This window comes from Meles meles, chromosome X (genome assembly GCF_922984935.1).
Source record: "Meles meles chromosome X, mMelMel3.1 paternal haplotype, whole genome shotgun sequence".
Lineage (NCBI taxonomy): Eukaryota > Metazoa > Chordata > Mammalia > Carnivora > Mustelidae > Meles > Meles meles.
Window position 1 is genome coordinate 128,639,203 of NC_060087.1, and position 286,995 is coordinate 128,926,197.

The 286,995-nt window shown below is 48.5% G+C and overlaps 3 protein-coding genes and 1 long non-coding RNA gene across 11 annotated transcripts; 2 read left to right on the forward strand and 2 right to left on the reverse strand.

Moving 5' to 3' along the window:
• Positions 1–14,892: 14,892 nt before the first annotated feature.
• Positions 14,893–73,471, forward strand: MTMR1 (myotubularin related protein 1). 6 transcript variants are annotated; one of them, XM_045995255.1, is made up of 17 exons: positions 14,893–15,156; positions 20,918–21,023; positions 30,330–30,353; positions 32,483–32,536; positions 36,164–36,239; positions 38,616–38,710; positions 39,094–39,201; positions 41,891–41,992; positions 42,302–42,385; positions 43,433–43,582; positions 44,452–44,640; positions 52,412–52,597; positions 52,988–53,194; positions 58,029–58,121; positions 62,830–62,943; positions 66,906–67,082; positions 71,987–73,471. In XM_045995255.1, exons 1-17 carry the CDS (start codon positions 14,993–14,995, stop codon positions 72,146–72,148), a joined length of 2,091 nt encoding a protein of 696 aa, XP_045851211.1. In that variant the 5' UTR covers positions 14,893–14,992; the 3' UTR covers positions 72,149–73,471. The 6 variants fall into 6 exon arrangements, with proteins under 6 accessions (XP_045851211.1, XP_045851213.1, XP_045851216.1 ...); XM_045995257.1 differs by having other exon boundaries at positions 32,483–32,533; XM_045995260.1 differs by lacking the exon at positions 32,483–32,536.
• Positions 70,179–72,016, reverse strand: LOC123934962. Its single transcript, XR_006816856.1, has 2 exons — positions 71,931–72,016; positions 70,179–71,648 (listed from the first exon to the last, which is right to left on the reverse strand). It is a non-coding gene; the product is annotated as an uncharacterized LOC123934962 (long non-coding RNA).
• Positions 73,472–74,509: 1,038 nt separating the features above from the next.
• CD99L2 (CD99 molecule like 2) lies at positions 74,510–159,480 on the reverse strand. 3 transcript variants are annotated; one of them, XM_045995262.1, is made up of 12 exons: positions 159,306–159,480; positions 114,491–114,550; positions 104,258–104,323; positions 103,435–103,509; positions 93,419–93,484; positions 93,206–93,289; positions 91,842–91,901; positions 83,062–83,097; positions 82,604–82,723; positions 79,202–79,219; positions 78,010–78,075; positions 74,510–76,998 (listed from the first exon to the last, which is right to left on the reverse strand). In XM_045995262.1, the coding sequence occupies exons 1-12, from the start codon at positions 159,370–159,372 to the stop codon at positions 76,934–76,936; spliced, it is 783 nt and encodes a 260-aa protein (XP_045851218.1). In that variant the 5' UTR covers positions 159,373–159,480; the 3' UTR covers positions 74,510–76,933. The 3 variants fall into 3 exon arrangements, with proteins under 3 accessions (XP_045851218.1, XP_045851219.1, XP_045851220.1); XM_045995263.1 differs by lacking the exon at positions 79,202–79,219 and having other exon boundaries at positions 159,306–159,477; XM_045995264.1 differs by lacking the exons at positions 103,435–103,509; positions 104,258–104,323.
• Positions 159,481–220,135: 60,655 nt separating this feature from the next.
• Positions 220,136–225,165, forward strand: HMGB3 (high mobility group box 3). Its single transcript, XM_045994454.1, has 5 exons — positions 220,136–220,217; positions 222,537–222,691; positions 222,919–223,058; positions 223,497–223,671; positions 224,138–225,165. Exons 2-5 carry the CDS (start codon positions 222,542–222,544, stop codon positions 224,276–224,278), a joined length of 606 nt encoding a protein of 201 aa, XP_045850410.1. The 5' UTR covers positions 220,136–220,217; positions 222,537–222,541; the 3' UTR covers positions 224,279–225,165.
• Positions 225,166–286,995: the final 61,830 nt, after the last annotated feature.

A 286,995-nucleotide genomic window follows, 5' to 3' on the forward strand; every position in this document is an offset into this window, starting at 1 on the left:
GCGCTTAAGAATTCAAAATTGTTTTCAAATAGTACAGCTGGTTGGAAATTATGTGCATTCTAAGAATGCTAAGTAGTTCAAGCAGTAAACTAAAATTAACTTCTTTTTTTTTTTTTTGAGATCTGAATAGGACTCTTTAAAGATTAAGTGTATCTTTGCAGAGCTTCGTTGCCCCAAAGTCCCACAGCATCGAAACGAATGCGCGCAGGTGTCACACTGAAGTCCGCGTCTCTCGAGTTCCCAGTGCGCAGCCTTACAGCTCTGCCATCGGGAACGAAACAGAGTCCTCTCTCTTCCGGGGACAGCCCTTCGAATAAGTTGCAGTCATAGAGATTTTGGATAATGTGACAGTTTTCCCGAACTATGGTCCTAGCCCTCCTGATATACTTGGGTAACGCACTGAAGCTTATCCGTCTGCTTTTTCGGTAGGAACAATACTCCGAACTCTCCAAGTAGTTCATCGCCTGCAGTCCTGTGTACGGAACGCAGATTTGTGGGTCGCTCATCTGGACACCTCTTGTGGCACTGGGGGCATTAGACAAAAGCAGGACCCTATAAAGGGAATGTTCTTAAGTGGGAGACTCTGGCACACAGTACCCATACCTGTGACTGGAGGACACGGCCAGAAGCAGAAGCAGAAGCAAGGGGACCCCCAGAGCAAATAAGAAACGTATGCAAGGTGCGTCCCACAAATGAGGCTTAGCACATCTGCAGGAAAATACTGTGGTTGAAATAGATCGCGGTCAAATTGTGGGAGGTTCACAGAATCACTCACTAAAAGCACGATGTTGGAATGCCCACACTGGAAGTGAGTCTAATGCGCCAACATCCATTGGTGGGCGTACAACTGCATTAAGGAATGATTAGCAAAGTCTTCTGTATTAAATGTATGTGGAAGACGAATGACCAGCAAAACGAAGCACGCTCATTTCCTCAGGAGGCTTAGATTCAGACACGGGTTAGTCCTTATTTGCGAAGGCGATAATGTATTTAACCGCCTAGGGTAGCTACACATTTACACGAGACTGTTAGGTCCTAATGGTTTATTTTCCAGTAGCTCTGGACAACATGACTTACTCACTTATAGCTGGTAATAATTACATGCTTCTGAAAGTGACTGTATTTCCCAGTGCATTCCACATAAATCACAAAAGAAAGTCGTTCACCTCGTTTCAGGGGCCTGATCACACAAACTTGTCTTAGCCGGGCTGCATGGAGACCTGGGCTCCTGCCTGAGCTCTGGAACTGCTGCTTGGATGGAAGGTCTGAGGCCTTCCCAGCTCCCAGAAGTGATGGATCTGGAGGCCTCAGTGTCCATCTGTTCAGCTAGGGTATGGGCTTCACGTTCTCGAAGGTTCCTTCCAGTTCAAACGGCCCTTCCTAGAAAATGCATTTTAATCACTCGTGCATATGCAAGACTTATGGCACAAAACAACATTTGCCTCCTGTATTAGCTTCCTGTTTCTGCTACGAGAAATCACACATTCAGAGGTGATTATCTTACAAGGTATTTATCTTCTTACAGTTCTAGAGGTCAGAAGTCTGAAATTGTTCTCACTGGCCTTAAGTCAAGATGTCGGCAGGGCTGTGTTCCTTCTGGAAGCCCTAGGAGAGAGTCCGTTTCCTTTTCCAGCTTCTCGTGGCTGCCTGCTTCCCCAGATCGGTGGCCTGTTCCCCTGTCTCTAAAGCCAGCAGCATCTCAAATATCTGGACTCTGACTCATCTCCCTGCCTCGTTGACATTTACGGGCCCCTGGCAATTACACCAGGCCCACCCGGATAACCTAGGCCAGTCTCCCCATCTCAGGGCCAGCTAACTGGTGACCTTAATTCCCCCCACGACCTTAATACCCCCTTGCTGTGTAAACTACCGTATTGCCAGGTTCTGGGGAGTAAGATGTGGACGTGTTTTGGGGGAGGGGCGTTGTGATGCCCCCTGCACTGCAGTCTGTTCAGCTTCGGGCGCAAGCAGGGTGCGAGAGGTCAAGACACCGCTGGGCTCGCCCGTTACCAGCCGTGCAGTTACTTTAGGTAAGGGCCAGCTCAGTCCATTTTGTGACCTCTCAGAGGAAATCCAACCTTACGGTTGCCTCTGGCTCCCTCCCCCCCTCCCCCCCCCCCCCCCCCCCCGCCCAGTTCTGGCCATCTTTTCTATCCTGGCATCATTCCAAAGCCAGACCATGTGCTTTCAACTCCCTTGGTCCCTAAACGGAGCAAAGGGAGCTATTTACTGGGGCCGTATGCGCTGCACACTATATACTCTCTGGCATCCCCACAGACGTTATCAAACGGATAGGTTTCTTGTTTGTTTGTTTGTCACTTTTATTTGGAAACAGAGATGAGTGAAACAGTGGCCTCCTTCAAGGAGCACCTGGCCTAGAGGGAAGACTGTTGGGTTAGTGGCTAATTCCCACGCAGGGAGGCTGCCTCCTGCTCAGACAAAGGCAGAGGAGGGCTTTGGGAGGTCAGGGAGGAGCTTCTTGGGAACGCTGTCAGAACTGAGTCTCGAAAGTTAGGTAGGAGGTCTAGGTAGGAGCTCGGTGGCATCTGTCTATGGGGAAATGCCTATTCAAACCACAGTGAGATAGTATCCCACAGCCACGTATGGGCAAAACTTTTAAAAGTCTGGCAATCCCAAGCATTGAAAAGGTTGTGAGCCGATAGGAATTCTCCTACGCTGCTTTGAAGAACAGTTGGCATCATCTGTTCAAATCGATGCCTACCCTAGGAGGTAGCATTTTTCCGCTCTCAGGCACATAGATGCCCTTGAGAAATGAGAATTTCATGCACCAAAAGACATGTACAAGAATATTCATAGCAGCATTGCCTCTAATGCCTCCCCCCAAAACTTGAAACACCTCAAATACCCATCTACAGTAGAACAGACGAGTTGTGGCGTCCGGAGTCATCCGCACCCACGACGAATGACCAAACTACAGCTACATGTGACACGGATGACTCTCGTGAGCTTGTTGGTTGAAAGAAGCCAGATACAGAAGCATATAGACAGTATCGCTCCATTCGTACAAGTTCAAAACCAAACAAAACTGTTGTTTTGGTGTTGTGTACATGGTAAAACAACAAAGAGAAGCAAAGAAATCGTCACCATAGACGGGAACAGTACAAATAGAAGCATCTGGTCCTTTAAACATGAAGCAGTAGGTACAGAATCCAAAGAAAGTTGGTGTTCCTGGATCGTAAGGTGCACAGGACTGGGGGAAGATGACCAAGAGGTAGGCAGGATCTGGGCAGGGAACTCCCTCCGGGCCCTGGTAAAGAACGGGCATTTTCTTCTCTGTGCTGTAGGAGCTGCTGAAAGAGTCTACTGGGGCGGGGGAGGGAGGTGATCAAATGTGAGCCGCGGTGGCAGCCGGGGCAGGGTAGGTTGTAGGGCGGCACGACTGGGGACAGGCCAGCTTGGGGCTCTTGCCATTGACTGGACATAGAGGACCAGGCCTGGAGTGTGGACGAGTAGAGAGATCAGAGTGGAGGGGCAGACGGGGGCAGTGCTGAGGCCTGTTTGGGACATGCTGAGTACACTGTACACAGAAACACAGATTTGCAGACAAAATCGCCCAACAGGGCCCCTGGCGTGTGGTTGGTGCACAACAAATATTTACGTGAACGCGTGAATCAGTGAAGGAAGGAGGGGTAGACAGGGCCACACTGCTCTTTCTGGAGAGCTGAGTATAAAGAAAGAAGAGAGATTGGATCATAGCTATTGGGAGAGTGGACCAGGAGAATGTGCTTTTTTTCTTTTTTAAGATTTTACTTAGTTGAGAGAGAGTGCATGAGAGAGCACAAGCAGGGGGAGCGGCAGAGGGCGAGGGAGAAGCAGGCTTCCCGCTGAGCAGGGAGCCTCACGTGGAGCTGGATGCCGGGACCCCAGGGTCATGACCTGAGCCGAAGGCAGATGCTTAACTGACTAAGCCACCCAGGCACCCCGAGAATGTGCTTTTGAAGGAAGAGACTTAACTGTATCATCTATGGGGAGGAAGGAGTTGGTGGAGAGCGAGAGATTCACGAGAGAACAAGACCCCTGAGTAGGCATGAGCCCCAAAATAGAGGCAGAGAGGGATTTGCCTTGAACAGCAGGGGCATGGCTCTCTGGAAATGTTCACATCCTAATCTCCAGAATATCGGAATATGTGAGGCGCCACAGGAAAGAGAAATTAAGGCTGCAGCTAGAATTCAGGGGTCTAATTAGATGGCCTTGAGTTGGGGAGATCATCCTGGATTATGGATGTGGGTCCACAAGCACCCTTAAAATTGGAAGAGGGCTCGCCTCGCCATTGCTGGCTTTGAAGATGGAGGAAGGGGCCACCAGCCAAGGGATGTGGCGACCTCCTGAGGCTGGAAAAGGTGAGGAAAGGGCTATTCCCCAGAGCCCCCGGGAGGGACACAGCCGTACCCACATGGCTGGCTTTTGTCCAGTGAGACCTGGTCAGGCTTCTCACCTACAGAGCTGCACGAGAATAAATGTACGTCCTTTAGCCCGATTAATGTGTGGCAATTTGTTATGGCACCAGCTGGAAGAATACAAAGAGGATACGGAATCTGGGGAGAGGGGGAGGACCGTGCCTGATTAATTCCATTTTCTTAAGCAACATTTGCAATATCAGAGGACTGTCAGCAAACTCAAAATGGCCCAGAGCACAGGAGAAGGAAGATGAAAATGTCCCCGGGAAGCAGGCTCTGTGGTCTGCGGTCCAGTTTTACTTCGCCAAGGATGGTCACAAATCTCCCGCGCCGGTCTTATGGCGCCCCCAGGTGGTTGGCAGAAGCAAATGCAATGCTCTAGAAGAACACAGCTTCCTCCGGGGCTTCCAGGAATTCTCACAAATCATTTTCCAGGGAACAGGAACAGTTCGCGGTAAAAAGTGGCAAAGATAGAAAGCCCTCTGCGAAAACAACAAGGACAGATAGCAGGAGAGGACTTGGACAGGCTCGTGAGAGCCAGTGGTGAGCCCCTCTCTTCAGCTCTTCAGTATCCAGTGACCTCAAGATAGTGGCTTGCAACTGGCCGGGGGTGGAAGGATTTATTCCACAGAAACCAGCAAGTGCTACAAATCAGGGTGGTTTTTTTTTTTTTCTTTAATTTCAGAGAGCTGATAATTAAAATTTTACCAGCACATCCCTGGGTGCAGGTTATAAATTTACTGTGCACATTATCGTTAAAGTAATAAAATCGAAGTGACCTGGAGTTTGGCAATGAGTGTTTAGCTACAACGCCAAGGGCACCGCCCATGAACGAAAACACTTGACCTGCTGGACCACATTCGAATGAAAAACATCTGCTCTGTGAAACACACTGTTAAAAGAACAAGAAGACAAGGCACAGAGCGGGAGAAAATATTTGCAAAAAACATATCTGATGATATGTGATATCAGGTTTACAGGGAAATTGTGAGGGAGGCACAGAGCGCTCCTGGGCATGCCTCACGGCGAACCCCCCGATGAGCTCCTACTGCCACGTTATCATTAACTAACACCGTTTGTATCACGGTTTCCCCTCTGTGTTGGACGTTCTATGGGCTGTGACTGAAGTGTAGTCACATGTGCCCATCAATGGAACATAATCCGAATATTTTCACTGCCCTAAAAATCCTTTGGTCCAACTTTTCGTTCCTCCCTCCCTCCACTCGATTTTCCTTTTTACCTGAAGCTGCTCAAAAGAAAACAAACCAAAAAAAAAAAAAAGTCTACTAATTTTTTTTAAAAGGCATCCCAGGTCGTCTTGTGCAGCTCGTTCAGCGAACGTTTCACAACTAGCATCTTGGGCAATACCTGCACTTTGGTCAAATCGCATCCTTGAACAGAAGCCACTGACTAGGGAGCCAGGTTCCTTTGGAACACCTTGGGACTTCAACTACCGGCCTCTGCACCTGGAGGAGCCATGCCTGGCAGTCCTGTGGGGTGTGCGTGGGAAAGAGGAACATCACAATAAGGGCTCTTGCCCCCAGCCCCCTCCTCCACCTTGGGACTGAACCTGGTGCCCTTCCCTGTGGCCTCGAGTGGTGTGGCATGCCCCCTCCTTTCGGGATCTGTGAATATAGTAGCTGTCATCTCTTTACTTACTAGTCAAACTCTTGTTACTCCAATCCCATGAGCAGCTCTTCCTGTGGAGCTTTCCCTGTTCAAGTGACCCCGTGGTTTCAGTCTCCTGATTAGCCCCGGACTGGTACAGCCTACTGGGTCCCATAATCATTTGTAATCATGTTTTCTTCAGGGATTGTTCGACGAGGGAAGTCGTGGGTTGTGTTGCTGCGTTGCAATAGAGACCAAGCATCTGTTTCCAGAATGTCATACAAAGGAAAAAGGGGCCGAACGAAAGTGGAGAATTTCGGTGGGCGGCCATCTCCTGAATTAGAAACATTCCCAAACAGATCGCACACGTTACAAAAATGATTTGTATCTCTGCCACACATGACGGACTGAAAGTTGAATTATGGAAAGTTATAAAGATACACATAAGGTAAAAATAAGCAAGTTCCTCAGGGAAACGAGAACACAAAAAGCAGGAACAAGATGACGTAAGCAGATAGAAGTCAAGCTTCAAGATCTTAGACACTTACCAGAAGCATGTCACATATGTGTTTCTAAAGTTTCCAGCCAAGCACAGATGACACGATTGGTTTTAGAATTCATAGCGTCCCTCAGCTAAAAATTAACTCAGTTGTTCCAAGAAGAACAACTCCTTCTGGTACGGAAAGCAGGGTGGCTTTCGCTCATCGTTCAGGGTCTTGTGACTCTTGAACCCAATCCACTCTGTTTCCTCAAGTTCCATTTTGTCTCCCTCGAAAACGAGTAATCTCCCTATGGCCACAAAGCCGAGTACGATGCCAGACGTGTACCAAGTACTCAGTAATGTTGAAGGGAAGGAATGTATATACATTTCTACCGATTTCTATGAAAAACACAACTGCTTCCGCAACAAAGTGCTTGGAAAGTAATACCGCAATGGCGATGGCAAGAAATTCGAAGGGCCAGTGTTCGCCCTACTACCCTATGAATGTCTGTCCCAGGTCAGGCAGGGATCTGAGGGTGTGTGACGCCATGCAGAAGAGCTCTCAGGAGAAGGGGCTGGCAATCCTCCTGAAAACGGGGTGCGTGGGAGCCCTTAGCCGCCGACTTCCCTGCGGCCAGCACATGGGGGGCCCGGCCGAGCAAGTGAGTCCGCTAGGGGCTCAACATGGCCCACATCAACATTGAAACTACTTCCTCTAAAAACAAAAAACAAAAACAAGAAAAACCAACCAAACAAACAAACCCAAACAGCTGTTTCGTGTACGCTGACCAGTGAGGGACAGGTGTTTATAGCTGTCATTAAATAATCACAGCTAAAAAAAATAAAAATAAAAAAATAATAATCACAGCTTATGTCCCCCTCACCATGTGCCACCCACTGGCCTAAGTGCCTAACAGGTATTAAAATCCGTTGGATCGCCACAGGAAGCCCACGATGAGCAGAAGAGGAAACTGAGCACAGACTTGGCCGGAGTTCGCCCTGGGCTGGCGAGTGGAGCCGGTTTTAAATCAAAGCATCCGGGCCAGGAGTCCGCCCTCTGCCGCTCTCTACTCTCCTGCCTCACCGAAGACTCGGAGTCCCGTCAAAGCAAAACCCCGCAGAATCTTTCTTATCCCTCAAGAAGCGCATCTCCCCTCCTCACTGTTCGCCGCCTGTACGTTTCAGCCCCTAACGACAGCCCATGATCCATGCTGCTTCCGAGCTGGGGAGAGACATGGGGGATCCCTCTGTAGTATCGGATATGTTCGCTTACAATTGAAGATGGATAACTTTAGCGTTCACAAATTCATGACGCTCAGACTGGCAGCCCCCGCAGAAAGTCTTGCGAAGGGAGATCCGGCCCCTCGCTCCCCCCAGTCTGCCCTGCGGGCCGCTACAGGGGCCAAGTAATCACGTGCTTCTCTTCCTGCTCGGCTGAGCCTGGCGGAGTCGTGTTGGGAATGAGAAGAACTCCTCCGAACTCTGCACAACAGGTCAACGGAAGGCCTAGCATGTGCTCTAGAAGCCGGAGGCTGATGTATAAAGTCTAACCGGTTGGAACTCGGTGTCTCCCTTTCCTCCCCTGCCTGATAGTTCACTCTATGTATCAGTTTGACTGGGCCATGGGGTGTCCAGACCGCTGCTTAAACATTATTTCTGAATGTGTCTGAGCGAGTGTTTCTGGTAGAGATTCGCAGTTGAATGGCTGGTATCAGTAAGGAAGATGGCTTTCCCCGCTGCGGGCGGGCGTCCGCCAACCCAGAGGGCCTGCAGAGAACAGAAAGGCTGCGACTGAACTCATTCCTCTTCTGCCTAGGTGCTCCTGCAGACGGCAGATCTGGGACTTCTCAGCCTCCACAATCGCGTGACCCAGTTCCTCATAATAAATCTCGTTATACAGATAGAGATTCTGTCTCCCTGCAGCCATTTCTCAACCCAGTTGCCCTCCAAAGTGCCCTCACCTATCCCACACCATCTCCACGCTGCCAAATCCAGAGGACACCTCTGCCCCATCTCACCAGTCAGGGTCTCGGCACCACTTGACACTCTGGATCATTCCTTCCCACTTAAAGCTCTGTTCTCTGTGCCCCCAGGATGCCTCTACCCTGGCTCTTTCCCTGGTCTCTGAAGATAACCTTCCCTCTTCCTTTGGATTCTATGATAATCCCGTCTGCTGTACCTTATCCTGACTGATCGAGTGTGACTGCCTTAATGGGGGATTTATGGAAGTGAGGCCGAAAGCATGTCTCTGAAACAGACTTGTCAGGTTGAGGCCAGTGGGGTCTCTGGACAGCAGGCGATATGGGAAGGAGAGCTTGACACTACCTTTGTAGAGCATCCAACGCAACACTGAGTATATTTCATGTCAATATCAAAGAATGAGGGGTGATGGAGGTCATGGGCACAGAGCCAAAGCCTCTCAGGCCACTCTTTAGCCCTGTCTATAATTTTAAACCAATGGTTGAGAACTTCTGGATAAATCTAGAGGCACAACTAAGTAACCTGTGGCATTTTCTAATGCAGCTGAGGGAGGCACAGGAATTAATAACTCCACTCATTTATCTGTACTCACTTGAAGTATCATTGAGAACATCGATCTCACAAATGGCCCTTCAGACACCATGTTGGCTCATTTTATGCATCAAAGTTGGGTAGGCCATAGTGTAGAAGTGTTTAGTCAAACACTAATCTAGATATTTCTGTGAAAGTATTTTGTATATGTGATTAACATTTAAATCAGTAGACTCTGAGTAGAGCAGATTGTCCTCCACAAGGTGGGTGGGCCTCATCCAATCAGTTGACAGTCTTAAGAGCAAAGACTGAGGGCCCCTCAAAAAGAAAGGAACTCTGCTCCAGACTTTGGCTTCAGACTCAGCTCAGGACTGCTGCATGCTGGAATTTCCACTCTGCTGGCTGACCTGAAAACCCCAGGCTTGTTCACAATTGTGTGAGCCGATTCCTTAAACTAAATCCCCCTTTGTCCTTCTCTCTGTCTGTACACACAGACACCCTCTATGGGTTCTGTTTCCTTGAAGAAGCCTGACCTGGTACCCTTGGTAGGCATTCTGGTCCCCCCATTATGTCGGTGCCTTAATCTCTGACCCTGTGAATATGTTATGTTACACGACAAAGGGGGGTTTGCAGATATAGTTAAGCTCACAGACTTTAAGCTGGGGGGAGAATCTTATATCATCCAGGTGGGTCCTATTTAATCACACAAGTCCTTAAAAGCAGAGAACTTTCTCTGCCTAGCAGCAAAAGAGATGTTTCAGGAGGGGAAGTCAGAGGGATCAAAGAATAAGAGAGGCTTGACCCCCCATTGCTGGAGGGGCACATGGAAAGCATGAGAAGGAATGAAGGCAGCCTGTGGGAGCTGAATGAGCTGGATTCTTCCCCAGAGCCTCCAGGAAAGAGCCCAACCCTGCTAACACCTTGATTTCACCCTTGTGATACCCCAAGCAGAGGACCCAAATGAACCCACCAGGACATCTGACTTACAGAAACTTCGAGAAAAGTTGATGTGTGAGGTTTAAGCTTCTCGGTTTGTGGTATCTCTTATGGCAGCAACGGAAAATGAATCCAGTGCCTAATACTGTGTGAGAAAAGTCTTGAAACATACATGTAGACACGCCAACATTTTTTTTAAAGATTTTATTTATTTGACAGACAGAGATCACAAGTAGGCAGAGAGGCAGGCAGAGAGAGAGGAAGGGAAACAGGCTCCCGGCTGAGCAGAGAGCCCGACGCAGGGCTCGATCCCAGGACCCAGGGGTCATGACCCGAGCCGAAGGCAGAGGCTTAACCCACTGAGCCACCCAGGCGCCTCCGCCAACATTTTGAAGTGTGGCGAGATGGTGCTTCCAGAATGAGCGGGGTTAATGCTGGACTCGTTACAAACCTGGATCCGAGGCGGCAGTGTTTTGCAAGGACACACAGAACCTAAGTCCATCTGTTGCCACATTTAGCCGGAATTGCTTTGGGCTAAAGAGCACAATTATAGACACAAAAATGAACACCGCGAACTGAACACACTCTCAAGGCTGGAGGCACACACAGAGCCAGGCTTTGCTCTGTGAGGCGGACGGCCTCCACCATTGCCTGCGAAGAACAGATCAAAATCTTACTCTCCCGAATTGCCGTTAGGACCCCTCCGCACAGCGGGACCCTTTCCCTGCAGGGGCACTCATGTGTTGTCGCACAGAAAGTGAGATTTTCTCATTCTGAGCAAAAGGATGTTTTTGAGAAAGTCATTTGATAAGGAATCCTCAGGCCCGCTTTCATTTGCTTGATTCCTTTTCCAGAAAGAAAGCGATGGCCTCGTCCGTAGTTACCAAACTGTGGAGCTGAGGATTAAATTTCGAAGAATTTCTCTGTTTTCAAATTTTAGGAAAATGTACCAACTCTTTTGTTGCCTCTGTCTCCTAAGCTCTAGAACCCCGCGACCAACAGTCTGTGGGACACCTCCACCCAGATAACCCAGAAGTGCCCGTCAAGGGCACAGGCATCAGTATGCAGGCTGTGTGGGGGACAAGAGGGTCCTACCTAAGGGGAACCATGCACAGTGAAAGCCTCATAGATTTCGAGGTCTGTTACGGCCCTTTCTGGGCATACAGCAAGCAAATGTGGAGCTTTGACAACACCAGGATATCATGACAATTTTATGAGCAACAGCGGTCCGGTGTTGTGAGGAAGGGGTCTCTTTCCGCAGTGTACACAAAAGCGTTGTGTGGGCCAGTACTCAGGGCAGGGCCAACTGACCATGTCCAAGATGAACTCGTCCTACTTCCTCACCTCTCCCAGCTGCTTGTCACCCCGCATTCCTTCGCCCAGTGACCACTGTCACACTCTATGCAGTCATCCAAGTCCGACACCTTGGTTTTAGCCTTGACCCGTCTCTTAGCCTGTCCCCCCCCCTTCTTCATGCCCAGCATCCCGTCAGGCACTGCGTCCTGTCTGATGTCAGGCCCTCGTGCCTCAGTTTCTGAGATGGTCTTCCCGCAGCCACTCCTGCCCCTCCAGTCCCTCCGCCCGTGTGCAATCCCAGCTATGCTCTCGAAGTGTAGCTAAGATCGGTTGTCCTTCTGTGAGGACGGGGCTGTGGCTCTGTCACCTCCAATGGCATCTCCAAGTGTAATCTTCAGATCATCTGCGTCAGACTCGCTTGCGGTGCTGCATATATAATGTGGCTCTCCACAGCCCCTTCCTTCCGTGCCATATGCTACTCGGTGCTCAGATTCTCTGCAGTGGGGCCCCCGGGTCCATGTGTGAGCGGATGGCTCAAGTCATTGTTATGCACGCCATTCTGAAAGTGACAATGTTATGAAGCATGCCGCGTGTACATATCATCAACACGCAATGTAGGTGCATAGACACGTGCCCCCTTCCCCCACAGGGTGCCTCGATTTTCCCCAGAGGAGCACCGGCATAGGACTGACAACTCACTCTTCCCATTGCCTCCCACCATACAGGCGGCCATCTGTCCCCTGACCGTGATCCCTGGGAAGGCGGGGGGCTCAAGCTGACAACTCTAAGGAGGTCCAGACGTGAGCGCTGGGAGAGACAAGTCTCCGTGGCTATGTCAGGTTTCTGCACCATCCAGGGGCTCTGGCTGATGAATTCACAGCCGCATTGAGAGAGTTGGTGTCAGGGGATATCCCAAGACCCTAAAGCTGAGAGACACCTTCCTCTCCCAGAGTTCACAGGGGTGAAGGTCAAGATGTCTCTTTCCCCCTCCCCGGAGATTTACTCGCCTTCCAGGATAATGAGGAATTCCTTTCTCTGGAAGAGAGACCAGGCAGGTCACTAGCGGCCCTGTGAGTAATGACAAGGTGTCTTCATTTTTGACCCAGAGACCTCATGTCTTCTGTTGCATGGCCAGTGTGGGAGGAGACAACATTTTTAACTTGCTAGTGGGGGGCACCTTGGGTCCGCCACAGCTGCGGACCTCCCAGCCTGTAGTACCTTCCTCAGAGGGAACATGGTGTGGGTACGGGTTCCCGGCTGTGTGGAAGGAAGCTGGTGGGGCGGGGCGGGGCGGGGTGGGCAGACAGCAAAAGCAGTGTTTGGGGACAGTACTGCTGCAGAGAAAAACATCTCAAAACCTCGTGCCTTAAAACATCACTCGATTTCTCAAAAATCTGGGCTTCCACAGAATGAGTCTCCAGCTTCGCCAGGTGTTGGCTGGATGGCTGGCATGGCTAGAAGGCCTGAAATGCCCCCACCCGCGTGGCTGGCAGCTCGTGCCGGCTGCTGGCTGGGGAACTCAGCCGGGCTGTTGGCTGGGAGCCTTGGTTCTCTTCCACGTGGGCCTTTCTGTGTGGCTGGTTGAGTTTCCTCACAGCGTGGCAGCCGAGTTCCAAGAAAGAGGATTCCCAGAATCTGAGGCAGAAGGTGCAGCTGCCTGAAGGCCAAGCCCCGGAAGTTCCGTAGCCCTTCTGTGACGCTCTACTGGTCCAAAGAGGTTATGGGAGGGGACACAGACTCGACCTTTTGATATAGGAGTGGCGAGGTCATGTTGTGAAAGACCCGTGGGATGGGGGATATTACCGCAGCCATCTTCGGCGGCGCAGTGTACCACACGAAGGACCGTACAGTAGTATTTCTCCAAGTGCGCTGAGCGCGGCCTGTGCCAGGATCCAGCGCAGAGAGTGTGGACTTCGTCGTCCAGCGCAGCAGATGCTCCAGGTCTTTGCCCTGTTGGCCTCTACTTGACCTTCTCATTTGCCTTGTCTGACTTTATGCTCCAGCCACAGGAGATCTCTTAGAGTTCACTTGCCCATAATCTGTTTAACCAGCTTTACACCTTTGTCCATAACTGTCCCTTCTGCCTGCAGCAACTTGGAGATCCAGCTTTGCGTGTACTTTTCTCGGAAGCCTTCCTAACCCCTCTCCTCCCACAGCCCCGCGGGCTTGCCGCCACTGTGGCATTCACCAGCAGGTAATGTCACTTGACTGTGAACTTCTTAGGCAGCAATATGTGTGATTTGCTTCTCTGTCCCGGAAGTCCTATGTTTGCTTAATGGAACTGAAAGTCTGACAACGTCACAGTGAATTCCTCAACGGCCTAATCCTCCTTGAAGAATTCAGTACTAAACACATCTAAAATTTCACCATTTTCTTTCTGACAAATCTCAGGGCAGTTAGGATGCTTGCATATAGTTCTGCAGGCTGGAAAGTCCAAGACTGAAGTTCAGTTCCTGGTGAGAGCCCTCTTCCTGGCTTGTCCACGGCGGTCTCTCACTGTGGCCTCACATGGCCTTTCCACAGTGCCTGCTTATGGAGAGAGTGAGACCAAGCTCTCTGATGTCTCTTCTCGTAAGAGCAGTAATCTCATTGTGCCAGGGCCCCATCTTTATGAACTAATCACCTCCTAAAGGCCTCATCTCCAAATACCACCAATTGAGGTCTAGGGCTCCAACATATGAATGGGGTGTGTGTGTGTGTGTGTGTGTGTGTGTGTGTGTGTACAGAAACATTAAGTCTATAACAATGGGTTAAACATTTAAAACCAGAGCCTGCAGGAGATGAGTCTCTCTTCCCATTCTTCCTGCAGCCCTCCGCGTCATATCACCATTTCACCCCAGGCTTCTCTCCTCCTGGGTGTACGATGGCTGCAGGGCCTCCAGGCATCACATTCTCATCCTCAAGGTTCAGTTCGAGGTTATTAAACTGGTAATGCAGGATGGGTCTTAGATGGAAAGGGACAACTCCCTGTCCACAGGTCTGCTTTTTATCAGGGTCATAGCTCTCCTGTCTGTACCCAGGGAAATCACAGCAAAGAGCTTAGTCATGATCGCCATCCCCACCTCTAACAAAATCAGGGGTGAGTTGAGAGAGGACAAGCCTTTATCATCAGATATTGGCTGGATTTCCATAGCAACAGAATTTAAATGTTACTCTTAATGTAAACCAGGGGCGAAGTTCCGAAGTTCCGAGGGCGGCATCAGAACAGTCGGTGGCCCCACAGATGGCGGGGAGGTGGGTTTGTGGGAGGGAGGGAAGAAGGGCGTGGGGAGGACTTGCTAAAATGTCTGCAGTTGCTCCTGCTTTGAGACCACAAGACCATGGACCCTCGGGCCTGGGCTGCCCCCACCTCGAAACTCACCCGGGAAGGAAAATCGAGGGGAAACAAATCAGTTTTGACCCCTGAATGCACCCCCCCCAACTTTTCGGCAGCCCGGTAGCTCCGGGGCCACCCAGGCGCGTTCCCACACGCACTCGGGCGACACGGGCCGTCGCGGGTTCCCCGCGCGGGCGGCCCGGGCCCAGGTGGGGCTCTGCTGACGGGGGCGCGGCCGACCCCGCGCGAGCTCCCCGCCCCCGGCCCCGCGCGCGGCCTTGTGGGTAGCGCGGGGCCGCCAGGTGACAGCTAATGGCGGCGGCCGCCTGAGCCGGCGGGCAGCGCGGCACGGCGCGGCGGCGGGGCCCTTCCGGGCGCCGCTCCCCTCTCGCTGCGGCTTGTCCGCGGCGGCAGGCCCGGCGCGCCATGGACAGGCCGGTGGCGGCGGCGGTGGCGGCGGCGGCGGCGGCGGCTGGCAGCGAGGGCGGCGGGGGCCTGGGCCCGGGCCCGGCGGGCGGCAGGAAGCCCCCTCGGGGCGCTGGGGGCCCCGCCGCCGGCTCCCGGCAGCCCAGCGTGGAGACCCTGGACAGGTAAGCGGGACCCGGGCCGCCGCGGTCCCCGCGCCCTGACTCCCAAGAGCCCTGCGCTCCGCGCCTGCCGAGTCCGGGCGTGCCCCCCTCCGTTCCCTGCCGCCCCCCCCCCCCCGCCGCTCCCCGAGACCCCGGGCCCTGCCCCCACCTCCTGGGCCGCGCACCTGGCTCACTTCCGCCTTGCGGGCTGGGGCTCCCTGCGCCCCTGAGGGGTTTCGCAGCTGTCAAATCTTCTCAGTGCGTCTTCCCGCCGCACCTTGGAAGACGTCTCCCTGGCCTTGCCACGGCCGAGGAGACTTTGGGAGGTTTCACCCAGGCTCTCCTCTTTTACCGAGGCCTTCCCTCCCGGGGTTGGAAGACCGAAATTCCACCACCGCCGCTGCTGGCCGGGGGGGTGGGGGGGGGGGGGGTGGGGGGGGGGGTGTCTTTGACGTTGGGGTTGGGAGTGGGGACTGCAGGATGCAACCCCGTGGATGTTGGAGCTGGTACCGACGGAGGCAAAGTTACCCTGATTTGGAAAGCTGGGATGGACAACTTCCAAACTGCTCCTGGCGCAAGAACACACAATCGTTTATTTCAGTCTTTCACACTTTGAAGGAACCCGGGTCATTGTTTTTGTGGACACAGAACTCCTTCTTAGGCAGTTGCAGAACCAATGTAAATCAGAAGTAGAAACCGACCGTGCCCAACTGGAAGGGCCATCCTAAGGCTCCAAAGACAAGTGATGCGTTGGTTATCCCGTAGCCCGGAATATCCAGTTTTCCCACATCTTGGCTATTTCGCTGACACGACAGTGCAGTTAGGCAAGAGAGAGTGTTGTAAGGCAGCGTGGTCAGTTTCAGACGCTCATTCTTGCCTGTGTTAGTCATAACAGAGCTGAACTTTGGGGAGTTTCCCCGAAGCATAGGAATAGCAAGAAACACTCCCTTTGTTTCTACCTCAGTGTACTTACACTGTTGTTTTTTTTTTTTTTTAATTAATCACGCTCGTGGTCAGCTTCACTGAGAACTAATCACAGCTAAGATAGTACTTGGAATGGTCAGATATTCTATAATGTATGAGGGCTTGGAGAGTTAGGGAATAATACAAGATGGCCTTTGCTTTCTGGCTCACCATCTCCTGAAGACTATGAACAAACCAGCAATTGAAATCGCATGTGCTGAGTGCTAGAAGTACTCTGGGTGGGGCATGCATGGGAATCATCAGAGAAGCTTTTTAAGTACTCCAGGGGACCAGGCCCTACTCCTAAGGCTTCTGATTCAGGAGGTTTGGGGTGAGGGCCAGGAGGTAGTATTTTCCAAAAAACCTCCGCAGACTCAGTTGTGATCCACTGCGCTGTGGGCACACAAAGGTGCCGTGCTTGATTTAGTTTTAGTTGGGGGGGTATTGGGGATTCTGGGCAGTTAAGGGAAGGAGGCCTTCTGAGGAAGCTGACATTAGAATTGAGGGTGAGGAATGAGGAGTTAGCCAGGGGACAGTGTGGGGAGGACCTTTTGGCCTTGGGAGTGGAACGTGCAGTTGTGCAGGTGGTGTGGGTGACGCTCGATGTGGGGACTGGTAAGACAGAAGACGCGTGGGAAGGCAGGGGCCAGATCTTGAAGGGGCTTGGATGCCTTCCTAGGTAACTGTGCCTTTATCTTTTGTGCTTTGCTTCTTGGGGCATGGTTCTCTGTAACCTGCATAGGAATCATCTCCAGTGCAGGATCCAAGTGCAGCTTCTTGGGGCCCACCTTAAGTGTGGTCTGTCTACCTCTGGGGTAGAGCCTGGAATTCTGCACTTTTAACAATTGCCGGTAGCTACAGGTGGATTGGGCCAGGGGGTCTCTCTTGCCCAGGATGGTGCTGGTTTACTGATGGAGCGGGTGTGATTATTAATAGCATCCTCCTTCAACTCACACTAGTGTCTTGGTTTGGATAGGAAATTATGTGGTCACCCTTGCTATAGCGACCACAAAAGGATTTCTATCAGGTGAGCTACAGGGATGGCATTGATGTTCGAGAACATTTGTTCTGCAGCGGTGTGGTGAACGCACTGGAGGCAGGGAGTCTCACTGGAAATGTTAATCACTGGCTCATTGATATGTGAGCGCCTGCTCTGTGTCAGGCACTGTTGGGGGCTGAAGGATTTGGCAGGGAACAGACACACACAAATTGCTGCCCTGGTGACAGAGGTAGACAAAAAACAAGAAAACTGTATTCTCTGCTAGATGGTGATGGGTGCTAGGGAAAAAGTAAGTCTGGAGGGGGATATGAGGTGTTGGGGCCCTGCAGTTTGGGGGCTGAACTGGAATTTTACCTGGGATGGTCAGGGAAAGCCTGGCTGACAAAAGTGACACTCGAGTACTGCCCCTAACGAAGGGAGGGACCCAGTCGTGCAGTATGGAGGGCAACAGCATTCCAGGAAGAGGCCTGTGCACCCTGGGTGGGAGTGTGTCAAGTGTGCAAGGAGACCAGTGTCACTAGTGGGGAGGGAGCTAGGGGGAGAGGAGTAAGGGTTGAGGTCAGAGAGGTCACAGGGGCAGGTGGTGGAGAGTCGTGGGGAGCCATCGGGGCTTTCAGAGTGGAGGAGTAGAGGAGCGGCGTACCTGGTGTAGATCTCAGTGAGCCCCCTGTAGCTGTTCTGGGGACAGTGGACTGAACGGGGGCAGGGCTGAAGCCGAGAGACTAGCAGGTAGCTCTTGGAGTCACCCAAGTGACAGCGGTTGGTGGCCCAGACTGAGCAGTGGGGTAGAGGAAGGGAGAAGTGGTAAGACTGTAGATGTAATTTGAAGAAAGCCTGCAGGGTGGAGCCAGCATGGTTTGCTAAAGACTGGTTGTTGGGTAGGAGAGAAGAATCAAGATGCCAAGATTTTGGGCTCGGGAAAGTGGTGTTGCTGAGATGAATGAGATGGGATTAAATGGCATGTGATTAGGAGCTCCAGACGTAGTTCCAGATGTGTATTCCAGAGCAGAGGTCAAAGAGGCAGTTGGTTTATATGGGCCTGGAGTTCAGGGGTGTTGTCTGGGCTGGAGACCTCAATGTGGGAGTCATTGGCCTAGAGCTGCGGCCTAAATTCAGGAGGCAGGAGAACGCAGAGGGATGGATGTCGGGAAAAGGGAGTTGTAGTAGGAGCGGAGCAAGGTGCATTCTGAGGGCACTAGCTCATAAGAGTGACGTGGCTCGGTGAGCGTGCAGGTGTGAGAGTGAAATGAAGTGGGGGGCAGGCTCCAAGGCCGACCCAGCTTTTGGGCCTGGGGTACCTGGGTAACTGGCCCTGCTCTTCCCCGACCTAGGAAACAGAGGTCGGGGAGTGGGTTGCAGGCTGAGCCCCCGAAGCTAGTTTTGACAGGTCGAGTTGGCAGGGTCTCAGGACCCCCTAGTACAGATGTCTCCTTGGATGGGGGGCATCCAGACCAGGAGAATCCAGGTTGGAGAAACAAAGCTGGCCTCCTCCAGGCTGCAGGTGGTTCTTAATACCAGGAGAGTGGCAGGAGATTGCACAGGGGGAACCTGGCTGGCCTTCTGTGATCTGTCGTCGTGACGGGCTCGGATTCATACTCTTCTTTGAAGAGTGACTTCTAGAGTGGAAGCTGCCTCTACAGGCGAGGTGCAGCCTTGCCCCGCGGACAGAGGAGCCCTCCCCTCTCTCCTGAGTACTGTGCTTCATGACGACAAAGCTGCGGTCCTGCAAGAGGATGTGGCTTGCTCAAGGTCACAGAGCTAGCTGGTAACAGAAACAGGACTTGGATCCAAGCCTCCTGTCTACCAGCCCGCTATACCATGCTGTTTGTGACTGTGCTGGCCAGGCCACTTCTGGTTGCATGTGGCAAAAAACACAACTCATTCTAACTTAAGCCCGAAAGGGAGCGTCTTGGCGCACGTTGCTGCTGCGGACGAGGAAAGATGGAGCCAGAGTTGCACGCAGCATTGCGGGGGCTCCTCATCCCTTGTGTTTCTCTTGTCCCATTCTTTATCTCTGTGGGTTCCACAAGGTGGTAGGTTTGGGGAGTGGCCTCCAGCAGTGCTGAGGGGTGGATCTACACAGCTTGGAATCCAAGAGGAAAGCCTGGGACTGGCCTGGTCTGGGTTACTCCCCTACAAGTGGGCTCAGGAGGAGCAAGGTATCAGCCCTGCTCTGTCCCCCCCCCCCCAGCAGAATCCTATGAAGTGGGGGAAGGACCAGTCCTCCCGACAGAGAAATGTCTTTATCAGAAGAAGGAGGAAGGGATGCTGGGCAGATGAGAACAGCAACAGGTCCCCCGCAGTGGACGACCATGCAGGTTCCTGCTGTTGGATTTACAGTCAGGGGTGGGTGCGGGCAGGGAAGAAGGCGGTGTGACAGGAGAAGGACAATCTAACCGGCAACAAAGGGGACTTAGCCTTTAACAAAGAAACTAAAATCCCCCCTTCCCCTCCTTTCCTCTAAGTTAGAAATTGTAGTAAATAGATTTATGATATATGATAGAAATGTCTGCTCATTCAGTGCATGTTTTTACTTATGTTTTCAGCCCCGCAGCTCACCACGGGGCTCTCTTGATCAGAGGGAGAAATTTAGAGCACTAGTAGAGAACATCAAATATCTTCATTTTACTTTAGGTTATTTTATGTACTGCCTAGGGATTCCACTTTTTTCAGTCTTCCCAATGTATGAGTGTGGATTAAATTAGTGATGAGATTTTTATAGGTCTGGAACATTCTTTACAGCAAAAACTACCCACAGGGTAAACTTTAATGAGCATCTTTTGCCCTTTGCTTGATTCCTTCAGTACTTTGATGAGGAGCCTGGCCCCTTGGAGGCAATTTATAATTCTCTCACTGCCTAGTCTGCTCCTGTGTTCCTTTAGGTCTGGTGGGCACAGCCTGCCCGCTGACCGGACATGTGACCTTGGTCAAATGCTGGAGCCTCACTTTCTCATCTTTGAGGTGGGTCACTGTGAGGCTTAGGTGAGGCTGTGTGTGGAAGCGTGGTGACGCTCAAGAGCACCGTGCAAGTAGAAGATGTCATTTCCCTTGCGGGACCGTGTTCTTGTGTAAGGCAGTGTGGCTGGCCTCTGTGGGACTGGCCTGTTTCGCCTTCCAGTTCAGTGGCTCGGCCACGATTGGTTGTGTCGTGTTCTGGAAGGACAGCCCCTATGGAGCTGGAGGCAGCCCTGCCACATTCTGAGTGGGTGTGTCACCTCTGGTGCCTCAGTTTTCTCATCTGAGAAACATGTCGGCTCGTCCCTGATGTGTCTTCTTATCACACTGTGGTTGGGAGATTCTGATAGCACAACAGACCGGAAGAGCCTTTTTGAGTTGTCAGTGCACGTACAGAAGTGTAAGGCAGCATTATTACTGCGCGCAGGATGCCATTTGCCAGGTCTGGCCTTTTTAAACTCATACAGTCAACTGTTGATTAAAAGTCTATTTGAAAAAAACATATGCTGTAAGATAAATATTTTACTTAGCATTAATATTCCATATATATTACATTAAGCATATTTACTGCATATAGTAGTAATATAATAAAATTCCCTAATGTTTAACTGTGTAAGGCCTAGACTCTTAAACATAAAAAAAAAAAATGGCTAGTTCATTTAAAATCAGCCTGGAACCTAATCCTACTTCCTGGTTATCAGTCAGTATTTTAGTTCTTATAGTAAATGTACAGTTAGCCATATAGTCTCATTAAAATTTTTTTTCTTAGAAAAAAAAGGAATGTACATATATCCTTAGTCAGTGCTCCTTTTTTTCACCGAGAGCTGACGTCTTAAAATATTTTAATCGCACTATTTCTTTTAGTCCTACAGGATCACATGTTGAATGGTGTAAACAGCTTATAGCTGCTACAATTTCTAGTCAGATTTCAGGTTCAGTGACGTCAGAAAATGTATCCAGAGACTACAAGGTAAGCAACATTGAGTCTTCAATGTACCAAGAAGCTTTGCATTTCTTTAAAGATTATTAGTTATTTTAGAGAGTGCAGTGCACGCATGGGGTGGGGTGGGGGAAGAGTGGAGGGGGAGGGAAGAACAGAGGGAGAGGGAGGGGGAAAGAATGTGAAGCAGACGCTGTGCTGAGTGCAGAACCCAATGTGGGGCTCACTCCCACGACCCCGAGGTCACGACCTGAGCCAAAACCAAGAGTCAGCTGCTTAACCGGCTGAGGCACCCGGGCACCCCAGGAAGCTTTGCATTTTTAGTTTGAATGAGACTTTGGCCCCTTGACACTCAACAAACATTTGCTTGGGAACAAGGATGAAAGATTTTGTTAGATCTGAACTTCAAAGGAGAATTTTTACCAGACTCTAGTATATGTACTCATGGTTTTGTAATTGAGAGGAAAAACTGTCTTTAGCTTTTGATCCTTTTTTTAAAAATCCATTTCCATTTTTATGAATTATATTACATATTGTATTTTATATTTTATTATAATAAATGCCTGTATTTTCTTTGATCATATTCTAAACCTCAGAAAATGTCTGATAGTATTTCCCAGCTTCACCATTTGTGTCTGTGTTTAGGTACTACCTGTAGGTGTTCGGCATTAACAGGCGATACTACAATGCAAAAAGTGCAGAACTCCAGAATATTGTTGGGCAGCCTCATTTTTCGGTCTTTAATTTGTATTCTCTGTTTATTCTAAAGTTGAGAGTGATAAGCTCCTTGTCAGCAGAGACGGGGGCTCTTTTACTCACCACTGCTTCCCCAGCACAGTCCTGGAATATAACAGGTGCTCGGTAAATACTTGTTGAGTCGGTTAACAAATTAAAAACTTACACGCTCCATCTTTGTTAAGGCTAAGACTAACCTTGTTTAAATGTCAGTGAACTGTTAAACCATGCTTACGTTGCTTGAATGGAGGTTTCAGTCCGTTATAATTATGTGTGCCTGCTTGTGAAAGATGATTGGTTTTCACAAGTGTGGACGAACTACATTTAGTATCCCAGACCACCCTTGGTCAACAGTCTCTCAAAATCATGGTCCTTGCCAGGCACCAAGTTCTTATAGTAAATGTAAAGGTAACCTTATAGAATTACAAACAGTTCAAGAACTACAATAAAGATCCTAATTAATTCTTTTTTTAAACTTTTATTTTTTCGGTGTTCCAAGATTCATTGTTTATGCATGAGACCCAGTGCTCCATGCACTATGTGCCCTCCTTAATTAATTCTTAATACATGCTCCTTGCTTAAGGGACCAAATGGCCTCCGTATCCTTCTCTATCTCTATCTCGTAATGTACCAAGCGCAGAAACTGACTCAAGAGTCCATGTAATTGAAATTTGGCTCTCATCCTGTACTTCCTCCACGCTATCCGATGCTCTTGATTAGACCTACCAGAGGAAAGTAGGGCTTTGGATTAGTAGAAATTGGATAATCTGCTCAGTCAGAAGAGTGACAGTATGTCATTCTCAGTAGGTTTCCCTGTTCTCTGGTTTTCATGTTTGTCCACATAAGAGCAGCTGGGGTGCCCGGTGTTCCAAATCCAGCTGGGCAGACACGGCAGCCGCAAGTGGGGGGAGCAGTTGCTGCCTCGCTGGTGCCTGAGTGGCTGGCCGCTGAGTAGCTGCCTACCCCACTGGTCCCAGTTTCCCTGTTGCCCCATTTTAGCTGAGAAAGTGCCCCACTGAGTGGAGAGGCTCAAGAACCCGTACTAGCAGAGAATAGCTCTCAGGCCTTGGAATGATTTTCTTTCCAGACAATCAGGAGTTAACAGTAATGTTTTCATTATGCTTGCGTATTTGTTAGTGTTGTGTGAGTTCTATAAAAGACTGAATGTTGACTGTGTGTGTAGCTTTCTAACCTCTACATCAATAGATCAGACAGAATCTGTACTTTAACGCAAAGCAACTGCGTTTTTTTTTTTAATTTAAGTCTATTTACAAATTTTGCGAAATTAGCTCATATTGGAGTGGTTTAGCAGATGGTATTCCGAAAAAGATAAGGCTTTTCTATATTTTGTAAATTGAATTTTAGGTACCCACATCAGATCATAGCTAAAGCTTTCGATGAATGATTGTGAGAGAAGACGTTTTCTGATTGTCTTTGTTACATTTGCCCTATAGCCAAGTCTGCAAAGTCAGAGTTAAATTTATAATTCAGGAGGTTTTTTTCCTATAAGAAGAGAGTTCTTTAAATAATAAAAGTGTAAAATGTTTCTAAACCACAAGGATAATTTTATATGCTACGTATAAAGTAGTTCTTAAAATCTGAGTCCCCAAGACAGGACTCTCGAGTACCTCTGGCACGGGAGCCATTGCATGTGGTTTTTCCTGAGGGTCCAGCCACAGTTCCACAGTTCCTTGAGGATCTAATTTGCAGTCATCAATCAATAATATTTCAAATTATCCACTGTGCAAATATCTTATTTGAAACCCACACACAGTATGGGGCTTAATTTGTTACAGGTTAAGCGCGATGTCAGTAATTAAAGCAAGCAGGTGCTTCTGGAGCTGAGCACTGGCGTCTGGATTGGAAATGCTGACTGGCTTTTTCATCCTCGGCTTCCGATGGCGATGCTTACAGCTTCCTCATCAACCCTCAAGCTCATATAGGGCTCTGTGGTTTTTTAATGCTTTTTTTTTGTTGGCTTTGTAATACTTTATGACATATAATCCGTTCAGCCTTAAAACAACTAAATGAGATAGCTTTTATTATAATCATCATTTAACAGATGAGGAGATCAAGGCTCAGAGATGTCAGATGATTTGCTTACTATCACATAGTTTAGACTTGGAATTTTTCAGCAGGACAACTATCCCATTGAAAAGCTAGAGTGCATTTAGAATTTTGTCCCCCTGCCCTGTCCACCGTTTTTCAAACTGTGGCCCTTGGGTTTCCCCACATCAGCGCTCCCCAGGGTGTCAACAAAAATGCAGCTTCGGTGGTCCCCATCTCTCCCGACAGTGAGTTAGAATCTCTGTAGGTGTGGAACCAAAGGCCTCGTAGATTTCTTGTGTCTGATGAAATCTGAAACACTAGACCTCCTAGGTTTAGAGCTCTTGAAACTGGTGATGAGACCATACGTTTCTGATGCAGTCCTGCAAATCTGAATAATTAGCAACTCGTGTTAGGTTTTTGAGAACAGTTTTTTTTTTAATTTATTCATATCACGAGTTGACAATAGGCTCAGGGTCAGATCACCCAGAATATGGTAAGAATTTCACTTTTATCACATGAGATAAATTTAGATGGTATGTCTGTGGACATGTGTTCACAGTTATATAATTTTAAATATGTGTTAGAAAAAGTAGCACATTGAACTTGGGTTTTAATGGATGCTGCTGCGTAGAGCTGGGCAAAGTATGAAAAAGGAGTTTATTTGAAGTAATATAAATACTGATATTAGCATGGGCAGTGTAGAGCCGGAGCCGAACTTGTGAACTTGTGGAGGGGGTGTATGAAATGACAGAGGTTTGGGGACCTGTCCCTGCTGAAAGAGGAAGTAGCTACTGTGTTGAATTTTAGTTGAATGGTCAACTAAATTAGTAAGTGTATGCTGTATTACCAAGTCATCCTGAAGATTTGCCTGGATCATTACGACTATTAGAAATGTGACAAAATACTTCATTTGGTTTGACCCCTCCCTGTGTCCCCAGCAGCAACTCAGCTCAATTGCTTTTCGCTTTTACTGGGCTAACAGAGTAAAAGCCTCTCTCTTGAATGTGTCAAAGATTTTAAGAACAGGATCGAAATGTAGTGTTCCATAGATTAGATGAAATAATACTGTTACAAACTGTAACACAACTTCTTAGGAGCTGTTTGTTAGTAAAAGTGACCTCATCCTCACTATCGCCGCCTCTGCTTTTCCTCCCTTGTCCACGAACAGACGTTCAAAAGAAAAAAGAGAAAATGGTCCTGTTCTAAGTGTAATCAGTTAGCAAGTTAGTATGGTGAGTAAATTCTGGATCCTAAGCAAAAATTTCCAGAAGGGCTTCGGTGGGAAGTGAGATGCAGGGTATAGGAAAGTCTTCATCACTCTCGAGCTGGGTTTTAGTTAGTATTTCTTAAATCGAGTGCTAGTCTAGGAAAAAGGAAGCTCAAACATGATCTTTCAATCTGTGGCCGTAATTCATTGTTTATAGCTTGGCCTCATGATCTGTTTATTAAATCAGAGTTTGCAAATGCAAGTGACTGCAAGCTAGGCACACATAGGAGGGGGCAATAGAGAACAGCATGTCCCCTTCAAAACAATTTAAAAAACACCCTCCTGCTGCCTGTTTGAGCAATAGGCCTCCAGTTTGTAACCACTGCAGTTGAAAAGTGCTGTCCTATCTCCTAGGGTTACTTGTGGGGAAAAATTATTTCTTAAAAATATCAAGATTTCGTAAGTCAAGGAAAAATACCATATGATTTCACTCATATGCGGAGTTTAAGAAACAAAACAGATGAACATGGGGGGAAAAGAGAGAGGCAAACGTGAAACAGACTCTCCGCTCTCGAGAACATACTGAGGGTGGCTGAGGGAGGTAGGCGGAGGGGTGAGTGAAACAGGTGGGGCTGAAGGAGAGCGCTTGTGGAGAGCGCCGGCTGTGGTAAGTGATGAATCACTCAGTTCCACCCCTGAAACCGATATTACACTGTTCGTTAACTAACTGGGATTGAAAACTCAAAAATTTTGTCAAGATTTTGGCTCCTGCTTCTGGAAAGATGGAGTCAAGGTATGTTTTCCTATTCTTTTTTTTTTTAAAGAATTTTTTTTAATTTATTTATTTGACAGAGAGAGATCACAAGTAGACAGAGAGGCAGGCAGAGAGAGAGAGAGAGAGAGGGAAGCAGGCTCGCCGCTGAGCAGAGAGCCTGATGCGGGACTCGATCCCAGGACCCTGAGATCATGACCTGAGCCGAAGGCAGCAGCTTAACCCACTGAGCCACCCAGGCGTCCTGTTTTCCTATTCTTCATGCTAAGTACAACCCAGAACCCTGGCCATCAGCTATAAAATAAACATAAGAGTCCCCCCCCAAAATAGAAGAAGGCAGACTAGTCAGGGATCTCAGGACCCAAGGAATGACATCGTGGTGAGTCCCTGGGCTTTGTTTCTGCCATATATGTCCCAGACTTGTTGCCGAAGAAGCCAGCAACCCAGAAATGCCAATGGGCATGGACAACAAAAACCTACTCTCTCAAGCTGAAGGACCAGGAAAGGGACAGCCTAACAAAAAGAAAACTTGTAGGCACTCTCCATTGCACTCCAGCCACCAGCCAAACACCACGGAAAAAGCTGTGGCCCCACACCCACCCTGCCAGGAAGGCCAAGTTGGGAGCCTAGATGTCCCCCACCTTACCAGGCTGCAATGGGGCACACCAAACCCGTGCGGTGGTGGTGTCGGGGGAAGCCTAGTGGAGACTCAGACTTTCCCGTCCGCCCATCAGTGAGGAGGCTGTGCCTCTGCTATGGCGTCAGTGGAGGCCACGTCGGGGCAGGAACAAGGTACCCGTGCCACTGCTAGCCAGGGAGATGTCCGGAGCAGCCCAGGGGGAGCCGGAACTCTTGCCCCCATCCAGCAGTAACCAGGAATCCCCCATCCTATGGTGTCCATGAGGCCGAGTGGGGAACCTGGACTTGTACCCCAATAGGCTGCAGCACGGGGGTACTCCGCTCCCGCTGCGGCAGCGTCTGAGCGAGGCGGCTGAAATGGAAGGTCTCGGTAAGATCCCTGCTCTCGTAACTAGTACTCACGGTGTTCAGATTGCCATTGAAAGCCACTCGTTGCACCACGAACCAGAAAGATTTCAAACTGTACGAAAAGAGAATCAGTAGGCGACAGAACTGAGACGACAGATGTTAGGGTTCCGTGAAAATGGTTTTAAAGAAGCCATCGGAAAATGGCTTCAAACAACTAAAAATATTCTTGAACCAATGAAGACAGAGGAAGCGAGAGAAAAGAAATAGGAAAGTTTCAGCAAAGAGATAGGAGATAGAAGAACCAAATGGAAACTTTAAAAGTGAGAAATACAGTAACTAGAATTAAAAAAAAAAAAAACAAAACCTCAGTGAATGGGTTCAATAGCAGAATAGAGAGGACAGAGAAAAGAATGGATGGCTCTTAAGGGAATTAACACTGAGCCCAAAACGCCACTCAGCAAAGGTCATGTAGTATATGATTCCATTTATGTAACAGTCTTCAAATGATAAAATCATAGTCATGAACAGATTACTGGTTGCCAGGGGCTAAGAAGGGGAGGGGCAGCGAGGGAAGCTGATGCGGCTACAGAAGGGTGACGGGGGTCCTCCTGGTGATGACATTGTTCTGCATCTTGATTGTATCAGTGTCAGTTTCCTGGGACTGGCATTGTTCTGTAATATGCTGCCATTAGGGAAGCTGAATGACATGGTACATGGAATCTCTATTATTCCTTACAATTGCCTGTGAATCTACAATTATCTCAAAATTAAAATTTAGTTTTTAAAAAAGTCAAGATTTTTATAGGCTGCTGAATGATTCTATATTGCATGTAAAATAAATCTTGATGAATACATCTAAAACTCATGATACATCAGAAGTATTATTTAAATGAAACAAAGTTATGCCAGTAAAGATGGTAGCATTTTGTTAGGGAAAGGATGTCAGCAGTTATCAGATCTCAGTTCACTGTTTCCATTACAAATATCCTCATCTCTTTCCTGAGTGGGAGTTGGGGCCAGCGTGTTTGTGGAATGAAACATGAACAGCTTCTTCATCACCTTTCCCGGAGGGCTTCAGAGAGTGGAAAGTGTCTGTTGTAGGCAAGAGTTTGACAAAGGGGGTCAGGCAAGATTCAGGTATGACTAGTTTCCCGAAGACGGGCATTGTATTTTGAGGACTAGTTAAGATTTGTCTTCACCTGCCCGGGGCCTGTGACTAGCCAGCCAGTGACCTCCACATTAGGTAGAATTCTGGTTATTAAGACACCAACAGCCAGAGGAATGATCTGAGCCAACATTGAACTCATTTTGCAGTGGTCCCATAGCTACAGCAAAATTACTTGTAGGCTTCACTCCTGAAATAGAAAACAGTGGTGTTTTTACTTCACTATCGCAGTCTTTTCTTGAATAAGAAAAAAAAGAAGCCTCTTAGACGCATAAGTTCTAGACGAGTCGGTTATAAAACACTGATACCTATTTGACTTAGCCTCTCTGGGCTCTGTGCGCCAGCGCAACCCTCTGTCACAGGGGCATAATAGTATCTCCTTCCAGTGGCTGCGAGGGTCCGAGGGTTGAGACGACACGTGTGAAGCCCCTAGCACAGCACCTTCAACACATGCTTGCTGGTCTTTGTCACGCAGGCACCGGCTGCGTTTGAAGGCTTCCGACATCCTTCCAGGCCGTCGGAGGCTCCGTGGTGTCACCTATTACCTTATGAAGAAGTAAGACGGGAGCCAAACAGAGTTAGACCCCAGTTACTGGTCAAAGCTGGCTCGGAGGGCCTGGCTTAGGTGTGAGGCCACGGTGGGCCCCGAGTTAAACACACTTCTCCAGAGGCAGCCGGGGACAGCCACGGCCTCTTCCTCAGGGCAGATCTGCCACGGGCCCAGGAGACCAGGCCGTACCGTCCTGGTGCGCTGGTGCAGAGCCCAGAGAGGCAAGGAAGAGCACAGCGACCCCCTCACTGAGAGCGGGTGGTCGGCGGGAGCCCTCTCCTTGCTGGTGTGGAGGGCCCCCGGGGACATTTTGAGAGGGGCCTGAGAGCAGAGGAAGGGCGTTTTAACCCCAGTGCAAACCTATATACAAATTTAAATCTTGGCGCTTGTCTGGGAAAAAAGTCACTGTTCTCCTCTGTGCTACTCGCACTGTACACATGGAACCATTCACTAGGGAGGGATGCTTGGAGCGGGAGACCTCTCTGGAGTCTGTATTGCCATCTCTGCCCCATTTTGTGTTGTTTACTCACATAGGAATGTATTTTCTTGATTTTGTACATCTTTCCTAAGGTGTAATTCACATATTTAAAGTATACAGTTTAATTCACCTTGATAGGTATTCACCTCTTAATTACCACGATCAAGAGGATAAACATATCCATTGCCCCCTCCTGCAAAAAAAAAAAGGCAGGTTTAGGTTTTTTAGTTTAGTTTATGTTTAGGAATTTATGGGCTTTAGGTGTCTGAGCTACAGTATCATCACTTAGTTCAGAACCTTTTTTACGTCAGTGGATATTTTAACCCACTGAGTCACCCAGGCGCCCCGTTACGTCAGTGGATATTTTAATGATGATACAGTGATGTTCTTTGAAGTCAATAGCCTTGTATTCATATGATCTTATCTATCCTGAGTAAAACTATAAAGCTAATAATTGGAACCTCTGCTGATTTTTTTTTTTTTTTAATGATCTGTTTCCCATAGAACCTACATGGTTAGGTGGTAGGATTTCCGGTTGGAGACTGGGGAACAGATGTTCACGTCTTCCTTGCTTTCCATCCATTCTCTGTTTTCTCCCGCCAGAGCTTGACCAGTGCACACACTGCGTGTTCGAGTAGAAGTCACAGGCAAGGGTTAATAAAGCTTGGCTTCCCCCGTCTTCCCCTCCTTCCCCTCCCCTCCCAGCAGAGCCAGCTACCTCTTCCCACCTGCAGCTGCCTCTTCCCTGTCTATAGGGTGAGGGGCAGGGGCAGGCACCGTTCTCTCCCGGGCCTGGTGGCCACAGCACAGTTTCATTTTGGTGTACTGAGCGTGAGTTGGAAATATAATTTCTACAGAAACCAGCTTAAGATTTATGGTTAACTGGGGTTTATGATACCATTAGCACCAACAGCTGAGCTGTGCTCTGGGTCAAATGTGGGGGCTTTTGTGGTTTTTGGGTTCCGTTTTTGTTTTGTCTCTGTGGGCTGGTTTGGGAGCAGAACCGCCGTTTTGTGTCATTGTTTCTGTGGGGAAAATGCATTCAGTATTCCAAACAGACACACAACTGAACTTCTCAAACACAGTCTGTTCACAATGGCTTATAATGGTACTTGACAGAAGGGGTTTGTGTTTAAAATAATGTAGTTTGTCTTAGCCTAAGGGCAATAAGTTTCTCCACATCACAGACTTGCCCGAGAATTACAGGACAAACGTGTTAAGATTGATTGGATAGCGAACAAAACTTAGAGGGCAAATGCGTTAGGATTGATCTGGTTGGTTTAGTTAGAGGATTAGTCTGTTCCATCGGGATGGGTTGGTGAGCTTAACAGCATCTTTCGCAGGTCAGTAGTAATGTGTCCATGATGATGATGTTCTGTGTTTTAACTAACAGGTTTTCAGGAGGCCTGATATAAGGGTAAGGATACGTGGCTTTTCCGCACATGGGCCTCCTACTTGTGTGTCTCTGTGCTTGGTGACCACTTAGTCGACTTAGTGCTCTTTACCTTCTCACTGGGTTTATGAGTCACTCAGATCAACCTGGCCTGCTGTGTCATAGCTTTAAGTGTTCACTAGAAACGCTTTGTTTGTTCTGGTGTTTTTATGTGCAGTGAAAGCCGGTGTGTATGAGGGCAGGATGCTAACGTTGCCAGCGTGCAGTTCTGACTTTTGTTGGGTTGCACGAATTCTAACCCAGTGGAGATTCACGGCAGGGGCTCTTATGGCCAGGCCCGCAGAGTTCTCTTTTCACCTCGCTTACTATGTAACTCATGCTAAAGACTTCAACAGCAGCGGCAAAGTGGTGATTTGCTGTCTGTCCTCTGTACTTGGCAGTCCAAGTCACCTTTCTGTCTGCATGCTGAATCTGAAGGGCAAAAGTGCTAGTCTTCAGGATAAATTTAGCAGAATCAGTCCCAGTTAGTATTTCTTAAAATACAGATGCAGCTATTACGAGAAGTGGATTGTCGCTTGCATTTTCCTCATGACTTTCCTTCCCTTTATTTCAGAATATGCATAAAGCAAGACAAAGATTGGTAATGTGCATGCGTTTGAACCTGAGCTTCAGATGTTTGAGAATTAACCTATATCCATTTAATGAAAATAATGTGGATTTTAACAGAATAATGACTTGAGTTTAAAATGGTTAACTTTACTGAAGCCAATGAAGTAGTACAAAAATAAGCAGGTTAAGTCAAATTCTTGTTATCCCAGTTGATTTATCTCTGTTTAATCTTCGTTTTCACCATGTTTCCTTTTGCTCATGAGAATCATTTTCTCTCACTGATTCACATTGTTAAATATCAGTGTTTGACTTCCCACTTGCATGGACTTCAAACTACTGTGTGGCTTTTAGTCATTTTAGTCCTTCATTTTTCTGTTCTTAAAAATTTTTATCAAAGAATGATTCCATTTTCTTTGTATTTAAGAAAATGAAAATTTCAAAAACCGTTGCATTTTAAAAATTACCCTCCTTTGAAGGGTAGCAGTACCAACTTTGTAGTTGGCCAATCTGATGATAAATCATGATGATGTATTTCACCATATTGGTAAAAATGAAAGGTGAGAAATAGTAAGTTCTTTTAAAGCTTTGCTACTTCTTCACTGATTGCCTTTTCAAGAAATATAGTCATGGGAACCAAAGTTTCATGAAGAAAAAATGTATCTATGCCAGATTTTAATATTTGCCTTCCCAGAGAGCTGATACAACTTTTAAAAGGGTTTATCATCTTGTCGTCTTCAGCATTTATGTTCTTGGTACCACCTGCTGAACCGAAAGTCCAATTTTTAAAGTTTTGGAAATGAATTGATTCTCTGAAGAGGTTAAATTAAGCACAGGATACCTTTAAAGAGATTGGGAACACTTAAAGATATGTGACCTTTTAGCTGTTTCTTTGAAGCACATTGATACTGTAATTAGAAACCTTTAATACAGTCTTGATTCCTAAAGCACATTTGTTTAGCAGTAATTTACGGACTGTATGTATATGTATGTCTCCAGCATGTAATGTGTGCATGCGCATGTGCGTGGAAAGCTTGTTAATACTAGTGGACTTGAGCCCTGAACAATAGTTCTGTAGAGTATGAGAGTACTTACTGCGTTTAAAATCCATGTCTATGGACTGCCTTTGTATTTTGGCTTGGGTTTGCCCTTTACTTAGTTACTATGGGGTGCTTTATGTTCTGTGAGCATATTATGTGTCTGTTATTTTGTTTCTTTGCCATATGCCATAGTATTGCTTGATTTAGAAAAGAGCATACATTCTTTGAAATCCGTGATGTTTGTTTGCTTTTCATTTTTCTGCCCCAACACAAACACAGACTAGATACTCCATTTTAGGCCGAGGATGCTATAGATGGCCAACACGTTATTTCCTTAACTCCAAGGGGGAAAATGTTGTGATTTGCAAAGCCGTGAAAGGTGTGTCAACTTTTACATGCTTAGTGTCTCTTTTTAAAAAAGAACTTCTGTCCTTTCACCTGTCTGTTTGCACGTGTTTCTCTTTCTCCTCTTTGCCTTTTCTTGTCCATGCACCTGGTGCTGTGCAGGAGATTCAGGAAGAACACAATGGCTACCCTTCTGAAGCCGAAGCTGATCAGGTGGCAAGTTCTGCGTGTTCATCTGTTTGTAGCTACAGATCGTGCATTTAGAAGCCATTTCATACTAGATTTCTAGATGATAAGCAAATGCTTTTCCACTACAGTAGTGCTCTCCTGTCCAAGTTGGGTAGATTCCATTATGACATTATTTGCAAAAATTGGTTTATCCAACATTTTGTCAACCAGAAATTTGTTCATCTGTGCTTCTCAGTCTTCCCAGATAGGGTCAGCTGTGAGGTACGGAGTCTTGGTCATACCAGGACTCTGAAATGCCTCTGTAGAGGTTGAGAGGGGACAGATGCATTTGCTAAGGGTGCTCCTGGAGGGTGCAGACTTTGCTTTATTCAAATTTGCATGGTCTGTGCCCAACGTAGGTATTTGTAGAATGGGTCCGTATGGTTTATATTTACTAATCATTAAATTTGGAGTCTTTCAAAGCAGCAGAACTTTCTTCAAAGCTTAGTGAGAATCTCCATATGTGGAAGCACTTAGAAGAGCAGCTCCAGGGAAGCATGGCCGGCGACCCCCGTGCTCAGCTGTGCCTTTGCCCAGCCCACCCTCCTTTGGTGACCCTGGAAGCACCTTGGAGAGCCTAGTTTGAAAACCACAGTTTTTGGCATGCAGCCATTACAGAAACTGTCCACCCAGCAGCTTTGATTCCTGATGAGGAAAGTAGCAGAGAGGACAGGGCCATCTGGTGGGCTAGAGTCCTCGGGGACAGATTCACGGAGCTGCTGGGCCTTCCATTGGGCTTTCAGGGTCACTGGAACAGGGTTTGGATGAGATCACCACAGGGAATTCCTCAACTGGGCAACACGTGGAGCAGAGACACCAAGAGGAACGGGTGTGTTCATGAGATCAAATTTTGTCCACAAGAATATTCCATTCTTTGATAATACTGTACATGGGTTGGATAAATCAAGGGTCAAATCATGTCTTGTGCAACTTGGTAGTTGCAGTCAAAGTTTAATGTAGCACAAGTCTGAGTCCCATCTCCTAACAACCAGCTTTATTAAGGGAATCTACTATACTTACAAAATAACGAGCCTTTAGAAACCATTCTCTTGAATTCCTGTGCTAAATGTGTTTGCTGTACAAAATCAAAGTTTTCTGCCAAAATCAGAAGCAGTGGGATCATTTGTTTTGTTCTGATAGTTGCTTCTCCATCACTTACAAAGCATGTCCCAGATTAAATTATGATTAGTGAAAGCTTTGTCTCACTATGTCTCACCAGCACATTCATGCCTCATATAAATGCACAGGTATTTCAAGCCAAATTTAACATGACTATCAGAAAAGAAGAGACATGTTTGTTCTTCAACCTCAGTCTTGAGAGCCCTATACATTCTCAGAATGGTCCCAGTCACTGGTGTCTCCCGTCCCGTGTTGAGGACTTGAGTGTTTGATGTGGCTCCCTGTAAAGCTTAAAGGGACTCGCTTCCCACTCCCCCATCTCTCCCTGCTCCCCTTCAGGCTAGTTGATCAGAATAGCTTGCTTTAGTACATATATCTTGAAATAACCTATCCCCATTTATTTTTAAATATCAGTTAAGGAATTTAGCTCTATATATGATAATATTTAACCACTAAAATAAGCTTTAATGATATAATATTTGAAGTAACTATAAACTGAGATACTGATTGAACTAGCTCTCTCACTTTGTAACTATAATATTAAATTAATTACTGGTTCAGGCAAAAGAAAGCAGAACTTCAAAGCTCCTGAGGTTGGTGATGTTGTTAGTATACCTAAAACTGGACATTTAGAACTATAAATATTGGCTTATGCTTTATCGATAAAAGATGTTTCCAAATCAGGTATGAGTATAAAAATGAATCCGTTAACAATTCTCCATTGATCCTTAACGGTTCTCTATGTCCCTAACAATTTTGGCTGAAGTGTTTTAAAAACCAATCTGGACCAAAACATCAAACTGAATAAAATTGTTCAGAGGTAATAATGAACCCTTAATCTGTATTATTTAATCACGTATCTTGATAAGGAGGATGGACCACATCATTTTGTACCCTCCCTGGAGAACAGACATACCCCAACCAACATTTAGCATGGAATTTGCTTTTCATATTTTGACCTTTTTCCTTTCTTTGTTTTATAACAATGATAAAACTATGATGTATAGGGTTTTTAAATTGACCTCTAAGTCCCGTTAACAAAACATATTGGAATATTCTTATAACAATGCAAAAAATTAGTTTTGAATGTTCAATAATCTAGAGTTACAATGTTCAGTAATTTAGAATTATAAATTGTAATCTGTTTTAAATATTTTGCTTCACAAAATATTATAAAAACATAGTATTGTCTGACCTGTTTTCCGCCAAACACTAGTGGCCTCTTGATGTTAACTATTTTTTGGAGAAAGCAGTCCTGATCAAATCGGTGTGGGAAATGCGGCGTACTCTAGCGCCCTCTTGCTGATTTGGTGTACATGAATATGCTACAGACTTCTCTCACTATAATGAGAAAACAAATCACAGTTTAGCTTTTCTTTCACCCAACATTATCCAAACTTGACCAAAAAAAAAAAAAAAAAGACCTATTCACATCTCTTGGGAATTTAATGCTCTATGAAACACAGCTTGGGAATTGCTGGGTTTTTGAACACCTTATTCTTATTCGTGACACATGATGTCAAAGATGCCGAGGAGAAAGTGACCAGTTTCCTTGGCAGTATGTCACAGGGTAGCAGTAACTTGGAACAGGCCCAAGTTCAGGCTCTGTAACTTGGTAGTTCGCATGCCATTTTCTCAGCTCTCCTGAGCTGTCTGGCACTATGTCCAACCGAACTCAAAGGAAGCTGGCTAGTGGGCAGCAGGGCCAATCTGGACACTTGCAAGTGTGGGCGTGTGTCTCTGCGGCCATCCAAGAAGTTGTTTTCCTGGTCTCATTGTAGCCAGGAAACCTGAGAAGTCATCTGCGATTTGCTTGGTGAGCGTGGACTCGGCGCAGAGCGAATTGGTCTGGGGCAAGCCCAAGGAACACACCCTGCGCCACAGTAGTGATGGGCGCACTCCTGTCTGCCAGACCAGAGCACGCTCTCTCGTGGCCTGGAGGGGATGCCCACTGACAAGCCCCCTCCCTGCTCCCCCCACCCCGATGCTTTGTGCACACACCCAGGTAGCTGGGCTGCAGTATAGAAGCCTAGGGCTTTCCTTAGAACGTCACTGCCGTTGAGACCCCTCTCTGGTTACTTCCATTAGACTTTGGGGTTTCCCACACTAGACAGTGCTTACAGCCAGCTAAGCACCTACATCTAATGTTGATTTCACCTGTGTTCGTTTCATGCTCAGAAGGTAACCTTTTTCTGACCTTCCAAGTTCTGTAGGCAACTTGTAATAGCTGTCTGTGTGGTGATTACAGTATCTATCTGTCATGTCAAGCCATTTCTGTATTAATGCTTTCTAACTGTGGATTTCAGTATGTGTAACAATTTGCTAGAAAATGCAGCATGGTGTCCTGTGATGCTGAGCTTTGAGATTGTCTTGTAGGGGGAGGGGGCATCAAGTTTGCACGCTTCTGTAGCCATGTAGCAAAAGCACAGAACACCACAGTTCTTCCCAGGTATGCAGTAGGAAAGGGAGATTTACTCCTGTTTGGTTTTTTGCCAGGCCCTAAGAGATGGAAATAAGCTGGCACAGCTGGAAGAAACACCACTTTTTCCAGGAGAATCCATCAAGGCCACTGGTAAGTTCAAGGAGCACACTGCGCTTACGGAGGGCCATAAAATGAAATGGCATTTTACTTGCGAGCATGGGTGAGGTATGTGCTGGAGATCAGCCAAACCAAGTTAGTGAGGGGACAAGTGGACTAGGTCTGTTCATTCTTCTTAATGTCCTCGTGACCTTAGGACCACTCTAAGTTCCAGTTGAGTGTTTGGTGGCATCACCAACAGAAGAGGGGCCTGACTTTTCCTGAGGAACTGAAGGCTGATTAGACTCACTGTACCGTAATGCTTCGTTGCAACTTCATTGTCATGTACAACGTCGTAGAACATCGTAGTAATGTAATGCTTCGTTGGAATCCTTCGCTATAAGAATATATTGACAGAAGATCCATGTCATATCTTAATAACAGTTTTGAGAACTTGGCAAAAGACTTTGGGTGGCTTATGAGACGCCAGAAAGTACAATGGGAGCACAAGAGAAAGAGCATGTGTTCCTACCCTGCGCTGTAAGGGCAGTGGCACGAGTAGAGAACCCCCATCCCCCTCTGGACCGCCAGGCGTTTCCCAGGTAGTCTACCACGCTGTGCGCAGACGGGAGGGCAGCTAGGTGTGACCTTTTCATCTCAGCGCTGCGGGGCTTGGGCTGGCCCGTCTAGTTCGCTACACAGAGTGCTGCCTTCTACCCTCATGGCTCTCTCCCAAAGATGTGCGCTTGGTCTCAGTATAATCATCTCGTGTCGGAATGTTTGAGGGGCGCCTGGGTGGCATAGTTGGTCAAACATCTGACTGTTGGTTTCGGCTTGGGTCGTGATCTCAGGGTTGTGATTTCAGGATCATGAGATTGAGCCCCATGTCGGGCTCAGAGCGGAGTCGGCTTGTCCCTCTCCCCCAACCTTGCTCTCTCACTCTCTGAAAGAAATAAATAAATCTAAAAAAAAAGAAAAAAGAATGTCTGAGTAGCTGGGCTCTCCCAGGGCCTCGAAACGACTCTGCTACTGTGTATCCTGGTCTGTGGCTCCCAACCCTGTTGATCCCACAGGTGGTCTTGAAACTTTCTTTCTTTCTTTCTTACCTTCCTTTCCTTTCTTTCTCTTCTAACTAATTTATATTTCCTACAGTGTTATGGAAATGTAATCATTGAGTAATTTCTTCTTTTGTCTAACTCCTTCCACTCCGCATAATTATTTTGATAGCCATGTTGTGAAATGAGTCAACAGTCATTCCTTTTTCCTGCTGAACGGTGTCCTGCAGTGTGGCTACACGACAGTTTGCTTACGCATTCATCTGTTGGTAGATATTTGGGCCACTTCTACTTGTTGGCTATTGCAAACAAAGCTGCGGTGAACCTTCACGAATCAGTCTTCCCTGGTCTCAGGTCCTGTCATCCATGCTGCACCTTGGACCCCTCCATATGAATCTCCCACAACTCTGCGCTCTCTCCTCCCCCCTCCCTCCCTTCTTCCTCCCCATCCTGCCTCACCCCTCTGCTTCCCTGCTGAGCTAAGTGGGTCCTTTTCTGAGCTCTTACTGTGCCCACGGGGTGGGGTTACTTTAGCATTTGTGAGGCCGCCTTACAATGGTGATTTTCTGTGTGGTGCCTCTCATAGGGTTCGGCTGCTTATGAGCAGGAACTGTGCCCGGTTCTCCCTAGAACCCCAGCAACAGAAGCTGCTTAGTACATACTGAGCTATAGAAAAGTTTAATGGAACTGTTTTGAGAACTTGGCTGGATGACAACTGTAGGGCCTTTAATCGTCCCCCTCGGAATCCCCGATAGCTGTACGCACTCCCGCTGTCCCGGTGCGGTGGCACTTGGAGAAGACGGCGGAGCTGTGGCATCTTTGTGATGGGGGGAGCTTCTTCACTCTCACTGGACGCTCGTACGTGGTTGATAGCGATACTAAATATGTCGATATTAACAATAAGAAAATGAAAATTGACATGGAGGCTGATAAGGAGCTGGAAGCAGAGAAGTCGTTTTCCATGCCCCCGATGTGGTTCTGCAGTTTCCTTTGGAGGTGCGTTCGCTTTCATCAGGGGGAACTGATGAAATAGCAGCCCAGGGGCTTCAGAGTTTGATTACTGTGTTTTTGAACATGATGACTTTATTGCTCAGGGAAAATATTAACTACCTGGAAAATAATGACAAAATGTAACTTATTATGAGGCTCTTTACTTAAGACCCCACTAAGTAGCAAATCAGAATTGTTTTACAAAACCCAGTTTTCTTAGAAGACTACCTGTGTCTTTATTTAATGTGATTAAAAAATGTAAAACTAAAAAAAAATGTAAAACTCCTAGAAAACTGGGATCACAGGTGTCTATATGTGGAAACTCAAGAGTCATTGATGCACAAGTCTGGCAGAAGTTGCTACTTGTTTTTTTTCTTTCTTTCAGTGAAAGACGTCATGTACATCTGCCCGTTTATGGGAGCAGTGAGTGGAACCCTGACAGTGACGGACTTCAAGATGTACTTCAAGAGTGTAGAGAGAGTAAGTTTTTAGAGGGGTATTTTATTTTTAAAATCACTTTAGAACACAGTCAATGATAAAGAAGAAAGCAGAAAGAACCCTGAAATCCCATCACTCTGAGAGAACTACGGGGTGAGTTTTAAGACGTACACATTTGGAAATAGATTTTGCATCTAGAAAAAAGTGCTATTAAAGTTACACTTTAATCGGGTGGGAGGAGTTTAATTGCAATCTTGACATCAACTTCATAAAGCATGTTATAAATCAGACTTCAGTTCTGTAGTTGGGACGAAGGGGAAATGTGAAATAAATGTGTGTTTTCACCCAGAGGAGACTTCAAATATGAAAGATATGAAAGCTCTGCTGACTGACACTGATAGGCCTTCGTTAATTTGTAAACCCAGGACCCAAATTTTGTCCTCGATGTTCCCCTTGGCGTGATCAGCAGAGTTGAGAAGATTGGCGCGCAGAGCCATGGGGACAATTCCTGCGGGATAGAGATTGTGTGCAAGGTATGGTGCGAAGCCCGGGCGGTCTGCGTGGGGCGGTCGGCGTGGGGCTTTTGCTGACGTGCCCACCATGGTCTTGGGGCAGCGAGAATCACCGGGGGTGTTAGTAAGTCACATGGTTTCAGGGCAGAGGCCGCTTCAAATCTTCCATCAGCTAATTTATACCACTGTGGAAGCTGTTGAGGTAAACCTCTTGTCCTCTAGCGAAGTATTCTAATAAACACGGACCTAGAACCACGGTGTTCATGTTATTTGTTACATCCCAGAGAAAACAAGTGAAAAGCAGAGATCAATAGTTTTTTTTTTTTTTCCAGTTTGTTGTTTTAACACGACCCTTCAGAACAGTGGATGGTCAGAGACTTTCTGAAGAGAGAGCAATCGTCTACAAATTCTGTGATTAAAAACTCAATGTCAGGATTTTATGTTTGGTTTCCTCTGCTTCCTCCAGTGGGGAGTAGAAACGCATGTGATGCTTTCAATGCTGACTAGTCATTTAAGAAACACTTTATCCAGTGTGTCTTATTCCCAGAGACCTTACCTCATGGGGTACACTTTACTCATGACCCTCGTGTCCCGGGAAGGAGAGTCCGTGCAGAATTGCTAGAGTCCCTTCCATAGTCAGGGTTTGGATTCCTGCCGATCTGTTTGCTTTGATCACACCTCTCGAGACAGGTCCCTCTGGTTGACCCCAGACTGTAGTTGAACCCACTTTTTTCAAAGAATACTCTTGCAGATCGTGAATCTGCTAGCGTCCTAGACTCCCTGTGGGCGCTTCAAGGCAGCGCTGTCCTGCAACAAACTGCGTCCGTCCTCCTCGGGCCAGGGTTCCCCATGGCGAGCTGTGTGAAGCAGTCTTGGGGCTTAAAGCAGAGGGGTGATTTGATGAGTCCTGCAGTTGGGGAACTTGATCTTTTCATTCTTAGAACTCGCCGGTAACGTCCCATCATCCTTAGGCTAGAGGGAAAGACTCACCAAAAGCCCGTGTATCTGAGCCGGATGAAAGACCTGTGTGGCTTCGCCTCTGGCCACCCTCCCCTTATTCTTGCTAGTCTGGTGCCTTCGGCTGCGCTGACTCGCCTCGTGCCACCCAGCCCTGCTACGGAGTCTTTCACCTGCTCTCTCCTTTGCTTAGAACAATTTCATTCTCAGCAGTCCTAAATAGCAAGTGAGATCAATCAGCTACCAAGGTGTGTGTGTGTGTGTGTGTGTGTGTGTGTGTGTGTGTGTCCATGTGTGTGTTCAGAGTTGCTTGGAGGGAGGGCACACGGGAAAGTGACACTGCCTAGGCAGGTGTCCTGGGGCCACTGTGCGTAGATGTTTTTATGGCCCCGGTGAGCATTTGCCGATGGTGGTTTTAAAATGTTTTCCAGCCAAGCATGCTAGGGCCACACTCCTAGCCCTCTCAGCTCATGCCTGAGAACCTTGCAAGGGGTAAGGTTTGGTTTCTTTCAACAGGTGGTACACAAGGTACCAAGAAGGTACAAAAGGGGTGTGTAGAGCACAGTAAGTCTGTGTCCGCCCAGCCCCCAGCCACCTCGTTCCTCTCCAGGCAGGTGCCCACTCTTGCCGATTGCCATGCACACGGTGGGTGCGCAAGCGTGGCTGTGTGGTCTTCACAAACACAGGTGGTAGTCTATTGCCTAGCCACCCCCCACCCTGCCCCAAACATCTGTCTGGAAGTCCTTGGTATCGGTGCAGAAATGCTGCTGCATTCTGACAGCGCTCAGCGCTCCTGCCTCCGGTGACGGCCCCTTCAGTCATTTCCATTCTTCTCTGTGATAAATAATATTGCAACAGCGACTTTGCCACTGCCTGAATTGCTCTTGCTTTAATCTGTTTGTGGTCATTTTTATCTTCAAATTTCATGTCACGTTAAAGAAGCATGAGACTTTTGTGTTTAATTAATGGCGTAGGTTTAAAAAGGTCAGATAGCAGGAGCGGGGAAGCTGCCTCTCCCTCTCCCACTCCCCCTGCTTGTGGTCCCTCTTTTGCTGTCTCTCCCTCTGTCAAATACATAAAATCTTAAAAAAAAAAAAAAGAAAAGAAACTGGTTTTGGGAAACAGCACTGAATTTCTGTAAGGAGTATACTGAGGGACGCAGTCTCTGCGTGACACGGAGTCCTTGCTGTGAGCACAGAGAGGAAGCTCTGCCGCAGTTCCGTTCTGTGGGGGCTGCAAGTTCTGCAGTCGACCCTTCGGGCAGCTGCTTCAGTGAGCACCTCTGGCAGTCAGCGCCCATCTTCTCGGTACTAACCTTCTCGCTCCCACCCGATCAGTTCCTTCCCCAGTGCGTCCCCTTTGTTCCAGGTTCCTCAATGGCTGTTATCTTGTCGGAGTTGCTTTTGGTCATTGTCTTTTTTTAAGGTGATTTTTAAAAAAGATTTTATTTATTTGACAGACAGAGATCACAAGTAGGCAGAGAGGCAGGTAGAGAGACAGGAGGAAGCAGGCTGTCTGCAGAGCAGAGAGCCCGATGAGGGGCTCGATCCCAGGACCCTGGGGTCATGACCTGAACCGAAGGCAGAGGCTTTAACCCACTGAGCCACCCAGGCGCCCCTCATTGTCTTTTGTTAGTAGAAGCAATCTGTAACATGAGAAATGAATACAGATATTTATCTCTTTATAACATGATGTCTGCCTCACAGATACTCAGTAAATGTTCAATAAGTGAGTTTTGCTAATTCTTTAATAGGATATGAGGAACTTGCGACTTGCTTATAAGCAGGAAGAACAGAGTAAACTTGGGATATTTGAAAACCTCAACAAACTTGCATTTCCTCTTTCCAATGGGCAGGCAAGTACACCAAAATAAACCTTTTTTGTATGCCTTTGTCGGGGGGGGTCTAAAAGTCATGTTTAATTATTCCTTTTTTCCAGAGGTTTCCTTTATCTCTTTCCTCTCTCTTTGTGACTAATATTAAGACGTTTAAAATTTGTCCATTCTGTGTAACGATTAAGGAAAGTGCCAGTTTGTTGCTTCAAAATATACAGGTTAAATAGAAATCTTACTATATTTAGCTCATGGCTGCATAAAAAGCTTTAATATTGGGCATATGATATAGCAAAGGAGCACTAACGTGTATTTTGTGGTTTTTGTATCCAGACGCTCTTTGCATTCAGCTACAAAGAAAAATTTCCCACGAATGGGTGGAAAGTTTATGATCCTGTGTCTGAATACAAGAGACAGGTAAAGTAAGGTCCTGATCAAACCGAAAATAGTGGGTTGAGCATCTTTCTCTTTTCTGACAGGGTAGAAATATAGTAGAGAAGAAACCGTTTGAAACCAATTGTGTGTAGGTATGACTTACGTAGCTTGTACGTTCTTCATCCCTGGGATGCCCCATTGTCCCAAGGCCAGCCCTTTGATGCTGTTGCTGCTCAGCCTTTTTCCAGAGGGCAAGCAGAGTATGAGCACAAGGGTTTAAAAAGCAAATCAACCAGATGGTTTTTTATTAGATATTCTGGTGATGAGTTGATGAGTAAGGATCAAAACCAATGGCCTGAATTAGATTAAGTGTATGGGGAGACTGCATCAGCCTGGTGTGGTGTTCCTGTGCCTAGAAAGTCTTCAGTGCTTTGTCAGGTTCAAGACATTCCAAGAAGATACTGTTTTCATGACATTTGATCTTTGTCTCCACTGTATGTTCGGTTGATACTGCTTTCTGTAAATGTTTGCAGAAAGTTTCTGTGTCTCCAAAGCTCCATCCTCGGGAGCTTTGGACTATCACTCTGCTACCGCTCAGTTAGTCTTGCTTTGCTGCCCACCAACAAACAAACAAACAAACAAACAGAAAGACAGGTGAATAAATGGGCAATAAAGAATCTATGAATAAAAATATAAATTCTAGTGGAAGAAAAGCATATAATAAAGAAGTTCTAGATATCCTACTTCCACCTTTTGAATAAAGACAAAAAAAATTTAAAAAATAATGCTCATTGCAATACTATGCTTATTCTTTATAGAAAACACAGCAAGAAATGTACAGGATTGGGATTCTAGTATGTGATATTTACCATTTTAAAATACGTTTGAAAAGTCTTCTGCTTCATTAAATTTTTAAAAATGGGTAAGAAGTAGGTTTTGTTAGATAAACATATATTTAAACTTTTGAGTAGCATGAACGACAAATTATGGATGCATTTTAGGGGAAAGTAAAACATGGGAGTGGTTCCCAGTTAGTACTTTCTGTAAATGCGAAAGTTTGCTCCCCCGCCCTTCTCTAACACCCTGCAGGGCTTGCCAAACGAGAGCTGGAAAATATCGAAAGTGAACAGTAACTATGAGCTCTGTGACACCTACCCTGCTGTCATTGTTGTGCCAACTAGTGTGAAAGATGATGACCTTTCAAAAGTGGCAGCCTTTCGAGCAAAAGGCAGAGTCCCGGTAAGTAATAAACATCGTCCCTTAGGCAGAAACCCAGACCATAACTAGATCTAATGTGGAAAGGAGCAAGACAGAAAAAACTCCAGCGAGCAAAACAGAAAGTAGAAATATAGGCCTAAACCCTCCACAGGCAGCGGGGACCGCCAGGGAGCAGCAAGAGAGGGCGCGCTGTTGTCGCATTCACGGCGCCCTTCGCTGGTTTCGTCAGGGCGTCTTAGAGCCAAGATACTTGCTCAGACGCACGTGGAACGCGGCGCAACCACCCAGAGCAGCGTAGAAGCCGGCAGGCGCACAAGTGTTTCTCTCGAGGGACAGCCAGACACGTGCGCTCTGAGGACTGTGAACATGTGCGTCCGCCCATGGCACTCACATAAGCAGGTGGCGTCGGAGAGCTGAGAGTGTGCCCCGGCGTGACACCCCCCCCCCCGTCTTCCGGCTGCCTGAGGACAGCGGGAGGTTTGGGAGCCCAGCTTGTGGTCTCATAGGAGCCTGTCCTTGCTTTGCCCTCATCCTGCCCCGTATGTGAGCATGAAGATACAAGATGTTTTTAAATGAGGAGACAGAACGAGTCATTCACATAGAAGTGGGGCTTGACATTAGTCGACTTTGACTTAGTTTCTGGTTTCCTTTGAGTCATAGAATTTGAGAGGTGGGAGGGAATGCTTGGAGCTTATCTAGTCAAACTTCTTCCCACCTGAAGCAGCAGAGAGTTCCAGAGCCACTGTCGTGTAGCAATTGGTTTCAGCCGTGGCCTTGGAGGAGCCCGTGCAGATGAGGCCATCTTGAAAAGACAGCTTACTTTTACTGCCCGGCAATTAGGGCACGGCATTTTGGGAGCCGTACTAATGTTTGTTGCTTACGAACACTAGGTTTTATCGTGGATCCATCCAGAAAGTCAGGCAACGATTACCCGTTGCAGCCAGCCACTTGTGGGTCCCAACGACAAACGCTGTAAAGAAGACGAAAAATACTTGCAAACGATCATGGACGCCAACGCGCAGTCCCACAAGCTTATCATCTTCGATGCCCGGCAGAACAGTGTCGCCGACACGAACAAGGTACGTTCTCAGTAGCGCTACGGAAGCGGCGGCTCTCCTGTCACACGCTGGCCGTAGGTTGTCACGCAGACCGGGGATTGCTCCCTCCGGAAGGGGGTCTCTTTGAGCAGCCCCCGGCTGTGCCTCGCTGGCCCACGGCCCATGCAGCCGTGCGTGGCGTCTCTCTCATTGCTTCTCCGCCGTCCTGTTTGCTGAATTGATTCAGCAAAGACCCAGAAAGAGAATTAGTCCCTAAAGAATCGAGTAAGACTTGTACTGAAATGATCATGAGGGCCTTGAGACCTGGGGTGATTACTTGATGAATTCCTGTCCAGTCTGAAGCTCTGTCAGAACGGAGTCAGCTGTGCGAAACCGGGCTCGCCTGCAGAGTTGCCCTGAGTCGCATGCAGGAGTGTCCTCTGCGGACACCTTCCGTTCGAGCTCCGCCCGCGGAGGGGGACGGGGGCCCTTCAAACGCGGCCCCAGCGAAGAGGCCACACCTCCAGCACCCAGTCTCCACGTCGGAAAATCCTTTCTGACAGTGCGTTCCAGCTGGCGCGCATCTGGCAGTCGGAGGACCTGGCCCTCTCTGGGAGTCACTCACAGATCAGAAGGTGGTAGCAGCCCTTCCACCTCATGCGTACTGGTAAAATGGCACTTGGGTCACAAACGGGTAATGCGCGCCTCCTGACAGATACGGTGACGTGTGCTGCTATGGGACGTGTGGGCTCAGCACGCAGAGGGAGCCAGGAGAGGGCCTGGCGCTGGCAAGGCCTCACGGAGGAGGTAGCGTTATTGCTGGCCATGGATGCGGAGCAGGAGGGGCCGGGCCCGGGCGTCCAGCAGTTGGCCAGAGCACACCCCTCCCAAGGATGGCAAGACACGTAAGGCTGTGGTCACCGAGCCCACAGCCAGCCCGCCCGCTCCCCCGGCAGCGCTTGGCAGTCTGTTTCTCTTGGCAGCTTGTGCCTCTTCCTTCCGTCGTGACTAGTCCGTCGTTGAGTACAGTCTTCAATGAAGCCAGCCTCCTACTGCCCGTCTCCCTCCTGAGAGAAGCCAGTACCTTCCATTTCAGAGAGCACACAAGCCACCAGCCACGCCATTTCCCCTCGCTCCCTGGGTACTTGCTGTGTGTCACGTCTCTGGAGAGGGACACACGGAGCAGCGGTCACGCGATCTGCCACGTGGCCACCCAGTGTGGCATGGGGGACCACAGCGTGTGCTCTGAGAGTAGAAGGGGCCCGCTTCCTTGCTCCGTGCCCCTGGGCAGTGGCTGCCTCCCTCTAGACCACAGTTGCCATGACAGCACGTCTGCTTCCCAGAGCAGGGGTGAAGGTCGTCCTGTCCCGGAGAAAGCATTTGGTTCACGGTACATGTCCTCGCTCCTGAGCCCAGAGTGAACGGCTCTGCCCATGTGACCTTCGTGACATCTCACTGCCTGGGTCCCTTTCTGACCTGGCCAGCTCCGCCTCCTTCACTGGTCCCCCCCCCCCCCCACCTCCCAATGGTGGTGCTGGTGCTCCTTGAACTCCATCTGGGCACTTTTGTAATTTGTGCTGCCTCCCTGGCCATCTCCCCCGATGCCACGACTCCGGACACTGTCTGCCTTGTGAGTCTGATACCCGACTTTCCATTTCACCCTGATCCCTCTGGAAGTCGAGGCCGAGTTTCCATCCTGTGGCTGGGTGGACATCTCTGTTCGGCTCTCTCCCGCGCAGTGACCTCCGTGTATCCGACCTGGCCTGCGAGGCGGGGCAGCGAGAACCCTAGGCTTCGTAACCAGTCTCACTTGGGTTTTCCTCCAGGCTCTGCCCTTGCTGCCCTGCCGCACCTGAGCAGGTTGCTGACCTCTCCGTGAGCCCCAGGTGCCTCTCCTGTAAGATGGACGGTAGCGGCATGTGGCGTAGAGAGGTGACGCCTGAGAAGAGTGGGTGTCATGGCCACGGCACATGATGCTCGTAAGCTCGCTACCCAGGTGGTCTGGCCGGGGCAGTGACTGGTGGTGCCAGTTACAGAGACAGAGAGGACATGGGCAGGATAGGAGTTTCCTGAGGCCCCGTACAAATGACCACAAACTAGGTGGCTTAAAACAACACGTATTTATTGTCTCACACTTCGGGAGGCCAGAAGTCTGAACTCGGCCCGGGTTGTGCTCCCTCCACGGGCTCCAGGGGAGACTCTGTTCCTTGCCACTCCTAGCTCCTGCTGGCCGCTCTGTGCGCGGAGCCGCGCGTGCGGGTCTCGCCCTCTGCTTTCACGTGGCCTTCTCCTCAACGCGTCTGTCTTCCCTCCTCTCTTCTAAGGATGCCCATGACGGCATTCCGGTCTTGCCCGACGGCATTCAGGATGGTCTCTTCTTCTCAAGATCCTTGACTCGATGACCTCTGCAAGACCCTTTTTCCTAAAAAGGTCACATTCACAGTCACCAAGCTCTGCCGTAGGTCTCTTGGGGTGGGGTGGCGGTTTTCAGCCTGTCCTGGGGCGTCCTTCTCACTTAGTTCCCCATGCTCCCAGCTGGTGGGTCGTTAACCCCGTGAGTCCTTCTGCTTCTCTGAGTACTTCCTGTCACCACTGCGGCACTGTCCCAGAGAAGGCAGACGCTTGAGAAGAGCTGCAGCCGCAGAAGCAGTCTTCCAGACGTCCTACCGGCAAGGGCGGCTGTGCGCGTGCTCGCACGTGAAGGAGGCAGAAGCAGGACACCGACCTGCACGTCCAGAATGTTTTTGTCTGTCGTGCTGTCATGTCTAGGAACCAGGCAGGGTGTTTGTCTGGCCACGTCCCTGTTAGCTCCTCTATATGTGACACCTCGTCTGCAACTGGAGACCCTTTACTTCTTCCTTTCCAACCTGGATGCCTTTTATTTCTTCCCCTTGGCTAATTTCCTGTCAGAAACCTCTAGTACCATGTTGAATAGAAGCAGGGAAAGCAGTCATCCTTGTCCTGTTCCCAGGTTGAGGGGGAAAGCTTGTAGTTCGTCACCACTGGATATATTAGCTGTGGGCTTTTCATACGTGCTCTTATCAGGCTAAGGAAATTCCTTTCTGTTGTTGGTTTTTTGAGTGGTTTTGTCATGGAAGGGCAGTGGAGTTTTGAAGGCCTTTTCTGTGTCAGTTGAGATGATCATGTGTTTCTTTTTTCCTTCATTCTGCTAATGTGGTGCATTTCACTGATTTTTGTGTATTGGCCACTGTAGTGGGTTGCATAGTGTCTCCCAGAAATTTGTGTCCATCTGGAACCTCGGAAGATGGCCTTATTCGGGAATAGGGCCTTTGCAGATGTAATCAGTGAAGAGACGGTCATCCTGGAGTAGGGCGAGCCCTCAGTCCCATGACTGGGGTCCTCAGAAGAAGGCCATGGAGAGACACAGACTGAGGGAAGGTAGCCTGAGTTGGGGAGCTAAGGTTCTGGAGCTCAGAGAAAGTTCGGGTTGTTGGCAGAGATGGAGCCCAGTGGCATGCTGGGTGGTGGTTGCAGGTGGGGGGGTGGGCAGGGGCAAGGCTGCCAAAGAAGTCCAAGTTGCGTAAGCCATCTGTGGAAGGCAGGAAAGGAACCCACAGGAGGAAGGAGGACTTCACGTGGGGGCAGGAGACCCCAAAGAGGGCAGGGGTCCTCGATGCCGGGCGAGGAGGAGCGTCTCGCGGGAGAACTGAGTGGGAGAGGTGTCTTAGTCGAGCGGCTCCAACCAAGTGTCTGTGTCGCTATCACAGTGGCCTCTGAACAACAGACATTTATTTCTCACAGCTTTGGATGATGGGAAGCCCAAGGTCAGGGCCACAGCGGATCCTGTGTCTGGCTCATGGCTAGCCACCTTCTTACTGTGTCTTCACCCTGCCGAGAGCAGGAGGCCCACTGTCTTCTGTCTCTTCTTAGAAGGGTGCTGATGCCATCACGAGGGCTCCACCCTCCTGACCTCCCTGCCAAAAGGCCGCAGCTTCTGACATCATCTTTTGAGGATTAGGTCTTCGACACGTGAATTTTGTGGGGACGAAAATGTGCAGTCCCTACAGGAGACGTGTGTGCACTTTGGATTCGGAGAGCGTGGGGATCCCGTCCTGCCCCTTGGTACCTCTGGCCCTTGGGAGTTGCCCGCCCTCCAGGAGGCTTCCACTCTCCCTCCTGGGAAACCCCCTGCCGCCGGCGACTGGCCGACTGATGGGCCGATGGCCTGCCAGGCCTTCCCCAGGCACAGAACAGCTGCTGTGACATCAGGAAAACTGGAGTCCGTCCTTCGGCCGCTGCTCCCTGGGGGTGTTTGCGTCTCTTTCTCCCACGAGGGTTGGGGATTAGCATGAATTGAGAAAACTGATTTTACTTAGTTTAATTAGCATTTAGTCTGCACAGCGGCCCTGTGCCGCTTTTGCAGGTGGGAAGGGTGGGGAGCGAGAGAAGGTGCTGGGGCTGGGAAATCCGTTTTCGCTGACACCCGAGCCTGTGCCATTCACCCCTGCCTGAGGCAGCAGCGTCTTTGCTGCACGCTCTGGTGGTTTTTTATGAAAATAGAATTCTGCCGCGGAGGCAGGACTGTGCTCTGGGCAGCTTTGTCAGTGGTGCGTGTGGCAGTTTCACTGATGTGGAAGCGTGTCCTGGAATTCCATGGGGTGACCCGAAGCACAGCCGGAGTTCACGTACACCCACTGCCCGATCACCTGCCGGGCACACCGGCCACTTGCGGACGTTCCCTCCTGCGTCGCCCCCGCCACTGGGTGCGGGTGATGGGGCTCTCAGCCACGTGCAGCCCACTCCTCCCCAGAACCACTTCCCGGCTGAGTTCTAGATGTCGCCTGGGTTCTCGGCCCGTGGCCTGTCCTCTGTGCTCGGGGGCCCGGGCCCCAGGCCCCCCACCCCTGGCTCCCTGTGCTCCTGCTGGGCCTAGCCTCCTGCCACCGTCCTGCCTGATGTCCTCCAGCCGACAGCTCGGCTCAGTTCCGTTCTGCCGCCTCCTCAGTGCCCCGGGCTGCTGAGTGTTCCCTGAGGACGGCAGGACTCGTGCTGGAATTCTCCAGCCTCCACTGGGCCCTTGGTGGTGCTTGCGAGTCCCTCCTCCCCAGCCCCAGGCTCCCAGAGGCCACTCGGGCCCCTTTATGACTTTTTTTTCTAATGTGCGAGCCCGCCCCAGCCCCTCCATCGCGGGCCCCGACCTCACCTGTCCGCGCGGAGGACAGAGCAACCCTCTGCTGCTGGACCTGGAAGCCGCCTCGTGCCGCCGTCCGTAACCCTCCTGTCGGGCTGTAAGCAAGCTCTCCTTCCAGCCGCGGCCACCGCTCCCGTCCAGCTGGCCCCATCGTTGTCCTGCCCCTTCCCGACGGGCCTCTGGGAGCGCCCCCCAGTCGCTGGGTCCGCGCGCCTGCGAGGCCCGCCTGGCCCGTGCAGCCGCCCCGCGCTCGCTGGCCCGGGGTGCAGCTGTATTCTTCAGTTCTTTCCCTGACTTGCAGAGCTTCGGGTAGTTCAGTACTCTTTCCTTTTCAAAATAGCCTCTTGCTTTTTTGCTTTTTCCTCTCTTCTCTGGCGGCTCTTCTCAGTCTCCTTTGCTTTCTGTGTCTTACATGTCGGTCTTTTCCAGGCTTCCAACCTCCGCTTCTCTCCTGGCTTGCCTGCTGACCTTGAGCGTGGTATGCCTGACCCCTGTGGTCCGATTTCCTCCAGAAGCCAGTGACTTTGTCTTGGTAGCCACGGCCCAGACCTGGCTCTGAGCTCCGGACCCGCTGCGGGTAGACCTCCGCGCTTACATTCCTCCTGCGCACCTCGTGCTCACTACGGGGAAAGCAGAGTCCTCTGTTCCCTCTGCGAGTGTCTGTATCTCAGCAAAGGATACCGCCGCCTCTTGGGGCGCCCGGCCTGGCCTGGAATCCTGGGTGTCACTGTGCTACCTACTTCTGTTGCCCCCCTCAGCCCCCGAGTGTTGCCCCTTAAATAGCTCCAGTCTGCCGTGTCTGTCTGCCCTGCTGCCTCCACCGTGGTTGTCTCAGCCAGATGAGTGCCCGACTCAGAGCTGGTCTCCCTGCGGGAGGTCGCACCCTCCTCCAGGCCCTTCTGCCCAGCACAGCCGTGGTGATGTCGCAGCGCAAGTCTGATGGCGCCGTCGCCACACTCGTCTGTGCTCTGGCCCCCTCCCTGCGCCTGCACGCCCAGCCCTGGGCCACCATCTGGCCGCCTCTCCTCGGCTCACCTGCTTGCCTGCCTCTCAGGGAGCCGTGTCCTTGCCCGTGTCTGGGTAGCTACACACCATGGCCCCTCTGCCCTGTGTTCTTGACCTTCCTCCCCACGGCAGAGCTTTCCTGACGGGCATTCTCTTCTCACGCAGACGTCTGTTCTGTCCCCCTGGCAGCCTCCCGGGCCTGGCCATGTGCCCCCAGTGCACCCTGTGCTCTCCAGCAGAGGACTTGCCTCCCCGCCCCGTACTGCACACATCCCTCTCCTCACCCGTCTACGCCACCAGACTGGGAGTGCCTTGAGGACCAGGGTCTCCACTTGTCATCCCAGTATTTAGCTCAGGGCTGAGCATTAATATCCACGCGCTAAGCAGTTGGAGACAGAATGAAGGGTGTGGTCTTTGGGTTCACAGATACATTTATTATGTTTTTGGAGATAAAACTCATATGACATTAATTTGGCTATTTTATCTGTCCCAAAGTTTACGAGTCGGTGACTTCTGGTATATTCACAGTGTTGTGCAGCAATCCCCCCCAACTCCAGAATGCTTTCATGGCCCCAAACAGAAACGCTGTGCCCACTGGCAGCTGCCGCCCATTCTCGCCCCCTCCCCCTCTAGCCCCCATCAACCACTAATTTACTTTCTGTCTATATAATTTCCTTGTTCTGGACTTTTCGTGCAATGGCCTCATACAACATACAATCTCTGGGGCCGGGATTCTTTCCCTCAGTGTGATGTTTCTAAGGTTCACTCCTATGGCAGCGTGTCCCAGCACTCACTTCCCTTGACTGCAGAATGTTCCACTGTGTGGAGAGAGCATGTTTTGTTTGTCCACTCCTCCACTGCTGGGCAAGTGGGTTCTTTCCACTTTCTGGCTATCGTGCTGCTGTGGTCTTTTCATTTGCATTTTATTTTACTGAAATTGCTTAAACCTCCTGATCTGGGATTTACAGATAGCGTATTACACAGAAATTTTGTGGCGGTACAGCTGTTTCTGTTCAGACAGATGGCACTAGAAGAACCTTTAAAAACCCAACCAGCCTTGAGTAAGATCCGGTTCTTAAAGGTTCAAAACCTGATGATGAGTTGTTCGGGGTTGAATTGCGTCTCCATAAATAACTATGCCGAAGACCTAACTCCTGGTAGGTGAGTGAATGTGGCCTCATTTTGAAATGAGGTCTTTATAGATGTAATCCAGTTACGATGAGGTCCTGTTGAATTAGGGCGGGCTGTAATCCGGTCTGACTCGGCTCCTTAGAAGAGAGAAGAGACAGACAGGAGGCAAAGGCCATGGGATGGTGAGGCAGAGATTTGAGTGATGTGTCTGTAAACCAGGACCACTTGGGGGCTACCAGAAGCTCGAAGAAGCAAAGACGAGTCCTCCCCAAGGGGCTTCTGAGGGAGCACGGCCCTGCCAGTACCTTGATTTTGGCTCCAGAACTGTGAGGGAACATTTCTGTTGTTTTAAGCTGCTTACTGTGTGGTGCTTTGTGCCAGCAGCCGGGGGCGAGTCCTCCAAGGGTTAGGAGGGTTATTTTACACGGAGGGGCTTGTTGCGTCCTTAACGGTCTCTTTCTGATAACAGCAGAAACTGGAAGTGTGAGCTCAGACACAGCGCTGTGTGTGTTTTGTTTCTCACAGGCCAAGGGCGGAGGGTACGAAAGTGAAAGTGCTTACCCCAATGCGGAGCTCATGTTCTTGGAGATCCACAACATCCACGTGATGAGAGAGTCCCTGCGCAAACTGAAGGAGATCGTGTACCCTTCCATTGATGAGGCACGGTGGCTCTCCAGCGTGGACGGGACGCACTGGCTGGAGTATATAAGGGTGAGGAGGGCTGGTCCTTGGCATGCTTCCCGGTCCAGATCTCCGGCGCACCTGCCATAGATCTGTGCGTCCGTGCGGTTTCCCAACACTGTGCAGAAGCGCATCTTTGCAGTGTATGCAGCATCAGACCGTGGGCTCTGTCGAGGGATACTGCTTGGCTCAGTCCTGTTTGGAACGTACTCTGTGACCCTGTAGTAAGCGAGTGCACTTGGCCGTCGTCATTTTCCTTGGTGTAAGGTGTCCCCGCCCCCAGCGCTGATGTCTCCGAGTCGCCTCACTGGGTTGCATTGTTTCATTTATTGACCTAAACTTCTAACATTCTCCGCAGAACTGTTTTTGCTGTCCTCGAAATTAAACGTTGCCTGCTCTAACGTGCCTTCTTTCCCGAAGATGCTTCTTGCTGGGGCAGTAAGGATCGCCGATAAGATAGAGTCTGGGAAGACGTCGGTGGTGGTGCACTGCAGCGACGGCTGGGACCGGACCGCCCAGCTGACGTCTCTGGCCATGCTGATGCTGGACAGTTACTACCGCACCATTAAAGGCTTCGAGGCACTCATAGAAAAGGAGTGGATAAGCTTCGGACATAGGTTTGCCCTGGTAAGCTGAGACCGTGAGGTGAATTCCTGACTTGTTTTGTTCTAGCCTATGCATGTGTGCTTCACGTACAACACACACACACACACACACACACACACACACACAAACACACACGCACGCACTTTCTGCTCTGTGTCAGACCTGAATCACCATAATAGAATTCCGTGGACCTCAGCACGGTATGCTTTTGGTAGGGCACTCTTTTTTTTTTTCAAAATTTTTTTAGTGTAGATATCCTTCTTTTTTAAATACATAAGGTAAAATTCATATAACGGAATTAACCATCTTAAGACATACAGTTTGGTGACATTTAGTGCATTCGCGGGGTTGTGCCAGCACCAGTTCTGTCTAGTTCCAGAACATTTCTTCACCCCCCGAAAGGAAACCCTGTACCCATCAAGTAGCCCTTCCTCCTCTCCCCCTCCTCCAGCCCCAGACAGTCACTAACCTGCTTTCTGTCTTTCTCGAGTTGCCCGTTCTAGGCGCCTCCTGTAAATGGAATCATAACATTTGTCTTTCTGTGACTGGCTTATTTCTCGAAACATGTTTTTAAGGTTTATCCATTACATAGCATAGATAAAAACTTAGTTCCTTTTCATACCTGACCAGTATTCCCTTTGCTTATCCATTCCTGTTGGTGGACACTTGGATTATTCCCACCAGTTGGCTCTTGTGACTAGCGCTGCTGCGAACGCTGGCATACCAGTTTTTGTCACGCGGACTACCACAAACCGAGGAGCTTAGCCAGTAACAATGTATAGTCTCCCAGTTCTGGAGCCTGGATGTCCAAGATCCAGGTGCTGGCAGGGTTGGTCTGTCCTGAACTGCATCTTCTTGGCTCGTGCGTGGCCGCCTTCTCACCCTGTGCTTACACGGCCTTTCCTCCGGGTGCACCTCGCTGGTGCCCCTCGCGTTCGAATTTCTTCTCCTTACAAGACACCGGTCAGGCTGGAGTAGGGCCAGCCTCCCATCTTCCTTCCAGTCACCTCCCATGGACCCCGTCTCCAAAAAAAAGTCCCATTCCAAGGCCCTGGGGGTCAGGGCTCCAGCGTAGGGAATGGGGCAGTACACAGTTCAGCTTGCGACGGCCGCTTTCACACTGGGGACACCCCTACAAGTGGGACCGCTGGGTCACCTGGTGGCCATTCTTGGGTCACCCTTTGTGTTTGGTCTGAGTGGCTGTTCGTTCCTGGTCTTTCCCAGTCACTGAGCCACTGGGGCTTCGTCTTAACTGTGCGCGGCACTGGAATATGCCTGAAGCCTCATTCAGACCTGCTCAGAGCAGCAGGACGGGCCGTGGGTGTGGAGCTGCCTCCGTGGCTCCCGCCATGGGGGTCCCGAGTACATCGGCCGAGAGGAGAGGGAAAAGCAGTTCTGCAGCCCGTGAGCCACATGCCCTTCAGGGGCCATTGTCCGAGCCGCCCCTGCACCGCGCCCCATTCCCTCTCTGCACCTCGATGTCCTTCTCGGAGGTGGAGCGTTGTGCAGCGGAGGTGAGTCTGTCCGTGTCAGCGCTGGCGCCTGGACCCTGAGGGAAGGCTAGGCTCAGTGAGGAGGGGGTGAGAGGGCGGTTCCCCCAGTGTCTGTCTCCGGTCACCTCTGAAGGCTCCAGACCATTCCCTTCCGCCTCTTCCCACACTGTGTCCTGGGAGAGATGGGTGGGCAGGGACTCTTGAGATGAGCGGTGCTCAGGGTCATCTGCTGAGACGCCAGCGGCAGCCACGCACAGCACGCATCGGGGGTGCGCACACGCTCTGCTCCCGCCCCCTGTGCGGCTCCGGGCTTCCTTACAGTTGTAAGCTCCCCAGATTCATCACGTGCAGTTCACCGAGCATGCTGTCACACGTGTCATCTCGTCCAACCCTAGGAGGCCCCGAAGCAGCTGCTGTCTCTGGCACGTGGGGAAACTGAGATTCAGCAGTCTGAGTTATCTGACCAAGGTCGCCCGGCTGTGGAGGGCGGAGCCGCCTCCTTGCTGCCTCCTTATGCTCTACCCTCCCTTGAGTTTCTGTCAGTGAGCCATCGAAGCTCCTCCCTGAGGCCAGCTCCTCTCCTTGCCGCCCCATTCCATCATCCTGCCTCTGGCCCGCCTCCATCCCCCCTCTCGCCTAGATGGGTCCCACCGGCATAGAAACGTGCCGTTCTTTATCCCACTCTGGAAACCTGCTTTCCCTTGACTCTGCTTCCCCTCCAGCTGTCGGTCACTGCAGAGATCTGCCCCCTTCACGACAGAGCTGCCCTGTGCTCACTTGGGCCAGGCTTCCTCCTCCCGACACCCACCCCGGCCGGAAACTGCACATCCCAGCCACCAGTCTCTGCCCCTTTGCCAAGCCCTTCTCTTATTTGGCCTGAGCACTTGATGCTGTTGCTTCTTCCCTATTTCTGGAAACTTTCTTCCCTTGGCTTCTAGGTCTGCACAGCCTTTTGAATTTCCTCCTGTCTTCTAGTCCTCCCTCTCTCCCCGACCTCTTAGTGCTGGGGTGCCCCAGGGCTCAGTCTGCAGACTGCTCCTCTTCTCTGTGCTTAACACCCTAGTGATCTCCGCTGGTCCCACGTCTTTAAATATGTTCAAATCTGTCTCAACGCCACTGATGCCCCCTTCATTCTGGCCTGCCCATCTCCCTTGGGGCTGTGATGGCAGCCTCCTAACTAGTTTCTCTGTCACCTTTCCCTTTCCAATCCATCGTCCTCACTGCCACCAGACGGAGCATTCCAAGAAGCAGATCTCATGCTGTGTGGAACCCTCCGAGCCTTCCCGTGGCCCATGCGGTTGTGGGCAAACTCCTCAACTCAACATTTGAGGCCCTGGGTCATCTGGCCTAGTCCACCTTTCCAGCTGTGTCTCGCCTCCCTCCCCTTGCCTCATGCCCAGCTGCCACTGGTGCTGTTGGTGTCTCCCACAACGTTCCCCCTGCTTCTACTACAGGGCACCCCTGGCCAGCCAGGAAGCAAGTATCTCCCTCTGTCCGTGAAGCTTTATCTGAAATGAGACCTCCTCCGTGACTGTGACTCGCGGGGTTTGCCTTCTCTGTTCCCTCTGCCCCATCCAAGGTTGGCCTTTTGTTCCTTTGTGGCCCTGCCATACCCATTCCAGACTTGGAAGCCCTGGGCACGTTTCAGTGCCTTTGTTGTTTCCAGGTCTTTCTCCCACGACTACACTGCAAGTGAATTATTTGTTCAGCACGGGGACTGTGTCTCGTTTGTCTCGGTACCTCAGGTGTGTAACCAAGAGTATGGCCTCTGTGGGACAGCACCACATGTCCCCAAACTCCCAAGGGCCAGGCAAGATGCCTTGTGTACACCAGAGGAATTCAGTGAGCGGCTGTTAAAAGAATGAATCTTAAATTGCGAGCGGCCATGCAAAACCATTCCCAAGGTGCCTTAAACACTGAAAAGCAGGTTCTGCAGATTATTTTGTAAAGGGGAAGTGCAGAGATAAGGCCACTTCTGCAGCCGCTGTGGAAAACAGTACGGCAGTTCCTCAATTAAAAATAGAGCTGCCCTGTGACCCGGCAATTCTGCTTCTGGGGATACACCCAAAAGAAGTGAAAACAGACTCGGATACTTGCACACCCACGCGTACAAGCAGTGTGGCTCACAGGAGCCCAGAGGTAGGAGCAGCCCCAGTGTCCGTCGACAGATGAACGCATACACAGAACGTGGTCTGTCCAGACAGTGGACGTGGCACTCAGCTCAGAGAAGGAGGGAATTTCTGACACAATCTACAATCCAGATGAACCTTCAGGACCTTCTGCTGAGTGAAAGAAGCCAGTCACAAGAGGACAGATACTGTAGGAGTCCACTTACAAGAGGGACCAAGAGCAGTCACATGCGCAGGGACAGAAAGTCACTGGTGGTGGCAGGGTGGGGAGACGTGGAGTTAACGGGAAGTTTCAGACTGGAAAGAAGGACGGTGGGGTCGGCTCCCAGCACTGACCGTACTTGATCCCGCTGAGCTGTGTCCACAAACTGGTTAAGGTGGCCCATTTGCTGGTCTGTATGTTTCACCACAGTGGAAAACCAGTAAGACCCAACTACTGTAACTGTGAGGCCTGGATTTCTGCGTTTCTGTGTCTCTCCTGCTGGCAGTTTCCTAGACCCAGTACTTCTAGCACTTTCTATGTGGTAGTTGCATTATATCTTTGGGATGTTTCTCGTCCCTTTCCTTCATCACCAGAGTATTTGAGCCTTCTCTTCGAATGCTCCCTCTCGAACTGTTTTTTAACTTGACATTTCCAATGTTTTGCCCTGTTTGTTTTTGAAGTTCTTTTATCAGGAATCCATGGGTCGCTCTACAACACTGAAAGGTGGGAAACGCACTGGTGGGTATCAAGTATGTCTCAGAACTGGGCTGCCTTGAGCAAGGACTCCCCCTTACCATTTCAAGTGTGGGGTTTGGGGGGCTCTCCGAGTCCTATAGAATTGGTTAAAATGTATAGATTATTATTTGATTCTGACTTCCTGACATTTTGGAAAAGTGGGAAGACCTGTTTTTCCACATGTGGAGGAAATAAATGGCCATCGTGATGTGCTTTCTGAGCCGCTAGTCGGTAGTCCCACGTTGACACTGTGCACTTGGCACCGTGGCCTGGCCTGACCCTAGCATTGGGACTGAAACGTTTACTGGTCACTTGCTTATAACTTCTTGATCTCCACTATTTTAAAGTGAAATTATAAAAGTCAACACGTAACAGTATAGTACACTGAACTTGTGTTTCCTGTTAGGTCTTGGGACATACAGGTGATACCTAATGCTTGCCACTAGGCAATTTTAAGTGACTTTTGAGAGGACTGTGGCATGCGTTCACATGCTTAACCTCTCGTTTGTTCTCAGAGAGTGGGCCACGGTGATGACAACCACGCGGACGCTGACCGGTCCCCTATATTCCTTCAGTTCATTGATTGTGTTTGGCAAATGACAAGACAGGTAGGAAATTTCAAGTATATTTCTGACTTAAAATTGAAGATTAGATAAATATTCATGTTCGTTCAAAATGAACACGTGTATGTGTGTAAAAATAGGACCCCTTCTGTTATTTAACTCGGTTTGATTCTAATTCACTTGGAAGTATAAGCAGAAAATTCGAGACTATCATTTCTCACCAAAAGTTCCTGTTCTTGTGCAAATGCTTTTGTCAGTCTTCAGTCCACCGGCTCCGTCGACCAAGGCCTTGCTTCTGCCATTCTGCTGCTCGTGCTCCCTTCCTGTCTGGGTGAGGAGGCGCAGTCCCCTGCTGAGCGGGCCAAGTGTTTGAGACAGGGATGTGCCGGAACTGACAGCAGGGGAGGGGACGCCGGCCCTGGGGACCCAGGAGTCCGCACGCCTGGCCTGGGCCCCCACGGCCCCGCGGCAGTGCCGCCGAGGGCAGGGAATGTCCGGGAAGCAGAGGTAGGTAGGAAGTTACTGGTGCTTAGTTTCCAAACCCCAGTGCACAGGGCCCCAGTATGCAAGGTGGCCACGCGGGGATCCCCCTTCCCTAAGTGGGTTGGGCCCCAACGGCTTCAGTTTAAAGCAGGCCCTGAGGCCTATGCTATTTATTCCCTGGTCTCTAACACCTGAGGCCAAGTTGGGGGTCTTATCCTCAGGATAGGAGATCAAGCCGGAGTGCCAGAGAGAGCGACAGGGACAGAGTGGCATACAGAGAGGTAGGATGAAGAGAGTGAGACAGAGAGACACACAGAGACACAGAGAGAGATAGACACATAGAGACCGAGACGGAGAGAATAGAAAACAGGTAGTGTCCCCAGAGCCTGCACAGGGAGAGAGTCAGAGGGTGGAGAGCCATGGCCTGGGTGCTCTCCTTCCTATTGGCCCGGAGGTGTGGCCTTGGCTGCCTTAGTCATGGGAAGAGGACCGGCTGGAAAGACTGCCGGCGACCTCTAGTGACTCCGTCAGCAGCCATGGCACGACAGCCTCCTGACCACATTCTTACCACCACCCCAGGACCTTTTCAAGGGATCGCTGCTTTCTAAGCCCGGGAAGGCGGATGTACCACTATCTGTGAAATCCCTCACTGTGCACCACTCTTAGTGGTGGGGGGCAGCAGTGGGCAGGAGAGAGGCTGAGCCCGCTGTGGTGCACTGCTGCCCCGCTGCCTCTCGGCCCAGACCCCTTCCAGCAGCAATTGCTCAGGAGCCATCTGGGGGGACCCCCGCCTCACCGTGTCCCTGTGGACACACTGTCAGTGCCTGGAAACATGCTTGGGCCCCCTTCTTTGCACACCCTTCCTCCTGTAGGCCGAGGGAGAAGCCTGGATGTATGCCATTCTGGAACATTCCCCATGTGCGTTCTGAGGTGCCAGTGAGGCGGAAGACCAGCCTCCAGACGACAGCCTCCATCCTGCTGCAGTCCCGGGGCCGGTAGCCTCCACTTCCCCTGGGCACGCAGAGATGAAGATTCTCAGGCCTGCCAGAGCCGCTGACCCTGGATGCGGGGGCGTTACTAAACGCAGTCCGATTCGTGAGTCTGCACGCCTCACGGATCTCCGCACCAAGGATCTAGAGAGAGCAGGCGTGCTTTCAGAAATAAGACAAAAAGGAGGGGGCGTGAGTTCTGATCAGCTAGCGGAGACCTCCCAGAGTCCTTGGGACTTAGACCTTTCTCTGACTTTTAGGCCCAGCTTCCCCAGACTGATGGGGCTCTCGTGTTTTCCAGGCACCAGGTCACATGTGATTCAGAGCAGCCAGTTGGAGGGCTGGTGGGGGTGTGGGGCGTTTCAGAGGAGGGCACCGGTGGGATGAGTGACAGATGGCAGTGAACACACACTCAGAAAGCACGGAGGCTGGCCAGGGGTCTTACTGTTATGTAGCCCCGTGAACTTCTTGCTGTTTGTATTAACTGAGCCAATAACAAAATTAAATGATGGTTACATTCAGGTTAAAACAGAAAAGTATAAAATATATTTTAGAAAAATTGTGTAACAAGGTTGAACACACACAAAAAAATGCTGCTTCTGAGGGGATAAGCACTACTTTTGTTGATGTGAAGTAGCTTCTTCCTCCCAAATGCCAAGTGCATGCGTGCGTGCGTGTAGTATCCACAAACTGCCTTCCATTCCCCTACTGTTTTGTCCCTATTTTCATGTTTAATCTAGATCATTTTTGTGCTGCTTATTGGATTTTAAGGGAAAAAAAGACAAGGGGTTTAGATTAGATTTCAGATGCCTCTCAGCTCCCGTCCATGAAATGTGTATAATTAACGTCTCTTAAAACAACATGGTTAATGCAATAGAAGCAAAAAGAGCACTGCTCAGTCTATCAGTTAAGTGACAAGTGGATGCGACATGTAGCTTGTTAGGAAAGATGCATTAATGTAATGAGATTAATTTATTTGGAGGTTGCCTACTGCTAAATCAAGTAAGCTAAATCCACATTAAATCGTTCGAAATCTCAGGATAACATGAACTAGGCTGTGTGCACAAATTGATAGACAAGGATCTGAGGGAAAGGAATTGAGCAGCTCTTTAGAAAAGAGTCTCAAACATTCTACAATAACCATAGTTTAATAGACTCTGCCCTTTTGAGTAGGTTTAATAGTGGTTCATATTTTTGTTCCTCAAGACTTGCAGAATTTCATTGTGGATTTCTAGAGTTTTTGAGCCCATACTTTTTAGGTAGATGGTATAGTTTCCAGGAGAAGAGGCCAAAAGAAATTGCGAATCACAAGACTTAATCTTCATTTGTATTACTCTAGCTGTTGCTGCTTCCTCCAATGAAACATTTCCCGGGCTGAGCGTGAGGCCGCAACACCATTTGAAAGGGACCAGCAGGCCTGGCGAGCGTCCATAGGTGCAGCCCTTGTGTCCTGGTTCCGGGGTTGCTGACAGGCAGAGGCCGAGCCCCGCCTGACCTATACCTACCGGCGCTGGGACCCACTTGGCCAGAATAAGGCTTAGAGTCAGGGCTGCTAGAACATGCCCAGCCAATCTCCCACGAGCAGGCAGTCTCAGAGTTAGCAGTAAAGACTCATTTGACTTCAGAAATGTGTCCATAGAAGCTTTGCTGTCCTGTTAGTAAATGTGTAATTTAAATGAAAATAAAGTCTAGATCTTTCATTTCTAGCCTTGATTTGCTAAAGCTTCAGTGTACATAAATGTTATATATTTGCTTAACATTCATAAATTTTGTGTTGCCAATAATTTCTTAACTAGAGTGTAACTAAACTGCATAGAAAAATGCTGGGAAAAGTAGACATGATGTGCTTGGCCGTTTAAAGGATAACCATTTGCAATGTGAGGCCACTGGTGGATTTGCAAATTCAAGGCCCTGAGAAAGGATTCATCAGTAGCTATCTTCAGCATTTCAGCCAGATTTAGTTGATGTAGCTCACCTAAGAACCCCCAGCACGGCTAGTGTCCAGAGGTTTCTGAAGAAGGGGCATTCTGAGGGGGCTCCGCGGAAGAGAGTTGTGTTTCTGCGGAACAGTCCGTAAGACGGAGAGAGAGGCCCACCTGCATCCAGGGCAGCCAAGCAGAAGTCTGCACGGCGGCTAATGTAATGAGCGGCCGGGGAGGAAGAGAGTGATTGCAGGGGGAGTTTGGACGGTCCTGGATGGACCGTTTTTTTTTTCTCTTTGGGAAGCTTGTCCCTAGCCTGGGAAAGTAATACGGCCATCGGTGACCGTGGTTGTCTCTCTAGAGGTGACAGGATGAGTCATGAGAGTGTGCAAACAGCACTCTGGGGACCAGTTTCATACTTTAAAGAAAACAGACTTAAAGCTCTGCTGGGTGGTTCCAGTGGCCTTTGCCACCTTTGGTACTTCACTGGGGCACTGGCACGTGGGAGGCGCCCCACCGTCGCCTGCCCAAGGGCTTCGTTGCCATCATTAATCATTATTATCGTTTCCAGACCATCTCCTCACGGCTACTAAATACCAGGTACTGGCTAGAACCTCCCGGCAATGGTAAAGTCCTTATTGGAATTCTGCAAAAAAACCCATTGAGAATTACCTAAACCAGTAATTGAGATGATTATGTGATTTTTCTTATGCTGTTAATGTGGTAAATTACAGTAATTACTATTTTTTAATGTTGATCTTCCAATGTTAAGCCAGCCTTGCATTCCTGAGCTAAACCCCACCGGATCATGTTGTGTTACCCTTTGTATATATCGCCAGCGTCAATTTGTTCAGACGTTGGTAAGGATTTGGGGGTCTATGTTCGTGCAGTTGTCTCTGTGGGAAGGTTTTTAATCACGAGTTTTTTACTGGATAATAAGATTTCCATTCTTTCTTGAATCTCTTTTGGTACCTGCTGTGCCTGGGAACCCCTCTCCCTTCTTGGACGCCAAATGTAGCCCCAGGCAGAAAGCTGGGACCATAGTCGGACTGGCTTTGTCTGTTTCCCTTCTGGGCGGGCCGACACAGTCCCGTGCGGCCTGTTGCCGGTGTGTGCAAACAGCGGCTCCGTGCGCTTGGTCCTGCTCTCTCCTTGCTTCTGGCAGAAGGGCGGCTGCAGGTGTTCTAGCGCCGGCTCCATAGGCCTGGACCGGAAGCTGTAGGAATTGAAATCCGACATGGCTTAGTCTTCCTTTTAACCTTCAACTGTATTCCAAATTGTACTTTAGCTTTCACCAAAAATTCCTACCACTGTGTTGTAGAAATTGAACTTTAAACCTTACTTCTCTTTCCATTTAAGTTTCCGTCGGCATTCGAGTTTAATGAGCTGTTCTTGATCACGATTTTGGACCATCTATATAGCTGTCTCTTCGGGACTTTTTTGTGCAACTGTGAACAGCAGCGGTTCAAAGAGGTAAGTGCATGCCATCCTGTCTGTTGCTGCTCATGGCTCAGGGGCCTTTCCCGTTCAGTGCCGCTGTGGAAGGGGGGGTACTGGGTGGAGAGGGGACCTGGGTCTGGCCCTGCTGCCGTCTGTAAATGGGGGGGTCGCATGAGATGCCCCAGCACAGTGTCTGATCTTCCATGTGGTCGGACACAGGCCCCTTCCTTTATGGGGGCTGGGAAGCAAGCCTACAGCTGTCTGAGGACTCTGAGGTTTTGTACGGTCAGTTCTAGCCCTTGAACCCCTAAACCCCAAGTTCGTGTACTTTCTACTACACTGACTCCAAAATGATGTGATTCTGCTCTTCATTCTCCGTTCCATTAGGGTGACAGGTATGCAGAGGCCTAGGAGGGTTGAAGTCTGTAGGTGACCCCGGAACTTCTGCTAGGTAGCAGACTTCCTTTTCCGTCCGGCCAAGCTTCTCAGAGTTCTATTTCCCCTCTTTCCTCCTAAGTTGTTGTTTTTTTAAAATTTAAAGATTTATCTATTTATTTGAGAGTGAGCACGAGAGCACGAGCTCGAGGGGCAGTGGGAGAGGGAGAGAGAACCCCAAGCAGATTCTGCACCGAGAGCAGAGCCCGAAGGCAGGCTTGATCCCACGACCTGACCCGAAACCAGTTACTGGTGCTCAGCTGACTGCGTCACCCAGGTGCCCCTTTCCTCCTCATTTTGACATAAATGAAAGAAATGATCATGAGGAGGCATTCGGAAAAGGCAGCTTAGCCTGTCTTCTGGTTAACAGAAAAGGACCACCACCTGTAGACGAATAAACACATCACATTATCGAATTTTGGAGAAAATAGTCGGTCGCCAGCACCCACCCCCCTCTACAGCCTCCCCACAGCTGTCGCCCCCTCGTTCCATGTCCACACCCCACTCAGTCTCCTCCCTTTAGCCCTTCTGTCACCCGGGAGCCTGCCTGGACCCAGTTCGGTCTTCCTCCTGCCCCAGACTCTGTTCTCTCTCGGTCACTGTCTGTCCCATCTTGGAGTCTAATTACCATTGTGCTGCTGCTCCCCTGCTCCCCTGCATCTCCCTAGAGGGCAGCTTTGCCCCTCAAGATGCCTTAGCATTTGCTTCCTCCCTCCCCCAGCTGCCACAGCTGCTCCCCACAAGAGATTCTTAAGGAAAAAAAAAGACTGTATTTACTTATGAGAGAGAGAGAGAGGAAGGAGAAAGCAGGAGAGGGACAGGCAGACTCTGCCTTGAGGGTTGAGCCTGATGTGGGGCTTGATCCCGTAACCCCAAAATCATGACCTCAGCTGGAATCAAGGGTCCGACTTTCAATCAACCGACTGAGCCACCCAGGCTCCCTGAAGAGAGTCTTTCTTAATCTGGCCACTTGTCACCGCCCCACAGCCTAGTTCATGGTAGACTAAGGCAGCTGCCTGGAAGTGAACTTCGCTTCCTCCATTTCTGACCTCCAGCAACCTGTGGCTTCCACTGTGGGCAGGATAAGTTCCATATTCCTACTGGCCCAGGTGATAGGGCCCTGTTAACCTCTTGAAAAAAAGTTACAAAGTTTTAGAGTGAATTTTATGGTATATGACTCATATTTCAAGCTATTTTTTGAAATTCAACAGAATGAAGTTCACATGTAGAATTTAAACCCTGATGGTCTTTTTTTTTTGACAAAGTATATTTTAAAAAATCAGCTCTCTTGAGCTACGACTTACATACAATTCATAGTTGAGTGGTTTTCGGTGTATTCAGAGCGTGCAGCCACCACCACCTCAGTTCGTAAACCCCTTAGACTTTCCATCACCCCAAAGAGAGAGCCCGGCCCCATGAGCGGTCACTCCCCGTTCCTCACTCCCCCTGTCCCCGGCAGCCGCGATCTGCCTTCAGTCCATGCGGATTCGCCAATAGCGGACACCCAATGCGAGTGGAAGCGAACATTTGTCCTCCGTGAGTGGCGTCCTATCGTCCAGGTCCGTGCGTTGGCAGTGTCCGAACTCTGTGCCTTTCTTCTGGCCGAGCAACATTCCACGCTAGGGAGAGGCCACGAGCTGCGGCTGCAGTCGGCCCTGGCGGACTTCGCGGCTGTTGCCGCTCTGGGCTCTGGCAAGCGCGCTACCACGTTGTGGACATTTGAACGTGCGGATTTCCTGTGGACACGCGCTGCCCTTTCCCCAGGTCGGAACTGGAAGTGCAATTGCCGAGCCACAAGGGAACTGTGTGTTTAACCTTTTGAAGAACCGCAGACTGTTCTTCCAGAGTCAGTATCTTACCAGCACGGCCAAAGGGGCCTGTTTTCTTCACTTCTTCGCAGACACTTGTGTATTTTTTTATTCTAGCCATCCCCGTGGTACCTCATTGTGGGTTCTGGGGTACATTCCCTGGCAGGTGAAGGCAGTGCGAGCACGTTTCTGCATGCATCTTGGCCTTCCGCATAGCTCCTGTGGACAATTGTTCGTTTGGACCCCCGCCCGTTTGCAGTTGGGCTGCCTTCATCACTGAGTCGTAAGACTTCCTCAGAACTCGGGATATATGCGAGTCCCTTATCAGATACATGATTTTCAAAAATTGTCACCCAATGCACTCTGTGCATTGTCTCTTCACTTTTTTTGATGGTCTCATTTAAAAGACACAAGTCTTTAATTTTCCTGAAGCCCAATTTGTCTGTTTCCTTTCATTTCCTGTGCTTTTGGGGTCCTATCCAGGAAGCCATTACCCAGCCTGAGGTTGTGAAGAGTTGAGCCTGTATTTTCTTCTGAGTGTTATAGTTTCAGCCCTTCCATTGAGCCTGTGACCCGTGTTTCAGTTCTTTTTGCGTATGGTACAGGTCCAAATTCATTCTTTTGCCTGTGGCTAACCGGTCATCCCAGCCATTTGTTGAGAAGACTCCCGCCCCCAAACCGAAGGCTCTCGGTGCCCAGCTTGGAAATTGGGGGGCTGCCTAGGTGAGGGCTTGTTTCTGTATCATCTTCCCACTGTTGATGCGCATGTCTTTCCCTCCCGGGCCGGCACCGCCTGTGTTGATGACTGTGGCTCTTCAGAGCCCCTTGAATTCTCGCTGCTATTTCTCTTAGAAATACAGAGTATAAAGTAGGAAAAGGTCCTGATGGAATTCTCTGTGTCTAGCTTGTGGGAGTCAGCCGCCTTTACGGTTTTCTTTTCTTTTTTTTTTTTTTAAAGATTTTATTTATTTACTTGACAGAGAGAGATCACAAGCAGACAGAGAGGCAGGCAGAGAGAGAGAGAGAGAGAAGCAGGCTCACTGCTGAGCAGAGAGCCCGATGCGGGACTCGATCCCAGGACCCTGAGATCATGACCTGAGCCGAAGGCAGTGGCTTAACCCACTGAGCCACCCAGGCGCCCCCGGTTTTCTAATTTTGACTTTGTCACTGTGCTTGGTCCGTGTCTAACACCAACCCGTCCTGCCCAGCCTGTGGGTTCTGGTGTCCCACTCACGGGAGCGGCGCGTGTAGTCCCGCATTTCTCAAGCGGGTGTGAGGAGGCCTCGAGGCAGGCACGTGCTTCTCGGTGGGAGGCTTCACCCGCCTGCTGCCCCGGAGTGTTTTCCAGATAGCCATGATTTTCCGGGGAAAGCAGTCTTATCTGTGAATTCTACCCCAGTCACAAAAGCAAAACTGCAAACTGGAAATAAAGACTGTGTTTGTTATGGACGGGCCCCATCATCCCATGCTTGTTAGAAAGTTCTCATCTTGCCTTTACACAGATATGGCCGCCAGATGTCACCTAACTCAGCAATGCATTTTTCCAGGACAGGAACCAGTGTATGTTTCCCTGCTGTTCCCGACATGAGGCGATGCCCAAACGTAAGGGATGGGGGTGGGGCTCAGCAAATGTTCTATAACGTCCAGCCTTTGAAGTCCTTTATCCAAGGCCTTTTCTCTCCATAATACAGATTCTCAAGGATCTGAAAAAAAGTTGAATTTATTTAAATGTATTCCTTTTTTGTTTTTCAGGATGTATATACGAAGACTATATCTTTATGGTCCTATGTCAATAGCCAGCTTGAAGAATTTTCTAATCCTTTCTTTGTGAATTATGAAAACCACGTCTTGTATCCTGTTGCTAGTCTGAGTCACTTGGAACTATGGGTGAATTACTATGTGCGCTGGAACCCACGAATGCGGCCTCAGGTAGCTTTTTGTTCTTTGCAAAAGCATATCTTTCTAAGCAGAGATGCTGGTGTAGAAATGCCTGTGTGCTGGGTATTAGCGTACGCTCCTTCTGCCCTCCCCTCTCGGGTTTTAATCCTGTGCATTCATGTTCTAGCACCTTCTTTTCACACACCAACCCTGAAGCTGTTCCATAGGTTAAAAATCTTGGCACTTCAGCTCAGGTCATGATCTCAGGGTCCTGGGATCGAGCCCCGTATCGGGCTCTCTGCTTGGCAGGGAGCCTGCTTCCTCCCCTCTCTGGCTGCTGCTCTGCCTACTTGTGATCTCTCTCTCTCTCTCTCTCTCTCTCTGTAAAAAAAAAAAAAAAAAAAAAAAAATCTTGGCACTTCTGTCTTCTGCTAAAGGCAGTGGCATCGGCTACTGCGTTCCACCCTTGGGCTTTCCAGGGACTCGGTGCATTTGCAGACTCCGATAGGCAGAGGGCACGTGCTGAAGGGGTAGAGTCTCCCCATCCCCAGCATGCTTGTCCGCCGTCCCGTCCTTCCGAGACGGAAGATCTCCGAACAGTGGCCGGCAGGACCCCGCGGCCGGGCCATGCTCGGCTGTGGTGCGCCGGCGCCACAGGCTCTGGCTCCCTGGGCGCGTCCCTGAGCAGGGCTGCCGATAGAGGCGCCACCCGTGGCCAGGGGACTCTCAGCCGAGGTTCTTTCTTTCTTTTTTTTAAAGATTTTATTTATTTATTTGACAGACAGAGATCACAAGTAGGCAGAGAGGCAGGTAGAGAGAGAGAGAGAGAGGAGGAAGCAGGCTCCCCGCTGAGCAGAGAGCAGGATGTAAGGCTCGATCCCAGGACCCTGAGATCATGACCGGAGCCGAAGGCAGAGGCTTTAACCCACTGAGCCACCCAGGCGCCCCTGCCGAGGTTCTTTCTAAGTCCGACGTCTGTGGGGTCTCGCGGCCGGGCCTTGTCCGCTGTCGTCGCTGGTCTCGGGCCTGGTCTCCGGCCCAGGTGCGCGCGCCTTTCCTCGCACCGTCCTCCGCGGCCCCTGGTCGCACTCCGCGGCCCCGCGCATGGCCGGGTCCCAGGGCGCTAGGCCCGCCTTCTTCGGGAGCACGGGAGGGGCGCTTCCGCGGGGGAGATGCGCGGCCTCAGGGTCCCAAGAGGAGAAGCCTCGAGACCGAGGTGCTGAGGGGCCGGTTCCTCATGAGGGCTGCCGCGGAGGAGTCTGTTCCGGGCTTCCCTCCCCGCTGTGTGGAGGTTTTCTCCCCGCGTCTTCCTGTTGTCCCCCTGGCACGTGCGTGGCCGCGTCCCAGTCCCCGCCTTCTGAGGAGGAGGGCGCGCACCGACACCCGGGCGGTGACGTGGTGACTGGGGAGGGAGGCCGCGCGGTGTGCGAGCGGGACTCGGCACCTCGGCGCGCGGGTCCGGGCGGCGGGGGAACCCGCGGCAAGCCCCGGGCCCCACTCCGCACGCAGGAGACCCCGCAGCTCATTTCACGTTGCGGTTCCCGGTCCTTGAACTTCGGAGGGACCCTCTCGTCAGTCACCTTCCCTCCCTAACGGGAGCCTCAGTCACTGTCACTGTCGGTCAGCCCCTGTTCCGGCCGAGCGAGCCCCCGCTGCCCCTCCCGCCTCTCTCCTGCTCGCCTCTTGCCTCTTCTTCCCTCGTTCCGCTGCGCTTCGGCCCTCGGCCCTGGAAACTACAGCTGGGAAAGCGCCGTCTTCCTCCGGCGCCTCTGAGTCAGCTCCGCCCCCTCCGCCCCCGCCGGACGCTTTTCGCGAGTGCGGGCCTGCGCAGCCGCACTCGTCTGCCCCTCGGAGCCCGGGCCGCCCCTCGGAGCCCGGGCCGCCCCTGGCCTCGCGTTCCCCGCTTTTCCGACCGCTCTGGCGGACTCCGTGCTCCCACATGGGGCCTTCAGACCCTGACTCTGGAAACGCTTCGGCTGCCTCAGCTTCTCACCGTGCCAGGGCTGGTGCTCCGAGAGCCTTCTCTGGGCAAGCCGGAAACTTGCCTCCACGAGGCCCCACCGGTCTGCGTGCACCACGCTGACTTCTCCCGGGGGGAAGGGGCTGTTCGCAGCTGCCCAGGCAGTGACAGCATGGGGCAGCGCGCAGGGGACCTCATGGCACACGTGGCCAGAGTACACTTCTAGCCTCCACATGGATTCTCGGTTTAGTGCTAACTTCCAAGAGTTGGAACATGTTTTCTTCGTTGCGGAACATCCGAAGTGGGAGGGGCGTAGTCTCTGTTCTGTTCTCCTCCGGAGCTAACGGAGCTAACGGTGCGCGGAAGTCAAGTTCTTTGGGCAGGGGTTCGTGTTTTAAATACAGGTTTTTGCTTTTGTGGGCAGTGAGCGTCAGTAACTAGCTCCAAACGTTCTGCTGATGGGCGTCCGTCCTATCAGCGCCGCGGGGGGTCCGCTCCTCACAAGCATGGCCCCCACATCCTGTCCCCTTCCCTCCTGAGAGTCACCCATCCCCGTGCGACTCACCATTCCCTAGTCACGCGGCTGAAGTTGCTCGTACAACAGCCCATTGTGCCCACTGTGCCCAGGGCTGGCCTCCCAGGGCCGCCCGACGGCTCCAGCTGTCTGTTCCCACTGCCCCTCATCTAAGCTCGGGGTTACCTTCTTGGGGCTGTGGTGACAGCTGATTGCTCCTTCTCTCTGACTCTGTACTCGGCAAGGGTTTTCCCCGGGCCTAACAACTACTTGTTACATTAGAGGGACTCATCCCCCAAACGAGAACCACATGTGAGAGAGAACTGTGGGCCCAGGAACCACAGTGAGCCAGGTGTCACCAGTCCCGTCAGCAGCTTCTGGGCTGGCTCACCGCCACAGAAGTGCGAGAACAGGCCTGGACTGCCCTTTTCCGGGGCCGGCTTCCAGAACACACTCCTTCCTGACCTCAGCTGCTTTAGAATGCCAGCCCCAGGGCACCCTTAAGCCCTTCTTTCTAGTCACTGGCGCCCCTTTGACTCGGGAATGCCAGCCAGCGTCTGCTCCCGGCAGCACCTCAACTGCCACGCGTCCCTGTCCTGCTCGGGCGCCTCGCTGACTTTTTCTCCCCAGGCGGTTCGGTTTCGTGTGTCGTAGCAACGAGGAAGACGGGCTCTGCGGTAGAGTGTATGAAAGTCACTTTATTTAAATCACAGAGTTAGCAAATAGTATTCTGGGTGACTCGAAGGACAGGCGGTGAGTGGGATTCCTGAAACTTGAGCAGGGAAGCCAAGGGCGTCCCGGGGCCCGAGCTCTTCCTCCTGCAGCGTGAGCTCCCCGCACTCCGGACTGCGGGCCTCTGAAGGCCTGCCCGCCCGTCCTCTCACCCGCCGTAATGACCGTGACAGGAGCAGGAGGCGCGCACCTCGCGGCTCTAAGTCGAGATCTCTGGAAGGTCTCTGGGTGCTGTCCGCACGGGCCTTTGTAGGACACAGGAGCCGTGGCTTGGCCCGTTCTCACCGCCCGGCCAGCACTCACGGAAGGGTCGGGGTCACGTCCCCTCTCCGGCAGTGGCTCCATGCTGAGACCGTGTGGGACAGGAGCACTTCTGCACCGTGCTCTACAGAAGGGAGACTGGAAGGTGGGCCATGGGCCACCCATGTCTTGTCCCGAGTGTGGCCAGCACCGGGGCCCGCGGGGGAGCAGGCTGGGCCTTGGGGGCACTGGAGGCCAGAACGGCGGGCAGGCTAGGCTGCCGCACGGTGTGTAGGGCTGCTCCCTCCAGCAGCGCTACGTGCGCAGGACCGGGAGGGGAGGGAGGGCCGTGGTGAAGGGTCAGCCCGAAGGCCGGTGTTGCTGTGATGGGATGGGGAGGAAAGGCAGATGACTAGCCCATTTGGCCCCTTTGGTCTGAGGAGGGGGCCAGACTGTCTGCCGTGTGGAAGGAGGGCCGAGCGGCATTCTTGTTTCCTTTGGAGCCCTTCTGTCTTGCGGCGGACATGGGACCCACTGGCTGAGGCCCCTAGCTAGCCAGGGGCATTTCCTCAAACAAGCAGGCCTTGCGTTTATGTAAGTGGCCTCAGAGGAAAGGCTGCCCGGACATGTCCGATGAGCATCTCAGGCCTGGCACTCCCCTACATGGGCTGCCCCTCTCCAGGGCCGCTGCTGCAGAAGGTTCCCTCGTCTGATTCACTTGGAATAAAGTGATCCTGTAAACAGGAAAATACAGATAGTTCCCAAGACCTTACCTAATGGTGGCCTCTGGGATTAGCAGCAAATAAGTTTCCCTTGTTTGGGGGCATCGCGTCACTGGCATCAGACTCACATCGCCGTCCCTCCCCTTCTTCCTGTGGCTTGATGAAGTCAGGAGCTTGTTCTTTCCTGGTTACCAAACCCCCTGTTCTTTCATCTGCCTCTTTCACTGCCCCCTGTCCTCGTGTCCCGTCTGTCTCTCTCCTGCCTTCCCTCTCTCCCTCCCTCTAGTAGGGCTGATTCCCATTGGCAGCCCTGATGAGGAAACTCAGAGTTTTGAGGGAGGAAGCCAAGGGTTGGGGGGAAAGTGCTGCAGCCAGAATGGACAGCACAGGCCCGGCATCTATCAAATCCTAGAAGATTCTGGAATGCAGGAGTGGCAAAGAGGGAGGACCTGGAGAGAGGGGAGTAGAGGCTGGCTGGTTTCAGACCATGGGGTTTTGAGGCCAAGATCAGGGCAGCAGAAAGAAGCCACTGGAGGCTGCTGGGTGGGCATCACATAGCCTGGCTGAGGCTCAGAACCCAAGCCTGTGGCTGCTTTGTGCAGAGTGGCTTGGGGACTAGGGGAGGCAAGAGGGCAAGGCAAGGAGAGCCCCCGACATGGTGACATTCCTCCACGCCAGCCCAGGAGCCCCATGAGGGAGAAGTGGGGGCCTCGGATCTCTGGGCTTGCTACCTGGGGGAGAGCGGGGGCCGAGAAGGGCCCCTGACTGCAGCCGTCTCTCCCCGCAGATGCCCATCCACCAGAATCTCAAGGAGCTGCTGGCCGTCAAGGCGGAGCTGCAGAAGCGTGTGGAGGACCTGCAGCGGGAGGTGGCCACGCGCGCCTCATCCTCATCCGAGCGGGGCTCCTCGCCGGCCCACTCAGTCACCCCCGTCCACACCTCCGTCTGAGGGGCGCCCGGGGCCAGCGCTCGTGGTGACTCTGGCCGGCCAGGACCTCCCGCTCGGCGGCTCAGGCACAGGATGGTAGCTCGTGATCTTGTCTTTTAGGATTAGGCCCGATGTCCTCCCAGTCTGGATGGCACTTCCCACCGGCGACCGTTTGTGTGGCTAGGTGACTGCTCCCACTGTCATCAAGTGCTTTGTTTCAGGAACCATTTCCCTCCGGTCCGCGCTCTGCTGTGGCGGCCAAGTCGCTGCAGCCCCGGGGCTGGGGGTGGGGTATAGGGGTAAGGGACCCTCCGTTTCTTTCCGAGGTAAGCCCTTCATTTCCAGACCCCCCCAGTCCCTTACAGACCACGCCGGCCACAGGGCTGCTTTCAGCCCTTCGCCAGGGCCCCACGAGCGTTTGGACCTGACTGTGGCGTCGGGCGCAGCGCCATTGCCAGGCCTCTGGCCCTCGTCGCGCCCGGGGCCTTCCTGCACCCGTTACTGTTGTGTACATAGAAGGTATTTTTAAAAAAGAGAAACATGCCTTTATTTTCCTATGTCCTTTTTTATGTTTAGACTAGTCACCTGAGGCGGCTTCTGCTTAACTGGACTGGGTGAGACCTTGTCAAACAAGGCTCGAGCCAACTTCCGCGGTACACCTGCAGCGGGGTTGGAATAGGGTCGCTGGACCGGCGGGGTCCTGCCATCCCCCCGACACAGGTGCTTGCCTCCCGAGGCTGCTCCCGGCCGGTGGCGACAGCAGCAGCGGTTCCCAGCCCCCCACCCCCCGCCCGGGGATGGCGGGACCCCGCACTGGGCCTCCTCGGGGGCCCTCCCAGGGCCTTCTGGCTGGTTGCTCCCTGGCCACTGCGCCTCACCCCTGCTGTCCCCTCACCCCTGCTGTTCATCCCCGAGCGAGACCACCTTCCCTCTCAGCTGCCCGGCTGCAAGGCTTCTCCTGTCCCAGAGGCCCCTGTCCAGCTCCGCTCCCCCGCGAAACACCACCGCGCTCCCTGGCTTGCTCCCTCCCAGGCCGGCATGGCGGAGGAGGGAGGGGGTGGCAGGGCCACAGGGACGTGTGCTACCGCCCACCCTGCCCACGGGGGGCCCCACCCCGGCCAGCCGCAGCCACGCCTGCCCCGTCCACAAGCAGCACAACAGCCCCCCTTCCTGTGTGTACCTAGCACACAACCGTTTCTAACACAACTTGAAGTGTACCGTTTTATTTAAGTGTACTAGAATGTAAAACATTCATGGCTCCGAGTTTTAAAAACTGGTACAGTGTTGCATTTGCCCCATCGATACACTGTATTTCGATCTGTAATTAAAATAATATGTTTGCTCTGTGGTCTTGTTTTTCTAATTTTTCCCTTGGGGAAAATGACTAAACCCTTCATACCTGTTATTTTATGTGCCAAGCATAGTTAATACACATAAAGTGCCTCTACAAAATTTAACTCATTTACTAAATCCTGAACGCCAGAAACCAGGTCTGGTCTTCAGTGTCTTGACCAAGATGATGGGGGTAAGTACTTGGATTTTAAAACCCAAAATGCCCCTCAGCCTAAAGCTTAAGAAAATGCTGGTGGGGGAAGGGCCGGAGCCACCAGAGTCAGCGGCAGCTCCACAGAGGCGTGGGGCTCTGTCCAGACCTTGAGTCCTAGAGCTGGAACGGGACAGGCTTTAGAGAAGCCCCGGAGTCCCCACCCCAAGTCTACGGAAGGAATGCTGGCCTCGTGTCCCTGTCCCCCTCCATGCAGAGGTCACTGCAGCTGTGGGTCCCAGCAGCGACACCCAAGCAGCAAGGCCGGGAGGGCCACTGCGTGGCCCCTGTCTAGCCACGCAGAACTTCTTCACCGGGTCTGGGCCACCTACCTCGATGGGGAAACCCCAGGCCCACTGCATCCTGCTCCCCCCGGCGGTCCAGAGGTGCTCTTGGTTTGCAAGCCAAGCAGTGAGGGGACGACAAGGGCGCGCCTGTCCCCAGACTGGCCACTCTGCGCAGCTGCACGACCGATGGCGTGCGCGACCCAAAAGACTGCACACAACCCGAATCCACCCTAAATACTGGACTTCTTTGATGAAGGAGCACCAGGCTGTGGAATCAGGAGTGTAAGGCCTGCCTCTGCCCTCCCGGGTGACCCCCAGACCTCTGTTCGCCCCCCTGCAGCTCTGGAGAGGGGCCCTGACACCTTGCCCAGCCATTTGTCAACAGAAGAAACGCAGGAACTCTAACCTTCAGGAACTCTAACCTTCTGGAGAAACACCTCGGGCTGGGGGTGGGGTTGGGAGGTGGGGGTGGGGGTGGGGAGGAAGGTGGACCACAAGTACCTTAAGGAAAAAAACCAGCGTCCCTTCAGGCCACCAGAGTACAATGATCTGTTAGGCTCCATTTCCTTTAATGCAAACGCGAGACAGTTCACAATTCACATTTAAACACAAGCACAGAGGGAGTACAGGGCTTCTGAGATCGGTCAAAACGTCTTCCCCAGACAAGGGGCAGAGCACTCCCCAGGCAGGCGCCCAACGGGCGGGCCTGGCACTGTGCTCTGGGCCCCACTCCAGGAGGGAGCCCCCCACCCCCGCGGCCATGCTCCCTCCTTCCTGTGCGGAGTTACCTGCACCGGCTGGGGGGGGGGGCAGGGGAGCGGCTATAGACCAGAGCTTCTCAACGGGCCCTTCTGGTTTGCTCCACCTTCCCTATCGTCCCGGACAGGCCCGGTAGCCAGACAGACGCAGGAGCAAGACCTGAGGCTTCCGCAGGTGTCCCTGCCCACCAGCCCCGGGACCAGCACTCTGCGAACAGGTGGCGGAGGGACCTCCCTGGCCTGTCCCGTCACTAGGAGGTCCAGCTGCTGGGCTGTGGTCTCCAGAGCCGAAGGGTTCTCTTCGATCCCCACCACTGAGATAACGTACATCAGAGCTGCAGGAGCTCGGGGTCCCCCCACCACGGGAGCCTCCCTGTCAAGCTCGAGGGGACAGCCGGGGGGCGGGGGGCACGCCCCACCTCAGGACTCCTAGCTCCATAGTTCTAGCCACCGCCCTGCCGCGCTCCGCCATGCTGAGCGCCACACGGGCCCGTCACTCCACAGCCTGGCTGCCACCGTGACTGGGCCTCCTCTAACCTGCCCGGGGCAGGGAGAAGTCATTCACCACCCATGAGCGTGGCCTCGTTTTTTCCTCCTTTGAGATGCCCCGGGGACCTCAGGGCGCAGCCATCCGCATCCCAGGAGCTGCCGAGGCTGCCCTGCCCCTCCCCCAGCTCCTGTCACCAAGGACACTGGGTGGCAACGGTCCATGGCTACAACCATCCTCCAGCGCGGCCGGCACCAGCCAGACCGTCCTCGCCGTCCTTGGCCACAGGGACCAGCCTGGCCGAGCTGACAAGCACAGTGCTCGGAACAGAGGGCCCTCGTTAGTGCCCCACACCCGCCCAGCGGATGCTCGGTCCTGGCCTGCGTGGGCCGAGCCCCCCGCTGGGGAAGGGGCCCATCCGGGTGGCGGCAGCGGGAGGGAGCTCAAGGGCAGCCGGGGACGCCCCACCCCCCCACGACCCGGTTCCTTAAAGCGCCGCGAACACGAGTCTCCAGCCTGCGGGCTCTGCTCCAGTTCTGACCGTTCCCTTCGGAAGCCTGACTTGCCTCGTCCCAGCTTAGCGGACGCCCAGCCCGAGTGCCACGCAGAGGGGACCGTGGGGTCGAGTCAGCGGGACCCTGCCTTCCTGCTGACTTCTGCTTCCGGAAGCGCTTCCGGGCCCCGCAAACTGGTCATCGGCAGGCAGTGGCTCTAGACTGGCTCAGCCTCCGACGGCAGAGCGCCCAGGGACAGGACCACACGTGGGCCAGACAGAACGTTCCAGGCGGCTAGCCCGAACCGGACAGCTCCAGGCCAGGTGAGGGGCCAGTCCCTGGGTTCTGGTGTTTACCACAGTGACCGTGGCAGCCCAAGGGCTTTGTAGCTGAACACGACAGGCAGAGTCAGCCTTCTAGACACACGGAGCCAGGCGTGCTTCACAAACCCAGCAAACGTCCCCATCCCCACCCCCTCCCACCTCCAATACAGGTTTAAGCAAAACACACGCGCGCTGCTGGCTCGGCCACTTCTCTACGTCTGGAGCTTCTGCTACCAAAAGAGGCACATGTACAGGGTGGAAGGGGGATGCGCATTCCTAAAAGCTAATCACGGCAGCCAGGAGGCCACAGCCAGGCCCCTATGGAGTCAGGGGAATCGGGCCCCAGAGAACAGCCTCCTACTCGTCCAGAAGGTTCCTAGGCTCTCAGGACAGGACTATCAACGCATGCATGCCTGCACTTCAGTAACGGAAAACCACCTCACGCACCAGCTCTCCGGAAGGCCCGCAGTGCAAAAGCCGCTGGTGTGCGTGTGAGAGAGAGGGAGTGTGTGTGTGTGTGTGTGTGTGTGTGTGTGTGTTGCTTACTCATTCGCTCCTTGCAGGGGCTGCAAGCGAACCGGGTGCTAGCTGAGGTCCCTGCCAGGATCCACACGACCCTGGGTTCAAACTCCCATCCCGGGCGCATCAGAGTCCACGTGGCCCCCCACCGTCTCAGCGCCACACCCCCAGCTCACGCAGGCCGAGCCAGGCCGGCTTTGGGGGTGCGGTGTCCCAGCAGCTCCGAGGCTGGTGCCGGCTTTCTGCCGGAGCCAGGTCTCGGATGCGACACACACACACACACACACACACCCCCGAGCTCATCTGGAGTTAGAAAGAGAAGCGATGACATCAGAGAAGCAGCAGGGCAGCTGCGGGTCACGGTGAAATGAGGAGCTGGTCGCGAGCAGTGGCCCTCAGATCCGGGGCGCGTCGGGGGGCGGCGGCTCGGCTGCCTGCGTCTGCAGCGTCAAGTATTTCACTGGGGAGAGAAGACCTCCGTCAGCGGGGAGACCTCTGTTGGGGGGCCCTCCATCGGGGGGGTCCTCTGGGCAGGGGAGTCCTCTGGGGGGAGGGGAGCCCTCTGGGGGGGGTGAGCCCTCCGTGGGGGGGGGGGGTGAGTCCTCTGTCAGAGGGGGAGACCTCTGTCCGGGAGGGAGTGCTCTGTGGTGGGGGGAGGCTTCCGTTGGCGGGGGAGACATCCCTCTTGCGGGGTCCTCCGTGGGGGGGAGCCCTCCCCATGCTCCCCATGCGCAGGAGGCTGTCTGTCCTGTCCAGGGGCTGAGGCAGCTTGGCCCTTCCTGGCCAACCTCCCCTCCTGCGCCCACCCTGTCCCCAGTCAGGGTGACCCCGGACCCGGGAGAGCCGGGGGAAGGCAGACAACCCCTGGGAGCAGTTCAGCCCATGTCCTCGTGGGTGAAACAGGCGCCCTCCTCGCGAGGCTCACCGGCCAGGGGCGGGCACTCACACAGCGGTGGCCCAGGGCCTTCGAAAGAACTCTAGCAAAAGCCACTGTGGCTTGCTTCCATCTGGTCCCCTCCAGGGCCACAGAGCCCGTGCAGGGTGGCACCGCGGTCCCCGTCCTAAGCAACAACACTTGCCCCCACTACAAAGCCATGGGACTGACCCCGCTGCTGCTTTTGGCCCCCGTGACTACACCCTTCGCCACCCTGTGATCAGAGGGCCGAGGAGAGGCTCTTGGTTGAAGGCCAGCCCCTCTGGGCCGCAGGCAGCCTTCCAAACAGAAAGGCACAGGCCTCATTTCCAGGTTCCCCGCAGCTCCGACAGGGCGCGGGGGCCCCACAGTACACGAAAGCACCCGACCCGCCACCGGCGTCCCTGGCCCGTGTCATGAAACTGGAATCTGCTCCTCCAGGGGACAGCGCAGTGATGCCTGGGCTCCGGCAGCCGCCTGTTCTGGCCGGAAACTCAATCAGCAGACGCCTCTGGCCAGCAGCCCTGCGGCAAGAAGCAAGGGCCCGTGAGGCCTCACCTTGGGGTTCCTCACACACGACGGCTTCCAGGTTCTCTCCCTTCACGTAGTCCGCGTTCAGACCCTCTGCAAAGGGCAAAGAGCAGAGCTGGTGGCTGACACAGAACTGGGGGGCCCCCGACCGAGCCCCAGGGTTCTTGTCACAGTCCTCAGGACGCCCAGCGAAGGCCCCTGACCCGCATCCCCCTTGGGCAGGTGCCACCACATGGGAGCCCAGGGGCCCGGCAGCAGGCTCAGCACCACCCACGGCTGTGCACGCCGGCCCGCGGGCCAGCGAGGTGGAGAGGGAGCCAGGCGCCGCACGAGGGACGTAGCTGCAGAGGGACAGATGCCGGCCGGGGCTCCAGGCAGAGACGCCAGCCAAGCCTCCCGCCGGTCAGGGCAGGGGCTTCCCGGTGACACCCACACCCTCGGGTCACCGGCTCCTCCAGCTGCCGGGAAGAAGTGCCACTGCACCCGTGTGCGGAGGGCCCCGACCGCAGGGAGCTGCTCTGGGCCGCTGTATGGGCCTTCTCCCCACTGACTTCCCAGAGGTGCTCGGGGACCCTCGAAGCATCCTCTGCACGCCAGCACTCAGGTCACCGAGCACTTGGGATCCAGAGCAGACCCAGCCTGCTGCTACCTGGGGGGTTGTCCGGAGTCCACGTCCTAGCCCTGGATAAGCAGAGGGCTGCAAGCCTTATCAGAGCCCTGGGCCTGTGGGCAAATCGGGCCATGGTTCTCACCAACCAAATGACTGAGCGCCAGGCACAGACTGAGTCCCTCGGCCACCCCGGGCTATATTCCTGTGGACTGAGGCAGGCGAGGGAGCCAGGGGAAGCTGCTCCTGCCTGAGCGTCAGCGGCTGGGAGATGCCCCCGAGCCTCCCGATCACTGTACCGCGGCCGCCCTGCCTGCGGGAAGGCTTCTGCCTGCTCCTCTGTGACGGCCACCAGCAGGCATCTGACCCCCAGATAGGACCCCCAGCTGCAGCCCTGCTGGGCCCAGAGACAGAAGGCCTGACGGCCGGCCTCCTCCCACACACAGCAGGGCAAGCTAAAAACCATCGAGGTCACAGCCAAGTGGGTGAGCGCCAGGGGCAGGGAGGAGGGTGGGGAGGAGGAGCAGGAGCAGCGGGCGGGGAGGGTCCACGATGACGATGACGTACTGTGGCCAAAGCAAAAGAGGAAAGCAAGTCGAAGCATGTCATTACCTTGACCTTCTGCTGCATCTGAAGGCAAGACACAAAGCTTAGGACCCTGGCAACAGACCACAGGGGCTTCCTGCGAGATGCACGGGCCCCGTCACACTGTATCGCTGAGGGCAGAGATGGAAAGCAGAGGGTCCCCAAAGCCTGGGCCCCTCTGGTGGCAGTAAAGGCTGGAAGCAAGGGGGGACAGCCCCCCTCAGTAGCCACGCGCCATCTCCCTGGGGCTTCCCAGCACACAGGCCACCTCCACGCGGGGCTGGCTGTGGCCACTCTGGGCAGAGGCTTGGCAGAAAGGGTAGGAGTGGCAAGTCCCAATCCCAGCTTCTCAGGGCCTAGTTGCTCCACAAACACCCATGGGGCTGCTCCTAATTCCCGCCCGGCCTGGGTGCCAGGGACACATCCGTGAATGTCGCACACCCGGTCCCCCCATGAAGCTGCCACGCAGGGCAGCACGCCCTCACAGACCCGGGAACCCAGCCCAGTTCGGCCCCGCGGGCTCCAGGCCCGGTCGGCAGGGGGCGCTGTGGCAGCACGCAGCAGGAGTGTCCAGCGTCCACAGGCTGGGAGGGCTCCAAGACCTCCTGGGAGGGTGTTCCAGGCCCAAGGATGAGACCAGCTGGGGGAGAAGAGGGACAGCAGAGGGAGCAGGACACACTCAGGGGGTTTGGCACCTGGGAACAGGGGCTGCTGGTGGGGTTGGAGCCAAACCAGGAAGGGCTTTGAATGGCCGAGCTCAGCATCAGGCCCAGGACCTGGAGGGCAGCGGGGAACATGGGCAGTCCGGGCAGAGCCGCTCCTCTGGCTGCCCCAGACAGAGGAGGATGGGGACAGCGGGGCAGGCGGGAGACTGATGGAACCATCACGATAGAGGATGGGGAGACCCAGCCCCGGACAGGCAGAAGCCATGGCCGCGCTGACGGAGAGGTGTGGCCCCAGAGCAGACCTGTGCAGGGGACACCAGCCCTGGGAGGGGGACCCCACTCATGTGGGAGGACTCAGACAGGAGCGGAGACACCTAAAAAATTGTGAAGAGCGTTGATAGTGCAGGAGCAGATACGGAAGGGAGGTCTTTGTCAAATTCGGGGGATGCTCCACACTCGGCTCCCTTCTGCGAGGACAATGCTTGCACAAGTGTGTCCAGGGAAGGGACTTGGGACAGCACAGATTCGGCAATGACAAGGACATCTTTGACAGAGGGGAAAGTGGGGGACTAAGAGGTGGACAGAGGGACAGTGAGATTCCAGAGGCTGAGGGGGTGTGGGGAGCAAAGACATGGGTGGTGAGGCCCCACTCAGACTGAGGGGGGCCGCGGAGGGGGAGCCCTCAGTCACCTCCCAAGCACACCTGCCTCCCTGGGCTGTGCCTCCCCGACCGGCAGGCTGGCCACCACCTCCAGGCTGCCCTCAGAAAGAAATCCTCGCACAGACGCGCTCAGGGCTTGCAGCTGTCCTCAACGCCCCCTTTTCGGTTTATTCTCCCTCAAATGTCACATAAATCATTTAACTCCGTATGCCAAGGCCTTCATGGTCTCATGTTTTCCTTGGCTTTGCCTGCTAATCCGATTTGCAAAGCCTCACACCTGTTTCAGAAAACAAGTGTGAAAATGAGGTTTTTTTCTCCTCACTTTCCTCCCCTAACCCAGGGTCTCTTTACTGCTCGGCCCTCCCTGTCCCTGTCCCTGCCTCTGGCTGCCCTGTGGATCTCAACTCAGTTCTTTCAACAGTCCTCTAAGCCTCTGTTTCCTTGTCGATAGTCAGGGTGCCCTTGAACCCGGCCCCTGGCGCTGAGGCGGAGGTCTCGGGGCGGGACACCACATCCAGTGCTCGGCAGTGGCTGGGAAGCCAATCGTTCCATAACTCTGTCTCCGAATGTGCTTCCTCACGGCTGCAACCCCTGTGCCCCGGCATATGAGCCCTCCTGCCCGGCTTTGATGAGTGTGGATCACCCACATCTCCCTGTCAGGAATGGTTCTCCCCAGAGGCGTGGCCATGTCCTCTGCCCCCACCACCTATGGATGTGACCTTATTTGGAAAATGGTCTTTGCAAGTGTAATTAAAGGATCTCAAGAGGAGATGATCCTAGATCTAGGGTGGACCCTGCCTGCGATGACAAGTGGCCTTCGCGGAGGACCAGGCACACAGACACAGGAAAAGGCCCTATGGAGGCAAAGACTGGAGTGGTGTGGCCACAACCAAGGGATACCTGGAGCTGAAGGGGGCAAGGAAGGATCCTCCCCTACAGCCTCCAGAAGGCATGAACGCTGCCGATACCTTGATCTTGGACTTCTGGCCTCCAGAACTCTGATAGAATAGATTCTGTCATTATAAGCCACTCCTTTTCTTTGCTTTTGAATTGGGCAAGAGAGAACTCTAAGGACAATCCACCTTCCAGTTCCCTACCTCTTGTTGACACCTCCCTGTTCACACCACTCTAAAGTAAGGTTTGTGGGTTCACAGTGAGTCAAACAGGATCTCAAGCAGGGTGACCATGAACAGTTGTGCAGGTTGTGCACTGAAACATGAATGGTGCCCCTGGAGTACTGCCGCACATAGCCTGTGTAATTGTACGTGGTGGCCCCGGTCAAGAACGCTGTCCAAGACTAAGAAAGCAAATATAATTGCCAGAGGAACGAAGAGGTGGAGACTTCTGCATTACCCACATCCAAGCATTCTGGGGCCCAGGCTCATTTGTTGGCCTCCAGGTCAGACTTTAGGGCAGAAGCCAAGACCCAGAGAAAGGGCAGGGAGGGGAAACCTCACATGAGATGCTCTTAAGCGTCAGGAAAGAGGAAAACCATGCTTGAGCCAGGCCCTCTCACTTGAACTAAAAATTCCCAGTCCCAGAGACACTCCATCAGCAAGCAGTGGCCCAGCAAAGCTGTGCTGGTGAAACGAGGGGGGTACTCTTCCTGCTCCCCCTCGCCAGGTCCCTACTGGCTGGGAAGATGGGGCTCTGTCACTATTTGGCTTACAACTGGGATGCCCCCAGCAACAGTGTAAAATGAAAGCATGCGGGGAGGGAGTGCAAACCCCACCCTCTCCTGGGCCCCTTGCCTTCCTGCCTCTTTAAAGTGTGTCATCGTGGTGGCGGTGCGCTGGCTCTCGGGAGCCCCCAGTTCGCTGCCTTGTGCCCCTGAGGAGGCCGGCAGCATGAGCAGGCGAGGCCTGAAGCCGAAAGGAGACCCCAGGCTCTCTCGGCTCTGCGTGAGACACACGTCCGCATTCCCCGGGCGCTGCCCACGGAAACACTGCAGTCTGGCCTCGGCCCACCCGCTGCAGAAAGCCCACCCAGGAGTCGGTCTTGGGCAGGCTGTAGAATGGACCTGAATCGTGCCCCCATTGCTGCCCCTCCCCCCCGCAAGACCTTGGCCTCTGGATTTGGAGGCCACAGCGTGGCTGCACTTACGCTGGATGCTGAAGCAGAACTTCTTCTGCTGGTAGGAGATGTAGCTGGAGACCGCGCCGATCAGGGCCATGGCGAGGGCACTGGCCACACCGGCGATGGTGCCCGCCTCGGCCGACACTCCTAGGCCAGAGCGGGGGTGGGGGTTGTGTGAAGAGACGTGGAACCAGGCAGACGGGATCAGCTCCAGCGCCTGGCTCTCCTCCCCCCACCAAGCTCAGCTCATTCAAATGTCCGCACCCCCCAGGCCAGAGTGACAGGGCAAAGCCACTTCTAAGTAAGGCATCTGCCAAGGGCTTCTCATTTTCTGTAAGGATTTCCACCTTGGGAAGCTGGGGTCTCAGGCCAGCAGGCTTCCCATGGGACCACCTCCCCGGGGACCTCGACTTTCATGCTTAATGCTTTTAAATCACTGTATCCCTCTGCTGCCGGCACAAGGTCTCCTCAGGACACAAACCCACCGGATTCTGAGTCGTCACTGCCATACCGCCCATCACCTGGAGAAAGGACAAAAGCCGTGAGTGTGTGACCCCCCAGCTTTCGGACAGCCTCCCACAGCGCCAGCCCCCTCAAACCTTCCAGTAAATCCCCAGTGGGCTTCTACCTAACTCTGCAAGACCTGCCTCCTTATGCCCACCAGCTGCAAAGCCCAGGCCACCAGGTCCAACTCGTCTGTAAAATGGCAGTGACTGTGCCCGAGCACGTGTTCTAGCCCAGCTCTTCGTCCACTGGGTACTTCGTGGCGCGGTCACGCAGGTGCGCCTAGCGTCCTCATCTTCCCGGGCAGGGGGCGGGCTCGCCGGTGAGGGACTTGGCAGCAGGCGGCAGAGCTGGCCCCCCAGGCGAACCCCCTTCTGGATGCTCGCACTACCCGTAGCCCGTGTCCATACTGTCTCTTGTAGGAAGTCCCGATTCTTTATCTCATTGCAAAAAATGCTTCTATGAAACTTAAAAAAAAAAAAAAAAGACGACGACGACGACTAGCAGATTTTGCAGTGGATATTTCAATCGACTTGACGCCTGGGCCTGGTGCTTCACACGCTTTTCTCCCTGTCCAGATGCTTCCGTTTGTGTGCCGCAGGTATGTACGCAGCTACACAGGGGCACAAACCAACTGGAGGCTGGCCATCCCCGATCCCGTATTTTGAAATCTGAAAGGCTCCAGGACAGATCGGTGGGTGGCTGGGACTAGCGTGGAGGGGGGAGGGAGGGAGACACTGTGACTCTGAAAGGGCCCTGCGGTGACTAAACTGGTTTTTCTCAGGGCCCCGGTGGTAGTCACATGCGTCTATACCCGTGCGCATGCTAGAACCGCACAGAGCTCACCACGGGCTCACCTCCCCACACAGCAGCGCCCTGATGAGCAATGGTACCACTTCAGGACATTCAGTAGCCTAGAGCTCTCCCTTCTCAGGGCGGAGTGCTCTTTCGTGGAGGGGGCAGGGGTGTATCCCCAGCACCCAGGATTTTTAAGGGAAACCACTCTGAATGTTGGAGGCAACGAGCTGTAGCGCTTCCTTCGTCAATTGGAGTCTGGGGATGTGTAGGTTCGTGGGCTGTAACACACGCGCCCCTCTGATGGGGGGTGTTGGGACCGGGGGAGGCTGTGGGTGTGGAGGGCAGGGAGCACAACTTTGCTGTGAACCAACCTAAAACTGCTCTGAAAAATGAAGTCTGTTTTTTAAAGCGTGGGGGTGGGGGTAGGAAATGAGGTTTGTTATGTTCCCACTTAGTGCTGAATCCTTGAGTTAAGGGTCCCCGATTGGGTGGGAATGGTTATTTTCAGAAAAACCAGCACTGGCTTTTTCAAAAGCACAGTCAGTGCTATCCGAGAGCACCGGGGCAGAGCAGGGGCCACGGAGCGGAGAGGAGGGAGCACCGAGCGGAGAGGAGGACACAGGGTCCACTGTGTATCAGCAGGTCAGCAACAAGGTCACTTGTGAGGACCCGGAGTCTGACCGTGTTGGCCTCTCGGTGGTCCCGTCTGCTGTGCTGGATGTGGCCACTGCCAAGGAGAGGGGCACGCCCCTCCTAGGTGTCCTCTGCCGATGTGCTCACGTCAGATTTCCAGACAGTTTTGAGAAATTCAACCTCCCTTTTCTTTCACCTCGAGTCTTGAACATCCCAATCTGTACGATCAGGAGCTGCAAGACTGTCCCATGTACAGACTGTACAAGCTGACAAGAAAAGATGCAGACTTCAGTAAAAGGAACAAAAAAAATTGGGGCAACAGATGTGAATAGGCAATTCAACACGATATATTAAGAAGGTCTAATAAGCACTAAAGGTAAAAAGTGTTTCACAGCTCTTGTAGTCAAAGGAACACCGACGCCAACAGGATAGCATTATACAGCGACGAAATTTACAAAGATAACAAAACTAGGATACTCGGGGAGGGGGAGGACAGGAGCCAACAGCGGCAGGAGGGGACATCATTTACCCTTGGAAGAGTCGCATCATTTACACTTTATACTTCCTGTGACCCAGCATGTCAACATCAGGAGCTTAGCTGACAAACAATGACGGTTTTCTGTATTTGGCTCTGACAAGGTTTATCAGGGCACACTGCAGAGCGCTGAACAGCCGCAGGGAGAGACCTTTCAAAACGGGTACTGATTAAATAAATTATGGTATAATATCATGCAGTCATTAACACAGTATTTTAGAGTCTTTAATGACTGAGAAAGAGATTCAGGGTCCTACTGAATAAAAACTGGTTTTAAAAACCTGGTTTGAAAAAAGCAGCATGGTCCCATTTTCATAGAAATATTTACAAATGTAATATTATCTAGAGAAAAAATACTGCAAGCATATACTCCTAAGTATTCCTGGTGATCCTCCCTAGACGGTGAAACGATAAAGGAGTACTCTCATAAACTTCGTGAGAAATGTTTAATTCACCAGCCTGTTTTCCCCACAACTGGCAGGACAGCTCCAAGAAGCTATTCTACAGGTCGCTGGCAGGATCTCCATTTTCAAGGATCTAGCAAAGCACGGGCTTCTCGAAGGGGTAGACAAGCACTCCGGCACCATCAAGGTCAGGGCTTCCTGTTCGTCCTCTTCCCTCTCATGAAAACCCCTTGCGGCTCCCCTGGGGGAAAGCTGGGTTCCCAGACCGGACCACAGAGTTCACGGCCTCTGAGAGTGCACCTACCAGAGGGTCCTTTGGGGTCGAGGACTAAGCGTTTCATGCCATGACCCCAGCACAAACGGCCCAGAGGGTCATCAGCTGATTCCATCAGGTGCGTCCCTCTTCCCCTCACGGGGAGGCAGGCATGAGAGGGTCTGCTCCATTTCGGGCCCCTCATTTCAGCTAACACTGGGGTGCGAGGGACACACAAGCCAAACGCAGCAGGAGTCAAAGTGTGTGACGGAGCACGGTGCGTGTTGGCCTGCACCCACGGGATGACAGGAGTCCGAGGAGGATGAGGGAAGGATGGGGCTGTGACATCCCAGGCCAGGCTACAGACGACCGCAGAGTGCTGGAGCCTCCAGAATGGAGGTGACCATCCACTAAGGGATGGGAGCTCAGCACTCCCCGGAGAACGAGCGGGAACTCATGGGGAGGAAGAACAGCATTTTAGACAGAGAAGCAGCTGTCTGGGCTTTGCAGACGAAAGGAACCCGCTGCTCCATGCCAGACTGTGAACACTCCTACCCACCTTCTAAATTCTATTTGTCTGTCTGGCTGTCCACCCCTCCATCCATTCATCAGTTTCTCTTATTTCTACGTCGCATTTCAAAGGCAGTCACAGACATCTATACACGCAACCCCTGAACGTATTATATGACCTCTGGTTCCACGTTTGCTTAGGATGCCCTTTTTTAAGGTAAAATTTACATATGGTAAAATACACAAATCTTATGTGTACCATCTGATAAGTTCTGGCAGATGCAGACCCATGCGAAACCCGTCCCTCCACCAAAATGTACAGGAGCAGAACCCCAGAACCCCAGAAAGTTCTCTTGTGTCCCTGCCCAGCTGATCCCTGTCCACATCCCAACCCCGGCAGCCACGGATCTCATTTCTAACTTTATAGATGGGTTTTGCAAGTATCAGAATTTCGTATGATTGGGCCCATAGTATGTGTTCTCTTTTCATTGACTTCTTCCACTTGGCATAATATTTTTGACATTTACCCATGTTGTTATATTGGTAATTCGTTCTGTCATGTGAATATATAAATATATCACAATTTGTCTATTCATTCTGCTGCTGGTACTTGGGCTGTTCCCAGTTTTTTGTTTTTGTTTTGCTATTATAAATAAAGCTGCTATGAATATTCTTTGTAAGTCTTTTTTTGAACAGAAGCTCTCATTTCTCTGGAATAGAAGTGAGACTGCTGAGTCACTGGGTAGGTCTATGTTCAGTATTTTAAGAAGCTTTCCATTCCCACCAACACTGCAGGAGAGTTTCAGTCAACCCACACCTGCACCGACATTTGGTATTGTCAGTCTTTCTAATTTTAGCCACTCCGGTGGGTGTGTTGTGGTAGTTCATTGTGGATTTAATTTGTCTTTCCCCGATGAATAATGACTTTGAACATCTTCATATAATTTCCTTCTATATAAAGTGTCTGTTCAAATCTTATGCTCGCTTTTTCACTGTCCTGTCTTTTCATCAGTACACAATAGTTCTATCAGAGATTGACAGGAAAGCAGTTCCGTGTTCCCGGGTGCTCTCTCTGGAGCCAGGAGGCCAGGTAAAAGGTTAAGGTAACAACCCAAGAGGGGAGGGGATGTGAGCCTGGGCTCGAGGGGAACCAAAGAGAAGATTCCAAATTCAAACGATACTGGGGAGAGGACTTCTGGCATGACTGAGTGAGGAGGTCAACAAATCCTTTCCTCAAAAAGCAACTATAACCCCAGGCGATTAGAGGCAGCCATGACAGGAAACAGATCTAGTTCCGTCGGGAAGAACTAGGGTCTGTGGCCCTCGGGAGGACCTAGGGTCTGTGGCCCTCCGTGCAGGGTTGCTCTTACCCGCACCCCGCCCCCAAGGTCTTCCAGCAGCTAGTCTGATGGCAGAGGGGCAGACAGGCCACAGAAGCCAGCAACTGCCCTCCAGCTGCCAGAGGGACCCGTGTGGCTTGGAGCACGGTCAGCTAAATGTGGCGAGCTCAGTGGCGAGGAAAACAGGGAGAGCCAGTGGCTCCTTCGGCCCACGCAAGTCACCAGTCACCTACCTTGCTGGGGATTCAAAAAGGAGATAGAGAGTTAAGACAACCACAGGGGCCTTAATAAACCCTCCACAGAGCGTTGCTTGCCCTGACGCTGAGCACATGCCCAGCAGAGACTCTCTGGTATTGCCTGAGTCCGGGAACAAAACCTTACCCTTATGGTCAACTGATTTTCACCAAAGCAGCCAAGAGAGTTCAGTGGGGAAAGGATAAGGTCATCAGCAAGTGGTGCCTCGACTAGATATTCACATGCAAAAGAATAAAGCTGAACCCCTATCTCACACCATATACACATTAATTCAAAACGGAGCAGCAAAGACCTAAATGTATAAGCTAAAACTATAACACTTTTAGAGGACACAGGGAAGAAACCTCCATGACCTTGACTGTTCTTAAACATGAGAAGATGACTCATAAAAGAAAAAACTCATAAACTGACCTTTATAAAGAAATAAATATTCAACAAACAATACTATTAAGAAAAGGAAAAGACAGCCATAGAACAGGGAGAAGGTATTTTCAAAATCATATACCTGATAAAGGACTTGTACCCAGATTATATAAAGAACTCGTAAAAGCGAAAACCCTGATTTGTTTTTTACAAGAGCAAAAAATCTGAACAGACTTCACTGAAGAAGACGTTCAACATCTCCTCTCACTAGGGAAACACAAATGAAAAAAAAAACCCTATATGCATTTATAAATGTTTACAGCAGCTTTATGTACAATCATCAAAAATCAGATGCAACCAGCATGTCCTTCAACAGGTAAACAGCTCACCAAAAGTGCTCCATCCAGACAACAGAATACGATTCAATGAGAAAAAGAAATACACTGTCAAGCCATGAAAAGACATGGAGGCATCTTCAATGCACATCGCTAAGAGAAAGAAGTCCATCCGCAAAGGCTACACGCTGCCCGATTCCAATTACAGGACATTAAGGAAAAGGCACAACTACACGGAAGGTAAACAGATTAGTGGTTACACTAATAGGAAACAGATTAGGGCTGAAGAAGGGAGAGTGGCTGAGTACCAGAAAGACGGACGGAAGAACGTTCACAGTGACAGGACGGTTCTGTACAGTACTTGGGTGGTGGACACGTGACCAAGTGCATCTGTAACAATCCACACAGTTGTCCACCACGAAGAGTGAACTTGAACGTATGTAAGCAAAAGTACGAAAGGAAACACCGACTAGGTGTGCGGGCAAGCCGTGGACGGGATGCGGGCTGTGACAACCGGCCCTCGCTGCCGGAGGAACGCGGAGGAGGGACAGAGGAGCCGAGCAAAGGCTGCTCTGACTGGGAACTGTAAGGGACCAAAGGATTTCAACATGCACGCTGTGCTCTCAACGGTGAAGCTGTTCCTCACAGAAGGACAGGCTGATACCAGAGTTGAGCAAGGACACCAATCACAGACGCGGGTTAGGTTTCTCGCGGTCCCGGAGGAGCAGGAAAGGGACGCCTGAAGCAAGCCTGGGGCGCCAGATCACACCGCCGGAGAGCAGGCGCACACTCACGTGCAGGTCCGTATAAACGCTGAGGAACAGGGCAATCCCAGATGCCTGCACACGCGCGGTTTAGTGCACAACCACGCACTGCCTGCCTGCTCCTGCCCACTTAAAGGGTAGAAAAGCGGCGCCATCCTGCTCAGTCACAAACACACTCAACACGCAGATCTTTCCTTCTAACGGCGATCACTCCCGGTGAGGGAGGCAACGATCTATGGAACCGGACGCCCGGGGAGACCTTCCCAGCAGGCCACAGCGCGCAGGAAGGAGGGGATGAGACCGAGAAAGCAGGAGAGGGCCAGGAGGAGCTGGGAGAAAAGAATGTGAAGCAGCAGACGGTCGTCGAAGCCAAATACTACAGAGGCCACACGGGACAGAGAGTTGGGACCATCAGGAAGCCACTAGGGACCAAAGAGCAGCTCAGGAGTGGGAGCTGAAGCGTGCCTGAGGTGTGGACCCAAGGAGACAGAGGACTTGGATCGGCCTCAAGCTTCTCACTGAGCAAAAACGCTAGGGTAGGGAGGCGGCTGGTGGGACCTGTTGACAAGAGACTGTCCCTATCACCCACAAGCAAAATATGGGGCACTCCTGCAATGCCGATAGAAATATTTTGATTAAAAAACCTATATAACATAACGCATTATTTCAAAAACAAACTCCAAAACTACGGTTGAGTCCAGTGTATGAGACTTTTCCAGAGTTGGAAAATATGTTAGTGAGGATCGTTTTTTTATGCTGATGATCATCGCATATTGAAATAGGATGTTTCACCTGCACTCACGGCGTTAGCAGGTCTGCACAGAGGAGAATATCTGAGAATTTCATCGTGTGCTCCTCATGACCATGTGTGACCAGGCTTACACTTGTATTTTCTGCTGGGACCCCCTTTATTTTCTTTTAATGATGCTTTTAACGACGGAGGGTATAACTTAAGCTAACAATTGATTATTCTTTAGACGAGAAGTTCAAACATGAGCCTAATTAAAGAATTTCCCAACAGTTCCTCCTTGCTAAAACATGTACTGGTAATAAGGAAGCCCCCGACGTGCCATTCAGCCTTCCATCCGTGCGCCCGCTCCCACTCGCTACCGCTGCCCGCATCTCACCATCTGGAAATACCATTTGTCACCCAGGAGTAATTGGCCAATTTGCTGGGTTTGCCCTTTAAGTGTTCCATGTTCTCTTGACACCTGTGAGTTTCGTTTAGTGGCTTTTAGAACTTTTTACTCAAGATGACACTGTCTGGAAAGGTATTTTGAAGGACAGATGTGACTACAGTTATCCTTTACTCGGAAGAGAACACAGTTCCACAAGAAAGGCACACGGTCCCTGAAAGAACGCAATGCCACCGCCAGGACCGTGGGGAGCATAGCAGGGTCCCAAGTGGACACACTCCTACCTCGTTCACACATGACTGCGGTAAGTCACGACCACAAGCTGCCACAACAGGTTGCCATCACACCGGTCACAACCATAACAACTCAGCATCGTAACTATAAGTTACAATCACAACATACCATCAACACAGGCAGCCACCACAAGTAACGATCACAAATTCTAATCATAACTTATTTTGCCACATCCAATCTGGCTGATTCTCTTCATTGCAGGATCAGATCTTGATGTGTATTAGGATAAAAGGTTTACATCTTTGGTGATTCTGGGGGGAGGGAGAGGGCACAACTAAGAGGGGCTAGCATGAGGGGGTTTCCTTGTGGTGATGAAACAGTTCCGTATTCGGCATCCTGACTGGGCGTGGGCACTGAAATCTACACCCACAATGAAATTTCACAGACCCACGTGTGTGAGCATGCACACACGGGTACACGCAAAAGCTGAGACCACGTGCATCGTGTCTGTATGTGACTTAATCACAGCCGGAACCACCGCCAGCTTCCTGGCTTTGACAACACACTACGGTTATGGAAGCTCAGTGGCGACCTTCGGGGGATGCTGGGTGAAGAGCACACAGAAATCCTCCTGCGTAATTTTTCTGACTTCTTGGGAATTTTCAACCTTTTTTAAAGATTTTTTAAGTAATCTCTATTCACAAAGTGGAGCTCGAACTCACAACCCCGAGATCAGGAGTGGCACAACTCTACAGACTGGGCCAGTCTGTTCTAAACTATTTTAAACTAAAAAGATATTTTAAAAGACGTCAGACTTCCTATGGGTCTCCTAAAAAATGCTTGTCATGATGAGCTTTGCTCTTCCCAACCCAAGGGTGAGAGGATCCCCAGGTTGGGGGCAGGAGTGGATCCCAGTCACCGGCTTCGGCTCGGGATGGACACACTAGCCATGCGGCACCTTGCCTTGGGAGCACCAGGGGACTGCGCTGCTTTCCCAAGTTGGCTTGTAAACTGTCCCCCTCCTTTGAGCGGCACAGCCCACGTGATTCCAAGTGAGCCCTCGGAGTTGTACGCAGGATGTTTGGAAACGACCTCTTCTATCCCAGAGGCTGAGTAAGAAAGGATCGATCAATCTGGTCGCCACGTAATCACACTGTAATGAGACTAAGGGGTGCGGACAAATCAGTGTTCCTAATCTCACCTTTGTCAGGTTTGTATTCACCACCGCCTAATATGTCTTCAAGATCCTTGTCTGAAAAACCTGGAGAAAACAAAATAGGAATGTCAATACCACAACACATTTTTCAGGGACAAAAACCTTGTGTTAGTGTTGCCCAACATCCCCAGCAACTGCCTGCCAGTTAGGAATGTCCTTGACGAATATGGCAGGCGAAATTCTAACAGGGCCCTACGATTCCCTCCCATTAGACTGCACACCTTGTATAATCGCCCGTCACGAAGAGCGCCGAGGGACCACGAACAAGGTGGCTATCCCCCCTGTGACTGGGTTATATGAGGTGCCAGGGGTGACGAGATGTTGCGGATGCAATTAAGGTCCCAAATCAGTTTGGCTTTGCCTGAATCAAGAAGGAGATTATCCTTGGTGGGCCTGACTCAAGCAGGCCTTCCTGAGCTCAGACACCAGGAGCAACAGAATTAGTCTTCTTCTCCCAGCTCTTCCCGGTCTCTGTCCTTCTCCATCAGTTCTACAACCACAAGGAACCGTACTCTGCCAGCCGCCACACCAACTGGAAGAGAACGCCAGCTCAGAGAAGACCAGGCCGGGCCAACATCGTGACGTCACGATGTCCCAGCTTCAAAGAAAACCACTGGCAGGGTCTGTTGTCAGTGGTAAGATTTCAAAAACGACTTAGAATTTTAAAAAAATCTATATCCACCCCTGTGAGCTCAGCAGCCTCCCGACACTTGGGACTTGATCTAAGGAGGTGGGGGTGACGTTCACAAATGAGACACGGCACTATCTGGACCTTCAAAAGTTTCCAAATGACCGATGCACAATATGTAAAACCACAAATGGGTGAACATTCCATTGAAAGTCCAAGCCAGTCCTGGAGGGTTTAATGGAATCAAGTCTGAAGAGTTCACTGATGCGGTCTCACGTGCCGCCCTACACGGAAACAGTAAGAAACCAGCCGGGTCTGGGGGTCTTAACAACGAAGAATATCTACACCAATGATCTAAAAAGTCAACTAAAATACTCCTTTTCCAACTGCCTATTTATATGAGGCCAGGTTTCCTTCATACACTCGGCCGTTGCAATCCATTACAACGGAACCTCGAACCACAGTGAGTCTAGCTTTTCTGCTTCAACACGGAAATGTGCACAAAACGTACAAAGAATCAAAAGCCTGTGAAATCCCCCATGATTCTGGGAGTCCAGGGACCAAAATGTTTGTGAACTACTATTTAGGGTTCTCTCCTACGCCTCGAAGTGCTCCCAGCTCAGCCGGGCCCGGGGGCTCTGCGGGCCGCCACGGTGAATGAGCGACGCTCTGGTCAGGGAGCCGCCGTGCAGCCCGGTGCATGGGGCCAGCTCTGACTCACCCCCTCCCCCGGCGCTCGGTTTCCTGCGGCCATCGTCTCGGTCATTCCGGTCATCCAGGGCGTCAGCCAAGTCAAAGTCGTCTTCTGCAGTGGGTCCCAAAACATACAAGAGAAAGTGAATTGGTTAAAGCACAGGTAGCTCTTCGGACATTTGCCCCAAAGAGAGCTCCACGGCACCCTTCTTTACTGCCCTCCCTAGAGCGGCCGTATTACCTGCAGGCTTTGGCGGAGCTCTGGTTGTTCCTGGCCTCTTGGTTGTGGTGCCATGGTCCCATCGTGCTAAAATGGGGAAGGGGGACAGCATGGGAACAATTTAGTAACAAATACAGCAGCCCCTTCACGGCTCAGGGATGTCACATCAGGACTATGGTGCCCTTGTCTTAGTCCTGGAGGCCCCTCGAAGGCCTCTGACGACCCCTGTGAGGATGAGAGTGGAATGTACAAGGTTTAGATTTATTTTTTTTTTTTGACAGATAGAGATTACAAGTAGGCAGAGAGGCAGGCAGAGAGAGACAGAGAGGAGGAAGCAGGCTCCCAGCCAAGCAGAGAGCCCGATGCGGGGCTTGATCCCAGGACCCTGGGATCATGACCTGAGCCGAATGCAGAGGCTTTAACCCGCTGAGCCACCCAGGCGCCCCGGAATGTACAAGGTTTAAATGAGAGACGGGTTCCATTCACTTTCCTTCAGAGGACTGGTGGTAAGGCAGACGAGGTCCCACAAGGGACCTGAAGATTAACGGGGCGAGGTATTCAGCCTCGATCTGCTGGATAGGACGGACCCCAAGGCCCGGGGGCTTCCAGAGCTTGGGCACGAGCCGTGGGAGCTTCAGGCCTTGGTTTCCACCACTATCAACCTGGCACCATAACCATAAATAACACTGCCCAGGGATGGACTGAGATTATGTTCCCAGGAACGTGTGGGAGTGTCTTATGAACTAAAAGTAGTATAATACCGACAAAATATTTTATGTAAGCATGGCTATTACTCCGTAACTATTAGGTTTTTCAGCGCAACCAGACTCCTCTGAAAATACAGACTCCTTTCACAACAATTACACAGCATGACATGCATGAGGTTTCCAATAATTTCTTTTCTTGAGCTTAAAGAATGTGCCACAAACTGTTCTATGACTGCAGGTTGCAGAAGGGAAAGGAAATTTAAAGGAGAAGAAAGGCAAAGACAGTACTCTGCTATGGCAAGCGCTGAGAAAAGAAAGAGCAATATTTGTGGGGAAAAAACGTCAGTGAGTTTTACAGATCAGTAAGGGAATCCTCGAACAGCCCAGGTAATTTACAATGCATTACCTGTCTTTTCTGGATAAGGCCTTGGGGTTGTCTGTGGATCAAAGGAATCTAAGTCTGAATCTTCTGGAAAGAGTATAAAAACTACAGTAAGACATGACAGGAGGTTTCTCACTAGGTACAAAGGGAGATGTCACATCATGATAAAGGGTCAGTCCACCAAGAACACAGAACAATCCTAGCCAAACAACAGCGTCCAAACACACAGAGAGGAAACTGTTAGAGCTAAAAGGAGTGAGCAACAAGTCCAACATCAAGCTGGGACTTCAGTGCTCCACTGTCCGCCCCCGACAGAACTAACGGAATGAAGCCCCGCAATGACAGAGAACTGACAACGCAATCACCCGAACAGGATGTAGCCGGTGTGACGGGACCCTCTGCTCAGCCGCAGCACAAGTCGTTGTTAAAGCATGCAGGGAACTTTCACGAACACAGATCGTATCCTGGACCAGAAATCCACCCTCAACCAACGGAAACGTATTGAAATGTGAGACAGGAATCCGTCAAAATCCTCGAGCAGGACACAGGCAGCAACCTCTTCCACCGCAGCCGCAGCACCGTCTTCCTAGAAACATCGCCAAAGGCAAGGGAAGCAAGGGCAAGAATGAACGACTGGGGCTTCATCAAGATCGTTTTCCTTTTGCACAGCAAAGGAAACTGTCCACAAAACTAAAAGACAACTGACAGAAAGGGAGAAGACATCCGCAAATGACATATCAGATAAAGGGCTAGTATCCAAAATCTATAAGGAATTTACGAAACGCAACACCCAAAGAACAAATAGTTCAATCAGGAAATGGGCAGAGGACATGAACAGACATTTCTCCAAAGAATACATACAAATGGCCAACAGAATGCTCGACATCACTCATCATCAGAGACATACAAATCAAAACCACAGGAAGATCCCACCTGGCTAAAATTAACCAGTCAGGAAATGACAGATGTTGGTGAGAATGCAGAGAAAGGGGAACCCTCCTACACTGTCGGTGGGAATGCAAGTTGTTGCAGCCACTCTGGAAAACAGCATGGAGGGTCCTCGGAAAGTTGAAAATAGAGCTTCCCTATGGCCCAGCAATTGCACTACTGGGTATTTACCCCAAAGATACAAATTCAGTTTAAAGAAGGGCCACGTGCACCCCAATGTTCATAGCAGCAATGGCCACGGTCGCCAAACTGTGGAAGGTGCCGAGATGCCCTTCAACAGACAAATGGATAAGGAAGATGTGGTCCGTATACACGATGGAGTATTATGCCTCCATCAGAAAGGATGAATACCCAACTTTTGTATCAGCATGGATGGGACTGGAAGAAATTATGCTGAGTGAAATAAGTCAAGCAGAGAGAGTCAATATCATATGGTTCCACTTACTTGTGGAGCATAACACGGAGGACACTGGGAGAAAGAAGGGAAGAATGAAGGTGAGGAAATCGGAGGGGGAGATGAACCATGAGAGACTATGGACTCTGAGAAAAAAACGGAGGGTTTTAGAGGGCAGGAAGGTGGAGGGATGGGTGAGCCTGGTGATGGGTATTAGGAGGGCACAGATTGCATGGAGCACGTTACACGTAAACAATGAATCATGTAACACTACATCAAAAACTAATGATGTACTGTATGGTGACTAACATAACACAATAAAAAAAAAGATGAAAGACAAGCTACAGAGTAGGAGGAAATCCTTAGAAAACACATATGACTAAGGACTGTGTTTAGAACACATGGAGAGTTCTTAAAAATCAGAGTAAAAAATAAACAATCTGATTAGAAAATGGGCAAAAGACGAAGAGACATGTCACTGAAGAATTTATACAGATGGCCAAGAAGCACATACAATTGGGGAAGTGCAAATTAAAATCACAATGAGGTAACACCACATGCCTATCAGAATGACTGCATCAAGGACCGCCAGGATGTGGAGAAAGTGGATCACTCCTTTACCACTGGCGGCAATGTGAAATGGTACAAGCACTCTGGGAAACGGGCTGGCAACATTCTTTAAAAATTAAACCCATGGGGCACCTGGGTGGCTCAGTCATTAGGCATCTGCCTTCGGCTCAGGTCATGATCCCAGGGTCCTGGGACTAAGCCCCATATTGGGCTCCTTGCTCAGCGGGGAGTCTGCTTCTCCCTCTCCCACTCCCCCTGCCTGTGTTCCCTCTCTCCCTGTGTCTCTCTTTCTCAAATAAATAAATAAAATCTTTAAAAAATAAATAAATGGAGCGCCTGGGTGGCTCGGTAGTGAAGCGTCTGCCTTTGGCTCGGGTCATAATCCCAGGGTCCTGGGATCAAGCCGCACATCGGGCTCCCTGCTCAGCAGGAAGCTTGCTTTCTCCCTCTCCTACTCCCCTTGCTTGTGTTCCCTCTCTCGCTATGTCTCTGTCAAATAAATAAATAATTTTTTAAATTAAAAAAATAAACATAAATAAGAAAAAAACGTACACCTACAACTATCATATGACCCAGAAATCACACTCCTGGTCATTTACTCCAGAGAATGGAAAACTCAAGCTCATACAAAACCCTGCATATAAATGTTTATAACCAAAAATTGGCAACAACCAGATGACCTTCATAAACTATGGTATATCTACATCATGGAACACTATTTGGGAAGGGAAAGCAACTAACTTTCGATGCCTGCAATAACTTGGCTAAATTTCAAGGGAATTATGCTGAGTCGAAAAGAAAACCAATCCCCAAACATCACACACTATATGATTCCATTTACACAACATTTTCTAGACTGCTAGATTCTACCAATGAACACAGGTTAGGGGGTGGGGACGGGCTGGGGGGGTCAGAGAGGAAGGTGATGGTGTTCATAAAAGGGCAGCAAGAGAATCTTTATGGTGATGTACGTGTTCTCTGTGTGGACTGTCATGGTGGATACGCGCACGCACCCCGGTGACAAACTACACAGAAGCAGAAACACAAACATACGCGTGAGTAGAAATTAACCTGGGAAAATCTGCAGGGTTACCACTGGGCAAAGTGGGTATAGGGTACACGCGATGTCTCTGTAGTATTTCTTACAGCTTCGCGAGCTCACAATTTCCTCAAATAGTTAAAAAAAATAGTTAAATACTGATTTGAGCATCAAGGTCATTTTTGGGGGAAAAAAAGATCTGATACATAAATACTGGTGTTCGGGACCCAGGAATGTCTATTATCGATCTTAAAAACTAAGGAGCAAAGCAGGCAGAAGGGCAGGAAGTAAGAACGTCTAGGAATGAGGTGGGATACACAAGTAGTTTCCAGAATAAGCTTCTGTTCTCTCCTGATCCCAATGGTTGGTGGCACACTGAAAAATCTTACAGAGAGGATATCTTTACAGGACAAACCTCCCTGCCTCTTGGAGATGAGGGTATAAAATACAACTTTTCTAGAGGGCCTGGGATCACTGTATTTCTGTTCTCACACTGTGCTTCCCTCTTAAAGACCAGAGCCCCATTCTCATCTTTCTAGATCAGTGGATCTACTCTTCCATGGGCAAACTGCCAAGCAGGCCGGTGATCACTACAAGCCGAAGCCACAGTTTGGGTTTTGAGGTACTGTGATAAGTCTTCGGGGCAGGTTGGCCTGTGGATCTGAAGAGGCCCTTGCCAAGGCTTTGCTGGCCAGGGTGTGCCATTGACGCTAAACCGCCCGCGTCAACGCTCGCAGCAGCAGCAGCCGGAGAAGGGCCAGGACCCCAGGCTCTGGTCCCATCGGCCCGCTAGCCTTGCAGCAGAACCCTGGACAAGTCCCTCTCATCCGAACGAAGAGGGGAGAACGTGAATATGACCTGGAGTTTTTCCTCATGTAAAGGTGGCTTTAGGGGCACCTGGGTGGCTCAGTGGGTTAAGCCGCTGCCTTCGGCTCAGGTCATGATCTCAGGGTCCTGGGATCGAGCCCCGCATCGGGCTCTCTGCTCAGCAGGGAGCCTGCTTCCCTCTCTCTCTCTCTCTTTCTCTGCCTGCCTCTCTATTTACTTGTGATCTCTCTCTGTCAAATAAATAAATAAAATATTTAAAAAAAAAGGTGGCTTTAGTGGTTTTTAAGTTCACTATAAAAGTAATATATGCGCAATATAAAAATAATCCAGTGGTACAGAACTGAAAGAAAATCAAATATTAGAGTCAGCCTCCAAGGCGTCCTCTGACGTGGCTGCTCTGAGTCTTTTCAGACACGCACGCATGGGTGCGCGTGTGCTCACGTGCTGCATGCGTGTTTTCACAGAAGCAGATCTGTACCACGTGCATTCTGTTCTGGGACTTGACTCTTGCCATGTCGGTTGCAGAGCGCGCTCTCGTTCCCACGCTGGCTGCAGAGCACGAGCGCGCAGAACTGGGGTTTCCATGTTGCGTTCGGTGCTGAGGAAAGACACGAGACAGCTACCCAGGCACAGAAGGGCACCTAGAGGGACAATGCTTGGACGCGGAACGGCTCAAAGATTTCAGGATATCGCCGCCCGGAAAGCTAGAACTAATTTACAGGACCGCCCACGGAAGCGAAGGTGCGAAGGCAGAGCTCGACACAACGGAAGACATCTACGGCGACCTTGCTGCTTGCCCGGCTCCACAGCTAACGTGCGCACGGCAGTCATGGTGAAGAAAACATCGATTTAAGGGAAAACTGATTAAGTCTCATAACTAGCGCTTGGCCAGTAGTTCTCAAAGAATGTTCCGTGAATCCCCGGGGCTCTGTGAGGTCAGAACCATTTTGATAACCCTCCTCAGGTAGGCGCTGCCCTTTTACCAGGACTGACATTTGCCCCGTGCTGCGAACACGACGGCACATGCACTGAGTGGCCCCCACGCAAACCAGGGCGGGGGCACCGAACAGTAGGACGAGGCACTGGATTCTGCAGCGGAAAGAGAACACCAGTTGCCCTTAATGTCCTAGATGGTGGCAGAACCTGAAGACAGTTGTGCGCATTCCCGCCCGCTCCCCACCCCACCCCACCCCAGTGTGCACGGCCTGTGTAGTCCCCGCCCCGGGAGTGAGGAGGACCCGCTGTCATTTGCAGGATCAGGCAGCGGTGAAGGGATTCCCGCAGCTCTAATTTGGATGCCAGGCAGCAGGACTGAACCCCTCGAAAGGGACAGCGTTCCGCGGGATTCTCACGCCGCCGGGCGCTAAGCCTGAGCTTCCGTGCGCTAAAGGGAGGCGGCGCGCCTTCTCGCGCAGACCCCAAGGATGGCCACGAGCTCTACAGCCACACGGAAGTGAATTCTGCCAACAGAACCGAGCTCGCCACTAGGTCACCTCGCACGGGAAAAGGGACGGTGCAGATGCGACGAAGCTAAAGACCCCGAGATGAAAAGATTATCCTGGAACGGCCAGGCAGGCCCAAGGTCATTACAAGGGGGAAGAGACAGGCAGGAGAGTGGGAGGAGGAAAGGTGAGGAGGGAATCAGGGGTGAGAGTGAGAGGGAAACTGGAAGAGGCTACTTTGCTGGCTCTGAGGGTGGGGGAAGGGGCCGCTGGCCGAGGCAGGCCGCCTCCAGAAGCGGGAAAGGGCGCGGAAGCAGATTTCTCCCCAGAGCCTCCCGCAGGAACGCAGCTCGGTCAGTACCTTTCACTTTTTTTTTTTTTAAAGCTTTTTTTTTTTAATTTTTAATTTATTTATTTGACAGAGAGAGATCACAAGTAGAGAGGCAGGCAGAGAGGGGGTGGGGGAAGCAGGCTCCCTGCTGAGCAGAGAGCCCGATGCGGGACTCGATCCCAGGACCCCGAGATCATGACCTGAGCGGAAGGCAGCAGCTTAACCCACTGAGCCACCCAGGTGCCCCGTACCTTTCACTTTGATCCAGCAAAACCCAGATCGTGTGTCTGACCCCCAGGACCCATACCGTGATGCATCTGGGCTGTTTTAAAGCCCGCACACCGCTGTCATTTGCTCCAGCAGCGAAAAGAAACTGTAGACTTCGGTAGTAGGGTTAAGGCACTGCTGTAAGAAAGACCTAGACACGGAACAGACAACGGCTGAACAGACTTACAGGCAGCGTGACGGAAAACGCCAGGACTGCGTTGAACAGCCGGCGAGCAGAAATACGGATGGTAACAGCTAGTGCCAGCTATCGAGGACTCGGGGAGACGTCAGGAACATGGTGGAGAAAACCCACAGCATACCAGGGAGTCCTTAAAGCATCGCGAAGGCTGTGGATGGGAAGAGGGATGCTAAGGGCTTTGCCAGCGAGCTCTCCGATGGGGGTGAGGAGCGCACTGCGGGCGCTGGCAGAGAAGATTCTTACGATGCGGCAGAAAACTTGGCTGAATGACGCATCCTGCGGTTATGTGGAAAGCAGAACTTGTAAATAATGAACTTGGACAGGCCAGCTGAGGAGATTTCCAAAAAAAAGTGTTAAGGGTTTGGCCTCCTTTCCTTCTGCTGCCTGTAGTCAAACGCAAGAGGAAAGACAAGACTGAAGGCAGAACTCCCCAGCACACAGCAAGCAGCCCTGGAGAGGCTGGGAAAGTTCCATCCTAACCCGACTGCAAAAAGTGCTATAAAATTCACTGCCAAGAGAGCATGCTCTGAAGAGAAAGCCAACGGCATGGCTGGCCAACCTCTTATTAGGGCCTTGGAGGGGTCAGAACGTCAGAGCTTTCGTCACACACAAGGCTCTTTGAAGAGATTATACGTATCAGGCACCTCGGTGGAAAGATCTATGAAGGAGTCTCTTATCCAAAGGAGCAATCTCCGTGACACACACGGGAAATCCGTAAGGTTCTGGAGCATTTACAGCAGCAGGAACACTGGCGGCTTGGAAGTAAGAGGGACAGACAGAGAACAAAATGAAGGAAGGTTGTTAGCCTCTCAAAATGCTATAGGCAGAAACTAGGCCGCCAGAACAACTCGGTTGCAGACCTGTGCTATTTTTCGTGAAAAGGGAAGGATGACGCCGAGGACAGAGCTGCGAGCCCAGAGTGCACAGCTGTGAACCACGGCAAATGTCCCCAGGCCTGGAACCTCATGCACTTCGCCCAGCTGGAAACTGGTAAAATTCTCATGCCTTACATTTTCTCCCTTTTTTCAAGACTTGTCCATTTATCTGAGAGAGCGCGTGCGAGCGAGTGGGGGAGACTTTTGTAACTGGAATATCTGTAACTGCTGCTTCCCGCCCCTCCATTGTATCTGGGGGATCAACAACTTGTCTCTGGAGTTTCACAGGTGTATACGCGGAGAAGGACTGCAGGCCTTACCTACACCTGATTTAGATCATTTAGGTCATGAGATTTGGGACACTTGTGCTGATTAAATTAAGATTTTGGAATCTGAGTTTATGATGTAACGAGCTGAAACTTCTGAAGCAGCTGAATGTCTTTTGCATGTGGGAGGGATAGGAGTATTCGTGAGCCAGAGGGCAGACGTGGTAGAAACGCAACGCTTCCCGTGCAAAGACAGGGGTGTCCTAATTCTAAGAACCTGAGACTACATTACCTCACACGTGGAAAAAGGTTTTACATGGTTTTTAAAGAATACTGAGATGGGTAGACCATCCTGCATTATCTGGATAGGTTTGATGCGATCACAAGGGTCTTTGAGACAGAAAGAGTGTATGTGAGTCAGGGATGCTGGGGTGGCTCAGTCAGTCAATCATCTGCCTTCGGCTCAAGTCATGGTCTCAGGGTCCTGGGATTGAGCCCCAGGTCAGGCTCCCTGCTCCCCGGGGAGTCTGCTTCTCCCTCCGCCTGCCACTCCCCGCCCCCTGCTCATGCACACACACTCTCTCTCTGACCAATTAATAAATAAAATCTTTAAAAAAAAAAAAGACCTGATGGGGCGCCTGGGAGGCTCAGTGGGTTAAAGCCTCTGCCTTTGGCTCAGGTCATGATCCCAGGGTCCTGGGATTGAGCCCCGCATCGGGCTCTCTGCTCCGCAGGGAGCCTGCTTCCTCCTCTCTCTCTGCCTGCCTCTCTGCCTAGTTGTGATTTCTCTCTGTCAAATAAATAAAAAAAAAAAAAGACCTGAAAATGCTCCACTACACTCTGGCTCTGAAGACGGAGAGGAAGGACCATTAGCCAAAAGGCAAGGAAACCAACAGGAGGGACACAGCTATGCTGACGCTGACTTTAGCTCAATGAGAGCCATTTCCGATTTCTGACCTTAAGGACTGTAAAACACGGGTGTTGGTTAAGCGAGCGACTTTGTGGTAATTCACTACAGCAGCGACAGAAAACAAACCCAGCCTCAGACCTCACATGAGACCCCAGCCCTGGCGGACAGCCCACCTGCAGCTCCACAGAAAACAAGAGTGGAGGACAATATTAGCTAAATAGAACCCAAACTCCTGACCCGGGGTGGCTGTGTAAGAGAACACACTGGAATTGCTCTAACGCGTGACAAAACTGTGTATGCCTCAACACACTTGCAAGGGCGGATAAAGCTTGGGAGTTGGAATGAGTGTGTTGTATCAGTCAAGGTTTGTGACACTGCAGTACAATTTGCAACATGCTACCACTTGAAAGAACTGCGTGAACAACCTATAACAACGTACAGGCCTGAATCCAGAAGGAGGTGTGAGAATCCGGCTCTTCCACCAAGATGTCCGAGAAATTCTCAAAAATGTACACAAAGGTCTTGTCACTTCATTGTTTTTGTCTTGCCAAGAAGTTATCATAAAATGTTGTTTGTTAACAGATATGACATTTTATTATTGTTCATTTTAAATAAATAAAGATTTTAAGATTTGTTTTGTTTTACATTCAAAGATGAGAAATACTGCTAGACGTGACCCACGTAAACAAAAGCCCTCGCGATCCTCAACAATGCTGGGAGTCCTGAGACCAAAAAGTTTGAGAACTACTATTTTAGGGTTCTGTGCCTTGAAGCACCCTGAGTCCTAGGGGAGCTCTGCGGGCTGTTGTAGTTAATGAGCAACTACAGGGTTCGGGGAGCCGCCGTGCCGGCCAGTGCTTCCAACCAGCTCTGACTTACCTCCTCCCCCCGTGCTCGGTTTCCTGCGGCCGTAGTCTGGGTCATCCAAAGCATCGGCCAAGTCAAATGCACTACCTTCGGTGAGCGTCAAAACACAAAGGAAACAGCCAACTGATTAACAACTGGGTACAAGAGTCCAAAAAATGCAAAACACTCTGGGTTCAAATGATCGACACAATCGGTGAGTTCAGACAAAGAAGCTTAAGTTGGGTTCCCACTCCCACAGACACTGGTAATGAAAATACCAACAGATGAATCGAGTTGCTGCTCTCAGTCTTTGCACTGTATTACCATTTTGTCAACTAATTTATATTTCTGTGTATGCTTGGCTTATGCCAGCAAACAGACCATTTTAACTGTCTACTCACTGATTACATGTATTGACCCAAGATTCAAAACCAAGTGCAGAGTCCACAGACCAGACAAAAAGGGAGGCTGCATGGTCACAAAGAACCCCTTCGAGGGTGGAAATGTGAAGACATGAGCGCAAATCATAAAGCAGGGGTAACTCTCTCTTCGGTCATGACCGTCTCTCCAGAAGAATGGTAGCCATCCACTTCTAGAAACACGGCAGCAGGCTCAGAAAGTACTAGTAACAAGTTCCCAGATGGGATAAATGACTGTGTCCCCCACCCCAAGGCGAGGTTTGCTTTTTTGTTTTGTTTTGTTCACATCAGTGAGGATGTCCGAATTGTAAAGTGGCCCATCTGGAGAAAGCTGAAACAACTCCAAGAAAAAGTCACAAAGAAGCACCAGGTTCCGAAATCCTTTACCGAAAGAGGACACCGGAATATAAATGCTCTCCTCCGAGCGGCCGTATTACCTGCAGGCTTTGGCGGAGCTCTGGTTGTTCCTGGCCTCTTGGTTGTGGTGCCATGGTCCCACCGTGCTAAAATGGAGAAAGGGGACAGCATGGGAACACATTTAGTAACAAATACAGCAGCCACTTCACGGCTCAGGGATGTCACATCAGGACTATGGTGCCCTTGTCTTAGTCCTGGAGGCCCCTCGAAGGCCTCTGACGACCCCTGTGAGGATGAGAGTGGAATGTACAAGGTTTAAATGAGAGACGGGTTCCATTCACTTTCCTTCAGAGGACTGGTGGTAAGGCAGACGAGGTCCCACAAGGGACCTGAAGATTAATGGGGCGAGGTGTTCAGCCTCGATCTGCTGGATAGGACGGACCCCAAGGCCCGGGGGCTTCCAGGGCTTGGCATGACCCATGGGAGCTTCAGGCCTTGGTTTCCACCACTATCAACCTGGCACCGTAACCATAAATAACACTGCCCAGGGATGGACTGAGATTATGTGCCCAGGAGAGTGTGGGAGTGTCTAATGAACTGAAAGTAGTGTAATACCGACAAGATAGTTCATATAAGCATGATTATTACTCCATAACTATTGGGTTTTTCAGCGCAACCAGACTCCTCTAAAAATACAGATTTCTTTCACTCCTATCACACAGCATACTATGTAACGGTTTTCTAATAGTTTCTTTCCTTAGACATCAAGACTTTCATGTAACTGTTCCTACTATTAGAAGTAGTAAAGGAAATTTAAGAGCAAAAGTAGAAAATTGTTGAAAGTAAAAAGACAGGTAAAAGTATGATACAAACAGCAACTGTGAGAGAGGCGGAGGAGCTATGGCAACACCAGATAAAACACACGTCAAGAATAACACGGTTACAAGAGTCAAAGAATGACATTTTGTAATCATGAAGGGATAAATCCAGCAGAAAGATAAAATTTTAAACATATACGCACCCAACAACCAAGCCCCAAAATACAAGAAGCAAAAAAATGGCAAAAATCAAAGAATAGGCAATTTGACAATAATAGTGGTAGATTTCAACACCATCCTTTCAATCACAGATCGAGCAGCTTGATAGAAAATCAGAAAGGAAGACTTGAACCAATGGGTCAAAGAAGAAATCACAGGGAAAATTGTTAAATCCCTTGAGGTGAATGAAAAAGAAAACATAACATACCAAAACTTGCGTTACTGTGAAAGCAGGGCTTGAGGGGAAATTTCTAGCTGTAAACACTGACATTTTATTTTTTTATTTTTTTAAAGATTTGATTTCTTTATCTGACAGACAGAGATCACAAGTAGGCAGAGAGGCAGGCAGAGAGAGAGGGGGAAGCAGTCTCCCTGCTGAGCAGAGAGGCCGATGCGGGGCTCGATCCCAGGACCCTGGGATCAAGACCTGAGCTGAAGGCAGAAGCTTTAACCCACTGAGCCACCCAAGCACCCCAAACACTGACATTTTAAAAAGTCTCAAATCAACAACCTAACCTTTCACATCAAAATATTAGATAGGGGCCCTGGGTGGTTCAGTCAGTTAAGGGTCCAACTCTTGATTTCAGCTCAGGTCAGGATCTCAGGGTCAGAAGATTGAGCCCCACATTGGGCACCATGCTCAGCATGGAGTCTGCTTGAGATTCTGTCTTCCCTTCTGCCTCTGCTCTCTCTCTCTCTCAAATAAATAAATAGGGCGCCTGGGTGGCTCAGTGGGTTAAAGCCTCTGCCTCCGGCTCAGGTCATGATCCCAGGGTCCTGGGATCGAGCCCCACATTGGGCTCTCTGTTCGGCAGGGAGCCTGCTTCCCCCTCTCTCTCTATGCCTCCCTCTCTGCGTACTTGTAATCTCTCTGTCAAATAAATTTTTAAAAAGCTTTACAAAATGAATAAAAGCTTTAAAAAATTAGATAAAGAGCAAACTAAACCTACATCAAGCAGAAGAAAATAAAAATTGGAGCATAAATAATTGCAATAGAGGATATAAAAAATAGAGAAAAAACAAACCCCAAAATTTGATTCTTTTGACAAAACTGACAAACCGTTAGCAGACTGACCCAAGACAAAAAGAAAGCAGACCCAAATTACTAAATTCAAGAATGAAGAAGAGGACATTACTACCAACTGTACAGGAATAAAAAGAATAAAGGAACACTATGGAACAATTATATTACAATAAATTAGATAACCTGGATGAAATGGACAAATTCTTATACACAAACCACCAAAACTGACTCAAGAAGAAAGAGAAAATCTGACTAGACCTACAAATAAACAGAGTGAATCAGGATTTAACAACTTCCCAGAAAGAAAATCCCAGGACCAGAAGTCCTCATTGGTGATTTCTACCAAGTATTTAAAGAAAAATGAGCACGGGGTGGTATACTGAACTGATAAACCACTGAACATTATATCAAAAACCAATGACATACTCTACCTTGGCTAAGTGAATCTAAGGAAAAAAAATAAAGAAAAACCGAAGTCAATTCTTAAACTTTTCTTAATTCTTCTTAAACTCTTCCCAAAAGTAGAGGGGAAAATACTTCTTAAGTCATTCTGTGAAGCCAGTAGTACCTTATACTAAAGCCCCCACAAGATAACTAGATAATAAATCCACCACAGACCTCTAACCCTTATGGACAGAGATGGAAAATCCTCAACAAAACACTAGCAAACCAAACCCAGAAGCATACAAGGGCTATAAAACATGGCAAAGTAAGATTCATTCCAGAAATGCAAGGGCAGCTCAACAGAAGAAAAACTAATCACTATAATACCCAAAACTAATAGCACAAAGGGAAATAAAGCACTTGATCATCTCACCGAGACTGTGAAGGATGAAATAAAACTATCTCTAGTCAACGATGACATGACTTGCATATAGAAAACCCTAACAACCCAGACCTATCCCCCACCAAAAAAACCAAAAACCAAAAAAACTGAAAACCTCTTAGAGGTAATAAGGCCAGCAAAGCTGCAGGACACAAGATCCACATACAAAACTCAAAGTGATCTCATTATAACAGCATCAAAAGGATAAAACTTTTAGAGATCAGTTTAACAAAGGATGTGTACAGATTTGTACACTAAAAGTCCCAAAACAGTATTGAAACTAGTAACGAGTCTAAGCGGAACACCCCACTGTCACAGAAGACTCGCTATGGTTAAGATGGCAATATGGCACAAATCAACCTACAGATTCTATGCGATCTCTGCCAAAATTTCAACTGCCTTTACTTTTTTTTTTTTTACAGAAATGGATAAACTGATCCTAAAATTCAGATGGAATTACATTAGGGCCCAAAGAGCCAAAAGAACAGGAAAAATCAAATTAGAAGAGTCACACTACAAACCTACAGTAACCAAACCTGTGTGATACTGGCATTAAGTGTGTGTGTATGTGTGTGAGATATATATACATATATATCAAGAATGTGTGTGTGTGTGTGTGTGTGTGTGTGTGTACAGACACACATCAATGTCACAGTATTGAGAGTTCAGAAAGAACCCACATATTTATGGTCACTGACTTTCAAGAGGGTGCCAAGACCATTCAATGGGGGAAAAGAATGGTCTTTTTGATAAATGTTGCTGGGACAACTGGATATTCACATGCAGAAGAATGAGGTTGGCCCTCTTCCTCACACCATACACAAAATTACCGCAAAACAGATCAAATTGTCAGAGACGACACCAAAGGCATGAGCAACAAAAGATAAAGGATAAATTAAACTTCATCAAAACTTAAAACCTCCATGCATCTAAGTACATTTTCAAAAACTGAAAAGATAATCTACAAAATGGGAGAAAATATTTGTAAATAGTATCTGATGAAACTCTGGCATTCAGTATGTATAAAGACCTCCCCAGTCACCAGGGAAACACAAATAAAAACCACAATGAGGTTCTACTTCATCCCTACTAGAAGGGCTATAATCTTTTTTTTTTTAATTGGAAAATAAAGACATGAACATAAACCGGAACCAAAAAACAGGGAAAAAAAAAAAACAGGAAAAAAAATTGACATCAGACCTAACAACGATTTTTTGGATGTGATACCCAAAGTACAGGGAACAAAGGCAGAAACAGACAAGTGCGACTGTATCAAACCAAAAGGTTTCTTCTGCACAGCAAAGCAAACAGTCAACAAAATGAAAAGGCAATGTATGGAATGAGAGAAAATATTTGCAGATCATATATCTGATAAGGGGTTCATACACAAAATACGTAAGGAAATCCTACAACTCTGTAGCAAAACAACAAGTAATCTGGTTAGAAAATGGGCAAAGGACTCAGCTAGTTCTCTAAAGAAATGGCCAACAGGTATACGAAAAGATGCGCTCATCATCACTAATCATCAGGAAAACGCAAATCAAAATGAGAGACCACCTCAGCTGTTAAGATGATGATTATTTAAAAACACACACACAACAGGTAACATGCTGGTAAGGTTGTGGGGAAAAGGGAACCCTTGCACACTGTTGGAGGGAACATAAAATGGTACAGCCAGCATGGAAACAGTATGGTGCTTCCTCAAAAAAGGACAAAAATAGGACTACCACTGGATCGAGCAACACTACTTCTGGGCTTCTATCTGCAAGAAATGAAATCAGGATCTCAGGTGTCAGCACATCGATGTTCATCGCAACCTTATTCTCAGTAGCTGTGAGAAAGCAGCCGTCAGCTGATGAATGAGCAAAGCACGGTCTATCCATACAACGGCACAGCAGTCAGAAAGAGAACGAAGCACCAATATGCAGGCTGTACGGTGGGTGAGCCTCCGAGACATTCTGCTAAATGAACGACAAAACGTCACGCATTATATGATGGCATTTACATGAAATACCCAGAGTAGATAAATCAACTGATAAAGAAAGTACATTGGTGACTGTCTGGGGCAAGGGGAGAGGGGGAAGGAGGAAAACTTTTTTCCTGGGTAAGGGATTTTACTTTGGAGGGATGGAACTGTGTGGGGACCGGATAGACACGGTGGTTGCCCAACACGGTGAATGTGTTCAAAGAGCCGATTTTCGGTTTTGTGAATTTTACTTCAGTACTTTTTTAAACAAAGAGGGATCGGTGGGAAAGGAGATCATGTCCACGACTACAGGTTTAGTCCACCATCATTCAGTTCTAATAAAAGTACAGCTGGAAGCTGAGGCAATGGCAAGTCTTTCCCTCCAAGCAACCATGCCTGCTTCCTCCTTGGGAAGGCTTCTGGCACACCAACGCGCCCTCAGTGTGAAGACCACACCGGGGGGTGGGTTTATGAGGACCACGTGTGATGACCTACCGTCATTATACATACACTTTTTAATCCAGCTCTTCAACAGTTTGGAGAGGATTTTAGGTCTATAATTTCCATCTGACTTTAAACTGTAAAATGTAAAAGGAGGCTCTGTATCTACATTGTGCCGATACATTACTGAAACCGTTATTTGAGCAATTCTTATAAAAGCAACGGTCACTTATGTAATAGTACTTTTTTCTTTTTTTAATTCTTCTTTTTTTTAATTTTTATTCATTTTTTTTCTTTCCAGTATTCCAGCATTCACTGCCTATGCACCACACCCAGCGCTCCACGCAATACGTGCCCGCCTTATGTAATAGTACTTTAAAATCCGCAGCACTCAAACAGCTCACCGAAAGATATTTCTTTTTCTAGACTTTTTTTTTTAAGTCAAGTGGCCAGAGACGTAATAAGGGTTTCTTTTTGGACTCTCGTTCTATTTGATTGACCTAATCATGTCTGTCCTATCCCAGTACCATGCAGTCATGATCATTATAGCTCTGTGGAGTTCTGCCCAAGTACACGGTTTCTGGAGAAGTGTGGTTTCTCTGAAAATCTGCAGGTGCCATTTCAAGAGCGCATTCCTTACCACACGTGTGGAACCCACGGCTCTGTCACAGCCCGAGCCTGCGGGGATGTAGAACATTAGCGGGGATTTGTGTGATTTTTAAGATACTATTAACTACAGGTTTTCCTGTCGTGAACCTTTAAATGGGATTTATTATCCATAATTGAGAGGAGGAAAGTCTAGCTACTTATCAAGGAATTAGAACAGTAGGTCAACTTCATGAAAGCAGTGAGCTCCTAAAACAAAGAAACCTATTTCTGTGAAGCTTTTCTCAAAATGACAAACTTAGAAGAGGATCTCTGCTGCTCAGCAAACGTTGCTAGCAATATGGCACTCCGGCCAGAGGGTTTCTTTTTAATACGTGCCTACGACAACACAGTAAACAAAACTGGCCAGGTTCCCCCAAGGGGGGACTTAATGATGGTGTCCGTGGCCTTCCGAGGAAAGGGAAACTCATAAGCTTTATAGGGCAGGGGCGCCTGGGTGGCTTAGTCAGTTAAGCAATCAACTCTTAACTTCAGCTCAGGTCATGATCTCAAGGTCCTGGGATGGAGCCCCGTGTTGGGCTCTAACTTGTTCAGCGGGGAGTCTGCTTCAGAGTCTCTCCCTTTGCCCCCCTCCTCCTTCAAATAACTAACTAAAAAAAAAGAAGAAGAAAGAAAGAAAAGAAAAGAAGCTTCATGGGGCAAAGGCAGAAGCGAGCTCCGTGTGAGATGACTGCACACACCACAAAAGGAGGAGGAGGAGGAAAAGGGGTGGAGAAGGAAAGGGGCGGGAGAAGGGACGGAGAAGCAGTTCTGAAAGAAACAGGGGTGACCTTGAAAATACTGTGCTCAGTAAAAGAAGCCACACGTGAAGTCCATGTTATAAGACTCCATTTATATGAAATATCTGTAAGCGGGAAATCAGGGGATCGACAACTGAAGGGTAGTTTCTTTTTGAGGCGATGGAAATGTTCTAAAACGGACTGTAGTGGGGGCACCTGGGTGCCTCAGTGGGTTAAGCCTCTGCCTCCGGCTTAGGTCATGATCTTGGGGTCCTGGGATCAAGTCCCACATCGGGCTCCCCATTCAGCAGAGAGTCTGCTTCTCCCTCTGCCCCTCCCCCTGCTTGTGCTCACTGTCAAAGTCTTTAAAAACAAAATAAAATGGACTGTAGTGATAATTGCACAACCCTGTAAATGTACTAAAAGCCACTGGACTGCACACTTTAAAACAGGTGAATTGTACAGTATGTGAATTATAGCTCGATAACGCAGCTTTCACAAAATAATACTCCAGAAGCTTCCCCTTGTACTTAGACTAAAGTGGTCACCATGTCCTAGAAGCCCCTATATGATCCAGCCCCTTCTAAATTCTGTCTTTTCTCCAGCACCCTCCACACTCTAGTCACACAGGCCACCTTCCGAGTCCCAGAGCCAGCTCAGTTCTCTTCTGCCTCAGGACTCTTACACCTGATCCTTTGGCCTTGACAGCGCTTCCCCCACTCCTTGCGGGTCACCTCTCATCAGGGAGGCCTTTCCCACTTCATCTAAACTGGCCACCACTTACCAGCTCCTCGGGCCCTCTGTACCCCGTCATCCGGTTGTATTTGTTCCAGAGCACTCAGTGAGATCTGAAATTATTTCATGCACCGTGTCTCTTCAGAGAAAATGACATCATGAGCACAGGCCTAGCCCCTACTGTATGCCCAGCACCTGGAATGGTGAGCATGGGGCAGGCGGGCAGGGCAGGGAGAAAATCTTAAGAAGGCTCCATACCACACCCAGCACGGAACCTAATGTGGGGCTCGATCTCATGACCCTGAGATCATGACCTGAGCTGAAACAAAGGGTTGGATGCTTAACCTACTAAGCCACCCAGGTGCTCCAAGACAATTTGGCAATTTGGGGTCCGCTGAATTTCATATGAATTTTATTTTATTTTTTATTTATTTTTTTTTAATATTTTATTGATTTGACAGACAGAAATCACAAGTAGGCAGAGAGGCAGGCAGAGAGAGAGGAGGAAGCAGGCTCCCTGCGGAGCAGAGAGCCCGATGCGGGGCTCGATCCCAGGACTCTGAGATCATGACCTGAGCCGAAGGCAGCGGCTTAGCCCACTGAGCCACCCAGGCGCCCCTCATATGAATTTTAGAATCAGCTTGTCTGTTTCTGTAAAAATTCTAGCTGGGATTTTGACAAGGATTGCTTTCAGTCTGTTGATCAGTTTATGTAGGCATGCATTCCTCATGTAGCCTTGACTGACACCAGAAACTCAGCCAGAGTCGAATCAAGGAGCAATAGAGCGGCCGACACTCACTGAGCACTGAACTTGTGCCAGTCCTGTACGGAGCACCTCACACGGGCCCCCGCACCCAACCCTTCCACTAATCCTAGGAGGTAGGACTTATTATTAACCTCACGTAAGACACAAGGAAACGCAGGCACAGAGAAGTCCGGAGACTCACCCAAGGTGGCAGGAAGTGGTAGGGGCGGGGTTCAGACACAAGAAGTCTGGCTCCAGAGCCCCTGCCGTTCTCAATCCAGAATACACAGAGACTCCTCAAACCCATAAGAAAAAGACAAGAAAACCGGCAGAAAAAAAAAACAGCGAAGGGATATGAACAGATAATTCACCAAAGAGGAAAATACAAATGGCCAATAAATACATGAAATGACGCTCCATCTCACTATAATGAGGAAAATGCATAATAAAGCAATAAGATATTTTGTCCATCACATTGGTAAAATGCCTTTGATTAATAAAATCTGGGGATGTGCAGATCTGGAAGAAAAGGAACTGAACAGTATTCAGTGAATATGCAATGGTTATTCATTCTGGAAACAATTTGGCAGAATCTGGTAAAACAGAAAATACATATACCCTTCAGCCTGATAGTCCCGCTGACCTTATACACAAAAGATATGGACAAGAATGTTCACTGAAGCCCTGTTTGCAATTAAGCAAAATGAAAGCAAATCACACATCGGCCAGTAAGCAAAGGGCAGCACTGGACGCGGCCAGAGCCACGTCACTGGGATGCCGGCTCCATGAAGCCCAAGGTTACGTGTGAAGCACAGATATAACGATGTGGGTCCAGAGACGACACAGTAGGTCCCACAGTGGCCCCCCCAAATATATAGTGGAGTCCTGATCCCCAGATGCCAGAAACGGGAACCCTATTTGGAAAAACGGTCTTTGCAGATGTCACTAAGGATATCGGAGACGAGATTATGCAGCATTATCCACGTGAGTTCTAAATCCAACAAAAAGAACCCCCAGGAGAGACAAAGAGAAGGCAACACCACACAAAGGAGAAGGCTCTGTGAACATGGAGGAGGCAGAGACCGGAGTGAGGCGGCTACAAGCCACCACAGGTGTGCCCGGCCAGGAAGCTTCCTGCGCTTGAGCCTGCAGAGGGAGCGTGGCCCCGCCGACACCTTCATTTTGGACCCCTGGCCTCCGGAACGGTGAGAGAACACGTTTCGGTGGGTTTAAGCCTGCCAGTTTATAAAACTTAGATAACACTCACTCAGTCTTCAATACTTACTAAATTCAAAGAAGGTTGTCCAGTAATACATGCGTAACTAAAAGAAAAAGCCTCACACATCATGTAAAACAAAAACACCAATCTATGTGTACGGATGTACGTAACAGCACAGAAAATCACCTGGGACCAGCATATTCCAGACGGACTCAGCAGTTTCCTCCTGGGATGGGAAGGACATTAGTAGGACAGGGAGGGGTCACAGAAAATCTCGGTTTTACTTTCTAATGTTCACACTTAAAAAAAAAAAAGTGGTTTAATTTTTTTTCAAAAAAATTTAAAGAGAAATGTACAACAAAGCTTAGCATTTGAGAGGTTTTTTTTTTTCAAAGATTTTATTTATTTATTTGACAGACAGAGATCACAAGCAGGCAGAGAGGCAGGCAGAGAGAGAGGAAGGGAAGCAGGCTCCCCGCCGAGCAGAGAGCCTGATGTGGGGCTCGATCCCAGGACCCTGGGATCACGACCTGAGCCGAAGGCAGAGGCTTTAACCGACTGAGCCACCCAGGAGCCCCAGCATTTGAGAGTTTACATGTAGATGCCATTTGAAGAAAAACCATTGTTTAAAAAAATCTAGAAGGAAAAACAAATCCTTATTCACTTCAAAGTACTTTTTCCTGAGCTAGGGAAAGGCAGTCTTCTGAGGCTGCTGGGGAAAATGCTGTGTGAGCTGTTACCCATTGTGTGGTATTCTTCGCAAAGGAAACAAATGATGTTAAATATTCAGATTTTCTTTTAAATAATGCAATTTATGACACCCCTATTATATCCGATCAGTACAGACAAAAAGTGTTTTCCTTGGGTGTATATTCTGAGTGGGTGGTGCCTATTAATCACTATTGTTTGTTTTTAATAGTTTGATTAATACTCACGCTTTACTGAGGAAGTTTCTTTCAACGCATCTTCCAGACGAAAATCAGAATCCCCAGATCCTAAACATTAAAAAAAAAAAAGATTTAAAAAATTTAATTATTTTTCCATAAAACGAAATCATACTGAAATAGTTTCTTGTAATTGTTGTTTCCCTTTAGAGGGTGTCATGAAGGTTAATACCACAACAAGAAACTGGTAGAAGCCATCCAAAGACACACTGAGTTGATCTCCTTCTACAAACAACGTATCTCCACCAAAAACAAAATGGAAAAATGGTTTTCGCAGATATAATTAAGTTAAGGATCTTGAGATCATTTAGCATTGAATCTCACCAAGGTTACTGATCACAGTCTTCTGTCCACTAGAAGCTGACAGATCAACTGTACAGAACACCAAGCCCAGTCCATAGAACGTACACCTTCCAACAAGGAATATTGGGGTCCAAAGCTTCACTGATTATGAGCCAGGTTCTTACATCCCCCTCCACATCCTGGACACTCTGCACTGCACTATGTCAATCCAGGGTACCTTCCCCCAACCCCAGTATTCATATCTAGATGAGCAGCTCTCATTACACACCACTTACAAGGCTGGAGGGAAAAGCTTTTCACAAGAGAATCTGTTCTCAGAGGCGGACTCATCTGCCCCACTCTGCTTGCTTTTGGACTTGACACCTATCATTCCCCGCATATGGGCACGTAGTTTCCCAGAGGAGTATATGTATTATCAATTCCCAAACTATTACACATGCATACCAGAACTGAACAAATGGGCAAGTGGGTGAGGAAATGTAGAAGCCAGCTCCTCACTGTTGGAGAGCGAGATTGTAGGTAAGAGAGGGCTAGAATGGGAGGAGTCCAAGATCCCAGAGGAGTAGGAGACCTTACTTTCGTCTGGTCCCAGGAATTCAGCTAGCTAGCTATCAAATTATTCGCAACACCTACGAACTCAACTAGAGATGTAAGAAAAGAACAGCTGCAACTCTGCAAATAGAAAAACGATCACTTTCTGCAAGCTCAGGTGCAGAGAAGTGAATCAGAGGCAAAGATAAACCATGGGGGGAGGGAGCCTCCATAAGCCAGCTATAAGCCATAAGCCATAAGCAGCTGAATGCCAAATCAGAACTTTCAGAAGTCTATTCTGGTGAGGGGCATCACTCAGGTGGCTAAGCGGGGGCGGATGCCAGGTGGGACAGTGTGGTCTCAGGATCCCCAGGTCACAGGCACTGGGGGTGCCTGAGGGCAGCAGAGCTCCCAAGCATCGGAGCAGAGAAGCCGGCAGCAAACAGTGAGCCCAGGAGTGGGCTCTCAGGTTGGGGTTGTCACATACCACAGATGGTGGCACAGTCGGGCCCCTGCTCTCAGAGCAGGGGCCCAGGGAGCGGCAGAACTGCATGAGACTTCCCTTCTTCCCCTGGAAGGAGCAGCGTGGGAGTGCGCAACAGGAGTCTGCAGGGTTTGGAGACTCAAAATGGGGTCTTGTACCTGAGATAGAAACACACTCAGTCACATGCCACACAAGCATGGAGTGTGGCCAGAGACCAGCGAGACGGGAGTGACTGACTGTATTTCTCTGAGGCGTGCTGAGAAGTGGGGAGCCAAGCTTTGGGCTCCAGGGCTGGAGACTAGGAGGCCACCATTTTCATTCTCATCCTCTAAAGCTGCACGGAAAGCCTTCAGGGCATGAAAGCTCCTGAAAGCAAACTCAAGCAGAAGACGAAGCCTTGCCACTGCAAGGGCGGTACAAATCTACCGGGGCAAAGACATCTGAGAATCAATGCAGCAGGTTCCTCCCCTAGAAGATAAGCAAGAACATCCAGCCAAGACCAAGTTTATCATCATAGAGAAATGCAAAACTCCGGCATTAGGGAAATACGGTACACAGAATTCATAGGGTTTTTCCCCATGATTCCTTGGTCCTTCAATTTTAATTTTCTTTCTCATTCTTTTTACAACTAATTTCTTATTTTATCAACTGTAAATCTTTTTTCATTTTTTTACAGTTACATTCCATCCCTTCATTGTATGTAATTTTATTTTTGTACATGTAAGCTTTTCTTTCTTTACAATTTTAGGATCTAGTTTTCTAACAAACAAACCAAATACACACAGGATCTAGTGTGTATGGATCTGTTCTGTTCAACCGTCTGATTCTCTTATTTTTTTCTTTTTTTTTTCAATTTCAGGTCTCTTCTGATTTGTTTAGAGTATACTTCTCTGAGGTCATTGTTGCCATTTTAGTATTTTGCTCCCTCATTCATCTATTCTTCTCTAGAAAGAAAGACATGAGAGAAAAACGTACCTCAAAAAAGAGAACAAGAGGCAGTACTGACTGCCAGGGACCTAATCAGTATGGACATAAGCAGAATTTGGAACTAGACTTCAGAATTAACAAAGATAAAGATACTAGCTGGGATTGAAAGAAGCATGGACGACACTAGAGAATCCCTTTCTGGAGAAATAAAAGAACTAAAATCTAATCAAGCTAAAATTTAAAAAGCTATTAATGAGGTTCAATAAAAAATGAAGGCTCTAACTGCTAGGATAAATGAGGCAGAAGAGAGAATTAGTGATACAGAAGACAAAATTATGGAGACTAAAAAAGCTGAGAAAAAGATAAATATACTGGATCATGAGGGGACAATTTGAGAGATAAGTGCCACTGTTAAAGTGGAACAACAGAATAATTGGGATCCCAGAAGAAGAAAGAGAGAGGGACAGAAGGTATACTGGAGCACATTATAGCTGAGAACTTCCCTAATCAGGGGAAGAAAACAGGCATTCAAGTCCAGGAGGCACAGAGAACACTCCTCAAAAATCAGTAAATATAAGTTAACAATTCAACATATAAGAGGGAAACTTGCAAATCTCAAAGAAAAAGAGAAAACCCTGACAGCAACTAAGGACAAGAGGTCCATAACCTAAAAGGGTAGGAACATCATACTGGCATCAGACCTATCCACAGAGACCTGGCAGGCCAGAGAGGACCGGCATGATATATTCATAGTGCTAAATGAGAAAAATATGCAGCCAAGAATACTTTATCCAGCAAGGCTGTCATTCAAAATAGGAGAGATAAAAAGCTCCCAGGACAAACAGAAACTAAAAGAATTTGTGATCACTAAACCAGTCCTGCAAGAAACATTAAAAGGGATCCTTTAAGGAAAGAGAGAGCCCAAAAGTACCACAGACAAGAAAGGAACAGAGACAATATACAGAAACAGTTATTTTAATAATAGATACATATTAATATATAGTAATTAATATATAGTAATATAATGGCACTAAATTCATATCTTTCAATACTTACTTGATTGTAAATGGGCTAAATGTCCCCCAATCAAAAGACACAGGGCATCAGACTGGATAAAAAAGCAAGACCTACCTATATGCTGTCTACAAGAGGCTCATTGCAGACCTAAAGACACATCCAGACTGAAACTGAGGGGGTGAAAAACCATTTAAAACAAAACAAGATTCATAGTGGAAGACTGGGAAAAATAAGACAAAATCAGAGAGGGGAACAAACTGTAACAGACTGTTAATCATAGGAAACAAACTGAGGGTTGTTGGAGGGGAGGGGGTAGGAGGATGGGCTAACTGGGTGATGGACATTAAGGAAGGTGCGTGATATAATGAACACTTGGTGTTACATAATACTGATGAATCACTGAACTCTATCTCTGAAACTAATACATTATATGTTAATTGAATTTAAAGAAAAAGAAAAAAAGTTTTTAAAAAGGGTGGAATGATCAATATGATAATGGATTAGAGTTGGACACCTCAGTATGAATCATGTGTAGCTTAATAGACACACAGATAGTTACATGCAGAAATACTTAGAGACATGGGCTAGTATGCAGACATGCCTTTGTTCTGCCTTTGTTCTGTCACCTGAGAGGGCCTAGAAGCAATAACACCCCAGTAGCAATGAGTATACCCAGAACTTGGTTTCTAAATACCATTGTCCAATTAAAGAAAAACAGAACTCTTGGAGAAATGGCAGATTCCAGGATTGGAATCAGAAATATAGGAGTCTGCAGCATCTTCTAGCACCATGAAGTATTTTTTAAAATACTGATATTAATAAGTATATGTCAAAGAGGCACAGGGTCAAAGGAAGAGCTCCCAATGGTTAAAGTTGGACAACTTAATCAACAAAATAATATTAGATTATAATCCAAAGGACAAAATGTTCCTGTGTCCATGCTGATATATACATTAAACAAATACACAAAAAGGATAAAACAGAAGAACTCAATTTACATAGAGATTTCTAGCTCAAGGAGATAAAACCTAACCCTCCACTTCATAAGTGCTGACTTCCTTCCAAAGATTACAGTATGAAAATGTAGGTGGGAGAAGAGAGTAACTTTATAGTGGAGAAATCGAAGAAACACTGTATCAGAATAACGTCAACAGAGATGGGTCATGTTGATAGTATATACCCTTGATATGATGGGATGAGACAGCCTCTACATATGTGTGTTCTTCCTCTCAAAAACCTCTAACTCCAATACAATAATGAGAAAAACATCAGACAAATTCCAATCCTACAAAATATGTGACCAGAACACCTCAAAACCAAGGTCATCAAAAACAAACAAAAGTCTGAGAAACTGGCACCGCCTGAAGACCCTAAGGAATTATAATGATGACAGGTCACTGGTACCTGGACTGGATCCTGGAACAACAAAAAAGGGGGGACTTCAGATACTACACTTGATCTTACCCAAAAGTCTGAGAAGTGATGGGGGGGCGGCTTTAGATAAAAACAAAGGAAATCCGAATAGAGCATGGACTTCAGTTAATGACAGTACATTAATACTGGTTCATTAACTGTGACAGAGATACGACACCAATGTAAAATGTTAAAAATACAGGAAACCGAATGCAGAGCATATGAGGACTCTCTATACAAGCCTGGTATTGTTAAGTCTAAACCTGTTCTAAAAAAAACTATTTTTAAAAATCCACTTCCCATAGCAAAAAAAAATATTAAGAGATGTATAGGCTATAGAAGAGATATGTTAGGATATAGGAACTCCATATATAGGATACAGAAAAAATAAAAGGTCAACACCAACAACTAAAAATCAATCCAACTAAAGTCACCCAACAGAAAAAAGAAACATATTAAGCAGAAAACATGAACTTTAACACAATATGTACAATTATATCAGCAAAAAAACTTGAGTGTAAGGAGGGTAAATCTATCAAAAGATAAAGAGAATAAAAAGATAACTATATGCTGTTAACAACATATACACCTAAGACAAAATAATCACACACAGAATAGACTATAATAGAGAACTATACACCAGGTGACATTTAAAAGGAAGGAAACAGATGTGGCAATATAATATGACAAGGTGGAACTCAAGATCCCAACCTCTAAACAGGACAAATGCAGTATTTTATAAAACATATAATCCCCAAGAAAATTTAGTCATAGCACTTAATAACTTAGCTTCTAAAATTCTGAAGCAGACTTTTGCTTCTTGCTATGATGGCAAAACTGGTGTCAGATTAGCCCTCCCATTGCAAACACTATGAAATGGACAAAACATGAGCTAACAGCTTTCAGCACTGCACACCAATCCTGGAGATCAAGGAAATTGACAGCTAAATCCAACAGGTGATCCTGGATTGGATCCTGAACCTATAAAGAGCATTGTTGGGGCACTCAATGAAATCTGAAAGAGGTCTATCGACCAGATGGTAACACTGGATCACTGTCAAACTCCTGATCTTTTGGATTTACAGCGCTCAGGGAAGAAAGTGTGCTTGTTTTTAGGAAATGCACACTTTACTATTAAGATGTAATGAGCATCATGCTTGCGACTGAGTCTGAAATGATTCTGAAAAAATATTTAGACCCAACTATACATACCAGGGCAAATGTGGTAAAACTGGGAAATCTAGGTGATCAGTAAATGGAGATTCCTTCTGTTAGACATTATTAACACAACTGGTGAAACTTGAATTGGGTCTAAGGATTACGTGGTAGTAATACGTCAACCTTAATTTCCTGATTCAAAAGGTTATGCCAAGGATATATAGCAGGATGTCCTTGTTTGAAGGAAATGCACCCTCAAGTTCTATTGTAGATGCTGGGGGGTACTGATGGAGCATCAGGTAAGCAACTTACTCTCAGGTGATTTGGTGGAGGGAAGTGCCTTATACTGTACTTGCAAGTTTCCTATAGGTTTGTAATTATTTCAACATTTAAAAAATTAAAATTAATTAAAAATGCCTATCTCTCAACCCAGCAATTGCACTTTTAGGCACCTGTTACAGAGAAATACTTTTGCACATGTGCCCAAAGAGGTATGTACAAGGTTGTTCACAACAGTACCGCTGAAAATAGTGAAAAGAAATAGAAACAGACCAAGTGTTCATCAAAAAGAATTAAATAAAACATAGTTCTTCAATACAATGAAATGTTATATACCTGTTTAAAGAATGGACTACCCTCAGTAAACTGGGAACAGAAGGGAACTTCCTCAACTTGAAAAAGAGTATCTGCAAAAACCCTACAGCTAACACCATACTTGATGGTGAGAAATTAAAGCTTTCCTTCCAAGATCGGAAACAAGGCAATGATGTCGCTGCTCCCCACTGCTTTTCAACATCATAGTGGAAGTCCTAGGTGCTACAATAAGACAAGGGGAAAAAAGATACACTGATTGGGAAGGCAGAAACAAAAACTGTCTTTGTTCAAGAGAAAAATGTAGATAACCCAAAAGGATTCACCAAAAAAACCCTCCTTACACCCCTGAAACTAATAAGTGACTACAGCAAGGTTGGAGGATACAGGGTTAGTCACTTTCCTATATATCAGCAATGAACAAGTGGAATTTGAAATTAAAAAAACAACACCAGGGGCGCCTGGGTGGTTCAGTGGATTAAAGCCTCTGCCTTCAGCTCACGTCATGATCTCAGGGTCCTGGGATCAAGCCCCACATCAGGCTCTCTACTAAATAGGGAGCCTGCTTCCTCCTCTCTCTGCCTGCCTCTCTGCCTACTTGTGATCTCTGTCAAATAAATAAAATCTTTTAAAAAAACACACAGCACCAATATTAGCAGCCCCCAAAAAGAAATGTCTGGTATAAATCTAACAAAACATACATAAGATCTTTATGAATAAAGCTATAAAACTGTTATAAAAGAAATCAATGAAGGACTAAATAAATGGAGAGATATTCCATGTTCATGGATAAGATGACACAATACTGTCAACATGTCAGTTTCCCAACCTGATTTACAGATTCAGTTCAAACAGAATCAAAATGTCATCAAGTTATTTTGTAGATATGGAGAAACTGATTGAAAAGTTTATGTGCAGGGCACCTGGGTGGCTCAGTGGGTTAAGCCTCTGCCTTCGGCTCAGGTCATGATCTCAGGGTCCTGGGATCAAGTCCCGCATTGGGCTCTCTGCTCGGCAGGGAGCCTGCTTCCCCCCCTCCCCTGCCTGCCTCTCTGCCTACTTGTGATCTCTGTCTGTCAAATAAATAAATAAAATCTTTTTTAAAAAAGAAAGAAAGAAAAGTTTATGTGCAGAGGACAAAGACCCTAAATAGCCAATACAATACTGAAGGAAAAGAACCAGATAGGAGGACTGACACTACCCAACTTCAAGACTTATTGTAAAGTTACAGTAGTCAAGATAGTGTAGTATTAGCAAAAGAGAGACAAACACATCAATGGGACAGAATAGAGAGCCTAGAGATAGACCCATATAAATATAGTCAACTGATGTTTTACAAAGGAGAAAAAGCAACACAATGGAGAAAACAGTCTCTTCAACAAATGGAGCCAGAATGACAGGACAATCACATGCAAAAAAAAAAAAAAAGAAGAAAGAAAGAAAGAAAGAAAGAAAAGAAAAACAAACAAAAAAACAAAAGAAACAAAAAACCCGAATCTAGACTTAGACTTTACATCCTTCACAAACATTAACTCGAAATGGATCACAGACTTAAATATGAAACACAAAATGATAAATCTCCTAGAAGCAACACAGGAAAATACCTAAATGACTTGAGTTTGGCAATGACGTTTTTAGATGTAACACCAAAAGCATGATCTGTGGAAAAGACTTGATAAGCTGGACTTCATTAAAATTAAAAACTTCTCTGTGAAAAGCACTATCAAGAGATTGAATAGACAAGGCACAGGCTGGAAAGAAATATTTACCAAAGGCACATCTGATAAAGAGCCATTATACAAAATAGACAAAAAATGCTTAAAAGTTAAACAACCTGATCAAAAACTTGGCCACACCCCAGCTGCCCCTCATGCCTCATCATCCCCTGCAGACCTAGGGTCCAGGCCTATTTATGTGGTTCTAAATAGATACTTTTCCAAAGAAGACCTCCAGATGGTCAACATTCCTGTTAAAAGATGCTCAAGATCACTGATCTTCAGAGAACTGCAAATCAAGACTGCAGTGAGAGATCACCCCACACCTGTTGGAATGGCTAGTATCCAAAAGATAAGTGTTGACAAGAATGTGGAGGAAAAGGCACCCTTATGTACTGTTAGCAGGAAAGTAAATTGGTACAATCATTATGGAAAACAGTATGGAGGGTCCTCAACAAAAGAAAACTAGAACTACCACAATCCAGTGAGTCCCGCTTCTGGGTACACATCCAAATGAAATGAAATCATGCTCTCAAAGAGATCTCTGCACCCCCATGTTCACTGCAGCATTATTCACAATAAGCAAACAGGGAAACGATGTAAGCTTCTGTTGATAGATAAATGGATAAAGACACACACACACACACACACACACACACACACACACACACACACACACAGTGAAGTACTATTCAGTCATGAAAAAAGGGAAATTCTACCTTAAAAAAAATGTATGGACCTTGAGGGCATCATGCTAAGTGAAGTAACTCAGAGAGAAAAAGGCAAATACTGTATGATCCCACTTATAATGGGTGGTTAGACTAGCCAAATTGACAAAGTAGGATGGAATATTACTCAGCCATCAAAAAGAGTAAGCTCTTGCCATCTGCAACAACATGGATAGACCCAGAAGGTATAATGTTAACTGAAATAAGTCAGTCAGAGAGAGATAAATACCACATAATGTCACCTATATATAGAATTTAAGAAACAAAACAAATGAACAAAGAAAAAAAAAAACACCAAAAAACCCAGATTCTTAACTACAGAGAACGGGTGGTTGCCAGACAGGACAGGGAGAGAACGGGAAGAATGGGGGAAACAGGCGGAGGTGAGGAAGAGGACACATATGGGGATGAGCACTGAGTAATGCACAGAACTGTGGAATCATTATAACGTGTACCTGAAACTGACATAACACTGCATGTTAATTATATGTTAATTATACTTGGAAAAAAAAAACAAAAACAAAAAATGAGCTACCACTACACACCTGTGAGAATGGTCCAAACTACAGACACCTCCAAGTGCTGGAAAGGGTGTGGAACAAAAGGAGAGCTCCTTAATTACTGGTGGGAATGTGAAATGGCACGGCCACTTTGGAAGACAATGCAGTGGTTTCTAGCAAAACGAACCATATATGCCATACAATCCAGCAACTGTACTCCTTGATATTTACCCAAAGGGGTTAAAAACTTATGTCCACACAAAACCTGCACACAGATGTTTACAATTTCTTTATTCGTAAGTGCCAAAACTTGGAAGCAACCAGATAAACTGTGGGACATCCAGACGATGGAATATTCTTTCATGCTAAGAAAAAATGAGGTGTCAAGCCATGAAAGGACAGAGGAACCTTTAATGCATATTACTGAGTGAAAGAAGCCAATCGTAAAAGTGACAAACTGTATGATTCCAACTGTCTAACACTCTGGAAAGACCAAACTATGGAGACAATAAGGTCAGTGGTTGCCAGGGGTTGGCGGGGGGAGGGGTGCACGGGGGAACACAGAAGACTTTTAGGGCCGTGAAAATATTCTGCATGAGACTCTGATGGTGGATACGTGTCAGTGTAAATTTGTACAAACCCATACAATCTACAGTATCAAGGGTGAAACGGGAAGGAGCGACTTGGGAGTGGTAACGGTATGTCAGTGTGAGTTGATCGCTTGTAACCGGTGCACCGCTGGGGCGGGGGGTGGTTGTTGATAGGAAGGGGCCTGTGCATGTGTGGAGGCAGGAGGTGTATGAGGAAACTGTACCTTCTGCTCAATACTGCTGTGAACCTAAAGCGGCTATAAAAAAGGAAGTCTATTAAAAAGAATGAGAACAGGGGTCAGGGAGAAAGAGCACTGTGTATTAATTTAAAGCCTTCTCTGATTGGTTTTGAATCAGGAACAGATATTTCTCTTACGATGACAGTTTAAAAGTTCTGGCTCAACCCCTCCAAAATGACAAGCCAATCATCCTACTGGGTCTTCCTTCAGAACTCTATCCCTACTTTCTCACCCAAGAATCACAAGCGTACGTTCATTCTTCCAATTAACATCATGCACAAGTAATAATATGCAACAGAACACAACTTCGCGGTATTTATTAAACCCTCACTGACCTTGGATTCAATGGACCCAAACCATCTGTGGACAAAATCATTCAGCATCAATCTACACCCAGAGCTAATTAAGACTTCTTCAGAGCCTACAATCAAGCACAGCTGCCAAATCAAGATGGGAACAAATATTCTCACGAGAGATACTATACCTCAAGTGGTCTCAAACAGGGTCGTGTTCTCTATCTTTTGTATGCAATCTCTAACAACTCACTTTGGGTGTAGGCAGACAGGAATCCTCCACGTTAATGACACTGACTCACCCTCTGGCACCAGACACACATTAGAAAGTGTCTGATTAATTGCAGGTTAAATTTACAAGCCCCAAAGCACTGTACCTGGGAGGCCAGTGTTCAAGTATTCAGCAGAAAAGTTGCTTCGCTCCGCTGCAGAGGACCACAATGAATTTCTTTTCATAGAAAAGGCATGTAGGGAGCTGGTAACACCTGTCTGAAAATGTCCTTTCACATCAGGCAGAATTTACCGATGGACTTGTACATGCCCTTAAGATGCATTTGATAAGTGAAATGTTGGTTCTACCCACAGACACCCTAGCAGCTTGTGTCTGTCCTGAAGTAGATTTTGTCCCTTTGGGAAGAAACGCAAAGCTGATCTCGTATTGCAACCTGACCCACAGTGACCGGTGTCTAAAGCTAAGGGTGCACTTTAATGAGGCCTGTAAACAAGACACAGCAGGCCCTTGTTAGAGCCGGCTGGGATCCAGCACCTGCCAAAGCCTCGATTGAAACGTCCGACCCACGAGACTGCCCCACCTGGTATGCCCCTAGGAGACTTTCATTGGGGTTTGATGAACTAGTGAAGAACTAATCACTCCTCCTCTTGTCCTCCCACCTGTTCTTAGTTCACCCTGAAAGTACACCCATCTGTCAGGGGTTTGGGTTTGTCCATTTTTTAGGGGGTGGGGAGGGTCAGAGGGAGAGGGAAAGGGAAAGAAACCCAAGCCGACTCCATGCTGACTGTGGAGCCCAACACCAGGGCTCGATCCCACAGCCCTGAGATCATGACCTGAGCCAAAATCAAGAGTCAGATGCTCAACTGACTGAGCCACCCAGGTGCCCCAATGTTCGTCCCTTCTGGTCAACATGGTGACCACTTGCCACATGTGGCTGTGTCAGTTAAAAGTAAAGTTCAATAAAAAACTTTAAAATGCAGTTCCTGAGCCGCACTAGCCACATTCCAAGTGCTCAGAAGCCACACTGGACCGGACCAAAGAATATCTCCACTATCATGGAAAGGTCCAGCGGACAGCGCTGCTGCAGCCAGGGAGCTGCTTCAAGCAGGGACCTGGACTTGGTGGTCTCCACGCAAATGCCAAGCAGGTGTGTTCACGGTGATTAACCGAACTTGGTCCTGCTGCTGTGAGAGGACCTTCGATCTGTTCGCAGAGAATTACCAGCAGAGAGGACCTGTTAGTACTTCGCGACAAATCCATTTGGGTGTCATGCCAAAAGTCAAGTCCTCTCTGCAGAGGAATGGGTCTGCTCCCTGCTGGATTGAGAACGGCAGCGGCAGCCAGGACCCCTGCCCGGCACGGGGCCAGCACCTGAATCCACACCCCTTCTCAAGGAGGAAACGGGCTCAGCTGACATGAGGTCAATACTAAAATGCAGGGAAGACCCACAAGAAAATGGGCCAGCATCAAATTGGGACCCGAGGGGCCAAATCATGACCCCTTAATGAATGACCCCTTAATAAATAGGACTATGGCACGAGTCCCTTGACCACCTGGGGTCAGAAATGAGACGGAACCCAGTCCCGAGTGACTGAGCCTGCTTACAGAAGGGCGGGCGTGGGGTCACAGCTTGGTTTAACCTGAAATGAGCCATGCAATAAGCATGCTTCACCCTCCTATGATGAAGACCTCATGTGAGTGGCTGCTCACAGGGCCGTGTGTGTCCCCTGTGCCCCCTGGCAGAGGGTGGCTGGGGCTGTGAGTCCGAAAAGGAAAACCTGCAAGACGCGGGGCGGGGGGAGAACATTCCTACAAACTGCTTCTTGTGGGAAATCTATGCGACATACTCACCGCCACGCGTGGTCAATTTTACAAATGTCTCTGGCGGAAGCCGTTTCTCTCCCTAACACAAACGAGTGAGGTAGCCCTCTCCGCCTCGTGCTAGACAGGGGGAGGACAAACCCCAAATGCTCAGTTATGCCAGGCGCTGATTTCCCCGAATTTCTGCACCGTTTTCACTCTTGTTGCCTCCATCTAGATTCGAACACATCTGTCTGGATAAATTTATGCTTTTACACCTCGAAGCACGCTGAGTAATTAATATCTTCTGGGTTAGCTAAGCACTGCTGCATTGCAAGGGAACATGAAAATGGTTTCCCTCCTGTTCTGATTACTAAATGGATTTAGCTACCACCACCTGAGCTCCCACTAGTTTCATGAATAAAATTTAAAGCACTCCCAGAGAGGACAACAGTGATGGGAAGGCAGCCATCATACCCTCACAGCTGCAGCGTGCGACCCAGGCGGCCGAATGCGGGTCCCCGAGCGCCACACCTGGCCCCAAGTACCTGTGTCAAGGGGAACTTGGGAAGCAAGGCGCCGCGGCCAAAAGTCTGTCTACAGATTTCCGGGAAGCATCCAAGTGTCCTATGTACATGGCAAGCAAGATGATTTAAAAGGGGGAAGGAGGAATCTTTTCACAAAGTGCTTAAGTTAATTTGCTGATTTAAAGGACAGTGTCCGGGGCCGCCTGGGTAGCACAGTCAGTAAAGAGTGGAGACTCTTGATTCTGGCTCGGGTCTGAGTGTCAGACCCTGACAAAAAATAAAGGACATTCTCATTCCTCCTTTCCACCCGGAAAGGTAAAGGTTTATGACAGCTGTTCTGAGGAAATCCCGAAGGTGCCCGGAATGGCTGTAGGGGTGACCTCCTCCCTAGAAGTCAGAGCTGAGAGCCGGCGGATTCTTCTGCCAGAGAAAAAAATGGAGTGCGGGGGGGGGGGGGCAACGGGGACTAGCTTATTTATTTTGAGAGAGAGAGAGCAAGCGAGCGAGCTGGAAAAAGGATAGAGGGAGAGGACGTCGAGGAGGAGAAGCCTCCCCGCTGAGCACAGAACCCGATGCAGGGCAGGATCTCACAACCCAGAGAGAATGACCTGAGCCGAAATCAGGAGTCGGAGGCTCAACGGACTCAGCCCCCCAGGGTCACAGTGCAAGACACTGAGCGCCTTGCTCAGGGTGCTACCGCTGGTGTCCCATCACAAACTCGAGCCCAGCTCTGGTCCAAGGCTGGTCCAAGGACAGCAGTACCAGTGACCAGCTTTGGAGCCAAAGAGCCTGGGTGCCGAGGTCCCAGCTCGGCCGTTCACTTGCAGAAAAACCCCAGGCAGGGATGGCTCAGTGCTTGTTTCCTCATCCATAACGTGGACGCCCCACCGGACGCTCCTGCAGCTAAGCTGATGCGGAGAGGAAACTGGTCCTTACACAGAGTGGGGCGAGTGCCGAAGGTGACACACATGCGTCTGTCACTCGTGAGCTGTAATTATTACATTTCACATTAAGTAAAACCCAGTACTAGACCCATTACTAAGTAGGAGGCCCTCAAAGCATACGCATGACTAAACAGCGTATAGGAGAGTGATTAAAATGTTCAAAGGCTTAATAGATGCAGAGACAGCAAAGCCACGCTCTGACCTGAATCACCCCGTGTCTGATGAACCTTTAGATCCTATCCATGTGCCTTAATTTCACAAGCTGACGTGTCACGATACCACCGGCCGTCCCCAAGCCCTCCTAAACCACAGGCTCTTGACCAACACCAATGCAAGTGGCCTTTCCTTCCCCTGCAGCCAACATTAATGTAAGTGTCAAAGGGGAGATGCACCTGATTTCTTAGGTGAGGTGGGAAGTGGTCTCTGGTTGATGCTGCACAGACTGAAATTTCCAAATCAGAGCCATGCATAACTAAACAGGACCTCGGAGATCACCTAATCCAACCCAGTCATTTTAGAGATAAAGCAAATATCCTAAATGGTCTGCTGGGGGAGGGGGGTTCCAAGGCAGCTGAACAAAAACAAGAGAATTCCATTATAAGACAGTTCACTATGATGCTGCCAACTCTGGCTTTCTTTTTCAACATTCCTCTGGCTAGTCGAGGTATTTTCTGGTTCCATACAAATTCTAGGATTATTTGTTCCATTTCTTTGAAAAAAGCTGATGGTACTTTGATAGGGATTGCATTAAACGTGTAGATTGCTTTAGGTAGCATAGACATTTTCACAATATTTGTTCTTCCAATCCAGGAGCATGGAACATTTTTTCCATTTCTTTGTGTCTTCCTCAATTTCTTTCATGAGTACTTTATAGTTTTCTGAGTACAGATTCCTGGCCTCTTTGGTTAGGTTTATTCCTAGGCATCTTACGGTTTTGGGTGCAGCTGTAAAGGGGATCAACTCCTTAATTTCTCTTTGTCTTGTTGTTGATGTATAGAAGTGCAAGACAGTTCATTATGTAGTACAGATGCATTTGGGAGAAGCCTGGCTCGTATCATGGCTCCTTAAAGAGCCGGCCTGGACAGAGAGCCCGATCTACCCAGTTAACTTCAAAGGCAAAGGGAAGCAATCGTGTCACCGGGTCCAGCATCAGGTAGGAGCTCCCCGATGCGTGTTCATGAGCAGCCCCGGAGACGGAATCGGAGTTTACACTGGACAAGCCCATCAAGATCTCAGCTTTAGCCCCTGGCCAAGCCGGCGCAAAGGGAGAAGGGCACAGCCAGGCCACGGCAGCTCCTGTTCGTCCCCAACACAGACCTTTCTCCTGAAATCCAACCCTGCAGGCCACGCTATTCAAGGGCGACTTCCTCAACTCCTCCAGAGAAACACACCCAACCAGCCTCTGTCTTGCCTCCCCTTCCCAGCTCCCGTGAGTGCCTGACCATCCACCTAGGATCCTGAATCAAAAGCCTGGCTGTTCTTCTTGATCCTTCCTTCATCTGTGATCCACCGATGACCAAGTTTTAGGTATTTCCCTACCAAAATAGCTCTCCTCTCCATTCCATGAGCTTCACTCCCTTAATTCCGTGGCCACTCCCTTAATTTCTCATCTCAGTTGTGGAAACCGTCCTCCAGCTGCCCTCCTCAGCTTGAGTCTTTTCTCTGTTCTGTTGCCCAAAAGCTGCAATACAAAGATCTGCTTGGGTCACTGCTGTTAACTCAAAACCTACCAATTGCTCCCCATTGCCTAAAGAATCAAGTCCTAACTCTTTGCGCCTAGAATTCAAAACCCAAGCGTTCTCTGTGCTCTTCTACCTCCAGACCCACTGCTCTCTTCGGCCCAATTCCCTCCTTCGCATACAGATCGTCAGCATACAGGGATGCTTCCTCTGGGCAGCCCACCTGGGGCCCACCCCCCACCAAGTAAAACTCATCACGCTGGTCATGCTTCAGCCTTCACGCTAAGCAAACCAGGTATAACTAGACCCGTCACCCTCACAATGGACTGTGAGTTCTTTAAAGACAGAGACTGGGCCCTTTCCGCATGCCCCATTATACCACGGGGCCTTGTCTGTAACAGTGCTCAATCCATGGCCTCTTCTGGCAGAGGCTTTGATTGGAAACCCAAGCCCAGCTATGTCCAGGGCACAACACTTACAACTACTTCTTTAAACCAGTGAACAGACAAAATCTTCCGCCAAGCAAAACCCACGCAGTTTGTCCAGGAAGCACTTTAAAAACAAGAGAGTGCCTCCAAGTTAGGAAGACAATTAAGGGGGAGGCCTAACTCTCAACCGGAAGGGCTTCTTGGGAATCCAGCTGTTGCTGGTCATTGGTTTTTGGATCAGTCAGAAAATAGAAGCAGCTTTTAAGGAAGATCCCCCCTGACTAGTGGCCTAGAAGAAGGGAAAACTCCTCTTACCTAAGAGTAGTTTTGCCATAGGGCAAGTGAGAAGAAAAAAGACCCATGAAGAGTGGTCTATTCAGATCTATTTCCTGATTTGTTTTTTTTTTTAACTGGATTCTTTTTCTTTATTGTTGGGTTGTAAGTGTTCTTTATATAATCCAGACCAAAGTCTCTTACTAGATACAGGATTTGCACGAGTGCTCTTTTCTTTCAGCACCTGGGCTTTTGGTGGCACACCCAACAAGGCTTTGACTAACCAAGGGCATGAAGATTCACTCCGTGTTTTCCTCCTCCACGAATTTTATAGTTTCCGTTCTTACCTTTGAATCTCAGATCCATTCTGAGCTAATCGTGTGTGGTGTGAGGTAGGCATCCAACTTTTTTTTTTTGGCACATAGAAATTCATTCGTCCCTGAGCTGGTTGTTGAAAATGCTACCCTTTCCGCATGAATTTTAGGATCATCTCGTCCATTTCTACAAAAGAGGCTGCTGGGATTTTGACTGGAATGGCCTTGAGTTTGCAGATCAATTTGGGAAGTATTATCCCATCTCTTTCTAAACATGCTCAAAGCTCTCCCATTTGAAGCTAGAAAACCCTCTTCCGGCTGTACATCCCGGCCTCCTCCCCCCCTCACCCCCCTGGGGTCTCACAGCCACTCAGCATGTCCCAAAGCAAACACCTGCCCTTGCCCCTCCAACTTAGACCTTTTCCTGGGTCCCTCCCCTGTTTCACCGAATGCCACAGCCACCCACCCCATTGTCCAAGCCAGCAACCTGCACATCGTCCTGGACAGCTCGCTCATGCCCACAGCTGGGACCGCATCCCGAATCCTCGATTCTACTACTACAACAAGCCCACTGCAGCCACCATCTCTTAGCTGGACAGCCCCAGAAGCCATCCCTGTGGCCCGTACAGGTCTAATCCCTACCCCAGCCCATTCTCCACATGGCACGTAGGAACACACCCTTTGTCCTTTTTTTTTTTAAATTTTATTTATGTATTTTACAGAGGGAGACACAGCGAGAGAGGGAACACAAAGAAGGAGAGTGGGAGAGGGAGAAGCAGGCTTCCCGCTGGGCAGGAAGCCCGATGTGGGGCTTGATCCCAGGACCCTGGGATCATGACCTGAGCTGAAAGCAGAGGCTTAAGCCACTGAGCCACCCAGGTGCCCCCCCTTTTTCCTTTTTAAACAAACATCATGGCACATCATTTCCCTGCTCAGAATATAAATTCCACACGCTTAACTGTGGCTTGCAAGGCCCAGTCTGATCTGGCCCCTGCCCGCCTCTCTCTGCAGGCCCTATCCTGTATGAGGTCTCTGCTTAATGTCATTTCTTATTTGATTTCAGGTAATGCGGGTCCACTCTGAGAATCCTAGAAAATGTGGACTAGAATAAGAAGTAAAATGTCAGCAAGTGATTACAACACAGATGAATCCTGACATTATGCTAAGTGAAATCAGCCAGTCACCAAAGGACAAATACTGAGTGATTCCACTTATAGGAGGTCCCTAGGGTAATCAAATTCATAGACACAAAGTAGAACTGTGGTTGCCAGGGGCTCGGAGGAGAGGAAATGAGGAGCTGCTGTTTAATGCGCCAAGCTGCAGACTGGCCGCACGACACGGACGCAGCACGTTACAGCTTTCTCTCCACACTTAAAAATCACCAGAAGTAACAGTGAGTGATGGTTTCTTAAAAACCAACGTCACAAAAATGAAGTCAACAATCTCCGAGCACATTGACTTTGGGCACAACCTGAAACATCGCCTGATCGCCCACCCCTGAGAACACAGCAAACTCCAACGCGGGACTCGGAGGCTGTCCATCGGAACGGACTGACCGCGCCGACGAGCCTCTTCAGCCTCTCTCAGGCACCTGGGTCAGGGGTCCAGGCAGGTGACTTGAAGGTCACACATCGGGAAAACTGGGTTGTGGGAAAGGTCTCTTTTGTGTTGACCCCCAAAGTGGCCTGGATCCTCTGGCCCTACAAAGAAAAATCTGTCCCCTGTTGCTCAAGTCAGTCACTGAGAAATCCGGATCCTACGGTGACAGTCACCACTTACCAGGACCAGGAGATCTCATCTCCCTGCCACACCCCTCGCTTTCTTCCTCAATCCCTTGCTCCCTTTCACTGGGAGGACTTCTCCCCATTGACCTGCTCAGTCTGTCCTATCTGCAAGGAGCCGTTGGCTCTAATTCCCTTCCCTGATACACCCAGTGGCAGATTGCTGCTTCTGTCAACAGTGACAAATTCAACAGCTGTCTACGCAATTAGGGGACAAAGCCCTGCCAGCCCTTGGCACTTGTGTGGCGCTCTGTAAACAGTGACTAAGCAATCGGGGGAGAAGTGTCAAAAACCAGAAAGAGCCAACCTCTGGGTATAAATGCGCACTGGTCCATAAGCCGCTTCTCGGGACAGCTTATCCTTGAAGGCGGCGATCAGCCCAGCTCATCCTCCAACGCAAACCTTCAGAAGGAGACACACAGTCCCCACCCTGTACCTTGGGTTTTCACATCTGTGGAGAAGGGGAAACTGGTGTTTTGGGCTCTATGGCAATTTCGAGGAACATATCCAGGCCTGTGTGTGCTGGATTTGGCTAACTAAATCCCTAAATCAGCCAGTTGTGTGAAAGAATATAAATTTAATAAGCTATTTAACACTGTGCAAAACAAAATCACAGTTGTTCAGCTGAACTTGCCCCCTTTCACCACTCTGTATATAAGCTGATGGCGGATGCTGAGGGTAGAGATATTTTGAGGATACAAGGCAATTTTTAAAAGATTTTATTTATTAGAAAGAGAGAGAGACCACACGAAAGCACAAGCAGGGGGAGTAGTATAAGGACAGGGAGAAGCAGGCTCTCCACTGAGCAGGGAGCCCAACATGGGGCTCCATCCCAGGAACCTGGGATCATGACCTGAGCTGAAGGCAGACGCTCAACCATCTGAGCCCCCCAGGTGCCCAACAAGACAAATTTTTTTTAAGATTTTATTTACTTATTTGTCAGAGAGAAAGCACAAGTAGGCAGAGTGGCAGGCAGAGACAGAGAGAGAAGCAGGCTCTCTGCTGGACAAGGAGCCTGATGCGGGACTCGATCCCAGGACCCCGGGATCATGACCTGAGCCGAAGGCAGCAGCTTAACCGACTGAGCCACCCAGGTGTCCCCAACAAGACAATTCTTTAAAAATCCATGAAATGACAAGCATCCTACAAGTCTACATTGTTGAACATTCCCATTCAGTTTAGAGGGAAGGGGAGGCATGCAAAAAAAGTTTCCTGTGGGGGCGCCTGGGTGGCTCAGTGGGTTAAGCCGCTGCCTTCAGCTCAGGTCATGATCCCAGGGTCCTGGGATCGAGTCCTGCATTGGGCTCTCTGCTCAGCGGGGAGCCTGCTTCTACCCTGCTCCCTCTCTCTCTGCCTGCCTCTCTGCCTACTTATGATCTCTGTCTGTCAAATAAATAAATAAAATCTTTAAAAAAAAAAAGTTTCCTGTGGCATGCAGCAGAATCCAATGTATCAACTTTTTAAGCTTCTTTTCAGCCCAAATATGTCCTTTAAATCATCAACCAAGCCAGGCTCAGCCATGGGAACAGTCACCATGAAGAACCTCAGTAATTCTGCAGATCACCTTCATCCCCCAATTGCACCTGACATTGACCCCACGGTTAGAAACATTCTGCGAGCACATAGCAACGAATGTTGCTACTCACGGAATTGTCTAGGCACCTCTGTCAAAGAAACAAGTCGGACTACCTGAACTCTAACTCCCTTTTATGGTAATCTTCTCCACAGAAAGGGGGTCTGGGAGGTCTGGGGCCGGCTCTCGTGCCTCTTGTCCTCCACGGCACCTGAAGCAAGGCCGGACGTGGTGAGTTCTCAGGGCACCCGTGCCGTCTTTGTCAAATGAAGTCACCTTGCCCAGTATTTTCTTTCAATAAGACCAAGCCCTTCACAAAGGAGGATTCCCTCCTTTCAGGAAGGAAAAGGAATGAATGAATGTGGATAAGTTTTAGGATCATCACACTGAGTGCCAGGAGCCAGACCAAAAAGAAAGTACATGCTGCATGATCCCATTTCCATGAAATGCTAGAAAATGCAAACTAATTTATAGTGACAGAAAACAGAGCAATGGTTGTTGAGGGGAATAAGGGCAGAGGGAGATTCCTAGGGATGCAAGGAAACTTCTGCGGCTGCTGTAGACTATAGTAAGCTATACCTCCCTAGGGGCAAGGGGGAACCAAATGCCTGAATCCTTACAATAGCTTCTGAGGGCCTCTGAATCTACCCCCACCCCACGCACCTCCTCTAGGTTTGCTCATTTCTTGTTCTCATAAAGCCTGGAATAATATATACCAAAATGTTAATGGTAATTATCCACAGGTGACGCCTATTTTCTTATTTTCTGAGATTACTGATTTTATATTCAGAAGTATTTTAAACAATATAATTCAAAGACAACCACCAAAGATAATAACCTAAATGTGAGAAATCACAAAACGCCTGAAGACCGCACAGTCAGCTCTTGGACAGTGCACTTAGTAATGTATTTATGGACGTGTTTCCCCAGGCAAGGGAAACAAAAGCAAACATTAAGTACTGGGATTGCATCAAAATAGAAAGCTTTTGCACAGCAGAGGAAACCAACAAAATAGAAAGGCAGCCCAGTGAATGGGAGAAGATATTTGCAAATGATATATCTGATAAGGGGTTAATATCCAGAATAAAAGCTTTATATAAGGAAAAAAACCCACAATCCAATTAAAAACGGGCAGAGGACCTGAGTAGGCATTTTTCCAAAGAAGACATCCAGATGGCCAACAGACACATGAAATGAGGCTCAACATCACCAGTCATCGGGGAAATGCAGATCGAAACCACAATGAGATCTTCTCTTACACCTGTCAGAATGGCTAGTCTCAAGAAGACCAGAAGTAAGAAGTGTCAGTGAGGGTGTGGAGAAAAAGGAACCCTCTTGCTCTGTTGGTGGGAATTCAAATTGGTACAGCCACTGTGGAACAGTACGGAGGTTCCTCAAAATGTTAAAAATAGATCCACCATATGATCCAGTAATTCCACTACTGGGTCTTTACCCAAAGAAAACAAAAACACTAATTCAAAGGGATACACGCACCCTATGTTTTTTGCAGCATTATCTACAATAGCCAAATTATGGAAGCAGCCCAAGTGTCCATCAACAGACGAATGGATAAAGAAGATGTGGTGTGTAGACACACACACACACACACACACACACACACACACACACACACACACACCATGGAACATTACCCAGCCATTAAGAAGAGTGAGATCTTGCCATCTGTAACAATATGAATGGACAAAGGGTATTACGCTCAGTGAAATAAGTCAGAGAAAGAAATACTAACCATATGATTTCACTTATATGTGGAATCTAAAAAACAAACCAACAAAGAAACAGACTCTTAAATGCAGAGAACCAGTGGGGGAATGTGGGAGGGCTGGGCAAAGCCGACGGAGGGGACTAAGAGGTACAAACTTTCAGTTATCAAGTAAACAGGTCGTGGAGGTTGAGCACAGGCACAGCACAGGGAACACAGTCAATAATATTTTAATAACATCATATGGAGACAGACAGGCACTACCCTTACTGTGGTGAGCACTGAGTAATGCACAGAACTGTGCAATCATGTTGTACCTGAAGCTAATGCTGTATGTTAACGACACTTCAATAAAAAAACGTAGGGGCACCTGACTGGCTCAGTCGGTAGAACACACAACTCCTGATCTCAGGGTTGTGAGTTTGAGCCTGAAGTTGCATGTAGAGATTACTGAAAAATCTTCAAAGAATAAAAGGTAAATGACAAGCCTATGATAGCCCCTGCAGTAGGCCGAATCCCCGAAGGATGTCCACCTCCTAAGCCCTGGAACCTATGAATAGGTCTTAAGGGAATTCTGCCCCATGTGGCGAAAGGGACAGGGCATGTGTGATTAAATCAAGGGTATGGAGATGGGGAGATCAGCCTGGACTACCCTGGGGGCCCAACGTAATCACAAGGGTCCCTATAAGTAAAAAAGGGACAAGGCACGGTCAGAGTCAGTGTGATGGCAGGAAGGAAGCCATGAGCTAAGGAATGCAGGGGACTTACAGACCCTGGAAAAGTCAAGGAAACAGATGGAACAAAGCCCTGCTGACACGTTGATTTTAGCCCAGCAAGACCCTTGTCAGATTTTCGGCCTCCAGAGTATCAGAGAACATATCTGAAGGAGGCCAAGTGTCCACCTTTGTTCTTAACACGTTTGCAGCATTCATTTGGAAATCGTTCCAGATCTTACTCGGCTAGTCCTGTAATATCACACTTTCGAGAAGCAATTATTCTTTAAAAAAAAAAAAAGTCTTACTTACAATTATGTGTGTTCTAATTGGGTAATATGACTGACAAAAGCCTTAATTATGGCCCATAATTCACACCCAGTCCATCATTAGGTCTTTGCTACAAGCTGGCATTTGGGAACGTCACACCATGGTCCTGTCATCCGTGCAGCTCTCCCCCAATTATCGTACTCGCAAGGGCACTTGCGCAAGGCAAGGTGACAAATGATGGCGGTCCAGCTACCGGAGACTTTTACTCACCTGAGAAAAAACATCTTCTGCTGACTCCGGCCCAGAACACAGAGAGGGGCTCCATCCGGTGGGGACCAGCTCAACCCAGTAGGCACTCCATTTGCTCGTCTTGCGAATTAGTACAATCCTTATGTAAAGGCCGGCTGCCGACACTCGAATTTTCCAGTGGAAAGACCCAGGCCCAAAATCAAAGGCATCAAGCCAAGACGTGAGAATTCAACGAGGACCCTGAAGCACCGGGTCTCTTACACCTGAAGCAGCCTCAGCATGGGGACAGGAACATTCTTCGGGTGACTGTTGGTATACGTGTGCCCGCCCACAGTGCTATCCTAGGTTGAATAGCGCGTCTCAAAATGTCACAGCCTCAAAACCTGTGAATGCAGTCAGATTAAGATGAGGTCGCACTGGAGGAGAGTGGGCCCAAAACCGACGACTAGTGCTCTTAAGAGAGAAATGAGGACCCAGGGAAGACCTCCGTAAGAGGACGGGGCAGACACTGAAGCAGCACCGGCCCCCTTCAGGAGCTAGGACAGGGCAAGGATGCCACCCGGACCCTAAGAGGGAGCAAGGGGGCGTGGCCCCGCTCACACGTTCACTTTGGACCTCCAGAATCATGAGATGGTCTCACTTATTTGTGGAGCATAACAAAGAACATGGAGGACATGGGGAGATGGAGAGGAGAAGGGAGTTGAGGGAAAGTGGAAGGGGAGATGAACCATGAGAGACTATGGACTCTGAAAAACAACCAGAGGGTTTTGAAGGGGCGGGGGGTGGGAGGTTGAGGAACCAGGTGGTGGGTAATAGGGAGGGGGCGTACTGCATGGAGCACTGGGTGTGATGCCAAAACAATAAACACTGTTATGCTGTAAATAAACAAATAAAAATAAATATAAAAAAAAAAGAAAATACATTTTTGTTGTTCTAAGTGATCCATCTTGTGCTACTTTGCTACGGCAGCCCTAGGCAAACAGCGGAGGCACACATCACCAGAGCATTCTAGAATCATCAAGAGTTAGGAGTAGAGCAGGTAGGGTTAATCCGGACCGCTTCCCAGGAATAGCGAGCTTAACAGAACATTCCAAAAGTGGGAAGAACACAGCTTGGGAAGAAGAAGGGTGGGGGACCAAGGGCAAGCAACCGTTACACGGCATCCCTCCACAGACGCGGGCTCACGCGGCACGAGCGCATGCACACGCAAGGTGCTCCGTGCAGCACCAGAGCTGCTCAGCACAAGGAGCTGCCAGCTGATAGCTACGATGAGAGCAAACCTTCGGACAACGGGTAAAACCAAGATTCAGAAAGGAGCGGGGAGCACAGACACCCATGGGCCCTGCTGGTGGGAGCATGAACCAGCGCAGCCGTCGTCAACGACTCCGCAGAACTTCGGTGACTTCGCATGCGTGCACCCCGTGACCCACGGCCCCACTCCTGGGCACACAGCCCACAGAGGGCCTGGCACGGAGCCCCGGGCACACGGGGCAGGATGCTCGCTGCTCTGCTGGCTGTGGGGTGGGAGTCCACAATGGGCAGAGCATTGAGGGACAACGTGACAGATGCTTACAAAGAAACCGTCATATCTTCAGGCAGCTGGAAACAGTGTAGCAACAAGAAAGACCTGGAAAACATGGTACTGAATGCAAACAATAAGAAAGCAAAAGGCACAGTATTTACGGCGACAGGTGCATATTTAATGACACACACCAAGAGCAATGCTTAATAAGGGGAAGGGAAAGCAGGGCTAGGGGACAGAAGGGAATAGAAACGAGCATAAAACGGTGGAAGTGAGTGGATGGGCAAAATGGGTGAAGGCAAGTGGGAGGTACATGCTTTCTAAAGATATGGATAAAGTTTGGGCTGTAAATAATAATAACGTATCAAAGCTGGCTCGTTAATTGTGACAAACGCATGCTCCTACTTCTCAGCCTGGGTTTAACACGACGAGAGCTCAAGGACTTAGGTGGCTTCCTATGGAGACTCCATTCCTTCGAACAGGAATGTGGAAGCACATCTGCTAAAGCCTCGTGGCAGAAAATAACTCAATCTGAGTTACACACACCAGATTCAATAAGCAGTTGCACTTCTAGGATCTTCTCTGGTGTAAACTGCCAGATTCTCTACTCTTCCACAGGCTCCTGGGGTCAAGGTAAACGAAGGAGACCATGAGTTTGTCCTGATGTGGCCCCTGATGGTTCCTGTGCCTCTTCTTGGGTCCTCGAGGAAGCTTTCAGAAGCAAGAGTCTGGTTCTCCCATTGCAAGGAGGGAAGTCTGCAATCCTTGAATGGGCTTCTATCCAGCCTATGAACCACCAAAGGAACTTCCTCGAAACGTTCTTTTGTCTGTGTCAAGCAAGGTCTGAGCTCTCGCACACATCTGAGACCCTGCCTCCACTATACCGGCAATTCACCTGGACTCCTGGCCCCGTCTCCAGCCTTGGTTCTGGTGATGAGCAGCTCTCATTTTGCTCAGAGGGGGCAACCCTGCCCTGCCCTCAGGAAGCTGCTCTGGAACAGGAGAAACATACAGGAACAAGAAGCCTAAGAGCGGTTACTAGTAACATCAACTGCAGGAGAAATACGGTCCTCGCGGGGCCTCAGCTCGCTGTCGGAGAGAGGAGGTGCAAGCCGGCAGTACCCGTTCAAATGTGAAACCTGAATCCTGCCACCCTGCAAGCCCTCCTCAACCTCCACCTCCCACAGGTGCACATGGAGACCCACACTGCTGCACGGGGGAACCAGAGAGAGCCCAGGTGACTGCCAGCCGAGATGCCTCCATCCGGTCAGGCACGGTGGTAGCGTGGCTATGGACCGGCAGTTTAGAGGAGTGACAGAGATCTCCTCGGAAAGATCCTCAAGACATATGACTGAGAGGAACACGGATACGGAGCATAAGGACATTTATGTCAATATTTTAAGAGACCCATCCAACAGATAAAGAGATAAACCAAATGCGGTTTCATTCCACGTGATGGAATATTATTCAGCCATGAAAAGGAATAAAGGACTGACACGTGCTACCACACGGATGGACCTTGAAAACATCGTGCTAGAGGGAAGAGGCCAAACTCGGAAGTCCGTGTGTTATATGGTGCCATTTTTATGAACTATCCGGAACAAGCAAGCCGGCAGGGACAGAAAGAGGAGGGGTTTCCAGGGGCTAGGGAGCGGGAAGAAGGTGGGGTGACGGCTTCTTCAGCCCAGGCCCTTGTTTGGGGTGACAAAATATTCTGGAATTTGATAGCGGTGATAGTTACACAACACTGTGAAAAGCACAAACCAAAAAAAGGACTCTCCTGGATACTTTAAATTACGTGGCCCGTGAGCCCATTTCAAAGGAAAATATATGATTGCGTGGGGGAACGGCGGCAGCAACAACGCTGGGAGCGCAGAGGCGGCTGCTGAGGTACAATCGACAAGGTGCAGGGACAAAGGGGGTTTGAGGACAGGGAAGAGAGTGAAGGTGCAAGATGGGAGGAGAGGATCTGGAAGGTTCTAGCTCATTCACAGAGTTCCCCTGGAACGGACTGGAGCAGCACCAGGGAAGGGTTTCCCTGCAGGCATCGGGTCATGGCCAGGAAACCGGACCCAGACCTAGCAGCTAGCGGTCACGGTTTGGGTTGGGGGGTGGACAGAACAGGCAGAGCCACTCGCTAGTCTAGGGGTCCGGCTCTGGAGCAAAATGGTCTTGGACACAGAGGTCCCCAGAAGTAGCCACGGAACCACCGCCCACCCCCACGTGTGACCACCCAGTCTCAGAGCTCAGCCGGCACTTTTCTCAGTCTGGTGACTGACACTGACCTCCGGGGAGTGTTAATCTCACAGCTGCCACAGCCGCTTCCCAGGTGGGGAAGGCAGCCCAACCGCGGAACAGGAGCAGATCTGAAAACTGCACTTCCCGTCTGCAGGAAAGGAGGACTGGGCCCGCCCTCCCCCGCCAAGGACCTTCTGGGCCAAATGCACTCAAAGTCCAGTGTCGCCTCTCCCAGAACCTCTGTTTGCTTTTTTGTGAGGCTCCTGACTGCACCTGCTGAGGGCCCGGGGAAAGCGAACAGAGATCCTGAGTGTGGACGTCGAGGTAGGTGCCTGGGGCACTCGATGCAGTCACGTTCGCCTCCTCCAACCTCGGCTGCCACCGGCTCCCTTGCTGCGGCATGGGAGATGCACGGGTCCCCCCAGCCCTGCCGGCCCTCTGCTACTGCCCTGTCCGACTGTCCCCTCCCAGGTGGGAGCAGGGACTCTAGAGGCCCCTTCCTTAGGCTGGCCTCGCCTCCCACCACCGCCTGCTGCAGGCTCCCAGGAACCACTGCCAGGAATGGGAGCTGGAGCACAAGGCACGGCTCCCAGCTCAGCGCGCTGTTTCCTGCTCTGTGCACTGTTCCCTGCTCGGTCCGCTGTTCCACCTCGGCTTCTCTGTCCTCAGATTCTCTTCCCACTGCTCTGGCCGGCCACCCCCTAGCTGGCTCCTGACCAGCTCATCTCCTCCTCGGCCTTAATCTACACTGCTACCCCTACACCCCCCCCCCCCCGCCTCCCTCTCTCTTGGCTTTCCTCCATCCTGGCTGCACTCCCCAGGTGACCAGATCTGGGCCCATGGCCTGGCTGTCACCTCATGTTGAGGACCCCCCCAACCGCTCCCAACTCGCGGCTCCAGGCCACCAGTCCTGAGACTTGGTTTCCTCACGGCTCTGACGGTGCAGACAACCCGAGTCCCAGCGTCACTCCTACTTCTCCGTCCCACCTTGGGCCTTTCACTAAGTGCCCCGTACACACCTTCCTTCACAGTTAACTGTCATTTTGCTTTTATCTCTCTGTATACAATTCTAATGTCTTCTCCATGTATGACCTCCACCAGGCTTCCTCTGGATCTTCCCGAAGACCTTTACTGATCCGACAGAAGAGACCCTTTCCAGGGTCCCAAATCTGTCAATCAGATGGCCTGTGCTCTTGTCACCGTCCCCAGCCAAGACCGCTGCTCGGATCTCCTCTTTGCTTTCCTCAGGAAAGAACTCCTTTATAACCTTTGCATTAAAGACCGAGGAAAATAATCAGCTTCCCTCTTTGAGAAATTTTCTTTAAAAATGACTATCCATAGAGGCAAGTAGGTTTAAAAAAGAAAACCCTTTCAAATATGTTTGCATCTTGGCCTTTGGAAAAGGGGGAGGGGAAGGAGGAGAAGGTTGTTCTCATTCCCACCGCTGGGGAGGCATTTGATTTCGTAAGTATTAATCAAAATCATTCTTGATTATAGCAAAAACAACCTTTGCTATAATTTTAATGCAATTAACTGGAATATATGGTAATTCTGAGCAATCTTGCTCTTGAGATTAAAGAACAGCCTGCCAGGAAACATACGAATAAAGCTTTAAGATCAAAATTTGCATAATTAGGTTTCTTCCCCACTCTCCCCACCCCCACCCCAGCTTCCCTGACTAGGAGAAATTCAGTTGAAAGGAAATGTTTAAAGTCAGCAGGCCTAGAGCCCAGGCTGGCTGTGTGTGCTTCCCTCCCAGGCTGGAATATTCCTTCCTGAAAGCACGTTCATGTTTCTACAAGACATCCCTAATAGACCAAGAGACCACCACAGACAGGCTGACCAATTACACACAGCACAGACATTTTGAACCACACTTTCAGAGGGGGGAACAAAAAGGTAGCAATACCTTCTAGCTTATGCTTCCTAGCAGCTTAGTACCAGGTAACTGTGCCCATCCCGCTCCAAGAGTATCATACTCTACTCTTGAAAAGACTACCTGGGCAACAGGCGAAACCCCAAAACCACGGGCTTTGTTTATGAAGCCTGTCTGAACGCCTGGTCACAATGGAAGTTCTTGTCACCAAAAAGGCCCCCCTCCTACAGCCCTCTGACAGGGGCTGTGACGGCCAGAACCACAGCCTCACCCCACCGGACCCTTTTCCTACCAGCCTTAGAGTCCCTGGCCTTCTGCAGAGAGCCTGCGTTGCTCCAGGAGAGAAGAAAAAGCATCAAGCAATTATTTCCCCCTGAAGATGGGACAAGCAGGACCGCGCCCACACATACTCCCAAGGAAAGGGACAGCACCAGTCACACACATCTGATATGCAGGCCGGGGACCGAGGGCAATGATCCCCCCCCTCCACCCTTCATGTCGCACAGGTTTTTCCATTCAATCCTACCCATAAAATGATCTTTAACATTTGAAATCATGTAAAATGTCAATAGTCCCATTTCGTCGGAAGTTATTCTTGGATGTGCAGTGAAGTTTAGGCTGAAAGGTTAATATTCCTTTATCAGAAAGCTTGGAGGAAGCAGAAATCATCATTTATGTTCTTTGCTACTTGGAAAACAAATGCAGAAAAGAGGACAACAACAAGCCAGGAGAACCATTCTGTTCTTGTGTTTGTTTTGTTTGTTTTAACAGAGACCTTCAAGATCAACAGGCCACACTAGAGACTGCTCAAAACACTAAGATCTGCCCTGACTTCTCATTCAGATGGTGGACCGAGCACATTTATATCCCTGGTCTCTTGAAAGCCCTGGGAAATGTCAAAAAAGGAGCACACAAGATAATACATTCAGAAAAGCACAGGGAGCCAGAGGCATGGAGAAGAAAGTGCCAATCCAAGGAATGAAGATTAGAACAGATAAATCAAAACTGGAGGATCTGAATACCAGCAAATATTGGAGAAGATGTGGGGGAACTGGAACTCTATCCTGTTGGTGGGAAGGGAGATGGTGCAACCACTTTAGAAAGCTCTGGCACTTTCTTAAGAAGTTAAATATGTTCATATCCTAGGAGTCTGCAGTTCCACTTCAAGGGCCTCATTCAAGAAAAGTGAAAACAGGTGTCCACAAAAAGCCTTATACACTTTAATTTTAAAAAATCACTTTCAAAAAAAAAGCCTTATACACAGATGTTCTAGATGTTCTTAGAGTTTGATTTGTAATAGCACAAAACTAGAAAACCAAATGTCCCGAAACAGGGACACTCAGCAAGGAAAAGGAATTGCAGATACATTCTAGAACGTGAATGAACCCTGAAAACATTATGCTGCGTGGAGAAAAAAAAATCGGACACAAAAGAGTAAATATTGTATGGTGTCATTTCTAGGATTTCTAAAAGACACAAAACCAACCGAGGGCATAAAAATCAGATCAGATCAACTGTTGCTTGGTGTGGGGCTGCAGAGCTGGGAGGGGATGTAAGAGGACTGAGCATTCACTGCATGTAACTTACACCTCAATAAAAGAGAAGTTTAAAACTTTTTGTGGACTTGGTTTTAGTAAGATTCTTAAGGATTTCTTTTACTAAGGTATAAGTGAAAATCTGAATACTGGAGCATTTCCGTGTGTGTCAGCTGCAACTCCAAAAGAGAGAAACTTAAGAACTCTACTGGAAGGAAAGAAACCAAACAGAAAAGAAGACCTGGACAAGTGGAAAGGCATACAGAGCTTGTGGCTGGGAGGGTGCCATATCGTAAAGATGTCAATTCTCCCAATGTTCATTTCTAATTAGGACATGTTTCCAGTGAAAATAGAGAAATTGCTGGAAGGACGCAAGCTCAAGAGGACATCCGCTATCCAGAAGAAGCGGTCGAAGCTGGGTGGACGCTCCACCCACCCCCCTCTTCAAGTCAGGGTGAGAGGACGGTGAGAAAAGGAAAGGGGAGGGGCCTACTGGCTACTCCCCTCTGCGTCCTCCGCACACCCACCGCAGAGAAGGGGGACATCTCCCCTTGAAAGAAAGGGAGCAAGTTGGTGAGGAGGAGCTGGCAGCCCAAGCGGACCTGGGACCCGGCCCGCCCCAGCCTGCTCGCTGGCTCGCTGAGCACCCACAGCCCGAGCGTGCAGCCCTTCACCCTCTACACTGTGCCCGCTCCCAACCTCCCGGCCTGCAGTCCACCTCCCAGCCTCGGGAGAGGAATCTCAGCTGAATCTCCGCTGAGCAGACACCAACACAGACACCAGACACTAGGGGGAAGCCAGCAACTCCCTTTCCTTCATCCAAGAATTAGTTATCGATGAGCGTGACACGGTGCCTGCTCTGGTCTCGGCCCTGGGGGAGTGTCGGCAGCCAAGGCAACCGCAAGCGGAGTCCTCGCAGAGAAGGACTCTAGTGGGAATGGCCTCTCCGTGTGATGGAATATTATCTGGCCATAAAAAGGAACAAAAGCCTGAGCCACACTGAGCTTATAAGAGCCTGGTAAACCTTACGCTAAGTGAAAGCAGCCAGACACAAAAGGCCACGCACTGCATGACTCCATTTCTGTAACGCATCCAGAATAGGTAAGTGCGTAGACATGCAGAGCTGCTTAGTGGTGGCCAGGGGCCGGGGAGGGGAGGATGTGGCAGGCCCTCTGATGGCTCCAGGCCTCCCCTCTGCATCTGGGGTGATGCAAAAGTCATGCAGCTAGACAGAGGGGATGGTCACACAAACTCTGTGCGTGTCCCACATGCCACTGAACTGTCCACTTTAAAGGGGTGAATTTTACAAGACGTGAATCGTAGCTCCCCTTTTTTTTTAAAAGCCAAAAAAAAAATGAAACTGCATTTCAAGATGACATGTTCCCGGCGAAGCCGGTGAGACAGTGATTCTACTCAGACACCACAGAGAAGCGGACTGGAGGCCAGGTGCCTGGTCTCCTATCCACCGCTGGCCTGCGTAATATGGGGAGGGAGAAAGAGCGAGAAGCAAGCAAGCGCCATGGCGTGAGGAGGAGGGATAGGGCAGAGGTCCTGCTCACTATAAATACATCTGGCCTCTAACCAGGGCCCAAGCCTGACGGGCCAAACACGAACAGAGTGTACTTCCAGGGGCTGCTGTGTCTTGCTTAATCGTATTTTTCCAATGACCTAGGGAGCTTTCATATAAAGGAAATCCTTCAGTGAATGCTTCTGATGGGATCATGGAAGCAGAAAGTTAGCACAGAAGGACTTACTGAGCAAACATTGAAGGCAAAGACGTCCACAAAGGCGGTCGCTCACACTGGCTGGCGGGCGTCAGGGAAGGGTAGCAGGGTAGCAGGGAAGGGTAGCTGGGTTCGGAAAGGTGAGCAGACGTTCTCGGGGAGCCCAGGGGGAGGACCTGGGGGCCTGTGAGCTGTTGAAAGGGCGTACTGCCAACTCTTCCCTTTCTTGCCCTCCCATTTTCCGAATCATTGTGAACCACCTCTTGCTGGACTGTTTTGCATTATTAAGTAGATGTCTCCAGAAGGGTTCGTGAGCGAGTCTGTAGCTCCTAAAAAGCATTACATTTAATTGTAATTTTTGAGATGATTATAGATTCACACAGAGTTATAAGAAAGAATAGAGAGAGATCCCATGTACACTTTGCCTTTCTCCCCAAAGTCCTCGTACACAAAATTATGGCCCAGTCACACTCGGGATGTCAACATTCATACGATCCACTCATCTCATTCCAGGCTTCCTGTCTTCACTTGCACTCAATGGGTGGATTTATTAATTCCATACAGGGATCTCAGAGGTGTGTACATTCGTGTGACCGTCACCACCGTCAAGATGAACAACAGTTCCACGGCCACAACAGAGCCCTCATGCTGCCCTTCTGGAACCCTACGCACCTTTCTCTCACCTTCCCTCTCCCTTCTCACCTGCCCCTAACCACTGATTTGTTCTCCGGCTCTAGAATGACATTTCGGAACGTTGCAGAACGGGAACAGCGCAGTGGGTGCTCTTTTGCACAGTGTAACGGCTCCGAGAGTCAGCCAGGGCGTCGTTCCCTTTTATTGCTGAGCAGTGCTCCCCGGTTTGTTCACCTGTTCACTCAAAGGACAGCGAGCGACGCCCGTGTTCGGGAAATACAAAGAAAGCGGCTGTTGACATTTCTAACATTTCTAACCCTTATGCTTTTCAGAATGGCTTTGTGTCACCTCTCTGGGAGAAGGACAACTCGGATCCCACGCTTTGCCCCTCAGGTCTATGTAGAGGTGCTGCCCCGATGTCTTCTGGTACCCAACACTGGCATGAAGAAGGGGGAGATGAATCTGGCTTCTCTCCCCCTAAGAGGGGACTTGTGCCTTTAAAAAAATGATCAAAGCTTTTACAGCTCTTGTTCATGGAGGCAAAAACCTGGCTTTATTCATGGACTCTCTCATTCGTTTGACAAATATTATAAACACCTTCTATGTGCCCCCACACTGTTCTAGGTCCTGGGAATACAACAGTCAACAAAACAGACCACCCCCCGCCAAATCCTGTCTTTATGGACCTTATATTCAATTGGACTAAAAGAATATGATTCTAAAACTATATGAATTTTCCAAAAATTAGTCAACAAGAGAAAACCTAAACTTAGAGCAAACACGACAAGGAGAAATAGGAAAGCTGTCTGGATTGTCCCTCTGAAAGAATCGACTGGCCTTAATCTACAGGCATATTCTGTCATCAAAAGACAAATGGTTTCTTTACTGTTCAAATTTTCCAGAGCAATGAGAAAAACTTCCCACTTTTTAATGACAGCTGGAAAAAGTAGTACAGAAAAAGTGTACCATAAACTAATTTTACTTTTGGATACAGATATAAATCATTAAGTACGACACTGGTCTTGGTGTTGAGTTTTCGGATCGGACTCGCAAAGCAAAGACAACAAAAGCAAAAAGAAACATGGCAGACTACAAGAGAAAGTCTGCACAGCACAGGAAAAAAGTGACACGAAAGAACTACAAACACACACACATCATTAGCAGTGTGGGTGGAAAGAGGCGAAACACAAACTTTCTTTAAGAGTGTAGACACTAAAAACTCGAGAATCTCAAAGATCTCGTGCTTAAGTGGCTTATTTCCATTGCTACTTAGGATATTCGAAATTAAAGTTGAGAAACTTTAAAACACAGGACAACACAAACACATCCATTAGCCATCAGAGCACTGATACCACATGTCACATCAACTCTGGAAAATGCCACTGTACACTCACGAGAAAATGAGGGTGCAGAAGGCAATTTACATCTTAAGTGTTGTTACAAAAACAGACCTTGTGGACCCCCCTGAAAAGGTCTCCAAGGGTCCCCAGACCACAGTCTGGGAAGTCTCGTTCCAGAGACACTTTTGCCCATCTGCGTAAGAACGCTCACGGCAGAAAGTGACACGAAAGAACTACAAACACACACACACACACACATCATTAGCAGTGTGGGTGGAAAGAGGCGAAACACAAAAGCCTACATGCAGTATGATTCTGCTTCTGTGAGGTTCAAAGACAGGCCAAATTAAGCTGTATTATTTAGGGCCACCACCATAGGTGGTGGAAGTATAAAATGACTGCACAAAAGTCGGGCTGGTGGTCACCTCTGTCGGGGAGAGGGGGCTGGGATCAAGAGGGGGCACACAGGGTACTCAGAGTCTGCTTGGTGAGAACAGAGACTTTCACTTTATGCGTGTTAGAGGCCTCACTCACTTCCCTGAACCTGCATTTCACAGGAGAAAGGTAAAAGCTCTATCCACAGATATTTCTGCGGAACAAATACTCCCGAAACACCACATTCCAGTATGGGAACACTGCCCGACCCTGGGCTCCGGGGCTTGCATTTGCTCCACACGTCCCTGCCCTTCCCAAGTTTACCATGAAGAACACACATGACTCCCATGACCATGTAAGCACCTGGTGTCGTCAGGCTTATCATTTTTAGCCTACCGGAGGGCATGCAATTTTATCTTATTATAGTCTGATTTGCAGCTCTCTGGCGACTAATGAGGTTAAGCATCTTTTCATGTTTGTTGTCCTTTTTGATTTCCTCTTTTATGACGGGCCTGGTCAAGTCTTTGGCTCATTTTTCTGTTCATTTTTTCCTCACTGGTTCTCAGAAAATCCTAAGCCGTATTTAAAAAGACAAGGCCCCCATCTAAAAGTGCGACCAGTGAGGAGTAATGCACCGACCGGGCTGAGACACCTGCGCAAATCTGGGCAGACGGCAACTCCCTAAGGAGACTAGGGAGAGATCTGATGAGCTCGAGCTCACCGAGGAGCCTAGAGTCAGCTCTAGCTGCTGCCAACCACACAGTGGCTGTGAGCAGATCTCCTCCAACACGTCTACCTGGAAGCAGCAGCACGAGAACAGAAAACTTCAGGGACTCATGAGGAACGCTGAAAACAGAGGGTGGAATTCCAAAGAATATGTCGGTCTCTAGGACAGTGGGTCTCAGCCCGGGACAGTTCTGTCCACTGGGGACACTGGGGAATGTCTGGAATCATTTTGGGTTGGCAAGATTTGGGGGGGGAGGAGGCGGTTAGAAGCCAGGGATGCTGCTTAAATAGCCTGCCCGAGCCCGTGGAAACGCCAACAGCGCCTCCGCCCCGGACAGAAAGCGCGCGTCCCTCTGCGGCTCTTCTCCAGCAGAAACGGGCAGAGGGCAGCGGTGCCGGGGTGTCTAACTTCGTGAAGTATCTGCCTTCAGCTCAGGTCAGGGTCTCCGTGTCCTGGGCTCGAGCCCCACGTTGAACTCCCAGCTCAGCAGGGAGTCTGCTTCTCCCTCTGCCTCTCCCCCTGCTCATGCTCTCCGTCCCTTTCTATATCTCAGATGAATAAGTAAAATATTTTTAAAAGAAAGAGAAGAAAAATAGCGAGGAGGGGGCACAGCAAATGCCCCGGGCTGCCCTACCTTAATGAAATCATCCAAAGCCCTTGAACGTCCCACTCTGCAAGCACTGTCCGGGGAGCTGCAGGCTGGGTGCTGTGCTCCCCCTCCCGTGGACATCCATCCCCCTCCCTGGGGAAACACCTTGAGAGCCAAGGACATGACAGCAGCGGGGCGTGAGGAGGCAGACTCGGAGCTATCAACCAGGATTCAGGATTCAGGATTTAGGATTCCCTAAAGAACCAGAAGGCAGAGGAGGCAGCATTTCATCTGGGACCTTGAAATCTCAGGGGATTCGTGTGACAGTTTGAAATCATAGCTAAAAATTCTCTGACATCCTCCCAACAAGAAGGGGGATAGATGTTCTCACCTTGAACCTGGACTACCCTTAAGTGACGCACGGCACACAGAATGCAGCAGAATGGCTACCGAGGGACTTCCCAGGCTGGGTCAAAAAAGGCCAGGAACTCGGTACACACCTCGCAGAAACGAAAACAGGTGTTCGAAGCCTTCAACACAATGTAACACGAAACTCAATGGTGAAAAAGTAGAAACGGCCCGAGTGTCCATCAGCTGAGATCAGGCCTGCAATTCTCAATGTGGAAAAGCCACAAGACATTAAGGGACCCCGTGCGCTGCAGCCAACCTGACCTGAGTGCCAGGGAGGCCTTTTCTGAGCCAGGACCTGGCAGTGAGGGGTACTCACCTGCCCTCGAGGAGCTTACAGCTTTCAGTTTGGGGAGAAAGGGGCTGACGGTCTTCTAATGTGTCTTCTAGAACACAGCACCCCTAGACCCAAAGAAACACCTAACAGCTCTGTTCACTTAGTTCTGACCAATTCAAAGTGGTGGCTGGTGTGGGATCTGACACATACTGATGCGTGTGCCTCAAAACTTAAAACCATCCACGGCATCGCCCCAAGTTCACGGCCGCGCCCCGGCGCACCTGCATACACAGTTCAGGACCCACGGGTTTAGTCACGGGAGGCAGAAGCAAGGACTGGAGGTGGGCTGGGGGAATACTTGCCATGGTTATTGTCTGAGCTCCTGCCCAGCAGGAGCCCTATCCAGCTCGTCCAGCCCTAACTACCCAGGACGCCAGGATCCCCTCCCCGCCCTTGAAGCCCCTGGTGGAAAACACTCCCCATGTTGCTTCATCACCCTTTGTTGGTCTCCCCTAATGTGGCCCAGATTCTGCAAATAGCCCTTTAATTAGATGTTCAGTTGCTGTGTCCAAGCCATCCATTTCCTGCCCAGTCCCTGTGCCAGGGATCCTTCTAGATACTAGTGACAAAGCAGAGAAAAACCAAGTCCTTGCCCTCATGGAACAAAAGTCTAGTGGCAGGGACAAGACAGTGGGCAAGGCAGCAGGCAGGCAGAAAATACCAAACTCAAGCCGGCTGGGGACAGAACGGTATTTCGGGTACTAGTTCGGCGGGGGGGGGGGGGGGGGGGCAGGGACAGCCTAAGGTGGGGGCATCTGGGAGGAAGGGAGGGAGAGGACATGCACCTACCTGAGGAAGGGCCTTCCAGCCAGAGGGGAGTGCTTCGCCCGCTAGAGGCCAGAGAGCAAGGAGGCCCCAGTAAGGGTCTGCACTTTATTTTCACTACAATTCAAAGCCATCCGAGGGTTCTGGGCAGAGCGACAGGAGGACTCAGGTTTCTAGGTCACCTGGCTGCCGGGTGGAGACTGAACTGTAAGGGGCAGGAGTGGACTCTAGAGCACCACTTGGGAGGTCACAGACCAGACGTGGGGTCCTCCTCCCTGGAGGAGCGGCCAGAGCCACCAGCAGGATGGGGCTGCCAGTCACTCGGGTGGGAGAAGGCTGGAGGGGATGAGCAGAAGTTCACGTACGCACGTGGGCCCTTCTGAGATGCCTATTAGCAGGGGTCATAGTCAAAAGAATTTAACACAGCTGCACAGGGCATGAACCCCATGCTTGCCAGATTTGGGGAAAGGATGGGGAGGTCCGGGGACGCCAGGGGAAGGGCCAGGATTCCATTGTTGGGTGGCGTGAACCGAACTTGAAGGACGTCAGCAACCTAACCACTAGCAGTACAGCGGCCAGCTCAGAGATGCTGAATGCGCCTGGAGGCCAAGAGCTATCACAGCTGGGGATAGAAACTGAGTCACAAGCACACGGGCTGAATTTAATTTCAAGCCACGTAGCTGGTGAAAGCAGCTGGGAAGCAAGTATGGGTTAAAAAGTCCACCAAGGACGCCATCAGAGGCGTTCCCCCAGGCCCAGAGCTCAGAGAGGGGACAAGCCTGGAAGATAGTGCTTCCAGGGGAGGGGTGATCAGAGGGTGGCAGATGTCCCTCAGGTTTAGCAACAGGAACCCACTGCTGACCCTGGCCAGGGACACATTCAGGGGAGAGGTGGGAAGCAAAGTGCTGGGAAGAAATGAACGGGAGCCCCAAACTACAAGCCCACATGCTATACTGTAGGTGATGAATAGAAGATTAAAATGTGGTTTTTGTTTGTTTGTTTTTAGGCACTGCTTTGGATTCTTACATTTCGAGCTGGCATGAGGAGCCAAATGAATGAATGATTAAAAGTAAAAAAGGGATAGCTCCTGTCGAACAGCCAGAACCCTGTAGGAAGCCAAAGGGCTATAAAGAGCCCCTAAATTAGAGCTGCTCCTGCTCATTCGGACTCTGAACCCAGCTCACGAATTCAGGGGCGTTTTCATTCAGGCCAAGGAAAGGCTTTCATAACCATGAACCCCTAATTCTTATAGAACCCCCTTAGGCAGGTGGCCTCTTAGCCTTCTCGGCCTGTCTGGGGAACCTAACTTTCCTAATACCTTGACCACACACCACCTGTTTGCATTTGCAATGACTTGGCTACTCCCCACAACTCTGGGAGGCCAACAAAAGCAGAGCTCAGCAGCATCCTGGTGCGGATAAGGCAACTGTCGCCAGCAAACGGTGGGGCCACACTGGGACGCAGGCTCTGTGTTAATTCCGTCATCCCAGACTAGCTGAAGCAGCAATAAAAGTGAAAAGAAGAATGTCAAAACGAGCCCATGCCTGGGCACTATTTTGGTGGTAATGAATTCCAGACCACAACAGTATTTCCTGCTGAGGGGACCGTCTCTAATTTGGAAAGTAATCCTAAATGAACCACCTGGCACTGCCAGCCAGATGTCGTCTAGCCTCTCCTTTAAACAGATGTTCACGGAGCAGGGGCACTGCTCTCGGCAGAAATCAACCACAGGGGCGCCTGGGTGGCTCAGTGGGTTAAAGCCTCTGCCCTCAGCTCAGGTCATGATCCCAAGGTCCTGGGATGGACCCCCACATGGGGCTCTCTGCTCATCAAGGAGCTTGATTGCCGCCCCCCCACCCCCAGCCTCTCTGCCTACTTGTGATCTCGGTCTGCCAAATAAACAAATAAAATCTTTAAAAAAAAAAAAAGGAAATCAACCAGAGTTCTCCAAGCAATTTGGTTGGTTTTAAAGCTGCTCCTAAGGAGTCAGAGGGTTCTGCAAAACGGAGCTCAAAACTGGCCGGAGCTGGCGCGGTCCAGGAGCACCCGTTCAGCTCTGGTACTCGTCCTCCACCTGCACGGGGAGCGGGGGAACACCACAAGTAGCGGAAGCCTGGGCTGGCAGGGGTGGCCAGAATGGAGAGCTGGCGGCTCCCTCCTCCTCCACCTCCTCAGCAAAGGGGCAGGTGTGGCCCAGTGGCCCAGCCTGATCAGAAACCCTCTGTCTGTCCTGGGGGCCCAGACCGCACTTTGCTTCAAGCAGCCCTCAGGACTGGGGAGGGCTTGGGGAGATGGAAAAGGCTTCTGGGCAGTGGGCACCGCAGCTCCCACTCCAGTTGCCTCGTGAAGCAGGTTTTAAAACACCAAACCCGAGCCTAAGGAATGCAGTTGTCTCCCCAGGCCCTCGGAGGGGATTCTTAGCACCCACTGGCACACCCAGAACATTCCCGCAATCCAGTTTTCTGCCCATTTAAACGCCTGAACTCAGAGCACAGTGGGGATTGATTTAAGGCTGCAAATCGAAACGATCTAAGGAAACCTCACAAGCTGGTTTTTTCAATGGATAAAGAGGAGGCTAATAGCTAGCCCTTCGTTTTTCTATTAGTTGCTGTTGCTGCTACAACAAATTTCGACAGATTTAAAACACACTTTTTTTTTTTTTATCTTATAGCTCTGGAGGTCAGAAATCCAACACAGGTCTCACTGGGCTATAAGCAAGGTGTCTGCAGGACTGCGTTCCTTCTGGAAGCTCTCAGGAGAGGCCACCCCCCTTTTCGGCTTCATCAAGGCCGTGTGCACATCCCTTGGCTCCTGGCCCCTCCATCTTTGGGTCAAATCTTCTATCACGACGCTCCCTTTGCCTCTATCTTCCCTATTTAAAGGATCCCTGTCTTCCAGCTGCCCACGATGACCCGGGGGAATCTCATTTAAACGCTGCTGATTAGCGACCCGAACTCTCCCTGACGTGGAAACTGACAGCCACGGGTGCCAGAGCTTCGGGCGTGGCCCTCCGTGGGAGCCTAGCGCAGCTCCCCCCTCCGTTTGGAACACCTACTCTCATCCACGCAGTTCGCACACGTTTCGGCTAGAACACGTTTAGGATGACTTTAAGCTTTTACAGGCAAACCAAGGCTGACCGATCAGGGGACTTAGGAGCAAGACTCATGCGGAACCGAGCCTGGGTTGGGAGACGGGAGACGGGCCCCCCTGCGGCCAGGCCTCCCCAAGCACACGGAGATCAGCAGAGGACTACACGCCAGGGGCGAAGAGGAGGGGTGGACACACAGCAGGAAATGCACCAACACCAGGTGGGAGAAGAGCCCAGAAACTCGGTGCACCTGGAAGGTCTCTTTCCTGAACTCACCAGAACCCAAACCAGCTCCTCCACACAAGCCCCTCTGAGCAGCCAAGAGGCCTCCTCATCCCCATCTCTACTAGAAATAGCTTCAGCCCCTTCCCCAGTCCCTGCAGAGGCCGGAGGCTGGCTCGCAGGGCATTTGTGTGTGTGTGTGTGGGGGGGTGTTAAATAAACATGTTGGAGTTCCCTGGTGTCCAAAATGACGGAGGGGGTGGGGATGTAACCTGTGACAGCAAGGAAGGGACCGAAAACCAATCAAAACATGTGACACTAAAAGGCCAACTGTCCCCAGACCCTGTCAGTCCAGTGCAATGACTGCCTGGTGTACACACTCGGGGGGTGACGCCGCTCTGGGCCAAGCCTGCACACGCCCCTGCGGCCTGGTTGGCTCCTACCCAGCATCCTGACCAGGCCCCGGGCACATGGCGCCCACTCTGCTCCCCTCTCTCCCCTACCAGCCAACCCCAACCCAGGGACCACAGGCTGCCCCAGCTCTCATTTGTTCTGCTCAAACTACAGCGAATTTTTACTAAATGGAGGTATAATTCATGCACCATACAACTCACCCTACAACTGAATGGTTCTTAGTACATTCACAAGCTTGTGCAAACATCACCTCTATCTAGTTCCAGAACATTTTCATCACCCCAAAAGGAGACTGCACTCATTAATCAATCCCTCCTTGTTCCCCAGTTCCCCACCCCCACCACCCCTGGCCTCTGGTGACCAGTCATTCATCTACCTTTTTGTCCCTATGGATTTGCTGACTCTGGACATTTCATATAAATGGGATAATATGTGGGCTTTTGTGTCTGGCTTCTTTCATTTCACATATTATTTGCCAGGGCTGCACTGTGTATTTTTAAATTTTAAACCATGGCTTGGAATGTTTTAGGTAATGTGACTAATAATTACTAACAGAGGTCATTGGGAGCCAGACGCTGAGCTTCATCCATCTGTATTCAGTCCTCCAAACAACCCCATGAAGTGGATGTTGTGGTTATCCCATTATACAAATGAGGAAACTGAGGCACACAGCAGTTAAATGACTCACTCCTAGTAGCGCTGGCCAAGCTTGCTCCAAAGCCTGCACTCTCCCTCCATCAGCTGCGCTCCTTCTCTCTCTCTTTTTTTTTTTTAGGATGAAGGTTCTTTTTTCTTTTTAAAGATTTTATTTACTTATTTGACAGACAGAGATCACAAGCAGGCTGAGAGAGAGGAGAAAGCAGGCCTCCCGCAGAGCAGAGAGCCTGATGTGGGGCTCGATCCCAGGACCCTGGGATCATGACCTGAGCCGAAGGCAGAGGCTTTAACCCACTGAGCCACCCAGGTGCCCCTGCGCTCCTTCTCTTTAAGGGAGCAGGTACTCAGCAGCCAGTGGCTTGCCCACACATTCGTCACACTTATTCTCTGCCACCTTCCACGTGTCTGTGACCTGTCCCATCCCTGGAAGCATTACATTTGTGAACCCTGAGTTCGAATCCTAAAGCTCGCTGGGCTGCTCATTTTTCATCTGGGAAATGGGTTACCACCAAGTCACTTTTGTTTTTTAAGATCTTCTTTATTTATTTGAGAGAGAGAGCATGTGCACATACACGCACAAGCTCGGGGAAGGGGCAGAAGAGGAGAAAATCCCAAGATGATTCCACACTAAGTGTAGGACCCAACGCGGGGCCCCATCTCACAACCCTGAGATCACAACGTGAGCCGAAATCAAGAGCTGGATTCTCATCCAACTGAACCACCCAGGCGCCCCACCACCAAGTTACTTTTCAAGGTCATATGAGAGTGCCCATAAAGGACATGAGAAAAGGAGATGGGTCAGTGTGCCAACCCTTCCGGGTGGTTACGAGGGATCCATGTGGGTGGCACATTGAAGGCCCGGTGCATGCAAGGCACTCAGGAAATGGAACCTTCATTATCATTACTGCCCACCTGCACCACGGAGACTCCTCTCCCCACTGCACAAGAGATCAGCTTCCTATTTCTGTAGGTGAATACAGGCACCATACTTGTCCTCAGAGGATTTTTTTCAGAGCTAGTAAAATACACACTGGACTAAAAAGCCATCCCAAATTAGAACAGCGATGACTTGGTAACCACGCTTTTAAACTCCTGGAAGCCTGAAGCCTGTCTCAACTTGCCAGAGCCCGAAGGGATTTCATGAATCATGCTTCGAGGTTCTGTGTGCTGAGGGCTGCTGGTCTTTCTCGGTCACAGGTCACTCACTACTGAGCACCGGGACCAGGACTAAAATGGCTCTCGCACAGGCCCACCCACTCCACCACTGTGAGGCTCCAAGAGAGGCAGCAGATGCCTAACTAAGCTCCTGCTCTGTGTTTGTTCATTTGGACACAGCAGCTCTCAAACTGCAACTGTCCAGACTCCCAGAGCACCAGTAATTCAAAGCTCATATCTGTCATCTTGTTTTGCAAAAAAGAGCCACAAAGCGGGTTCCCCACCTTGAAGCAAAAGCTTCCTCCGGTTCAGTTCTCTTCATTACAATCAAGAAGATCACCAAGTAGCAGTCTTATCTGGGTGGGATCCTGGCTCGACCTCTTCCAAGCTCTGTGACCAGGGTCCCCACGCTAATACCTAACCAGCAAAACTGTTGAGGCAATTATAACCAAGCTTTGTGAGGTGCCTCGCACACTCCTAGTCCCCTCAAGACGCCTCTGTTGTTGCGCATAATAGGGCCAAGCAAACCAAGCAAGGTTCAGAGAACGTTCCCAAGGCAGGAGCACGGCCTCCAGGCAGGTGCTTAGACCAAGGACTGTGCCATCAGACAAGCCTGGGGTCAAATCTTAGCTCTGCCACGTGAGGCAAGTCACCTCCCTCTTCCCTGGGCCTCCATTATTCTGTAAAATGGTTACACTGGTTCAATCTCCTCTGCCACCTCCTCAAGCACCTAGTATAACCTGCGACGGCGAAAATCAGAGACCTGCTTATTTCCCTTCCTCCCCTTCTTCATGTGCATACCTCGAAGGGAATATCATTTTTCTAACTTTTCTGCGCTTCCACTTTCAACGTGAGCCAATCAAGTACCAGACTTTTTCCCAAAAATGCATCATAACAAAATTTAAAAATGTTAACCCCCAAGAAGCAAAATGAAACAGAAAATTCAACAGCCCTGAAACGTGTTTTATTTTCCTTCATGGCACTGAGAATGTATTATGGAGATTGTGACGTTCGTGTTTGCCTTCTCCCCCCACCCGGACGTTAGGTCCATGAAGAGACAGTCTTAGTCTTGTTCGCTGCTGCATCATCTGTGTCTGGAACAGAGCCTGACACCTGTGCAGAATACTGAATGGCTCTTCTTGTAGCAAGTCCAGAAAGGGCTGGCCACATGAGAAACATTTCCGCATCTTTTGCAAAACTGCCTGACACTGCCTACTGTCTTCCAGTGTTCTCCATGAGGAACATAAAGCTCACTAGAACTCAACACAAAGACAAAGTTTGGTTTTTGCTGAGCTCACGTTTTTCACTAACTGAATCTGCCTTCCTCCTCAGGGAGCTCAGAGCATAACTCTGTGCTCAACTGCAGTGTTTTCCTCAAACCTCTTTCTGATGCGGAGACGGGATATAAATAAGTGTAAGAAGATTCTGTCTGTACACGTCGGAGGGCCTATTTTTAACCACGCACTGCATTTATCCTAAGATGCTTCTCAAACTTAAATGTGCCTGCGAATTACCCGGAGATCTGGTTAAAATGCAGAATCTGACTCAGTCAGTCAGGGGCGGGGTCTGAGATGCTGCATTCCCAACAAGTCGCAGGCGATGCCGGTGAAGGCCCTGGACCACAGTCCGAATACTGAGGGTTTAGGAAACTTGCTCCCTTGATTCGACAGCATTTCTCTCTCCACCTCCTTGGCAAAAGTCGCCAATGCCCCACCCCCCGGGGCACCAGAAGCACCTGGGGAGCTGGTCAGACTTACAGCACATCGCTGCCCCCCACCATCCCGTCCCCGCAGAGATCCTGACCAAAGAGGGGCGGGAATGCGCCCAGGAAGCTCCCCAGGTGCTTCTGCGGTAGGTGTCCTCGAAACACATTTTGAGAAGCCCCGCTCAAGGGAATGAGTGCGCTCTCTTCAAGGTTTTCCCAACAGCAATCTCCTGGGGACAGCTGTTGGGATTTTATGCCGCTGTTTCTAGCTCGGTCCCCCGTCTCCGACCACACGGATCGCGGCAAGGTCAGAGTCCCCGCGGGCCCGGGGTTCGCACCCCGACTGCCCCGCACAGCCCCGCCCACCCGCCCGCAGCCTCCGCCGCAGGCCCGCGAGGCGGGGGCCGGGCCGCTCATGCGCAGCACGGGGCCGCGGGGCGCCGAGCTCCCGCCCTGCGGGCCCACAGGGCGGGGTCCCCGCGCGCCCCCCGCCCGCCTTACCTCTTTGGACCAGAGTGGCCAAGGAGAAAGCGAAACAGATGAGGAAAGCCGAGCGCCAGACCACCATGGCTGGGAGCGCGGGCGGAGGGGCGCCGGAGGAGCGCAGTCAGCGCGAGAGCGCCGGAGGGGGAGGTCAGGGAGGCCGGGGAGGCGCCGGGACCGAGGAGGAGGAGGAGAAGGAGGAGCCGCAGGGGGAGGAGCCCCGCCGCCACCACGGGGCCCCGCCCAGAGCCGGCGCGCGCGGCCCAGCCCCGGGAGGGCGGAGGACGGGCGCGCACAGGCGCTGGCACCGGGGGCGCGCTGGGGGCGCGCCCGGCCGGGGCCAGGTGAGGTGGGGCGGGGCTGCTACTGTGGCGCGAGGGGCGGAGCCAGCCTGCAGCCTCGGGGGCGGGATCGCTGAGCGAGGGGCAGGTCCTCAGCCTGGGGGCGGGCTCGTGCGCGAGGGGCGGGGCCCGTGGCCCCCGGAGGGTGGGGCTGCCTGCGTTGGGGCGAGAGACCGCGCGTTGGGGGTTGCCCGCCGGCCACTTCCCCCCCGACTGTGCTCGGGAGGCGAGCCTGCGGGCCCGAAGCAATGTGTCCACAGGGGCAGAGGAGCCGGAGGCGCGGGCGGCCAGGGCGTGCGGGGATTTCCACTAGGCGCGCCAGACTCCTCCCGGCCCGAGCAGGACCCGAGGCGGCGCACAGGGCAGGTGCGCTCTGCCAGCCGGGTGACCTTGGATAGGGCTCTTCCCCTTCTGGACTTGGCGTCCTCCCGGTAAAAGGCTGTTCCCTGGGAGCCCCTCCAGCTGCGGCCCCGGGACTCAGCACCCGTGCTCTAGCCCCAGTCGCTGGGCTGGCTGCCCGGCCCCTCGCTGATCCCTGCGGGAAACTGTAGTGCAACCCCGTCCGGAGATTAAAGAAAAAGCCGTTTTCGTGGCTGCCCGCTGTTGGCAAACAGCAGCACGTCTCGAGGAAATGAGTCCAAGGCTGGGGGCGCCAGGGCACGCTGGGGGTGGGGGGGGCGGCCTGGAGCCGCAGCGCCGAGGGCCCGGGGGTTGGGGGGGGGGTGAGTGGGAGAGACAGGGTCAGCTCTCCGCAGCCTTTAACGAATGCGCTGAAAGCGCAAGTTCACATCTGCAGCGCCACTGTGCTCGGTGATCGACAGACGCGCTGCAGTCCTTTCCCATAAAGCCCCGCAAACAGAGTCCATCTCCAGGGCTGCGCGAAATCAGATTCCAGCACTGCCTTCAACAGCAGAATGCCCGCCGCAGCCTTTGACGTGAGCACCCTCAAGAAGGGCTCCAGCTGCAGCCGGCTTTCCTGGACAAAGAGTGAGCCCCACTGCTCTGCAGAGCGGCGGAGCGGCGGCGTCGAGCCTGCCCCTGCCAGCCATTGCTCTGAATCCTGCAGCTGGCAAAGCAAAACGTATAAAGAGAGTGAGTTAATACCTTCATTTTCAGGCAGTACTTATCCTGTGACACTAACTAGCTGGAGAATTAACGGAAATAATGAGTCATTACCGAACACACACTATATATGCGGCATAGTCCGGGGATTTTACCCCTTTTTTGTATTTCTCACAACTTCATGTATCACCTCAATAATTAATAAGGGAAAAGGAGTAAAATGAAGGTTCTTTGAATTGGGGGAGTTAACCAGCTACAGTCCCACAGTGTCAAAGAGGCAGGAGGACCCCTAGGAACCCCAGTGAGTGCATGGCTAAGAGCATGGGCTTTGGAGCCGGACAGGGTTGAGATCATGGCTGGAGCCAATAAGGTTGTGTGCAGGGTTAACTGATATGGTGAAAAGTGGGTGACCTGAGACAGAGTGAGCACAGAAGCGGTCTTGTTAGTCCTGGAACGTAGTCCTGGAACAGCTAAAGAAATATGGTTACTGCGAAGTTGAGCCCCAACTTTCCCAGCAACTCAGGGGTGTTCTGGGCCATTCCCTGGTGCCTTGGCCTCAGTGGCCCCATCTGTACCAGGAGGGCACCACACGTCATGGTCTGGAAAGTCCCTGCAACCTCTGAGGGGCAAACCCTAGCACCTATCTACTCCTCCACACTGGGGAGGCATGAGGAGGTGAGGAAAAGGCAGTCACCAGGCAGTGGAGAGTCACACCCAGCTGGAACTTTACCTGCTAAACACGGGGTAGAGATGCCCAGATCCCACCAGCTAAACACTGGCCACAATGTAACAACGCAGCAAAACTATTCTCTGCCTCCTCAGGGTAGTAGGCCAAATCCAGCCCACCTGCCTGTTTGCACAGCCTGCAAACTAAGAGTGGTTTTTGCATTTTTTCAGTGGTTTAAAAGATCAAAAGAAGGTTATTTTGTGACATGGGAAAAATAATACAAAATGCAAAGGTCAGGGTCCGTGAAGTTTTGTAGGAATAGCCAAAACCCATGCATTCTGTATGGTGTGTGGCTGTTTTGGCACTACCACACCAGAGATGAGTAGTTGCGACATACACCACGGACCCTGCAAAGCCACAGTATCTACCACATATCCCTTTCCAGAAAAAACTTTGCCAGCCTTCATTCTAGTAAATTGAGCCATGACAAGGATGAATATTAACAGGCGACGGTGTGGGACTTAAGAATGTGCTCCTCCCAAGCAGGGGATGAGTACTGGAGAGGATCTAGGAATCAGAACCAACAGAAAAGGATGATGCTTACCATGTGCCAAAAACCACCCACTCAAAAAGAAAAAGAAGCCATTAATCAAAATACCGCAAGTGTCTGAGGTCAGTTACCCTATCAGATAACTCTCCCAATTAAAATGACTCATCTGGGATCCAGTTTGTCTCTCAGTCTCTTATAAGTTAGGTTAGTGTGAGTCTGGGAGGGCTGATGGCACAGAGGCCCTGATCCTGCCAGGCTGAGGTCTCACCCAGAATTTGGTGAGCCCCTCAGTCAGGTAGCTGCTACTCCACTACATTGAAGTTGAACATAGGGTTGATTTACATACAGGAAATTTGACGCTTAGAAACTGGGATTCTATGCACCACCGTCCTGTGCCATATGTACAGACATACAGACACTCCCTGCTACCACTGCACGTGGGTGCTGGGATCAACTCCTGGCCAAGTCCACCTTGGGTTCCACACCAGCCCCTTGAGTTCACCCTCCTGCTACTCTTTGCACCTTCCTGAACTTCTCTCCTTAAAATTGTCACCAGTTGGAAAGCCACGTGGCCTGACAAGCTCCTCTCCTTTCCTCAGCTTTCACCCAGACAGGAAAGTGGAGCCCAGACAAATGGCCGACAGGCTGGCCTGCGGGTACAGGAGAGGCACGGATGGGGCTGGGATGGTTGCCCCTGACCTGAGGTGGGCTTTGGAGGGCTTTTGGCCTGTCGTTCCACCACTTCCCAACCTTCTGCCCCCCCACCCCCATTGCACACCATATCCTTCGGAAGATGTGTTCTAACTTCCAAAACAGCTGTATGTCGCCATCACAAACCCCTCCTTGCTGTTGAAGGGACTCATCCGGAACGCGCCGCTGTCCATGGCAGGAGTGTCATTTCCCGGGAAACCTCCCGCCGCCGCCACCACCACTGATTGTGGGGCACCAGCGTGGAGAGGGAGTTCACATGCCAGCAGGGTCGCGGACAAAGTCTTTGCCCCAACTCAAGCTCACCCTTTGGCCCCGGGTCCCAAGGCTGCTCTGCTATGCCCATGGCTTCAGAAGCCCTTCAGCAGCGTCCTCTCTCCTCCCACAGCTTTGGGCTCTAATCCCTCAAATCAGACTGGTTTGTGGGGCCTGGCTCCATAGCAGGTGGGAGAGGGACGCCACACTCTCCACTCCTACTCCCCACGGTGCAGGCGGGCTTCGAGACAAAGACTCCGTGCATATCAATGGGAAGGCATGCAGCAAGCTGCAGGGAGAGGGGTGCCCCGGGCTGCAACAGTTCCCCGGACGCAAGTCTTCACCGGTCCCAGGCGAATAAGAAAAATGTGGTTGTTGTGGCAAGCTCTCCCCACCCCCCGCAAAAGTTAGAGTACTGACCTTTATTCTGAAATCATGGATTTTTGTGTGGTATACAAAAGTCCTTTATTTCACAAAGAGATGGTAGTGCTTGGTTTAATGAGCTTATTTTGCAAAATAAAAAGTTGGCAACTGCGTCTGTCCCTAAATTAAAAGAAGGGAGAAAGGGAGGAAGGAAAAGAAAGGGAGGAAGGAAGGAAGGAAGGAAGGAAAAGAAAGAAAGAAGAAAAGAAAAGAAAGAAAGGAAAAGAAAACTCTACTTGCTAGTGAAACTCACCGGTCTGGGAACCACCAGCTATACCAGCAATATTCAGCCCCCCCAGGTCCCTGATATGCAGGAAATTTTTTTAGAACACACTCCACGTGTAAACAGAAAATGGATTCTCAAACAATGCTCCCTCACACTTTTTTGAGTTGTAAGCCAATTTGTCCCTCGGTCTCCTCTACCTCCCCACAGTGTTCTTATTCTCTCCCTGCTGGATTTTATAGTAAGGCAAGGTCATAGCCTTGAGTGCCATGCTAATGACAAAGATTTGATCCTGAGAACAAAGGGAAGCCACTGAAGGGTTTTAAGCAGGGCAGTGAGACAGGGAAAGCGGTCCACAGGAATGGCTGCTGGCCTTATCTAGAGGGAGAGGCTGGGAGCCATGCGCCAGAAGAGGAGAATTTGGATCCAGGGGATGTATGCTGGAGGTCGCAGTGGTTGTAGAAAGGAGGGGACGTGTGTGTGGGCCAGGCCCTGTTCTCAGGGCAAGGGAGAAAAGCAAGTCCAAAGGGCCCTGTGGGGCGGAGACAGATGACAAGAAATTATACCTTCATGGGACACAGGCAGTTACAGGCAAAGGGGAGCACTGAAAGGCAGGGGCTCCTCCCCGCTGGACAGTGAAGGTTGAACTGACTTCGAGGAAGATAGTCCATGGTGCAGACAGATAGGGGGTGTGAGGGCGGGAGTGGGCAGTACCTGAGAGAAAGACGTGGAAACGAGTGAGGGCACAACGTTGAGAATTTGAGGTGCCTAGAATCGGGTCAGGCACAGAGCTGGTGAGATCGGACTGTACCCGGTCACAACTGGGACCCTCGAGCAGTTTTAATGGGGGCAGGGGTGAGGCTGCAAAGTGACAAAATCAGGCAACAAGACTGGCATTTCGTGGATCACTTTCTTCCAGGAGACTCAGGAGTGCGTGCCTTGTACTGAAGCCAGCACTGGCCTTACAGTGAAAAGCTGGGGCAAGCAGAGGCGAGCCTGGGACGGATGGGGTGCAGAGGCAGGGAGAAGCGTTGCCTGTTGCTCGTCCCCAGAAGGGACCCTTTGATCAGAGCATTTTGTAATCCTATGTAACAAATTCCTCCATGAGATAGCAGTAATCTCATACCACTCTGTTTTTTTTGTTTTTTTATTCTTGTTACAATTCCCGTTTGGGGTTTGAGGTGTTTTCTTACCACAGCAAGCACCAGACAGTGAGGAGAGTGGCAATGATGGTCACAATGAGAACAATATGGAAGGAAACGCAGACAGGTGCAAAATGCCAGCGGGTCACGACTTGGTTTCAGGTCTCATTATCATGAGAAGGAGTCCTCTTCTCTGGAAATCTAAATGCAGAACACCTAGCCGTCTTCTGGAAGCCTGCGTGCTCAGTCAAGCAGAGCAAACCCTTATACCTGCATGTTTTCCTAATGTGAGAAACTGTTCTGCAAATTTCTTTCTAGTGCTCAGTCAAGTTAATATGAAATTTGCATAAGCACTTGGCAAAAAATAACGTATGTGTCTGTAATATTTCCAAGGCAGCATTTTCTACTCTGAATCCTAACCTCTGCAGGAACAGGACTTAACATTTGCCCCTCAAATGCCAAGGAAGAGGACCTTATTTAACTTACCCAGTGAAGTTTTCCCATGAAGCGCTTCGGAGACTCAAGCCACAGAAACCAACACGTGGCCTCTTGAGGTCTCTTCATGTCATCAAAGCAGTCCAGAGGAAGTTACAGAACACAAATGTGGAAAATAGCACCCCTTTGCTAGTAATATCATTGCATTAAAAAATAGCTCCTGTTGCTTTTCAACAGGCGTTGCCTCCCCTTTAGGGCACCACACACACACGCACGCACATGCACGCACATGTGTAGTGTGCCAATGTATGTGCCGTTGCATATGAACTCCTGTGCAAACATTAAACATGTTCTCAGACTTTTATCACCCCCTATGGGTAAACTGAGGCAGCAGCGTGGCTCTGCCTTTAACTGGTTATATGAATTTCAACAAAAATCGATTCACATGTATCGATTGAGTACCTGCCAATTCTACTTCAAGACTTCTCAGAGCACCCCCTTCTCTCCATCTCTAAGGACACCCAACCCAAGTGACCTGCTGAGGACCTCTGAGAGAAAGAAGAGCGGCTTGAATCTGGCCCTCACTTCTTCCCCACTCTCCTGCGCACTCTTCACACTAGGGGAAGAAGAATCTTCTGCAAGTAGTAAGTCGGCGCTCACAGCCTTCCCTTGCTCAAGCCCCCAGTCACCTCTTCCCATTTTTCCTGGGATCCGGTCTAAACTCCTGAGCTTGGCCTTCAAGCCGCTGCCGGACTCGGCCCCCGATGACCTCTCGGGACTGTCTCCGCCCCACCCACTCGAGGCGCCCGGGTGGGTTCAAGCCTCACTGGGGCACCCCCAGCTCCCCACACCTCACTGCTCCTTCCTACCCCTGTGTGTCCGCTCATGCTGTCCCATCTCTCTCTCTCTCTCTCTCTCTGGTATAAAATATATATTTATTTTACCAAATCAGTCAGTGGTTTTCCTCAAATTTTCTTATTGGTGGAACTATTTTATGTTCATTCCGGCATCGGAACAGCGCACAGTGTTGTATGAGTTCTGCACATCGCTCTGTGCCCCCCAGAGCAAGTGCACTCACCACCACCGGCACCCATTTCTCCCACCCCACCCCTTTCCCCTCTCATAGCCATCAGTTCCTTCTTTAGACTTACAGTCTGTTCTCTGGTTTCTCTCTCTCTCTCTTTTTGCTCATTTGTTTTGTTTCTCAAATTCCACATAAGTGAAATCATATGGTCTTTGTCTTTGACTGACTTCTTTGACTCAGCATTCTGCTCTCTAGATCCATCCACATTGTTGCAAACGGCAAGATTTCATTCTTTTTTACGGCTGAGTAATATTCCATAATAGTTATCACATCATTTTTTAAGATTTTATTTATTTATTTTTCAGAGAGAGAGAGCACAAGCAGAGGGAGTAGCAGGTGGAGAGGGAACCAGGCTTCCCTCTGAGCAGGGAGCCTGAAGTGGGGCTCGATCCCAGGACCCTGGGACCATGACCTGAGCGGAAGACAGATGCTTAACCCACTGAGCCACCCAGGCGCCCCTGTATCCCATCTTCTTCATCCAGTCGTCTATTGATGGGCACTGAGGCTGCTTCCATAATTCGGTTATTGTAGACACCATTGCAATAAACATTGAGTTAGTGATTTCGTATTCTTTGGATATATACCCATAGTGGAATTACTGAATCATATGGTCATTCTATCTTTAACTTTTTGACGAACGTCTGTACTGTTTTCCACACGGACTGCACCAGTTTGCATTCCTATCAGCAGTGTGAGAGGGTTCCCCTTTCTCCAAATGCTCGCTTGCTGTTTCTTGGGTTGTTGATTCTAGCCGTTCCTACTGGTGTGAGGGGATCTCTCATTGTGGTTTTGATTTACATTTCCCTCATGATGAGTGATGTTGAGCATCTTTTCACGTCTCAGTCCCTTCTGCCTTTATCCTTTCTCCCTGGGCCAGCTTATTCCCACTCACATGCAGATCACGCCCGCCTTTACCTTTCTAGCCCTGCTTCTCCTGGGAACCCGGACATGTAACTTCAAATGCCTGCTCTGCATTGTCTAATGCTTTTTCAGAGGGGTTGCGATGTCCAAAGAAGAACTGCTCATCCTTGTCCCGAAAACCACCCTGCTACTCCTCCACACGGTCCCCATCTCCGTGAATGGCACCACCGAACTCCCAGTTGCTAGGGGCCCAAACCGGCCATCTAAATGGGCTTGGATATGTGCACCCAGCTCCGCCCTGAATCACTGCACAGCTCCTCTGGCCCATTCTCCACCCAGCAGCCAGGGGGAGCCTCTTAAAAAGTAAATCCGATCATGTCCTCTAGCTTAAAACCCATCAGTCTGGCGGTCAAGGCCCTCATTCTCACTCAGAACAAATCCAGATTCCTGTCCGTGCACACGATCTGTCCTGGGCCCCCTTCCTGCTTCATGCCTCTAGGTGTTCCCCCTGTGTTTCCATTGTCTACAGCGACCTTCCTTCCCTTCTCCCCCTGGCTGGCTCCAGTTTATCCCTCGGGCCTTACTAGAATGTACGGTCCCCTGCCAGCCAGGGAGGGTGAGGGGCACACCTGCTCCCACAGCCTCCATGCTGGCCCCAGCTTAGCCCTGGGCTGGCTGCTTTGAAATCTGCTGCCTCCCACCAGTCCCGGTTCTCAGCCCTGGTGACACAAAAGAATCATCCGGGAAGGTTTTTTTTTCCTGTTTAAATTGAGGCAAAATTCACAGAACATAAAATTCACCTTTCCAAAGTACACTCGCGGTGTTGCACTGTTACTATTTACTTCCAGAATATTTTGGTCATCCCAAAAGGGAACTCCTTCCCTGTGCACAGTCACTCCCTATTTCTCCTCTCCCAGTCCCTGGCAATCTCCTTCTGTCTCTGTGGATTTGCCTCTTTAAGACATTTCACACAAATAAAGTCCTACAATATGTGGCCTTTTGTGTCTGGCTTCTTTCACTTAGCACGATGTTTTCAAGGCTCCCCCATGGTTGTGGCATGGCTTAGAACCTCGTTCCTGTTTTGGCCGAATAGTATGCCATTGTGTGGCTGAACCACATCTTGTGTCTCCATCCATCAGTAGTTGGACGTTTGGGTCGTTTTCAGCTTCGGGCTCTCGTGACTAATGCTTCTGTGAACATGCATGGAAAAGTTTTTGTGTGGACATATGTTTTCATTTCTCTTCGGTTAGTACCTGAATTGCTGGATGTCAGGGAAGCTTTTAAAATTGCCCCCTTCCAGGCCCTGCTTCCCAAGATTTCCACGTGCTTGGCCTGAGGTGGGGTTAGGCACTAGTGTTTTTCTAAGGGCTCCACTGACAAGCCCTTGTGCACAACTAAGGCTGTGAACCACGGATGGAGACCATGGTTGGGCCAAGTCCCACCCACCATCTGTCTTCATGCGGCTTGCCAGCTAAGAATGGCTGAGAAAAACTAAAAAGGGGATTTTGTGACACGTGAAATGATGTGACCTTCAGACCACACAGCCACCCGCATTCATTCACCTATTGTCTACAACTGCCTTGGTACTACTGGGGCAGAGTTGAGAATAGTTGTGACAGAGACTGAGTGACCCACAAAACTCAAAATATTTACTGTCTGGCTGTTCACAGAAACAGTCTGCTTGATCGGTCCGCAGCAGCAGGCATGGCGGAACCCCATCTCCCGCCTGAAGTACTTTCTTCACTTGACTGCTTGAGACCCACTCCGTCCTGGAGTGGCTTCTGGGGAGCAGGGGAAGCCCCTTCGGGGCGGGTCTGTGGTGCCCAGAGTTCAAAACCTGTGGCGTGGCGTACTGTGGGGAAGGTATTCGGAGATCACTTGGAGGCTTGGGGCAGGTCACTGCCCTTTTCTGGGACATCCCTTTCTCTTCTGTGAAGTGAGGGGGTTGGGTAAGACCGTCCTGGCGGTCCCTTGTCCTTCTGAGTTCCCAGATGCACCGTTACCTGCATCATCGTGTCGAGGCCTCTTGGCAACCCAAGGGGGCTGACTCCAAGAGTAGCAGCATTTTACAGACAACACAACAAATCTTTAGGGAGGAAAAGTGGCATTACAGGTTACCTGGCCAGTCAGTGGCCCGCCCAGCATTCCCACTCAAGCGCGGCCAGACCCATTCCCTCTGGTGAGATGGACGTGCTGGGTGCCTGCTCTTTGAGCCCATGGGGTCACAGAGAACTTGGTGGCCTGGAGACCACACGCTGCCAGGTGGTGGCTGGCTCTGTGTCATGTTGTGGATGTGGGCAGCTGTGAGTGGAGCCCAAGACGAGAAGGAGAATTTCTTGAGAGGCCTTAGGCAGTGTGTCTGACCCTGATAGGCCCAGTGTGATATGAGTAGGATCGTATTTAATCTCAGTCATCTGTGAGGGAGGGTATTAGCTCCCCGTGGCTGCTGTAATAAATCACCACAAACTTTGATAGCTTGAGAACAATACACATTGATTCTCTCATGGTTCTGGAGGTAAGAACTTTAAAATCAAGAGGTCACCAGGACTGTGCTCCCTCTGAAGCCTCTAGGGGAGGCTCCTTCCTCACCTTTTCCAGCTTCTGGTTGCTGTCAGGCAATCCTCAGTGTTCCTTGGCTTAGAAGAGCATGACTCCAATCTCTGGCTCTGTCTTGGCATGGCGTTCCTACAAAGACACCAGTCACTGGGTTTAGAGCCCGTGCTAAATCCAGCGTGAGAGATCTGGAGATCTTTAACTTAATGACATTTGCCAAGATCAGATTTCCAAATGAGATCTCATTCCACAGTTCCCGGTGGACATGAATTTTGGGAGGACACTATTTGCCCACCACAGAAGGCAATATTATTCTTCGTCTACAGATGAGAAAGTTGAAGCCTATTCTCATATCATGAGACCAGTTACCCTCATAGCTAGTTCCTTAGTGACTTAGGAACCAATGCCCAATTCTGGATCATTTTAACACCTCTCCTCTTATAGAGAGGGAAAAAGACATACAAAAAACCCACATGACCCTTATCTTACACCATATACAGACACTACCCAAAAATGGATCAAAGACCTACATTTAAGAGCTAAAACAATAAAACCTTTAGAAGAAAACATTGACCACAATCTTCATGGCCTTGAATTCAGCCATATTGGTGGCTCTGACACCAAAACAGAAGCAATGAAAGAAAAAATAGATAAATTGAGCTTTATCCCAAAACTTTTGTGTACCAAAAGACACTGTCCATAGTGAAAAAGCAACAACATACAGAATGGGAGAAAATATTTGCAAATCATATATCTGACAAGAGATTACTATAAACTGTTACAACTCAACAACAATGACAACCACAACAAAACAAACAACCCAATTTAAAAATGGGCAAAGGAGCATTACCCTGATCCCCAAACCAGGCAAAGATCCTACCAAAAAGGAGCATTTCAGACCAATATCACTGAAGAATATGGATGCTAAGATTCTCAACAAGATCCTAGCAAACAGGATCCAATAGTACATTAAAAAGATTATCCACCATGACCAGGTGGGATCCATCCCTGGGTTACAAGGATGGTTCAACATTCGCAAATCAATCAGTGTGATAGAACAAATCAATAAGAGAAGAGAGAAGAACCACATGGTCCTCCCAATTGATGCAGAAAAAGCATTTGACAAAATCCAGCATCCGTTCCTGATGAAAACGCTTCAAAGTATAGGGATAGAGAGAACATTCCTGAACTTCATAAAATCTATCTATGAAAGAACCACAGCAAATATCATCCTCAATGGGAAAAAGCTTGCAGCCTTCCCGATGAGATCAGGAACACGACAAGGATGCCCACTCTCACCACTCTTGTTCAACATAGTATTAGAAGTCCTAGCAACGGCAATCAGACAACAAAGAGAAATAAAAGGTATCCAAATTGGCAAGGAAGAAGTCAAACTCTCTCTCTTCACAGATGACATGATTCTTTATATGGAAAACCCAAAAGACTCCACCCCAAACTACTAGAACTCATACAGCAATTCAGTAATGTGGCAGGATACAAAGTCAATGTACAGAAATCAGTGGCTTTCTTATACACTAACAATGAAAATACAGAAAGGGAAATTAGATAATTGATTCCATTTACTCTAGCACCAAGAACCATAAGATACCTGGGAATAAACCTAACCAAAGAGGTAAAGTATCTGTACTAGAGGAACTACAGAACACTCATGAAAGAAATTGAAGAAGACACAAAAAGATGGAAGACCATTCCATGCTCTTGGATCAGAAGAATAAACATTGTTAAAATGTCTATACTGCCTAGAGCAATCCATACTTTTAATGCCATTCCGATCAAAATTCCACTGGTATTTTTCAAAGAGCTGGATCAAATAATCCTAAAATTTGTATGGAATCAGAAGAGACCCCGAATTGCTAAGGAAATGTTGAAAAACAAAATTAAAACTGGCGGCATCACGTTACCTGATTTCAAGCTTTACTACAAAGCTGTGATCACCAAGACAGCATGGTACTGGCATAAAAACAGACACATACACCAGTGAAACAGAGTAGAGAGCCCAGCTATGGACCCTCAACTCTATGGTCAAATAATCTTCGACAAAGCAGGAAAAAATATAGAGTGAAAAAAAGTCTCTTCAATAAATGGTGCTGGAAAAACTGGACAGCTATATGTAGAAGAATGAAACTCGCCCATTCTCTTACACCGTACACAAAGATAAACTCGAAATGGATAAAAGACCTCAACGTGAGACAGAAATCCCTCAGAATCCTAGAGGAGAACATAGGCAGTAACCTCTTCTATATCAGCCACAAAAACTTCTTTCAAGATATGTCTCCAAAGGCAAAGGAAACAAAAGTGAAAATGAACTTTTGGGACTTCATCAAGATCAAAAGCTTCTGCACAGCAAAGGAAACAGTCAACAAAACAAAGAAGCAACCCACGGAATGGGAGAAGATATTTGCAAATGATAGTACAGACAAAAGGTTGATATCCAGGATCATAAAGAACTTCTCAAACTCAATACACACAAAACAGATAATCATATCAAAAAATGGGCAGAAGATATGAACAGACACTTCTCCAATGAAGACATACAAATGGCTATCAGACACATGAAAAAATGTTCATCATCACTAGTCATCAGGGAGATTCAAATTAAAACCACATTGAGATACCACCTTACACCAGTTAGATTGTCCAAAATTAGCAAGACAGGAAACAACATGTGTTGGAGACATTGTGGAGAAAGGGGAACCCTCTTCCACTGTTGGTGGGAATGCAAGTTGGTGCAGCCGCTTTGGAGAACAGTGTGGAGATTCCTGAAGAAATTAAAAATAGAGCCTCCCTATGACCCTGCAATTGCACTGCTGGGTATTTACCCCAAAGATACAGATGTAGTGAAAAGAAGGGCCATCTGTACCCCAATGTTTATAGCAGCAATGGCCACGGTCGCCAAACTGTGGAAAGAACCAAGAGGCCCTTCCACGGACGAATGGATAAGGAAGATGTGGTCCATATACACAATGGAGTATTATGCCTCCATCAGAAAGGATGAATACCCAACTTTTGTAGCAACATGGATGGGACTTGAAGAGATTATGCTGAGTGAAATAAGTCAAGCAGAGAGAGTCAAGTATCATATGGTTTCACTTATTTGTGGAGCATAACAAAGAACATGGAGGACATGGGGAGGTGGAGAGGAGAAGGGAGTTGAGGGAAATTGGAAGGGGAGGCGAACCATGAGAGACTATGGACTCTGAAAAACAACCTGAGGGCTTTGAAGGGGCGGGGGGTGGGAGGTTGGGGAACCAGGTGGTGGGTATTCGGGAGGGCACGTATTGCATGGAGCACTGGGTGTGGTGCAAAAACAATGAATACTGTTATGCTGAAAAGAAATTTTTTAAAAAGTGGCAAAAAATATAAAATAAATAAAAAAAATTAAAATGGGCAAAGGGCTGAAAGAGATGTTTCTCCAAAGATGTAGAAAGCCAGTAAGAACATGAAAGGCTGTTCAACGCTTCTAGTCACTATCAAAACCGCAATGAGCTACTCCTTCACACCTACTAGGATGATGGTAATAAAAAAATAGATCAACTCAAAATGACAAGGGTTGGCAAGGATACAGAGAAAGCGAAACTCTCGTACACTGCTGGTGGGAATGTAAAATGGTGCAGCCACTGTGGAAAATACTATGGTGATATCTTCTTCCTCAAGAAATTCAACACAGATTCAGTCTCGTGTCTATGCCTTGAGGAGGGGAAGGCAGAGATTTGAGCAGATGCTTCTGCACCCATGATCACAGCAACATTATTCACAACGGCCAAAACGTGGAGACAACCCAGGCATCCTTTGATTGATGAAAGGATAAGCACAATGTGGCATGTACAGAAAATGGAATAGTATTCAGCCGTAAAAAGGAACACAGTTTTGAGAGATGAGACAATGTGGACGGGCGTTGGAAACGTGAGACCAACCAGATACAGCAGAACAAATATTGCACAATTCCACGTATAGGAAGCACGTAAGCTAGAATAGACGTATTGGTAGAGACGGAGAGTAGAATAGAGGTTACCTTGAGTTGGGGGTGGGGAAAAGAGGAAGTTATGATTTAATGGGTAGAGTGTATGTTGGGGATGATGAAAAAGTTTTGCATACAGATCGTGGTGATGGTTATGCAACATTGTGAACGCAATTAATGCTGGTGAACTGTGCACTTACAGATGGCTAAAATGATAAATATTATGTATATTTTACCCCAATTAAAAAAAAAAACTTTTGAAAAGAAAACAAACCCTGAGAGCTTGAAGGAAAGCACCTTAGAAGAGAACATGTGGGACAGTCAGCTGGGCACAGCTCCTCACTTTGCCTCCCATGAATGCCTCTGGAATCCCCTGGAATGACTACGGCGCCAGCTTTCCTGGCAGGCATACTCACTGGCTGAAGCCTTTCTGTGCAGTGCTCCCTGAAGCTGATTCCATCCCCGGGGTTTTGCCCCTGTTTTCTGCTTAGGCAGAGTCCTAAGAGAAAGAGATTTTCACGTACCTGTATCTCCTTGTCTTATTCTCGTCCTCTACACCCAGCCCATTTCCCATCACAGGTTCCAGCTTCCTATCACTCTTTTCTGGCCCCTGTCCTGGTCTAACAGAGCCCTGGGAGTGACATTTCCGTCTTGCTCCTCCATGCACCTGGCTGTGCTCTGACGGAAAGCAGGCTGACTTCCTCTGCTGACTTAGTGGTGGCTTGTCTTTGAGAGCTTCTGCCACCCTGACCGTCTCCTCCCTTGGTACATGGTGTTTTCCTGGCTTCCCATTGCCTACACCATCAGGCCACATGGCTTTGTCTGGTGTTCAGTGCGCAGCCTGCCCTGCCTTGGTACCTCTGGTCCAACAGGTAACCTCACTGTCCCCTGAGAGGGCTCGGTGCCTCCCTGTCTCCTTGCCCTTTCAGCTGAGGTTTCTGATCCCCACTGTGCTTCCCTTAGACTCTCTCTCCTGGCATCCAAAGGCTAATGTCCCCTCAGCCCAAGGTCATCATGCATCTCTTTCTGGAGGTCTTTGAAGGTCAAATCTTACCTATTTAGCAGGGAATCTTCTGTTACCACCTTGGGTGGGCTTGTTATTTTTCAAATATACCCCAAATGTTGATTTTATCTAGAGGGAAGGCTTCTGGAAGCCAGGAACACATCTTATTTTGGTATTTCTGTATGTTGTGTGTGTAATTGGTATGAAATGAACATGGGCCAAGTTGGCTTGGTGAGGGGGAGGGGCACGTCTAGTTATCTGGTGCTCCTGGCGCTTGGGTCCCTCCTTCCCTCTGCCACCTTCACTCTCTCCATCAGACTCTAGCAGAGGTGGTGGCCCTGGGCCCAGAGCGCAGGGAGGTCAGGAGCTCTCCCTCCATCATCTGTGGGAATTTTCCCTTAGAAACTCGGACTTTTGAATTCTTCCAAGATCATCTTTCTGTGGCAAAAACTTGTGAAAGAACTGAGTGAAAGTACCCCACTCGGAGATCTGCTCCCCGTGTCCTCTAAGACTGCTCCCTCCTCACTGCTGCCGCTGTCCCTGCCCTGGATCCAGCTGTCACCATATCACTGCACCTGCTGCTCCCTGGTCCCGCTGCCTCCAGTGCTGGCCCCATGAATCCACGCTCTGCACAACAGTCCTGAAACGGTCCTGATTTCTCTTCCGCTACCCAGTGGAAGTGGCAACTTGTCTCGGAGATAAAACCAAACTCCGGAGAGCAGTGTTCCAGGTGACCTGATCATCTGACCCTGGTCTCAGGTCCTGCCATAACTCCGATGACTCTACTACTGCACCTAGGACACAATTTATTTCCAAAATGAAATGAGCATATCAATGCCTCTGGGGCTCAGTCCAGCAATTCCTGGCTCCTGAAACTTTTGACCATTTGCAACAAATCCCAGCCTTTCTCCTACTTGGGACTTTGCCCCAGGATGAAACCAATAAATACTTGGCAAGAAAGGATGCCCGGGTGGCTCAGCGGGTTAAGTGTCTGTCTTTGGTTCAGGTCATGATCTCAGGGTCTTCGAATAGAGTCCATGTTGGGTTCCTCGCTCAGCGGGGAGCCTGCTTCTCCCTCTGCTGACCATTCTATTTCTCTTTTTCTCACATACACAAATAAATAAAATCTTTCATAAATAAATAAATACTCTCTAAAAACAGAAATAGGACACAATGAGATCCCACTTCACAGCCACTAGGGAGGCTGTAATCAGAAAGGCAGATAGTGTTAAGTGCTGGTGAGGGCATGGAGAAATTCGAGCCATCCTACGCTCATCACGTAACCAGGAACACGGTCTTAGTTGGTTTGGCTGCTATAACAGAATCCCGTAGACTGAGTGGCTTATAAAAACAGACATTTATTTCTCATAGTTCGGGAGGCTGGAAGTCCAAGGTCAAGGCATCAGCAGATTCGCGTTCTGGTGAGAGCCCTCTTTCTGGTTCATAGACAACTGTGTTCTCGTCTTCACACAGCAGAAGGGACAAGGGAGCTCTCCAAGACTCTTTTATAAGCCCACTAATCCTGTTCCTGAGGGCTCTCCCCCATGACCTAATCCCCTTCCAAAGACCCCACTTCCCAGTGTGATCACGTTTGGGTTAGGACACAAACTTTCAGTCTGCAGCAAATGTAAAATGTTTCCACTGCTACAGAAAGCGATTTGGGGGCTTTCCCCACGGAGTTAAACACAGAGCCAGCAATTTCATTCCTAGGCATATAGCCAGGAGGAATGAAAACATATGTCTCTGCACAGCTTGTACACGTGTGTTCATAGCAGCATTATTCATAATAGCCAGAGTGGAAACAACTCAAATGTCCATCAACGGACGAATGGGTAAATAAAACATAGTGTATCCATACCATGGAATACCACGAACCAATAAAAAGGAAAGAAGTACGGATCCATGATGCAACATGGGGGAGCCTTAAAAATATGATGTTGAGTGAAAGAAGCCAGACACCAAAACCCACATACTGTATGATTCATATACATGAAGTGTCCAGAATAGGCAAACCCATAGACTCAGAAAAGAGATGAGCGGTGGCGTAGGGCTGGGGCAGGGAGGGGGAGGGAGGGTAGGGAAGTGTTGGCAAAGAGGGGCAGGGCTTCTTTTCCGGGGCATGAAAATGTTGTGGGATTAGATAGTGGTGATGGGCATAGACTAAAAACCACTGACTTGTATACCCGGAAGGCGAATTATGTAGCATGTGAACTGTATCTCAATAAAGCTGTTAAAAAAAAAAAAGAACCAATAAACAAATGTGTGTTAAGCATTTACTCCGGACCCAAGACAGAGTAAGCATTTTGAAGGTGTTAACTCTATAATTCTCATCAAAACCCTGTGAGACAGAGTGATGGACTGAATGTTTGTGTTCATGTGAAATTCATGCATTGAAACCCTAACCCCCAATGCTTTTTTTGAGGTGATTAGGTTTAGATGAGGTCATGAAGGTGGACCCCCCTGCCATGATGGGATTAGTGCCCTTAGAAGGAGGGGCACCAGAATTCTCTTTCTCTCTTTTCCCTGTGAGGACACAGCAATAAGCCAGCTGTCTGGAAGCCAGGAAGACAGCTCTCACCAGAAACTGAACCCTGCCAGTACTTTGATCTTGGAGCTTCTAGCCTCCAGAACTGCGGGAAATAAATGTCTTGTTTAAGCCGCCCAGTCTGTGCTATTTTGCTTTAGCAGCCCAAGCTAAGCCAGATAGGTACTATGCTTATACCTGTCTTAAGACTAAAGAATCTGAGGCAGAGAAAAGTAGCTTGCCCCGTGAGAGCACCAGGACGTGGACCCAGGCAGACTGGCTTGCCAACCCCTGCACTTGACTTCCTCTCATGTACACAGCTGTGTGCTGCAGGTTTCGTGGTCAGAAAAGGGAGAATTGCTTTGTTGTTAGCACTCCAGAAGACGGATTCCAAGGGTCCCCGACCCCTAGCTTTGTCCCGGGGAGCCTTTGCTTGTCCCGGGGAGCCTGGCAGAATAGGGTTCTTGGATCCTATTTACAAAGGTTCGGTCCCATGTAGCTTCAGTCTTAACATCTGGGCCAGTGGACCATGCTAACCCCACAGGAGATCTTCTCTGGAAGGCCAGGAGAGAGGGTGAACATCTCTGGTCTTCAGCTTTCCTGATGCCAGGGCTAGACCTCTGCCTCTGTACGCTGGACCTTAAGCATGGCGCAGAGGCATGGGGAAGTCCATACTGGGGCCCAGTGTTGCTTATTGCTCGTGGGAGACTAAAGGTATGGGCTCGTTCAGTGGACAGAGGAGGGCAATCAGCCACAGAGGTAAAGGCGGAGAGCAGGGACTCTGGAAACATGCCAGCGATGGCTTCCAAATGTGGCTCTGCCGCTTAGGAGCATTTACTGTGTGACCTTGGTCAAGTCGCCTTGCCTCTCTGGACCTCAGTGTGAGGATATGTGAAATAGAGAGTAGCCATAGTGCCACACATGCAAAGTGCACGAAATGGCTCCTGGCACACATGAGAGAGAGCACACACAAGCCGGGGAAGAGGCAGAGGGAGAAACACGCTCTCTGCTGAGAAGGGAACCTGACTCGGGGTCTGATCCCAGGCCCCTGGGATCGTGACCAGAGCCGAAGGCAGCGCTCTGCCAACTGAGCCACCCTGGTACCCTTGACTTTGTCTTAATTAGGATTTTGGCTAAGCAGGTGGGAAAGGAACAAGGTAAATCAGGACAGGAATATTTTGACATCATTTTCCCTCCACCCTCTTCAAGGGCCTTGTTCAGATTTAGAAGGAGGGAGGTAAGAGTCTTACTGTTCCCTGGTCAGCCCACAGCTCCCACAGAATTTTCATCCAAGGAAAGATCTTGGGCAGTGTTCATGCAGAGAAAAAGATGACTTGAAGGCATTAAAGGGAGAAGGGTGATGAGGAAGAATGCTGGAGGGAGCTCATGATGAATTTGATCTATTTTGTGTTTGCCTCAACTTGTGGGAATAAGGATAAAAGGTACAGACTGTGGGGTGATGGATTCTGGAACTTTCTAAAAGGCAGAACAACCTTCGGGTGGAAGAGCTGGCTGGTGAGGATGCTTAGACCTGGTTCTGTAGTCTGTCTTTCATATCCCTTCCAACCTGGAGACCACAAGACTGACTCACATCCCCGACCAGGTTTGGGGCAGGGCAATAGTGAAAGGCTGGCTTCCAGGACTGCTAGAGGAAAACAAAGAGAGCAGGCTCTTTGCTAATTAAATTTTTTTTGCCTTATTTTAGTTTCTTAGTTTATTTTGCCTGTTATTAATATACATATACGTTTGTCATCTGATTCTTGTTAGCATGATATAGCTTTATTCTTTAACATTTTTTTGTGTGTGAGAGTTATGTTGGTCACCATACAGTACATCATTAGGGTTTGATGTAGTGTTCCATGATTCATTGTTTGCATATAACATCCCGTGCTCCATGCAATCTGTGCCCTCCTTAATACCCATCACTGGGCCAACACGTCCCCCCCACGCCCCTCCCTTCTAAAACCCTCCATTAGTTTCCCAGAGTCCATAGTGTCTCATGGTTGGTCTCCCACTCTGATTTCTCCCCCTTCATTTTTCCCTTCCTTCTCCTAATGTCCTCCATGCTATTCCTTATGTTCCACAAATAAGAGAAACCATATGATAACTGACTTTCTCTGTGGTCTAAGCTCAAATCTGAGACACAACTTTGACACTCTGCCACGCCCTGCCTGTGGCCAAGCTAAAGATAAATGTGGGTTTTTCTGCCCACATTTCTGCCCTTGCCCTGTGACCTGGGGGAGAGAGTCGGACTGTGAGATTCCTGGGATTCTGTCTACACCAGGGCCAAGGTCTAGCCGATGAACTTGTGTCCAGCCAATCCTTTCCAGAGAACACAATTCTAAAGTGCATTTCCCAGTGTGCCCCTTTGTCTCTTGAAAATGAAATCCTGGCGTTTAAATGTGACTCATGCTCTCCCAGAGTTCCTCGCTCAGGTGGGCATGGAAACATATGTGGGAGGCTTTCCAAGCATAGCCCAGTAGCGCAGAAGGCTCCTTCCTTCAATATGGTCTGGTCCGGCAGCCCCTTGTTTATAGGTGAAGAGACTGAGGCCCAGAGAGGGGAAGTGACTTGTCTTAAAGTCACGAAGCCAGGCATCAGGCAGGTAAACCAGCTTCCTGCCTTTGTGTGGAGTTGCTGGTGGTGTGGCTTCCTGGCCTTTCTTTTGTATGAGGTTCTTCTGCTGCGTTCAAATCAAGCAGAATGGTTTCTAACCGGCAGTGGGGTTTCCACTTATAGATAAACCACAGGTGGAACCAACTACTCACTCGACAGAGGGACAATTCGACACCCTCCAACGGAGCCCAGCCTTTGCAGGGGTGATAATTGCTGATTTAAACGTTAGTGAGTTAGTTAATGCTTGTGATTTACAAGGGATGCGGCTTCTCTTAGCACCATTTCCTGCAGGCTGTTTGGAAATGCAGACGATACTGCCCTTATCAGAGGATTTGTGCTTAGTTTGAGTCTGACTTGCCCACCTAGTCAGAAGGTTTGGAGCCTGTTCCGAGTCTCTCATTCTGCTGTGCGCCACGATCAGCCCATCCTGTCCAAAGTTTCACTTACAGCCCATGAAAGAAGTGCTATTCGTGGGCACGGAACAGAACGAACCAACCCGAACCATTTAACTTGCTTGACATTCTCTCAATCCCACTCCCCACTTTAAATGCAGAAGCTCAGGGCCTGTTTCAAAGAGCAAATATCGTAAAAATGAGGAAATTGTCACAGGTGGTACTTGGAAAGAGTTCAACTAGTGCTGAACTACCCTGGCCTGTAGGTGGTATGTCTTCAAAGGGATTCACTTGAACGGACTTAGGTTGAGGAACAATCAACAACAAAATAGTTCCTTGGGCATTAATGTGGACATGTTTTCAGCAGATAGGGGGACTGTGGGACAGTGCTTTCACGGTTTGCTTTTAGATTTCTGCCCAACAGGTCTGAAGGCAAAGGTTTTCTTGTCTAAAGTGATGATTTAAAAGACAAATAGGGGCGCCTGGGTGGCTCAGTGGGTTAAGCCTCTGTCTTCAGCTCAGGTCATGATCTCAGGGTCCTGGAATCGAGTCCCACATCGGGCTCTCTGCTCGGCAGGGAGCCTGGTCCCCCTCTCTCTCTTTGCCTGCCTCTCTGCCTACTTGTGATCTCTGCCAAATAAATAAATAAAATATTTTTAAAAAGATAATAAATGGGGGGCCTGGGTGGCTCAGTCAATGAAGACTCCGACTCCTGATTTTTGCTCAGGTCATGATCTCAGGGTCCCGAGATCAAGCCCGGTGACACTGGGTGTGGAGCCTGCTTAAGATTCTCTCCCTCTGCCCCTCCCCACCCGCTCTCTTGGGGGGGGGGAAGATAATAAATAGCCAAAGTCAACCCCCTACACACACACACACACACACACACACACACACACACACACCTCCAACCTGCTTTGGGGAGGTCATCTCATTGCCAAGAAGGGGAGCCAAAACTCAAATGAATTGATTTTGTGACACAGTAATAGCTCCAGTAGAGTCTGGGGAGGGGAAGAAAGGGAAATCATGAGTTCAAAAGGAGATCCTTTCAATGGCCTTTAGATTTCTGTTGTCTAGGCTGTCTATGTCCTCCACGAACACAGAGATCCAAAGTTGATGCACTGGATTCTACCACGAGGTGCCTCTTGCTAAGCTTACAGTACCGTGTGACCCAGCTCTTCCATTCCTAGGGATCTGCTCGTAGAAATGAGAGCATATGTTTGCACAAAGACTTGTACATGAATGTTCATAGCACCATTATGCATAACAGCCAAAGTGGAAAAACCTCAAATGTCCGTCAGTTGAACAGGGGCAGCTGCGCGACTCAGCTGGTTAAGCCTCCGGCTCCTGGTTTTGGCTCAGGTCATGATCTCCTGGGTCTTGACATGAAGCCATGCATAGGGCTCCACACTCAGCAAGGCGTCTGCTTGAAGATTCTCTCCCTCTGCCCGTCCCCCAACTCGAGCGCATAGTCGCACTCTCTCTCTCTCAAATTAGCAAATAAAGCTTTGAAAAAAATTGAAGAACAGATAAACCAAATGTGGTCTATGCATACAATGGAATATTATTCAGCCACCAGATGGGTAATTTGTTACAGCAACCATAGCAAACACATTGAGCCAGAGTGTGAATGCAAATATCGCAAGAAATGTCGAAATGGGGGGTGGCCCAGCCAAAACCTTGGTCTCCAACCTGTGAAAGAGATTCTGGACTTCTGACTTCCAGAAATGTAAGAGAATGAATGTGTGTTGCTTGAAGCAACCAAGCAGCCAAAGTAATGAATACAGCTCCCCGATGTGATACACTTTGACAAGGTACGGTAATCACACAAGCTTGGGCTCAGGAGTAGGGCACTCCATGACCATTTGTATGTGGCTCAGAGCAGTGTACATCAGCCTGAATTTCTTTCTGTGCAGTGCCCTGGCTGCTCTGGAACTTGCTGGAATCGTCCATGGACTAACAAGAGGCACGGTGGAGGGCCTCACACTTCAGTCCCGGCAGAACAGCTTTTCAGTGTGCAGAATCTTGCTCCCTTGGCATGCGTTTATGGGCAGAGCCTGTCTGTCCAACTCTGCCCAGGTATCCGACAGTGCCATCTGCCCTACCTGTCAGGGCAGAATGTGGTCAAAAGGAGTATTTTTTTAACTGTCTTAACATATCTACTCTACAGGGTATATGTCGGAGAAACGATTAGATCTCCTGGTCCAGGAGTGGCTTTTCCCCAGGAATCTCTTGGTTTGTGTAGCAATCAACAAGACTATATGAGTTTCTACTTTGTGCCCTCAACTGTACATGTCTTAAAATTTGAGCTATATTTGCTTATTCGTTCTCTGGACATTCATCAAGGGCCATTCTCCCTCTGAAGGCCCTAAGAAAGAAGGTCTTGCTGTCCTCTTTGTTAGTTTCCAGTGGCTTCCAGAAATCCTTGCTGTTCCTTGGCTTGTAGACGGATCACTCTAATTTCCACCTCTGTCTTCCTGTGTGTCTCTGTGTCCCTGTATCTTTACATGGCCGTCTTACAATGATACCAGTCATTGGATTTAGGGTCTACCTTAATCCAGTATGAGCCCATCTTAACTTGATTACATCTGCAAACACCTTATTTCCAAATAAAGTTACATTCATAGGTGCCAGGGATTAGGACTTCAACATATCTTTGGGGGAGACACAATTTAACCTGTAACACCTTCCCAACAGTCTTGGCAATATCGTGCTCCTTTGAGGCAAAGGTGACTGTTCTTCCCATTTTGTGTCAACTGTGTGTCTCTTCCTTCAGCTGGCTAGAATATTAAGATAAGGAGCAGCTACCTCCAGGGCCTGGATATTCAAGACTGGCCAGCAGGTTCAATGGAACTTCCACTCTGGCTGAAAGTAGATGAAGAAATGTATATAGCGCGAGGCACCAGGGAACAGTTAGTCTCCTGGGAGGGGCTGTCCTTCATGGTGGGTATTCTTCTGGTGCAAGCTTGGATCAAGTGAAAACTGTGTGCTAATATTTATAGCAATATTATACATAATAGCCCAAAGGTAGAAGCAATCCAAATGCCCATCAGTCGATGAACGGAGGAGAAAACTGAGGCATATCCATACCATAGAATGTTATTTGGTTGAAGAGAGGAATGCAGTTCTGATAGACACTACTACAACACGGATAAATCTCAGAGAGTTACACCAACTGAAAGAAGCCAAACTCAAGAGACCACGTGCACATTATGGGATTATATGCATATGAAACCTCCAAACAGGGAAATCTATAGAGACACAAAGTAGATGAGTGGTTGCAGGGGGGCTGGTGTGGATGAGGGATGATAGCTAAAGGGTACTGGTGTTGAGAATGTTCCCAAAGTAACCATGGTGATGGCCGCACAACTGGGAATCTACCCACATCCATTGAATTGGGCGCTTTAGATGGGTGACCTGTGTGGTGCATGAATTATATCATCATAAAGCTGTTTAAAAACATGCTACAAATTCATGCTGTCTGGGAACATAGCATACAGTCCCATTCAGCTATGCTCATACAGATGTCTCACACTCAACTCTCTTGTTGTTACATAGTTGTTTCATTTAATTAATTTGGCCTTACCCCACCCATATTTTAAACTTATCACTTGCGTTCAGTTCATATGCAACAAGGAAATCTAAGTTTACCAAATAACCTGCACTTAGATCTTTAAGATAACTGGTATTTACCTCTGCTCTGTTCTGTTCTATAATATTAAGGTTGACCTTTAGCTTAGTGAATGTTTTAGTCTCCCATTGATACTGTTACAAATTACCACAAACTCCACCTGCGTGGCTCAGTGGGTTAACCCCCTGCTTTCGGCTCACGTTATGATCTCAGGGTCCTGGGATCGAGCCCCATATCGGGCTCTCTGCTCAGCGGGGAGCCTGCTTCCTCCTCTCTCTCTCTGTCTGCCTCTCTGCCTACTTGTGATCTCTCTCTCTCTGTCAAATAAATAAATAAAATCTTAAAAAATATGTATTTAAAAAACTACCACAAACTCATTGTCTTTGAATGACATAAATCTTTTATCTTATAGCTTTTGGTATCCGAAGTCTTACAAATCCAGGTGTCAGCAAGGTGGTATTCCTCCTGGAGACTTGAAGGAAGAGCGAGTCCCCTTGTCTCTCCAGCTTCCAGAGCCACTCGTGCTCCTTGGCTCGCAGACCCTTCCTCCATCCTCAAAGCTGGAAGCGTAACATCTTCCAATCTGTCTCTCTCTCTCTGACTCTGACCCTCCCACCTCCTTCTTGAAAGAACCCCAGTGATTATATTGGTCCCACCTGGATAACCCATATAATTCCTCGTTCCAAGATCCTTGACTTAATCATATCCTCAAAGTCCCTTTTGCCGTGGAAGGTAAGATAGTCATCGGTTCTGGGGCTTAGGAATGGATGTCTCGGAGGGTCAGCCATTATTCAGCCAGCAACACTGAAACTCTCTTTTAGAGAGAGCATTTGATTCAGAGACTCTCAGAGGACCGCCGTGAGAAAGGAAAGGAGGAGACTTTGAGGCCTAGTCATTATGTGGGTTCTGTGGCTGATTCTCCCATTTGAGGTAAATCTCTCTTGGTGCCCACAGGTCCGGGGTACTATTTTGCATATGGCAGGTGCTTGGTAACCACTGGTTCAAGGCTGACTGAGTCCCTGCCTTAGAAGAGGATGAAAGTTCATCTGAAGGGGTCCCAGTTGACAGCGTATTTCAAGGTCATCACTAAAGAATCTTCTAACAGCTTCATCGTAGAAGGCCTTCTTTGGAGCTAATTTCAACCTCTCCTACCATGACGGAAGCTTGTTCAGTTCTTACAATAGCTTCTGAATGGAACATCTGTAGACTGGAAAGGCACCATTAATTTACTTACACCTTTGGAGCTGGTGGAATCTTTTCAACTCCTTTGTGCTTTCTCTGCAAGTCTGTCATTCTTAGGAATTACCCACACTGCAACAAACTTTACTCCGGGTTTCCTAAAGACCCCCCCCCAAATTCTCCTGCCCCCAACCTCTCACAGCTAACAGATACCCACTGAGGGACCTGTTGCAAGCTCACCTTCTTTCCTGCTCCCCACTAGACTTCTGTCCTTGGCCAATTCTAATTTGTTTTATTACAGTCAAGCATCATGACAGAATAGAAAGAATAAGGGACTTGGAGTAAAAAACAAATAAACAAACAAACAAACATGAATTGAAGTTCAGCTGTGAACCTATTGGCCGTGTGACCTTCAGCCAGCAACCTCTCCTCCAGAGAGGAGTCTTTTCATTTGCAAGGGGTCTGGGGCTGGAGGTAGAGGGTGTGTGTGTGAAAAATCCTTGCGCTCAGCCCCTCCCTCCAAAGAGGTGAAGATGCCCTGAGAGGCTCTTCTGGCCCTGCTGATGGAGTCTTTCTTTTTTCACCAAGCCTCTTGATCAACCTGTAGCAGAAAGAGGACTGGCTGAGCTTTACCTTTGGAAGCTCAAAATGAAACAACAGCCTTAACAAATGAGACCTTGAGCCAGGCAGAACATAAAGCAAACCAGTCATCTTTGCCATTAGCTCGAAATGTATCAAAGACTTAAATATAGGAGCTACAAACATAGAAGTCTACAATTCTAGAAGGAAACACAGAGTTAAATTTTCAGGGCCCATGGCAGTGGTTTCCTGGACATGACACCAAAGGCACAAGCTACCAAAGAAAAAAAATCAATAAATTGGACTTCATCAAAATTAAAAACATTTCTATTTCAAAGGATATATCCTGGCAAGGACACAACCTGATGAAGATGTATCCTTGCTATTATATTGTTTCAATAGCCCCAAATAAAAAATTGCACAGGCATGTTACTGGCATAAGAATGGACATAGAAATCAATGTAACAGAACTGAGAGTCCAGAAATAAACTCTCACATTATGGCCAATTGATTTTCTACAATTGTGCCACAACAATTCAATGGGGAAGGAGTAGTCTCTGCAACAAATGGTGCCAGGAAAACTGGATAGTGACATGCAAAAGAGTAGGTTTGGACACCCCCCACCTTACGTCTTACCATATGTGAAAATTAACTCAAAATGGACCAGAGACATAAATATAAGAACAAAAAGTATAAAAATCTTAGAAGAAAACATAGATGTCCATCTGTATGACCTTGGATTTGGCAATGGTTTCTTAGATATGGCACCCAAAGCACATGACCAAAATCCAAGTAGATAAATTGGAAGTCATCAAAATGTAAAACCTTTGTGCTTCAAAGGACACTGACAAATGAAAGACTGGAACCCTTCCGTGTTGCTGGTGGGACTGTTAAGTGGTGCAGCAACGGTGGAAAACAGATTGGCAGTTCCTCAAACAAACTGAACACTGAACTAACACACGACCCAGGAATTCCCCTTTTGGTATGGATCTAAAAGAATTGAAAACACGTGTTCAAACAAATGTGTTGTGTGAAAATGCTCTTTGCAGTACTATTCACAGTAACCAAAAGGTGAAAACAACTTAAATATCTGCCAAAAGATGAATGGGCGGAGCATCTGTCTGCTCAGTTGGTGGAGCATGCAACTTTTGATTTTGGGTTGTGGGTTTGAGCCCTGTGTTGGGTTGTGATGTTTACTTTAAAAAAATATGAATGGATAAACAAATTGTGGTATATGCATTCTGTGGAGTAGTATTCAGCCGTCAAAAGGGGAAAAGTGCTGATCCATGCTACAACTTGGATGAACCATGAAAACACCATGCGAAGTGAAAGAAGCCAGTTACAAAAGGCCGCATATTACATGATTTCACTTATATGCTGTGTCCAGAATGGAAAAATCCATAAGAGACAGAAATTAGATTAGTGGTTGCCAGCAGCACCTGGGGGAGGGGAACATGGGGAGTGACTGCTTAATGGGTATGAGAGTTCATTTGGGTGTGATGAAATGTTCTGGAATTACTTGGTGGTGATCATTGCACAACCCTGTGAACACACTAAAAACCATTGAGTTGTCCACTTCAAAGGGTGAATGTCATGGTTTGTGAATTCTAGCTCAATAAAAATAAATTGCAAGAGCTGCACTGAGGCCAGGTGGTGGGTGCGAAGGTCAAGAGCATGGGCTTTGGAGTCAGAGGGACCTGGATTTGAGACCCCAATCCTTCACTTTCTACCCCAGCACCCTTGGGTTGGCCACTACGCCTCTGTATGACTCGGTTTTCCCACCTCACAGGAGAGTCGTGACGCTTTAGGGGGATAACGCGATCAACGTAGGCAGTGCTGCTGTGAGGAAGGTTGCGGCATGGTTGTTTTTCTCGTCCTGAACAAGAGAAGACTTGAGGGGGGGGATGTTATCTGTCTTCATATCCCTTTAGGGCTCTCGAGGAGAGGAGTTTGACTTTCTCCCTGAGGCCTCAGCAGTAAAAATAGGAGCCATAGAAAGAAGTGGGCAGAATTTTCTATGGGGTTTCACCCAGAGGCAAGGGGCTGCCTCAGGAGGTAATGAGAGCAAGTCACTGGAGGTGTGCAAGCAGAGCCTGGATAGCCCTTGGCAGGGTTCACACCACACACAGCGATCTGGGCCAGCCGCCTCTAAGCCTCCAACCTTGAGAAGCTCGGGTTTTATGGATGACACGGGGAGTCAGGTGACGACTCTGTGGGAGGTTGCCAACCTAGTCCTCCGCGGTGCTCTCGTGAATTGGAGAAAGGCCAGTTCCCGCCAGCAAGGAGGAGGAGGCGGGAGGCCGATAGTAAATTAACGCAGTGGGCGGCAGGCCCCCTTTCAGGTTTTCTGACTCTGGGACTAGGTGGAGAGGTTGCACCATGTGCGAGCACGTGAGTGTATGTGTGCCTCTCCGCCGGGAGGGGGGGACGGACAGACAAAACAAGGTTCCCCCAGCCTGAGAGCTAAACAGATAGCCCTCCTTCTCTTCTCAAGACAGCTGCCCCATGGGGAGCCAACCTGGGGGACAGGGTGAAGGCACCAGGAGGGATGAATATCGGTGGGGATCGAGTGAAGCCCAGATCCCTTTCACATCCCGCCTCTGAATACCCCTTCTATGGCGGAGTCGGGGCTCTCCCTTTTCCAGCCCCCTCTTCTTGGCACTGAGGGACCTGCCCTTCAGTCCCTGGGTAATTTTCCTTTTGAAAAGCTGATCATTGAAGTCCACATACTCCATTGGTAAGAAAGTCCAGACTAGGGAAATAACAGAGACAGAAAGCAGAGGTCTCCAGGGGCTGGCAGGATGCAGGGGCAGACGGACCACCGCTAAAGGGTGCGAGGTTGCTTTTGGGGGTGACGACAGTGTTCCAGGATTGACTATGGCTGATGATGGCACACACCCGTGCGTAGACCTTAAATCATTGAACTGTATACCTTAAATGGGTAAATTGTGCGGTATGTGACCTATATCAATAAAGCTGTTATTTATTATTATTTTCTTTAAAGAAAGCCAGTCATTGGGCGGTCCTTTGTTAGCTGGCCGATCTCTTTAAATTTCCAAGAAACCCCAGGAGAACGCGTGCCATGGGTCTCTCCGTGCCTGGCCTGCGTCCACGTCATTCTCGGGCCTGTCGTTGCTGGCAGGCGGTCCCTCACTGTTGGACTAAGGCACCTCATCGTGCCTGCAGATGGCTGGCCAAATGCACCGTGTGTATGCAGCAATGAGAACTATCTGGAAGGCATTTAATATAGTGACTCACAGGGTCATGCTTGGAAAATTAATTCAAATTGGCTTGGCGTTGAGCCAAGGAAAACTGTCTGAAGAGGCTGTAAACAGAAAGTAATGGATTGAGCTGAAGGAGGGAGAGAAGGAAGGCGGCAGGAGGAGGTCCAGCCGCACAGTCCCCAAGGCAGCCAGCTGGAGAGGGCTAATATCATGGCTGGCACTCGCCGTACTTGGTCGGGGGCTGAGGATTGGGGCCCAGGTCCCAGGGACCTCTGTCTTTTGCCATTTCCTCTCCCCATTCTGGAGTCCCTGATACCTGGTTTACTCGCCCTGGCAATACTGTTCCCCGTCCCTCCAGGACGTGCCTGGCATTCCTGATACTTCTGTTTGCACCTTAGCTCCCTCCCTCCCTGCTGGGATCTCCTTGCGGGCAGAAAGGAGAAAAGGGGTAACCCTAGAGGAATGCTCTCAATTGCTTGTGCTGTCCCAATGTAGCATGTGCCCAGGGGAGGCCCTGACAAGCTGCCAAGGGGCCCCATCTTTTTAAACCCACACGTCATGGAGGAACGGTGTTAATGAAAGCCTTCCCTTCCAAGAGTGTATACTGGCAAAAATGTAGGTTTCTTTATGGTTTTTCCAGAGAGGTGTTATAATGCCTTCGGTTTTTTACAGATTTACTGAGGTTTAATGTAGCTCATGTAAATCGTAGGTGTACAATTCAGTGATTTTGAGGAAATTTGTAGGGTTGTGCGGTCATCATCACAGTCAGTCTGGCACATTTTCATCCCTAAATATGCCTTTAAAAAAGATTTTATTTATTTATTTGACAGACAGAGATCACAAGTAGTCAGAGAGGCAGGCGGGGGGTGGGGAGGGAGGCAGGCTCCCCGCGGAGCAGAGAGCCCGATGCGGGGCTCGATCCCAGGATCCTGGGATCACGACCTGAGCCGAAGGCAGAGGCTTAACCCACCGAGCCACCCAGGCGCCCCCCAGATATGCCTTTTAAACCCTTCCTGGCCCCATATTCTGCCACAGCCAGAGGTGCAGTGACCTCCTCCTTCCCTTTCTGGCTCTAAGGGGGGAAGGTTGCACATCTGGGGACCAGTCACCTGGGTTCTCCACCCAGCTCTGCCTCTGAGTGGTGGGGAGAACTCGGGCAAGCCGTTCCCCTCTCTGACTCCTTTCACAGGCATTAAAGCGACCTCACCCCCGCAGGCGCACTCAGCATTACAGCCGCTGGAGGTATGACCAATCTTGTGCGAGCAGAGCAGTGTAGAAGGGCGCGGAGGAGCCCCGATGCCTTCAGAGGGACTGCCTGGAAGCCTCACACATTTGCCACGCTTCTTTGGCCCTCACTGCTGAGTGGATCCAAACTAGCATTTCCTGAGTGCCTACATACCCACAAGGGGTGGGGATGTGAGAAAGTTTAGGTCTTATTATCCCACAGTTCTGGAAGTCAAGAGTCTGAAATGGGTCTCACTGAACTCAAGCCAAGGTGTTGGCAGGGCTGCGTTCCTTCTGGCAACTCTCGGGGACAGTCCATGTGCATGCCTTCTAGAGACACCCACAGCTGTCGTCTTGTGGCTACATCACTCCCAGCTCTGCTTTCGTCCTCACATTTCCTTCTCTCACGCTGACCCCCCTGTCCTGCTCTCGTAAGGACTCTGTGATTATGTTGGGCTCACCCAAAAATCCAGGATAGTTTTCCCATCTCAAGACCCTCAACTTAATCACACCTGCTAAGTTTCTTTTGCCATGGAATTAGGACGTGGACTTCTTTGGGAGATTGTCCATCCAGCCCACAGGGTCTCAGTGGAGCCGCCCTTCTGGATGCCACACGAGTACGCCACTTGAGAACGCTCCGGAGGGACCAGGCCTTCATGTGCACGCACACACACACACTCACTCTTATTTTTTCCCAAATCATTAGAAAGTAAGTTGTTGACATGATGCTCCATTACCTCTAAATGCTTCACTGTGTGTTTTCTAAATATTAGGATACGTATCAGGATTAGAAAATAAACACTTAACACAACTACCTAATCTATAGACTCCATTCAAATTCTTATGCTTGTCCAGATAATTAATGTGGAAACAACAAACATACAAATAAAAAATCACCTTTGCCACCAACAATAACAACTGCCAACAAAATACCTTTCTTTTCCCCGATTTCCTTTCTGGTCCAAGGTCCAATCCCAGATCATACATTTTCAGTTAGTTGTTGTGTCTCTTTGAAGAGTCTCCTTCGATCCGGAATAGCTTCTGTCTTTCATTGGTCTTTATGACCTTGACACTTTTGAAGAGCACAGGCCAGTAACTTTGGTAAATTGCCCCTCCATTTGGATTTGGTTGATGTCCCCTCGGGAACACCTGAGGAATGATGAGTTCTCGATACATCATATCAGGTGGGATATGATGTTGATTTGTCTTATTACTGGTAACGTTAACTTTGGTCACTTGATTAAGTTGTTGTCTGGCAAGCTTTCCACAGTAAGGTGAATTAGCAAGGATTTTATATTTATTAATTTATAAGTCATTAATAAGAATCCTAGTATTTGGGGGGAGATACTTTGAGGTGCTATAAATGTCTGTCTCCTCATTCAGTTCTGGTTCATAATTCTTGCCTGAATCAATTATAATGATGATGAGTTTCTAATTCCATCATTCCTTCTACATTTCTTAGTTGGCATTCCATTATACAAAGAGCTTTCCCTCCTCTTCCATTTTTTTGTTATATATCAGTATGGGCTCACGGATTCCTATTTTATTCAACATATGTCATTCATTACTCCTTTTTTGACTTTCATGCTTATATTTTTTCAGACTTGGTCAGTGGGGGCTCCTTCAAATTGCTTAGAAACCAAGATCTGGGGGCTAGTTGTGCTCATTGCTGCTGGGATATCACTGCTCCTGGGCGTTCTCAGCGGACAGAGCTAGGAGATAGATACGCGCGTGCACACGCATGCACGCGCACCTGCGTCTTTACCTGTTTATCTAAAACCATGCATTCACACCTATTGCAGACATTCGAATGGAAGAGCCCAGAGTTTGTTTCTATATTTACATTTCCCTTTTCTGATAACTAGAAACGTGGTCTTTTTTTTTTAATTTTATTTATTTATTAGAGAGAGAGAGAGAGAGAGCAAGCACAGGCAGACAGAGTTGCAGGCAGAAGCAGAGGGGGAAGCAGGCTCCCTGCCGAGCAAGGAGCCCGATGTGGGACTTGATCCCAGGACGCTGAGGATCATGACCTGAGCCAAAGGCAGCTGCTTAACCAACTGAGCCACCCAGGCGTCCCGAAACGTGGTCTTTCTTATCCTCCACCAATTTACTTGTCTACTCACGTCCCTCACGCACGGTTAGTCTCCTGGTCCCGGCGGCTGTCTCACCTGTGGCTCTGCTGGCTTTGCCTGCTGTACACGCCGAACGGACCCCAGCCTGCTTTGTGACCCTGGCCCCTTCGCCCCCATGTCAGCCGGGCGATGGGAGTGGCAGGTAGAGATCTGAGCAATGGGCAGAGCACTGTGTGGGGCTGGAGCTCATGAAAAGGTGGGGTGTTTCAGAGTTGGGGGTCAGTGCTCCTCACACTGGGGCAGCGGCCCACTGCAGGGGAGGGGCGGACAGCCCTGCAGGAGTGAGCAGCTTGGATGGGGACTGGGCCCAGTGTGAGCTGGAGTGAGCAGATCAAATTTACACTTTCTCCAGAGGGTCTGGCAGTCCGGGAGTCTGTGAGGGGAAGGGGCCAGCAGGTAGGGGGACGGCGAAGGCTGGAGGCAGAGACCAGTTAGGAGGCTGCTGTGGGAGGCCATGGAGGGCGACGGAAGGGGAGCTAAGGCAGTGGAAGTGGCAAAAGAGGAGATGGGCTCGGTGGGGGGGGGGGACGCGTGGGGGGGGTGGGGGGTGGGTGGTGGGGGAGAACCGGAAACCCCTCCTTTGTGTGACTGGCTCACAGAGGCCAACCTGAATGGGGAGGCTGCTGGGAGACTGGGAGCGGAGGTGAAGGGAGGTGAAAGGGGACCTCAGAGGGAAGCCTCCGCGGAAGAGGCGCTCTGTAGGGGACATCTCATCAAAGCCGTGAGAAGGCCGGAGCTTTTCAAGGGGCAGGGAGTGTGGGGCCCCAAGACCTCAGCCTGATTACTGGGGCAGTTGTGGTGGGAACATGGCGCAGAGAAGAGCTGGGCGAGGAAGGAGGGGAGGAGACAGGAGAGAGCACGGCCCTTCCTGAACAGCAGCTAATCCTGGTTGAGCTGGATCCTCTGTCTGAGCCCCTACCTCCGACCCTCTAGGGAGGAGCCTGTCCCAATCCCCCTGGACCTCTGCAGTAGCCATGTCCTTACACTCCAGCGAACATTCCAGTCACCTGCGAGATCACGCAGCATGAAGATGCCTGTGCTCTGCCGCCTGAAAACAGGCTCATCCCTATGATCTCTGTAAGCGCCCTCTCCTCCAGGCAGAGGACCATGATTTGCAGGAGGCTCTGAAAATTCACACCTTGCTTTCCCCCATTGACAGTTTCGGAGGGCGATCGTCCTTTGGCATCACCCCAGTGGTGCCCAGCACCTTAGCTTTAAGGCTCTCTAATCTCCTGTGTCTTTGTTGGGGAGAGAATAGTCTCTCTAGGTACACCGGAGAAATGCGCCAGGAAAGCCCCCGGCCACAGCCAGATGGGCTTGAGATCCTGTTGGGTGGAGAATCCCAGTTCGTGCATCTTGCTTTTCCTACAGGGACTCCCTAAAGCGGCAAGTGACCTAGACCCAATTTCCGATGACCCTGCTCTGACGTAACTCCTGCCTAGGCAATGGCAGGGAAGTGACATAAGAGTGAGGGTGTTATGTCACCCAGCGGCTGAGGTTACACCCTGGGACAGGCCCTGACCGGGACCGGTCCTCTGGCACCTTGGGCTACTCTCCCACCCACTCCTTGCCCTGTCTACAGCCAGGAGCCGCGCCAAACTCCTCAGGGGCTGGAGCCTGAGTAGAGGGTGTGGCACCCTGGGAGGACCCGCTCTGTCGTCTCTCGTCAGAAGCACCCAGGCCTGTCCTGTTGCAGCGGGTGAGAGGCCTTCCCCTCCCTGGCAAGGCACCCGCAGCTCACAGGCCAGCCTTGCAATGCGGCTTCCCGTAAGCGACGAGCCGCCTCAGGTCCTGTTGAATTAATCTGGCTTCTGCACGAGCGTGTGCCGGAGAGACGGCCAGCAGACAGTGATTATTTGTTGCTGACTTCGGAAGCCGTATCGTATCCCACTTAGCCGGCTTGGGGCAGTCGATTCATTGATCTGCAGTCCTGGAGCTCAGGCGATCCCTGGCCTTAGGAGAGAAGCAAGGAAGGGGCCCGACACGCTGGGCAAATCCTATCCCGGAGGCAGTCACAATTATCCTCAATTCAGCTCGACCCACACAGCCGGGCTGGCCTCCTGCGAGCCGCCCTGGGCAAGGGCTAAGGGATCCCAAGTGGCAGCAGCCCGGCCGGCTGACCTCGTCTGCTCTGGCCTGCGAGAGGTGGAGACGCCGGGTGGGGCGTGCACTGCAGGGGCTTAGCACCCCGGGCCCCCAGCGTCACCCCAGCACACATGGCAGGTGGCCGCTGGTCAGCTCCGTCCTGTGCCGCACAGGCCAGCCACCTGCGGTCACTGCGCATCCTCCTCCCCCAGCACGCACCGACCTCTCTTGTCTCCTCCATCCCACGCACATGTACTGCCACGCCCAGATACGCACTCATGCCTGGTCACACACACGTGCCGGCACGTACGCACACTCATGCACTCTCACACATATGTTCTCATGTGCGCACGCTTTTGCAGCAGCCCTCACGACACGCTTCCACACGTAGTCGCTCACACACACACCCACACACACTCCTGTATGCCCTCACACTCCCATATGTCCTCACGTGCGCACACCCACAGACACTCTTGGCTTTTTGAGGGAGAGAGAATACACCTTGAGGGGGAGAGGGAGAAGCAGACTCCCCACGGAGCAGGGAGCCTGAGCACCCCCACACACTCTCACACAAGTCCTCCCTTACGCACACGCCCCACTCACAGACACGTCCTCACATACACACATGCTCACACACACACATGCCCTCTAGTCCTCCCCTCCCCCGAACTCTCACACTCACACAGGTTCACACATCCTCTCACTCTCGCTTGTATACATGTCCGCGCGTACACGCAAACCCCCGTACATTCGGATACTCACACACTTGCCTCCTCACACAGCCGCACTCTCACACACACACCATCACACACGCACACTCACACGTGCGCTCTCATTGCCACAGGCATCCCCTCGCACACAGGCTCACCCCCCCACGGAAGTCCTCACACACACTCTGTCCCAGCACACCCCATACACCGTCCCGCGCGCTTACCCCAGGTGGCATCCTCTCCACCGGCACCTGTGGCCGCGCTCGGGCACACCCGGGTGGGATCTGGGTGTCCAGCTGCGCATCCCTGGGAGCTGAGGAAGCCAGGCGATCCAGAGGCCTGGGTGAAGAATGTGGCTTTCACACAGACCTGAGAAGGGAAGGCCGGCTCCTAAGAGCTTTTACTGTTTTTTAAAACACCTGCAGAGCTTTTGAAAAAGACACACGTCTTTGACCAAGCCTCTGGAAGTCCCCGTAAGGAACTGCAGGGGCCGGGCCTATGTGTCTCTCAAGCAGCCGGGACTCCTCCACTCAGTCTCCCAGCCAGTCCGTCCATCAGCTGGTCCTCAGGATGGACTGAGCACCTCCTAAGAACCCAGGTGTCCAGAATACATGCAACCTTGAAGAAGAGCAGACCAGTAGAAAGACACGAGCAGAGAACGGCAGCATGGCCCAGGAGCTGATGGGATGGAGGTGTCTGTGGGCACGTTAGGAGAGGTCCCTCCCCTGACCAGGGCTACGCAGCAGCTGTAGTCCCTGCAGGTCTATGCAGAGGGAGGCAGACACACAATGAAATGAGCTCCGTGGTTGGCAAACTGAAGGGTGCATCCGTTTCCCGTGGAAGGCTTGTTAAAACACGGATTCCTGGGCCCTGGCCATGAGTTTCCGAGTCTGTAGGTCTGGCGTGGGGCCCAAGAACTTGCATTTCTTAAGCGTTCCCCAACAGTGCTTGCCAATCTGTCAGGCCCTGGGATCGAAGGCTGTATGAGGAGAGGAAGGGGTACAACTGGCTTTGGTGAAGCAATGGGTTCATCCAGGAGAGGCTCACGCTTACAGAAAAGCTACTACAATCATTTTCTGTTACTGGATCATGTCGCCACAAATTTAGTGGCTTTAAACAACATAGATACATTACCTTCTAATTCCGGAGTCAGGAAGGATGACCAGGGTCCACTGGGCCAAGATCCAGATCAACCCTACCTTTCCTAGCATCTAGAGGCCACCTGTGCTCCTTGGGTCATGCCATGTCACTCTAACCTCTGTGTCGTCACATCTCTCCCACCCTCCTGTCTTCCCCTTCCCTGTGTCAGACTCTCGTGATTCGATTAGACTCACCTGGATAATATAGGACAACCTCCTCATTTCCAGATCCTTATTTTAATCACATCAGCAAAGTTCCTTTTTCCTCGTAAGGTAGCGTGTTTACAGGTTCTGGGGATTAGAACATGGACAAGAGGGAGCCATTACTCAGCAACTAAGTAGCGCAGGTTAGGACCAAGGAGTAATGGCGGCTCAGCCACTGCTCTGAGGGTTTCACATCCACCATCTGGAATTTTCACTGCAGTCCCCGTGTAGTAGATTCCAGAAGGACTCGTTTTATGTCTGAGGACCCAAACTTAGAGAGGTGAAGTGCTTTGCCCAAGGTCATGCTGCTAGCAAGCAGGGAGCTGGGATTGGAGCCCAGGTCTCTCTGGGCCCACAGCCCCTGTTCTTGACCGCTAGGCTGCACTCTACTGCCTGGGTAGTGCCGTCCAGGCTGGTGAAAAGCCAAATCTCCAAAGCCGAAGAAACGCTCCTGCCTCTTTCTTCTCCCTGCTTCCCCAGCTCGCCTTCACCAGATCCCGCTTCCCACAAGGGGCGCCGGCTCCCCACTCCTCTCTGCTTCCTTCCTGCCGGGTGATGGGTGATCGGCTAATGCCTTTCCATCCCTGTCAGCCGCTGGGGCCCAGAACCCTTCCTGTCTGCTCAGCTTCTCGATGTCCCTCAGCAGAAGGAGATCAAGGCCTTCGAGACCAGCAAGGGCTCTTGGAGGGCTGGTGCCTGTCCTTTGACCTCAGGGAAAGGGACAGAGAGAGCCCAGCAGACTGGGGCCTCTGGGGACCCCAGTGCAGGTGGCCTCCGGTGACTGGAGATGTTTCACTCCTAACTCCCCTGTCAGCCCAAGCTGGTGATGTCTTGGAGTGGGGAGGGTAGTCCGTCAGCCCATGTGTCTGCCAGTTTTCTGGTTGGTACATTCGGCAAGGAGCAGGCAGTTTCCTGGCCCTGCCTAGTTGTGAGACCTTGGAGAAGGTATCTAACTTCTTTGTGTACCTTTGTGTAACTCTTTGTGTACCTAACCTCTGTGCGTACCTAACTTCTTTGTGTACCATAAAATGGGTATAAAAAGAACAAAACCACCAAAGAAATAATACATGCAAACTTCTTAGAAAATGATAAGAAATGGGGAACTGAATCATTATTCAGATTAGTGTTCTACCACGGCTTCTGTTGTGGCCACTGGGCTGCCTGGGGAGGAGGGGGTGCTGAGACTGTCCACAGAAGCTCCTGGCTGTAGGGGCTTTGGGCCCTGCCTCAGCATGCTCCGTTGCCCAGGCAAGGAGCTGGCAAAGGGCCCAAGGCCCAACTTCTTCCTGCATCACCCACAAGCTATCTGGCCTGTCACCTAGATTCCCCTCCTTCCCTGCCCTAGCCCCAAACTGGCAGGCAGAAGTAGACCTAAAGGGAAGGGCCCATGGGGCACATGAGCAAGTGTGTGTGTGTGTGTGTGTGTGTGTAGGGGGAAAGGGTACCCAGGTTCCAGCCAATGGGGCGTGTTGGCCCAACCAGAGCCCAAACCTGGCCACTGGCCCCCAGCAGGCGATCTTCTGTGCTCAACTCCACAAAGGGGCTCTGGGTTTAAATCTCCATGTGGCCACCCAATTACAGTCTCTGATTTCTATCCCATTCCTTCCCAAAAGGACTTAAAGTGGCTGCTAATAGACACTAGCCCATCAAAGCCCCTAAGGGTGGAGGAAGAGAAATTCAAGGTGTAAAACCATAGCAAGACAGTTATTGTCCTTGAACATCAAGTTCAGCTCTGACTTTCCTGGTAGGCAATGCCCAGGAGGGAAGAAGGTTGGAGCGTGTGCATCTCATTGTCTCAATTGCACAGGGCAGCCGACCTTTCCTTGGGGTGACCTAACAGAGACTTTGAACAACCCACAGACTCTATCCCATGGGAGACACGGGCAGAAACTTCAGCAGTGAGCTCCAGGGAAGAAAGAGGTATCTGCCTGGTGGGGTGAGGACAACACCAGGCTAATTCAGTTCTGTTCTGGATTTCTTCTCTCCATCTGGAGCAAGACTGAACAACCTAGGAAGGACTGGAGGGGAAGGTGAGTCCCTACCTCATCGCCCTTAACTACAATCCACCTTAGCTGTGCTGATGATGACAGATGGGGACTTGGATTCCAACCATTAGGCTAAATTCTTTGAGAACTCAGCAGGTATCCCTAGGAAGAGTAATCCATGAAACCTCTGCATCCTTTATACTCAGGTGTGATCTTGAAACCTGAGTGGGAGCTAGGGGGTGTTAGGGGAGGGCCAGGAAGCTGCTATAAGAAATCCAGATCTCAACCTGGGATCCAACAAAGGGGAAATGGTAAGCTTTGGGTTTACTATATGTTTAAACCATATGGTGACCTCCCAGAATCCCTCTGGTCTCAGGATTGTGGAAGAAGCACTTACCTCCCTGTTGCTGAATTTATCAGCTTAACCCAGGGTGCTCCTCAAGGGCGGAACCTCAGTCTTGCTCTTAACAGCTGCTGTAACAAATTCCTTATATTATATTACTTACAGCTACTATAACAAATTTATTATAATATATTACTATATTATAACAAATTACTTACACAAATAACTTAGTGGCTTTAGATGAGAGAGATTTATTATCTCACAATTCTGGAGGCCAGAAGTCCAAAGTGGATCTCAAAGAGCCAAAATCAAGGTGTTATAGAGTCACTCTCCCTCGGAAGTTCTAGGGGAGACTCCTTCCTTGCTGAGAATCCACCCAGCTTCTGGTGGCTTCCAGTGTTCCTCGGCTTGTGGTCACATCACTCCAATCTCTGTCTCTGTCTTCATATGGCCTCACTCTCTGCCTGTGTGTCATAAAAATCTCTGTAAGACTGTGTGTGATGCAAACCATAAGAGACTCTTAATGTCACAAAACAAACTGAGGGTTGCTGGGGGGAGGGAAGGGGGAGGGGTTATGGACATTGGAGAGGGTATGTGCTATGGTGAGTGCTGTGAAGTGTGTAAACCTGGCGATTCACAGACCTGTACCTCTGGGGCTAATAATACCTTATATATTAATAAAAAATAGAAAATTAAAAAAAAAGACTATGTGTGATGGCATTTAGAGCCCACCTGGATCATCCAGGACAGTCTCCCCAACTCAAGGTCCTTAACCTAATTTAATTAGCCTCCCACAATCTTCAAGTACCTAGTCTGGGGCCCAGCCCACAGGAGGTGTTCAAAAAGATGCTTATGGGACAGCTGAATGAACTGCACTTTGAACTCCAAAAAAAAAACATACTGTTACAGAACATAACAGGGGACGGTGGGAGAAGGTAAGTTCAACTCAAAGAGTTGCATCTCTCATGCTGGAATTCAGGTCTGGGCTCTAGCCCTGCTCTCTTAACTTTCTTCCGCTGCTCGGGGTTCAAGGGCCAGAGTGAGAGGCTGCTCTTGAATTCTGATCTGTTGCTGGCCTTGGCTCTGCTTCTGCCAACATGTGAGCTGAAGCCAGGAGGCTGTGCCACTCCTTCGCGGCACAGAGATGAGGAGGGGCTGCCCAGAGAGCCCAGATGCCCAGCTCCCGAGTCAGGGCACCTTCCTCAAGCGCTGGGCACACATGGGGGCAGCGGGCCCTGGAGACGAAGAAATGTGGCAGTGACATGATGTCAGTGAGTTTTGCTCCTGGGACCTATGAGCCCCAGTACGTGGGTCCTTTCTGCAAACCAGGGTAGAAGTGCCCAGTTGCAGGGGCACCACTGGGCTGTGTGAGCCTCACAGAGAGAGGGCATATGCTGTCCTCCCAACACTGCACAGAGAGAAGCCACTGAGTCCATCAGAGCTGAGGCAGAAGCAGACATGCTCAGCCATCCCAGTCCCCCTGTTCACAGTGGCTTTCCCATCAGGGACGCGCTGGCTCGGGAGTAGCTCGGCTACCTTGGTACCAGGGGCCATTTGTCAGATGCCTTGTGGTCCTGCAGGTGTCCTTTGTGTGCCATCGCTAAGCAGGTGGGCGAGTGGGAGGAAGGGAGCGCCAAGGCCAGAGCCTCAGGACTACAAAGACCCCAGAGGTTCGATTCAAGCCCCAAGGGGCACCCAGGGATGAGAAATAGGCAATGAAGACTAGCAGGCCAGAAAAGAAGCCGAGAAGTGAGCAGTAAGGGCACACAGGACAGAAAAGGCACTCGCCTCAGGGGCTGGGGCCAAAGTTCTAGTCTTCACTCTGCCACTGACCAGACCTGGATCCTTGGGTAAATCACCTCCCCTCACTGGCCCTCACTTTCCCCCTCTGAACATGGGTGGCACTAGACCCATGGTTCATTCACTGGTTGGCCAAGTGTGCATTGAGCAACTACTGTATTCCACTCTTATTCCGGGCACTGGGAGCAGAGGATCTCAGGGAAAGAGAGGAGAAAAAATCCTTAGCGTGGTAGGGCCAGGAGGCAAGGCTGCCGAGCACTACAAGGACACAACAACTGAGCTGAGCTGTGAAGGCTGAGTTAGAGTGTGGAGTGAGCAAAGAGCCAAGGACAAAGAAGGGTGAATGCTGCCATTTGTGTGTGTGTATGTGCGCTCGCACATGTGTGCGTGCGTGCACGTGTGTGTGTGTCAAAATACACAAAACGTAGGCGACATATGGCTGGCTCAGTCAGTGGAGCGTCAGAATCTTGATCTCAAGGTTGCGAGTTAAAGCCCCACGTTAGGTGTAGAGATTACTTAAAAATAAAATCTTAGGGGCACCTGGGTGGCTCGGTCGGTAAAGTGTCTACGTTTGGCTCAGTTCATGATCTCAGGGTCGTGGGCTTGAGCGCCCCATCAGGCTCCCTGCTCGGCGGGGAGCCTGCTTCTCCCTCTGCCTGCCACTCCCCTTGTTTTTGTCCTTTCTCTCTTTCTTTCATGCTCTGACAAATAAATAAACAAAATCTTTAAAAAAACAAAATATTTAAAAAATTTTAAAAATACACAAAACATAAAATTAACCATTTTAAAGTGTACAATTCAGGGACATTTAACACATTCACAGTGTTGTACAACCAATAGCTTTATAAAATTCTAGTCCCTTGTGTGCCCTGATGGCTCAGTCGTTTAAATCTGCCTTCGGCTCAGGTCATGGTCTCAGGGTCCTGGGATCAAGTCCCACATCAGGCTCCTGCTCAGCGGGGAGTCTGCTTCTCCTTCTGCCTCTCCCTCTGTGCTCTCTCTCTCTCTCAAAAATAAATAAAATCTTTAAAAAAAAAAGTCTAGAACATTCTCATCCTGCCAAAAGGAAACCCTGCACCCAGTAAGCAGCCACTCCCATTCTCCTGTGCCTCAAGCTCCCGGCAAACACTAATCACCAGTTTTCTGTCCCTACAGACTCGCGTGTCTTGAACCTTCCTCTCAGCAGAATTGTACAGTACGTGCTCTTTTGGGCCTGCTCCTTCCACGGTGTAGTGTGGATCACTACTCAGTCGTTTGTACGACCGGAAATGTGGCATTGTGTGAGGAGACCCCATTTTGTTTATCACTCACCAGTTGAGTAGACACCTGGGTTGTTTTCCGCTTGTTGGCTATTGTGGACCTTCACAAACGATCTCTGAGTCCCTGTTTTCAGCCCTCCGGGGTCTACACCCAGGAGTGGAATGGCTGCATGGCGGCCGCGCCTCTTGACCTTCCCGCCCGCCAGTGAACGAGGGGCCGATGTCTCCACACCCTCACCAACACGGGTTATTTGGATGTTGACTTATAAGGGCCAGGCTAGGGAGGGGGAGTCTGAGAGAGCAAGAGGGGCAGCTAGGAAGGGTGTGCAGAGTCTCAGAAGGCTGCTGGCTGCAGGGCGCCCCTTAGCCAGCTGTTTCAGCGCCCCGGGCTGGGCCAGGGGGTGGGTGTGCTCGTGGCTGGGCCAGGGGGTGGGTGTGCTGGTGGCGGGAGATGAGAAAGTGGAGAATGTGTAGATTCAGATGGGGGGGAGGTCACTGTGGGGCAGTAGGTAGGGGTGAGGGTGGGGGATGGGGTTCCAGCGCCGGTGGGCCTTGCATAACTTGAGCAGGCCGCCCTGCTGGCCCTGCCCTGTGCGGTCCCTTACTGCTGGGCTTTGGAGCCAACCACTGGGAAATCTGGCCCAAGAGCACTAGGGGAGCCGGGGAAGACAGGATGTGGGCAAAGTTGGGAAAACCTGGAGCGGTGCTGGAACTGTCCCCACCATTGAAATGACAGGTCCCTGTCTCCAGGGGGAGAAAGCCCAGTTCAGTGCCTGGCTAACGTGTTTGGATGAATGGCGAGAGAGACAGAGTTCCTCACGGGTTCTCAGGCGTCTATTCGCACGAGATCCTGTGAGATTCTGGGGTGGCCGGCAAGGCTCAGAGGCAGGTGGTGGTGGCAGGTGCTGGGGCCGCAGGCAGCCAGGAGTCTCAGGAGACAAGAGGGAGTCAGGCCAAGTGGTTTAAGGGTCACTCCTGCTCCTTCTTCCTTGGCCTGATCCCCCCTCCCCCACTTGCCGTAAGGCCCGCGGTAAGGGTAAAGTCCTGCAACAGCCCTTGACCATGGCTGAGCACCAAGTCCTGAGCCCAGCTGGCAGGGCCTATGCCTGACCTCACCAGCAGGGCCTGGCACAGGCGGGTGCCCCGTATGCCTGGTGAGTGGTGACAGACTGAACTGGCATGGTGGGGGAATCCCAGGTCACTGGGGTCTCCAAATGCCCTGCCACTCCTCCCAGCTGGCCTGACATTTTTATAGGAACCTGGGAGAGGCTGGACTTCTAGATCCCGAAGGAGGAGGGAGAATGCAAGTTGGGGCAGGGAGCCAGGGGCAAAGTGGGAGGTGGGAAAGGTGTCAGCAGGATCCTGCTGTGCTCTTACTTTTCCAGAAAGCAGTCACCTTTCCAAACCCTTTCTCACCTACCCCCAACACTGAGCCAGTCTCCAAGAACCTGCCTCTCCTTGACGGGGACCCCTGGGGCCTGGCCTCTTCCTCCAGCTACCTCCCTGCAGACAGCCCAGGGGAGTCCTGCTGGGATAAGCAGGCCCTAGGCATTTCTTCTGCAGGGCTGTTCCCTTTGCCCTCCCCTCCCTCCTCTTCCTCCCCCTCCCTGCCCTCCTCCTCTGGTATTCTCCACACCCCCCAATCTTCCTCAGTTTCCTTTCCTTTTCTCCCCCGCCCCTACTTCTCTCCATCCCCATGCACTCTCCCTTGAGCCTTCCGCCTTTCTTGCTCCTTCCGTTCTTTGCTGCCAGCCCAGGGAACATGGCACCTCCCTCCATTGCCAGGTGGAGGAGGAGGACGCTGGGCCGGAGTCTCCTTGCCTTCCTTAAGGGGACGGAGGACAGAGAATGGGGGGCGGGCGGTACAGGCAGGGAGGAGCACCTGTCCAGGCCTCAGGAAGCCTGGCGGCAGCTGTGGGGAGGGAGAGGTAAAGCGGGGATGGGACTTCCCAGCGGGATCCTGTCCACACCCCTTGTCCACCCCTCAATGATCCCCTCCTACACATGCCTGGCGGTCCCAGGACTGCTCCTGAGTACCCAGGGAAGGAAGGAATGGGTGGTGGCAAGGCTGCTGTGTCTTGTGGGTATTTTCTAGGTGCTTCTTGGCTTCTTCCTGTGGGACCACCTGTGATGGTGGTGGTGCTGGTGGGAAATGCTATGTGGTGGCAGCGAAGAGTCACCTTGCCCATTTGTCAGCAAGTCCCCACATTGAGAAGGGGCGCATGTATGTCCTAAGACAGTCCTTATGGTGTGTGTGTGTGTGTGTGTGTGCGTGTGTGTGTGTGTGTGAACAAATGAAGAACACTGAGCAGACAGTCGGGACTTGACGACCAGTGCGACTGTGGTCAAGTCACTGACCTCTTTGGGTGTCATTTGTTTCCACTGTGAAATCTTTTGTCCTGGGTGGCCTCTGGGCTTCCTCTGAGCACTGGCACTAAGCTAGTTATAACTTCCTATTGCTGGTGGGCTAACTGCAAGGTGGCGTGACCTCTGAACCCACATTGCCACATTGCCAACCTTCCCTGTAGAGTGGCTTTCTGAGGGTGGTCCCTGGGTCAGCAGCGGCACCCGGGAGCTTATCAGAAATACAAATCCTGGGGTGTCTGGGGGGGCTCAGTCGGTGAAGCGTGTCTGCCTTCAGCTCAGGTCATGATCCCCGGGTCCTGGGATAGAACTATGTTGGGCTCCCTGCTCAGTGGGGAGTGTGCTTGCCCCTCCCTCTTCCCCTGCTCGTGCTGTGAGCGCTCTCTCTCTCTCTCTCCCAAACAAATAAAATCTTTTTAAAATTTTTTAAGTTAAAAAAAAAATAAAAGAAATACAATCTTTGGGCCCCATTCCAGACTCACCAATCAGAAACTCTAGGGATGGGCCAGAAAATCGGGGTTTTAACAAGTCCTCTAGTCCACCCCGAAGTCTGAAGTACTGTGCCAAACCATTTGTATCAGCGGAGGGAGCAGGAGAACAGCTCATCCCAGATGGTGGGCAGTGCCTGATCCCTAGGGGTTGATAATCTTTTTTTTTCTAAAGATTTTATTTATTTATTTGTCAGAGAGACTCGAGAGAGAGCACACAAGCAGAGGGAATGGTAGGCAGAGTGAGAAGCAGGCTCCCCGCTGAGCAAGGAGCCTGATATGGGACTTCATCCCAGGACCCTGGGATCACGACCTGAGCTGAAAGCAGACGTTTAATGGACTGAGCCACCCAGGCGTCCCTAGGGTTGATATTCAGTGAGAGATGCATGCTCATGTGTGGCCCATGTTGCACACGTATACACATGTGCGTGCACGTGCATGCATGTGCGCACACACACACAGACATGTATTCTGTTTGCACAACAGTCCTTGATCAGTCCACCCCTCTGTTGGCAGCCTTGCCTTAGATAGTTTTGATTGTAGCAAGATTAAGAATTTCTTTCCATGAAGGACACTACGACAGATGCCGAGAAGATATTTGCTGTTTAAAGCCAATGGGGGATTAATGGATAAAATGCACAAGAAAGTTCTGCAAACCAAGAAGAAAAAGACCCAACAGGAAAATGAGCAAAGCATATGAATAGGCAATTCCCAGAAGGAGAAACTGAAAAGGCTAGCAAGTAAGTATGCGAAGAGATGCTCAGATTCGTTAGTAATCAGAGAAATGCAAATTACAACAATGAGAGAGGATACACACATGTCAGATTGGCAAAAAGCAGCTATGCGATGCCAAGTGCCGGCTAGGATAAAGAGAAAGGGGAACCATTGTGTGCTACTGGGAGGAGTCCAGCCAGACTGATGCAGCTGCTTGGCAAAGCCACCTGGCAGCATGTAGCCAGATCGAGTGCACACGTTCACACCCTCTTCTGGGCACACCCCCGACGGATTCTCCTGCGAACCCACAAAGGGACTATTAGTTTCTTGTGGGTGTGCTGTAAGAAAGCATCATAACCTGGGTGGCTTCGAACAGCAGAAATTTGTTCTCTCATAGTTCTGGAGGCCAGAAGTCCAAGATCAGTGTCACTGGGCTGAAATCAAGCTATGAGCAGGGCCCACTCCCTCCAAAGACTCTACAAGAAGATCCTTCTTCACCTCTTCCAGCTTCCGATGGCTCCAGGTGTCCGCCGCTGTCTTCAAAGCCAACATCTTCGCCTCTCGTTCCGTTATGCCTTTGCGTTGCGTTCTCTGTGTGTGACATCTCCCTGGCCTCTCTTGTATAAGAATATATGTGTACCGGCTAAATACTGTCTCCCCCAAATTCCTATCCCCCCAGAACCTCATAAAGTGACCTTATTAGGAAATAGGGTCTTTGCAGATGGAATTAGTTAAGATGAGGTCCTATGGAGGAGGAGAAACCCTTCATCTAAACGCTGATGTCCTTATAAAAAGAGGAAAAGATAAAGGGAAGCCCAGGGAAGGCCACGTGAGGACACAGAGACCGGATTCGTGTGGTCACAAGCCAAGGCAGCCTTGAGCCACCAGAAGCTGGAAGAGGCAAGGAAGGATTCTCTCCAAGAGCCTTTGGAAGGAGTGTGCCCTGCTGACAGCTTAATCTCGGACCTTTGGCCTCCAGAATCATAGAAAAGGAAATCTGCATTGTTCGAAGCCACCACCCAGTTTGTGGTACTTCGCTATGGCAGTCCCAGGAAACTCCTGGGACATGTGATGACATTTCAGGCCCACCCACATAATCTAGGATAATCGCTTCATCTCAAGATCCTGAACTTCATCACACCTGCCAAGGCTTATTTTCCATGTTAGGTAACACGCATGGGTTCCAGGGACTAGGACCTGTGGTCGTCAGGGGCCATTATTCAGCCCAAGGAGTTCGGCCTGTGCAGCCAACTCGGGAATGCACGGCAGCGCGCAGACCTTGCGCACGCAAGGCTGAGTGGAAAAGCACCCAGGAATAAACACACACACACACACACACACACACACACACACTCTACCCCTACACATTTGCGAGAACAGACACTCTGAGGGGAGGGAACTGGAGCGGAAAATGGGCATCACCAGGAGTGGATGGATGGATGGGTTGACCCAGCCAGAGAGGAGCCTCGCTCCCCAGGAATGGTAATGCCATGAGTTGAGGAATGTCCTTACCCGGAAGCCAAAAGAAAGCAAGGAGGGGAAAAAGTCCCAGCCCCAGACAGGTGGTTTCCAGAGAAGGCTGTCCCGGTCTGGAAGTGCCTCGGACCACTCTGCCTAAGGATACACTGGTCCATGGAGCTACAGTGGTGCCGGGTGGCGGCCAGTGAGCTTTGTCCCTTCCTTTTGGGAAGGGAGGAACAATGTGGCCTCCAGAGTGGAGGGAGGACACCCTCCTTAGCAACCAAGGAACAAAGAAAGCCACACGAATGATATTTGCTGTCTCATGACAGTTGTTTTCCATCTGTGCTGAGGGCTCCCTCCCAGCAGCCTCGAGCGGGCAGCTGACATTGTTGGCTCACCCGCCGGTCTTGGTTCAGACCACTCGTGGTTTGTTCATTCTTGGAATATGCCCTGCCTCCCTCTTCGCAGATACAATACTTCTAATGCCACTTGACCCAGTAGCAGGAGTGCACAATAGAACGAGACCAGTGGCCCTGGAAACAGTCATATAAATCAACATGAATTCAGAACCAGGTTCGAAAATGTCAGCCATTTTGACCCCTGGGGAAGGGGTTGGATCTTGTTTGCCTCTTTCCCTTTGGGTTTCTCTTGGGTCCTTGTAAAGTTCCCTTTGAAAATGCCATCCTTCTTGGCTATGTTTGGGGGGAAAGAGAACCTGGCTTTTAATGTTTTGTCTATGAGTACCAAGGCCAGAGGGAAAAGGGGAGTAATATTTTATACTAACCTTTTCTTTATCCCCCACAAAGGCCTTTTAGCAGCCTGCTCAAGGTCTGCGCTTTTCAGGAACGAATATTTCATCAGAGCCTTGCCACACTTGTCGCAGTCGGCACTCCTTGTTCAAAACTGAAACTGTTGCTAAAAACAAAGCCCAGCTAGAGACTCCAAGGCATTCTTGTCATTTGCTTGGGAGATGGGGTTTGCTCCAATGGGGAGAGAGAAGATGAGAGAGCAGGCAGAGGCAGCCTGCTTTCTTTCCTCCTTACAAATATTCCTTGTCTCCCACCAAAAGAGGCCTTCAGCCAAGCACTCAGTCCCCCAGAACCTCAATCTACTCATCTAGATGCGGGTTCTCATACTCTGTTGGTGGAAGCTTCTAGGAGGTGCTTTGGGAACCACCATGGAGATAGGGGGAGCCTTAGTGGACGGGGATCCTCCCCCTCTTGTTCAACCACTGCCCCTCGACTTTCATCTGTTCTCTTGATATGGCTGTGCCATACGATTTCATTGGAAAAGTCATTCATTTGGCTGCTGAAAATGTGTGCAAGCCGTTGGGCTAGATGAACTCTAAGGGCCCCTTACCAAATGACCATGAACCAGGTGGCTTGAAACAACAACAATTTATTCCGTTCTGGCTCTGAGGGCCAGGAATCCAAAATCAGCCTCCCTGGCCTGAAATCATGGCGCTCTGAGGGAGAATTTCTTCCTCGTCTCTTCCAGCCTCTGGTGGCTGCTGACATCCCTTGGCTTGTGGCTGAATCACTGCTATCTTCAAAACCTTCATCTTTAAATCTGTCTGGTCTATTCTTCACATTGCCTTCTTTACTGAGTGTCTACGCTTCCTCTGCCCCTGTCTTACAAGGATACATGCGGCTGCATGAGGGCCTACCACGTGCCCTTCGAACAGTAAGATTCTGGACCAGCCCCCCCCTCACCCAGTTCCCACACAAGTAGCTTTCCCTACATTCCCATGTCATAAAGAATCCAAAGTACAGCAGTATTTTTTTTTTCATTCAGCTCAAGAATAGGGAACCAAACGTCATTCCTTCACCCCGAAAGAGTGTAGATTTGAGAGCCTCACCTGAGTCCCGATGCCTGCACTTCTATAAAAGTCTAAAGCGAATGATGAGATGGTTTCACTTTGGGGAGCCTTGGTGCCGGGAGAAGCAGCGTGCTGTGCATAGCTGCCGGACGATGCCAGGAGTAGCACCAGGGCTGCTCCCCGGGCACAGGTGGGGACCACAGTCCTGGATCCTGTCTCCCTGCTTATGCTCTTCCTTCGCCCTGTGACCCGACAGCCTGCGTACTCTCTGACGACACGGAGAACACCTGCAAAGCCTCATGGTAGTGTCCTCCGGGATCTTTCTGAAACCGATTTTGTTGCAAAGATAGTCCCCGCTCCCATCAACTTATATCCTATTTTTTTTCTGTTCATAAAAGTAATTTCTGATCAGTGTCAAAAAGTATAAAGACACAGAATAGAAGATCACCGATAATTCCACATTTCCAGGACAATCGCATTTGTTGAGGGCTTTCTATGTGCCTGGCCCTAGGCTTTGCGTGCTTCAAACTCTATACCCTGCAGTCCTCACAGCCTACCCTGTGAGGTGGGTGTTGGCAGACCCGTTTTACCAATGAGGAAACTGAGGCATGGAGAGGCTCAGCAGTCAGCCCAAGGGCCCTCAGGTAGTCAAGTACGCTTGACGCCAAAGCCCATGCTCTTGACCTCTGCACCCACCACACCCCTTCCGTACAATTTTGTATCCAAGGCCATCAAAAGAATATGACAGCAAGATTGGATGCTCCTCAAAACATCACTGTGCTAGGACACAGACCCACCACGAGGCATTCTTGCAAGAATGTCCTTGCCGGGATTGACTTACACTCTGTCCTGCTCAGTCTCATTCTGTAGGGCTGCTGTATGATTCAGAGTTTCTGGAGGGGCAGTTCAGTTGGTGGGGTGCTTGTCTTGGCTTGGGGAAAGCAAGATTTCATCAACAGAGTCTGAGGAGTCTCTCTCCCTATCCCCAAACCTTCGGAGGGGGCACTGTGTGGCATATTCCAAGGGCCAGTGCACTCACCCAGGACAAGAGGAATGGTGGCTTTGCAGGAGTAAGGGATCGGTCACGGTCACATCTGTCAGCCGTCCACATCCATTTCCTTGTCCAGAGAATTATGCGCTTCCTCTTCCTTTGGTGCAGTAAAAATGTGACCCACTTCCATTTCCAAAGCTTTGGAAGCTTCCAGTCCCCACTTTGGTGGGAGAGGTAGGCAGTTCAGTGCAGTGGGCAGAGCTCGGGGCAATGAGCCGTGGGCCCTCGGTTCCAGGCTCAGGTCTGCCATTAACACCCATGTGACCTTGAGGCAGCTCCTGGCCCTCTCTGGGACTACTTATGTCCCCATCTAGAAAAGGCAAAATTCACATGAGATGCTAATGGCCCTTTCACCTGTAAAGTTCTATGATTTATAGAGTGTCAACACTGGCATGCTAAGAGGTGATTTGAAACTTCATCATAAGTATTTAAATTAGCTAGCAACATATGCTGAGCTCATCACATAATCACGAGCCAGATCAGGGAGCAAGATCTAGGAGAGAGAGGGTGATGCATAATTTGACATTCACTTCTCTCTAGATCCCCCAATCAAGGGTTCCAGAAACTGGTTTTCTGTGTGATCCCTGGCTTATCATCATCATTATCATCACCCAGCTCTTAGATGAAAGCCAGGAAGCGGCAGGGGACATTTCCCAGAGGCCACTGCGGCGGAGGCAGCAGCAGCAGCAGCAGCTTCTAGGTCGCTGAGCTTATTACCAAACAATGCTGGTCCTCATCTCTCAACACCACTTCAATTCCGTTCAAATCTGACTCCCAGATCTGAGTTGGGACCAAACCCTTTGCAGGGCAGCGGGCCCTCTAGAGAGCTCCGGGATGGCCCTTCTGACCCTGTGGGTGCTCCAGGCCTGGTGGCAGAGCCAGGCAGGTACAGAACCAGCTGGAACACTCAGGACATTCTGACTCTTAGGAAAAGTGTGGCCATGCAGGGGCGCGGGGTGTGGTGGTCACAGGATCCCTGTGTGTGAGACGGGCTGGGGGTTGGGGGTGGGTGGGGGCGCTAGTGGCAGGAACCTGGGCAGAACTGGATCTCGAAGGGTGTTTCTGTGGTTTTATCTGAAGGTTATAGAGTCAGGAAAGGATTTTAAACGGAGCAGTGACAAGATGGAAATGCACATTTATAAAGGATTCCTCGGGTTGCTGGACTGATGAGCAGATGATATGAGATGGGATCGTGGCTCAGTAGCCATAGGTGGGCAGAAGATGGATCTGAGGACAGCAGGGATGGGGAAGGTGAGGGAGAGAGGGGAGCCAGGCAGGATGCTGGGGGGATGGAGGTGCCCCTCTCTGGGGATACATATGGGGAGAGAGGCCAAGGTTGGGGAGTGTGGTTTGGGGCCCAATGGGGCAAGGTTCTGGAGGGTCACTCCTCTGATGACTTCAGCAATTGCCCACAGGCCCTCCGACCCTCGCTGCCCTTCTCTGCATAGCTGCAGGCAGGCAGAAGGATCCTGGATGGTCACTGACACAGGAAATGCCCTCTGTGGATTCACCCTCTCTTTACTGTTTGCTCACTGAGGACAGTGAAGCCGCTGACAGACACTGGGAGGCAGGAGATGTTGGTTCTAGTCCCACTTTTACCTCTGATGGCCTGGTGTCCTCCTGGCAAAAACATTGTTTTTTCTGGGCTTCAAGTTTTCCAAAATATGTCCAAATATCTCGTGGGAGCTTTGTGGGGCACAGGTTAGATGATAGATATGCAAGCACCATGTAAACTGTTCGAGAGCACAAAGTAGCATTAGTATCATCCCGTTCTCTGATCTGACTTGGGCTGTTTGTCGTTTCTGTCTACAGTCCTTTATCCTTATCATTATATCTGACTGTCCCTTTCTCTGACATCCAGTGAGTCATGCAGGCCAGGTACAAACGTAACCCAAGTAAGAGGAAAACTGAGATGATCATCTAGATAACTCGTGTTGGGGGGAAGGCTTTTCTTGAAATATCTCAAGGCTGATCTGAGAGTCGCATCATATTTAGAAAGCTGTCCAGAAGAATCTGAAAAGATTGCCAAATGAAGGAGAGCGGTTCACAAAGACAAGCATACCTTTTCCACTTCGCTGCAGGAGAAGACTGTAGAATCAAAGCGCTTTCACCCACTCTTTCTGCCATCGTTCACTGGGGAGCAGGGAAAGGGGGATCGCCGCCCCCGGGAGCTTATGCTCCCGAGGCCTAAGTATGATTAGATACTCGTGCAACTCCCTGACTGTACAGAAGGGGAAACTGAGGGCCAGTAGGGCTCCAGGGATTTGTCCAAGGGTTTTCCAAGGTCCCCTGAGTTGTGGAAGCAGAGAACACAGACCCCCCCCCCCTGCACTCCTAGGCTGCTAGTCCCCTTTTGGTACGTCTGTTGGTTTGGATTTGGAAACGCAAAGCTCTTTGGGTGATACTTCATGAAGCCATATTACACATTCATTCTACAGTGAGCAAAACCCTCACAGCAAACCCTGTGTCTGGCCTCAGGCTGGGCCCCATGGACATGGAACCATCTCAAGATGAATGGGGCTCAGTCCTTGCTCCAGAGGAAGCACCCAGTTGATCACGACAATTTCAGTTCTAGGGCCTAAGCGCCCCCTCAGCGTTCCCCATCCAGGACCAGGTACGTGAGACCAGGATCTCACCAGGTGTTTCTGTGATGCAGGTTTATTGAGGGAGGGCCAGTGGGGATGTGGGTGCATGCACTCAGACGCATGGTTCCGACTGGCCTTGACTCAACAGCTCGGGTCACAGATAGCCCAGAGAGAGTTTGTTTGCTGGGGAAGATGGTGGGATTGTTCTCCAGCCGCTGCTCTTCTGCGCTGTCTCAAGAACTAAGAGTGAAATCAAAGGTAACCATTATGACAGAAAACCCTTCCCAGGCACTCGTTTTGGGTCGGGCATTGCTCTAAGTGCTTCGCGCGATGTGGGCACTATTACTAGTCTCATTTTGCAAATGGGAAAACCAATGTACAGAGAGCTGAGGTAGTTCGCCCAAGTCACACAGAGGCAAGTAGCAGAGCACAGACTCCAAGCCTGGCAGAGTGGCTCTGGCTCTCCGCCCCCGTGCCCTGCTGAAAAGTGCTATGTGGACTATGGGGCTCCCTTTACAAGCCAAAGCCCCCGTTCGTCCTGAAAATCAACCCCCTGTCCCACCAGTTCCCCAGTGCTGCCCGTGGCACCAGGCGCCCAAAGGGGAGTGCCCTTGGCCTTCTCTAGAAGTGACATAGATACAGAGGGACTCCCCTGCGTGGCTGGATTAAGCTCTCCGTGCAGTTGGCATTCGTTCTCGAGTTTTCTCCGCATTCGCCCGCAACCAGAGAGGAGGTGTGTCCCCTGCGCTTGGCATCCAATAACACAGGCCTTCAGTTTCTCGGGAATTCATTCCTCCATCTAGCATTTCAGAGTGTTTCCTGGGCCCCAAGTCCTGGGCTAGCTGGGCAGAAACCCAGCTGAGACAGACACTTAACAAGCGATCACCCAAACAGTGGCCAAGTGATCGGTGGGAGCAGGGCCACAAAGGAGACCAGAGGGAGACAGGAACGTGTGGCTGGGGGACCTCAGGAGCCTCTGGGGTAGAGGGTGGTGGTACGGGTGACCTGGCTGAGATCTCCAGGACTCCCTTGGGCCCCAGAAGCGGGACGGGGTCCAGGCAGCAGAACAGCAGGCATACATACGTGCGCACTCCTGGCCCAGGGAGGAAACTGGCCTTAAGGGTGAAGGGCAGGCAAGGGAGAAGAGGCTGCAGAAGTGTGTGTGTGAGTGTGTGTGTGTGTGTGTGCAGGGGCGGGGGAGGGAGTTCTGTCCTCACTGCAGTTGGAAGAGAGGCCACTGGTGGGCTGACAAGGTCAGATTTACAGCATGAAGAAGGATCACACTCGCTATGGGCTGGACTTGGGATGGGAGGTGGGTGGGGCACAGACCCGGCTGCATTTCCCCACCCTCACTGCAGAGGTCCCAAATCCATGCCCCCAGCGGCTCTCTGCCTCTGGCCTCCTCAGGCCCGTCCTCCTCAGCGACAGGGGCTGCTTTCTCAGGCAGAGCTTTGACTGGGTCGCTGTTTGCTCAAAATCCTGCAGTGGCTCCCCATTGCCTAGTGCCGGTGAGAACCTACGGATGACAATGTCTGCCGGGACAACCTCTTACCGCGGCTCTCTCTGACCACTCTAGCCTTCGGGTTCTCCCACCAGTTCACCACACACTTCCACATATCTGTCCACGGGTTCTGCTTTCCCTACAGCCTGGGGGTAATTTGCTCCTTCTCTGCCCATGGAAACCTCACTAACCCTCGGTGCCCAGCTCAAAGTGACCTCCTTACTCAGAAAGCCTTGCTGGGGCACCTGGGCAACTGACTCTGGATTTCAGCTCAGGTCATGATCTCAGGGTTGTGGGAAGCCATGCTCTGCAGGGAGTCTGCTTCAGGATTCCCTCTCCCTCTCCCTCTGCCTCTGCCCCTCCCCCACACTAGCTCCCTCTCTCTGTCTCTCAAATTAAATAAATAAATCTTAAAAAAAAACCTTGCTAGACTTGGCTCCACCCACTATCAGAATAAAGCCTTCCTCTTCGCCTTTATTTCATCCTAGACTCCATTCAGAGCTGTTGGTGTGTCTACTCTCCAGATTGCAGGTTGCTTGAGGACAGGGACTTTGCCTCCAGAATGTAAGGAGATCCTTTTGCCCTGGGGCTTACCCAGCGCATCAAGGTTAATGTATTCATTGGTTAACAAATTTGAATGGCGTGGCTGCTCTGTGACCCATAGCGGGGGAAACTGCGCAGGATAGAACACAGGTCCCTGCCCTCATGTGGCCACTCTCTGGTGGGGAAACGATCAAGTAGCAAGATAAATGTGATAGGTTTCGGTTTTCAATTAAGTCGTCAGGGAAGGTGGCATTAGAGCAAAGACCTAAAAGGTGAGCCTGAGAGCCTTGCAGGTTTATGGGACAAGAGTGTCCCAGGCAGAGGGAAGGGCAAGTAGCAAGGTCCTGGGGTGACTATTCCTGAGTGAAGTGGGGCAGGGTGAGGAGAGAATTGAGAAATGGAGTCAGAGGTGTATGCGTATGCGGCGGCTCGTGTGAGCCCCTGATGGACTCTGGGAAGAGTGAGAGGAGGTGAAGCTGCGAGGTCCCGAGCAGAGGAGGGGCAAGGCCTGCCGTAGCAGGACCCCTCCAGCTGCTGGAATGAGAAAAGACTGAAATTGAAAGGCCACTTGGGGCCAGGTGTGGTCAGTCAATACAAGTGCCATCCTCGCCGGGATCAGGTTCAGGATCAGGGGCTGTTTCTAAAATTCTGTTACCTTGGTACTGCTGCAGGCAGAGGACCACGTTTCAGGTTTGTTTTGTTTTGTCTGGCCGAGGAGTAGGTAGTGACTGAAGGCAGGAAACTCATTCCCTTTGTGAAGCCTCACCGGCAATCCTAGGAACGGTGATGCCCTAAGGGACCCCGGAGTCCAGCTCACGATAGGAAACTGAGGCCCAGGAAGAGGGACTCCAGAGCATTTAAAAAATAGCAGCCCCTGTTCCCCCTCTCCCCACCGCTGGAATCCCTTCGGATCAGGTGCAGAGAAACATCTCGTACCTTTCCCCCAAGAGAGGGTGCTGGCCCATTAGCTACTCAGTGAGTCAGAGCCGGCCCCTGCACCACTCGAGAGCCCAAGGGCCCTTCTGCACGCGGCGCGCCGGGGGCGGGGGCAGAGGCGGGGAGGCGGGTGCAGCCGCGGGCGCCCTGCGGACAGCTACCCCGCAGCGCGTCCGAGTCCGGGACGGCCACCCCAGAGCTCCGGGCCTTCGCCCCAGCGCTGCCCCCCCCCCCCCGTGGCCCCGAGCGCGCTGGAGGGCAGCTGCCCTCCGCGGCACGTCCGTCTGCCCCGCGGGCCGGGCCCGCTCGGCTGCTGGTGGCAAGGGCTGCATTCCCACGACGCGCGGCCGGGGAGGGAGCTGTCGGCTACCGCGCGGGTGCTGCCCCTGTCCCCGCCTCCAGGGTCGCGGTCCCCGCGCTCGCTCCAGCTGCCGGGGCCAGAGCGGCCCGGGCTCCGCGCTCTGCGGGGAAGGCGAGCCCAGGGCACACGCTAGCGCTGCGGCCCCGAAGGGCCCGGGCGGCCCGACGTGCGTGTGGCCTCGCGGCGGGAGAGCGCGCTCAGGCCGGCCCCACGTGCCCGGTTCCCCGCGGGCCTCTCGCGCTGCCTTTCCGAGCCCGGAGTCCCCAGCTCGCCAGTGGCCGGCACACCCCACGGTGCAGCTGAGCTATTAAGGGGCGGGGGGGGGGGGGCAGGCACTGACTCCTGGGCCCACCACGCGGCGTCAGTTGGAGCCCGGGTTAGCGGTCCCTAAGTGTCCTTTCCAGCTGTGCACTTTTACAAGCCTGTAAGAGTCATAGACCGGCCTACCTCCGAGAACATTTTCCTCCCTATGCGTTAAAAAGTCCCGTTGGAATGCAATTTCTACCGGAGAGCAGAGGCAGAGGGGAGCGTGGAGGCTCCGAGCCCTGAACCAGGTCAGGCTGGGGTGAGCAGGGTAGGGCAAGGGCCCCACGCCGGGCCTAAAGTCTCCCGACTGGTGGAGATCTGAATTACAAAAGGCTCTTAGATCCCTACTGAAAGGGTAAGCCTCCCGGTAGGATCTTCACCGCTGTTCCCTTAACAGAGTTTAAAGAATTCAAAAACTCGGCCCCACCCCAGATCCACTCTGGCAGCATTTCCATGGGTTCTTAAAAGGAGGCGGCCCTGTTTGGGCCTGGGGGATGGCACCCTGAAGCCCCAGGCATCCCCACGAACTCCTGGGGGCCGAGTGGTGGGGGAGGTAAAGAAGGGTAAAGAAGGTAGGAGAATACGGTTTCAGGTTTGTCGTTGAGTGATGAGGACTCCCTTTAATCTTTTGGGGGTCTTGAACTGACAGGAACTGAAAACCTATTTGAACAGTGTTTGCCACACTTCCCTATTTCCTATTTACTTTCAATGTTTTCCTAACCTCTCCAGGCAGCCAAGCAGCTGAAGGGATTCTGGTTTGAGGGTCCCCTCTGTGGGTGGGCTTGGCCTGGTACTGGGCCTCAGAGGTGACTGATGTGCTTAAAGTACTTTCCAGTGAGGGCCAGGGCAGAGGCCCAGAGTGCTGTCCATCACCTTGACCAGTTGGAGCTACCCCCAAGCCATGGGGCCCTGGCCTGTGCTGCCTTGGGGCCCCTGACTTTACGCCATGCCTAGGCACCCCGACTTTCTGTCATTTATTTCACCTTCCAGACTGGTCTTTAGCTCTCCCTGGATGGCCTTTTACTGGTGACAAGCAGACCACATTCAGAGGCGTCTGACCAGCATCGCCTCCCTCACAAGCAGATTGCACAGTGGCGGGGTGGTTAGGTGGGTCAAACTACCTTTGTTAGAGGACGCTGAGGCTGCGAGAGGTGAGGCGACACAGCCGAGGCCACCCAAAGTCAGTGACAGAGCCCAAAGCCACAACCTCACTGCTGCTTCCTAGCCCTACAGGTGTGTCACCTCAGCCCCTTTCTGTCTTTTTTTCTTTTTTAAGATTTATTTATTTATGTATGTATTTGGCAGAGGCAGAGATCACAAGTAGGCAGAGAGGCAGGCAGAGAGAGAAGGAGGGGAAGCAGGCTCCCCGCTGAGCAGAGAGCCCAATGCGGGGCTCCATCCCAGGACCCTGGGATCATGACCTGAGCCGAAAGCAGAGGCTTTAACCCACTGAGCCACCCAGGCGCCCCACCTCAGCCCCTTTCTGAACATGAAACTGAGCTATGAGTTTCTACTGAAGTAGGATTCTGCAAGGCCACAGCTTGTGTTCAGGCGCGCTGTCTCAGACGGGCGGTACTGTGAGGAGCCTCCCAACCAAGGCTTGTGAGGGCCAGATGGAGAAAACTGGGGAGATTGGACGTGAAGAGGACACGGGGAGTTGGGGTGATACATACGGGCATTTGTTGGGGTGGGGGAAGGAACAGGGAACCATAGCAACCGTCTTCAGATCTCGGGCTCGCTCGGCCGTGTCATAATCGTGTTCTGTGAGATTCCGATAGCCGTGACCGTAGGTTTCAGCTTCAGGACAAGCTCTTCAGCCTGATGGAGGGAGAGGCGTTCGCAGGAGCTGAGATGGAAAGCCTTCCTGTGAAGGATACGCGCAAACCTTTCATCCTGCGAAGTACGTGCGCGCGGCGATAGGAGGTCAACCGGCCGGGCTGGGGGCGTGGGCGGGGCTGGGGCGGGGGTGGGGGTGGCCGGGCTGGGGGCGTGGGGGTGAGGCTGGGCAAGGATGGGTCTTGAGGGTGGTGTCTGGACATCACTTACTATACAGTCTCTTCTAGATGGGGGATGCTCTTACTTCCCTGGTTTGGCCTTCAAGCTGCTGTCTTTGGGAATACGCCCTCGATGTGCCCAGGTGTCAGTGTGCATGCATGTGCCGCTTGTGAGTTGCCTGTGCTTGTCATTGTGAACCTCACCATCCACCCAGGGTCCCTCCAAGTAGTGCCTTCCGGGCTCTGAAGGTTGACAGTCTGGTCCACTGCCTTGGTGCCTGCCAGCTGCTAAGTACAGCTTCCCAGTGTGGCCAGGACGCCAGGCAGTGGATGGACCAGAAGGAGAGCCCTGTCCCACCCGAGACCCCAACTCACATCTTGGGCCTAGAAAGGCCTGACAACATTGAGAGGATAGGGTACTCTGGCAGAGGGGAGATACAGGTCAGATCACATGTAGGGATCCTGCTCCCCTCTGGGAAGGGCAGAGACAGGGGAGAAGGGAACAGCCAGGGCAGGTCAGACCCTAAGAACCTCATTGTGGGAAAAGCTGGAGCTGTTTGCCTAGAGAAGAGACCTGGCCTGCCACGAAATCCTGAAGGGTAAGGAACTGTACTGTGTACAGAGTGGTGACCCCAAGGCTCAGAGATCACCTGGGATGGAAGACAGCACCCAAAAGGGAGATGGTAAGCTCCCTATGAGTGGAGGTATGCAAGCAGAAGGTAGGCAACCACTCAGCTAGCTCCAACAGGACAGAGTATTGGACCAGGTAGCCTTAAGATGTTTGCATTCCGGAGAGTTTTTAAATTGGGGACATGGGGAAGTGACCCCATACTTGTCAGCTCTTGGCAAAAGCAGAACTACCTTGCCCTTTGGTCTCAGTTGGATCCCTGATGATGGAAGCCTAGCAGTGCAAGCTGGAGGGGTTCAGGCCTTCCCAGAAGGCTTAGAGGAGTTGGCAAGAGCTGGGTGGGGTAGGGAGGAAGGTGCCTTGTGAGGTCGGTTCCGTTGCACTCTTCAAACTTAGCCACAGTTTCTGGAAACAGCATTTGGAAAACTCATCTGGTGGGTCTCTTTTCTAAATATAAGTAGCTGGATATCTTGGTCCTTAAAGTGCTTTAGAAAGGGAACTTCCTATAGAAAAAGTCATGATGCTACTTCCATTATTTTCTCCAAATTTCAGTCCCTAAAATGTGCCTCCTTTTGTCATCCTCCCTTTTTCTTTCATTCTTTACAGGAAGCTTGTGGTACCTCAAAGAGGGAAGGGCCCTCATATTTCCCAACAAGGCTGATACTAGCATTTGGAATGGGAAATTACTTCCTTGTGTGTGACTGCCCTATGCAATGCAGAACATTTAGCATCCCTGGCCATCCCCTTCCCTTATAAAATTCCAGCAAGGACTCCCAGTCATGGGGCACTTCCAAACATCCCTTAGATGAGACACTACCTCCCTCGACGTTTTGAAAACCACTGCCTTGAACCCCTGCCCCCCAGAAGTGACTTGCTCAAGGCCATATCAGCAGCCAGTGGCAAAGCCAAGGCCAAGTCAAAGCCCATTCATTCATAACAAGAACTTTTATTCTTCACCAGGGTGTGTGTCAGGAAAACAGAGGGAATGCGGACCTGAACTGAGTCCTTTAAGAGGGGAAGACTCCCTTCCCACAAAACTACAATGTCTCACCATTTTTCTGCTTTTTGCCAAACTCCGTTTTCCTTCTGTAACCCGCCTAGCTTGCCCTTTCAGCAAATGCAAGCGCAAATCAAATTTCTGGCAATTGGGGCACAGAGTCTAGCGGAGCGCGATCTGCAGGAGCAGAGTCAGTTCCCCTTCGGGCGGGGCAACAGGGCCCAAGCGTCTAAACCCCGAGGTCTTGGCGAGCGATCCGCGATCTTTCACCCGCAATGAGGAGCTAGCGAGCTGCGGCCGGGCCCCTGCCGCGGGGCTGCGCCGGAACTGGGTAGAGGTGGAGAACCGTGGACCCTCGCTGCTCGGTCCCTGGAGCTTTTTCTGGCTTGAGGGGCTGCCTGGAGACCAGGGAGCAAGGGCCGGGGCCGGCGTCAGGGGCACCCAGGCCGTGCCGGGGCGGCAGCAGAGAGGTCAGCGCAGCTGGGCTCGACCTCGTCTTCCACGCCAGAGGCCGCGGCCACCGGGAATGGCGGGGCCACCTCTCCAAAGTCCTTTGAGATCCTAGCTCTGTTCGGGGAGGGGGTGGGGGTGTGTGGGAAAGCGAGAACATTATTATCTCTCTGTTTTTCCTCGGCAGCCAGCGCCGGCGGGTTGTTCTGTTTGAATGAATGATCCCAGCGGCCGCGCCCAATAGGCGCCCGCGCCTGTTTAATATGCATGAGGCCCGCGGCCAATGGCCGGGCGAGGAGGCTGTTTTAAACGGCGGAGCCCGCTGGCCAATCAGGCGGCTCTCGTGGAGGCAGCTAGCGCGAGGTTGGGGAGCGCTGAGCCGCGCGTCGTGCCCTGCGCTGCCCAGACTAGCGAACAATACAGGTACGTTTCGCACCGCCCGCCGCCGCCGCCGCCGCCGCCGCCGCCGCCGCCGCAGCGCCCGCACAACTTTCCGGCCCGCGCCGCCGCGAGCGCGCCCCGCTGCCGCCTCCCCCTGCCTGTCGTCCCTGCGCCCTTCCCGCCCCTTCTCCTTCCCTCTTGCTAGGTGGCCAGGAAGGAAGAAGCAATTCAGGTGTTGCAACTTTTCAATGCTTCATCCTTAGCTCCCCGCAGTCGGGGCTGAGCCTCCTTCGGGGAGCCGCCCTCGGCCGCCGCCCTGCCCCCGCTCCCCCTCCCCAGGGCAGCGGCCGAGGGGCCGAGGCCCCCAGAGGCCAGATGTTGGGGTAGCTGCGGCGGCGGCGGCGGCGGCGCGAGCCCAGGGGCGGCTGCGGGCTGCGGGCTGCGGGCTGCGGGCTGCGGGCTGCGGGCTCTGGGCTCCGGGCTCCGGGCTCCGGGCTCCGGCGGCGCGCGTCCCTGCGTGGGGCGGCGGCGGCAGCACTGGGAAGGGGGCCGGGTGCTTCCCGGCCCGGGACGGACTCGGCGAGGGGCGGGCGGCCGGTGCCCGCTGCGGGCTGCGACGCGGGCAAACTTCGCTCCCGGGCTCGACCCGGCGCCGCGCGGGCCCGCGGGCTGCACTGCTGCTTCTGCATTAACATGGCCGTCGCGGGAGCGCCCGGCGGCCCGCGGGGGGGCAGTGGGTGCGCGGGCCGGCCGCCCCCCGCTCGTCTCCTGCCCACCGGCCGCCGCCGCCACCGCGACCGCTGCTACCATAGCTGGTGCGGTGCCCGACTCCCGGCGAGGGCAGGACGGGCGGGCGGGGCTCCCAGGCGGGCTCCGGCCTCGGCCCCGGCGCTCGCGGCCCGGGACTGGCGGCGTGGAGGGCCGGGGGCGCCGCCGCGGGCCCCGGCGCGGCCGAGCGTCATGGCTGCACGGGCGCCTTTGTTATCCCGAGGAGTGCGCCCCGCGCCGGCGGGCGAGGGGGGGTCCGGCCCGCGGTCCCCCACGCCCCGCGCCCCCGGGAGGCGCGGGCGGGGCGGGGCGGGGTGGGGTGGGGGCCCGCGCGGGCGGCGGCGGCGGCGGTGGAGGGGCCCGGACCGCTTTGTTCGCCGCCGCCGCCGCCGCCCGCGCCGGCCGCGCGCGGATCAGCCATTTTAGCGAGCGGGGCTCGGAGGCTCGGCGGACGCCACCGTCGCTGCTGCCGCTGCCGGCCGGCCTCCGCGCCCTCGGCGCGCCACTGTCACCGCCGCCCCCGGCCCCGCGCGCCCCCCGAGGGTGGCAGCGGGGGATTTCAGGGGCAGTTTCTTTCATCAGGAAGCTTTTGACAAAATGGAAGGTGAATTATGGGTGTCCGGGTGACCCAGCTCGGGGCCCGGCCCGGCTGCCCGCTGCCAGCCCCGGGCTCCCCTGCGCCCCGTCCCGCCCCACCCGCGCAGCCACTGCGGGACCCTAACGCAGCCCCTCAGTCAGCCCCTGCAAAGAGGAGCGCTTTAGTTTTACATGATGACCTTGGGTGTGGGAAAAGGAAAAGATGGCGGGAAGCTGGGGGGTGGGACAGGGACGATGACACGCCACAGCTGCATTTTTATTTGGAAACTTTGGAGAAAGTATTCGTGGCTGGACATGCGTTCCGCTTTACAGATGAGCAAGACTTGCCTTTTTGGCATCCCCTCCCCCTTCACATAATGACAAAGTGACAGATTCGAACTCATAGTACGGGGATAGCTGCTCACTTGCCAGATCACCTTTCTCGCAAAAGCCATTTTTAGAAGCCGGAATGCATCAACAATAGTGAAATTTGAAATGTTCCCTATTTGCAGTTCTCCCGCTTTGATCGTGTGTTTAGCAGTGGTGACAGGATTTTTGTGTCTGTAACGGAGCAGTTAAAACAGTTGACAGCTAGCCTTAAGTCATGGGTCTCAAGCTTCTGTCATCCGCCTTCACCCCTGCAAATGTGCCCTCCCTGTGCCCTTTCCACTCTGTGGTTGTACTTTCCAAAACGTAGTAGCTCTGAATAGGAATTTAGCGCTGAGCCACCCCAGTTGGGTCGGTTCCATTTGGAGAACTTGATCGCTCTCACTCTCCGAGAAGTAACTCGCAAACCAGCGCGCTTCATGCTGGTCAAAAGTTAAATGACAAGCGACAGTGAAGCTGATTTCCTCCCCACTCTGTCTTCAACTGCCAGTGGCATCAGGCATGGCGTGGGGGGGCAGCTTCTGAACAGTGACCTTAATTTGGATGTTGCCCTGCCTTTGATGTATCTTGAAGGTCTGTTCTAGTCATTGTATTTGTTTTTCTTTGTCTCTCTCCTTTCATCCATCACAGTCAGGATGGCTAAAGGTGATCCCAAGAAACCAAAGGGCAAGATGTCTGCTTATGCCTTCTTCGTGCAGACATGCAGAGAGGAACACAAGAAGAAAAACCCAGAGGTCCCTGTCAATTTTGCAGAATTTTCCAAGAAGTGCTCTGAGAGGTGGAAGGTACTTTTCTTTCTTGTCCTTCTTCAAGCTAGCCTTGGTTGGAGTTCACACATGAGGTTCCTCACCTCTGAGTAGCCCCAGGTGGCTCTTCTCTCGCTCCTGGGGTCCTCTTGCCTGCCTTTAGAATTGTGTGTGTGCTTTTATTTTTTTTTTCTTTTTTAAAGCTGGACACGGGTTTAAGTCCTGCTCACTGCACCAAGGAACTTAACAGGTCCTGTTCTTTGCAGACAATGTCTGGGAAGGAGAAATCTAAATTCGATGAAATGGCAAAGGCAGACAAAGTGCGCTACGACCGGGAAATGAAGGATTATGGACCAGCTAAGGGAGGCAAGAAGAAGAAGGACCCTAATGCCCCCAAAAGGCCACCGTAAGTGACTGTAGGGTTCAGGGTAACAGTTAAGAGCTTTCCTTCTACTTGAAGGGTTTTTAAGAGGAGCTTTAAGGTGCTGTGCCAGGGAAGTGTGATGTGAAGGCTGAGGTGATTGGTGAGCCGTGTGCTTGCAGCGGTTGCTTGGGCCTTTCCCGTTGGGAGGGACGCACCCGAGTTCTGGCTGTCAGGGTCCTTAGGTATGTTTTCTCCCGCTTCTCCAGTAACTGAGAGACTGAGAAAATACAATGTATTTCTGGAGCATCTTAATCTTTGTAGCACCTACAACTTTGTAACATTGTGTACAGTATCACACATTTCTCCACTTTAGGGAGCAGTCCTAGTGGTAGGAAGTAAGTAGGTGAGGAACAGGGGATTTTGGCTTAAGCTCATAGTTTCGCAGGCTCGCCTCTAATTTATCCAGTTCTCTCCCCGAAGGTCTGGATTCTTCCTGTTCTGTTCAGAATTCCGCCCCAAGATCAAATCTACAAACCCTGGTATCTCCATTGGAGATGTGGCAAAGAAGCTGGGCGAGATGTGGAATAACTTAAGTGACGGTGAGAAGCAGCCTTACAACAACAAGGCAGCGAAGCTGAAGGAGAAGTACGAGAAGGTGAGATGGGCCCGCGTGTGCCCAGGCTACACCAGGCTGCGCGGGCAAGCAGCCAGCCACCCTGGGTATGGGTGGGCTGCGGGTGTGAGGCTGCTTTGCTGAATGAGGCGTGAGCCTAGCGTGCCAGGGCCCATCTTCCAGCAAGATCGGCCGCAACTGCTGGTGTTCAGGCTTCTCTGTAGAGTTTTGTCTCTGGGACAATCGCAGGCAGGCTTGAAAAGTTTGCTAACGTGTGGGATGCCCTGGGCAGAGAGTTTGATAGTCCTATTAAACACCCCTTAACTTTGAAATTCCAGCGGCCAAGAACCAGATTCATGTGTATCTGGAAACAAATAGTTCAAATAGCAGCCCTGTCTTACTCAGTTGTCTTCAGTTCTGAGGTGGGGACAGCATGTTTCTAGCCTTTGCTAAAACAGCTGCAGGAGAGCTTGTCTGTTCATCCGGGATGTGTCCCCATTCCTTCCAGGATGTCGCCGACTATAAGTCTAAAGGAAAGTTTGATGGCGCGAAGGGTCCCGCCAAAGTTGCCCGGAAAAAGGTGGAAGAGGAAGATGAAGAAGACGAGGAGGAGGAAGAGGAGGAGGAGGAGGAGGAGGAGGATGAATAAAAAAAAACTGTCGATCTGTCTCCTTGTGAATACCTTAGAGTAGGGAGCACCGTCATTGACATTGACACCCCTCTTACTCGAGGCGTGTCTGTTGCCCTCGTTACGTTTAGTCACACAGTTGGGTCATGGTCATATTGTAGTTTCTCAAAGTGCTCTAGAAATTGTCAGTGGTTTACATGAAGTGGCCATGGGTGTCCAGAGCACCCTGAAACTGTATCAAAGTTGTACATATTTCCAAACATTTTTAAAATGAAAAGGCTCTCGTGTTCTCCTCACTCTGTGCACTTTGCTGTTGGTGTGACAAGGCATTTAAAGATGTTCCTGGCATTTTCTTTCTTTTTTTTTTTTTTTTTGGATTTGTAAGGTGGTGTTAACTATATGGTTATTGGCTAGAAATCCTGAGTTATCAACTGTATATAGCTATAGTTTGTAAAAAGAACAAAACAACCGAGACAAACTCTTGATGCTCCTTGCTCGGCGTTGAGGCTGTGGGGAAGATGCCTTTTGGAGGGGCTGTAGCTCAGGGCATGCACTGTGAGGCTGGACCTGTGGACACTGCAGTGGGCATCCATTTGGCTTCAGGTTGTCTTGTTTCTGTATATAGTGACCTAGCATTCTGCTGCCATTCGTAGCTGTGGAGAAGGGGGGGGTCAGCTGGCATGAGAAGTGTTTGGATCCTTTTTAGTTAAGTGCGGTGGTTTTCAACTGTTTGTTTTTAAACAAACCGTGGAACTCTTCATTGTCAGCAAAGCGAACGAGCCACTGCATCAATGAAAGTTCAAGAACCTTCTGTACTAAACACGATTTGCAACGTTCTGTTATTTTTTTGTATGTTTAGAATGCTGAAATGTTTTTGAAGTTAAATAAACAGTATTACATTTTTAAAACTGTTCTCTATTATAACAGTCTAAATTTCTGAGTCCCAGCAGTCTGAGCTAACAAACAACCCACTCCATTGTATTTGGCGACTAGCCTCTCCCTGCACATGTGGTATCTTCTCTTAACGTGGCCAGCTTGCTTAGGATACAGCGGAAGAGGCAACTCGGAGGTACTGCGTGATTTTGTTTGTGTCTGGCATTAGGATGGAGTCACCTGCTGAATGGACAAGCCAGGATAACTTGACCCAGGCAAGGAGGTGCAGAGAGGGGGGCGGTTAGGATTGAGGCTGACTACTATGTAGGTTTATTTTTTTTATTTTTGTTTTTTGCTTCCTGTAACCGCCCACCCTTCCCACCAATGCCAAGGGGCCAGATTCACTGCTAAACAGCAAACATGTCTTAAGGGTATGGTATATCCAATCTTCAGGCTGGCTTTTTCCCTTTTCGTCGCCTCTGCCCCAGGTACATGTAGCAGAGGTGTCACTGCTTCTGCTCAGCAGTGGAGGTGTCTTGAGCTGCCGCTTCTGTCTTCGGGACCCCAGCTGAGGGGAAGGAAGGGTGGTGGGGTCGAGAACAGTTACCGTTTGCTTTCGTACTGCTTCAAGAAGCCAAACACCCCAAGGACGACGATCGGGGTTCCTGTTGTGGCTGCATCTCGGGCCACCTGTACTGCAGGCAGGCAGAGGGGGAATCGATTGTTTCTAAGCATTACATGTGTCCTCTGAAAAGCAGTATGGCCTGCCCACAATTTGAGCTCATCGATTTGCAAACGTCGGTTGGTGGGTCAATGTTGAACTGGAAGAAGCTTGGTTCGTGTTTCAGTGGTTATTTCATGTTGGTGGATGATGTCCCATTTTGTCCCAATTGGGGAAGGGGGTGATGTGATGGCCACAGGGGCACGTGGTGGCATTAAAAATCCTTGTGAGGGGTGATCATCTTATCGGTCAGCAGTAAGGAAGGGCACCGTGTTGTGGGCCGGTGTCCCCACTGCCCGGCATTATACTCTGCCACGTGTGTTTGAGGCTGTGAAGCCCTCGGACGTGTTTGAGTTTCCTTACTCAGGACAAAGCAGTTTTTTCTTAAAATTCACTATTTGTAAAATTGCATGTCTGCAGGCTGTGTCCTCCCCACCCTGTCAGGTCCTGGATGTGTATGTCACGGTCATGGTCACCGACCCAGTCTCTAATCGGTATTCATAGCCATTCCTTTTCACATCAGAACTGTTTGTCCTGTGTTTTTCAAGCTCTTCTACAAAACGACCACTAATTGGAAAACCCTTGGTCCTGAGGTTTGCCCAGAGGCACTTGTTCCAGGATTGCCCCTGTGCTTCAGTCATAGCCTCGTCGCTTTCCTCCAGCTGCTGCCCAGCATGCGATGTGCCAGGCTAAGACTAGGGAACTGGTCAGCCTCATCGAATACGGAAGAGAAGCTCAACTTGTAGTCCCAAAGGAGAGCGAACTTGCTAAGTGGTGCCAATCTGGTTGTAACACTTCCGTGCCTGCCTTTTTGTGCTAAACCCGTGGGGGAGCTGCTGACGTGATCTTTGACTCTGCGGACAGAGTTCTAAAGAAATGCCAGTTAAGGCTGCTCGCCCCGCATTTCCACCCCAGCACAAGGCTGCTCTTCTTAATGGAATGATTTTCTGTGGCTTCTCTGAGACGTTACAAGAGGCATGGTGTCACCCCCTAAGGCTTCGGCTCAACTTGATTTCTGGGCCCGGAATATGTGATCTCGTAATGCCAACGTGTTACTTTTTTTAAAATCAAAAGGACAGTACCTGCTTTCGCTAACCACCTCTCTCCCAACCCCCTCACCCCATTTTTGAATGGTGTTTTATCCTTTGGAAAGAACAAGGCTGTGATGTAGCAATTATTGTCTGTGTCTCCTGTGTGTCTGTTCCTGTCACAAATGTATTTGGGGGCATTGGATGCATTCATTTTCTGTAATAAAGTTTCTTAATCAGTCTTCCCACAAAGTAATCAGTGGGCTGTCTGCAATCTGTTTGAGATACTGAACCTCTGTGTTTTGGGTTGATTATAATCAAGGTTCTGGAAGTACAAGCTTTGCTGTAACCACAGGTCTGAACTGTTTAATGGAGGGATCCTGTCAAAAAGGGCAAGTGTGAAGGATTGCAAAGCCCCCAGATCAAAACCCTTCAGCCAGAGGGTAGTGGGCGAGTCCGCCCTGGAGCCCTAGGCCTGAGTAAATCTGCAATTTGCAGGCTGCTAATGAGCTGTGGCTGCGGGAGCGGCTGAGTACTTGTAATCAGCCCCACCTGCCAGCCAGGGCCTCCTGAGGCTGGGGGTCGGGCCTCACTGGCTGACAGAGCCAGGCCCCACAAGGCGCTTTAGATGAGACCTGTGGGGGCCACTGGCTCTTCTTGGGACCCTGGCTTAGTTTCCCGTGGACCCAGGGCTCTTTAGGACGGAATGCCTGACCCCAGGCTTCTCTTCTTGCTTCAACCGGCTCATCTGCTCACTCTGTTTTGTATCTTGAGCTTCCTCCTGAGATTTTAACTTAAAAAAGAAATGGGGAGGGGCGCCTAGGTGGTTCAGTGGGTCAAGCCTCTGCCTTGGGCTCAGGTCATGATCTCAGGGTCCAGGATGGAGCCCCCAATCGGGCTCTCTGCTCAGCAGGGAGCCTGCTTCTCTCCCTCCCTTCTCTGCCTGCCCCTCTGCCTACTTGTGATCTCTCTCTGTCAAATAAATAAAATCTTAAAAAAGAAACCAGGATACAATATCAATAAACTAAAAAAAAAAGCCTCCACATCAATAGTTACATAAAAAGTATTTGATAAAATCCAACACCCTTTCATGATTAAAAAAAAAAAAACCACGACAAACCAAAATACTCGGACAACTGGGAATAGACTTGCTCAGCCTGATAAAGAGCACTTAGGAAAACCCACAGACCCACAGCCAATACGCTCAGTGGAAGACTGAAAGCTTCCCCCTCACCAAGTTCAGGAACCAGACAGGGGATACCCAGTTGTGCCACTGGTATTTATCGTTGTACTAAAAGTTCTAGCTGGGTCAATTGGGCAAGAAAAAAACAAACGCATCCAGACTGAATATGAAGGACTAAAGCTATGTCTTCACAGATGACATGATCTGTATGGTTAATCCGAAGGGATTTCCATATAAAAGAGAAGAAATAAATGAGTGAGTAAAATGGCAGGATACAAAAATGTGTTGTATTTCTATACATTAGCAATGAACAATTTGAAAACAAAATTCAACAATTCCATTTACAATAGCATCAAAATAAAATAGTAATAAGTTTAACAAAAGAAGGACAAAATCTGTATGGGGAAAAATATGACACATTGTTGAAAGACATTAAAAACCTAAATAAATGGAAAAACATCCTGTGTTCATGAGTTGGAAGACAAGATTGATCACAGCAATACTCCCAGAACTGGTCTATAAATTCATTGTAATTGCAATCAGAATCTCATCTAGACTCTTTGTAGAAATTGACAAAATGATCATAAATTTCGTACAGAGATTCAAGGGACCCAGAATAGCCAGAACAATCTCGGGAAAGAAGAACAAAGGTGGAGGATTCAGGATTCTTGATTATTTCAAAACTTACTACGAAGCTATAGTCATCAATACATTGTGGTATTGGCGTAAGCTCATCATCTCCACCCGGATCTTTTTTTTTTTTTTTCAAAGATTTTTTTATTTTATTTATTTGACAGACAGAGATCACAAGTAGGCAGAGAGGCAGGCATAGAGAGAGGAGGAAGCAGGTTCTTCACCGAGCAGAGAGCCCGATGCGGGGCTCGATCCCAGGACCCTGAGATCATGACCTGAGCTAAGGGGAGAGGCTTAACCCACTGAGCCACCCAGGCGCCCCCCAGATCTGTTTTTCACCACAACCTGCCACCTGGAACTCTACCCAAGGTACCTTTACTCACTCTCCATAGTCAGTCAGTTCCCAAATCCTGCCAAGTGTACTTCCTCAAATATCTTGAATCTACCCCTCCCCTCATTCATGCTGTCCATTGTAAGTAAATATCTGTCTTCAAATTCTCCTATTAACCTCTTTGTGCTAGGCTAGAACTTGCTTTTTCAGGATTTTGCTCATCAATATCCCTCCAGAAAAATCTGCAATTCAGACACCATGGTTAGATGTGTCTGCTAAGTGCCGTTAGAGCCTAGAGACATGCTGTAGCTCAGGTCCTCACTTTTTTTTTTTCTGGGCAAATATGATAGCTTCCCAAATGATTGTCTTTTTTTTTTCTCTTGCCTCTACTCCATCCCCAGACCTAGTATAGCTATTGACACATAGTTGGTGCTCAATACGCATTCACTGAATAAATGGATGAATGAATGAATGGATGAATGAATAGGGACAGATCAGGGGAAAGTTCAATTTGGGTAGACCTTGTAGGCCATCTTTAGAATTCTGAACTTTCCAAAGGTCAAGGCAGGCACTTAAGAACTTCCATGTCTTCGCGTTTCTGGAGTAGTAGATGGTGATATGCTCAGATGCACTGGCATCTGTGAGAAGAATAGAAGGCACCGGAAGGGGCCAGAGTGGAAGTAGTGTTAGGGTAAGGCAGCTCCTACAAAGAGCAACCCTCGATTCTCTCTCTCTCTCTCTTTTTAGAGGGGGAGAGTATGAGAGTGAGGGAGAGTGGGGAGGGGAGGGGCAGAGAGCAACCCTCAATTAACACAATTCTTAATATTGTGACTTAACACAATGAAAGGTTTACATCTCACTGACATTCCAGTTCCAATCAGATACTTGGCTGGCAGCCTTCCAAACTGTGACTCAGGGATCCGGGCTCCTTCCATTTGTGGTGCCTCCATTTTCAAGCCATGACCTCCACGTCACTGAAGAATAGGCTTTACAATAAGGCCTGGAAGTGGCATTCCATCCTTGTCACCCACATTCCATGGTTCCCAACTGAACTGCAAGGGCAGCTGGGAGATGTAGTCATTCTGTGTGCCCAGGGAGAAAATGAAATGAATTTATGGACACACAGCATTGCTCTGCCGTGGGGGAAGATGGGATAGGGGGTGGTTGTGGGAGTCTATCTAGGTGTCATGTGGAAGGCTTGTCCAAAAGTGGTGGTAATGGGGGTAGATAAAAGAGTTGGATTCAGGAGAGATTTAGGATTGCTGGGACTTGCTAGAGGATTGGATGGGGGCAGGGGGGGGGGGGCATGAGGAAGAAGGAGGTGTTGAGAATGAGTCTATTATTCTCTCACTTGGGACACTGGAGGGGTAGCAGAATTTTTCAATAAGACAGAGCCCCTGAAGAGAAGCAGGTTTGAGAGGGAATCACCCCAAGGCTTAGCAGTGTGCAAAAGGGGTAACAGGTCCAAGCTCACATTTCCCCGCAAGGGAAAGTTTGTAACTTGGAATCACAGACCATTCATGCTGTCAGCCTGTCTTTCCATTTTGGGACTAGTCTGGAATTTGCATTTCTCAGGCTTTTTTTTATCAGCTTCCCTCCAGGGAATTCTCCAGCAGACACCCTGGTAGGATCTGTCTGCTATAGTATGATCTTAACCAGAGTGTCAGAGCTAGAAACTTCCCTGGAGGGAAACTAAATCCCTTGGGCTAGAAGGGGGCTTCCCCCTTTCCACACTCACACTTCGAAATCTGTTTCTAAACTGGGAGCATTTGAGGAAAAGCTCAAAGAACCTTCCTGTTGTTGGCTTCAGGCCACAACTGGTTTTTTCAGTCCACAGAGGAAATGTGAGATGCACATTTTCCTGGGCTGTGTATTTTGTTCCAGGCCTGTGGTGGGTTTTTGTTTTAAAAGTCTTTTGGAAGCATGGCAGCAGTGATACTGTGGCAATGTTGATTGCAACATTTGACAGTTCTCATTGCAAGATTTGTAGAACATATGATGCTTTTGTCCTCTGTCCAAACCCTCAGTGGTTTACATGAAAAAGGGCTGATATTTTAGCGATGAAACATTAGCAGAAGGCTGAAATATGTCACTTAAAAATATTGGGCTAGCCATGATGTTTTTAATCCTCTTGTGCTGGAACCGCTTTTAACTTCTATATCAAGAAACCCTCTTCTGCATATATTTAATTTATGAAATAAAAGTAGCTGATCGAGTAGCATAATCCCCCAAGTTTCTACCTTGATTTAGGTATTGGAGATCATCCTAAGGCTAAGAGGCCACACGGGATTGCAGTGGGAACATCAGATATCTAGCTCAATGCCTGGAATGCAGGCAGAGCACAAATAGGAATTCCCCTCTGGGGTGCTGCTCAGCCCCCTCCCCACTCCAGGAACAAGAAGGTCTGGGTTCTAGAGAGGCTAAGTGACTTCTCTTAGGTTACACAGGAAGTCAGCGGTGGATTCAAATGGATGTCTGCTGACTCCAAGCATCTGTGTGATTACCCACCCTGCACGCGGAGAATGCGCCCCAAGTACCAAGAATCCCAGGAGAAGCTGAGGATCTGGAAATCACCGCTGAGTTAAAGCCGCTGCAGGGTTCAGTAAAGGAGCAATTGCAATCCACTAAGTGTGCTGGTAGAAGTCCGCAGGGGGCTCCTAGGGAGTAAGGAGGAGGAGCAATGTTTGCAGTGCCCAATTAGGGCAGTCTTCCTGGAGGAGGGGATGCTTGAGCTCTTTGTTAAAGCAGACCTAGCTAAAGGAGGAGGGATGGGAAGAAGGAACCAGCAGGTGCACTCGCGTGCATGTGCACACACACACACAGACACACACACACGCACGCGTGTGCGCCCAGAAAAAAGCAGCGCATAGTGTGGACTGGGAAATCACAAGCGGTTTGTTTGAATGAGAGGTACATTAGTTATGCATTGCTCCATAACAAGTCACCCCAAACTTTAGTGGCTTAAAATAGAACAGCATTTATTATCTCACGGCTCTTTGTGTCAGGAATCCAGACCACTTGGCTAGGTCCTCTAGTGCAAGGGCTTGGCTACCGTAGCAGTCACCTCGAGTCTGGTCTGGAGGAGGAGGGCTTCCGAGATCACTCACAGGATTCTAAGTAGTGGTTAGTTTCTTGCCTGTTGGGTGCAAGCTGCTGTCAGTTCATTGTCACATGGGCTTCTCCATCCGGCAGCTTACAACGTGGAAACTTGATTCATTCAGGCCAAGCAAGCGGGAAGAGCCAGGAAGTGTGAGCAACAGGGAGGGTCACAGTTTCTTCGGAAGTAATCTCAGAAGTGAAATCCCATCACCCTGAACACATTAGACTGATTAGAAACTAGTTGCTACGGGGCGCCTGGGTGGCTCAGTGGGTTAAAGCCTCTGCCTTCAGCTCAGGTCACGGTCCCAGGGTCCTGGGATCGAGCCCCGCATCGGGCTCTCTGCTTGGCAGGGAGCCTGCTTCCTTCTCCCTCTCTCTCTGCCTGCCTCTCTGCCTAGTTGTGAGTTCTGTCAAAGAAATAAAAAAAAAAAATTAAAAAAAAAAAAAGAAACTAGTTGCTAGGTCCAGCCCTCATTCAAAGGGAGGAGAGTACACAAGGGCATGAATAGTAGGAGGTGCAGATTATTGAGAGCCATCACAGAGAATTTCAGTCATATTTAAATTTGTAAAAAGGTGCTATTTTATCCGCACCTTTTAAGTTTATTTATTTCACATAAAATCATGTCAGAAGGAGTGATGCACATCGTGTTGCTTCAGTGCATTCATTTTAACTGTGTTTCATTGTGCGCACACACACTCACACACACACACGCTATAGATTGTTTATGTTCTCCCATGGATGGGTATTTGAATGTCCTGGGGCTGAGAATAGGGTTTGGGGGAGAAATGGGAATGATCGCTCCTGGGTTTTAGGGGAGGGGTAATTAAACTGGTCAAAAATGAGAGAGTGCTGATGGGCGCACAACCCTGTATGATAAAAACCATCAAACTTGCACTTCAAATGGCTGAATAATACGACATGCGCATTATATCTCAACGAAGCTGTTACAAAAACTCTATGACGATTAATTTGAAAAGGTGGGTGGGGGAAGGATTTGCTAGTAAACTGTAAATTAGCAATATTGGCCAAGAAAAACTAGGAAACTTAACGACAGAAATATAATCACTAACAGATTATAAAGGAAATTTTTAAAAAAGTCAGGTTGGCTAAGAAGCATATGAAAAGATGCTCCTTAGCCAACAGGGCAATGCAAGTTAAAACTGCTAGGAGTACCAGCACACATACACCAGAATGGCTGAAATAAAAAAGACAACGTGGAATGGTGAGGCCAGAGACCAAGGAGGGCTCTCATCTGCTGGTAGGTCCGTTGTGAAAAGCTGCTTGGTAGGATTTATTAAAACTAAACATTTGCTAGATTTGAAAGTTGTTAAGAGAGTACTAGATCCTAAGAGTTCTCACCACAAGGAAAAACGCATTTCTCCCCATTTTTGGTATCTCTGTGAGATGGTGGATGTTAACTAAAGTCACCGTGGTCATCATTTCACAATATATGTAAGTCAAGTCACTATGCTGCACACCTTCAACTTACCCACTGCTGTATGCCGGTTCTATGTAAATAAAACTGGGAAAGATATTAATTGTAAAAACAACCTCAACAACAACAACAGCAAAACATGAGTCATCGGCATACTCTACAATGCGGTAATTCCCCTCCATTGAAGTACTAGTGAATTACACTGTTATAAATACACAAGATGTTCATACGGCACTATTTGTAACAGCCAGAAACTAGAGACAACACAGGTACTCATCGACTGAAGACGGAGAAAATCAATGGTGATATATTCATACCGTGGAATATTGTGCAATAACTAAAGGTAATGAGATCTAGGTATACACAATGGCATGGGTGGATCTTGCAGACACAAAAACTACATATCGAATGATTCCATGTACATGAAATTCAAAACAGGCAACACTAATGGATAGTAATAGTGGCTATTCCTGGAAAGTGGCTACTGACTGAGAAGGGTCAGAAGGAGATCTTGTGGCAGGGTTTGGGGGGAGGACGGCAGAAACACTCTGTGTCTTGATCTGAATGGTGGATATATGGGTGCATAGGTATATAAAAATGTATCTAGCTGTACAGTTAAGATTAGAAAGCTTTATACGCTTTACTGTATGTTCATTATTCCTGACTAAAATTTTTTTTAAAGATTTTACTTATTTATTTGATAGATCACAAGTAGGCAGAGAGGCAGGCAGAGAGAGAAGGGGGGGAAGCAGGCTCCCTGCTGAGCAAAGAGCCCGATGCGGGGCTCGATGCCAGGACCCTGAGATCATGACCTGAGCTAAAGGCAGAGGCTTAACCCGCTGAGCCACCCAGGTGCCCCAATTTTTTTTTGTTTTTTAAAAAAGGGAAAGGCTGTGTTCTGGACTTTGATTTCTGATCATTGAAGACTAGGTAACTTGAACCAACCCTCCCATGGAAAAAACTGGACCAAACATTTTAAAAGATCACTTTTTTTTGGTTTTTGTTTCAAGGTAACAGGTCACTCTAAAATCATCAATGAGAGGCACTTGGGTGGCTCAGTCAGTTGAGCGACAGCTTCTGGCTCGGGTCCTGATCCCAGGGTCCTGGGAGTCATTAGGCTCTCTGCCCAGCAGCAAGTCTACTTCTCCCTCTGCAGAGCTCTGTGATCTTTCTTGCTTTCACTCTCTCTCAAATAAATAAATGAAATCTTTAACAAAAATAAAAATAAAAATGAAATCATCAATGAGCTAACTAGATCGTGAAATAGAATACCGAGCCAAGATCTGGGAGACGGGGGGATCAAGAGAGGTGAGCCTGGCATTTGGAACTGCTTTTGCCCTGGGTTGTTTGGGGTTGGCTCACCTAGAAGCAGCAGCTGAGGGCTTAGGACAAAGAGTCAGAGTCCAGACTCCACTGAGAGCATATACGGATACTTGATCTATGACAATGTGTCGCTGTGCTAGGACAAATGTGTACCAGTGCTGAGACAATGAGAGATCCATATGAAAAGATGACATTATAGGCCTGCCTGGGTGGATTGTAGATGTAAGGCTGAAAGGTAAAACAGTAACATGTTTAGAAGATAGTACGGGAGAACATCTTCCTAAAATAGGGCAGGGAAATACTTTGTGATGAAGACACACAAAACAACCAGGAAGCATAGAAGACTGACACATTGCAAAAGAATCAAGAACTTCTGCTCATCAAAAGACATAATCATCAAAAGACACAACAGGCAAATCATTGAGTGGGACCAGATACTCAAACACACATAAGCACAAAGGACTTGCATTCACAATATATAAAGAACGCCTACAAATTAATAAGAAAAAGTCAGACAAATGGGCAAAAGGTTTGAACACTTACTTCACAAAAGAGGATATCTTAATGGCCAATAAACGTGAAAAGGTGCTCCATCTCATTAGTAATAAAGAAAAAGAAACTTTTAATTGCAGTGAGATACCATCAGACACTCGTCAGATTGGCAGGCATGTGACGGCCAAGGAGACATAGTCAAAGCAGCGCTGTTTGTAATGAGCACAAAGTGGAAACAACCCCAATTCACCCACCGTTCTCGGAGTAGAAACAACCCAAATGTCCATCTACAGCAGAATGGATAATGAACTTGTGATATCTTCATAGAGCGGAAATGAATGAACTTCAGATATCCATGACAATATGGCTGAATCTCTGGGGCAAAACTAAACGCTTTGTCTAGCGATGTGCACAGAGATGGCTCAACTCTAAAGAAAAGCCAGGAGGCCACACTCTAAAGTCAAAACAGGGTTTACCTCCAGTGAGGGATGAAGAAGGTTGTTACTATGAGGGGTGTTGTGAGCTGAGTTGATCTGTTGAAGCCTTACCCCTAGTACCTCAGAATGTGACAATATTTGGAGGCAGGGTTTTTAAGAGGTGATTAAATTAAAATGAGGTCATTGGTACGGGCCCTAATCCAATCTGACTGGTGTCCTTATAGTGAAAGGAGGTTAGGACACAGGCAGGCATGGAGGGGAGACCGTGTGAGGCCACAGGGAGAAGAAGACCATCTACAAGCCAAGGAGAGAGGCCACAGAAGGAACTGAACCCGCTGACACCTTGATCTTGGACTTTCAGCCTCTAGAACTGTGAGGAAATAAATGTCTGTTGTATAAGCCATCCAGTCCAGGCTACTTTGTTATGGGAGGGCTTTATTTGGGAGGGCTTCTGGGAGCTTCCAATTTTTTTATTTCTTGACCAGGATGATAACTGCATAGGAATTTTCTTTACCATAAATTTTTAGGTTGTGCATTTAAGCTGTCTTTATTCTTCTGTACATGTGTTCTATTTCCCCATAAAACAGCAAACCAAAAAAAGAATGGCCTGGCCTGGGCATGGAAAAAAGGTTTGGTTCTTGTGATACTCTCACACCTGTCCTGTGAGAAAGACTTGGGAAGGACTCTTTCCATTTTGTAAACAGCTTAATTGAGATGTAGTTCGCACAGCACACAATTCAACCATTTGTTCAACGGAGTTTAGTATATTCACAGAGTTGTGCTCACTAGTTAATTTGAGAACATTTTCATCACCTCCGAAAGAAACCCTGTACCCTTTAGCTATTATCCCCCAACCACACCAGCCTCTAGAAACCACTAATTGACTTTCTGTCTCTATAGGCCGATTCTGGACATTTCATACAAATTGAATCATGTAGTATGTGGTCTTTTATGTCTGGCTTCCTTCACTTAGCATGTTTTCGGGGTGCACCGTGTGGCCGGACTCATGCTTCAAGCCTTTTTGTGAACGAATGCGCAGCCCACCTCATGTCTGTCCACTCACCAGTTGATGGATGATCAGGCTGTCTGTGCTGGTGGGCTATCATCACTGATGCTGCGACAAAGATTTGTGTGCCAGGTTTTGCGCACATATGCTTTCAATTGCCTTGGGGTCTATACCCAGGAGTGGAACTGTTGGGTCATATGGGAATTCTGCCTTTTACCAAACCATGTCCCCCGGGGGTGTCACCATTTTATGTGCCCACCCACAGTGCCTGAGGGGTCCCATTTCTCCACACCCTCGCCCAAAGTAAAGCACTTACTTTTCTCTGTCCTTTTGATTATAGGCATCCCGGTGGATGGGAAGTGGTCTCTCGTTGTGGTTGTCATTTGTGTTTCTCTAATGACTAATGATGGTGAACATCTTTTCATGGGCTTATTGGCAAGACTTGTTAGCTCCACTCTCCCAAAGAGGAAATGGAGGCCCAGGCTCCTCTTTCCTTCCGGCGCATGTCCACTGCCTCCGTGGAAGGTTCTCCTAGCAGAGAACCATAAAAGTCAGCCCCAGTTCTTAGAAGCTTGCCCCGGCCCTACTCTGGCGCTTATCGTTCGTCTGGCTCGGTTTCTATTGCTGCCACGAAACCCCTGAAATCTTATTGGGTCCTTTCGTATCACCTTACACCACCTGTCCTCCGCCTGTTCCACTTAAGGCCTTCGTGATGCCCAGGACTTCCTACAGAGGGGGCTCTTGGCTTTACCCACAATGGGTACTCAGGCCTCCTGGCTTAGCGAACAGATGGATCCCAGGAAGGCAGGCTTGGCAGGGCCACAGCACCCAGTCCACATCCTTATCCCTCCGAGAGGGACGCTGATGTTCCGAGGGGGTGGAGCCGTGGCGGGGCGGAACCCTGCGGGCTGTGCAGGAGGCGGGGAAAATAGAAGAACATCCTCCCCTTCACGCTCTTAGGGAGCAAAGGAGCAGACAGCGAGGACTGTCTCCTAGGGGAAGGGCCAGCTCCCGCCCGCCGTGGCTTAGCAAAGAGCGCAGCGCGTGCTTCTTGTTGATGGATAAACAGGGTACGGCCGCCAAAAGCTGGATTTGACCGGCTCCAGCACCCGCGGGTGTCCTGCCCTGGTGACAGGTTAACCACAGTCACTGGAGAAAAGTAAAGATAAATGGATTTCTCCTCGGAACCCTTTGACCCCTGCAAACTAGGTTTAAACCCACCTGGCTCACTCGGTGGCGCTAAGGGGGAGGGAGGAAATAATAGTCTTTTCTTTTTTCAGTTTTACAAGCTTCGACCTTCAGTCGGTTCACTTGTTTCCTTAAACCCATAGTCTCACGGCGGCCCGTGGGAGTGGAACGCCCGTGTCTGCTGGAACCGTCCCCCTTCCTCGGTAATGCGGTTCGTGTTGTCTTTGGAGGACCGGACTGTTGCAGCTAAGCTCCAGGCTTCAGTTCAGAGTCTCCTGAAGGTCATCTCTCCTAGAAAGTCAGTGCTGTAGAAGGGCCTGTGGTGTTGAGGAAGTGCCGGGGGCTGGGATACACAGACCCGGATTCCACCCTCAGCTTCTGCCCTAACTCAGTATGTTCCTATGTCACTGTGTCAGTCTTTTCCGAGCCTCAGTTTCCCTCATTGATAAAATGAGGGAATACCTTCCTCACTGGAGTCATATGAAGATCAAATCAGATCATGCATCTTGACATGCTTCTTTTTTTTTTAGTTTTTAAAATGTATTTGTCAAAGAGAGAGAGGACAAGTCGGGGGAGGGGGAATGGCGAGCACAGGGAGAAGCAGGCTGCCTGCTGAGAGACTAGATCCAGGGAACCTGGGATCATGACCTGAGCCAAAGGCAGACTCTTAACTGACTGAGCCAACCAGGCGTCCCATCTTGACGTGTTTCTTAAATCTGAAATGGACAAATAGCCAGTTAATATCCTTCCTATAAAAGATGTATGAATAGTGATAGGCAAAAGACAAACCGCACAATTACAAAATGATTAAAAGACAGTCTACAAAAATAGAGAATGCAAATAATCATTAAATATATAAAAATATAAATATATATTATATGTATTAAATATATAAAAACTTCAACCTAATAAAAATACAAAATGAAACAGAAAGTTATTTTCACTTATTGGGGTGACAAAAGAAGAATGAGAGTAAATCCAGACAGCGTGTCTGCAGGGCAATTCAGCAACACTGAACATTTTTGAAAAGGGCCTGTATTTATTCTCAGGGTGTACCCTAAGAAAGCAGCTGCAAAAATATAAGTGCATCCCATCATCTCGTTTTTAAAATGTGTTTAGAATAATTAGGATTGTGATTTTTTAAAGATTTTATTTATTTATTTGACAGAGACAGAGATCACAAGTAGGCAGAGAGGCAGGCAGAGGGAGGGGGAAGCAGGCTCCCCACGGAGCAGACAGCCCAATGGGGGGCTCGATCCCAGGACCCTGGGATCATGACCCAAGCCGAAGGCAGAGGTTTTAACCCACTGAGCCACCCAGACACCCCCGGACTGTGATTTTTTGTTTTAAAATTTTTTATAATATTTTATTTATTTGACAGAGAGAAATCACAACCAGGCAGAGAGAGAGGAGGAAGCAGGCTCCCCGCAGAGCAGAGAGCCTGATGTGGGGCTCAATCCCAGGACCCTGGGATCATGACCTGAGCCGAAGGCAGAGGCTTTAACCCACTGAGCCACCCAGGTGCCCCCCGACTGTGATTTTTTTATTAAAAACAGACTTCCATAGTACTTTACAAAATATAGCCAACTCAAAAACATGTCTATTAAGGTAAAAAACATTTTCTTTCTCAGTTCTCCGCTCACTCCTTACCCGAGTCAAAAATTTCACAAAATTGACAGATTTTCCATTTGTGTTCCTTTACTGCAGAATCTAGAAATACCCAAATTACATATTAAATATAGTTAAATGCCAGAAACTGACACCCTATTAGGAAGTGTGTGCATTTGCACAGTATCCTACAAGTGTAAAACACACATATCTTTTTTTATATAATTTTCAAAAGATTTTATTTATTTATTTATTTGACAGACAGAGATCACAAGTACATAGAGAGGCAGGCAGGGGGTAGGAGGAAGCAGGCTCCCTGATGAGCAGAGAGTCTGATGCAGGGCTTGATCCCAGGACCCTGAGATGATGACCTGAGCAGAAGGCAGAGCCTTAACCCACTGAGCCACCCAAGCGCCCCAAAATCTACACGTCTTTAAACTTAGCACATCTATCTGATTTTTATATTGTTTTTATACTTTTTATACATATGGAATATTGAATATTTCACAATAATTTTAAACAAAAATAAATTATAAATGGAAAATTATTAGATGAGGATGATTATCATAGCCTTGCTTAATAATGGAAAAAAAATTAGAAGACTTTTTGCCTGGTATGTTGTTTTAATAATGCCGCCAATGAACTATATCTCCCTGTGTCCATCCTCCTTTGCAGTGTAACATTGCTGCTCCTTCCCTCAAGAGGTAGTGTGAATTTTCCCACCCGTTGACTCCGGGCTGGACTTGCCACTTGCTTTGGCCAGTGCAGTGCGTTGTAAGTGATACTGCGTGACTTCTAAGGCTGGGCCTTAAGAAACCTTGACGTTTCCACTTTCTTCCCCTTGGAATCCTCAGACCTGTGCCACTCTCCGGTCCTGGAGGGTGAGATGGGTGCAGATGTGGGCAGTAAAGGGTTAACCCACCAGGTACACTCCAACGAAAAGACTAGCCCTCTCCTGGCTCCTGAGATACAACCTGTGAACCCTTGGACTTTCCTGCCTGAGCGTGTTTCTGTGTGCCTCAGTCTTCGGGCCAGGCTCTACCAGTTTGACCTCTGGGGGAGGTGGAGTCTGAGTAGCTAAGGCCAGTTACGTGGGTGCTACATGTCTCCCTCCTGACCAGCAATACAAAAGACCCCGGACACTAAGACTCAGCAAGCTTCCCTAGTTGGTAATATTTTGCACGTGTTGTCACACACGTTGCTGGGAGAGTAAAGCATGTCCCCAGGAGATTCCACTAGGAGGAGTAACCTGGAAGCTTGTGACTGGTTTTGCCAGACTTTTTCCCACATGCCTTTTCCCTTTGCTGAATCTGATTAGCATCCTTTCCCCATCATAAACCATCACCGTTAATACAGCAGCTTTTCTGAGTCCTCTGAGTCTTTCCAGTGAGTCATCAAACCTAAGGGTGGTCTTGGGAGAGCCCTGACACGGAGGCTTCATGGAGAAGTGAAGAGCCAATCGCCAGCACTAATTGGCAAACACCTGAGTGAGAACATCTGGGGCCTTGAGCCCCAGTCCAGCTGCTGGATGTCTGCAGCTGCATGAGTGGGCCCAGGAGAGCCCGGCAGACATAGTAAAGAATCAAAAATAGGCAACTGGTTAAAGAAATGATCATATATCCCTACATTGAAAAACTAAATGTTCTTTAAAATGCTGCTATGGATTCCATATCCATTAAATGGAACTGTATTCACTATATATTTCAAGTAATGAAATATTACAAATAAATCTGTATAATCCAATCCTATTTTGAAAAAAAGAATACATATGTATTTATATATAAATGTATAATTAGATGCTTCCAGTTATGGAAAGAATAAATCGCGAGAACAAAAGGCTCAGCATAGAGACTATATCCAGTGGTCTTGTAATCTCATGGTGACAGATGGCACTACACTTGTGCTGAGCAGAGCAGAACGTATCACCTTGTTGCATCACTATGTTGCACACCTGAAGCCAGTGTAACGTTGTGCGGCAACTCTACTCAAATTAAACATATATTTTAAGTGTGTAATTAGAATAAGCCATATGCAATAGCTGATACTCAACCATTTTTGACCTACCAAAACGACTTCCTATGATTCAACTAATATATATTGATAGATATTGGTCAAGGATGGTGGGTCCCACAGCAAAATATTAACTGTGGTTCTGTTTGGGTGCTGAGTGATGGGCACACATTCCTTTCTTTTTTTTTTTTAAAGATTTTATTTATTTATTTGACAGAGATCACAAGTAGGCAGACAGGCAGACAGAGAGGGGGAAGCTGGCTCCCCGCTGAGCAGAGAGCCCGATGTGGGGCTCGATCCCAGGACCCTGAGATCATGACCTGAGCCGAAGGCAGAGGCACTAACCCACTGAGCCACTCAGGTGCCCCCACACATTCCTTTCTGGTCATCCTTATTTTCTAAATCTTGTACAATGAACATATATTTCTTATTGTGGTATTAAGGAAAAACAAAAGGAAACTCTTTTTCTCCCTTTTATAAACATGTGAACAATGCTGACTAGATGCGGAAACTGAGCTGGCTCAGGTCAAATTCCCACCAGTCTGGGCAAAGCAAAAGGAGGTTGAGGCTAAGAGCTGAGGCTTCCATGCTGGGTGGCTGGCTGCAGAGCTGGGGTCATGCTTTGGGCTGGCTTGCCCCGAGCTTTGTTAATTATTGCCTCTTGTTTCCCACAGGCACTGATGGCTACAGTCCTTCTCAGGCAAGGGATCAAGGCCAAGTGTGGGAGAGGCAGCCCAGGCCCACAGTCTCATATACGAGAAGGAGCCCACTACCCAGATGGCTGCATCTCCCTTCGAACTGAAGCATCTCTGGGGACAATGGGGTGGGATCTTAGCTGGGGCGGGAGCCTTGGAGATTACCTGGTGCCATCTTTGTAGGAAGCAGGACTCTCCCCAGTAGGAGCTCCCTCCACCCCACCCCCTCAAAGGTTACCATCCTCTGCCTGTCCAGCCACAGCCCTACAATGGTGGGGGCTCACTACCTTATGGTAGTGACCAATAGGAAATCCATCCTCCCTGAGAATCCCAATCAATTCAAACTTCCCCCTAGGAAGTGGAAGAGCTAGGGTTGCCCCTGGTCTGTCTGTTCAAACCACTATGTTCTATAGCTGTCTCTATTTCATTGATCGACATCTGGCTTCATTTGACAAGAAATTTGAGATAGCTTAAAATATCCACCATCTAATGAAACAGAAATAGAGGAGCAGGCCTAGAGAAAGCACAAATAATACTAGAAAATCAAACCAAGGCAAAGACATGTATGAATATGTAGAACATCAGGACTACCGTTGACAGTAAGGGTTATCATAGGCTCTGAATTGTCAGGCTGCCAAAGTGAAAAGAGAAAGCCAATTATCCTCACAATTCTCATTACCAGTGAGAGGAAACACAGCTGTCAATCAATTCTAATAGCCACTTATAAAGGCCATTTGATGATACCGTCAACTGTTAGCACTTGGCACCTCCCAATTGCCATTAAATCCACTTTTGAATTCTGATGTCGACGATGGGGAAGAAGTGTATCTACCTGTGTCTGTGTCTCTACCTGAATTCACATCTCTGTCACTGTCTGAATCTGTCCCCTTAACTCTACCTGTGTATGTATATCGGTATGTACCTGTTTCTGTGTCTCTATAAGTACCTATACATGTGTCTCTACCTGTCCTTCTTAGTGTATCTCACTCTGTACCTGTGTCTGTTTCTATCTTACATATCTATGTCTTTAAAAATACCAGAATCTGTACCTCTGCCTGTACCTGTATCTGTATTTCTAAGATACTTGTACCTACATCTAATAAGTACCTATATCTGTGTCTCAGTCTGCACCTGCACTCGCGTCTCTATCTGTGCCTGTATCTGAATCGCTATATGTACCTGCCTGTATGACTTTATCTGTGTCTGAATCTGTGTTTCTATCTGTCATGTGTTTGCACCTGTATCTTTGTCTATATCTGAGCCTGTCTATTTATTTCCCTCTATACCTGTATTTGGGTGTCATAAGGCTTGGTGTCTGGGTCTCTATCCTTACCTGTATCTGTGTCTCTGTAACTGTGTCTGGATCTCTATCTGTATAGGAATCGGTGTTTCTTACTGTACATATATCCTTTTCTCAGTGTGAACCTGTATTGTATCTTTATCTGACCCTGTATCTGTGTGTCCATCTCTACCTGTAGCTGGGTCTCTATCTCTAATTGTACTGTGCCTCTGTCACTGTATCTGGGTCTCTACCTGTACTTGTATCTTTGTTTCCATCAATACCTATATCTGGGTTTATCTTTACTCCTGTCTGGACTATAGATGTACTCTTATCTCTGTCTCTAACATATCTGAATCTGTGTTTCTATCTGTACAATGTTTCTATCTGTATCTGTACAGATACAGATATCTATCTCCCTGTTTCAATCTGCACCTCTCTCTGGGTCTTTATAAATACCTGCAAATGTATACTTTTATTTGGCTCTCGCTGTTCCAGTATCAGTGTTTCTTTCCCTACTTGTATCTGTGTCTCTATATGCAACAGTATCTGTGACTCTGTATGTAGTTTGTATCTTGCCTCTCTATATACCTCTATCTATGTCTCAATCTGAACCTATATCTATGCATTTATCTGTATTGGTATCTGGATCTCATTCTGTACATTTTTTGTCTCTACCTATCTCTGTATCTGGGTCACTGTCTCTACCTTTATCTGTATCTACATCCGAGATTATTTGAGCCTATATCTCTATCTGTAAATGTATCTGGATCTTGATCTGTCCCTGTGTCTGTCTGTACCTGTATCTGTGTTTTTTCCTTTATCTTTATCTGTAGCTCTATCTGTATCTGTCAGTGTCTCTATTACTGTATTTGTACTTGTTTCTTGTTCTCTATGTGTATTTGTGTCAGTGTCTCTATTCATACATGTGTCTGTGTCTCTATCTGTATCTATGTACATATCTCTACTGGTTCCTGAAATGATGTTTCTATATATAATTCTTTCTAAGACTCTCTTTGTACCTGTATCTGGTTATGTATCTCTACCTGTTTCTGGGTCTCTATCTTTATCTCTACGTATCTCTACAGGTCTCTTCTTCATCTGTATCAGTGTTTCTGTCTTTATCTATATCAGTGTCTCTCTGCACTTCTATCTTTGTCTCGGTCTCCACGTCTATCTGCATCTCCACCTGTACCTGTATCTGGTCTATACCAGTATCTTTGTCTATGTCTCTCTGTATCTGTATCTCTATCTGCACCCATTTCTTCATCTCCTTCTCTACCTGTATCTGGTTCTCTGTCTTGATATCTGTATCTTTTTTTAAAAATTTATTTATTTGACAGACAGAGATCACAAGTAGGCAGAGAGGCAGGCAGAGAGAGAGGAGGAAGCAGGCTCCCTGCTGAGCAGAGAGCCCGATGTGGGGCTCGATCCCAGCACCCTGGGATCATGACCTGAGCTGAAGGCAGAGGCCTCAACCCACTGAGCCACCCAGGCGCCCCTTGATATCTGTATCTTTACAAGTATCTGTATCTTTGTCTCCATCTGAACCTATATCTGGTTTTCTATAAATACCTCTATGTTTGTCTCTCCATCTACCTATATCTTTGTCTCTATCTGTACATGTATCTATTTCTCTCTTTAACTCTATTAAGTCTCTATTAGTATCCATATCTGTGTTAGTATCTGTACTTCTTTTCTGTGTCTTTACTTCTGTGTAGGCGTGCATTTATATCTATACATATGCCTGTCTATGTGTTCCTATATCTCCGTGTTTCTCTCTCTCTCTCCCCACCCCATATCTGTGTCCCTATATGTACCTGTATCTGTTTGTTTATCTATGCCCATATCTGTGTCTCTATTTGTCCCTGGGTCTGGTTCTATATCTGTGTCAAGGGACATTGGAGATGCTTTCAGACTTGCAAGAAGGATTATAAAATCTGCCTTTAGCTCTGCTGCTAGATCCACCATTGTTTTGTATTATATTAGTTTCCTTAGACTGCTCTAAGAAATTACCACAAACTGGGTGGCTTAAACTAGTGAACATTATTGTCCTGATGTTTTGATGGTTAAAATCTGAGGTCAGTGTTTTGGCAGGAATGATTCCTTCTGAGAGCTGTGATGGAGAATCTCTTCCATGCCTCTCCCCTAGCTTCTGGTGGTTTGCTGGAAATCTTTGGCATTCCTTTGCTTGTAGAATCATTACTCTGATGTCTGCCTTCATTGTCACATGGTGTTCTCCCTGTGTGGGTGGCACTGTGTCCAAGTTTCCCCTTTTCATAAGGACATCAGTCACATTAAATATAGGGCCCATCCTAATGACCTCATCTTAACTAATGACATTTGAATTGACCCTATTTCCAAATAAGGTCATGTTCTGGAGTCTGGTGGTTGGGAATTCATATGAATTTTTTGGGAACACAATTCAATACATAACAATCATTTTCCTTTCATTTTACTGCTCAGCCCACACCTTTACAAACTTCTGACTCCATCCTTCAGTCTGGCTCTTCCCTGCACTCTCATTTGGGCCTGGGACAGCTAGTTGAGAAGGTCACTGCCATTATTTGGGAAATGTAACTCCAGAGCAACTCAGGAGACATGGGTTGGATCTCTGCACAGAGTGCTCAGTCATGGGGACCTAGAACCAAAACTCGGGAGTAGAATAAGTCAGGTTGGGTTACATGATGCTGCAATAACAAATGACCCCCAAATCTCAGTGCTTGACTCAACAAAGACTTATTTCTCACTTAGTCAATATGCCAATTGGTGTTCAGCTCCATACCACTTTCTCTTAGAGCCCAGTCTGAGGAAGGGTTTATCCTTATGATTTCTCTATCCCCAAATCAGAAAAAAAGGAAACATGTCTATTGTATAATGGCTTTTGATGTTTTTGCTCAGAAGTGAACTACCACGGTATCATCCAGAGCAGGTCACTTGGTTGCACCTAATCTCAAGGGATCAGGGAAATTCAATTCTACCATGTGCCTAGAAGATGAATGGGAAATGTTTGGAGAATAGCAGGCCTTTGGAAGCCTGCGAAGGGCTTCTGCCTCTCTCTCCCCCACATCTCTGTTTGTGAGGGTAACTACATGTGCTGGTTAGCCAAGGCAATTTGCACATACTGCTCCAGCTTAAATATTAGTAGTGCTCTTTCAGTCTCAAAAGAGTCCCTGTTTGGACACAGATGCTATGATTCCCCTCCCCTTTGGTGGCAAGAGATAAAGACAGTCTGTGTGCAAGGAAGTAGATATTATTAGAAAGGGAAACACCCTGGTGGACCATATGCTAAAGTGATAATACCACTTCCGGTTACATGTTACTTTCTGTGCTTCTTTATATTTTGTTAGCCTTAAGCCCTCAGGCAGGTCTTCTTTAGACACCTAACATGCTCTCAGTTTTGTCCGGGGGTGCGGGAAAGAGCATGCATTCAGAGAACTGAAGACGAGCAGCGTCCTTCAGAAGCCAATATAGTGGTGGCAGTGGAGACAAACAAGGGGCTGCAGATTATCAGGCTGAGTGTCAGGGGCCTGTATTGCCTCCCCTGCCACCGCAGATAGTCTCGTGATGACATGGAGGCTCAGGGGTTTCTGAGATGGTTCTTCCTCAAACATACCTCCACGGGTAACAGCCATTCCTCCTCCGTTTGCTTTTTACGACCTAGTGAGGAAGCCTCTTTCATCCTAGAGCTGGCATCTCAGTACAGAGAGGCAAGGGCGGGCAAGAAGCCCCTTACCACCTTGGGCCAGAATAGAGAATGGGGAATCCTGCTCCCCGTGGAAGGGCAAGAGTGCCGGTACGACCTCCTGGTCACAAGGAGGTTGTCTTTTCCCTCCACATCTTCCTGTCTCAGAGCTTTGTACTTACTCTTTCTTCTTCCTGAAATGTCCTTCTCCTATTCTCCTCACCTGTGGCTTCTCATTCTTCTGGACTTGGCTAAAATGTCCTTTTCTTACAGGCATTGACTGTTATTATCCTTTCTCAGTAAATTACCCTCTCTTTCTATTGTCTGTCATGGCACCCCATTCGTGACGATTGTCACAGTATTTGAATAACTATTTCTTTGTTCAGTTTTTGTTTTCCCTTTAGTCTCTAAGTTCCATAAAGGTAGAAACTATGCTTGTATCCTACCTCCTAGCACAGTGCCTGGCACATAGTAGGTCCTTAGCATATATTTGCTAAGTTAACAAATGAATGATTAAGTGAGTGATTGCATGAATTTGAATCCAGTTTCCAAGGGTTTTCACAGGTTTTGGCATGGAATGACAATGTAAGAAGTTGAGGAACACCCTGAAAAATAAAAATAGTAGTTCAAGGTGACCATTCCTACTAGGTCAGATACACAAAACTGAAAATGATCTGGTGGACAGAGTAGAACCCAGTAAATATACAGAAACATCACTGGGATATATCAAAGGGCAGTCTTTATCTGAGAAGGGCAGTTTCTCAGATAGAAGGACAGCAGACCCTTTGGAGAATTTACTGATCCTTTCAGTAATACCCATTTCTCATTGATGGCAAATTCTGTGGCCATGGAAAGGTGCCAACACAGGGGTAACATGTGAGAGATGGCACTGTATAGAAGGAAGTATGTCTATCCATGGGAATGTGATAGCTCAGCGGAGAGGTGCAAAGTGCTGAAGAATCTCTCTTGGTCAGACAGAAGAGCAGTTTGTGTGACTCTGGAGGGGTGTGCATGTGCGTACTCACACAATCACATGCAGAGATGAGACATTGTTAGAAATGAAGGAGCACTTCCTTTCTAAGGGCCCAATCACTGTCCAGGCACTGTGTTGACACTTTCAAGCACCTGATGGGGATGTGGGAGGATCCAAGGAAAGACAGTCTTTTGTCATCATAACCCCGAGTACTTAATCATATCATCTTGTTACACAAAAGGAACCTGGCCCATGGTGTATGGTACCACACGCCTAATCCATTTCCAGAAAAAAGAGAAAAGCACACATGAGCGGCACATCAGGGTCCTGGATTACTGTCCGGGGAACTGGAAATTCTGCAGTTGCCAGGGGCAACTATGCCAGATTGGCACACAGGAGTCTGAGGGTAAAAGGGCTTTGTGGTAGGCAGTGGTATCTAGAATAGCCGGAATAATTTTCCAGCTGCCTTCATGAGATTGGTGCACCGCCACCCCCAGAAATCAGAAGAGAGAGAAAGAGAAGAAGGAGGAGGAGGAGGAGGAATAGGAAGAAGAAGAAGAAGAGGAAGAAAAAGAAGAAGAAGAAGAAGAAGAAGAAGAAGAAGAAGAAGAAGAAGAAGAAGAAGAAGGAGGAGGAGGAGGAGGAGGAGGAGGAGGATAGGAGGAGGAGGAGGAGAAAGAGGAAGAAGAAGGAGAAGAGGAGGAGGAAGAAGAAGAAGAAGAAGAAAAAGAAAAAGAAGGAGGAGGAGGAGGAGGAGGAAGAAGAGGAAGAGGAAGGAGGGGAAGAAGAAGAAGGAGGAGGAGGAGAAGGAGGAAGGAAAAGGAGAAGAGGAAGAAGAAGCAGAAGGAGAAGAAGGAAAAAGAAGGAGAAGAAGAGGAAGAAGGAGTAAGAGGAGGGAGAAGGAGGAAAGAAAAGGAGGAGGGGGATCGAAGAGAAGGAGATAAAAAGAAAGAGGAGAAAGAAGTGTAAACAAGATGTCTGTGCCTCTGTGCCTCTGGAGGTAAGGGGCATAGACATGTAGCATCACTTCTAGGGTTCAAGAGCAGTGGGGATTATTAACCCCTCTGAGCCACATGGAATGGGCGGGGATGTCATGTAATAATTATGATAGTAATAATAACATTATTGATTATTACAGGGGAGGTAATACATCACCAAAACCCATGATTTTCCCCTTAGATTTGCAGAACACAAATATTTGTATTGTCAGTTCATCCTGAAGTTTGAGGTTCAGAGTGGGAGTAAGGTACTTAAACCTTCAAATGATTGGTGGTTAGACTGGAAGCCACGAGATTCATTCTTCTGTGGGAGATATCTGTGTAATGATGGGAGCTCTCTGGTCAGAGTATTCCTACCTCACTCTCAGAGCACTTAGAAAATCCAGTTAGTCAGTGCAGGTGTCTCAAAAAACAGTAGAGTTGGCTGATCTTGAAAGATATTTTGCCTCTGGCTGGGGGCAAATCTTGATAAATTCTCCTAGTTGTATAGTAGAACTTTGAGAATTTACCCTGTTAGGAGTCAGAACCCAGGGTCTCTTATTCATAGCTATAGCTGAATTAGCCTTAACACAATTTTACCAACTGTAGTGCTTTTTTGGTTGACACCCTGCTTTGAATGAAATAATAGAGTGTCAAAATTCATGCAGAAAAAAGTACAGAAAATGCAAGGAGAAATAGAAACACATTTTTAGTTAAGAAATTTATCTTTCTCAGTACATAGCAGAACAAATGGAAAAAAGATAAACATATAGAAGATCAAAACAATATGATAAAATCAATCTGTAGTTACCATCTTTAGCTAGGTTATTCCATGATAAGAAACAACCTCCAAGGTCCAGTGGTTTTCTAAGAGCAAACATATATTTCTTCATCGCATTGCATGTTGGTTGGGGTAGGCTTTGGTTCGGCTCCATCTCTTTATTCCGAAGTCCAAACTGAAGGAGGAACCCCTCTCTAGGACATGTTGGCATTGTGACCTCAGATCACTTCCATTCATATTCTCCTGAGCAAAGTCAGTCATATGGTTAAGCTTAATGTCACTGAGGTGGGGGAAGTATGTTGTATCCACAGGATGGCACAAGTCACCTGGTAATGGGCAGGGGTTGTGGTCTTTTTAGGCAGACAGCAGCAAATAGTTGGAAACAGTATTACAATCTGTCACAATATCTTATTTATATATATCATATTTCATACTGTGTAATCATAAAATTCAGCTTGTAAGTACCCCTACATATGCACAAGAGTCGAACATATATTGGGTCATAAAGAAAACCTCAATGTATTCTAAAACGTAGAAATAGAATGTTGCTTTCAGCAGTAGCAGACTTAGGTTGTTTCGGTTCAGTTCTCCAGCTGAGAACAAACAGAAAAGCTAGAAAGCTGAAGGTTATGGAAAGGGAGATGAGTGGGGGGGGGGGGGGAGGCTGTGGTAACTGGGTGATGGGCGTTAAGGAGGGCACAGGATGTGATGAGCACTAGGTTATTAAATGTAACTAACGAATCATTGAACACTACTTCAAAAACTGTAAAAAGAAAAAAAAAAGAAATTTGCATCCTAAAGAAAAAACAATAAAAGCTAGAAAAGTAGTAAGATACCTGCCTGAGAGTATCAGAAAGCTACCACAGCAGAAAGAATTTACAGGATAAAAATCTGGAAGAGAAGCCCAGAGAGTAGATCCTGGCATTTGGCTTTTTTTCTCTCAGGGGGGAGATGGCAGTTCTAAAAGCCACAGCTGAGAGGATGGGAAGTTGTGCACATTCAGAGTGCTGGGGAGAGGAAATTAGAGTCAAGGACCCACTAAAGAACAGCCTTGGTAACTCCTTCCCATCCCCCAGGTTTTGAGCTGGTATCCTGAAGGAAACTTACATTTTAAGATTAAGTATTAGCCAGAACTAGATTAGCCCTAAAAAGGACTGAACGTCAGTTTAAAGTCATCTCAATCCCTAATTGGATTAATCTAATTTGCTCTAGCCTAGTTGTCTGCCAGGAACAAAACTACAGTGTAATATATCATTAACCGCAGCTTCACAACATCATGGTATCTATTAAATTTTTTCTAAACAACATTTGGCACTTAGTGAAAGAATAATTACTAATACAAGAAGATAGGATTTTACCCAAAACTGAAGGGAAAAAATGGTGAATCAAAACCAACCTTTTATTCCTAGTTTTCTTAGAGGCCTTTTGTTGTTGTTGTTGTTGTTTTTGTTTTTTAATCATGGGAAACTGGATTTTGTTAAATGCTTTTCTGCATTAATTTATATGATCATATGATTTAGTTTGTTAATGTGATGGATTACATTACCTGATTTTGAATGCGGAACCCCTCTTGCATACCTGAAATAAATCCTGCTTGGTCATGGTATATAATTATTTTTACACATTGTTTGATTTGATTTGCTAATTTTTTTGCAGATTTTTGCAACTATGTTCATGAGAGATATGGATCTGTAGGGTTTTTTTTTTCCTTTCTTGTAATGTCTTTGTCTAGCTTTGGTATTAGAGTAATTCTGGCCTCATGGAATATGTTAGGAAGTATTCCCTCTGCTTCTAGTTTCTGGAAGAAACCGTGGACTATTGGAATTTTCTTCCTTAAATGTTTGGTACAGTTCATCCATTAAAGCATCTGGGGGCACCTGGGTGGCTCAGTGGGTTAAGCCTCTGCCTTTGGTTCGGGTCATGGTCCCAGGGTCCTGGGATTGAGGCCCCACATCTCTGCTCAGCGGGGAGCCTGCTTCCCCCTCTCTCTCTGCCTGCCTCTCTGCCTACTTGTGATCTCTCTCTCCCTGTCAAATAAATAAATAAAATCTTAAAAAAAAAGCATCTGGACCTCATGCTTTCTGTTTTGGAATATTTGTAATTATTGATTCAGTTTTTCTTATACAGGCCTCCTCATATCTATTTCTTCTTGTCTGAGTTTGGTAATATGCATTTTTCTTTTCTTTTCTTTTTTAAAGATTTTATTTATTTATTTATTTATTTACTTACTTATTTACTTATTTACTTAATCATTTGAGAGAGAGTGAGAGAGCACAAGCCAGGGGAGTAGCAGAGGGAGAGGGAGAATCAAGGAGCCTGATGGTAGTTTGTATCTTTCAAGGAATTGATCCATTTCATCTAAGTTATCAAATTTGTGGGCATAAAATTGTTCATAGTGTTCCTTTATTATCCTAGATTCCATGGGATTAGTAATGATGGCTACTCTTTCATTTCTGATCTTAGTAATTTGTATCTTCTCTCTTTTTTCTTAGTTACCCTTGGCTAGAGTTTTATCAGTTTTATTGATCTTTTCTAAGGATTAGCTTTTGGTTTGATTGATTTTTCTCACTTGTTTTCCTGTTTTCAATTTCATCAGTTTGTGTTTCATTTTTTAAAAAATTATTTCTTTTCTTCTGATTCCTTTAGGCCTAAATTCTTCTTTCCTAGTTTTCTAACATAGAAGCTTACATTATTGATTTTAGATCTTTCTTCTCTTCTAATATATGCATTTAATGCTATAAATTTCCCTCTAAGCATTGCTTTTGCTGCATCCTATAGATTTTGATAAATGTATTTTTTCTTTTTTTTAACATTTTAATTTTAATTTATTTTTTTCAGTGTTCCAAGATTCATTGTTTATGCACCACACAAGGTGATCCATGCAATACGTGCCCTCCTTAATACCCACCACTGGGCTCACCAATCCCTGCCCCTCCCCTCCATAACCCTCAGTTTGTTTCTTAGAGCCCATAGTCTCTCATGTTTTGTCTCCCCCTCTGATTAGACTTTGTTTTACTATTTATTTATCAGAGAGAGAGAAGCAGTAGGAGAATCAGGCTCCCTGTTGAGCGAGGAGCCTGATGTGGTACTCGATTCCAGGATCCTGGGATCATGACCTGAGCTGAAGGCAGATGCTCAACCAACTGAGCTACCCAGGTGTCTCTTCATTTTCATTTAATTAAAATATTTTTAGATTTCTTTTAGCCTCCTTCTTTGACCCATGTGCTGTTTATAGTATGTTGTTTAATCTCCAAATATTTGGCAGTTTTCTGGCTACCTTTCTGTTTATGATTTCTAATTTAATTCCATTGTGGTATATGAACATACTTTGTATGATTTCTCCTGTTTTTAAAATTATAAGGTGTACTTTATGGCCCACAATGTGGTCTATATTGGTGAATGTTCCATGTGTGCTTGAGAAGTTTGTGTAATTCTGTTATTGTTGGATGGAGTATTTTATTTTCATACCATATTATCTTGAATTAAGTAAAAAACCCATTTCCAGTCACTTTACCTACAGCTTATTTTGCCTGCTGCTCTGTTTGGCAGCCAGTCTCTTGCCTCTTTCTCCAGCAATAGTGAGACAAAAATCTTTCTCAGTTTGCACAACTTGTATGTGGCCTCCTCAGGTGTAATGTGAAGGATGGCAAAACAACCTTTGGTGTCATAGATCACACAGAAATTCTCTCTGGTCTTGTCAGTGCTGATGACACAACAAAAACAGCAGGGGAGGTTGTATCAGTCCAGACCTTGCTATTAGTCTCAATGGACCACTGCGTGTAGGTTGCCTTTATTTCATCTCCTCTTAGGGCATACTTAAGTCTGTTCCTTAGGAGAAGAATGAGGGAGAGATATGCTCTTAGCCTGTTTGCTTCTCGGGATCGTAAGCCAAGGGTGCACCAGGTACTGCGTGGAGTATTTTATACATTAGCTCAAATTGATTGCTCAAAATGATTGATAGTCATCTATCCCTACTGCATCCCTACTGATTTTCTGCCTGCATGATCTATCAGTTAGCGATGGGGGCAGGGGTGTTGTCTCCAACTATAATTATGGATTTGTGTATTTATTTTTTCAGTTAAATTTGTCCTTATGGAATAGAACTGTCCTTATTTGCAGATGGGATGATTTTCTATGTAGCAAACTCCAGGGAATACATTTTTTAAAAACTCTTAGAACTAATAAGTGAGTTCAGCAATGCTGCAGGATACAAGATCAACACAAGCATCAACTGTATTTCTATATACTAGCAATGAACACATGGAAACTGAGAATAAAAATTATACTACTATTTAAAATTTCACAAAATATGAAGTACTTAGGTGCCTTCAAAGAGCTTTCAATATTGTTCTACGCAAAATTAGCTTGATCTATTGGATTCTCTAAGGAACTTGTAGCTGGGAACTTCTGAAGGATGAGGCAGTGAGCAGTGGGAGCAGAAATTGAAAGGCTATGAGGACAAGAAAGATGAGAGGAGCCATGGAATGAGATACAGAGGTACGTTATCAGGAAGAATCAACCACAGGAGTGTAGAAGCCATGAACAGAGAAGTGGACAATAGAGGGTGAAGAAGTAAATTTGTAACACTGGCTATAGGCAACAGTGCAGAGTAGCTGTGCCACATTGGTGTCCCAAGTGAAGATCCAGAGACTTCTGGGTTCCCATGTATGTGCATTTCTAGAATCAGTACAAAGCCTACATATTCACTGAGTGACCTTCCTTCTCCCCCAGAACCTGGGAAGAATCTCTTTCTGGAAATCAGGAGCTCCTCCCCCCACCCCCAGAATAAGTGCTGCTTGTCATTTATCTCCTTTAACTTTGGTTCTCTTGGTGGTTAGGGAAGTTCTAATGTGGCACACTAAGGGGAAATGGCAAAGAGATTTGAGTCTCTATTAGCTTGAACTTGAAAAAGGTGGGCACATCCCTGGGGTTCAGGGAAGTGCTGATGTCTCTTTCAATTGACTCTGAGCACAGGCAAGGAAAGGGTGGTATTAGTTTTTAACTGCTCAGACTCCAATAGGCTCCCCTAGCTACCAGCTCAGCCCCATTCTGCTAGTTTTGCCCGTGTCCCCTCCTGAGTTTGATGTATAATGCCACCTCTGAGCCAGAGCTTGGCAGGGATTCTGGTTTTCCAACTCTCTCTCTTGTTTAATAGTGTCCTAGGACTTCCTCCTGGTCCGGAACCTACTAGATCTGGGGTTGAGGGCATTGAGCCCCTGAAACCTCTTGCCTGTGGATTTAGTTTGGATTCTATGGGCAGAAGGGGACATGATGGATTTCCTGGCAGACGCAGGCCTTTCAGCATTGTGCTTGTGGAGGCAGAATCATGTGCTGGGGCATGGACAGGATTCCAGCAAGTGCAGCTAATTAGTGATGAGTGGAGAGGAAGCCACTGGGAAACAAAAGGATGGAGAGCCTCCAGATGCCATATGGCAGGAGAGGACCATGGGGAGATTCTTATATATCCTCAGGGAGGGGGGCCTCATATCCATTTGGGGGATTCTGTGCTGCCCTTTGGATCCCTGCTGGCCACTGTAGCCATATCCTTTGCCCTACCTGGTCACCGTGTGTCTTGCTAGCAACTGCTGCTGAAGGGTGCCCTGATGAAACTCGGGAGGTGGACCACCAAGAGCTCACCATGTTACCCCCACCCCACTCAGCCCCACCTTGGGTCTGAAGATTTTCCCCAAGCACTAATGTGTGCGAAGTCCCATGGTGCCACGATTCCAGGAGAATGGATAATATGACAGTTTAGTACTCCAAATCATTGAACTTAAGAAGCACTGTTATCTTGTATACCCTGAAGAAAGTGAAAACTTTGCCAGCTAAACCATGAAATTCCACTGATTGTAAGATGCATCTCAATTTTAAAGATGAAAAAAAGGCATATTAGAATGTTAAAATATGGTGTTTTGTAATTAATGTGATGATTATGAGAGCCTGGCTGCATGAGTTTGAATCCCAGCTCTGCCACATACAAGCTCTGGGGTCTTGGGCCAGCCACGTTTACCATCACTAGGCCTTGGTTTCCATGACAGTATAATAGCAAGAGACCTACTTCCGAGAGTTGTTGTGAGGACTGAATATGTATGTAAAGCATTTCAACAGTGCCTGGCACATAGTAAGCACTGTGTCTTTGCTATTTTTGTTTTTAACCAATATCGTATCCTTTACACACATCGGCAGAGGATAAATAATGGCCTTTGCCACCACCTCCCTGCTATGTTGCCGTTGCTGACACCAGGTAAGCAGGGCTCTTGCCAGCCCTCCACAGATTTCTTGGCAGCCCTCTCCAAGAACAGGTTTCTTGCTGCTCAACTGCCAGTTTGAGGCTGTCAGGCATAAGTGGGACCATAAGCCAATCTGCGCATGTCTGAAGCCAGTCATTCCCAACCAGACCTCTCACCACTGTAATACACAGACACTTCAGGGCAGACAAGCCCCCTCCCCAGCCAATATCCCCATCCCATTATGGTTATGAGCATTCGGACCCTGCTTCCTCCCAGCTATTGCCCCTTTCCACCCAGCTCTTCCCAAAGTTCTAGAACTCTCGTTTCACTGGAAACAAATACCACCACTTTCCCAATCTCTTCCCAGAAGGATTTCTTCATTGTCTTGCAGCCTCAACTGGAAAATGTCTCCCCCCATTAGGGAGCCACCTCCTCCTGTCTTGGGGATAGAGGGCAGATTCTTCTGGCTCTTTGCTGCTGGGTCTAGACTGGAGCATGATTCTTCTGCTGTCAAAGCTGACCCTTTTATGAGCTTCAAACACTCAAGCTGAATACTTTGTCTTAAAAACAAAGGGGTTTTAAATAATGCAATTGATACTTGATAAATCTTCCTTTAAAAAATATCATCCTTACAGATAAGGCCAGCCTCCTGGACTCAGCCCCATCCCCGGCTGCTCTCTGGTGAAACCCAGTTATCCGGTTGGTATATCTTTTCTCCTGACCTTTTTCTCTGCAATAACCCATATACAGAGATGTAGAGTTTCTGTTGTGTGTGTTTGGAAAAGAACCACAAATGGCATCTTACTATAAGCATCATTCTGTAACTTGCTGTTCTCACCTGTCTGACCTGGCAATCTTTCCATGTATAATTCTACTTCATTCTTTTAAATTGCTGCCTTGTAGATCTTTTTGGAAATACCACAGCATTTTTGTAACTGTTCCTCCAACATGAACACTTATGTTGTTTTCATTTTGCTCTATTATAAAAAATGCGGCAATAAACAGCTTTCTGTGTGCTGGTTTCACTCAAGGGAGCATGTTTCTTTCTTTTTTTTTTTTTTTTATTTCTTTGACAGAGAGAAATCACAACTAGGCAGAGAGGCAGGCAGAGAGAGAGGAGGAAGCAGGCTCCCCGCCAAGCAGAGAGCCCGATGCGGGGCTCGATCCCAGGACCCTGGGACCATGACCCGAGCTGAAGGCAGAGGCTTTAACCCACTGAGCCACCCAGGCGCCCCTGTTTCTTCATTCCTAATATTTTGAAAAGAGTAATGGCTATATTGTTTTATTAAGTAGGTGATGCATAGTATAAAATTGAAGCAGTTTAAGAATTGCGGCGAAGAAAGAACACACCACCAACAGTTTCATCCCCCAGGAAAGAAAAAATATACAATTAACACCTAGTGAGCAGCATGCCACCCATATCTTTATGCATATGTCCAGGTACAAGACAGTAAGCTATCTAGAAATAAGTTTATACTTTTGTGATCATGCCAGGTATGCTATTTTCTTTCTTTTTTTAAAAAATATTTTATTTATTTATTTGACAGACAGAGATCACGAGTAGGCAGAGAGGCAGGCAGAGAGAGAAGAGGAAGCAGGCTCCCTGCTGAGCAGAGAGCCGGATATGGGGCTCGATCCCAGGACCTTGGGATCATGACCTGAGCCAAACGCAGAGGCTTTAACCCACTGAGCCACCCAGGCGCTCCCAGGCATGTTATTTTCAATGAAAAGTGTGAAATTTGGTTTTATTTGAATATGTGATAAAAGAGGAACCACTGTGAAAATAAAGGAACTGCAGAACTTGATGTAACTGCTTCTGTCCATGAGGTATACTAGTGACTGAGTGAAATGATTGGGAACTTCTTTTCTTCTCCTTCCCTTCCCTCTCCCCTCCCTTCCCCCTCCGTCCTTTCCTCTTCCCGTCCTTTCCCTTCCTTTTCAAAATCTCTGTAGCCACTATCAGTTGACTCCCACAACAGAGGATGGGACCTTTACATTTTCTTGTTCCCCCACATCCCAGTTTTTGTTGGTTATATCAGCTTTACTTCGTCAATTGTTAGAGTGCATTCCATTCAGCAACGCTGTGACTTCCCAGTCATTTAGTGGAGATCCTTAGATCCTTAGTTTTATATTTTAATGGGTTCATTGCTCATAGCTATCTATTTCTGAATTCTGGTCTATCCCTTGGTTCGCAGGATTTGTCTTTCAAGAAGGGCTAATGAATACTCAGTTCCCCAAGTCTTCCCTGACAGTGGATAGCGTTCATCTTTGAATAATAAATTGGCTGGGTGTGATATTCTTGAGCCATATGTTCTTTCCTTTGGAACTTTGTCGAACATTGCTCCACTGTCTTTTGGCACTGATAGTTTCTACAGAGGAGTACATGGAAGTCTGGTTTTTATTCCCTGTGCTGCTTTGCTCTTTCTGCTTGCCTATCTGAAGAACTCTTTTTAATACTTCAAGTTAAATAATGTAATCAGGACGTGCCCCAAAGTTATTGATTCTGTATCTACTTTTTTCTTTTTTTTTTTTTTATTTTTATTTTTATTTATTTTTTTATTTATTTTTTTTCAGCGTAACAGTATTCATTCTTTTTGCACAACACCCAGTGCTCCATGCAAAACGTGCCCTCCCCATCACCCACCACCTGTTCCCCCAACCTCCCACCCCTGACCCTTCAAAACCCTCAGGTTGTTTTTCAGAGTCCATAGTCTCTTATGGTTCGCCTCCCCTCCCCAATGTCCATAGCCCCCTCCCCCTCTCCCAATCCCACCTCCCCCCAGCAACCCCCAGTTTGTTTTGTGAGATTAAGAGTCATTTATGGTTTGTCTCCCTCCCAATCCCATCTTGTTTCATGTATTCTTCTCCTATCCCCCTACCCCCCCATGTTGCTTCTCCATGTCCTCATATCAGAGAGATCATATGATAGTTGTCTTTCTCCGATTGACTTATTTCACTAAGCATGATACGCTCTAGTTCCATCCACGTCGTCGCAAATGGCAAGATTTCATTTCTTTTGATGGCTGCATAGTATTCCATTGTGTATATATACCACATCTTCTGTATCCATTCATCTGTTGATGGACATCTAGGTTCTTTCCATAGTCTGGCTATTGTAGACATTGCTGCTATAAACATTCGGGTACACGTGCCCCTTCGGATCACTATGTTTGTATCTTTAGGGTAAATACCCAGTAGTGCAATTGCTGGGTCATAGGGTAGTTCTATTTTCAACATTTTGAGGAACCTCCATGCTGTTTTCCAGAGTGGTTGCACCAGCTTGCATTCCCACCAACAGTGGAGGAGGGTTCCCCTTTCTCCACATCCTCGCCAGCATCTGTCATTTCCTGACTTGTTAATTTTAGCCATTCTGACTGGTGTGAGGTGATATCTCATTGTGGTTTTGATTTGTATTTCCCTGATGCCGAGTGACGTGGAGCACTTTTTCATGTTCGACCTCAGCCGCAGCAACATCTTCCTAGGAACAACGGCAAAGGCAAGGGAAGCAAGGGCGAAAATGAACTATTGGGATTTCATCAAGATCAAAAGCTTTTGCACAGCAAAGGAAACAGTTAACAAAACCAAAAGACAGCTGACAGAATGGGAGAAGATATTTGCAAACGACATATCAGATAAAGGGCTAGTATCCAAAATCTATAAGGAACTTAGCAAACTCAACACCCAAAGAACAAACAATCCAATCAAGAAATGGGCAGAGGACATGAACAGACATTTCTGCAAAGAAGACATCCAGATGGCCAACAGACACATGAAAAAGTACTTTTTTCTTCATATGTGGTATGCTTCTATGATCTGCTGATCCACTTCTTGCTTTATTTTGAGAAAATTTACTCACAAGAAACCTCTGAATATTTTTTTCTATTTCATTTGTTGTGTTTCCTCCGAGCTCTTGTTTTATTGAATCCATTCATCCACTCAGTCAACAAATATTTATTAAGGACCTACCAAGTGCCAGGCATTGTGCCAGACAAAAATTCATGCCTTCCTGCTGTTGGCATTTAAATGGGATAAAGGAAAGAAGAAGTAAACAAAATAAACATGTACATAGATGTGTACTAGATGGTGATAAGTGCTACATAAATCAGGGAATAAGTTGGGCTAGAATTGTAAACAGGGTGGTCAGGGAAGGCCTCATGCAGAAGGCGACATTTGAGAATGGCTCCAGCTTCTCTTGATTTGCATTTCTCTGATCAGTAATGAGGTAGACTGTCCTATTTCTCTCTGTGCATATATTTCTTTTGTATATTATATATACAGAGATTATATACACACACAGATTATATACAGAGATATACATGCATACCGACCTACATACATACAGGAAGAGAAAGAGACAAAGAGACAGAGACACAGAGAGAGACTATATGTATTTATTTTGCCTTCGAAATGCCTGCTCATGTCCTTTCCTTGTTTTCATTGCAATACTTATCTGTTTCTTAATGATTTGTCGTTCTTTGCCTTGGATATGTTTTTGTTTATATGTATGACAAAAATCTTCTCCTACTCTGGGACTTGTCTTCTCATTTTGATTATGTCTTTTAATGAACAGACTTCCCTAATTTATCAATTTTCTCTCAGTGCATTTTGGGTCTTGTTTAAGAAATTCTTCCCTTCCCCAAGGTCCGAAATCTATCCACTCAGTTTTGAAGTTTTGCTTTTGACATTTAAGTGTTTGATGCATCTGGAGTTCATCGTTGTGTGTGGTATGAGATGGAGCAAAGCATCTGGCAGTCTACATACTCAACACTTAACACCGGCAACCTGGGGTGGGGGCAGGGAAGGTGAGGGAGGACTTAAGATGAGGTGTGATCTCTCTCATGCTAACACTGCGTCCCCAAATTCCCTCTTCTCCCTGCTTCAATATAGTTCTATCATAATGTTTGGTGAAATAAATGTTTGGTGTTCACATTATGATGACTATGTAGGCATTGCTCACAGCTGAGCCGCAGAGTGAAATATGATTACCTTTTCTTCCCTATTAGCCTTTTGATTTTTTTCCTGAAGTCAATCCTTGTTTCATTTAGTTCATTTACTTTTGCTTTCTCTGCACCTATGATTAGGTTTTCTTCCATATTTTCTAACCAGAAATGTAAAATTACTCTTAATACAGCCAAATACATGAAGTTCAATTGCTTTTTTTTTTTTTTTTTTTTTTTTTGCCTCTGGAGATCTTCCTATAATGACTTCTTCATTCTCCTGCTCCAATTTGGATTTATTTTTCGTTAGACATGTTGCCCAGCTCTCATCCTGGAAGCTCTCTTTCTTTCCCATTTTCCTAGATCCCATGTTACCCTCTTTTTATGTCTTAATTCTTCATTTTGGGGGGAGCACATCCTCTAGTATCTTACTAAGAAAAAGTATATGAGAGTTCCGTGAGGGGCTCGTGTATGTCTGAAAACAGCTTTATCCTCTTCTCACATGTGATTGATATTTTGCTAAATTCAGAATTCTGAGTCAGAAATTATTTTCTCTAAAAAATTTTAAGGCATGTCTTTATTTTCATCTAGCTCCCATTATTGCAGTTGATAAGTCTTCTACCACTGTGATAATTAGTCTTTTGATCCACTTTTCCTTTCTTAAAGCTCTTAGGATCTCCTACTTACCCACAGTATTCTGAACTTTCATGATACTGTATATTCCATGTGGGTACTGTTTTCATTTATTTTGATGGGTACTTGATGGGGCCCTTTCAATTTCATGTCCTTCATGAAAACTCATGTCTTTTAGTTTTGAGAAATTTTATTGTATCATTTACCTAAAATTTTTCTATTTAGTCTGTTCTCTTTTACTGGAGTTCTTATTAGTTGAATGTTAGACCTCTTAGATTTATACTGTAATGTTAAAAATGTTTTTTCTCTCTCTCATTCTGTGTGTGTGTGTGTGTGTGTGTGTGTGTGTGTGTGTGTGTAAACTTGTTACTTGATGGTCTTGGCTTCCAGAGTTCTGGGGACTGGGGGAGAGGTAAACTTACTACTTAGTGTGTAGATTTGTTAATCTGTTTTCCTTCCCATTCTTCACAGTGCCTGGTGTTCCCCATTCCCCAGAGATTAAATCTCCTGTCTTCTGACTGGAGGTGTAAAAGCTGCCTGGGGAAGAAATGAGGTTTGCCCTTTTTAAGATTTTTTTACCTTATTTATTTGTTTGCTTATTTATTTATTACTATTACTTTTTATTCAAGTATAATTAACATAGAGTGTTATATTAGTTTCAAGTATACGATGTAGTGATTCAACAATTCTGTACAATACTCAGTGTTCATCAAGGTAAGTGTACTCTTAATTAATCCCCTTCACCTATTTCATTCATTTCCCCTCTGCCCAAACCTCTCTGGTAACCATCAGTATGTTCTCTATAGTGAATGGTCCATTAAAAAAAAAAAGACTTTATTTATGTATCTGAGAGAGAGAGAGAGAGAGAGAGCAAGCAAGAGAATGAGCAGAGTGGGGAACCAGAGGTAGAGGGAGAAGCAGACCCTCCCATTGAGTGGGGAGCCCAACACGGGGCTCCATCCTGGACCCTGGGATCATGACCTGAGCCAAAGGCAGATGATTAACCGAATGAGCCGCCCAGGTGCCCCATTAACAGTTTGTTTTTTGCCTGTCTCTCTTTCTCTTTGTCCATTTTTGTTTCTTAAATTTCACATATGAATGAGATCATATGGTATTTTTCTCTCTCTGACTGACTTATTTCACTTAGCATTATATCCCCTAGCTCCATCTGTGTTGCTCTTAATGACAAGATTTCATACCTTTTGTGGTTGAATTTTATATATATATATATATATATATAATCTTTATACATTCATCTATTGATGGACACTTAGGAAACTTCCATCATTTGGCTATTGTAAATACTGTTGCTATAAGCATAGAGGTGTATATATCTTTTTGAATTAGTGCTTATTTTCCTTGGGTGAATACCCAGTGTACAATTACTGTATCTTGTAGTAATTCTATTTTTAATTTTTTGAAGAAACTCCATACTGTTTTTCACAGTGGCTGCACCAACTTGTATTCCACCAATAGTGCATGACGGCAAGGAAAACAAAAGCAAAATTAAACTATACAGACTACAGCAAAATAAAAACTTTTGCACAGTGAAGTAAACCATTAAGAAAACAAAAAGACCACCTACTGAATGGGACAAAATATTTGCAAGTGATACGTCCAATAAGGGTTTAATATCCAAAATATACAAAGCACTTATATAACTCAACATACAAAAAACCCCCCAAAAATCCAATTAAAATTGGGGACGGTATGTGCTATCGTGAGTGCTGTGAAGTGTGTAAACCTGGTGATTCACAGACCTGTACCCCTGGGGGTAAAAATACATTATATGTTTATAAAAAAAAAATTGGAGGGGGAGGCGAACCATAAGAGACTATGGACTCTGAAAAGCAACCTGAGGGTTTTGAAGGGTCAGGGGTGGGAGGTTGGGGGAACAGGTGGTGGGTAATAGGGAGGGCACGTTTTGCATGGAGCACTGGGTGTTGTGCAAAAACAATGAATACTGTTAAGCTGAAAAAATAAATAAAGTCTGACTCAAAAAAAAATGGGCAGAAGATATGAATCAACATTTTTCTAGAGAAGGCATAGAGATGGCCAATGGACACATGAAAAGATGCTCAACATCACTCTTCATCAGGAAAATGCAAAATGAGATATTATTTTACCCTCTATTTTCAGCCCCATGCATTACTCTGCCTTCCTTGGTACCTGACACCTCCAATTCTGAAGGCTTTCTGGGTTCTGTGAAAATCAATTTGTTTCTCCCCTCTGATGTTTCTCCCCTCTAATGATGGTTTCCCCTGGCTGGCTAAGTCGTCTAACACTCTTCTGTCTACTTTCCAGCTTGACGTTTTTCTTGCATGTCTTTTTTTTTTTTGGCCCTTTTTGCCATTGTGAGTATATAATATTTAAAAAAATTACTTTAGAGGGATGCCTGGGTGGCTCAGTCAGTTAAGTGTCTGACTCATGATTTCGGCCCAGTCATGATCTCAGGGAGTTGAGATTGAGTCCTTGTCAGGCTTCGCACAGAGCATGGAGCCTACTTGAGATTCTCCCTCCCTTTCTAAACAAACAAACAAACAAACAAATAAATAATAAATAATAAAGTGGCTGAACCAAAAAATAAAACTTTTCTTTTGATTCAATTTTTTTCTCTTTTCGCATTTTTTTTTGTTTTTGCCTTTTTTAAATTTAAATTTTAGTTCATTAACATACAGTGCAATATTGGTTTCTGAAGTAGAATTCAGTGACTCATCACTTACATACAACACCCGCTGCTCATAACACATGCCCTCCTCAATCCCTATCACACATATAGCCATTTCCCCACCCGCCTCCCTCCATCAACCTCCAGTTTGTTCTCTATTGTTAAGAGTCTTTTATGGTTTGTTTCCCTCCCTCTTTTTTTTCTTTTCTCCCTTCCCATATGTTAATCTGTTTTGTTCTTTAAATTCTACGTATGAGTGAAATCAAATGATAATTTTCTTCCTCTGACTGACTTACTTCATTTAACATAATACACTCTAACTCTGTCCACATCATTGTAAATGGAAAGATTTCATGCTTTTTGATGACTGAGTAATATTCCATTTTTTATATATACCACATATATATACCACATCTTCTTTGTCCATTCATCTGTAGATGGACATATGGGCTGTTTCCATAGTCTGGCTATTGTGGACATTACTGCTATAAATATTGGGGAGCAGGTGTCCCTTCTGATGACTATGTTTGTATCTTTGGGGTAAATACCTAATAGTGCAGTTGCTAGGTCACAGGGTAGCTCTATTTTCAACTTTTTGAGGAACATCCATACTGTTTTCCAGATTGGCCACACCAGTTTGCATTCCCACCAACAGTGCAAGAGGGTTCCCCTTTCTCCACATCCTCCCCAACATCTGTTGTTTCTTGTGTTGTTAATTTTAACCATAGTTTAGAGTCAATTTGCATAAGGTTCTGGAGTGAGCAGAAATAAATTCACCTAGTCAATCTGCTATCCTTAACCAGAATTGTTAACCAATTCTTTTTATTTTCTTTATGACCTCTGTTAAAATAATTGAATTAATCATAACCCCTGGTTTATAATGCACTATCACCATTGATTTTTGCATGGTTTAGCTTATTCATTTTATTTAATTAATATAAAGACCACCTGTGATCCTTATATCCAACCTGAGATCTAAAACATTACCCTGATATCTGGCTTTGTGTTCATCTTCTATCCCATTCATTATCTATCCCATAACTCCAACATCATCACAACCCTGAATTTTTATATTTATATTTGAAATGATATATATATATATATACATATATATGTATATATATCTATTGCATAGGTATATCTATATCTATATATATAGATATCTATAGATATCTATATATATATATCTATATATCTATATAGCAGAAGATATCTATCTATCTATATAGATAGATAGATATATGTATATCTATATATAAATATAGATATACATACCTATGCAATATATTTTTATTTTTACTTCTTTTTGAACTTTATAAAAAGAGGATCATACTATGTATGTAATCTTCTTGGGCTTGCCTTTTTTTTGCTCAACATCATTACTGAACAATTTCTATATTATCATTTAAGATTTTAATTCATTCATTTTTACTGCTGAATAATATATCACAATTTGTTCATTCTCCTGTTGATTGTCATTTAGGGTGTTCTTATTTTGTGTTATTGCAAACAGTGCTTGTGTGGACATTCTTATACATGTCTCTTATTGTACCCCAATGTGGAAGTGCTGCATTGTAGGGTGTACAAACATCCAACTTTATAATACTATGCCAAATTGTTTTAACTAAGTTATAGTACTAATTTTCACTTCCATCAAAAAGATTTAGGATATTCTGTTGTCCCTCATCCTCTCCAACACTTGTCAGACTTCTTAATTTTTGCCAATTGAATGAGTGTAAAATGGCATCTGACTGTAGTTTTGGTTTCCATTTCACTGATTGCTAACGAGGTTGAGCATCTGCTCATATGGATATTGGCCATATGCGTTTCCTCTTCTATGAAATGTCTGTTCATGTCTTCTGCTTATTTGCCTGTTGAATTATTTGTTTTTATCTTATTATCGTTTTGCAGTCTTACATATACCAATCCTTTGTCAATCATATGTGTCGCCAATTTGTACCTTTTAATGTAATGCAAATTTGCTTTGGGTGGCCTCTCCAAGGAGTGGCCATGTCTCTTCTATAGTTACAGATCCTGCTAGGCAACCCTGTTTCTACTCCAGATGAATAGTCTCTACTACTCAAGCTGCTTCTTCTTCTTCTTCTTCTTCTTCTTCTTCTTCTTCTTCTTCTTTAAAGATTTCATTTATTTAACAGAGAGAGATAATGAGAGAGGGAATACAAGCAGGGGGAGCAGGAGGGGGAGAAGCAGGCATCCCACCGAGCAAGGAGGCTGATGCAGGGCTGGATCCCAAGACCTGGGGATCATGACCTGAGCTGAAGGCAGATGCTTAATGACTGAGCCACCCAGGTGACCCTACTGTTCCAGCTTCTAATGGGTGACCCCAGTTACTGAGCTCTGGAGATATTATCTCTTCCCTTTTTCCTTCCATTCCTAGGGGTAAAGAGTTCTTTCCGTAGTTGTTAATCTCTGGATTGCTTCATTGTCCTTCATTTGCCTGTTCACCTTTCCAACACCTTTGCAACTAGTTGCCTGTCTTAATTTCTCATGATCTATCTAGTGTGGATGTTGCTTTTATAACTGGATCTTGATGGATACAAGTACTTCCCCACTCCAAGGTGAAAAATATTTCATCTCTAGTTTGAACTAAAAGTTTAAAGTTTTTCTTTTGATATTCAAATTCGAATCCACCTGGAATTAATTGTTGTGTGAGGCATTTCATTTCACTGTAATATAAAGTAGTGATTAAATTTCATCTTTTCATATAGACAATCATTTTTTCCAGGTTCATTTAGTGAATTAAACCTTTTTGTCTACTGATCTGTCAAGCTGCCTCTCTCATACAGCAAATCAGTTGCTGGTCTCTCTAGTTCTATTGGTCTATTCCAATTGTCCCTGTGGAGAACTTTAGTACCCAACTCTCAACAATCGATATATTATGCAGACAGAAAACCAATAAGGAAAGAGCAGATTTAAACAACACTATAGACCAAATGGACCTTACAGACACATACAGGTATCCCCTGCCTTCTGGAAGTTTGCATTATGCCACTTCACTTTTACAAAAGACCTACATTAGTACAGTAATGCCTTTTTTCATAAAAGCAAAAATCCTCTTTGGATTTCTTTTGGTTAGTGAAAACAGGTCTGTATAATATCTATTCTTTGAAATTTTGATGAGACTATCATTATGGCTAATTTTTATAAATGTTTAATGTGTATTTGAAAGAATACAATACTCTAATTATTGAGTTTATAACTCTCTATATGTCCATTAGGTCAAGTTTGTTAATTGTGTTCAACTCTTTTATACATGTACTATTTTTTTGATGGCTTGGCTATCAACAATTGAGAGAGGCATGTCTACTCCTTATGAGGGTTGATTTAGCATTCTCATCATGCAGTTCTATCAGTTTTGCTTTTTATATTTGAGGTTATTTTATTATGCACACATTGTTTTCAATTGCATTACTTCTTAATAAATCAAGAATTTTATTACTGTGTGGTGATCCTCTCTATCCTTAATAACACTTTGTCTTAATACCTGTTTTTCTTGAAGTTAATATAGGTGCACTATCTTTCTTTTGGTTAGTATTTTTCTGACATATCTTTTACCATCCTTTTATTTTCAATCTATGCCCTTATTTATACCTTATGTATATCTTTCATAAAGAACACATATCTGGGCTTTCTTTTCTGTTATCCAACATGGAAATCTCTATATTTTCACTGTCAAGTTTAATACTTTTACATTTATTGTGTTATTGATATATTTAAACTTGTTTCCTTTATCTAACTTTTAGATTTTAATTTGTCCCAATTTTCTCCAGTGTTTTATTTTCTTCTTTCCCCCTCATTTTAAATATTTTTATTCCTGGACTCTGAAAAACAACCAGAGGGTTTTGAAGGGGCGGGGGGGGGGGGTGGGAGGTTGAGGAACAAGGTGGTGGGTAATAGGGAGGGCTCGTACTGCATGGAGCACTGGGTGTGATGCCAAAACAATGAACACTGTTATGCTGTAAATAAACAAATAAAAAAAAAAAGAAAGAAAATTTACAATAAAAAAAATAAATAAATATTTTTATTCCTCTCCATGCCTCTTTTCTCACCTTTTCTCTCTTACCAATTTGTAATGTACACTCTCCATTTCTATTACTTATGATTATTCTTGAACTTTTACCATCTATGTTTAACTTAAAGGCTAATATTAAGTGTTATTTTGATTCTTCTCATGAATGACACAAAAACTTTTTAAAATATTTTAGTGTAATCATCACTTCGTAGTGATATATATTATTGTTCACTATTTCAGTTTTGTATTTTTAATTCCATGAATGTGACACTATTATAATTGTTTTATATGAACAATATTTATTTAGATTTACCTGTATATTTACCATTTAAATTATTCATTATTCCTTTTCTCATCTCAGATTTTCCTTCTGAGGATCATTTTTCTTCCTGTTATATTACATTTCTTACAAATTCTTTTTTTTTTTTAAAGATTTTATTTATTTTTTCGACAGAGAGAGATCACAAGTAGGCAGAGAGGCAGACAGAGAGAGAGAGAGAGGGAAGCAGGCTCCCTGCCAAGGAGAGAGCCCGATGTGGGGCTCGATCCCAGGACCCTGGGATCATGACCTGAGCCGAAGGCAGAGGCTTTAACCCTCTGAGCCACCCAGGGGCCCCTCTTACAAATTCTTGAAAGGAAAATGTTTTATGTTAAACTTTCCCAGATTTTTTTTAAATCTGTAAATGTACTTATTTTATTCTCATTCTGGAAAGATGACTGCTGCATACCAATTTCAGGTTTATATATATTTACTCTTTACTCTATAGATGTTTATTCCTTTGTCTTCTGAGTTACCTAGTTGCTGTTGAAAAGTCTACTATAATTCCAACTGTCATTATTTCATAATTTGTCCTTTTCCCCTGTTATTTTTTTTTTTTCAAAATCTTGGTTTTTTTTAGGTATTCTGCAGTTGTACTATCCTATGTCTATGGTTCCTCATTTGTATTTTTATTTTATCAATTGTGTTAAATATTTCTAAATATTCCTTTTTGTTCTTTTAAAAAAGATTTTATTTATTTATTTGAGAAAGAGAGAGAGTGCACGAGAGAGCACAAGCAGGGGGAGGAGCAGAGGGAGAGGGAGAAGGAGGCTCCCCACTGAGTAGGGAGTCCAATGTGGGGCTCTATCCCAGGACCCTGAGATCATGACCTGAGCCGAAGGCAGCCGCTTAACTGATTGAGCCACCCGGGCGTCCCTAAAGATTCTTTTTTATTCTCTAATATTTTCCATTTTTTGTGTCCTGCTCCAGCTTTATATTTGCATATTCTCTGGAATTTCACAGAGCATACCAATTAGATCTTAGAAAGCTCTTTCTTGTTTTCTAGATTGACTCTGTCTCACTGGTTTGAAATCATTTCTCAGATAGATTGCACAGAGGGTTTTTGTTGCTGATACTCCTGATATATCCAGTGCTTGTCTGTTTTCTGTTCTTTTGTTTATTTGTATTGGTAGCTTGAGTTGTGTTTGATTCCACTCCAACCCACCCCTGTCTTAAGTAGCAAAGCCCTACCTTCCTTAATTTTTTTCACCATCACAAGCTGGTTTTAGTAGAAAAATATCACAATTACCTAGTACGATTTCTACTCCACTCCCCAGTAATCTTCAGTGGAGAAAAGGCTTAAGTAAAGCAGTGTTTCTTGTCCTTTCTGAAGCACTATTATCTTCACTGCCCTATGACCCAGAGCTGGAGGGTTGTGTTTTGTCTCCGAAAACCTCTTTCATTTGGGGACAAGTTATATTGTAGCTGGTATATGTATTCACTAGAGAAAAAGTTTTCTTTCTTTGGGCCTGCTTGTTCATTTCAGTGGGAGATTTCTGTCAAGGCACACTTTCACTGACATCTTTCCCAGAAGTTAACTCCTTTCTTAAACAAATAAGAAAGAATAAAAGGAAAAGATTGATTATTGCATTCAAAAAGTTAGAAACAATAAGAACATCAACAATAATGAAAAACTAAAGAAAATAAAGGGAAGCAATTACTAAAAGACAAAATAAATTAGTGAAGTTGATAACAGTTGAAAAAGAAATTGAAGAGCTAGTTCTTTGAGGAGATAAAATAAAATTGGGTAAACTCTGACAAATAATATCAGTTAAATAGAGTATCAGAGAAGTGTATATAATTCAGAATGGCAAAGAATAGCTCCAGCCAAGATACAGAGATTTCTTTTTAACTATGAGGCATTATTATGTAAATTCTATGATAAATATTGAAAGTCTGGGATGCCATGGATGGTTTCATAGGAAAATATAAGTGACCAAAATGGACTGAAAGGTAAATAGAGTTGAATGGATGAGTAATACTGAAAGAAATTGAAAACGTTGAAGCATGCTGTTTACTGAATAATGGTCCCTGGACCACCTGTATCCGAATCCTATGGAGTGCTTTTAAAGTGCAGATTCCTGGGTTCCAACCCAGATCAATTAGATCAGAGTCTTCAGCATAATTTGGGTTTGAAAGTTTGAAAATGACAACCCGTAAAGAAAAGAAAGAGGTGCAGACCAATATAATAAAAATTCCTAGACAAAATCCTGGCAAATCAACTTCAGCATAGTATGAAATAAAAGATGAAACACATCCAGCAAGTGTTATTCCAATTGCATGTATCCAAATGACCACTTGACATCTCCTTCTGCATGTCTAAGAGGCATCTCAAACGTACCACGAATGAAACCCCTCTGATCTTCCCTCCCAAACCCGCTCATTTCAATGTATGGCAACTCCATTCGACTACCTGTGACTCCTCTACTTCTCTCATGTCTTATAGTCCATGTGTCACTGAATCTTCTGGACTTTCATCTTCAAAATATACCCAAATGTGTCCCAAACATACCTCCACTGCTAGCTCCACAGTCAAACCAAAGTCTTCCATTAGTTCGCACTGGGTTGAGGGTCAGAGCCTCCTGCTTCCACTCTTACTCGTTGCCAACCCATTTCCCAACACAGCAGCCAGAGTGGTATTTTTCACACATAAGTTAGATTGTCAATACCCTGTTTAATATTCTTCAAAGGTTTTCTAGCCATCCAAGTCATCTTGCCATTCTTCAACATGCCAAGAGCATTCCTGTCTTTTGTACGGACATTCTACATGTACCTGTTTCTTTATTGACTCTCTCTGCCACTAGAATGTGAGCCCCGTGAGAGCAGAGGCTTGGCTCACTGTTGTATCTTTAGAGCCTGGGACAAAGCTTGGCACATCAGATGCTTAATGAATATTTTCTGACTGAATGAAAATGTGACCATAATGTGATTCAATATTAGGAAATTCTTTAATTAATCACATCAGCCAGTAGTTCAAAGGTGACCAAACATGATAAGTTCAATAGGTGCCATAGACATGTGATAAAACTGAATATATAATTCTAGTAAAAGAGTTGATAAACTTCCTGATTCTAAATTCCAAATGAATAGCCTGAATTATAGCTAACTGTGAACGCTTAGAGACATTCCCATTAAACTCAAGACAAAGAAGAAAGTCATTTCTCCTGAGAGTATGTAATGCCAGTTTATTTTTTCTTCTTATACTTTTACTAGGACTTCCTAGGCACTAGACACTGTGATAAATTCCTCACACATACTTTATAATTAATCCTCAAGCCAATCCTATGAGGGCTGCAGTACCCTCTACTAACAGCCAATGAAAGGGAGCTCCAAAGGTAACCCCTGTCCCAAAGTCACTCAATGAGTCCAGGAGGCAGCGAGGATGCAAAGCCAGGGCCAGTGGACAGGGGGAGGATCTGGCTCCTGAGAATGATAACAAGCGTCAGAATCATGAGCTGCAAATGGTTCACAGACGTGAAAAATATTTCCTTCTCACTAATAAACAGAGAACTGCAAACGAAAGCAACCGTGCCTATCAAACGGTCAAGTCTTTGTAAAAAGGTGGAACAACCAGTGTTGGTGAGGGTGCAAGATAGTAGGGGAAATTTGTTCAGTCTTTCTGGAAGGCAATTGTCAGCACATAGCTTAAGCTGTGTGACTGTTCATTTGCTTTGACCCCACAATTCTGCTTCTAGTAATTTATCCTCAGGGAATAATTCAGGATGTGGGCAAAGATTGAATTACAAGGATATTCGGTGCAGAGTAATCTTACAAAATAGCTTGTGCAGCATGAGTTCCATTTTTTATCTATTTATCATCTACCTATGTATGGTAAGAGAGAGGAGAGGGAGACGGAGAAAAGGAGAGGGAGAGAGAGGGAGAGGGAGAGAAGGAGAGGAGAAGGAGAGAGAGAGAGAGAGAAAAGAAATATATCAAAACAGTAATGGTGGTTTTCTGAGAACAATCAGATTACAGGCAACATATTGTTTCCTTCTGAACACTTTGCTCTATTTTCTGAAGGTTTATAATGATCATGTATTATTAATTACCCTTATAATCAGAGAACACAATAAAATTATTTTCATTTTGGAAATAAGTTGGGCGTTTTCTTCTCTCTTACATAGCATTTGAGGTGGGATTACCTGTGTTTGTTCAGTCAACAGTTAGGCTCTGTGCTATGGATGGGAATATAGCAATGAATGACAGACTCTGAGCCCTTGCTGTTAAGGAGTGGACATTCTAGTGTGGTGAGACATTAAATAAACACCCAGATACATAGGAACCCTGTCTTCAGGGGATGTGTGTTATTAAGAATAATCAAGGTGGAAAAAGGGATAAAGGGTGCTGTTTTAGATTCAATGATCAAAAAAAGTCTGTAAGGAGGTGCCATTTGTGGAAGAGGTGGGGAAGCTAGTCCTTTGGATATCTAGGGGTAGAGTGTTTTAGGCAGAGGGGACAGCAAATTCAAGGGCCCTGAGGCAGGAGTGTACTTAAAATGTTCAAGGTAGAGCAAGGAGGCTGGTGTTAGCAGAACAAAGGAGTGAGGGGGAGTGGAAGGTGACTTCAGAAAGGGTATGGACTCCAGATCCGGTGAGGCTTTGTCGGCTAAGGGTGTGATGTGCCTCTAGTAGACTTTGCAGGAAGGGAGCTCTTCCTGTCCGTCCTGAGTAGGAGTAACCCAATGTCCCAGCTGGGGCACTTACTTGCTGCCAAAGCCCTCTAGTGCCATAGGCCCTTTTGGGGGCAGCAGACAAAATGTTAGTGCTTTCAAGAGCTGAAGCTTCCAGACAAGAATGTCAATCATTGTCACAAAACAGCAGAGACACTTAGGTTGGTTTTGCTTGTGCTTCTTCACCTCTCTAAAGTGTATCTGTGTTACCAGTCTTACATAAAAATGTTATCTTTAAAAAACAATGAGAGACACTGGGGCTCTATTTCCACATGGAAATATTAACGATGTAATTTTGCCTGAAAGGGAGAAACAGAACACTCTGCCAAAATAGAGAATTATGGGTATTTTTTCTTTAATTTCAAAATTATCTTAATATTGTTGTCTGGCTTTTCTAGCGACAAGGAAGAACCGACAACATGCTCCTGACTCTTTGGACTGCTTACAGGATGTGTCTCAAGAGCCACTTGGGCTTGGTAAGGCAGGAGTCCAAAAATTCCATTTCCTTCCACACTCTGTTAAGGGATGGGTGGTTTAGGAGTGAAGATCAAAAGGAGTTTCTAGTGAGAGATCGTTGCTCCAGCAAAACACACAGGCAGCTCAGAGGCTGGGAGGCCAGTTAGCGGTCATTGGATAGGTACTGGTGTAACCGCAGTCAGGACGCTGTGTGGGGAATGAGACGGCTCTCCATCCGTGCCAGTCATACCTAGACCCAAGCGCTGGTTTGTGCCATGATGTCACCCTTGCTAGCTAAGGACTCCACTCGAACCCCTCAGCAAAGTTTGCAGGGATTCTGATGGCTCCAAATCTGACAAATTTGGATTATAATTGTACAAATAATGTAAGAGAAGGAGGGAAGAGTTTGTTATTTTTCCCATTTTACTTCGGAGGAAACAGAAGCCAAGAGAAGCAATAATCTAACCGAGGCTCCCATGGGATATTAGTAGGGGAGCCAGGACTCAGATGTAGGTTTTCGAATCTTCCTGCCCTTCTGCCCTGCTTTTTAGCCATGGCCTTCCCAAGCCTTGTCCTGTAAACCTGGACTTCCAGGTCCTTACCTGAAACAAGTGTCAGAACCTTAACGGACCCATCCCAGGTAGGGTCTGTGATGGTGTTTCAAGGTTTTATACCTTTTTAAAAATAGTTTCTATAGTTCCAAGTTTTATAGACTTGAGGATGGTGAAGCTCCTAGTTCGACTCCAATTAAAAGTTACTTCATTAAAAATTATGTAAACATTTTCCCCTGTAAAACCAGAATAGTTTGAAAGTGTCTCATTGAGTATTAAGTGAGCAGGTGTGGGGTTTGGTGCAGATATAATGAATATCAGTTTATAATTCAGCTATATACTATATATACCCCATAGTCATTTTGACTCATTATACAGTTGTAAATTGATTTTATTCTTATGTAAATAAAACATGGTTTATTTTGTATTTGTAAAGGGGGATTGCTTAAAGGCATAAGCATAAGGCATACCTGATATTCAAATACAAGTTGGTGAGGAAGATGAAAATAAAAATAATTTTGCAAATTTATCTAGGATGTTTTCACCAGATACGTAAATTATAGTCATCTGACCAAAATTCCTATAAAACACACCAAGAATTTTCTTTACTTCAAAAAATAATGTTAAGAATAGATAATGTAGTGGTATTTGCAGCCAGCTTGGCTATTCATTTATTTGGAATAAAGACTAGCAAATTATTTTTGGAGAAAAGTCCTTACAACTAACAGCCTTAAATGTCAGTTCTTAGCTAATCATTTGGACACAGATCTGTACATTAAAAGTAATAATTACATGAATTTTAAAGTTCAACTAGAATAATCCTAACGTTAAGTCATAAAAATAGGGTTTGCATGTCTTTGATCCTATAACATGTGATTGAATGTAATCTACATGTTAACATTCATTTGATCTTCAAGCTAATCAAGCTCAATCTTATTGAGAAGGTAGCTATTCTAGGATTCTGATGGATTCCTGTCTCACATTGAGGTCTTTTATCCATTTCGAGTTTATCTTTGTGTACGGTGTAAGAGAATGGTCGAGTTTCATTCTTCTACATATCGCTGTCCAGTTTTCCCCGCACCATTATTGAAGAGACTGTCTTTTTTCCACTGTATATTTTTTCCTGTTTTGTTGAAGATAATTTGACCATAGAGTTGAGGGTCCATATCTGGGCTCTCCATTCTGTTCCACTGGTCTATGTGTCTGTTTTTATGCCAGTACCACGCTGTCTTGGTGATCATAGCTTTGTAGTAAAGTTTGAAATCAGGTAACGTGATGCCGCCAGTTTTGTTTTTGTTTTTCAACATTTCCTTAGCAATTCGGGATCTCTTCTGATTCCATACAAATTTTAGGATTATTTGCTCCAGCTCTTTGAAAAATACAAGCCACTTTCGAGAACAGTGTGGAGATTCCTCAAGAAATTAAAAATAGAGCTCCCTATGATCCTGCAATTGCACTGCTGGGTATTTACCCCAAAGATACAGATGTAGTGAAAAGAAGGGCCATCTGTACCCCAATGTTTATAGCAGCAATGACCACAGTCGCCAAACTGTGGAAAGAACCAAGATGCCCTTCAACGGATGAATGGATGAGGAAGATGTGGTCCATATACACAATGGAGTATTATGCCTCCATCAGAAAGGATGAATACCCAACTTTTGTAGCAACATGGACGGGACTGGAAGAGATTATGCTGAGCGAAATAAGTCAAGCAGAGAGAGTCAAGTATCATATGGTTTCACTTATTTGTGGAGCATAACAAAGAACGTGGAGGACATGGGGAGATGGAGAGGAGAAGGGAGTTGAGGGAAACTGGAAGGGGGAGGCGAACCATGAGAGACTATGGACTCTGAAAAACAACCAGAGGGTTTTGAAGGGGCGGGGGGGGGTGGGAGGTTGAGGAACCAGGTGGTGGGTAATAGGGAGGGCACGTACTGCGTGGAGCACTGGGTGTGATGCCAAAACAATGAACACTGTTACGCTGAAAAGAAATTAAAAAAGAAAAGAAGGTAGCTGTTGACACACCCTTTTTTGTGCTTCATAACTCATATAAATTAAAATGAAGACAGATGTCACTTTTTAAGATGGGAAAAGTCTAAATCTGTCTGTTATGAATGTTATTATGTTATTAGTATCATTATTATGAAAGGAGATTATAAACCAGAGAAGTTTGAGACATGCCGTCCTGGAAATTTCTCCAAGTCTTTCCCCATCCCACAGAGCAGCGCGGAGGCAATCGTGCTGCCTGAAGCGACCCCATCCTGGGGCGTGTGCGTGTGTCAACACCAGTGTATGAACATCAGACTATCAGTGCGTCTGTGGGATGTGTGTGAATGTGCCCGTGAGTGATTTTGTGCATGCGTGTGTGAATTTGTGAGTGTGCTTATGCATATATCAGTGTATGTGTGCATGTGTATAGGTGACCATTCGTGAGTGTAGGTGTAAACGTATGTATTGTGCAAGAGAGCATGTATGTGTGTGCGAAATACACCCTGGGGAAGGGAATCTGGGTTTTCATGAGTGCGGAATGAGAAAATTCTCAAGTACACAGACTATTAAACCAAATGAAATAGATTCCCGGTATCTTTCACGGAGCAGAGAAGAGCAGTGCCGTCTCTTTCTCCGCTCATTTCATGGTTAGTCATGTAGCAGAACAAGGCGCTGTGACTTTGGCAGGGGCAGGTGCTGTGTGTGTGTCGAAGGGGGGCTGGTGAGGAACACTCCACAAGGGGGACCAACCCATCAGGCCAGGTTCAGCCAACCGGGTGCCCTGGGGGAAGAGGGCAGCGGTGGGTGGCAGCCTCCGGAACCCAGTCACCAGCGCAGACTGGAAATCTCCCAAGCTCTCTCCCTCCCTCCCTTCCTTCATCCCCCATTCCCCCAGGACACACGCACCAAAGTGGGCTCAAGCCTTCCTCTTTAATAAGCTCAGAAGACAGTAAATCATGGTAATGAGAAACACAACGAGCACATCTGCTCCCGACGAAGCATCACACACGGGCTGATCAATTGGTCTAGAAATTGTCCTTCGGACATTACTCAGGATGAAGTCGTCCTGCCAGACTGCAGCTTCCCGTGCGACATTGGATGATGTGTCAGACCAGCCGCAAGTCCCTCTAGTGGGACCATCACCGTGTTTTTGGTTCAGGCTATCCTGACTAAGGAATTTGGGGCTGTTTCCAAAATGCTTTTCTTTTCTTTTCTTTTTTTTTTCTCTTTTTACACCTCAGAGCCCATTTTCACAGAAAACAACAACAACAATTTGGCCAAGGGTGGTAAATTTCCAGGAGCATCTGACTAAAAGACATGCTTTTGATCCCTGAACTGTTTTTGGAGTCTCCTGTCAACATGAACCCCCTCCCCTGCCAATCCGCATTTATTTGTGACAAAATGAGAGGTAGCTTGTGATGAGAGCATTTGTGGGGCTGGCTGTGAGTCCCTTGGGGGTTGTGCTTCTCTCATCCAGCTCCGGTATCCTCGTGTCACATCCAGAGCCACAGGGTAAGGGTGTGATAGTTATAGAAGCCCTCAGGGCTTCCAAGGACGGCTCACAGCAGTACATGCCCATCCGTTTGTTCATTCTTTCATTCAACACTGGTTTAGACACTTGGGATACATCAGTGAAGCGAATGCACAATGATCTCTGGCCTCCTGGTTTACGGGATAGTAGGGAGAGACAGACACACAGTAGGCATCATAAAAAGGAAGCAATATGGCATGTTAGCAGGTGTCATGGGCAAAAGAACAGGATGGGGGGCAGTCCCAAGTATTAAGTAGAGTAGTCAGGGAAGCCTTTGATGAGAAAGTGACATTTGAACAGACTTGAAGGATGAAGATGATCTCAAGGGAAGAACCTTCCAGCAGAGGGGACAGCTAGAGCCCAGGTCCCGGGGTGGGGGAGTGCCTGGCCAGTTTGTAGAATAGCATAGAGGCCTGCGTGGCCAATTCAAAGAGCAAGGGAAAGGGCCGGAGGTGAGGAGGTGAGAGTGGTGGGCAGGGTCAGAAGTCAGATAAGGCATTGCAGACCATGGTGAGCTCTTGGGCTCTTCATGCGAGACGGCAGCTGCTGTGGGATTTGGAGCAGAGGAGAGAAGGTACCTGGCTTGTGCCACAGTAGGATTGCTATGGCCACTGTGCTGGAAAGAGACTGTAAGGCAGCAAGAGTGGAGATGGGCTAATGTAATCGTTCCAGGTGAGACATGACGGCAGCTTGTCCCATCTGCTGTGTCGAACTCCTGTGTTGAGAAACGTGCCAGTAGGATCATGGCACGAATTCAACAAGGTAGTTTTTTTTTTTTTAGCAATTATTTTACTTATTTATATTTATTTATCAGGGGAGAACACAAGCAGGGGGGAACAACAGGCAGACGGAGAAGCAGGCTCTCCGCTGAGCAAAGAGTCTGATGTGGGGCTTCATCCCAGGACCCCAGGACCATGATCTGAGCCAAAGGCAGATGCTTCAATCATCTGAGCCACCCAGATGCTCCGAACAGGGTAGGTTTGAAAAGCTGGAAGTGGACAATTTTTTGGTTGGTTGTGGAATGCACTAGTCCTTCAGGTTTTTCTCAGAAGAGCAGATCCCGCAAGACCCCCAATGAGAGGGACTGGGAGCGTGAACATGAGAATCCCTGAATCCCTTCTGGGGTCTGGGGGAATCTGGGTCAGGGGACCTCAGTACTTCGCACGGGAGGGGGGATCAGATTCCAGACCTGGCAGGTAAGCAGGAAGGAAGGCGGACTGCTTTTCGAAGAGCCTTGCAGCTGATGGCAGTCTCTGGAAGACTTCAGGACGCAGAGGGAGAAAGGAGAAGTGACTTCCATCTCCCTCATCAAAGAGCTCCACTGGTCTCTCCTGGTGTGCCCTGAGCAGAAATCTGGAAACACCTTGCTCCTCTCCTCCTCTGCTCCCAGGCTGTTGGCTGTGCCATGAAGGTGTTTAGGGAAGGGATCTGTAGGAACACCAGAGTAGGAGCCTTTTTGGAGAGGGGAAGAGGCAGTATACTTTGGGAGCTTGGTATGGGAATGACGGCAAGACACCAGGGTAGGGGCTAGAAGGGGATTTTTGCAACGGGGACCTTGAGACCAACGTAGAGTCCCAGGGGCATCCAGAATTTTACAAAAGGTCCCCAGCCGTTCCGTTGTTCAGGAGGCCGCGTCCTGGGTGTACCAACATGGAGCTTGAGCAAGGCCCTATCCCGTCCGGATGCCATCTCTGAAGCAGAGGGTGGGCCCAGGTGACCTCCAAGGTCTTCCAGCTCAAACCTGAGAGACTGCGGCTTAGCCAGAGGCCGGCCTGTGCCGCCGCGCTGAGCCAGCTCCGCAGAGGGCGTCAAGCGAGCGCCGAGGCAGGAGGGCGCGCTCTGAGTCAGGGCTTTAATAATTCACGCCGCAGCTCGCTGGGAATACAAATGCGGCGGCAGCCGCGGCGGGAGCGCTGAGAGCAGGGCTGCGGCCACCCGGGACTACCCTGGACGCGCGCGCCACCCTGCGGTCTTCAGGAGCACTGCAGGCTGCGCATCAGGCTTGCTGGATTCTTTGGGTGGGGGCAGGGGTGCGGCCCGGGAGAGAGAGAGAGGGAGCTCGAGAGCGAGCCGCTGCTTCCGCAGCTCCTCTCAGCTGGTTGCTTGTCCCCACATTCCTTTCCTGAGCGGCACTTGAGGATCCTTCTATACGCAGTCACAGAACGACTTGAAGGAGCAGGCCAGGCCCCTGCCCTGGGCCCCAAGCTTTGCAGTGCCTTTCTCGAGGGAAGGACCCCAGCGGTTTCTGGGAACCCCAAGCTCAGACTGCGACCCGGGGACCTGCATGGGTCCCGTTTTGCTCCTTTACAGTCCCTCAGATCCTCTAGCCCCACCCATGGGATGGATCAGACGTCTTGAGAAGCTCCGGGACTTCTGTTCACTGGACTCATTGCAGGTCCCCAAGGCCAGGCCTTGGTTATGGGGACGGGGACTGGGGTCTGTCTGGAAAACAGATCGCTCCCACTCGCCAGCGAGGTGGTTCTTTCTCAGGAGGAAGTAGGTTTGGGGTACCAGACTAGTGCTGACGTGCTGATTTTAGTGACTCAGATTGTTTGTCTAGACAGGAACCCAGTCTATGGCAAGCAAGTGTGTGAAGGACTGCTGTCGGCGTTGTTTGTTAAAAAGGAGGCATTAAAGGCATGAATTCCCTCCTTCCACAAACCTTGAATGCCTCTTCGGTGCCAGGCATGTTGCTGGGTGCTGAGGCAGTGATCTACAGTCAAAGGGGCTTTCATCTTCTGGGACCTCTCCCCAGCTCTGACCTGTCACCCCTTTTTGATTTCTGAAAGGCTGGCTTCCATGGGCTCCCAGGAATATCACCCTCTCCCCACTTTCCTATGAGATCTCTGTCCACTCCAAGTCTGTGCAAAATTCTTAGTTTGCCCCTCAGGGCTCCATTCTGGGATCCTGGCCTATTCTATTCACACACCCTTCCCACCAAGCTCACCCATACTGAGAACTTGAATTATCTCTATTCTTGACCTTTCCCCCGAACTCCAGAATCAAATACTCAGCAGCAAGGTGGCCATTTCCACTTGAGCATCGCACAACCAAAACCCACTCACCATGTCCGAGTCTGACTTCATGATCTCTCCCACCCTAGATGAGGTCCATGGCCCTTAGGACGTAGTACAAACTCTTGCCATGACCTACAAGGTCATTCTTGACCCAAGTCCTGCCCCTTGTCTCTCTCCTGAGTCTCCCATTCTCACTCCAGCTGCTTAAGTCTTCTCATGGGCCACACACTCTCTCTTTGTTCATGCTATTCCCTCATGCCTGTCGTTAGTTCATCGGCCTCTTCTGGCCCACTGTCTTCCCAATTTAGCTTGGCCCCATGATGCATCATTTCAATTACTGTCTTTTTTTTTTTAATTTTTTTTTAAAGATTTTATTTATTTATTTGACACAGAGAGATCACAAGTAGGCAGAGAGGCAGGCAGAGAGAGAGAGGAGGAAGCAGGGTCCCCACGGAGCAGAGAGCCTGATGCGGGGCTCCATCCCAGGACCCTGAGATCATGACCTGAGCCGAAGGCAGAGGCTTAACCCACTGAGCCACCCAGGCGCCCCTCAATTACTGTCTTTTAATACCTTCAGTACAACCCCCTTCACCCTCCCTGCATAGCCTCCCAGTTCCTGCTCCTGCATCTACCGTGAGGACGCTAACTAGCCATTCACCTTCTCCTGGAATATAATTCCTCTAAGAAGGGCTACTGACATTCTGAGTGGAATAATTCTCCATTGGAAGAAAGGGAGAGCACAAGTTTGATTTTGAGCATGTTGAATGCAAAGAGCCCTTAAGAGGTCCTCAAGAAGAGATAACCTTCATCTAACAGTGTGTTACAGACTTAGAGCTCATAGGAGAGGCCTGAGTTGGGGATGTAGGCTTAGAAGCCATCTGTGCACACAGATTCTGGAAGTGCTGGGGGGTGGCTGTGATTGGGAAGGCTCGGGGTGCAGGATGGGAAGAAGAGAGGGTCTAGGGCTGAAACATGAGGAAATCCTTGTTTCTAGATTGAGAGAAAGAACCTGCAGAAGAGCAGTTGGAGCAGTAGAAGGAAAACCACGAGAGTACTGTGTACCAGAAGTCGAGGAGAGGAGGGTTTCATGAAGGAGGGTGGATAAGTCAATTAAGAGAAGGATCAAAAATGGCCAAGGGATTTCGTGACAAAGAAGGTGCTGGTAACCTTAATGGGAATTGATTTTTTTTTTTTGACACAATGGAGAAAGAAATCAGATTGGAGTGAGTTGAAGAAAAAGTGGGATTCCAGTGAATCCTGGTTTCTCTTGCTAAAGGGTCTTTGCACAGATTGTTCCCTTTCTTGGAAATCCTTTCTCTCATCTTTGTCTAGTTAATTTCTAGCACAGAATCTCAGCTCAGTCATCACTTTCTAAGGTAAGCCTTCCTTGACCTCCCTGCTTCAAATAAATTCTGCCATCCTTCTCTTTCATTATACCATATATTTATCTCTCATTCAGATTCTCTATCATGATTCTTCATTTATTTGTGGGATTATAGAATCAGTTCTTATCTACTCCATCAGACAGACTAGAAGCTCATGAGAACAGGTTCCAATCTGGTTTTATTCACCACTGCATCTCAGTATCTAACAGTGCTTGACACATAGTGGAGGCTCAGTAAATGTTTTTAAAAATTTTAATTCCAATATAGTTAAAATACAGTGTTGTACTAGTTTCAGGTGAACAATATGGTAATTCAACAATTCTATGCAATACTCAGTGCTCATCGTGGTATGTGTACTCTTAATCCCCTTCACCCATTTCCCCCACCCACCTCTGCTCTGGCAACCATCAGTTTGTTCTCTATAGTTAATGGTCTGTTTTTGGCCTGTATTCCTTTTTTCTTTGTTCATTTATTTTGTTTCTTAAATTCCACACAAGAGTGAAGTCATATGGTATTTGTCTTTCTCTAATGGCTTATTTTGCTTAACATTATACTCTCTAGATCCATCTATGTTGTTGCAAATTGCAATATTTTGTTCTTTTTAATGCCTAAACAATATTCCATGGTGTGTGTGTGTGTGTGTGTGTGTGTGTGTGTGTGTGTGTATCTCACATCCTGTTTATTTTTCTATCAGTGGACACTTGGGCAGCTTCCATAATTTGGCTATTGTGAATAATATTCAGTAAACATAAGAATGCATGTATCTTTTTAAGCTAGTGTTTTTGTCTTCTTTGGGTAGATAATCAGTAGTGGGATTATTGGATCTATTTTTAACTTTCTTTTATTAACATATAATGTATTATTTGCTCCAGGGGTATTTTTCACTTTTTGAGGAACATCCATACTGTTTTCCACAGTGGCTGCACCAGTTTGCATTCCCACTGACGGTGTAAGAGGATTCCTTTTCTTTTTTTTTAATTTTTAATTTTTTATTAACATATAATGTATCATTAGCCCCAGGGGTACAGGTCTGTGAATCACCAGGTTTACACACTTCACAGCACTCAGCATAGCACATACCTTCCCCAATGTCCCTAACCCAGCCACTCTCTCCCTATCGCCTCCCCACCCTGGCAACCAAGAGGGTTTCCTTTTCTTCCACATGCTCACCAACTCTTGTTGTTTCTTATGTTTTTGATTTTACCCATTTTGATAGGTGTGAGGTGGTATTTCATTATGGTTTTAATTTCCCTAATGATGAATGATGTTGAGCAATTTTTCATGTGTCTCTTGAGCATCTGTATGTCTTCTCTGGGGAAATGTCTGTTCATGTCTTCTGCCTATTTTTTAATTGGATTTATTTTGTGTGTCGAGTTGTATACCTTCTTTTTTTTTAAAGATTTTATTTATTTATTTGACAGAGAGAAATCACAAGTAGACAGAGAGGCAGGCAGAGAGAGAGAGAGGGAAGCAGGCTCGCTGCTGAGCAGAGAGCCTGATGCGGGACTCGATCCCAGGACCCTGAGATCATGACCTGAGCCGAAGGCAGCGGCTTAACCCACTGAGCCACCCAGGCGCCCCAAAGAAAGGAATCTCTGCACCCAGTGCGGGGCTTGAACTCACAACCCCGAGATCAAGAGTCGTGTGCTCTACCAACCGAGCCAGCCAGGTGCCCTGTATACCTTCTTTATATAATTTGGATACTAACTTTTTAAACTGGATATGTCATTTGCAAATAACTTCTCCCATTCAGTAAGTTGTCTTTTAGTTTTGTTAATTGATTCCTTTGTTGTGCAGAAGCTTTTTATTTTGATGAAGTCTGAATAGTTTATTTTTGCTTATTCCCCTTGCCTCAGGAGACATATCTAGAAAAACTTTGCTATGGCCAGTGTTAGAAATTACTGCCCATGCTCTCTTGTAGGATTTTTATAGTTTCAGGTGTCACATTTAGGTCCTTAATCCATTTTGAGTCTATTTTTGTGTGTGGTGTAAGAAAATGGTCCAGTTTCATTATTTTGCATGTAGCTGTCCAATTTTCCAAACATCATTTGTGGAAGAGACTGTGTTTTGCCCATTGGATATTCTTTCCTGCTTTTTCAGAGATTAATTGACCATATAGTTGTGGGTTCATTTCTGGGCTCTATTCTGTACTTTTGATCTGTGTATCTGATTTTGTGCCAGTACCATATTGTTTTGATTACTGTAGCTTTGTAGTATATCTTGAAATCTGGGCTTTTGATACCTCTAGTTTTATTTTTCTTTTTCAAGATTGCTTTGATTATTTGGGGTATTTTGAGGTTCCACATACATTTTAAGATTGTTCTAGTTCTGTGAAAAATGTTGTTGGTATTTTGATAGGGATTGCCTTAAATCTATAGATTGCTTAGATAGTGTGGATATTTTAATAATATTTGTTCTTCCAGTCCATGAGCATGGAATATTTTCCCATTTGTTTGTGTTCTTTTCAGTTTCTCTCATCAATGTTTTATACTTTTCAGGGTGTAAGTTTTTTACCTTTTGGTTAATTTTATTTCCAGGTATTTTATTATTTTCAGTGCAATTGTAAATGCCATTGTTTTCTTAATTTCTCTTTCTGCTGCTCCATTATTACTATATAGAAATGCAATGGATCCTGTATATTGATTTTGTATCCTGTGACCTTAATGAATTCACTTATCAGTTGTAGTCGTTTTTTGGTGGAGTCTTTAGGGTTTTCTCTATGTAGTGTCATGTTATCTGCAAGTAGTAGAAGTTTGACTTCTTCATTACCAATCTGAATGCTTTTTATTCCTTTTTGTTTTCTGATTTCTGTGGCTAGGACTTTTAGTACTACGCTGAATAAAAGTGGTGAGAGTGGACATCCTTGTCTTGTTCCTGACCTTAGAAGACAAAGATCTCAGTTTTTTTCTCTATTGAGTATGATGTGAGCTGTAGGTTTTTCATAGATACCTTTATTATTTTGAGGTATGTTCCCTCTAAACCCACTTTGTTGAGGGTTTTTTTTTTCAATTTTATTTCTTCATTTGACAGAGAGAGATCACAAGTAGGCAGAGAGGCAGGCAGAGAGAGAGAGGAAGGGAAGCAGGCTCCCTGATGAACAGAGAGCCTGACGTGGGGCTCGATCCCAGGACCCGGAGATCATGATCTGAGCCAACGGCAGAGGCTTTAACCCACTGAGCCACCCAGGAGCTCCAAGGGTTTTTTTTTTTTAAATCATGAATGGATGTTGTACTTTATCAAATGCTTTTTCTGCAACTATTGATCCTGGACTTTTGTTTTTTGGGGAGTTTTTTTCATTACTGATTTCCATCTCATTGCTGATAATCAGTGTGCTCAAATTTTCTATTTCTTCCTGATTCAGTTTTGGTAGGCTATATATTTCCAGGAATTTGTCTATTTCTTCTAGTTTTTCCAATTCATTGGCATATAATTTTTCACAATATTCTCTTATAATCTTTTGTATTTCTCTGGTGTTGGTTGTTATTTCTCCTCTTTTAGTTCTGATTTTGGGTCCTCTCTCTCTCTCTTTGATGAGTCTGGATAAAGGTTTATCAGTTTTTTGTTTATCTTTTCAAGAACCAGTTGTTGCCATTGTTGTTGTTTTCGTTTCTATTTCATTTATTTCTGCTCTCACCATTATTATTTCCTTCCTTCTACTCGTTTTGGGTTTTGTTTGTTCTTTTTCTGGCTTCCTTAACTGTAAGGTTAGGTTGTTCATTCAAGATTTTTCTTGCTTCTTGAGGTAGGCATATATTGCTATAAACTTTCCTATTAGAACAGCTTTTGCCACATCCCAAAGATTTTGGACCATGGTGTTCTTATTTTCATTTGTTTCCATGTATTTTTTAATTTCCTGTTTGATTTCTTGGTTGACCCATTCATGTTTTTGTAGCATGGTATTTAACTCCCAATTATCTATGCTCTTTCCAGATTTTTTCTTGTGGATGAGTTCTAGTTTCATAACATTGTGGTCAGAAAAGATGCATGGTGTGACTTTGATTTTTTACATTTGTTAATTTGTTTTGTGGCCTAATATGTGCTCTATTCTGGAAACTGTTCCATGTGCACTTGAAAAGAATGTGTATTTTGTTGTCGTAGCATGGAATGTTCTGAATATATCTGTTGGATCCATCTAGCCCAGTTTGTCATTCAAAGCAACTATTTCCTTGTTGATTTTCTGTTTGAGTGATTTCTTCAGTGATGTAAGTGGGGTGATAAAGTTCTCTACTATTATTGTATTACTGTTGATTACTTCCTTTATGTCTGTTAATAAACTGCTTTATGTATTTGGGTGCTCCCATGTTGGGTGCATAAATATTTACAATTGATACATCTTCTTCCTGGATTGTTCCCTTTATGATTATATAGTGCCCTTCTTTGTCTTTACAGTCTTTGTTTTGGCTGATTTAAGTATTGCTACCCTTGCTTTCTTTCACATCCATTTGCACAATAAATGTTTCTCCTCTTCACTTTCAATCTACATGTGTTTTTAGGTCAGAAATGAATCTCTTGTAGTCAGCATGTAGATGGGTCTTGCTTTTTTTGTCCATTCCATCTTTGTA

What these genes read in the sequence shown, in the direction of transcription:
- MTMR1 (XM_045995255.1), top strand. Translation starts at nt 14,993, where the DNA reads ATGGACAGGCCGGTGGCGGCGGCGGTGGCGGCGGCGGCGGCGGCGGCT. An exon ending in AGCGTGGAGACCCTGGACAG is followed by an intron (nt 15,157 to 20,917) that starts GTAAGCGGGACC and finishes TATTTCTTTTAG; the next exon opens with TCCTACAGGATCACATGTTG. An exon ending in TGTCTGAATACAAGAGACAG is followed by an intron (nt 42,386 to 43,432) that starts GTAAAGTAAGGT and finishes AACACCCTGCAG; the next exon opens with GGCTTGCCAAACGAGAGCTG.
- CD99L2 (XM_045995262.1), bottom strand. Translation starts at nt 159,372, where the DNA reads ATGGTGGTCTGGCGCTCGGCTTTCCTCATCTGTTTCGCTTTCTCCTTG. An exon ending in AGCTCCGCCAAAGCCTGCAG is followed by an intron (nt 93,290 to 93,418) that starts GTAATACGGCCG and finishes GACCCACTGCAG; the next exon opens with AAGACGACTTTGACTTGGCT. An exon ending in CAGTGACGACTCAGAATCCG is followed by an intron (nt 82,724 to 83,061) that starts GTGGGTTTGTGT and finishes GCTCTGGCCTAG; the next exon opens with GAGTGTCGGCCGAGGCGGGC.
- HMGB3 (XM_045994454.1), top strand. Translation starts at nt 222,542, where the DNA reads ATGGCTAAAGGTGATCCCAAGAAACCAAAGGGCAAGATGTCTGCTTAT. An exon ending in AGTGCTCTGAGAGGTGGAAG is followed by an intron (nt 222,692 to 222,918) that starts GTACTTTTCTTT and finishes TGTTCTTTGCAG; the next exon opens with ACAATGTCTGGGAAGGAGAA. An exon ending in AATGCCCCCAAAAGGCCACC is followed by an intron (nt 223,059 to 223,496) that starts GTAAGTGACTGT and finishes CTCTCCCCGAAG; the next exon opens with GTCTGGATTCTTCCTGTTCT.